The sequence below is a fragment of the Pinus tabuliformis genome, chromosome X (assembly GCF_031772625.1).
Source record: "Pinus tabuliformis cultivar Carrire ecotype Pingquan chromosome X, CPIR1, whole genome shotgun sequence".
NCBI classification, from domain to species: domain Eukaryota; kingdom Viridiplantae; phylum Streptophyta; class Pinopsida; order Pinales; family Pinaceae; genus Pinus; species Pinus tabuliformis.
Genome location: NC_142308.1, coordinates 372232060 through 372506082, shown reverse-complemented (window position 1 = coordinate 372506082; position 274023 = coordinate 372232060). Strand labels below are relative to the sequence as shown.

General features: G+C 37.9%; 2 protein-coding genes and 1 pseudogene across 4 annotated transcripts; 1 reads left to right on the top strand and 2 right to left on the bottom strand.

Moving 5' to 3' along the window:
- Positions 1-3579: 3579 nt before the first annotated feature.
- LOC149140055 (uncharacterized) lies at positions 3580-4885 on the bottom strand. Its single transcript, XM_089450056.1, has 2 exons — positions 4493-4885; positions 3580-4401 (listed from the first exon to the last, which is right to left on the bottom strand). The coding sequence occupies exons 1-2, from the start codon at positions 4858-4860 to the stop codon at positions 4317-4319; spliced, it is 453 nt and encodes a 150-aa protein (XP_089306182.1). The 5' UTR covers positions 4861-4885; the 3' UTR covers positions 3580-4316.
- Positions 4886-45788: 40903 nt separating this feature from the next.
- LOC149140053 (protein NLP9-like) lies at positions 45789-173565 on the bottom strand. Of its 3 annotated transcripts, XM_089453189.1 has the most exons (6): positions 173165-173565; positions 171727-172963; positions 171172-171219; positions 170272-171060; positions 111871-111991; positions 45789-47336 (listed from the first exon to the last, which is right to left on the bottom strand). In XM_089453189.1, exons 2-6 carry the CDS (start codon positions 172903-172905, stop codon positions 45961-45963), a joined length of 3513 nt encoding a protein of 1170 aa, XP_089309315.1. In that variant the 5' UTR covers positions 172906-172963; positions 173165-173565; the 3' UTR covers positions 45789-45960. The 3 variants fall into 3 exon arrangements, with proteins under 3 accessions (XP_089309315.1, XP_089309314.1, XP_089309317.1); XM_089453188.1 differs by having other exon boundaries at positions 171727-173564; XM_089453191.1 differs by having other exon boundaries at positions 170308-171060; positions 171727-173563.
- Positions 150493-151260, top strand: LOC149140054 (uncharacterized; annotated as a pseudogene).
- Positions 173566-274023: the final 100458 nt, after the last annotated feature.

The window sequence follows — 274023 nt, the reverse complement described above, 5'->3', positions numbered from 1 at the left end:
TTAGAAACACTAGATTGTATCTTTGTTCTTTTTCACTAAGAAACATTTTGGTACACTAAAACCTAGTAGTGATTTCTTGTGGCAACCTAACTGTGTGTTGATAAGAAATTTTCAATGGAATATGTCTTTCTGTAAAATATTAATTATGATAAAACTATTTCTATAATTTATTCTGTGCACCCTCCCCGCCACGTCAGAAAACCACGCGTAAAAGCACATGGAGCCGGTACAACACCTGTCCACCATGGAGCTCATGTGTTGGCCATCATATCATTGCATAAAACTTTGTGTTCGCGCCATTTCACAGGTTTGTTTGGGGTCATTGCTGCGATGTTTGGGGATTCAATAATAACATTTCAAGTTGCATATGAAAAAGGCTAAATATAGAAAATCAAATGACCAGACAATCTTATTATGATTGAGAGCACTCATTATCAAGTTGAGTATGAAAAAGGCTAAATACAGAAATCAATGAGGAGGCAATCTACCTCATAATAAGTTTTATTAAATGTGAAAAAGCCACTAATAATTTTATTGATTGAGGGGACACTTGAGAAATTGAGAGCACTCATTATCAAGTTGCATATGAAAAAGGCTAAATATAGAAATCAAATGACCAGACAATCTTATTATGATTGAGAGCACTCATTATCAAGTTGAGTATGAAAAAGGCTAAATACAGAAATCAATGAGGACGCAATGTACCTCATAATAAGTTTTATTAAATGTGAAAAAGCCACTAATAATTTTATTCATTGAGGGGACACTTGAGAAATTGAGAGCACTCATTATCAAGTTGCTCTCATTATCAAGTTGAGCATGAAAAAGGCTAAATAAGTGGACCGTTATCTAAAGGAACATCATTCAACTTGATAGCTCATGCTTCAACCATAATGCTTACAAAGCAATTTCTACCCATTGTATTCTGTAATAGCTAGTCAGTGAACCCCAAGACGGGTTGGAAACAGAGACTACTTCAGATATTCACACAATGAGTAAACTATTATATCATATACTAATTTACATTAGAACTTTGAAGTGAACATCTGAATCAGAGGGACCTAGGAATAAGTCATATTTGCTCATTTACATGATCCACATCCTTAATTAAATTAAAATGAACAGTAAGGCCACTGAATGTGCAAGCCCCATTCTTGGGAGCAATTGGAGGGATGACCTTGTTCGCTGGAAGTGAAGGAGGGAGAAGTATAGCTTTGTCCACTCAACTCCCTCACAATCAGATGGAAACCCTGAGACAGATACTCTTGATCATCCCGTATTGAACATTCTTTCGATTTCTATATGTGGTTCCATATTAATATGTCTCGGTTCTTCTACTTAGTGGACAGTTCACACCTCAATGGCTCAATGGCTAGACAGTTCGCACCTCAATGGCTCAATGGCTTTTCATGTGGTCAATAAATTTTGACATCAGATGTTAGGAGAGATGGGTTTGACACTCAACCCATTAATCTTTGGATGATCTTTTCTCTAAGAGCATTTTATACATTGTTTTTTTATGCCTTCGATCTCAACATTGAAGGCATCAAATTTGCATCACTGTACAAAGCTCTAAACTCACTTATGGCTCCAATAAGTGGACCGTTATCAAAAGGAACATCATTCAACTTGATAGCTCATGCTTCAACCATAATGCTTACAAAGCAATTTCTACCCATTGTATTCTGTAATAGCTAGTCAGTGAACCCTAAGACGGGCTGGAAACAGAGACTACTTCAGATATTCACACAATGAGTAAACTATTATATCATATACTAATTTACATTAGAACTTTGAAGTGAACATCTGAATCAGAGGGACCTAGGAATAAGTCATATTTGCTCATTTACATGATCCACATCCTTAATTAAATTAAAATGAACAGTAAGGCCACTGAATGTGCAAGCCCCATTCTTGGGAGCAATTGGAGGGATGACCTTGTTCGCTGGAAGTGAAGGAGGGAGAAGTATAGCTTTGTCCACTCAACTCCCTCACAATCAGATGGAAACCCTGAGACAGATACTCTTGATCATCCCGTATTGAACATTCTTTCGATTTCTATATGTGGTTCCATATTAATATGTCTCGGTTCTTCTACTTAGTGGACAGTTCACACCTCAATGGCTCAATGGCTAGACAGTTCGCACCTCAATGGCTCAATGGCTTTTCATGTGGTCAATAAATTTTGACATCAGATGTTAGGAGAGATGCGTTTGACACTCAACCCATTAATCTTTGGATGATCTTTTCTCTAAGAGCATTTTATACATTGTATTTTTTATGCCTTCGATCTCAACATTGAAGGCATCAAATTTGCAGCACTGTACAAAGCTCTAAACTCACTTATGGCTCCAATAAGTGGACCGTTATCAAAAGGAACATCATTCAACTTGATACATGCTTCAACCTAATGCTTCAAACCATAATGCTACAAAGCAATTTCTACCCATTGTATTCTGTAATAGCTAGTCAGTGAACCTAAGACGGGCTGGAAACAGAGACTACTTCAGATATTCACACAATGAGTAAACTATTATATCATATACTAATTTACATTAGAACTTTGAAGTGAACAACTGAATCAGCGGGACCTAGGAATAAGTCATATTTGGTCATTTACATGATCCACGTCCTTAATTAAATTAAAATGAAAGTCACTGATACAGTAAGGTTTTATCGTTGGAGCCCGAGAAGGGTTAGTTATTGAAATGCATTTTATGTATGAGAACATAATTCATTACTAAAAATATTTATTCTCTTATCTCTGTAACCATCAGTAACCGGTTTTGGAATCGACTGTAAAATGTGTGAACTTTTTTTTTCAGAGAAAAAAGCATCACAGATTATATTGACAATATAAAAAACATCATAAGATACAAAAGGGTGGCATATGACAGCCACTGTCTGAGACATCTCGAGGAAAGGCAAATGTCAGAGGTCCAAAAACATATACGTCAGGTTCAGGAAAATAGCAAAAAGCATCAAAATTAATAACCAGGAGTAACAAATTCCAGAAACGAACAAGACTTCTCTTCCTCCATAGTTAAATAACTGCAATGGTAGACTTATACTGCCCCATACATATGGCCATTAAAGAATTTGTTATTTTCAGCGCAACAAAAAAAAACCCCAAATTTGCTTAAACTGTAAATATACTCAAATTAGTCAATTGTGAGCAGCGTCAACATGGAAACAAAAAGGACTGTGTATACAGGATATCCATATTGAAAAACATATACATCAGGTTCAGGAAAACAGCAAAAACACCAAAATTAATAAGCAGGAGTAACAAATTCCAGAGACGAACATGACTTCTCTTCCTCCATAGTTAAATAACTGCAATGGTAGCCCATACATATGGCCATTAAAGAATTTGTTATTTTCAGCGCAACAAAAAAAACCCCATATTTGCTTAAACTATAAATATACTCAAATCAGTCAATTGAGAGCAACGTCAGCATGGAAACAAAAAGGACTGTGTATACAGGATATCCATATTGCAAAACATAGCAAAAAGCACCAAAATTAATAACCAGGAGTAACAAATTCCAAAAACGAACAGGACTTCTCTTCCTCCATAGTTAAATAACTGCAATGGTAGACTTACACTGCCCCATACATATGGCCATTAAAGAATTTGTTATTTTCAGCGCAACCAAACAAACCCCAAATTTGCTTAAACTGTAAATATACTCAAATTAGTCAATTGAGAGCAGCGACAGAGGGTTTCGAGGCTTCATTTCAAATACAAAAAGTGAAGTTCCTGACAGAAGCTTTCACGGACGAGGAGAAGATAAGTTATGCAAGTCAATTGAGAGCAGCGACAGAGGGTTTAGAGGGTTCGTTTGGGGTCATTGCTGCGATGTAGGAGTTTCCCTTTGTATTTCTGCTCGGGGGCCGAGGGCACGGGACGGCCGAGGAGCACGGGACGGCCTTGGATAGCACCGAAAACAGCAAAAATAACAGCGAGGGCACGGGACGGCCGAGGATAGCACGGGACGGCCTAGGATAGCACCGAAAACAACAAAAATAACAGCGAGGGCACCGGACGGCCGAGGATAGCATGGGACGGCCTAGGATAACAGCGAAAACAACGAAATTTCAGATAAACCCTAAACCTTCAACAACAAACAGCTCAAAATATCCCATAAACCCTAAACCTTCAACAACAAACAGCTCAAAATATCCCATAAACCCTAAACCCTCGGAAAAAAATCCTCCAAAAAATGCCATAAAATGCCATAAAAGTTTACAAAATATCCAAAAATAGAGATGTTGTGTTGAAAAACACAGAGAATGCTGGTAGGATTAAAATCCTACCGGGTACATGGTCGCCGACCTCCCCCACCTTCCCTGGAGCTCGCCAGACCTTCTCCACACCTGCAACGACGTTCTGCACACCTGCAACGAGAAGAAAAATATATATTAGGGAACTGAAAACCACAAAAACACCACCACAAAACAGCAAATTGACAGCAAAACACCATTTGACCTCGAGCTCAGTAAAACAGCGACCGACTCCTCCCCAAACAACAAAATCGTCGAATAAGACCAGCAACAGAGAAATGCTAAACAACTGACATTCCAGAACGACCAAGAACTCCAGGCGGAAAAGCACAAGAAAAGGAGAAGCGCTGTGCCAACCACAAACCCTGAAACTCCAGCAAACATTCGCACCAGCACCTGCATACCAGGCGAAGCGCGCAGGTCCACAAACCCTGTCAACCGAACAAACGCCTCAAACAGCACACGAATAAACGACGAAGTGCGCAGGTTCCGGGGCCGTCCCGTGCCATAATCGGCGGGGGGCTTCGCCCAACAACCGGCCCCGAGCAGAAACACAAAGGGAAACTCATACATCGCAGCAATGACCCCAAACGAACCTGTGAAATGGTGTGAACACAAAGATTTATGGGTTGATAAGGTAGCCAACACATGGAGCTCCACGGTGGACAGGTGTCGTACCGGCTCCATGTGCTTTTACGCGTGGTTATCTGACGTGGCGGGGAGGGCGCACATGTAATGGCGACCCTCCCCTAGCTAATATTTTTAATTTTAAATACATCATTTTATATAATATTTATACAAATATTAATATTTATTTAAAAATTAATAATAATAAAATATTTGACTAACCAAAATATTACGGTGAGAAAAGATAAAAATTGTAATTTTGATAATGAATTTAAAACAAAAAGGAAAGACAGCTATTTTATTTTAAAAAATTAATGATTATGACTAATGAGTTTAAATTAAAAAAGCTAAGACATCTATAATCCGAAGGAAACAATATATCGTAATAAAATTTATAAAAAAAAATAATAATAAAAAAAAAATATTTGAGAAAAGTTAAAAATCATGATTATAATTAAGGAATTTAAACCCAAAAAAAGAAAACATCTCTAAATCGAAAGAAACAGTATTCAGTGGTAAAATTTACAGGTTGAAGGACATGATATTTATTAATGAAATTTAAATTGTAATTAAGTATAATTTGTTTGAGAACTAAATGTATGTTATAGTTTTTCTTTAATGTATTTTAAATAAATATTTTTTATTAATATAAATCATAGTGAACTAAGCAAAGTTTTTTGGTAGAAATCACATAAGAGAATTTTTTGGCTGACACATTCCGAACCAACAAGTGTGGTTCATCATCAGGACCAGTATTTGGTCCTGATGATGAACCACACTTGTTGGTTTGAAACGCGTCGGCCAAAAATTTCTCTTATGTGATTTCTACCGAAAGACTTTGCTTAATTCATTATGGATCAAAGAAGCTTGAATACGGAAAATAAATCATAGTATTTATAAAACATGAATTTATTAAAAATATATATATATTTAAATAATAAAATATTGATTAATAATATTTATATGCTATAATTTTATTAAAAAAATTGTATTAAGTGTTTGGTGGTTAGAGGGGATAGGTTGCATGTGAGAATTGTGGTATCGTCATGTTGTTGACCATATGTTGAATAGTTGACACAACAACTCATGTGGATTAAGTGTCCATGGTTTATACAAGATTGAATTGGAGAAGGGACTATTATCAGCAGTGAGTTGCTTGCATGATGAGGTTGAACCTAGGATAAATCATGTTGGAAACTGGAAAAATGAGTGCAATGAGCATGTGACTTGTCTGGTGGATTTGGCTCTCTAACAATGAGAAGGAAATAAGCTTGACCCCTCCATTAGTAGTGATGGTTAGACTCAATAGCTCTATATTTGGTCTAGTCTCCCTCTAGGAACCCTCGATTATTGATTGTTGTTTGATTTGATTATTATGGCCCCTCATCCTTCATGTCAAAGATAACCCTTGTAATTCAAGGACCAAGGTGGAAAGTGTTGTTGCTAATACCAGTGTTTCCTTTCAATAGTCGATTATATCTACTATTCACAATTTGATTATTGACTTGGAAGATGATGTCAATAATGAAAGGGAAATACAAAGAAGTCAATAATGTTAATCATTTGACATAGGATTTTGTAGTAGATTTTGGCCCCAGTCGCACATGAGATACCAATTTTTTCTAGATTTTGAACTCTATTGAAACACTAAAACTTTTGTAGCTCATTTGTCACTCACTCGGGAATCAAACCAACAAGAACTCAGGGAGAGGCTCGAGACTCTAGCGATGCAAGACTGACTTTTGATCACCTTTTGTTCTGTGTTAGTACATAAAAAGGGAGTATTCTCTCATGTAAAAGTACATAAAAAAGGAGGATTCTCTCACGTAAACTAACAAGTTGATCAAAAGACACACCTATTGTGCTTCATTTCACTAAGGATGTCATGGAGCGACATGCTTACCCTTAACTTTAGGCTCTTCAATTATGAATGTTATCTCTATTTTTATCATCTCTACGTTCATTTTGTCTATAAATTGTATTATCAAGCCTTATGTTAAAATGGATATGGTTTCCTATACGGAAGATTACTCGCTTTGTTTCTTCTTTGAACTTGATTTGTTACTCTATGTCTTAAATGCTTTGTATGTCCTAGTTTCCCAATGGGAAGGTCATGTTGCTTTTTTATCTTTTTGTGAAATCTTTAATCAAGGAGGTATTTTGAGCTTAACTCTCTTGACACGCATAGGCTAGCCTAGTTTCGCCCCAACAAAACAATCTTGTAGCCTCTCTGGGTTTCTTGTAATTATGTATTTTATGTTTTAAATACAATAAACTGGAACTACTTACTTAACACACACAATATAAGATTGATTTTATAAAATGGAAAGTAATATCTCACAATTAGTTTTATGAATTATTTATAGTAATTTTAAATATTATAAAAAATGTTTAAAAACCATTTTGTTCTTAAAAAAAATTATATGCTTCAATAAAATGGGTTAAACTAATTAAAATAGTCTTCAAAACTTACAAGGAATTTATATTAATAATTACAATTATATGTTAATATATATTATATCATGAATTGACATCTAAATATTTTTTCTCCAAGAAAAAAATGGCATACTTTCAATTCAAGATGAAGAAAATTTCCAATATTCAAGTATTACAAGCACACCCATCATAAGTCCATAAAAAGTCATTATAAAATTTTATGGAACTTCCAAAGACATATTATAAAATTTTATGGAACTTTCAAAAACATATTGGTCTCCAAAGTAGATTGTTAACTCCTTACATAGTGAACAAAACATCACATATGCACAAAAAGTAAAAATTTATCTCATTGATAGTCCATTTCCCTTAAGAAGTTGTTCTAAAAAAGAACTGAACCAAAAAAAACTAAAATAAAATTCACTCTATAACTTGAGAAATCGGATCTCCTCGAATCTTGTAAAGTGAGACAATTGGAAGCTACCTTCAAGTAGCACCAAGCTTTCCTTAGATAATTGATCGTCCATTTTATTTCCATTGCAGTAAATGTGGGAGAGAGTAACCCTCAAGAATGCCAAGCAAATATTTTTGATTTGTGAACTCAATGTTTGTAAGTGAATGTTCCTCAACTACACTTTAACCAGCATCCAATTGACAATGAATAGAAAATCACCTAATATTTTTAACCATTGTACCCTACTATCCAAAGCCAATTTCAATAAGTAAAGTAAGGCTAGAAGCTCATATTGGTTTTATGTACCAATTCTAACATTATCTCTAAAGAAGAAATAATAGAATTTAAAAGGTATAGAACAAAGCAACAACCACAAATAAATCTTGCACTGTGACATTCACCCTCAAAATAGTCCCGCATAACATTTACTAATGATAAGCTCGCAATTTTCTTTGTCCATATTCAAAAGCCTTTGTGTACAATATGCTCAAGACAAAACCCTCACCCTAGCAACCACTACCAATAGCAAGGCAAGTTTACCTTCAAAAATTGCATCATTTCTTATAGTCCACAAGCTCCATCCCACAAGTTTCATCTAAATATACTTAGTAAACCTTACTAAATTATACCATGTTTAATTATAAACTTCATATAATTAACTACCTCATAAACCAAATGTATAAAATTATGTTTTCACTTATATAACTAGATTTATTTTTTCAAGAAAAAAAACCTATTAAAAAAAAAAAAAACATATTTTTATTTGAGATAATGGAAATATAATACTTAAGTTCTCCAGAGACACTCCAAAAAGGATCATTTACATATATATTTTAATAAAATATAACATTATGGTAATACATCCACATAGATCCATAACCTTGAAAACATGAAGTATACAGCGATCAAGTAATTGAAAACGTAGACTTAATAATCCCATGTATTGACATATTGCAAGCTTAAAAGAAGTTCAAAAATCATTAAATGAAAACTAGTATAAGACCATTGTATGTCCATCTTGTACTTCTTCTAAGGATCCATAAAGTTCATGTAGTTAAAGTGCTTCTTTGAGAACTAATCAACATTCTTGTTGTGTTCTATATAAATATGAGTATAGTTAAGTTAAGGAAACTAATTAGATAGTGCATTTAATTTTTATGCTAGTGGAAGGAGAGAATTATTTTGTACTTGAAGGCTTTTTTTTCGACCAATTTATCAACATAGAAGAATCACCCATGGCGAGGAGCTTATTAATCTCTCTATCCAAAGCAATTTTTAGAAAGTAGTATAGCATCTTGAATTCCCCCTAGTTATTTGCTCCTCTTCCTATATTAACTTTGACTTCAAACATGTGCTTCTTTAAAAGATATAGAATGAAGCCAAACGCATTTATAGAATTTGGGCCTTGATAAGCCCCACTAAAAAATATCCAAGCTAAAGACTTGTCCACTTATACCTCTACTAGAATTATCTATAGTTTAACTTTTAGAGCAACCATATAATATGTAAATAAATCATTAACCTAGGTAGCTACAAGAAAAGAAGGCAGCATATTCTCTTTAAACAAGAGAGTTTCTACCTATCCATATTCCCTATAGAACCAAAAATCAGGATGGCCCTAAAGCACTATAGATCTTGTTGAATAAACCAAATATTAAGGCATGTATCTGAAAGATTCACATTTTCAAGGGTTTTGTATACCTAAATTCTCCCCAATCCAACCTACAATACTTTCTAGAAAATATACAATGCAAGAAAAATTGTGAACTATTTTCCTCACTATACCTACAAAGTAAACAAATAGTTGGACCTGCTCTATTCTTTTCTGGAGGGCATCCCATGGAAAAAACTTTATGGGCCACATAAGCAAGTTAAATTTAGAGGGGCCTTTACTTTGTAAAGCATCTACCACCACCATCTATCCTCAAATAGAACTAGTCTAAAAATAACTGAGTATCTAAAGATTAGAGGTATAATTGCTCCCTACTCCATTCAAAGCCCATATTAAATCATCCAAGGAATTGTTCATGTTGATTTGGGGTAGCATCATATGTGCTCTAGGCCTAAAATTTTGCAAGGAGGCTTGAGCACATGTATTCCAAAGAACCCAGAAAGTGTTTTGGGAAATTCCACCCAGAAATGACTTTATTGAAATAATTAATATTTTTAATGGGGTTACTAAGTCTAAACTTAGGAAAATTAAAACATTAATGGATATTAATCTAATCAGGGATGAAACTTCTAGAAAATACCATGGATCAAGTCAAAATGATTTGAGCCTTTGATTATGATTTAATCTAGGTCGTTGGCTGCCTAACGGGAAGATGTAAAAAGGGGCCTGAGGGTCATTTAGAAAATACACGAGGCAAATACTCAGTTGCCCAAGTAAAATCGATTTTCTCACTGGTTAAAGTTCGGCAAGAGAAAATCGATTCAGAGGGAGAGTGGTAGGTGGAGAAGAGATAGAGCGAGTTCAACATCATTCAGAGATACAAGGACAAAGACGCAGAGCAATAGAAGGGATAGTGTTGGGCAAATTGACGTTGGGAGAGGCAGCGCTGGCTTGAGTGATGCAGGCATTGCACAGGCCATTCCAGAGGTGAGAGAAAGTGACGTTGGGCAAGTCAGAGAGATGCAGAGGATGGAGGAACCTCTCTATCAGTTCAAATACTTGTTCAGTAACGTTTGTAAATATTTCTCAGAAAGCTTCGTTCTATATTGCTCAGTGTAATTTGTACATGTTGATTTTTTTGCTAAAGAATCATAAAACCCTCATCTGTTGCACCAATTTTCCTGCATTGGGTTTTTCCGAGGACAATTGTCCAAAAATAATTGTGTCATTGTGTTTTTATATGTGTCATATTTTACTTACATTTACTTTATGCAATGTTTTAATTGTGAAGGTTGCAGTAGAATATGTTTCAATATTTATCGTAAGAATATAGTAGATAACTTATTTTTGAGGTAATAAGTAGAAGAAATCATATTAATCACTGCAGTAGGATTTCTATTTTAGAAATGTTCACATGGTATCGGAGCTATAGGGAAGCATAAGAGAGAAAACAGAGGATCTAGTGCTAAGAAAAGAAGGGAATTCGAAATTCCTGCAAAAGCAGAAATTCGAATCTCCCAGAAAGCTTTGTTCTATATTGCTGGGTGTAATTTGTACATGTTGATTTTTTTTCTAAAGAATAATAAAACCCTCATCTGCTGCACCGGTTTTCCTGCATTGAGTTTTTCCAGTGACAATTGTCCAAAAATAACTATGTCATTGTGTTTGTATATGTGCCATCATTTTACTTACATTTACTTTCTGCAATGTTTTAATTGTGAAGGTTGCAGTAGAATATGTTTCAATATTTTCCGTAAGAATATAGTAGATAACTTATTTTTGAGGTAATAAGTAGAAGAAATCATATTAATCACTGCAGTAGGAATTCTATTTTAGAAATTTTCACATGGTATCAGAGCTATAGGGAAGCAGAAGAGAGAAAACAAAGGATCCAACACTAAAAAAGAAACGGAATTTGAAATTCCTGCAAGGGCAGAAATTCGAATCTCCCAAACGATTGCGCAGTTCAAACCAAAGAGATTAGATTTCGTGGGAAAAATCTCTCTGAGTGAGCCGACAGAGAGGTAAGTCTTTTCCAATTGAAATTTATCAGTGGTATGGACAGCACAGCAGAAGATTTAGCAAGGAGGATTATTTTAGGTGGGACGCAATTTTTTCTTACAACAGTTGTTGGGATAGGTTAGCATCAGAAATTGGCACAATATGGATTCTCAAAGTGTCTCAGATTTATCTACCATATTAGATGAAGAATTCGCATGCCTAGCTAATTTAGCATCAATGGATTTTTGGTACATTTATAGTGGGGCTTCAGCTCATATGACTGGAGTACGAGAACATTTCTCGAGCTATCAAGAAGAATATATGGACTTCCAAATAACTATGGGAAACAAAACGAAATGTACTCCAATAGGGAGAGGCACCATAGCTTTTCAGACGGAAGCAGGGACCAACATCTGAGCCACCAATGTTCTGCATGTGCCAAGATTAGGAATGAATTTAATTTTAGTGTCCTAGTTACAGGACAAGGGATATGATGTATACTTCATTGGGAAGAAAGTATACATTAAGCATCCAAGCTGGAAGAAGAAAAAGAAAATTGGGGTTCGAAGCAACAAGTTGTATAGGTTGCAGCTTGAATCACCAATGGAACTGATATGCAGCAACTATAATAGTGAGAAGGAGAGAAATGAAATATGGCATAGGCGAATGGGGCACTTACACCATGGATCACTGAGGATGCTCAAAGAGACTGCTACCGAGGTACAAGTCCTATGTAGTGAATATGATGACTTTTGCAGAGGATGTGTGCTAGGAAAGTATGTTAAAGCATCTTTTTCCAGAAGTAACAATAGAGCAAAGGATGTATTAGGATTAATACACTCAGATATCTACGGTCCTATGTCCACAAGGGCTCTTATTAGTGGTGAATACTTCGTCACTTTTATCGATGATCACTCCAGAAAAACCTGGATCTATTTCTTAAAGACCAAGAATGAGGTCTTTGATCGTTTCCAAGAGTTTAGGCTCTTGTTGAAAATATGACAGGGAAAAAGATAAAGGTATTGCGTTAAGATAATAATGGATAATATACAGACAAAGTGTTGAGTCCCAAACCTGCACTTCCCTATATACCCTTTCAGCCTTCTTTTTCCATTTACTTCATCCACCAAGCTGTCAAATCATTGCATATTAGTCTAAAAAGAGCTTATGAAATGGTTTCCTAACTATGTTTATGACTGTTGTTTGATTTAGATTTTTGTTCAAACAGCTGCGGAAACTTGTCACTTTCCGCAGCCAGCCCAAGTTTCCGCAGCCATTTTGTTAAAGGCTATGTTACAGGTGTCCAATGGAGAAACCGGCCACATGGGCAAGCTGCAAGTGACGTGTACATGGAGTATGTCCCCTCAGTTCAGCCAAATCACTCATAAACGGTCGTGGTCAACAATGGTCAAAGGAAGGGCCAAACGAGGAGTTTTGCGGTGGCACGGCTCTGTTTTGCCCACGTGAAGGTTTGCGTGGCATGATCCTTAGTTTTCGGAGGTACTGGCACACCTGTAGAGCAGCCCGTGAACTGAATCAAGTAGCCACCACTCCATGGATTCAACTGTCATGATGACCATAACGCTAGATCTCAGGCCAAGGAGATTTACGTGTCTCTTGGCAGCATAAAATCTAGGAATTAGTTGCAGCACTTTCACTTATAAATAACGCGTTGATATACGCTGGATAGTTAGCTTTTGGAGATGTAATTTTGACTGTTGTTATCAGCCCACTGTACTGTGCTTTACTTTGTTTTATTACTGCACTTTAAATACATGAGAAGACAACATTCCTGAATTCGATTTGTGACTAAGTGATTGACTGGCCGAGGTTGCAGAGGGCCCCTGTACACCAAAGCTTTGTATAGTTTCTTACTTGCTTTCATTTACTGTTTTTATAATCATTGCTTGTATATATATTGCGTTGTTCTGATGTTCATTGTTGTCCATATTTCCTTTATGTTTTCTTTTATAACTGTTAGTTGATCAGTGCTTCTTTTACAGGTTTTTGTAGGCAGCCCGGGCAAATTTACATATTTTTGATAACTACTGACATGAGATCATCTTGTCCTTTCTGCTGATTTTCATTTCCTGAGTTTAATTCCAGCACTGTCATTTCTTTCAAGTTTTGTTTTGCTTATTTACTTTTCTGCTACTTAGACATCATATTACTCATCTGTTTATGATTTCCTTTCTATAGCCAAGCGACTCAATTAGTAAGGAATCAGAATATTACTTGTTGTAGTATGATTTAGTTTGCTTTCCTGCAAGTTAGAGATTGAATTACTTATGTCATTTTCAAGAGTTGAAATATGAATGAGTAGTTAAATCTTAGTTTCCTTTTATGCAATTTAATTTCCTACAATTTAGATATCATATTACTCAGCTTGTTTATGATTACTTCCTATAGCCGGAGTGAGTCGAAAGGTGAAGGGTCAGAATGTGGGTTGAAGTAGTGTGATTTAGTTTGCTTTGCTTTCAGTCTTTGAGTTGCTTTAAGTTCAGTTTTTATTTTCTTTTTCATACAGCAGTAAGGATACTGGGCCATTGTCACTAGTTCACTGTTTTGGTACATTTACTTCCTTTTGAGAATTGATTTCATTACAGTCAGTTGAAAACTTTCTTTTTGAGAACTTTTAAGTTTGGAAAATCACTGTAGAAATCACCATTACCATCCATACTTAACTTTCAACTTCGCCATCACACACTAGGGAATCCACAAAAGATAAACCCAAAAACAAACTAAAAAAAAACTCAAAAACGACAAAAGACTAAGAAAATGGTTATCTTGCACATATAGTGCGCTTCACTTCATCAGTTTACGAATCCCGGATTGACATTTTAAATAGCAATTTAGGACACACTAAATTGACCAAACATTTTGGCGCCGTTGCCGGGGAAGTGAAACTAGGTAGCCAATTTCTTAAAAAATAATAATAATAATAATAATAAATAAATAAAAAAAATTCAAGGACGGAAAATTGATAACCTCTCAGAGTATGCTCTCCTCTTGCACTTAGTGTGACCTAGAGGATCAGAAAAGAGAAATTTATTGGTTTAATAGTTCTTGAGTATGCTCTCTTCTTGCACCTAGAGTGACCTGGAAGATCAGAAAGAGAACTATTAGCCCGACTTGAAGAAAAATAAAAATGGCATGCATAGAGCAAGAGATTCTAGGGGAAGGTTTTTAGCTAGAGCCAAGAGTTCGATTTTCACAACTCCATCTACTTCAAGGAATAGACAAGAGACACCTCCATCATCTCCAACCCACACTCCTAGCCTTAGGATTCCTGGAACTCAAGAGGCAGTAGTTGAATTAGGAGACTCTCCCACACCATCCATCGAATCTGAATTAGGAAAAGATCCTTTCTTTCCTTCTACGGGAGACACATTGTAATTGAAGAAGTAGAATCACCTGAGGAAGAAGAGGGAGAAATTCCTCCTCATTCGCCATTAGTAGAGGAACCAGAGGACTCTGAAATCTCTGAGGAAGCTATCATGACAGAAGAGGTAGTTAACGGATTTGGTAGAGGTAGAGGTAGAGGAGGGGGAGGAGGAAACAATGGAGGAGGTAGAGGTAACAATGGGGGAAATAGGGATGGAGATAACTCATTTGGATTTCCTATAGTCGATGAGGATTCTCGAGCAACAATGAAAAATATTTTACCATCTGTCCTCCCAAACTTTCATGGGTTAAGAAATGAGGATCCTGAAACATTCCTATTTGAGTTTGAGGTCGTGTGTCGAACTTATGATTATCTTGAAGACTCTCAAAAACTCAAACTGTTTCCTTCAACATTGAAAGGAGCTGCTTTGAAATGGTTCATGGGATTACTCACTCAATCCATTAGGACTTGGAATGATATGAAACAAACATTTTTGGATAGATACCTAGACTATTGTATGCCCACCAATCACAAGGATGAAGTATTCAAAATGGTGCAAAGAGAAGATGAAAACTTGGAGGATTTACTTGAAAGATTCCAATACAACCTGAAAAGAGCAAAAATGAGTAACTTAGATGAGGAAACCCTGAAAGCCCTTCTATTAAAAGCCATTAGAGATGAATGGATAGATATTTTGAACATGATGGGAAAAGGAGATATATCTCAACTTCCACTTCATGATATAGCAGAGCTATGTGTCCATCTCTTAAGGGGAAAATCTAAAACTGGAAAAGGGCCTAGAGATCCTTCTCTCATCAGAGCAAACAAATCTGCAACTGGATCAGTAAGTAGGGTTGAGATTGGCAATATGCTTGATGAATTCAAAACTGATATCTTAGGGAGTCTTAGTGAGCAACTAGACACTCTTAAGATACACAATAAGCAGAAAGCTGAAGCTGAAGCTTTGGCCATCTTTTGCCCAAAATGTAGAAAGAAACATGCTCTAAGGGAATGTCCCTTGGATGCAAAAGTTGTAGAAACATGTGTGATTTGTTCAGAGAATCATGAGACCAAGGATTGTCCTTCAATTCCTGGGCTCAAAGTTGTCTTTCAAGAAGATCCAAATACAATTGAGTCTCTCTATTTTTTTGCAATAAGACCTTGGCAGGGGCAACAAAACCAAGGGTTTAACAACTCTATGAACTTTCAAACCCCACCAAATTGGAATCCTTGGCAACAACCTTGGTCCCAACCTCAAAATCCTTTTCAATCATGGGTACAAGGCATGCAAAATCCTTATGGGAGATTTGCTCAATTTTATCAATATCCTCCATCTTTTCAAAACCAACAAGCTCCACAACTTCCAAATCAAAATCCACAACTATCATTGCCATTTCCACAACAACAACAACCTTCTCAACAGAATCCAAATTCTCAACTCTTGCTTCCATTCCAACAGAAGTAAAATCAACTTCCTTCCCAGCCATTACCAAACCCCAATAATAAAAACCCTCAAAATGCTTACATGGTAGAAGGTCAACAATTTCCTACCTATATGATTGTTCCTCTCAATGATGTACAGCTCAGATCTGGTAGAGTTTTAGATAAACCTTCTATAGATGCCCAAAAGAAAAGAATCTTCTAAGGAAGATTCTCTTGAAGCCAATAAAGGTTCTGAAGCATCTCTTCAAAACCCAAGCACTCAGAAAGAAAAAGAAAAAGAGTTAACCCCCACAACTCCTATAGTTGAGCAACCTGCATCTTCATCCACACCTCCTTTTCCTGAAAGATTACAAATTGACAAAGGGGTGGAAAAACAAATCTTGTTGCCTGACTATGATTTTCTAGATGAATTGAAGAATGTCTGTATCAAGATTCCCTTGTTATAGGCCATTAGAGAGATTCCTATTCTAGCAAAAACAATAAAGGAGTTGAGTCTTAAAAAACCAGGAAGGAAACCTAGAGATACAAGAAGAATCCACCTGGTAGGAAAAATTGCAGATATCATGATGGGAAAAATTACTATGCAGAAGTATGTAGATCTCGGTAGTCCAATTGTCAAAACACATATCAATGGGGTAGAAATTCCAAATACTTTGATTGATTTAGGGGCTGCTATCAACATTATGAGTAGACAGACTATGGAACAGCTGAAACTTCCTAATCTTGTTTTTACACCTACTTTACTGTATCTTGCAGATCGATCAATTATCAAACCAGGTGGTGTATTAGAAGACATTTCGGTCTCCTTAGACTCTTGGGAATATCCAGTAGATTTCATGATTTTAACTCCCAAGAGTAATTTAGAAGGACACCCTCTCATCTTAGGAAGACCTTGGCTAGCCACAGCTGATGCTTTTATCAGTTGTAGGTCTGGGGATATGTATATTTCTTATGGTAATTCGACAAAGAAATTCAATCTGTATCCTCCAGCAAAAGCAATTACAGAAATAGGAGGTAATGAGTGGGTTGATGATGAGGATACTATACAACCTGTCTTTACCATTTCTAAAGTCAGTGAAGATAGTCAAATTCTGAACACATTAGAAAACTTTGAAACATCTTCAAAATATGACCACACACAATTTCAGTTAGATTCTGACATTGAGTATCTATCATCTAGACAAATGTATCTTTTCTCTATGGAAGAGTTTGGTAGTTCCGCCATTGAGATCTTTCCAGGTAAAACATTGAATATCAACAAAAACTTGGAAATATCACAACAGGAAGAGCTAACCAAAATCTTGCAAAAACATTCTACTGCATTTGCATGGGAGTATACTGATATGAAAGATATTGACCCTAAGACTTGCATTCATCACATCTATATCGAGGAAAACAGTAGACCAACCAGACAACCTCAGAGAAGGATGAATCCAAACCTTAGGGAGATAGTGAAAGAAAAGCTCCAAAAACTACTCAATGTAAACTTCATTTATCCAATTTCAGATAGCCGATGGGTTTCTCCTTTGGTTATAGTACCTAAAAAGAATGGGAAATGGAGGGTATGCATTGATTACAGGGAATTGAACAAATCAACTTTGAAGGATCACTTTCCTTTACCCTTTATCGATCAGGTATTAGATATTTTAGCAGGCAAAAAGTATTTTTCATTTTTGGATGGTTTCAGTGGCTATAATCAGATTCAGGTAGCACCTGAAGATCAGGATAAGACCACATTTACCTGTCCATGGGGAACTTTTGCTTACCGAGTACTTCCTTTTGGATTATGTAATGCACTCGCAACATTTCAAAGGGCAGTACTAGGAATCTTTTCTGATCTAATCCATGATTCTGTAGAGGTTTATATGGATGATTTTACAGTTTATGGTAATTCGTTTGAAGAGGCATTAGAGAATCTGGAAAAAGTCCTTATAAGGTGTAAAGAAACAAACCTATCATTGAGTTGTGAAAAATTCTTTATGATGTTTACTGAAGGGATTGTTTTAGGACATCATATTTCAGGGGATGGGACTAAAGTTGATAGATCAAAAGTTGAAGTCATCTCCAAGTTGCCTATTCCAAATTGTCAAAAAGATGTTAGAATATTTCTTGGATTTACTGGATACTATAGAAGATTTATTGAAAACTTCACCAAAATAGCATCTCCACTCTTCAAATTACTTACAAAAGACTGTGAATTCAAATGGGATCCCGATTGTCAATCTGCATTTGAAACTTTGAAAACAAGAATATCTGAAGCACCCATTTTGAGAAGGCCAAATTGGAAACTTCCTTTCCATATTTCCACAGATGCTTTAGATATAGCTCTAGGAGCTGTGTTGGGTCAAAAGGATTTAGTTCCTTATGCCATTTACTACACCAGTAAAAACCTGACTCCCACTGAGTTAAACTATACTGTGACTAAAAAAGAGTTCTTAGATGTTGTTCATGCAATCAATAAGTTTAGACATTATATAACAGGCTATGAAACTTTTTTCCATACCGATCATTCTGCAATTAGATATCTCATGAACAAACCTGTTACTAATGGCGGAGTTACAAGATGGCTCTTACTTTTACAAGAATTCAATATTACTGTGTTGGATAGACCAGGGAAACAAAATACAGTAGCTGATTTCTTGTCTAGAATCCAAAATACTAATGAAGATTCTCCTGTAGAGGATAAGTTTCCATATGAGTATTTATTTGCAGTAACTACTAAGACTCCTTGGTATGCAGATATTGCTAACTATTTGGTTATAGGAAAGCTACCTCCACATGTATTTCCTAGTGAAAAAAGAAGAATTATTCAGGAGAGTTCAAATTATTCATGGATTTCTAATGAATTGTTTAAAACGGGGCTAGATTGTGTGATCAGAAGATGTGTTCGGGAAGATGAAATGCCTGACATCCTCAAGGCATGTCATGATGAACCATGCGGTGGACACTTTGCTGACAAAAGGACAGCCTATAAAATCCTTTCTTTAGGATATTATTGGCCTTCCCTTTTCAAAGATGCAAAACAATATGTCAGAAGGTGTGACAGCTGCCAAAGAGTTGGGAGACCGACTCTTTCAAATGAAATGCCATTACAACCACAGGTACTCATTGAACCCCTTGAAAAATGGGCTTTAGATTTCATTGGACCCATTAATCCACCATCTAAACAGAAAAAGTATATACTGGTATGCACTGATTATGTCACTAAACGGGTAGAAGCCAAAGCATTGCCTTCTGCCACTGAAAATTCAGTTGTTCAATTTCTTTTTGAGGATATTTTTACTCGTTTTGGTGTCCCAAGAGAAATTGTAACAGATCAAGGAAGTCAATTTACATCTAACTTGATGGAGAAGCTGATGGAAGAATACAAAATCAAGCACAGAAAATCTACTCCTTACCATCCGCAAGAAAATGGCCAAGTGGAGTCTACAAACAAAGTTCTTGAGAGCATCATCACCAAAATTGTTCATCTACACAGAAGAGATTGGGCAGAAAGGCTTCCTGAAGCCTTATGGGCCTACAAAACTACATGGAGGAATACAACAGGACATTCTCCCTATGAACTTGTTTATGGGAAAGAAGTCCTGCTCCCCATTGAGTTTCAAGTCAAGACTTTCAAGATGGCAGTCCAGTTGGGGATGAATCTATCAAAAGCCCAAAAGCACAGAATGGAGCAGCTGAATGAGCTAGATGAGATCAGACAAGAAGCAATTTTAAGGACTGATCTAGTTCAACATCAAAGAGCTAAGTGGCATGACAGATACATCAAAGAGAGAAAGTTTCAAGAGGGAGATTCGGCGTCACTGTTTGATTCCAAGTTCAAAGACTTCAAAGGTAAATTTCAGACCCATTGGCTTGGGCCATATGAAATTGACAAAGTCTTTAACAATGGAGTGGTAAGAATCAAAACCATTGATGAATTTCAGATTCCTCTTATTGTGAATGGCCACCGATTGAAAATTTATCATAAGCCACTCTCAAAAGAAGAATTTGTCAAGATGTTCCAAGAGAGTTCTGCAATAAGGCTGGTGGAGAATAATCCTTCTTCCCCACCAGCCTAGCCTTTGTTTCTTTCAGTTAAAATAAAATAAAAATTGTATAAGCCTGAAAACCAATCATAGATTGGCAGTCTTATACAGAAAATATAGAGTGAAAATCAGGGACACCTGACACTCTATATTTTCCAAAAAAAAAAAATATCCTCTCCTTCTTTTCCATCTTCACTCCACCTCATTTGCCATTTCACTCCATCTCCATCTCATTCACATTTTCGCTTCACTTCACTCGCTTCATTTTCACTCCATTCCACTCATTTCATTTTCATTTCATCAATAAAAGTTCCTTTCAGGACTATTTTCACTCAGTTCTTTTCTAACTATCTTTGTTTAGCTAAGTGGGTGTTGTCCCAGTTTCCGTAGCTGGAAGCAGTTTCCGCAGCCAGAAACAGTTTCCGCAGCCAGAAACGATTTCCGCAGCTACCACCACTCTGTTTTTCAAATTCGCAGTCAAAATGTTAGTACAAAAGTCATGAAAATGCAGGTGTAGGTGAGCAAATGCCATGAAGACATGGAGCATCTCCAAGACATCAAGAAAGAACAGTTGGTTAAAAGCTATGAGCAAGAAATGACAAAGTTTCCAAAGGTATGAGCAAAATTTTTTATCAAATAGCAATTAAAGTCATGATTATGCATAGTTATCAAACCATAAAAAGTTCTACTATGTGCAATGATTCGATATGATAGCTCCATTACCCACTCCTATTCCACGATATTACTCCATACACCATGCATTCATTTCTTAACGGTCTCATGATGGATTTTCGGGTTTAAACTCAAGTTGACTGCACTTTCATTTGCCACCTGCGCTCATAAGATGTGACCAATCCCTTTACGGCTCCTCTCCACCGCATTTCCCGCAGCCATCTATTAAAACGTGTGATCTCCCGTACGCAGCCGTTAATTCAAAAAAAAGATCTCGCCTCCACTCCGTTCACTTACCATTTCATTAAAGATCTTCCTTTTCATATACACGCATTTCAATTTGTGAGCCTATTTGCGATTGCTTATCCTCTGTTCCGCCTGTAATTTGAAACATTCCCGTTACCTGCTACCGATTGCAGCCACTGCATTTTACCATAAGCCCTGCAACCGAGCTACCTTCCCTCTGCTAAATCCTCATACGCAATTGCATCCTCAGTTGAAATTTAAAACAGAGAAAGGAATGGGAAAACTACTAAGGGCAGAGCCAGAAGGACCGAAATATCTAGAAGGTTACCCTCAAGCCAAGGATTTGCTGAAGAAAGCCAAATGGTTACGCTTCATCCAAAAGTTTAAAGGCTATAACAAAGAAGTAACCAAGGCTTTTGCACGGTCTTTCGATGGTCAAATGGTGGAGATTGGAGATTTGAAGCTCACGGTGACCGAAACAACAGTAGCAGCTGCCACAGGCTTACCCCAGGAAGGTGAGCGATGGTTCAAAAACAAAAGCGTGGATGAACAGGCATGGAGAATTATGCTAAGAAACCTAGGTATGGACACCACTGTGTTTACTAAAGGAATTCATGTTCATGCATTGAAGTAAGAATGGGCCAGTCTGCTGTTAGTTATCCAAAAATTTGTCACTTGTGAAGGACGCTTTGGTTCAATGTACATGTACCATGCTAGACTGTTAATTAATTTCTTAGAGAATCAGACTCTTAATTTGCCTTATTTCTTATTGTTGAGTTTGAAGAAGATGAGTATTACAGTCCAAAAACACATAGGAAATATTGAACCTCATCTATATCATCATGGACTTATAAAAATTCTTATTGAAGACCAACTAAAGAAAAACAAAAGATACTTGGGAACAATTCTTGATAAGAAACTACTTCCAAGAGCCATCTGAGGCCTCTGAAAGTAGTACACCAAAGACACCAAGAAAAAGTAGGAGAAGAGAAAAGAGCACCATAGTCCAAGACTCCCCTACTACAGAAACTCAAGAAATTGGTCAAAAAGAAGAGGAAAACAGAACTAAAGACAAGAAACAGAGGAAAGAAAAAGGCAAAAGGACCATCCAAGAAGTATACCAATCACCTGAGCCATCCATAGAGGAGGATTATCAACCACTGTCAGAAAGATTAGTACATCTTCAAGCTGCTGCTATAGCAAAGAAAAAGGAAAAAGGAAAACAGAGTATACAAGAAAAGAGTACTAGTCCACCATACTTAAGGAGAAGCACTAGGCTAAGAGGAAAGGGGAGTAAAACACAAATAAAATGGCCCCACTTCATCGACTTGGGTGGAGAGACACCTGAGAAAACTCCAGCTGGCCGTAGTCCACCTCGTCCTCAGCCAAGCATTGAAACTAGTCCTCCACATGATGAAAGCCCTTCTCGGCCAGAGCTAGAGAGCAGTCCTCCTCCTCCACCAGATTTTGAACTCAGCCCAAGAAAGACACCTGAAGTAGATCCCAATCAACATGAGGTATATGACTACTTGGAATCATTAGAAAAATCAGCTGCAGGTCTGAGTACCACTCTGCCACTAGATGCACAAGTTCAGTCCTTAAAGCAGGAGGTATTTGAATTAGAGGTCCTAAACAGGCATATCAAGCAGGAAAATGAAGCACTCAAAGAGCAGAGCAAAGTAGATAAAATTATTCATGATAACACTATGCTCCATTTGGGACTATGGCAAAAGAAAAACAAGAAACTGAAGAAAAAGTGCAAAAAGTTGAGCAGAGCATTGATCAATCTCAAATTCAGATGTCTAATAAGGAAACCAAGGATGGTGGTAGCACCAAAGAAGAAGAAAAGAGGGCTAGATGTCCTAGCAGAAGCATCAGAACATATGGATTAGAGGGGAATGACTAAATTTTGGTTGCATGAGGACATGCAACACCTTCACAGTGGGGGTATGTTGAGTCCCAAACCTGCACTTCCCTATATACCCTTTCAGCCTTCTTTTTCCATTTACTTCATCCACCAAGCTGTCAAATCATTGCATATTAGTCTAAAAATAACTTATGAAATGGTTTCCTAACTATGTTTATGACTTTTGTTTGATTTAGATTTTTGTTCAAACAGCTGCGGAAACTTGTAACTTTCCGCAGCCAGCCAAGTTTCCGCAACCATTTTGTTAAAGGCTATGTTACAGGTGTCCAATGGAGAAACCGGCCACATGGGCAAGCTGCAAGTGACGTGTACATGGAGTGTGTCCCCTCAGTTCAGCCAAATCACTCATAAACGGTCGTGGTCAACGATGGTCAAAGGAAGGGCCAAACGAGGAGTTTTGCGGTGGCACGGCTCTGTTTTGCCCACGTGAAGGTTTGCGTGGCACGATCCTTAGTTTCCGGAGGTACTGGCACACCTGTAGAGCAGCCCGTGAACTGAATCAAGTAGCCACCACTCCATGGATTCAACTGTCATGATGACCATAACGCTAGATCTCAGGCCAAGGAGATTTACGTGTCTCTTGGCAGCATAAAATCTAGGAATTAGTTGCAGCACTTTCACTTATAAATAACGCGTTGATATATGCTGGATAGTTAGCTTTTGGAGATGTAATTTTGGTTGTTATTATCAGCCCACTGTACTGTGCTTTACTTTTTTTTATTACTGCACTTTAAAAACATGAGAAGACAGCATTCCTGAATTCGATTTGTGACTAAGTGATTGACTGGCCGAGGTTGCAGAGGGCCCTTGTACACCAAAGCTTTGTATAGTTTCTTACTTGCTTCCATTTATTGTTCTTATAATCATTGCTTGTATATATATTGCGTTGTTCTGATGTTCATTGCTGTCCATATTTCCTTTATATTTTCTTTTATAACTGTTAGTTGATCAGTGCTTCTTTTACAGGTTTTTGTAGGCAGCCCGGGCAAATTTACATATTTTTTATAACTACTGACATGAGATCATATTTTCCTTTCTGCTAATTTTCATTTCCTGATTTTAATTCCAGCACTGTCATTTCTTTCAAGTTTTGTTTTGCTTATTTACTTTTCTGCTACTTAGACATCATATTACTCATCTGTTTATGATTTCCTTTCTATAGCCAAGCGACTTAATTAGTAAGGAATCAGAATATTACTTGTTGTAGTATGATTTAGTTTGCTTTCCTGCAAGTTAGAGATTGAATTACTTATGTCATTTTCAAGAGTCGAAATATGAATGAGCAGTGAAATCTTAGTTTCCTTTTATGCAATTTAATTTCCTGCAATTTAGATATCATATTACTCAGCTTGTTTATGATTACTTCATATAGCCGGAGTGAGTCGAAAGGTGAAGGGTCAGAATGTGGGTTGAAGTAGTGTGATTTAAGTTTGCTTTGCTTTCAGTCTTTGAGTTGCTTTAAGTTCAATCTTTATTTTCTTTTTCATACAGCAGTAAGGATACTGGGCCATTGTCACTAGTTCACTATTTTGGTACATTTACTTCCTTTTGAGAATTGATTCATTACAGTCAGTTGGAAACTTTCTTTTTGAGAACTTTTAAGTTTGGAAAATCACTGTAGAAATCACCATTACCATCCATACTTAACTTTCAACTTCGCCATCGCACACTAGGGAATCCACAGAAGATAAACCCAAAAACAAACTAAAAAAAAATCAAAAACGACAAAAGACTAAGAAAATGGTTATCTTGCACATATAGTGCGCTTCACTTCATCAGTTTACGAATCCCGGATTGACATTTTAAATAGCAATTTAGGACACACTAAATTGACCAAACACAAATATTTCACAGATTTTTGCACAAAGGAGGGCATCAAAAGAGAGTGGACATCTCCATATAATCCGGAGCAGAATGGAGTGGCAGAATGGAAGAACCAAACTATTGTTGGGGCAACCAAAGCCATGTTGTATGATCAGGATCTACCTAAGTATCTATGGCATAAGCTTGCAACACAGAAGTATATATCCAGAATATAAATCCTCATAGAGCATTGGGGAAGAGAACGCCCAAAGGAGTATTCACAGGGAAGAAGTCGGAATTCAGTCATCTCAAGATATTCGAAAGCATGGCTTATTGCCACATTCTAGACGAGAAGCACAGAAACTAGATCAAACTGCAGAGAAGGGGTATCTCATATGATACAGCGACACCTCAAAGGCATATAGAATCTACATTCCAGGAATCATGAAGACTGTATTGAGATGGGATGCAAAGATCAAGGAAGATAGAGCTTTCAGGAAATCTCGTGAAATGCCTGCAGAAGATCAGTCAAGAGATGATTGTTAGTCCAAAAGCAGCAGGGGAAGCAAGAAGGACAGACATGAGAGCATACAATTGGGTTAAGTACAGTGACCAGTACCACTATTTCCTCAAAGGAAGGACATGCAGGTGCTTTTCAACGAATGGAACAACATGATCAAGAGGAAGAGTTGGTTGAGCCTCCCACCACCAGTGGTATAATGACCAGAGAGGTGCGGCAAACACTGAGGGATGCAGAGGAGTTTGTTGGAGCTCCTAGAGTCAAGAAGAGGCAGCGTAGACAACTAGATAGATACCAATCATTGGTAGCTCAGATTGGAGAACCCTCTAGCTTTCAGGAAGTTGTTCAACACCAAGTATGGGTGGATGCAATGGTGTAAGAGTACAACTCCATCATGATGAATGATGTATGGGAAGTAGTACCTAGACCAGAAAATAGATCAATTGTAGGATCACGATGTATCTACAAGATCAAGTATGCCGCAGATAGAAGCATAGAGAAGTACAAGGCAAGGTTCGTAGAAAGGGCGTATGCTCAGAAAGAAGGGATAGACTTTGAAGAGACCTTCACCCCAGTTGCTCGTTACATCTCTATCAGATCTATTATATCCCTAGTAGCTCAAATGGGATGGGAGATTCACCAAATTGATGTCAAGACAGCATTCTTGAATGGAGTGATAGAAGAAGAGGTGCATATAGAATAGCCCGAAGGCTTCGAAACTCATGAGAAGAAGTATCATGTTTGCAGGTTAAATAAAGCCCTGTATGGGCTCAAGCAAGCACCTAGAGCATGGTATGGTTGAATTGATAGTTACTTGCAGCAGTTGGGATTTGTCAAGAGTCATGTTGATCCCAATCTCTGTTATTTATTGGTAGAGAATGAGCCACTTATTCTGGTACTATATGTAGATGACATGTTCCTAACGGGATCATCTAGGATCATCCCAGACTGCAAGAAGAATCTTGAAGTTGAATTCAACATGAAGTACTTTGGATCGATGTATTATTTTCTGGGGTTGGATGTTTGGCAGAAGAATGTAGAGATCTTCCTTGGACAAGGAAGGTATGCTATAGAGATTCTAAAGAGATTCAGAATGCAGAATTGTCGAGCCATGACCACTCCCATGATCACCAACTGGAAGAAAATAGATGCATCAGAGGATAAAGAAGTAGATCCCAACTTGTACAAATAGCTCATTGGGTCGCTTAATTATCTGATCAACACCAAGCCAAACATTTGTTTTGCTGTCAACAGTCGTAGTCAATTCATGGTGGAACCAAAAAGGGTGCACTGGGCATTAGCAAGACACATACATAGGTATGTACGTGGAATAGTCGAATATGGGTTGAAGTACTCTAGAGGGGAGGATACCAGCTTGAATGGGTTCACTAATGCAGATTGGGCAAGTAGTTCAGTAGACCGAAAAAGTACCTTAGGGTACTGCTTCATTGTTGGATCAAGGATGATATCTTGGTGCAGCAGGAAGCAGAAATCGGTAGCACTGAGTTCAACAAAAGTAGAATATATGGAAGCCAGCACAGCTATGTGCAAAGCCATATGGCTCATAAATTGCTTGTGAGATTATTCATAAAAAGGATGGAGGCGACCAAGGTTTACTACGATAATCAAATTTGCATCAAACTCTCTGAGAATCCAGTATTTCATGATCGGTCGAAACATATAGATATGTGTTGTCACTTTATCAGAGACTGTGTTCAGCATGGGGCAGTAAAGCTACAGTATGTTCCCACGAGACAAAAGGTGGCTGATATACTCACAAAGGCTCTTGAAAGAGCTAATTTTACTCAATTCAGAGATAAGTTGGGTATGGTTGAAAATCTGTTTCAGTAGGAGTCCAGGGATGGTTAGTAGTAGAAATTCCAACAACAGCACAGATGCAGCAATTCAGACGGATTTGTAGTACATATGTAGCATTGGAAGTGGCAATGTCAAAGGTAGCAGTAGCGCAGTAGTTGGTGGATAGCATGCCAGATATTAGCAGTGCAGAGGACGATGCATCAAAGTCAGAGTAATATTCAGTGGCAGCATATTGCTAGAGCACATTCCTCGCTCAGAGGGAGTGTTGATTTGGGGTAGCATTGGATGTGCTCTAGGCCTCAAATTTTGCAGGGTGGCTTGAGCACATGTATTCCAAAGAACCTAGAAATTGTTCTGGGAAATTCCACCCGGTAGTGATTTTATTTAAATAATTAATATTTTTAATGGGGTTCCTCAGTCTAAACTTAGGAAAATTAAAATATTAATGGGTATTAATCTAATCAGGGGTGAAACTTCTAGAAAAAGCCACGTATCAAGCCAAAATGATATAAATCTTTAATTATGATTTAATCCACGTTTTTGGTTGCCTAATAGGAAGATCTAAGAAGGGGCTTGAGGGTCATTTGGAAAATACACCACACAGATACTTTGTTGACCAAGTAAAATCTATTTTCTCACTAGTCGAAGTCTGGCAAGAGAAAATCGATTCAAAGGGAGAGTTGCAGGTGGAGGAGAGACAAAGAGGGTTCAGCATCAGTCAGAGATAGTGACAAAGACACAGAGCGGTAGAAGGGACAGCGTTGGGCAGATTGAAGTTGGGAGAGGCAGCGTTGGCTTGACTGATGCAGGTATTTCACAAGCCAGTCCAGAGGCCAGAGAAAGTGATGTTGGCCAAGCCAAAGAGATGCAGAGGGTGGAGGAAACTCTCTCTCGGGCCAGATACTTGTTCAGGAACGTACGTAAATATTTCTCAAAAAGCTTTGTTCTATATTGTTGAGTGTAATTTGTACATGTTGATTTTTTTGTTGAAGATTAATAAAACCCTCATCTGTTGCACTGGTTTTCCCGCATTGGGTTTTTCCGGGGACAATTGTCCAAAAATAATTGTGTCATTGTGTTTTTATATGTGCCAGCATTTTACTTACATTTACTTTCTTCAGTGTTTTAATTGTGAAGGCTGTAGTAGAATATGTTTCGATATTTGCCGTAAGAATACATTAGATAACTTATTTCTGAGGTAAGAAGTAGAACAAATCATATTAACCACTGCAGTAGGATTTCTATTTTAGAAATTTTCACAGTTCAATCTTAATAGTGCCTTCTTGAGTTCTACTAAAAACCTATCCCCCTTTGGGCCAAAATTCCTTCTAGACCAAGATCAATTATCTTTCTACAGCCTTGAGACCAAAAAGATGTGCCATCTAGGATATGAATTAAATTAAGTATACATCTACCAATTACTTGTAGGTGATGTATGATTTCATCGAAAAGGAATATATCTCTACCACAACCTATTATTGCATCTACCCCCACTCTCACTTGTGATCCATATTCCACTTCCCATGCCACATAAAAGCCAATATATCAAAATTCTAGTGTCATTGTGTTTCACTAGTTGGATACATTCACTTAGACTCTTATTTTCCTTTCTAATCAAATCCAAAAGAGTTATTAGAGCAATGTATTTATGTCTAAGAATCATTTTCTACAAGCTATCATTTGTGAATACTTTCCATAATGATTATGTTGCCAAAGTTTTACCAATTAAATGTGTGTTCATCAACCCCTATCCCCCAAGGATTTTGGAGCTACAATTATCTACCACTTGGAAATGACTCCTTTTGTAATCACTACTTCCTCACCATAGAAAATTAAAACATAAGCTTTTAATTTCTTCAAGAATACATTTGGGTATATGAGCTAGGTTGTTGCAATACACTAGAATAGCTTTTAGCACTAACTTTATCAAAGCCGGCGTACCTCCCTTGAGAGCCACTTATTGCTAACATAACCTCCTCTAACATGTATAAGTGTTGAAAAAAAAATAATCCTCCAATACCCAAATCTTGTATGTTATCCAAACATAAATGCATAAACTACAAACATATTCTCATTTATTTCCTTGCATGTAGCCTTATTGTGATGTTGTAAAATGTTCTTAAACACAGACCCTCCTTTTCTAACCTAAATATTTTCTTCTACAAATAGTAAGTGTGAGTACCTCAAATCTTTCCATTATCACACCTTTGATTCTCCTCACTCTTTTAGCTTCACTAATAGCTCGACTTAATGTCTCTAAAGAGGTAGGTTGAGAATGGGAAACTTTGCCTAAGCCCCTTTGAAGGATTAAAGAAGTTTGATGTTAATTCATCAATCAATACCACAAAGGAGATAGCATTCTCACTTCCCATAATCCACTTGACCAAAGGAAATGAGAACCCTATGTGAATGAAGAACAAACGAAGGTACAACCATGAAACCCTATCATATACCTTAGAAAGATTTAACACATTCAAATAGATATATTCAGATCCCCAAAGGTTAACTTGATTGGGCCGAGGGACATTACCTACAAGAAGGCCTTAAATGATACATTCAAGTCTAATCAAGTTCTACAATATAACTTGTAATGCATTTGCACTCAAAAACAAAACAAAACAAAATTTTAGAATATTATTTATACATTAGTCACTATTAGAGTAATTATTTGTATCACTAATAGAATCTTTCTTATATCGGCTAATGTAAACGCTAATTTATGAGTTGATTAGGTGGAGTTATTAGGATTATTAATGGAATATTTCATATATCAGTTAATGTGAAAGCTTGTATAAGTCAGTGTAATTTGTAAGGGTCAAGAGGAGAAGTTGTTATTCCCCCACCCAAGTTAAAATCTTACTTGTAACATGTTCATTCTTTGTGACTCAAAGCTATGCAACACAATAACTTTATGTAAAATTTATTACTTTAGTACTAGTTTTTATTTGAATTTTTGTGGTGCCCAAAAGAACTAACAAAGGAATTATCATTTTAGTCACTAATGTATTCAGAAATTAATCATTATTTCAATCATTTAGTTATTCATAAACTAAGGATTAAGTGATAGTTTAATTGTTAAGCCCCCAATTTATTGGCCATTTGAGTGACTATGTAGAAATGTTGATAATCACATAAAGAAAAAGGCCAAGAAATCATTATGCCCCCAAAAATGGATGAGTAAAAATGAATCCCATGAGAGAAAGATGTGAAGTTACATTTTAATGGAGGAAAGAATAGATTCAAGACTTAGCATGAGATGGAGGATTGTGTGCATCATAAAGTCTAAATTGCTTGAAATTCCAAAAGTGAAAGGAAGTCATAAATAACATGGAAAAAAGTGAAGACTTTCTTTTAGGATTGCATGTGGTAATTGTAGAAGATCTTGACATGATAGCCTATTGAAAAACAATTAGGCAACCATTGAAGCAACATAAAGGAAATGACTCGAGTGTGAATACATGATAGCCTATTGAAAAACAATTAGGCAACCATTGAAGCAATCATAAAGGAAATGACTCGAGTGTGAATGCCTGAGACAAGGCCCTTTTTAAGGAAGCTCACACATATAAAAAAAAAGATAACAAAGGATGTACATTATTTGGCCAGAGGGAAATGAATTAAAAAATTAAAAAAGATAGTACCTTTAAGAAATTCTATGACAAAGCTTCATAAAAAAGATTGTATTTAAAATTTGAGAAAAACAAAATAAATTAATACAAATTAGGTTAGACAAAAATTCTACATACATATGTTTTTTAATAAAGAAATAAATGTTATTATTTTATAATAATAAGAAATAAATGTTATTATCTTTATACCAAAATATGTTTCCCTCGCTATAAGAGGTTTGTTTCCGGATACCATCATTCCAACTCTATTTAAGTTGTTTTGAGTCTCCATTATAGGGGTTGGAATTACTTTTTTTCAAAATAGCATATAAAGCATACAGGGTTCCAACATTGCTTGAAGGATTTTCATTGCTATTATACACAGTAAAATCAATCCATTTCTCATTAAACTTATGGTTGGTGTTTTTTTAATACCAGTACAGACCACCGACACAATAATTTATTGGCAGATCATTTGCATCTCATCACTATGTCAACGCTATTAGTAAATCTTTCAAATGTTATTTGAATTTTGAAAACAATAAACATTATTTTCATAATGTTAATTGTATTCGTTCGAAGAAAGTTTAAGAGTAAAAGTATTTGTGGAATTAAGTTGAGAGGAAAATGTGAAAAAATTATAAAAAAAATCCATTATTGATAATAGGGATAACCATTGTTGTATATCATTGAATTAGTCCTTAGCATAAACAAACTTTTTCTTTAGGGTTATTTGGTCAATATAGAAAGGCACCGATGGGAGGATAAAAGCTAGATAGGAGTACAACCGCATTAACTTTATTTATCTTTACATACAAGGGAAACACATGTCCATAGTCCACCTGAGAGGAATTTTGGTAATCAACTAAGCACATGAGTGGGGTGTAGTTGTTCCAAACCCCATTATTGTTGACAAACATAAAGGGTAAAGGCATAAACCACATATAATAAAGAAAGGGATGTCAATTACATACATCTACCATCTTTGCAGAGAAAGAGTATCCCTAGCCACTTTCAACCCTAACATGTAAGTAGAGCATTTGGAATAAATGGAGTATGACATATTTTATTGAGCTATACCCACTAATAGAATTGTTTCTTGATATTGGAAACCTATTTTGTTTTATTATTAATTTTCTATGAATCACTTTTGTGACAAGTTTTTATTAAAAAAGTATACTCTTTGATAGTGGTAATTCAATCATGTAATTCAATGATGATTTTTTTTAAGATTCAAAATAATAAGGATATTTATTTTAAATTTTTGTAAGTTAAATTAAATTTTTCAAGAAAAACAAATAAAAATCATTGAAAGAAATATCTAGACAAGTAATTAACCCATTCATGGATGACCAAACTAGGTATTAAAGTTATTACCTTAAAAGTAAGACCATGTTTAGGAATAAAGAATTGAATTCATACATTTTAATAAAATTATAAGATCAAAGCATAAGAAGGTAATGGAGATACTAAATAAGGTCCTAGCAAAGGTTTCATCTTGATCTAATTTAATTATATAATCAATAGTTACAACAAGGTGGCTTTTATTGTGATCTTAAGTGTTTTGTAGTTGTATGTACTTTGAACATTTAATTCAATAGTCATCTTCTTCTAGTAGAATGGATTTTTTTGTCAAATGTTCTTAAAGCTTGTCAATGCACCATCGTGCTTAAACTTGAACTTTTAATTCATACAACTTAGTAAAATGGGCTTTCAATTCATACAACTTAGTAAACTTGTACATAATTATTTTGAAGTGGGCTAGACATCCCCATATGTGACGCAGGTTTATATGTCTTTGGTTCTTGTTGCCTTGGCACATAGGAAAGTCTCAAAAGCATAAAATGACCAAGATAATGAAATATAATATTGATTGCCCTCCTTAAAATTAGTATCCATACTCTGGGTTCAAAAACCCTGAGGAGAAACACTCAAAATTGAACTCATCCCGACCCTTCCTTGAGCTTCTAGACCGTCCCAAAAGGGCTAAAAAAATTCACCATTCGAGAAAAAAAAAAAAAAATATATATATATATATATATATATATATATATATATCAAACATCACACATCAATCATGAAAGTTAGATGAAATTTTTATATTTCAAAAGAAGGACTATATTTTTAATAACCTGTCAATATTTTTTAAGTTTACAGAAGTTCATAGATTTGCATAATAGACTAATCGAAGTCTGGATGACCTCATACGAGTTAATGGCATCATATGATAAAGATTAAAATGTAGAATTCAACATTACAAATACATTAAATAAACATGATTATAATTAGATGACATGGAATCAAACCTCTCTTTTAGGATTTTCAAGTTGGTAGTTGGAATCTAAAACCACTACATCTACTACACCTTTCCATTTAATGATCAATTCACCAAGTACCATCGTATCTAAGCACATTATCGCTTTTGAGGTAGGTACCAAGTTACCAACCAATCGAAGCAGCGTATCCAATGTCCATCACTCCATATTTTCCATCAAGTTATTAATTTTCCACCTAAAATTCTTGCTTTGTAACCTTTGGCTCAGTCTTAAGGTTCTCGTTCAATATACCACATGATTTCTCTCATTGGTTTGCATTTGGTTTTCATTCATTTTGTGGTTGTATTCATGGATTGCAATGACAACTTCTAAAACAAGAAATGGAGCATATAAAGGAGAACAACGGCAAGGAGAGAAATGCGAATGTTTTGTAATACAACCATCCTCCATTCCATAAATACCTCAAGGAGGTCGAAGAGGAATATGGATTTGAGCATAAGGGCACCATAACAATTCCTTGTCATGTCTCCAATTTCTAGTGCATGGAGGATCTTATTAATGAAGAACACCACCAGTCTCACAACAGCAGCAACTTCTACTTGTTGTAACAATGTTAATGTTCGACTCAGCATGCAAGTCATTCTTGTAAGCGGCCTGCAAGAATTTCCAAGAATCAAGCCCATCTTCATGAGCCTAGTTTTGGTCTAAACTTTGTTTTAGTTACTTGTCATATACACAACCTAATTAATTTAATTGCTTGGCATAAAATGGTTTGTGTGCACTAGTGGTTTGATGCATGTTTAGATATCTATAAATATCGAAAGACTTGTACTCTGATTTTATTTTAAATGAAATGTGTTTCATATAAAAACATATACAGAAGTTTTGAGTAGGAGTGTACAATTTTAAATGTGAGTTACCCTTCGAATTGTATGAAATATTAAAAATAAGTCAGTGAGAGGGAAACTAATTTATTTGCATTTGAAATTTTTTCCTGCCACTATGTCTAAACTTGTTGGTTACGCGTGACTGTGTTTGAATGGCAGTTTGCTTCTTTGATGTGTTCATTGCATACATAAAAAAGAGATAACTCAAATAATTGTTGGAAATTGTAACTAGATTCGGTCTTCATAATGACCTAATTGTAATCATGACATTGTATACTATGTATAAAGAAAGAAAATAAAATTTGATTTTATGTAAAGCACAGGTTTCGTGCTCAAGTCTAGGTCAAAACCATGTTCTTCGTGCTTCTAGGTCTTTCTAGGTATTTCTAGGACAAAGAATAATTTATGTCATGTATTATAGTCCCATTTGGACTCATTGTAACAAAGAAATATATTTATTTTGTAAAGAAAAATCAATTTATTCCTCCAAGACCAAGTCGGCCTAAGGGAGAGCTATTCGACCCCTCAAGAAGGCTATAAATACAAGGAGCTCGACCTCATTTAAGAAAAACTTCCAACACAAGTTCAATCTGTAATAGCGAAGGAGAAAAAAGAGTTGGAAAGGACGAAGAAAATAAGTTGAAGTGTCTCGGTATCATCTCTCTCTCTCTCCACATGTGCAAAATTAGGGTTTCGTTGATGTTAGTTGCAGAAGGCTGAAATTGCAGGGTCGAAATTCTTAGGTGCAGTTGCAGGACCGAAAATCTGGTACAAAGTTGCAGTAGGTGGAAGTTTGGAAGTAGCCTTTAAGAATACTTTGTTGGGGGGTTGACTCGGTGCTTAGGAGGATATTTGGATTTGGTCTTTGGGTCTTGGAAGTCTCTTTGTGAACAGATTATATAAGAAGAGAAGCATTTTTTTGGGTTTTCCCCTTAGAGGAGTTTTTCCCTGGCTTGGAGCCTATATCTTGTGTACTTTGTCTCGTTATAATCTTCATTGTTTTTACAATTGTTTGATGAACAAGACCTTAATAAAGTAGTAAAAATCCAACACACATCACAAGTAATTATCAAGTTAAGGAAAATCTCTATAATCTCTAAGTCTCCTAATTTTCCAACATGGTATCAAAGCTAAGCTGCAAGGAGACTAAAGATCACATCTTAGTTGGAACTATGGCAAGGGTTATAAGGAAGCGTTACAAGTTTCTTGGTAATCTTGCCACATGTATCAAGGATTGCATATTAAAAATCATCTTTAAGCTAGCAAAGCAAGTAATAGATGGAAGATTGTTTTCTGCTTTATCTCGTACTTTCAAGGACAAGAATGTATGGGTTATTGACAGTGGTGCTCCTAGACATATGACATGATAATGCAATCAACTTCATACTTTGTTAAAATGGTACTCCTCTCATTCAATCAAACTTGGAGATAAGAAGAGTTATCCAGTGAAAGGAATTGGATCTACTTCGTTGGAGCTAGAGTCCAGTGGATGTATTCACCTCAACAATATTTTATTGTTCCAGATTTGAAGAAAAACTTACTCTCTATTTCTTGTCTAGAGGATAAGGGTGATAGAATTGCTTTTTTTGATGGAAAGGTTTTGGTTTGGGGTAAGGGCTCTAGTATTGGCAATGCTAGAGTGATTGAGATTCGTGAGGGGACATTATATAGACTTTTTGCACCTCTATCTCGACCCATACTCCACTTGGATGAGAGTCCTTCTGAACTATAGCATAGAAAGTATGGATACCTTCATTAAGATTTTTCCATCTCTAAGTCCAATAGTCAATGGCATCCCCAAATTGAAGGAAGAACATGAAGGGATCTGTAAAGGATGTGCTCTAGGAAAGAACGTAAAGAAGCCATTTTCAAGAAGTGATACTAGTTCTAAGGAATTTTTGGATCTCATACACTTAGATGTATGTGGACTGATGGTAGTAAAGTCTCTTGGTGGGCATCAATATTATGTGACCTTCATTGATGATTTATCAAGGAAAAATTGGTTATACCTCCTCAAGAACAAATATGAGACATTTGAGAAGTTTCATGAATTCAAGAATGAAGTGGAGAATCTAACCGAGAGAAATATCAAGACTCTAAATTCCAACAATGGTGGAGAATACACCTCCAAAGAACTAATAGCATTCTGCAAGGAAGCGGGGATTAAGAGGGAGCTTATTGTTCCTTATAATCATGAACAAAATGGTGTGGCCGAAAGGAAAAATATAACTATTGAGGAATGTGTTAGAGCCAAGCTATAGGATCAAGATATCCCTCAATTCCTATGGGGAGAGGCATGTGTGATAATTGTTTACTTCAAAGTCGAAGTCCTCACAGGATTCTCAACAACATGACTCTGGAAGAAGCATTTACTGGGAAGAAGCCAAGTGTGGATCGTCTTCGAATATTTGGGTGTCTTGTGTATATACATATACCTAAGGAAAAGAGAAAGAAGTTGGATCCTACCAATCTAAAGGGCATCTTTGTTGGGTATAGTGCTTCATCTAAGGCGTACAGAATCTATTTTAAGGAAGATTGTCGAATTGAAGTAAGTCGGAATGTCATATTTGATGAAAGTATAGCTTACATGAAATCAGAATATGTTCCAGTCGACTTTGACGAAGAATAGATACCTATCTTTGAGGATATCTCAAGGGACAATGATGGTCATGATAAGACATCTACTCAAGAAGATATTGAAGGTTCAAGTGAGCCTTTGTAGCAAGTAATTGTTCCAGAAAATCGAAAGAGGCATGCTTGGTTGAGAGCTACTCTACAAGAAGAAGGACACATAGTTAAGGGGACCTTTAGAGAAAGAAAAAGATTGAAGAGGTATTTTGGGTACGTTGCATATATGACAAAGCTCATTGAAGCGGAACCATACTCCTATGAAGATGTGGCTAAACATCAAGAGTGAAGGAATGCAATGCAGGAGGAATATCAGTCAATCATTAAGAATGATGTTTGGTTGAATTGTCCCTAGGCCAAGTGACAAATCCATAGTCACTTAAAAATGGATTTACAAAATAAATCACGTTGTGGATGGGAGCATTGGTAAATACAAAGCAAGGTTTGTAGCAAGATGCTTCTCATAGAAAGAAGGTGTTGGTTACGAAGAAACCTTTGCTCCTACAGCTAGGTATACAAAAATAAGATCACTTGTTTATCTGGCTTCTACTATGGGATGGAACATCCATCTAATGGATGTTAAGAAAACTTTTCTAAATGGGACTATTTATGAAGAGATTTACATTGATTAGCCTCAAGGATTTTAGATAAATCAAAGGGAGACTCATTTCGTCACATTGAAGAAGGCTCCACATGGCTTAAAGAAAGCACCTGGAGCTTGGTATGCAAGAATGGATGCATACATGTTGATACTTGGTTTTACCAAGAGTTCTGCATATCCTAATTTATACATCAAGGTAGTCCAGGGTGAACCAATCATACTACGATTGTATGTGGATGATCTACTAGTCACAAGTGTAGAGCATCAGATTCAGGAATGCAAGAAGGAGTTAGTAGTCGAATTTGACATGAAGGATCTTGGGATTATGCATTACTACTTGGGACTGGAAGTTTGGCAGAAGCCAGGTGAAATATATCTTGGTCAAGGCAAATATGTGATTAAGATTCTTCATAAATTTGGCATGATGAACAAAAACCCTGTGATGACTCCTATGATTACTAATCTAAAGAAGTTGAGTTCAGATTCTATTCCAGTGGATCCTACTTGCTACAGACAGTTGATTGGGTCTTTAATGTATCTGGTAAATAGAAGACTTGACATTTGTTTTGCAGTCAATGTTCTCAGTCAGTTCTAGATGGAGCCAAAACATGACATTGGATTGCAGCCAAGCATATCCTAAGATATTTGCGGGGAACCATACATCACTACGTCCAGTATACTGGTAATGAAATCCAATGCATGGGACATACAAATATAGATTATGGTGGAAATGAGACAAATGGAAGAAGCATAACAAGTGGATGCTTCAACCTAGGGTCTTACATGGTCTCATGGATGAGAAAAAAGCAAGATACAATTGCTTTGAGTAGTGTTGAAGTTGAGTATGTTGTTGCAAGTGAAGTTTGTTGAGAATTTATTTGGCTCTGGAAGTTATTATCATATTTGTTTGAAGGACCGCCTATCCCTACACGTATACATTGTGACAATGAAAGTTCTATAAGATTCACAGAAGACCCGGTGTTTCATGCTAGGACAAGGCATATAAATAATAAGTACCATTGCATCAAAAGCCTGGTACGAGATGGGGTCATGGAGCTGCACTATATACCTACTCATGAATAGGTAGCAGATATTTTGACTAAAGTGTTACCAAACAAAAAGCTTGAGTATATGAGATATAAGCTTGGGTTGGTAGACATCTCTTCCTTGATTGAGAGGGAGTGATGTTGGATGGTTCTTATCTTTATGGGCCATGTACTAGACCAGGACTAATAGCTATAAGTCTTAGTGAAGGCCATAAAGAATGAATGGAGTCCAAATGATAGGATAAGCATCTGAGATTGGGACTTCTTATAGATTGCGGAATCCAAGAAAAGAACTTGTTAATTGGTACTCTTTGAGGATGAAGTATGGCATCCAAGATAAGAGTAGTCAAAGAGGACTGGTATTCTTTGAGGATTCAGGATTGGAAATCCAAGATAAAAATAGTCCTAAAAGGACATACCCGGTGAACATCCAAATGGGGTGTGTGCCTTAAAGGTAGTGTCACAGTGCACGTAAAGCCTCCCTGCATATTGCTCTCGAATAAAGTTTAGCTTGTCTAGTTAAGGTCTTCAAGGACAATGTTGGTAATAATATAGATGCTTGAAAATATAGTTTATCAATCCAACTCTTCTTATGAGAATGCTTCAAGAGTGAGATTCTGTGTACCATGTAATGGGATTATGAATACCTCCCTAGTTAAGAGAGAGCGTTGGAAATTGTAACTAGATTCGGTCTTCATAATGACCTAATCATAATCATGACATTGTATACTTTGTATAAAGAAAGAAAAAGAAAGAAAAGAAAATTTTATTTTATGTAAAGCATGGGTTTCATGCTCAAGTCTAGGTCAAAAGCATGGTCTTAGCGCTTCTAGGTCTTTCTAGGACAAAGAAGAATTTGTCATGTATTATAGTCCCATTTGGACTCATTGTAACATAGAAATATATATATTTTGTCAAGAAAAAGCCATTTATTCCTCCAAGACTAAGTCATCCCCAATCAAAGACAAGTACGCCTAAGGGAGGGTTATTCGACCCCTTAAGAAGGTTATAAATACAAGGAGCTCGACTTCATTTGAGACACACTTCCAACACAAGTTTGATATGTAATAGTGAAGGAGAAAAAGAGTTGGAAAGGACGAAGAAAAGAAGTTGAGTGTCTTGGGATCATCTCTCTCTCTCCACACATGCAAAGTTTAGGGTTTTGTTGCTGCGAGTTGCACGAGGCCGAAATTGCAGGGCCAAAATTCTAAGGTGCAATTGCAAGGCCGAAAATCTAGGACAAAGTTGCAGTAGGTCGAATTTTGGAAGTTGCCTTGAGGAAGACTTTGTTGGGGGGACTTAGCGCTTGGGAGGATATTAGGATTTGGCCTTTGGGTCTTGGAAGTCTCTTTGTGAACAGAATCTATAAGAAGAGAAACATTTTTTTGGGTTTTCCTAGCTTGGAGCTTATATCTTGTGTACTTTGTCTGATTGTGATCTTCGTTGTTTTATAATTACCTGATGAACAAGATCTAAATAAAGTAATAAAAATCCAACACACATCACAAGTAATTATGAAGTTAATAAAAATCTCTATAATCTCTAAGTCCACTGATTTTCCAACAAAAATGACATTATTAGCTTTGAATATTCTTTTTTGAATTGTTGTGTTTTCTTAGCATTTTAAAAAGGAACAAAGCTCTTTGAGCAAACAAGCATACATGTTAGGTTTCTAAAACATAGAAGAGCTTATATCTTCTTTTAGCTGAAAACAAAATTGGGCTAGAACTTTGCCTCAGGTTGTCTCGAACATTAAAACATTGTCATAGCTTAATGGGTTAAGTCTTCTTTATTGTTCTCTTCATGTGAGGTAAATGCAAGACAACATAATTGGAAAAAGTCGTCTCGAAAATTAAAACATTGTCATAGCTTAATGGGTTAAGTCGTCTTTATCGTTCTCTTCATGTGAGGTAAATGCAAAACAACATAATTGGAAAAGCATAAAATCTTTGTAATCATAAATTTTGAAAAAAAAAAAAAAAAGTTTTATTCATATATATAAGATTATCCAATAAATAATATATTATATTAAAAAAATTATAATTGTTTTGTTTTAATATGAAGTTTTTATTTCTTTCACCAATAAATATGTTATTGCTTTTTAATTTATGTATTTACTTATTCTATTGTTTTTATTGATTGAATAGGTGTAAATCTTGAAAAATGTCTCCTATTGGTCGCCCTAAGAAGGATAAAAAGCAATTGTCAATTCTTGATGCATTTGGTCTCCTGCAACATTCTAATCAACCATGTAATCTTCAAAATGAAGTTGATGCTCATCTACATGAAGATGATGAATCAAATAGTGTAGAGCTTGTTGAAAGAGAAAACTCATCAAAGAAACACAACAACAACAACAAAAATATATATATATATATATATATATATATATATATTCAAATCTAAATGGAAGACAAGATTTCCATGGGCTTATGTTGTAAAATATTGTAATGGTAATGAAAGGATAAAATGTTCTTGGTGTGTTAAATTTAAAAGAGACACTCCATTTGCAAAAGAGGGAAGTACCACTCTTCAAGTTAGTGGTCTAAGTGAGACGCTCCTCATTTATTAGATGTCCATTGCATAGCTCATAGGGAAGCATTAGAAACCAATGATGTTTCATCTCATTTTCCAGAGTCACAATATATTGACAAATTTTCAAACAAAGTTTATTCATGTCTTGGGAAATCAAAAAAAAAGACAAAGAATTGAAAGAGCGAATGGAATCATTTCAAGTCACTAAATTAGAAGTCTTACAAATTCATCAAATTATGTGGCTCTCTAGAGGCAAGGTCATGGAAAGACTTGTTAAACTCATCTTTGCTTTCTTAAGAGATTGGAAGTGGAGGGAGAAAAAATTGTATGAGTTGGCAACAATATTTCAAGTGCATTTTTGCATCCATCTACTTGCAGATGTGTTCATTGAATTAAATAAGTTGAATCAAAGTTCCAAGAGGATCATGTTGATATCACATCTATTGGCACTACTTTAGATGTTTTTATTAGCATGCTTCACAAACGATTTTTGGGAAGCATTTTTAGGGTAGGTGCAGTTCACGTGTCCTTTTTTTTAGTTAAAACACAAGGAAGAAGCCTTGAATTTGCAGATAACACATATATGGTACATATACATCCACCGAGGTTCAAAAGTTTGCCAAAGATGCAAAGATCGGGGACACTAGATGATTGTATTCTTTTGAGAAAATGTTTTGTTGTAAAGGTGATTGAATCATGAGATAGGAGATTCAGATTTGCATGTATTTAATGTTGTTAAGTTTTTCAGTCCTCGGCATTATTATGAAGAAGTGAATGATAAAGATTCTCAAACAAAAAAATAGTTGGCATTATGATATAAGTGTTGTCCTTGATGGCAACTCACTCAGAGGTATGATACAGGTGATAGCAACTCAATCAAAGGACAGATCTTAGTACAGCGGGTCAAGAGAGAGATATACGCAGGTTAACCTTGATGAAAGTGCGTATACACGCGGGTGATAAGAACAAAAGGCGCGTACGAGTACACACGCAGGTTCACAGAAGGAAAGGTGTGTACATGTTGGAAAACTGAGTTTTGGTCCACGGTATTTGATCCATGGTATTTTGGTATTGGTCCGTGGTGTTTGGTCCGAAGTGTTGACCCCAAGTATTTGGTCCAAGGTATTGTTTCTACATGGTTTTGGACCATGGTATTGAGAGAAGCCTAAACCTATATAAGGAGAAGATCATTAGGCCAAGGAGTGAAGAAGAAGTAATGAATGTCTGATGAAGTGTGAAGATCTAGTACACTGGTTATGGGTTGGTGATGCTTGGCTCGATTTGAATCAAGTTGGAAATGGCAGCGAAGGTATAAGTAATTATCTTTAGATCTGTACGCGGGTTCTCTCTGGTGAAAGCGCGTGTACACGTGGTTTTGACACAGTCAAGTAGCGTATACACTATGAGATTTGATGTTTCAAGTTGCTGTTGGTTCTAGTGGTTGTTGCAGAGTTCTGGGCTCTGGTCTGTGTTCAGGTAACTGTATTTTGATGACAGGGTTTCAGTGATTCAGTATTGGGTGATTCAGAGATTGATGATGCAGGTATAAGTTGATGATTGTATTGCAGTGGTGATTATTTTGTATTTATGGATCCAGTATGAAAATTTATGAAACGTGGTCCCTGGAAGAAAAGAGAAAGTTGTAGTCTTTTGTAGGCCAGCACCTACGTACTAATACTTCAGCTAGTACAAGAGCTAAGGGGGTTGTAGCACCCTTCCAGGAAAGTCTGGAGAACAAGAGAAGGTTGTAGCCTTCTGCAGGTAGCGTACTGGTATAAGACTGCACCAGTACAGAATCTTTGCAAAAAGAAGTTTCTAATTAAAAGAAGATAGAGACTAATTGCAGCAGGTGGTTTTCACCCACATTGGGTTTCCACCTTATATCATGGTGTTCAAATGTGTTTCTTATGTGTGATGATCTATTCTGTTATACTGCTCATGTTTACAGTTCATATCGTTAATAATGTTCTGATGCACTCATTAAGAATCAACTCACTGAATCATAAGTTTACTTGATATACGCTTGTTGCATTACACACAGTTGCGTATACACGCGATTTGTCCTAGATATTATTTCCAACAGATCGGGGACACTAGATGATTGTATTCTTTTGAGAAAATGTTTTGTTGTGAAGGTGATTGAATCACGAGGTAGGAGATTCAAATTTACATGTATTTAATGTTGTTAAGTTTTTCAGTCCTCCGCATTATTATGAAGAAGTGAATGATAAAGATTCTCAAACAAAAAAATAGTTGAAATGTTTATGTGAAAAATTTGGTGTTCGGGAATCACCTATTATGGATATCGCTAGATGTTTTGGTGAAACAGATGAATCTATTTGTATTTTTTTTAAATCATACCCCATAAAAGCATATGTATGGAGCATGCGATCTATGTGGAAATGAACCATAATGACTTGGATGGCTTTCCATATTTGATACAATTAATGCAAGCTATTCTCGTTATCCTAGCAAGCACATCAATTTGTGAAAAAAACTTATCAAAACTAAACAAGATAAAAAAATGATGATAATCAAAACTTTCATTGGAGACACTAGATATGTTATGTTTGTCTCTTAGTGCACCTCATGCTCTAAATGAGGTAGAATGGAATGTTATTTATAATGTATGGAAACAAATTAAAACTAGAAAACATTTTCCATTGGGCAAAAAGACATATTTTCAACGATGCAAGTCCAAATACTTTTGAAGATCGCCGAATGAATAGAAGAAACATGTGTTTACCTTTTTTAAATGGAAGACATATTTTCAACGATGCAAGTCCAAATACTTTTGAAGATCGCCGAATGAATAGAAGAAACATATGTTTACCTTTTTAAATGGAATTTCATAGAAATGTTAAAAAATAAATAAAAATAAAATAAAATAAAAAATGATGATATATCAAAACTTTCATTGGAGACACTAGATATGTTTATGTCTCTTAGTGCACCTCATGCTCCAAATGAGGTAGAATGAAATGTTATTTATGATGTATGGAAACAAATGAAAACTAGAAATCATTTTCCATTGAGCAAATAGACATATTTTCAACAATGCAAGTCCAAAATACTTTTGAAGATTGCCGAATGAATAGAAGAAACATATGTTTACCTTTTTTAAATGGAATTTCAGAAAAATGTTTGCTTATTTACTAAGTTTTATTGAGAATTACAGTGATTTAATGTAATCATGCTTTAAATTTTTAAGATTTTAAAATTTTAGAAAAACATTATTTCGTTTTGTCATTTTTTTATGAAAGGTTTATTTAATATACACTTGACAATAAAAGTACAATTCTTTTTATAACTTTTCATCTTTCAAGGGTTAAATGAATATATGTCCTTCCAAATGAAATTAAGACTAGCCCTTCAAATTTGAAGGCTGTTGAGTTCTCCTATTTGATATAGATATGTGATTGAGGGAGTTATTGAGATGATGGGGTATTGTGAATTCTTGAACAGAAAAGTTCTATATTCTCCCTTTTTCCCGAAGACTGAATTGGTAGGCATGTGTGCTATTGTGAAAACGTATAATCCATTACATACAATATCTTACTGTAAGTAGTTAAGACATCATACATTTACTTCAATAATTTCATTAGTTTGTCTTGAGATAAACTTTATATTTTGGAGCCCCATTGCTTTTCGGGCAACAGTAGCCAAGCCAGCGGCTGTCATTTGAATGTGTTTTCTAAACCTTGTACAAAACCCATCATATAGCTGCACCGATAGGTGCTAACTTGCTCGGCAATAAATAAGATCCGACTTAGATTAAATTCATGGTTTGTCAAGTCCACCATGTAAAGTCTTCCATGTAACTGTGCCAACTGGTGCTAACTATCTAAGTGAATAAATAAAATCTACTTGAAAAGTGTTAAAAGCTGTTATTTGTCAATTCGCTTAATTGGTAAAGAGGGGTGTTAGATAATTCCCTCTACAAAGGTTTGAGTTCCTCCAGAGATATAAATGCCTCTCGTGCACCATCTCCCCTGCTTAAGCAGTTTTATTGTAGTTAGAGCTAGTTAGGGCCAGGTGCAAGCCCTGGGCAACTTTCAATATAGATAATCCCCAGTGGCAGCAGCTTACCAGACAGATAGCTACATTAAATTGTGAGACGTAGCAGCTCCAATGAAATATATTCTCAAGTTAGGAAAGGCGCTGCTTGCACATCTTGACCAGAAGCATCCAAACAAAAAAACGCTATTGGAGACAAACTCTTTCAAACCAAATAGCCCACAGACTGTTTGGTCCATAGCAGGTCAGGTAAATGACAGAATTGTCGTTTACACGCGTGAAAGAGGTGTGCAATGCAGAGAGAGACAAAAGCTGGTAATCTCGGAAATCGAAGTGAATGGACAGTTTTCGATGTGTCAGACTGCCATTCATTCGCTGACCTGTCTGCACGACAGGAAAGATCAACAAAATCAAATCGCCTTCAACTTCTATATTGTAGTCTCATATCTTTATGCTCGTATTGCATCCTTCTTTGGTGTGTATTTTGCTAGCATGTCTCGAGCTTGGGTAGAGTTGAAAGTGTTGTAGATAACAGCGGAAAATTCAAAGATCTGAGCACTGACTAAAATATTGGCATACATCCCGGTTATAGTTTTTGGCAATTTAATTATGGTGAGGGATCAAAATGTCTGCAACAAAAACAGTAGAAAGAGTAGAAACGTTAGCAATGGCATGACCTAGATCTTCAGAATAGTGTGGAGAACAAATTGCATCGATAAAGAATTGTAAGATATACTACCAAAACCTGACCATTTTTTCAACTTGATAAATAGCAATCATTTTCAAAATTGAAGATTCTCGTTATGACAAATATCGTAGACCAGCCAATGCCTAGACACGAATTCGTTTTACATACTCACGTGTAAATATCGTCTTTTCACGGATCAGCATTTTTCTCTTCATTTACATGTACAGAGGTATGCAGACACGATGATGCCTGCAAATTGGCATTTTGCTAACAGCAAGATGAAATAGACAAGAAAGGAGTTCATCTCTTTTACTAGCGCATCTAGAACCCATATATATATTTACAATGAGATGAGAAATTCTGCTTTCGGCCCGGACACAGCTTAAATTGGGCTCATTATAACTAGATACAAGAATTAACACTGTAACATGTCACCGCAGCTTCCACTAGAGCTTCCAATAACAGTGACCAAATCACGTACAGAAAGCCTGATTGCATGCCCACCAGAAAAGTTCATAACATCAATGCACTCCTGGAAATCAGCATTGCACGCCAATAGCACCCACTCATCATCATCATCTTGATACTTGAGCTGAAACGTACCAACTACTAACTTAAATCGTTTGGCTACTTCCTCACATAGCTCGGAGAATCCAGAACTTAGAGGCAGCTTGAATCGAACCATGTCTTCTTTATATCTTGCCTTCACTGTAATCACCAAACTCTCATCTTTATTATGTCGTTCTCTCTGCAAACCATCGATGCCACTGACTGTGGGTGAACTAGAATCACATCCCTGCAATGACGAGGAACTTGAACCCGAACCAGCAGAGGAATTTGTCATAGCTGAAAAGCCTGGAAGATTTTGTTCCTGGTGAAGTACTTCCTCATCTGCAGATTTAGGTTCTTTGCTATTAGTTAGTACAAAGAAATCAGAGTGTTTAGAAGTGACTTGATAGTCAACATCCTGCAAGCTCAGATTCTCCCCATTCTCAACATTTTTCAAGTTCTTGCTGTCATGTTTTCCTCCTTGGAACTGATGTCCCACTTGTTGGCAGTTTCCCACAATGCCTTCTGCAAAACCACGTGTTTTTGCTATGAGAATCGAATTCAATTCATCACTAGTATCAGATATGTATGTTACAGGCTGACGTCTCTCACCAAAAGGGGCAACAGAAGAAAATGAATTTCTCACAATTTCATGCCCAACAAACCCTTGAACATTCTTATCTTTCTCAGCTATCTCCAATTGTCCTTTCATATAGGCCAGAGATCCTTGTTGGGCACTCTCTCTGAAATGCCTTGCTAGTAAATCATTTTTGCTTGATGAAATACTTCCATCTGCTGAGGGCCTTTGCATATGAATATCACAGCCACCATGTACTTCTGATGCTGATTTCAAGGATAATGGGGACTCCAAGCCAGTTGATATTACAGTCTGGGTTGTGTTATTTAAATTTTCTTTCTGGTGAGTAGTAGTTTCTTCCAAAGGAACAGCAGTTCCTACTGGTACCACCTTCCTTGTTATAAAATCTTCTGGAGAGGGCCAAAGAGCCCAGCTTCCCTGAGAGGGTAAAATATTGCTGTGCATCTGCAACCCTTGGACCATAGAAGCTGCATTCATTATATCGCTAGTGATGGCATTTAATTTCAAAGTGCCATCTGCTCCCTGTACAGAGTCAATAACACCTCGGAGTTTTTCCAAAGACCGGTTCACTTTATTTATTTTACGTGATGGCCACCTTGCAATTCCATGCTGTCGGCATATCCTTTTCAATGTTGTTGGACACACTGATATTATAACATTGACAAACAGAAATGTCAGAATTCAATAAAATATTTCCTTCCATGCACAATACACGCATATATAGAGGGCAGAACAATCAAGAATACAAACGATTCAAATAGGATGCATGACTACACTTACCATATTGACATTATCTAAAAATGAGAAAATATTATGATAAAACTTGTTATGTATTTGCAAAATGGTAGAACCTCGGGTCTAAGATTCAGTATGTCAACCTCTAAAATAGTTTGGAATCTCAACAAGACTACTCTAGGCATAACTCCAAATCAGACAGATGGAAATGGGTAGACCAAAGGATTTAGAACAGATCATAAAGTGAGAGCTATGCAAGGCACTTTTGCAGCAGACTGTCAATTTGAACAACAATGGTTAGAGAACGAATTCTGCATATGCATAACAAAGCCCTGTATACACATAACTATTCTAGTACAAAAAAATGATATTAGTGAAAGTCCTCACAGCATTTATTTATATAAAATAGAAACCTATAGTCATCACAGCAACAAAGACAATGCCTCTTCACAACCCAGTCAAAATATACACTGTTCCTTACATCATCCCATACAGAATTCAAAATCTTAAGAGTGTCAAACTTCCATACCACTAACCCTCAATCATTCAGTACTAACTTGCTGCCTACAATCTAAGTTCTAACTTCTTTTATTACGCCAACTCTGAAGATTACAACAAGAAGATTCAAAATCCATTCAATTTTACATACCAGTACCTCATACTACTCTTGAGTTCCTTAAAATACCATTAGAAGATCAAAGTTCTGGATGCATCAAATTTCTACTCTGCCTACAGTCTACCCAGCATTCCTTCATATACTATTTAGAAGTTCAAAAGACCGAAGAACCAACTTTCTCCTCTACCTAGCCTTGTATTGCCAACTTCATCGAAACCTAACCAAGCCACAAGATTGGATACAAAAGCCTGGAATATGATTAATCTTCTAGCCTCCAACAACTTGGATTCATCTTAACAAACTAAGACTTGCTTTAAGGTCTCCCTATTCTCAAAGTTTGAAACTACCACCATGCAGTTTCTTCTCCAAGGACTTACAATTGAAAAATATCCAGATGTACATTACAAGAAAGGGCCCAAGAGTGTCTTTGCTTCCCCTAGTGCATTGTCAATCTTATCAACGATGTTTTATGTCACCGTTACAGCCCAAGATTTTGTTCATATAAAACAAGTGATAAATTTCTCAAGTAATTTATGTGGCTTTTTATTTAATTAATGAGGACTTGCATGTGAATCAAAGAGAGAAAACTGTGCATGGGAAGAGACCCTGAATTAGCCACAAAGTATCAAGAACTACAAGGAAAAAGACTACCAGATGCTACAGGACAAGGGTATGGAATACAGAAACATGTCAGCAGCAGACTACTCTTGAAACTGGATTGTAGCAACCTGATTAGACAGTTCCTTTTTTATCTTCTTTATATATTGTCTCGGATCTCCTCAGAAGACAGCAACATACAAACAGTTGCATCTGGCATGCATGTCTAAATAACTATAGATTGGTTGTTTTCACCAAACATACTGCAACCTGATTAGACAGCTCCTTTTTTATCTTCTTTATATATTGTCTCGGATCACCTCAGAAGACAGCAACATACAAACAGTTGCATCTTGCATGCATGTCTAAATAACTATAGATTGGTTGTTTTCACCAAACATACTGCAACCTGACTACAAAAGGGCCCAACCTACAAGAGCATCCCAATTTTGGCATTTTGAGACATTTTTCACTGGGCTTGACCCAATAGACAAGTATTTGGCAATGTGGTTTGCATCATGTCTACTTGTAATTTCATGTGAGGGTTATGATGGCATGCATACAATAATGTACTTGGAGAGCAAGATAAGCATCCAGGAAATTTCAAATATATGAGAAAAAATACTTGCTCAGAAAAACAGGGAATTCTATCCACTTAAAGAAACTCGATCGACATATAAACCTGTCCCTTTTTTAAAGCATGGTGACATGTTAAATAGAGGGAAAGGCTCTGTAATCTTATGTGCAACTACCACCCTACATAAATGGCCATTCTCTAGAGGTTCCTACAAGGAGTTACATTCTCAGTCAATCACCTAAATCAAAATGGCAGTTATAACTATAAAACAAACCTGACATTAAGGGCTACATAAAACTCACAAACATTTCACTAATGGACAGAGCATAACAATAAAATACAAACCCATGCAGAAACACAATAGTTATAACACATCATCAGCACAAACAATTGCTAAGCTTATGTCCTACAATAAGCTCACCATTTCCTCCTTTCTTAGAAGAAAACTGTACCCGATTGTCTCAAAGTAGGTGTGAAGCACCACTTAAATTGTGTTGCATGGACAGTTGGTAACCTAGCTGTGATTCCTGTTACAAAATGGCTGGGTCGTATGGTTTGAGTGTTGAACTGAGTAGATAATGTATAAATTTAAAACTCCACATTGTCCTCCAAAAGAGGAAGCAAGAGCTTTTGTAGCAACTCAACTTGATACAACAAATTGTACATATTGTATATCAACTTATCTCAAACACGATAATCCTCGAGACTTCTGATGAATTATTGTGATAAGTTGTGAAGATAACAAAATGAATCCAAACTGAATGTATGATGCATATTTTGCACAGGTAGGAAAGCAATTAAGGAATCAGCTACTGAGTGAAGCTTTTGTCAGTGGCAATACTGCTAAATATTAGACTAGACGTTTTGTACAAGTCAGTTATCAGTAGGTTGTAAGATTTCCTTGCTAATAAAAGAATGTCTCCAATGTAAAGTGCTTAATTCTGCATTGGTAGACCATACGACAGCTATTGGGTGTCATTCCTACTTTAGAACCACTCTCAATGTAAACTGAGAGGCACCAATCTCATTCATGTTAGAAATAATAGGGCGTCATGTATTATACGTGATAAACATCCTAACATAATTCATTAAATAATCACACATCATAACAAAAGATAAACCAAGTGCATAAGATGTGTTGGTACAATAACCACCCCTTGAGATAATATGGATAGTGATTTATTTGCTCAAGAAGACAAGTACAAATGAAGCTTAGGCCTCTTTATAAATAGGACTTACTGTCACTTATTATGTGGACTCCGTTGAAACCCAGATTCGCACCATGTGCAATAATTTCAGATTTATGATCTCTCAAAGGAAAGTCACAAAAGCTGTTTAAAAGTTGCCATGGATATGATTGGAAAGCAAGACAATAATGCTAGTTAGCTGGGTTATTTGCATGGTGTCAAGTTTGTGACAAAATACTTTCAAGTTACAGTACTTAAGCATCATAATTAACAAGCTCCTGTCAAATGGTGAATTCTATATCACTGTTTCAATTGTGGAATACAAAGAACTAGCGCATTAAAGAAAAAACTATCTTGCAAACTGAACAATTGTTCAAAGAGAAATCCACTGGTATCGACATCACCAAACAAGATCAAGCCTGTTATAGTACATTGGAAGTAATTCCTGTTTTATCCATATGTGACATGGAGAAGATTCTGTTATGGCAATTAAACTTTAGATGATGACAGAACAACTATTGACACAAAGATGGGAAATTCGATATCTTTGATGAAAACTCAGTTAGAACTTAGAACAAATTATTATTTTCTATTGCAGCATATTGAAGAAGAGACAACCATGATGAGAATCATCAATTGCGGACCTAAAAATTATGTTGCTTTTGCCTAATATTTTATTCACAATAATGGCTGTTTAGGATTAGATGTGATAGCTTCTTTAAAAAGGTCTTAGTAAGAAATGTCACTAGCAGTTTCAGTCCATATTTGAAAATAAGCAAGACGGTATTCATTATGAAGAACAGTGCATTACTTCAGAGCGTGAAGACAGTGTTTCAGTGATACCAAATGCAGCATCAAAACCCGTAGCACCTCTGCTGGTTCAAAACTCAAATCCCTACAGCATTTGCAAATATCTTGTCACTTTGTTTCTGAGTCCTTACAGACAAATCAGCACCTTATTCTTTATGGATATTTTGGCAAGAGGAGAACATTTTTTGGACCACTATCGTATGAAATAGCTGAGTCCAATATGGAATCTCAAATTCACCAGATGGAACGACAGCAATACAGTGGTGTTCTGCAGCTTTCAATGCACAATCTAATACTTTATCCTGGGTTAAAGGACTGATTTCTGAATTGGGGATAGAATTTAGAGTTTCAGATATGAAGCATCAAGCACACTCTTTGGGAAAGTTAGTGCAGATGAATTACTGAAAAGTGGATCATAATCAACCTACTTCTGCAATAAATGTTGCATGTGCTCCTTTCCATGCACATGCTCTTACAGTTTCATACCTCATAGAAGTCAAAGATTACACCTGTTTCACATGTTCTACTGTGCACTATATATACTAGAAGCAGCAGGAAAAGGAGAGGCTGAGGGAAGAAAACTGAAAGAGATCATGTAGGTAACAAAGTGAAAGAAGAGGGGCAATAATTTAAACTGCAGTAATGCCACACTAGAGTTTAAGAAGCTCCATTTTGGCATACCTATGCTAAATGGCTTGTGAATGGTGGTGGTTGCATATGAACATCTGAACTCGGTGGCCATTTCAATGAGCACCCAAACCCACTTAAGTTTCCCAATGTCTTTCAATGCATTGCACATGGTATCCAAAAACTATCTCTAGGGTGCAATCAAGAATAGAAAAATGAAGTTCAGATTTATCAATATAAATTAGAGTTATCATTTATGAAAAAATTAGAATTGGAATGTAATTAAATATGAAATATTCTAGAATAATGACAATGGACGGTTGTCACTAACCTGTACTCCTTTTGCATGATCAAACATGCTAAATTACAAAATGGGCCTACATCAATGACAACTTGAACGACATTGGATAGCCCCAGTTCCACAACGGTCTCAAATAATTGGTACTTCAAGAACAAAGTGTTTTTCTCTTGACCAAAACAATAGAAGACCTTTAGAAAATATGGACCAGCTATAGAATAGACAATGATGCTTATCAATGGACGATCTTGAATATCAGTCCCGACAATCCATAATAATGGAGCATCCTTCTAGAGTTTGATGCATCATTGCCTTCTCAAGATGTGATTTCTCCTTATCCAACAACAAGATGTAAAGCTTCTAATAACCAACTGGCTTATACCCTGAAGGTCCATTATTAAATGGTGGAGACCATTTGCTCAAAATCTAAGTCACGACACGAGACACAAAGGACACGTAAATACGAGTATTCGACACAAGCCATAGTGACCCCAGAAACAGGTCACGAGGGACACATTATATATATATATATATATATATATATACTGAAATATAGTTCCTGATCCATATTAAGTTACTAAAATATAGTATTAGTTTATTAATTTACTACATAAATGATGTTCATTGCTCACAGTTCAATGTTCATTCTTGAATCTTCATGTTATTAACTTATTAAACAGATTGAGAACCAAATCGATGATCTCAATAGGGGCATTTTGTGTATTGCACATATGACATTAGACACTGATATTTTCTTTCTCGACAGTTCTAGCTCTCTTGTTGACTAGTATATGAATCTAACTTACTCAAGTTGCACATCTTGGAAAATGTCGGCAATTGCAAGACAGACTCAACTTGGTAGAGCCCCATATATTTAAGTCAACTCTCTGTAGCCATTGAAATTTGCAACTAAAACAATACAATGTCTATATATGCATGCTTTCTTCATTGGTCAAACTTGGAGATATGCAGGGAGTGGAAAAATGTTTTGAAGAGTGGGAATTCGATGGCCTAAGTTATGATATCAGAGTGCCCAATGTACTAATTGATGCCTATATCACAAAAGGAATGATTGAAAAGGCAGGCCACAGAGTCTTTCTTGAACATGTTTTAGAAAAAGGAGGAAAACCAAATTTCAAAACATGGGAAATGTTTGTGGAAACATGGGAAATGTTTGTGGATGGATATTTAGAGAACAAGCAAATGAATCGAGCTATAGATACCATGAAGAAAGCTATTTCAAAAGTTAAAAATCGTGAATGGCAGCCGACACATGAAAAAGGCTCTTGAATACATTGATACAAACTATATAGGTATGGGCATATGGAATACAAGAAAATGCTACCCTGGAACCCATACGCTCAAAAAAAAAATTTAAGCCCCAAACCACGAGCTCCAAACCATGAACGCTATTATCCAGGACCCAAGTCGATGTGAAAAAATGACTGAAAAAATAAATTAATTAATTAATAAAAAAAAAATGAACCATGCGCGGGATTTATGAGTGACTTTTTGTGGGACATGTGTCCTAAGGGGCAAAAACATTAGGGCACGCTTTTTCCACATCAAAAACGTGTGTCACGATTGGAGGACACAATAAAAAACGTTTTGGACACGTTTTAGGTCGTATTTCGTGTCTGACACGTGAAATACGGGACACGTGACCTTGAGGGACATGTCTTGTGACTTAGCTCAAAATAGGATGAGCGGACAACATTGAAAGGGATGCCACGTGCAAGAAAAAAATCCTTCTATTGCAAAGCACCATCACCTTCTCAAGACATGTCTTATCCTTGTCCACTAACAAGATGCAGAGCTTCTAATTACCAACTAGCTTATGCCTTGAAGGTACATCATTAAATGGCACCCTCCACCAACTAATAACCCTCCACCCTTCTAATAACAAACTAGCTTATGCCTTAACCTGTTTTTTCCACCCTCTAGTGCAACTTTTACTTTAATTATTTATCTTTATTTTTTTGCATAGCTTAGGATACCAAGCTTGCTTTATGTTTTTCCAGTAACCCTTAAAGATGTAATAGTTTCTCACCCATCGATGCTGGGACATTCAAGAGTTCCTTTTAGACAGAGCATGAAATGTTGAGGAACTAGGTGATGGCTAATTGGGGGGGTAGAGCTCATGCTAGGCTTTTTCCTATGTGCTTACAATGTGCTAGCCATTTTTTGCATTTTCTTTTCTTTAGTTGTGGTTTCATATGCTTTTATCATTCTTTCAACAAGATCAATCTTTAGGGAAAAATTTGGGGCCCTGACTAAAAGATGACAATATAAGGTTCTATTCCCAGTGATAACTAACAATCAAGTTTCAACCCAAAGAATGGATGTGGATAGTAAGGGAAACATGGAATGTAGTAAGAGTGGATTACCTTGGGCACGCTACTTCAATCAGTGCCTCCTATTACTGCCCCTCCTGAGGAAGAACCTCAAAGGAGGTCACACTAGACTAGGGGCAAAGGATAACCTCCCAAATGAAGCATGGGAACAAAGGTACAATCAAGAGCAGTCAATCATCTAGCTTGGCCAGTGATCCATATTAGTATGCCCCAAAACATTATAAGAAAGCACATGATTACAAATATGGTTAATTTAACTATTGATAGATGATCCAAGTTCCTTGAAGAAGCATGCCAGATGGGAGACAACACTAACCGGAGCATAAATGGAGAGCTCTAATGTAAAGTTATTTGTGGGCTATCATAGGGTTGCCAACTACTTGGTTGGTTGACAAATGAAGAGAAAAGTTTTCTCCTATGCATTCCCACTTTTGGTGGGTAACACTTATCACAAACAACGGTTCCTCGGATGACATCCATGGTTCTCCACAAACAACTGAAGATGTTTCCCACATTATCGCGTCACTCACTCACACTTCATTATTATGGTGCCCAACATACATGAGATACAATTTTTCATTGCTTCATATTAAGTATTAATGCTTATGTATTTGACATGAAAATAGTGACAATTGGTTGAGTCAAATAATGGATCATGACACTTTAAATTTGTGCTTTTTTCCTTGTTTCACCTTGGTGGTCATCATCATCTCTTAGATAAGCATTCACTCTTGGGTAGGATTGTATTACTGGGGGTCTTTAAGAGTTGTATCACGCCCATGTCCCAAGCTATGCTTAAAATTTTCCATTCTTTCCAAGTTTCATTGTCCTACTCATGAATTGGTTTTCATATGTCATACATACAGGTTCATGCTTCATAATCCCATGAGAAGGAGCTTGAATGCTCGAGGTTGATGCAACTAAAATGAATTTAAAAAATAAAAAAGGAAAGAGCAAAATGTAAAACATAATAAAGAATGAAAATTCAAAACCCAAGGAAAACAAAGTGTGAGCGATGCCCCTCGCTATGAGGCCACCACCTTAACTCCTATGCAATGAATGCATATCAAAAAGGACTAAGTGAAAAGAATTTAAAGCCAAAAGCCAGAGAAGGGTTAAATGAAAAAAGCAAATAATGGGTGGAAAGACATAGCCCCAAGGATAGAGAAACTCAATACATAACCTCTCCCTCAACAAAGGTGTTCATGTGGATGAATATCTTACATAACCTCAGATGACTATGACAATACATCTCATTAACTTACACCCCAAACCATATCATCTATCACCACAGATGCAACTTGATTGGTTTCTTGCAAAATATTTCTCCTCTTGGGTACTGGCATATGTAATAAGAGTTAATGATGACCACCCTGTTGAGAAATCTAGGGCATCGAGATTAGGTGATTTCTCTTCTATTAGTAACTGCCTGTGAATCAGTGTTTTTAAAACCGGAACCGGTGATCGGACCGGTCCACCTAATGAACCGGTTTACCGACCGGAACCGGTCTAACCGGGACTGGTTTGGTCTAAACGAACCGGTTTTAGAAAAATACATTAAATAATTATTTTTTAATGAAAAAAACTATTTTTAAGATTTAAAAGCATGATTCCAAGCCAATAGAGACAAAATATGCAAAGATTGCTCATTTATATACCATGTAAAGGTGAATATATCAAAATGGCACCGAGTGCAATACATATCATCGACAAAATACATAAGCAATGAGGCTCTAAACCACTAAGAAGATATTAATATCACAAGTAAATTTCATCTAAGGAAAATGTTAGGTTTAATATGTTGCCCTAACCATTTTCCAACATGGTATCAAAGCTATGGTTTGTATCCTTGGTAGCTGGAAATATCACTATTTCATCTGTAGCTTGATCATTTGGAGATCAAGTATAACAAGACTAGCAAGAAGCTTATACAAAAGAAGAGAACCAAATGACAGACAAAAAGTCTGCCCCTAAATTAAAATAGGTCTGCATAGAGGTCCAAAGTCTGAGGTGTTTCAGAGACACGAGAATCATAGAGGTTCAAAGTCTGGTGTATTTCAGAGACCCAAGAATCACAAAGATCCAAAGTCCGGAGTATTACAGAAACCCAAGAATCACAGTAACTTCGTATAGAAGTCCGAAGATTGTAGGCCTAATAACATTGCAGAGGTACAAAATCTTCCTTGGTTAATAGAGGTCCGAAACTATAATGATACTAAAGAAGGTCTGAAGATTTCAGTGGATTACAAAGGTCTGAATTACAATGGTATTTCAATTTTCCCGAATTGCAGTGATATTTTAAGAACTTAGAAAATTGTAGTAAGGTTTGAGAGATGAAGTATCTAGAACATGTATCATTCCTATTGATAAAGTCATGAAAATCATAACCCCTAAACCACTAAACCACTAAACAACTGCGTTTTTTGTCATGTTTCAGTGGGCTGTCCATAAACCGGCCGGTTTAGGACAAAACCGGCCGGTTAGCAATAAACCGGCCGGTTTTGACCTAAACCGGCCGGTTTTTACCGGTTAGGTCAATTTTCCGGGCACATGGGGCTTCTAACCGGGTTTTTTCACCGGTTCTGACCGGTGAGCCTCCCAACCGGCCGGTTAGGCCGGTAACCGGTTGGACCGGAACGGTTTTTAAAACTATGCTGTGAATACCACCCTGTTGAGAAATCTAGGGCATCGAGATTAGGTGATTTCTCTTCTATTAGTAACTACCTGTGAATGCTTTTTACTTTAGATTAGGATCTTCTTTTACTTATATTATTATAGTGTTATTCTTCATTAAACAGCTACCAATGCATAAACCATAAAGAGACAAAAGACATAGAATATAGACTATTTGCCAAGGCCAAGACCTCTCCCACTTGAGAGGAAAACCCGAACAAATTCTTCTTCTTATAGACACTCCAATTGACGAATACCAAGACCCTTGACCTATTTTCTACTCCAAGACCAAGACACGAGTTCTTTCTCTTTGTTGCTTCTCTTCCTTGCACAAGTCAATGCAAGTCAAACTTCTCCTCCTTCTACACTTCTCGGCTACCCTGAAACTTTGACCTCTTTTCCACAAATCTGCACCTCATATTGTTGTAATACCACACGTGTGAGGAATAGATACAAGTTTGAATGAGATTCCTTCCTTCGCTATACTTGGAAGCTTCTCTAGATTAACTCGGCCAGCAATAGGATAGATTTGGAGATCCTTTTCTTGTCCTTTATTACAACATATGTACCCACTGCAGAAACCCTAGTTTATGCCACACGTGTGAAGTTGTTTGCCCAAAAAACAGTCCCAAACCAATGCCAAAAGATCTCTTTGCTCCTTTCCTCCTCCTCGTTGGTTATAAGGCTTCTTTGATGACCTTCTCACACTTCTTCCAACTGTAGACCTTGACCGAAAATCTTTGTTTTAAATGATGCTGAGTCGCACTATTTATAGTGGTTGGAGCCTATAATAAGCCGACTTGATGAGGGTGAACCAGTGTGGAAAAAGTCTGCAAAAAATCCCGATTTAATCCTAAAAACGCGATTTTTTGAACTAAACGATTTAATCCCCCGACTTTTTGGCGACTTTTTCACAAAGGAAAAAATCGCGATTTTTTCCTTATACTCCCGATTTAATCAGGGGTCGACCCAAAAAGTCTTCCTCCCTTCCCAGGCCGCGGATAAAGAGGCCGCAAAGGTGAAAAAACTGTAAATTGAAGCTTCCATCCATGCATTTTCAAGTTATTGCATTGTATTGTTTGTCATACTTCTTGCGAGTATAGTAGTCTCATTTGTAATTTGTTAGTTTTGAGGTTAAAATATGTTTTTGTTTTCCAAGGAAAAACAAATCTTTATACTTCATATTTCTAGTTAGAAAGCAAAGTATACATTGGTTAAGCCTCTAGGCTTTCAGTGATCCAGACTCTAACAACCACTGCCCCTTCAAAAGATTACAAAAGTACCAAAAGGACAGGCATACAATAGTCTTCCGTAGAAAGAACCCCACACCATCAAAAACATTATTACAGTTGTTGAATGCTTCCAGAAGAAACAACAAAGAGGAGGTCATGAAGATCAAATAACAACAACCTGTCCAAAAAAAACAAAACCAGTGCCTCAAAAAAGAACCCATTTTCAGACACGAACAAAGTACTTGTGAAATCTTGTGACAGCAAAGATCCTTCCTGCAATGATAGCATGTTTTGAAAGGGAATCTTCTTTAGTGGTGAACTCCTTGTAAATGTGGGGAAAGGTTATGTATCAGAAGTGGATTTTACCTCCAAGAGGTTTTGAATAATATATGCCAAGGCTAGGTTAGTAATCTGACATCTACTGTTTTCTCAAAAAATAAGCAGCTTGGAGTCAACAAGCGTTAATTTTCACATCTACTGTGATACTCACTGTTAATTTTCATTGGACCTACCACCTGACACCTTATTACCCAAGCAGATTACAATCTACTGAATAAATGCATGACTTATTTCTTAATACAATTAGCGGAAACAAAAATTAAAAGGGGAAGAGGATCTCAGTGACTAATTACTTGATGACTTTTAGATGACTCATGATATACATTTATTATATTTTTTGTTGATATTTTGACTCTTGAGAGTTGAGACTCAGACAAGACTCAAAATTCAGGAGTTGATTCACTATTTTGATATGTGATGTAGCACTAGACTTCATATACATATTATATATTAGCTTACTTTACATGTTTATGTGGAAATGCATTTATTTGATGTTGTGGATACTCTAGATAAAAAATATATAAAAAAAATGAATAATTTTGTGTTTTTTTAATTTTGCCGACTTTTTGCCGACTTTTTCAAAAAACTCCCGACTTTGACGAGTTTTTCAACTTTTGGACCCTTGCCGAATTAATCCCGACTTCGACTTTTTCCACATTGGGGTGAACCGACATGTCTCTTTGTGAAGTTTATTATTATTCTTCTTGAAGCCGACTTGAAGGAGAGGTCTTGCACTTGTCTTGGAGGGCTTTCATACTTATTTATTGACTCATACAAAATGTAATATGCCCAAGAAGGGTACTTCATACATGACATTGACTCAATTTGACTTTTATGACCAGAAGACAAAACCTAAAGGCTCACAATGGGAGCCATTACTAAAAATAAAATTCCTTGCTCATGAAACCCATGAGACAAGCATTACAATAATAATGTTATTATTCTTCTTTTCATCATTTACATAAAATGACAATTACATATGTCATTATGAAGACCGAACCTAGTTACACTTTTCAACACTCCCTCTTAACTAGGGAGGTATTCTTAATGGTACTTGGTCATTATCGATTTGAAGAATTTCTCATAAAAAGAGTCAAATTGGTAACCCATCTGTTTAGCATCATATCAACGAGCATCGTAACATAGCAAGGCCTTGACTAACAGCGCTATCTCTCCACAAGATCTGAGCTCAATGCTGGTGAGACCAATGATGTATAGACACCCTCATCATTGTCTCTCTCGGAACATACCCCACCCAGGTTCTCAGGGTGTGTTCCACCATGACTATTCTTATCTTGGATTCCTAGTCCTCAAAGAATATCGGTCCTGTACAACTACTCTTACCATGGATGCCCTAGCACATCCTCAAAGAGTGTTGGATGTCAGATGTTTACCCAATCCTCCAATCTATCTTCCCAAGTGAAAACGAGTATGATGTGTTTATCTCTCCCTCTTAATTAGAGGGGACGTAGCTGTTCCAGTAAAGGAATGTACCTAAGCTCCCTCTTGGCTTAGGAATTTTGCTTCCAAGTTTCTTCCAAGTAAGAAACTTGTTTCTAGGCTCCCTCTTAATTAGGGACCTACAACAACTCCTCATGTGGAGGATGATTGGACAACCAGCTACTTGAAGAACTCCTCCTCACAATGTCATGAAATTCCTTTCATTATTTAGGAGTCTTCATGGTTGGGATTTCTTCATAGGGCACAGACCATCCATCACTTTCATTCATGAGTCAATCATGTCATCATTGGAAAGTGATCCATTCGTTCATATATGGCCATCCTTCATGCCATGTTTCCATAAGGATCTTTCATCCTACTACATGGGCATCAGTGGTGGAAGCCATCCATAGATCCCCCCTTGGCAAACCTGCATAAGCCCATCTAGATATTTGTTCAAAAATAAGAAATGAACACTTAAATCAAAATTACCTTTGTGATGGTCTTTCATCATGACATCTTCTAGTTTGCATCAGCATCTTGCATACATATTGACACATCTCCTAAAGATATATATTGTCAAGGGTCTCTTCATTTTCAAACTTCATCAGAGTCTTCATATCTTTCATGGAGATATCCTAGTCAAATCGTCTTGGTCTTTGGATGTTCATTGCCTTTTTCCATGGTTGCATATCCACGGTCTCTTCCTTCCTTTCTTCACACATTTCATTCTCAGGAACTTCCAATCAGAGTTCCTCCAATTAATGTCAACCACCTCATACTTCATATAATGACATATTATGTTGATTTCATTTAATGAATGTGTGACCCATGCATTCCTGCATTCCTTTGAAGGAGAAGATTCTTCCTATAGATTATGCTCTCAAGATAGAGCATTTATCCATGTTACTTGCAACCTTATGACATGGCTTTGCAATATCGAATACAAGCATACATACCTCATTTTTATTTATGTCATCCAGACTTAGCTTCCTTGATTGAAAAGATCTTCAATCCCTTGATCTGCTTCACCTCTTAAGTCATCATATCATCATCCCATGAATTCCACAAGTTTGGAATTCTTGATGAAACACTTGCTTCTCCTCATGATCGGTGAACCTTTCAATGAAGATTCAATCAAAACATCTTGATCCCCATCAGCAGATGTTTCCTTTTGACAAATGTATGATGAATCTTGTACTAGATGACCTTGCCACTTATGTTTCCAATGAGATTCCCAAGAGTTATATCCTTGACTTCCATAGATTCTAACCATCTTTCATGCTTCTCTATGATGATGTCCTAAGCTCTTGCTTTCAATGCTTCTATGATGCCTTGATGCATCCCATTATTTTACTTAGTGAATCATGATAGCCATATCTTACAACAGAAGACTTAGGAACTTGAAAAGAACTTATGTTAGAAAGAGTATCTCAGTAATAGAGACTCTTACTTCCTCTTTCTTGGACTTCTTCTTTTTAGCTTCCTCTACTTCTTTGGTGATATGGGCTTCTTCTCTTCCTCTTTTGTTATTGTCCTTCTTGATCTTAGGACAATCTCTTTTGTAGTACCCATATTCTTGACACCCATAGCATTGAATCTTAGTCAAGTCCTCCTTTTTTCAAGAACTAGACTTTCCAAATTTTCCCTTTCTTCTTGTCATTGTAGCATAAGCTTGATTTTGCTCACATGCTCCCACATCAGATTAGGCCTTTAATCTAGATTCGTCAATCTTCCCATAAATATTTGAAGTAAAGTTACCCCACTCCTTTGGTAGTGCATTTAGTACAACTGTACTCATTTCTCTATCAAACATGACTTCTCCCAGATCTTGTAGTTGATCTCGGATTTCAGATATCCTCATAAAGTATGAGGCTATTCCATCTTCCCTTGACATCTTCAGCTTGTAGAGTTCTTGCCTTAATGAGATGACTTCTCCAGCAGTGCTTACGGAATACAACTCTACCAGTTTGTCATAGATTTCTTTTAAATTTTCAAGTTCTGATACATATGGAATGAGAGGATCCCTGATGGATTCTATGAGAATCCTTCTAACTTCCCCCTTCATATACTTTGCAAGAGCTTGAGCATCTTCCTTTCCTGGTTTAGTGATTGATCCTTTGACATGTTCCATAACCTCATTTTCAATGAGATTCAGATCTGTCCTTTTCTTCCATGCAAGATAGTTTGAAGCCCCAACCAATTTGTTGCTTTCCTTGCAAAAAGACATTTTGACAGATTCAGATGTGGACATAAATATACTTACTTGATAGGATGCTCCTTCTCCTTGCTACTTCCTTGATGTTGATGATGATATAGAGAATAGAAAACTTCTCCTTGATGAAGGTAGTTTTCTTCAAGAATGATCCTTGATCCCACAGAGAGTGAGATGACACCGCCTTTTGATCTAGCTTCCTTTGGATGAATAGTCTTCAAAACACTTTAACTTGATTCGTAGGTCTCTTCAACTTGAGTAGATGTAGAGTTTTGGCCTTCTTTCCTTGATGATGATCCCAATACTTCTTTGCAGACTTCTTTGATCTAGGGTTATGATGCTTCTTTTGACTTCAAGATGATATTCACTTTGATGCCTTCCTTGAGATTTGATCCTCGAGTGTCCCTTGATAAGATGCCCTTCCTAGACTTAGTCACCTTAGCTCTGATACCATGTTGACAAATCTAGGGCATCGAGATTAGGGGATTTCTCTTCTATTAGTAACTGCCTGTGAATGCTTTTTACTTTAGATTAAGATCTTCTTTTACTTATATTAGTATAGTGTTATTCTTCATCAAACAGTGACCAATGCATAAACCATAAAGAGACAAGAGACACAGAATATAGGCTATCAGCCAAGGCCAAAACCTCTCCCACTTGAGAGGAAAACACGAACAAATTCTTCTTCTTATAGAGACTCCAATTGATGAAGACCAAGACCCTTGACCTATTTGCCATTCCAAGACCAAGACACAAGTTCTTTCTCTTTGTTGCTTCTCTTCCTTGCACAAGTCAACGCAAGTCAAACTTCTCCTTCTTCTGCACTTCTCGGCTACCCTGAAACTTTGGCCTCTTTTCCACATATTTGCACCTCATACTGCTCTAATACCACACATGTGAGGAGTAGAGACAAGTTTGGAGGAGATTCCTTCCTTTGCTACACTTGGAAGCTTCTCTAGATGAACTCGGCCAGCACTAGGACAGATTTGGAGATCCTTTTCTTGTCCTTTATTACAACAGATGTACCCACTGCAGAAACCCTAGTTTTTGCCACACGTGTGAAGTTGTTTGCCCAAGAAACAGTGCCAAACCAATGCCAAAAGACCTCGCTACTCCTTTCCTCCTCCTTGTTGGTTATAAGGCTTCTTTGATGACCTTTTCGCACTTCTTCCAACTGCAAACCTTGACCGAAAATCTTTGCCTGAAATGATGTTGTGCTACCCTATTTATAGTGGTTGGAGCCTATAATAAGCCAATTTGATGAGGGTGAACCGACATGTCTCTTTGTGAAGTTTATTATTATTCTTCTGAAGCCGACTTGAAGGAGAGGTCTTGTGCTTGTCTTGGAGGGCTTTCATACTTATTTATTGACTCATACAAAATGTAATATGGCCAAGAAGGGTACTTCATACATGACATTGACTCAATTTGACTTTTATGACTAGATGACAAAACCTAAAGGCTCATAATGGGAACCATTACTAAAAATAAATTCCTTGCTCATGAAACCCATGAGACTAGAATTACAATAATAATTGTATTTTTCTTCTTTTCATCAATTACATAAAATCACAATTACACATGTCATTATGACGACCGAACCTAGTTACACTTTTCAACATCTTTGATACAAAAACTTGGCAAATTTTGTGAATTCTATGAATTATTGTGAAGTTTGAATATGATGCTTAATATGATCTATCTAATGGAACTTACATTTGACATCAATCACTTTTTATGTTGCATTAGACTCGTGCACACACTTCTAAATCAATGACTACATGGGGTCACTTTGAACCCTTCTTAGGCAATGTACTCTAAATGACTATGACGTGGATTGAACCTTGGTCCTTTGAAGGACATTGAGGGTTTACCTGCACACTTGGAGGATATCCTTCCACCTTTTTTGAGAGGTCATTCCATTCTTTTAGGAGGATGTTGGGCTTCTTGAGAATATAACACCCTTGTAGAGAGGACAAGGCACCCTTTAGAGGGAATGTTTAACATCGAAGACCCTACACATGATTTTTTAGTGATTTTTCCACCATTTGTTGTTCACACATGCAGCACATACGGATTTACCATGCTTTTATGGAAGACAACTTGGCACCTAAGCATGTTTTACTTCATTTTGGGAGCCTCGTTGGCAGGACTTTGACTCGTCCACTCTTTTATCATGGATATTTTATGTATTATGACCTTATCTTTAGGGATTGTAAAGAGAGAAAGGCATTATTATATTTTCTATGGCTTTTGCTAGGAAAATATTGTTAGTCTAATGAGAAGGGTGCTAAATCTCTTATATGAATATGAAAAGCACTATTCATTTGGATTCATTGCCAGAACTTGTAGAGCAGAACTACTTGTCTACTTTTACTTGTTTTCTACATTTGCTATACACGGATAATTAAATCGACTTATTGAGATATCCTATGGATTGCTTTACAAGTTTTAAGGATTCTCATGGCTAGGGTTATGTGCATGAAAATGATTTCGAGTTAAGTGGTCTCACTAGCTGGTTTTTATTGCAGCCAATTTAGGGCTGGACTTGTTGATCTTTTTGGACTGTTATATCCTTTGAAATTTCGGAATTAACAAGTTACTTGAAACCATAGTTTTATTCTATGTTTTAGCCCTAAAACTCACTTATTTAAAATTTATTTGGGTGGGTAAAGTTTATTGTTGTTATAACTTGTAATTTGCCTATCATTAGACAATTTTTGCAACAGTTTTCAGTAATTTTCAGAATTGTAGTGTTTGGGGGTTATTTTGCATGGAATATTTACTTTGTGTGAAGCATAGCAAACCAAATCTGGAATCTAATTTGTCTGATCACTTTATTCTTGACTTGCTTGACATATTTAGATTGTGGTAAATTGGGTAACTAAATAGGTGACCTCATACTTTATCCCATCTTACCTTGGGAACCCTTGAGGCTGCTAGGGAAGCCTCCCTTATGTTGGATCCATCCTTCACTAAAATGAGGGAAGTTATTGCCCAAGTGCCAATGTTCCACTTGTCAAATCAGCTTGTAAAGGCTTTACACAAAGATGTAAGATTTTGTGATAACAGGACGTAGGGGGGCCTAACCATTTTTTGGTAAAGCCTCATCAATCATCTTTGATTAATCTTATGACTTATGATTGGATGCCACCAATATTTTCATTTCATTTGTTTTCCCAACTCTAACCCTATTGCTTAAAGAATGCTCATGTAATAATGACTTTATTTAATCAATTGATGTTGAGTGACAATTTTGATTTCCAAATGTTGCGGTTATGCTCTCAATTCCAATTGTTATGGTATCTTATGGGCCAGTGCATTTAAGAAATGATCAAATAGATGTTTGATGAATTAGACTTGGTTTAATCTTACTAGATTTGTCAATACTTCATGATCATTCTCATGCTTCCTTGTTTCTCCTCATTGCATCTTCTAGTTTGTTATTCATTTTGATGTGTTTAAAGTTAAATATCATATGTACTAGGTAGTTGACACTGCAACGTAAGGGACTAAGGAAAGCACAAGTGGCATAGCAAGGCAATTTAGTATGTTGTTTACACTAGCAATCATGGCTTGCTAAGGATGATATATATTACTGTTGAGATTTATTCATGGTCATTGAGACCCCAACGAGAGATTATAAGAGCAATTCAAAGGGCTTGGAGAAGACTTCAATTACGAGTTGAGCAGTTCAACTAACCAATTGCAGGGATTCAGCAAGGACGCAATTGAAGCTAGGGAAGCATCAGAGATAGAAGTATCAGCAAAGATCCTGAAGGAAGATTTCCTCAATATTTCCAGTGTTAGTGACAAGAAAGGGAGGTCGAATTCATTTGTACAAGAGGTTGATTCAGCAAGTGCATGTAGCCAATTTGACAGTGTGAGTGGCAAAGGAACTCGTTTCAATTGTCGGAAGTCAGATCTATCACCCCGAGGCAAAGCGAGTGGGTCTATAGTAGTTCAAGAGGCAGATCAACTTACTGGGAAGAGTTCCCAGTGGCTGTACGAATTTATCTTGAGCAGCAATGTGCATTTCCCAGAGGTAGCGTAAATAGCCTAGGAGAGTGCGAGTTGGTTGGGAGAGGGCCAGTTCCAGTTGCAAAAGGAGATCTTGGGTCTCCAATTTATTTTTCTAGAGGAGACCATTATTTTGTTCGAGGTTTGTCAGAGAGGCAACTAGTTCTAATTCTCTCAAATTGTTGAATAATAATAAAACCCTCATATGTTGCACTAGTTTTCCCTATGGGGTTTTTCCAAAGACAATTGTCCAAAAACAACGGTGTTATATTTATGTGTCTGCATATATTTCTCAATTCCAGTTTTTATATTTCTATAGAGTTTTTTTGCAATAGTGAATTTATTGTTATTTTTCAAATAATAATTTAAAACAGTGTTGCGAACATCGCGATTTAATCGCGATGTTTTCAAAAAATCGAGCTCCCGATTTAATCGACAATTTTTTTGGCAATTTTTTTATTTTCAAAAAATCGTGATTTCTTCGAAAAAAATCACGAGTTGATCGGAAAAAATCGTGGGGGTCCGAAACAACGCATTTTTAAAGCGAATTTTTGTTTTTATTTGTCATTTTTTTGCAAAGAGCGGGATTGTTTGAGAGTTGAGGAGAGGAAGGCGAATAATAGGGCAGAGGAGGAGAAAAACGAAACATTTTAGCATCCCAAGCAAGACAAATTCGTGTTTGGACCAAATTTCTTCGTGTTAAAATTGGCAACTAGGGCCAAACTCCATGTGGGTCATCTTATTCATGGCTGATAATATTTTTATTAGATTCCTCTCGTCGAGAGGTGTAGGATTGATCTAAAGATCATCCGATTCCGATAAGTATTTATGGAGATGAATTTATTTTGATTATAGAATAATTATCACGCCAACCAGCAACTCATGTAGGCTCAGAAGCCCAACAGTCGCATCTATTCAATCATCAACATTTGTGTATAAATACAGGAGGTCTTTTCCTCATTTGGGCACACTCTCTCATCACATATCTCTCTCTCTCCTGCGCAGAAAAGAGGCTCTTCTCCTACAGCACAGAAAGAGACTCTTCTCTCACATGTGTGGAAGGGAGGACGCAAATTTAGTGATGCAACTGCAGATCAGAAGTTTGACCAGCGTTGACCATCTTTCTCCCTCTTTGAACTGCGTTGTAGGTGGATCTAACTCTCCTCAGAAGGCTGCATTTTTTGGTGAAGGAATCGAGCCGATCCGACGGTCGGTTTGCAAGATATTGTCTGCCCTAGTCTACTACTGATGCCGATGATGTTGATGTCGGTGATGCCAATGACGATGATGTCGGTGATGCCGGTGATGCCAATGATGATGATGTCGGTGATGCCGGTGATGCGAATGATGCCGGTGATGCCGATGATGCCAATGACGATGATGTCGGTGATGCCGATGATGCTGGTGATGCCGATGACTCCATCAAATGCACCCGCTACTGCCAGGACTCACATCGAAAACAAAGAAGATGGCAAGGTACGTGTATGGAAAAACAATGTTAAAGATGCCTTTACTCTTGGGTTTTGAGTTGATTCATTATATCAGGTCGGTGGAAGTCTGCTAGGTGTCATGTGACACATCTCTTCAGTCTAAACTTTGGCATCGGAGGTTTGCCCACCTTCATTATAAAGCTCTACCCGATTTAAGACAAAGGGTGACAGGGATGCCCGAATTCCGAGTAGAGAAAGAAGGTGTATGTCCGGGATGTGCCGAAGGAAAGCTCAAAAGGGGACCATTCCCCTCAAGCCAAAGCAAGACCTCCGATATATTACAGTTGGTTCACTCAGACATATCTACTATGATGCCTGTTAACTCCTTGGGAGGATATTCATATTACCTCACTTTTACAAATTACTATTCTTGAAAGACTTGGATATACTTCTTGAAAAAGAAGGATGAAGTGTTCTCTTGGTTTCGACACTTCAAAGCATTGATCGGGAATCAAACCGAAAAGAAGATCAAGATCTTAAGGACTGATAATGGGACTGAATATGAATCTAACGAGTTTCATGACTTTTGTAAAGAGGCTGGCATTAAGAGGGAGACTACTACACCATATACTCCTTAACAAAATGGTGTGGGTGAAAGGAAGAATCGTACAATTGTGGAAGTTGTTCGTGCCATGCTCCACGATCAAAGACTTCCAAAGTTTCTATGGGCCGAAGTTGCAAACACCGTCGTATATGTACAAAACCGATGCCCTCATCAAGCATTGGGTTCCAAGACTCCTGAAGAAATGTTCACCGGTAAGAAACCTGATATATCTCATTTTAGAATTTTTGGAAGCCCTATATATTTTCATATGCCGAAAGAGAAAAGGAATAAATTGGGTGCATCTGCAAAGAAAGGAATCTTCGTGGGCTATAGTGAAAATACTAAGGGCTAAAGAATCTATGTAGCCGATCAAAGGGAAGTCGTGATTAGTCATGATGTCACCTTTGACGAAGATATGGCTCTCAGCCAGGTGAACAATCTTCCTACAGCGAGGAGCTCTCAAGAAGCTGACACCAGGGAACAGAAAGAAAAAGAGTATGACAAGATATTTGCACCTGTTGCCAGATATACCACCATCAGCTCGATAATAGCCCTTGTGGCTTCACAAGGATGGAACCTACATCAGATGGATGTCAAGACCGGATTCTTGCATGAAGAGGTCTACATGGAGCAACCCGAAGAATTTGAGATTTATGATCGAAAATTTCTTGTATGCAAGTTGAAGAAGGCTCTCTATGGGCTGAAGCAAGCACCCCGAGCATAGTATGAGAAGATCGATAGCTACTTGATGAAGCTGGGATTCACTAGGAGTGAAGCCGATCCTAACCTTTACTCTAAGGTTGAAGATGACAAACCTCTCATACTGGTGCTATATGTGGATGACCTCTTTCTAACAGGTGCAGACCCTCTCATTCACAAATGTAAGAGGGAGTTGGCTTCTGAATTTGAAATGAAGGACCTAGGACTGATGCACTATTTCCTAGGACTTGAAGTCTGGCAGAAGCCGAGGGAAATTTTCCTATCTCAAGGAAAATATGTGGTGAAGATATTGGAAAGATTCGGTATGGTGGACTGCAAGCTTGTGACTACCTCAAGGATCTTAACTTTCAAAAGTTATATGGTAGTGATGTCAAATCAGATTTGGGAAATGCCTCTGAGTTTTGTAAACTCATTCGCGTTGATGTTCTTGGTGAACCTCCGTCCGGACATATGTTTTGCAGTGAGCATGGTGAGCTCATATTTGGTTGAGCCTCGCTGGATTGATGCCAAGAATCTTCTGAGATGTCTTCGGGGCACTATCTCTCATGGATTGAGATACACTACCGGAAATATGAAACTGCATGATTATTCGAATGATGAATGAGCAGGCAGTGTGGAGAGCACTTCTCAGTGCTGTTTCTCTTTGGAATCTGCCTCGATATCCTGATGAGCAAGAAGCAAGAAGTCAGTGGCTCTGAGCATCGCCAAGGCAGAATACATTGCTGCTAGCATGGCCTCCTGTGAGCCAGTTTGGTTGCGGAAGCTCTTCAATGAGTTGTTTGTACACATGATGAATACCACTGTGATTCTTTGTGACAATCAGAGGTGGGATTCGATTATAGAGGAATCCCGTATTCGATGATTGCTCCAGCAGATAAACATCAGATGTTGCCTTATCTGGGATATGGTAAGTCGATGAGCAAGGAGGCTCCATCGCATTGAGACTGATGTACAGGTCGCTGACATTTTGACAAAGCCCCGGGGAAAGATCAAATCTGTGATTTTCCCGAACGACTTGGAGTCGTCGAGAGACCCTTGTAAAAGGGTCTTGCATGTTGCATACATTGAGCTCTGGGGGCTTGCGGTTCTTATTGGAGCAACATACGACCACAGGGTGACTCACCCTCCCCTGGTGGTGCGCACTGGGACAAGATGATTCGCTCTCTTGTGTAGCAGGATGATTAGTTCTCCTGTGAGGTCTGGATGATGTGTTCTCCATGATGATTGTGTATCAGGATGATTAGTTCTCCTATGAGCTATGTTACCGGATCCGTCAGTCCCAGTGGCTAGATCCGCGGATCCCCGTATCAAAGATGGATTCGGATTCGGATCCGCCCAGCCACTGTGTATATGTAGAACTCTTTGATGACAACACAAAATTCCAAATTACATGTCAGCGCAAAATTTCAGAATGAAAAGTCAGCGGACGAATCACGCTATAATGGAAAAATCAGCAGAGCTAATAATTAACTAGTTCACTGCCAACGTTCATTAATTTTTCCTTGGTTGACAATATAATAAACTTTAATGAAAGATTATACGCTATGACGTTTGGATATTTGCGTTCATTAATTTTTCCTTGATTGACCATATGATAAACTTTAATGAAATATTATATGGTATGAACGTTTAGATATTCTCTATAAAGTTAGTTCTATAAAGTAACTTTAATGCTCATTAATTTAAATATAATAATAGTTATTAATGTTTGAATATTACGATACATTAATTTTTAAGTTATATATTTATAATTTTAAATAGAAGTTATAAATTTTGTATTTTATATAAATTTAATTAATGTTTAATTTATATTTATCAATAATATATTAATTTTGATATCATTCATTTAATAAATATTTTTATAATTATTATATTTAATAATTAATATATGTTTTTATTTTATCTTTATATAAATTTAATTTTTAAAAATTATAAAATATGTTATATTGCTTGTACTTGCCATATCCGGATCCTGACTTTTCAAAAAATTGACGCATCCGTATTCGGATCCAGATCCGTATCCGAATCCTGGTAACTTAGCCTATGAGGTCTAGATGATGTGTTCTCCATGACGATTGTGTAGCAGGATGATTAGTTCTCTTGTGAGGTCTGGATGATGTGTTCTCCATGACGATTGTGTAGCAGGATGATTAGTTCTCCTGTGAGGCCTGGATGATGTGTTCTCCATGGCGATTGTGGAACAGGATGATTCGCTCTCCTATGGGCCAGGATGATTAGTTCTCCGTGGCATCCACTGGACAGGATGATTCGCTCTCCTGTGGACAGGATGATTAGTTCTCCTGTCAAGGCATCCTACCCATGTAGTCTGGGACTCATGGGAAGTACCTCTCATCTGATCAATGAGCAGGGAAATGAGGATAGGGACCATAGTAGTACCGATGAACGCATCGTTGTATCTACCATACTCTCTATGCTAGGATGACCTTCATTGATCTGGGATCAATGACACTAGTCTGGGACCGATTGTAGGAGTTGTACCCACTATGACGCTGACTTCGGGTCAGTTGACACTGGTCTGGGACCAGTGGTACATACTCTGAGACTGACTTCGGGTCAGTGGAGGACTGGTCTGGGACCAGTAGTAGGAGTGGTACCTACTATGACGCTGACTTCGGGTCGGTTGAGACTGGTCTGGGACCAGTGGTACACACTCTGAGACTGACTTTGAGTCAGTGGAGGATGATACTGGTCTGGGACCAGTGGTAGGAGTTGTACCCACTATGACGTTGACTTCGGGTCGATTAAGACTGGTCTGGGACCAGTGGTACACACTCTGAGACTGACTTTGAGTCAGTGGAGGATGATACTAGTCTGGGACCAGTGGTAGGAGTTGTACCCACTATGACACTGACTTCGGGTCGATTGAGGACTGGTCTGGGACCAGTGGTACACACTCTGAGACTGACTTTGAGTCAGTATGATACATCCTCGATCATTTCTTCTTCTTCATAATTCAGACAAAGCAGAGCAAAGCAGAACAGAGCAAAGCAGATCAGAACAGGGCAGAACAGAACAGAGTAGAGTAGGCAGGATAGAGCAGAGCAGAGCAGGGGTCAAGTTGTACAGGGCAGTGCATTTGATGGATGAATAGTAGCGACCGACAAACGAATTGCAGATGGAGTCCTCCCTAGTTGAGAGGGAATGTTAAAATTGGCAACTAGGGTCAAACTCCATGTGGGTCATCTTATTCATGGCCGATAATATTTTTATTAGATTCCTCTCGTCGAGAGGTGTAGGATTGATCTAAAAAATATCCAATTCCGATAAGTATTTATGGAGATACGAATTTATTTTGATTATGGAATAATTATCAAGCTAGTCAGCGACTCATGTAGGCTCAGAAGCCCAACAGTCGCATCTATTCAATCATCAACATTTGTGTATAAATACAGGAGGTCTTTTCCTCATTTGGACACTCTCTCATCACATCTCTCTCTCTCTCATGCGCAAAAAAGAGGCTCTTCTCCTACTGCGCAAATAGAGACTCTTTTCTCACATGTGTGGAAGGAAGGACACAGATTTAGGGTTGCAACTGTGGATTGGAAGTTTGACCAGCGTTGACCACCTTTCGCCCTCTCTGAACTGCGCTGTAGGTGGATCTGACTCTTCTCAGAAGGCCACATTTTTTGGTTAAGGAATCAAGCCGACCCGACGGTCAGTTTGCAAAATATTGTCTGCCCTAGTTTAGTACTGATGTCGATGATGCTGATGTTGGTGATGCCAATGACGATGATGCCGGTGATGCCGGTGATGCCAATGATGCTGATGCCGGTGATGCCAATGACGATGATGCCGATGATGCCAGTGATGCCGATGATGCTGATGCTGGTGATGCCAATGACGATGATGGCGGTGATGTCGATGATTCTAATGCCAGTGATGTCGATGATGTTGATGCCGGTGATGCCGATGATGCTGATGCCGGTGGTGCCGATGATGCCGGTGATGCCAATGACACTGATGTCGGTGATGCTGATGCCGTTGATCTAAGGTTTGTTGCCGCTGATATAAATCAGATTTTTGTATTATTTCTCTGTGCTAAATTATTGAAGATAAAATAAGATTTGATCAAAGGGTTTCCCCATATTGGGGTTTGTCCCTGGCTAGCCGCCACATCTGGTGTCCCTTGTCTTGGCTTGTTTTATGTCGATCGTTTAATGTTCTATCTGCACTTTACTTACTGTACATGTGATTGCTAATCTGTGGATAATAATAATAAAAAGAAGTAAATTGCTCTAAGCATAGAACATACCATAACTTAACACTTCGGCAACACGTAGTTTCCAAGTATGGGCACCAAATTTAGCCATTTCTTTTTTGGTTTTTTTCTTGTTTTTGCTTGAGTTTCTATAACCCATTGATTATCAATGATTTTTGAGTAGATTTGATTGTGTTTTTTTTTTCATTTTTGTTACATAGAGTGGAGAGGGTTCTTTTTGGTCAAAAATTCAAAAACTTCATCGTTAGATTTATTAGTTTAATTTCTTCTTGTGCCCTATTTTTTTGCATCATTTTTGTTTGGGTTTGAATGTGTATTTTTTCTATTATTGTTGCATTGAGTTGAGGTTTTCTTTTTTTGTCAAAAATTCAATGTGTTGTATCATGTATGTAATTTTTTTTTTTAACTTGCAATTTTTCTTGTGCCCTAGGTTCAACTTCAAACTTCATCTTACATTAAAACTCAAGAGTTCAACGAAGTTACAAACATGCCAAGGAAATTGGACCCTCTGTGGGAATTTGGTGAACCTGAAGGAGGGTTTGACAGAGCAAACTTGTCTTGCAAGTTGTGTGGGCATCATATGACAGGGGGGTTTATAGATTGAAGTATCACCTTGCACAAATCCCTGGACATGAGGTAGGGCCTTGCACCAATACAAATCTGGAAATCATCTGAAGAGCGCTCAGATCATTGGAAGACTTAGAGCAAGCCAAACTGTCCAAGTCAGATATGAGGAATCAACTAGCAGGGAATAGAGTGTTATGAGGTGAATACGATAGTGGCACTGGTTCTACTTTAGCATCAGTATTTACAGCCAACCCTGTAGCTACCTCATCATATTTTGTTCCTAGAACCACGGCTGATTCACAACCATCTATCTCTTCAATGCTTAAAAAAAGGAAAAAGAAGAAGTTGACAAGTTGTTGGGCAAGTTTCTTCTTTGGAGTGATATTCATTTCAGCGTTGCAAGGAATAATCCATTTTTCTAGCTTGTTGTTGATGCTATTGCAATTGTTAGCCCAGGGTACAAAGTCTCTTCTTATGATGGCTTTAGAAGCCGCATTCTTCAAGATGAAAGGGTTGACTGCACCAAAAGATTGGAGGAGTTTAGGGCATCATGGGCACACACAGGATGCACTATCATGTTAGATCGTTGGACTGATCAAAAGGGGAGAAGCCTTATAAACTTCTTGGTTAATTGTCCCAAGGGGACAATGTTTATGAAATCTGTTGATGCATCTGCACATATCAAAGATGCAAAATTATTATGTGATTTGTTGGATGTGTTTATTTTGGAGGTGGGTCCAGAACATGTTGTCCAAGTCATAATGGGCAATGCTGCAAATTATGTTGTTGTTGTTAAGATGCTTATGGAGAGGCATCCTACTTTATTTTGGACACCTTGTGCTGCACATTGCATTGGTTTGATGTTGGAGGACATCGGGAAAATTCCTTTTGTCAAAGATATTGTTGACTCATCAAAAAGCATTTCAAAGTTTATATATAATCATGCATTTGTGCTTCATTTGATGAGAAAATTCACGAACAACAAGGAGTTGGTGCGCCCCGCCATTACACAGTTTGCCACCAGTTTCATATCTCTTCAATCCCTCTTGAATTCTATGTGCGATGTGAAAAGAATGTTTCTTTCAGATGAGTGGCGTGCTTTGGCATTTCGCCGCAAGCCAGAGGGAGAAGCCATATGCAGATTAGTTTCATACCAAGAAAGCTTCTGGGCGGGAGTGCAAGAGGTGTGCAACATTACTGAACCTTTGGTAAAGGTTCTTCGATTAGTTGATGGTGACAAGCCCGCAATGGGCTACTTGTATGAGGCCATGGACAGGGCCAAAAAATCCATTCGAACCTACTATGATGATAAGGGAGATGAGGGGTTTCAGAAACAACTCCTCCTATGGGAAGTGATTGATGAACGATGGAACAACACACTCCATCGTCCCATTCATGCTGCAAGGATCTACCTGAACCCCGCATTTTCTTACCCCTGTGGGTTCTTATTTGATGTTGAGGTCATGGATGAATTCTTCACCTATGTTCAGAGGATGGTGCCATCTCCAGCGGAACATGCAGAAATCTCCTAAGAAATGGAGATATACAGAATGGCAAGTGGCACATTTAGCTTTGATATGGCTGTGGTTGATAGGAAGACTAAAATGCAAGATATTTTTTAGTTTGTTTCAAATTTAATTGTCTCTTCAAGTTCATAACTTCATACTTTGCTTCAACTTTCAAATTTCATTTTTTTCTTATGTTTATCTTATTTGTAATTTTGTTGTACATACATGGTGGAGAAGCTATGATGCCAGAGTACCCCATCTATGAAAGTTTGTCATTCAAATCCTCAGCCAAACATGTAGCTCCTAAGGATGCGAGCACAACTGTAGTGTTTGAAAAAATACACACCAAGAAGCACAACAGGGTAAACTTAAAACTTAAATAATTCCAAATTTCCAATTAATTTTTTGAATTCATTATATAATACTTTTTTTATAATTATTATTTTATGACCTCTGTACAGGTTGGAGTCCCAACGACTTAATGACATGGTCTACGTCTACTACAATCTTCAATTGTGGGTGAGGCAACTTGAGAGGAGACCTAATATGGACGCCATCTCATTGGATGGGATTGACACCATTGCTGCATGGAGGGTTGAGGCCGAGAGGCCTGTCATGGAGTTTGTCAATGATTGGTTAGAGCAAGAGGCAATGGGAGGCGTAGAGGGGACGGAGGAGGAGGAGAAGCAACAGGAGGAGGAGGTGACACCACCTACCCAGGGTACCCCTGTCACCAGTAGCGGACGTGGCCTTCCTCCTGTAGCTCTAGTTCTTCAGCTTCTAGAGCACAGCAAAGTCCACTGCCAACTCCACCGGCATCTACATCTAGAGGGAAAGCTATTGCATTTTCTTGCAAGAGGGGCAGAGAAAATTAATAGTATTAGTTATTTGGTTCATTTCATTGTATATGACATTATGACTCATGATATGAGATATATTATTATATTTTTTGTTGATATTTTGAGGCTGAGTTGGGACTCAAGAGTCGAGACTTACTATTCAGGACATGATTCACTATTATGTGTGATGTAGCAATAGAAATGATATTACACATCTTATATATTAGTTCTTTTATCATATTTATGTGTCAATGTATTTATTTTATGTTGTAGATGCTTTAGATGTTAAAAAAATTGGAAAAAATGAATATTTTTGTATTTGCCAATTGTTTTCCAATTTTTCCCTCGTCGATTTAATCTCGATCGCGATGTTCGCAACATTCAAAAGACAAAAAAATTGCTAATAATTAGAAGATAAATCTCTAGTTGATTGCAATTGTGGAAATTTAACAATTACATCATCAATTACAATCACAAAGGGTCATTTAATTTAGCTACGAAGCATTTCGATTGATTTTTTAATAGCATCTCCCATTTGCCTCAACTAAGATCAGAGTGTATGATGAGCATTGCTTAGACAACCCATTCAAAATAAATTGAAGCACAATTACCTATTTGGATTGAAGAGTATGAAACCATAATGAAATTTGCACACTGTATCATCAAAGCTACTACAACAACACTATATATGAGGATCACACATTAGCCTTAGGAACACATTTGCGAGTAACTTCAAAATCTAACCAAATAACATATTGGAACTCCAAAAGAGGTATACTAAGGTTTTTGCATCAGTGATCATGATGGAACTAGCAAAATTCAATTTAGAACGCCAAAAGTATAAAGAAGCTCTTTTAAAAAATTTCCCATGAATGAATTTTCTTTTTTGTTGTGTTTAAAAATGGTGCCAAGAGAATAGCAAAATTGGTGAATTGAACCAACGTTGTGTCACAGCTTAAAAAAATATGACATACTTTGTATTTTCAAGGGATTTCTTCTCCTCAAGGTCATTTTCCATTTGGTTTCTTTCCTTCATTGGAGTCTAATCTCTTAGAGACTCTACCACCAAGAAAGATCGGTATCCCTACCTTGCACTTTGCTACTCAAAGGCTCTCGCTTTAGATCCTCCCTCAGGTTGCACATGAGGTTAGTTCTAAGAGGTGTCTCAACTTCTCCAATGAATTACTTTTTCCCCAGGAGTGCCTTCCCTAGTTCAAATTCGCCATTGTTACGTCAAGATATCTCTTCCCGACTAGACCAATACTGAATCAAGGTATCAAAAAGGATATCTCCAGATTATACATTCAAGTCAATTGGACCTCACCTTTGACGAGCTTAGGCTTGAAGATGTCCTTCTACATAAATTACTTTTTGGAGTTGCAAGATGGCATCATTGTTCGCCCCCCTTATACATGTAGCCATTGGATGCACCAACTTAGGATCCCCTTCAGGACAGCTCCAGGTTGACTTCCATTGACTCCGGATAAATATAGATCGCCATATACCACAATTTGATAGGATCTTCTAGGTTTGCAGTTTCAAGAGCCTGAGACAAAGATGCACCTTATTTTTATGGTGTCTCTATACTATGAGATTAGAGGTCATTATCACTACCTCTATAGGGACACGAGGGACTCCCTCTTTACGAGACTAATCACCTCATACTTCCCTATTGATCTGTTAGATTAGAGCCACAAGCGGCATGTAGAGTTCTAGAGTGCACCAAACAACAGAAAGGTGAGACCTTAGGTTTCTCCTCTACCTCCCCCTCTAGGAGACCAACCAACATTATCAAGATTAGTTTGAAGGTACCACTCCATACATCAGGCCACACATTCTTGAGATATTAGAAAGATCAACTCCAAACATATACAAGTAGAGCACCTCCTCCCCATCAAACTACCTCCCAAACTTAGAGGAGCTACCAGAGATCCATTCAAAGTTTCCTTCTTTTGAACTCAAATGTAGGAGCATCCCTCAATCATACACCACCCCAAGATCATATAGCTAGACCCCCCCAAGGATTCTGCAAGACTCCGACAATGAACCAATGCCTAGTTCCCCCCTCCCACCACCCTCTCCCTCGGCCATCATGATCAAACTCAATAGACTGTGAAATCATTGGCCTCATCATCTAATCTCTTTTACATACACTCTTTCTCTCTCTTGGCAAATTCTTGAGTTGTCCACCTTTCTAGTCTTGGGCAACCTCAATGTTCCGTGTCATCGTACCTTTGTCACAGTATTTTACATATGTCCTAATGTTATGCATATATAGGTTTCATTATTTATATTATTTTCAACATTTTGTAGAAGTTGTGCTCGACCTCCCACATTGTATTCACACTAATTGTACTCTTTAGTCCCATTGACCTACTTTTGTAGTCATTCAGCGGACATTAATATAATTATCTTATCTTATCTCACCAAAAGAGCATATGTATTTTGGAGTTTTATGGCAACAAGTTGCAACAAGAGACTCGGACATTTTGCACCTTGCTCTGTTTTACCTTAACACCATTCATCATCCACATGATAAAAACAAAGGGGTTGGAAGTATCATTCGCTTGATGGAGGCTTTTCCAAAGACTAATGTCCTTGTGAGGTTCCATTTGGGCATACTTGACACGTATTGGAAGTCCATAGCGTAGCATTGCATAGCAAAAGAGTTAAAGAGCATAAAATGAGGAAGAACCTTCATAGAAAGGTGACATGTGGCACTAACTTACACTTAGGCTTGGACAAATGCCTACCTAAGGTTGAACATACTCTTCGAGGAGATGGCTAAGTCATGTTGAAGACAAAGCAAAGGAGCTTCCACATATTTGGAGGCAAGTTTCTCCTTTGATGAGGATTTTTTGGGGTAAGGGCACAACAATTACTCCATTTTCACATATTTGGAGGTATATTTCACCTAATGCTTTTGGGGGTAAAGACACATTGTTTTGGAGGTGTGTTTCACATTTGAAGAGGGCTTTAGGGTGAGAACACTTTCTTTGACGCATTTTCTACGTACTTGGTATATATCTTTGCACAAAGAGATGTCATGTTGCATTTTTTACATGGTCAAACCCTCAAATGAATAACTACATATTTAAAAGGACCTCATGATATAGAAAACTTACCAGTGGTAACATGGCCCTATTTTATTCACTCAAAAGGCAAACTCAATAAGGATTTTAGGGCCTTTCAAAACAAAATATTATTTTATGAACTAGGGTTTGACTTCAAGGATATAAATGGAGGAGAATCATCTCCTAAAGGCATCATTGAAACTTGGAAGAGTGGAAAGTCCCCTCCAAGCTTAGTTGAATCTCTTTAGGAGGACAAAGTTAGGGGGCAACTTCAATGTGAGATTTTGCTGCGTAGGAGGACAAAGTTAGGGGGCAACTTCAGTGTGAGATTTCATGGATGAATTCAGTTTTTTGCAAGGATTGCCATAGTTTTTGCTGCTGAAATTATCTTTGAATACCGGCAAGTTTGCTTCAATAAGATAACATTAGGGTTGCAATGAAACCCTCCAACTCTTGATGTAACCTTGAATTATTGAAGGAGTTTTTGCTATATTTTTCTGGTTAGGGTTGTTCACTCTATGTTGAGAGGACTGCCCCAGCTAAGAGAAAGATTAAGTGTGACATGTTATGGTTCTCTTGATCTTATGGTGAAATCATATTGCAGAATTGATTTATTGTTGGTTGATTGTTCAAAAAGAAGGGTCCCCAACTTTGTTTACTACATCTATGGTTTTCATATGTGGTTGTCCTTTAATTGTACATGGTTGCACATTATTGTTTGGTTGTAATTGCATGGTTGTGATGGTGCATCTTGTTTAAGGCAAATCACTTATTTTTTGCATGATCTCAAAATCTGTTTTGGACTAATAATGGCACATCATCAAAGGAACTTAGCTCAAGTGACATGGTTCACGATTTGTGTCTGATTAGCCTGGGTTCAAGTCTCTGGAGACATGTTGGCCCGTGTGGCATTTATGAAATAGTTCTACTAATGGTGGAATAGTGGCAGTCATTTTTACAAAGTTACCAATTGTGCCTAATGGAATGTACTCATTATTATTATAAAAAAAAATGGCACATCAGTTAATGGTTGAATCACCTCTTCTCCATGATATTTAAACCCTCTTGTTCTTATATCTTGGCCTTAGCCCAATTTGATATTCATTGGCCTTGGTAGTCCACCATCCTTTATTTCTAAATAATATCATAAACAACTTTCCCAAGGTTTACCCCTTGTGCTGGAAAAGAACTGGCCTAAAGTGAGAGGAAGAGTTGTTATGGTGATAGTGGACAACCTTACAAGTGCCTCTAGGGTTGCATTTCATTCAGGGGCTTGAATATCATTGAGTGGAGGTTTGGGGGACAACACATTCAAAAACTCTTAGTATCCTCTATGCTTTACTTTAGATGATATGTAGTTCTAAGGTCTTATGTGGCATTTACACATTTACAAAGTCAAAAAGCCAAGGAGACATTTTATTGAATGGAATTAATTTTTCCAAGAAGTTTTTTGTTGGATTTTTTGGACAAACCAATTTTGCTTGGAGTTTGTTGGTGATGACAATCACATTTTCTTCAACATTCTCACTTCCTAGGATCACAAAAGGCCTCATTATCTCAATGATTTGTCATTTATTCTCTTCAACACATCAATCGACATCAGAGGTGCATGCACAATGTTCGTTATAAGTTTCATGTGTAATTTCTCCTTAAGAAAAATCATTGTGCACAAATGATGGATAGGTCCCTAATACACCATTTTGTGGGTGATATCCCTAGGAGAAATTTTTTTCTCCAAGATGGTCCTCAGCCAGCAACCAACAGCCACCAACTAGCTCGTTGTGCCATTTCTCCACCACCTGAGCCAGCCATGTGGTCCCTCACCCATCTGCCATGATCGTATGTTTAAAGGTGGGCCTCCCGAACCTAAAGGTATGCCTTGTCATTTGGTAATTGAGTATTGTAGTTTTCTTATCATGGACACTTCTAGGAATGGATTAATGGAGGGATTCGACAGAAAGAATGGGATAGGTTTGTGCTCTTGTCCCCTATACCCCATTTGGATATTAACCTTGGATTCTAGTCTTGTGGGATCTCTTTTACTGACCGTTTGGCTCTAGGGATGGTATTTCACGGGAAACCCTGATTTTGGTTGTGCGGTCCCGCTCCCTCATCTGCATATATTGCCCCCTTTCCACTCATTATTACCCTATTCACATTTCTCCCACCTATGTCCACATTCCTCCATTGGGTGCACATAGGGTTAGCTTTCCCCTTCCCCTTGCCTGCACCTTGGGTTAGGCCTGGAATCTGAGGGTTGATGCAGCTAAAAAGAAAGATAAAAGCATAATTGACCACATTCCATAGGAAAATATACCACAAAATGCAAAAGATACCTGAGACAAACAAATTTAGCACGTGTGCAAAAGCCAATACATGAGCTCTACCCCATCATCATGACCATCACCCTGGTTCCTACAGGTTCTATGAGCCTCCTTCATCATATAAGAACCCCTGATTGTCCCAACCCCTGGTGGGCAATAAACCGCCCTACCATAAAGGGGGGTATCCACTGCTATATCTCACACATCATGCTCTTAACCCTTAAGCCATGAGCAGTTAATTAAAGAAAAAACATAAAAAGGAAAAAGGCATATAAATAAGGGTGAAAAAATCAAGGTCGAGGCACCTCATGTACCACAATTGCTCCCTCCTATACATTATAAATCCAAGTCTAGGCTTCCCTTCTACTAGCTACCCTTGTACCCCAACATGTGGCCCAGGGTTGCCCCTTCTCATCACCTAATCTATTCACCACTTTATCACATACCACCACCTTTTAAAGGATGTACCTTGGACATATTATCCCCTTTAGAAGTAGAAACCACCTAATGGGATACTTGGTTAACCCCATTTGGAGTTTGGAGACATTAACACATGCCAAAGCCCATTAAGGAAGGGCAGGCCATTATGAAGTCCCCACTTGTGGTCCATGGTTGGTAAACTCTTTTACTCAATTTCCTTGATGACTTGTTATACTGGAAGGTGTGAAAATTCTATCACTGCAACAACTGATTTATTTTACCTACTTATTTCTCAATAAGTTATTTATGAAAACCCTTCAGTGAAGATTAAAATAAATTTTGTTGCAGATATCACACCATAATACAGAAACAAACACATGCACAAGAATCAACACATCAACACAGATATTTTTGGACAATTGTCCCCGGAAAAACCCAATGTGGGAAAACCGGTGCAGCAGAGGAGGATTTTATTATTCAGCAATTCTTCAATACAATTGGGTGCCAAACTGGCTTACCCAACAAAGAAAAAATTCTCCAGCACTTCTCCCAGTCTCATCGTCAAGCTTGCTGGCCTATGCGCAACTCCCAGACCCTTTGTGTCAGCTCCTGCTACTCTGCGTTAGCACTGGGCCTCTCTGTGTCACCCACGCAGGTCGTCCAGTGACTGCATAGTCCGGTGCCTCTGCGTCTGCCTGAGAGGCTCTGTGTCTGCCTCTTCTCCTTCTACGCTGGTCTTCTGGTGTTGTTCCCGACTCTCTGTTCCGTACTCGTTGCCTCTTGCTGCTCTCTAGACCACTAGTTCGAATTTCTCAGCTAACCCCGCTCCAGAAATCGAACTGATTGGTCTCCCTCAGTGTGTTCTCCAACTGACCCTCAAGCCTCTTCTTATACTTTCCTGTTGGTCCTTCAACGACCGAAATTTAATCTCTAATCAACGCCTAAGATTAGATTTGGCTTGATCCGTGACTTTTGGAACCTTCTAACCCAATTTTATATTAATTAACCATTAATATTTTATTTTTCCTATGTTCAGACTTAGGAACTCCATTAAAAATATTAATTATTTTAATATCTCCCAAACTGGTTAGAATCTGCCCAAACCATTTCCGAGTCTTGAAGATCTCATGTGCTTTAGCCTTTCCACCAATTTTCATGGCTAGAGCACATCTGATGCTACCCCAAAGCAATAGAAGGTTAAGGGACGCCTTAGATCTTATGCAGGATTGCAAATGGTTTCCATATTGGGTTTGGTTTCCCTATACAGGGTCCTAACACTCCAGAGGGCTACATTGGCACATGTAGGGTGTGTTGAGAGCCATGGGCGTCCACAGCAGTAGACAGCACTCCATGGATCCCCGAAGATGTTCAGAGATTGCTCGAGATTCACCTATTGGACAAGGAAGATGCACTTGGTTCACCTTTGCCCAACCAGCCCCACAAATGCACCGTGCACTTTGCAGCTGACCCAAGACTTGAAGGATGATGTGGCATCACCTACACCATCATCGGAGCCCTTACAGATGACCTACAAGCATCTTCAACTCATTTGGAGACCCATGAGGTTATTATTGTGCCTCCACACCCACTGGGAGCACCACAGGTTTATTGTTTGGAGAACAAGGGTCCAACCCCTTGTCCATCACTTTTGAGTGTCCTATTCTTCATCATGGCACCTATGAACCTGATTAGGCCTCTTGGAGGGCCATACGACATGTATTATTTATCATTTGACCTCTTAAGAGGCTTATTATTTCATTTGTGAACTAGTTTGGTGGCGGTTATTAACACATTAATTTATTTTGGGGGCTTATGTAGGCATAATAGACTAATTCGAACTCCTCATTAGTGTATAAATACAAGTGAGATGTGTTCATTTTCTCATCATCACTTTGGATTGGATCTCTCTTCTCTTTAGAGAATTTCGCATTTTTTTTGGGTCGAAGAATTGGAGCAAGGATAAATTTTGATGTCTGGATTGGAGTATTTTTATCTTGCAGCTTCTTTATTATCAAATTGTTGATGGTTGGATATGTTTTATTACATGTAAGTACACACTTTTAATGTTATTCTTGTTTTACTTTTGTCATATGCATTGAATGGGATTTTCGCTATAATAGGGCTAATTGTTGCATTGCATGATTGCAAATTTGTGGAATTATTGTTTCTATATAGCATGTCTCGATATTTGGGCCATGTATGTGAATGAAATCTCTGAGGGATAAATCCACTAGGGAATTTATCTTGATAAGCCATCTCTTTTGCCAAGAAAAGTATAAAAGCTTTGAGGTCTCTTCCTCTTGCCCTAAAATCTAAGCAAAGAAGACCTTAAGGCCTCCTTTACCAAAATACAAGTTCCTTTCTCATCATTCTCCTAGACTCCATTCTCCCCAAAGGATTAAGGCACTGGTCCTCCAATAGGTGATCACTCAAAGAATATTTTTCTTCACCTTTCCCTCTCTTCTAGGTCTAGCCAAGTTGGGTCACCTAGGGCATCATTTTCTCGACAAAATAGCCCAAGAAAAGGTTTGATTTCTTAGCATCTTTTGCGCTAGTGTGTCCTCAAGGCCTCCTCCAATTTTGAAGCCATTCTGACGGTGGAGTTGTGAGATAACCCAAGCCCTGGCTCTGAGATCAAACTTTGCCCTAGTGTTACCAAGGCTAGTGCCTCATAGGATCATTTGACAACTTCAAGCGGAAATTATTGCTTTGATCCTTTCACCTTCCTTGTCAAGGTTAAGAACATTATTTGTTGCTAGATTCTTCCCCCTTAACCTAGGTTGGGTACACTTGGTCCCGTGTGGTCCCACACCTTTGAAAAGTCAAATCTTCAAGAACCATTCGGGAATTCAAGTTCAATAAGGATTTTAGGATTGGGAAACTCCTTCATAAGGCATATTCCTCTAACCTAACTCTCAAATCCTCACCTCCTTATCCTAGAAATCTTTGTACCTTCCTTAACAAGCAAGAAAGTTGTATTCTTAAACCCCTTCTGGGAAAAGGATTATAAAGGTCACTTCACATCCATTGGTTGATTCATCCTTCACAAGTGACCTTCTATATGCCAGGTCTCCTCCCATCAGTGAAAGTTTGTAAAGAGTAGGGAGTCTTAGCTGAGGTGACAGTGGGTTAAGCCTCCATCGTTGCCCTTTGACCTAACAGTTTCCCTTTAGGAGCCCCTTTTATGCCTCGTGCTAGTTTGAGCGGTAACAGTCCCACTGGACTAGAGTCAAATACTAACCTCCCAAGTGAATTGTGAGAACAAAAATACAATCAAGATCGATCAATCATCCAATTTTCCCCGTGGTACATATCAATATATTCCCATAACATTAAATGAAAGCACATGATTGTAAGAACGGTTACCCACCAGCCTTGAGAAGAATGTCAGATGGGAGGGAGATTTGACCGAAGCAATATAGTGGATAACTGTATCATAATGTTATGTGTTGGCCATCATGGGGCTATTGACTAGCTAGTTGTCAAATGAGGAGAAAGTTTTTCTCCTATGGGTTACCCAATTTTTGGTGGGAAACATGGCACAAAGTACAGTTCTCTTGTGTTATGGAGAAAAGTTGATCTAAAGCAATTTTAAGGGTTTGTCCAATGATTTTACAGATCTACCACATAATTTACAACAACAAATTTCAAGCAGTAAGTAAAACCCTCATGCACAAGCTTGATCCTAAAGGTATGTACTTATGAACCATTGTTGTTTTTCACTTCTGGATTGTTTATTCATCATTATTAGAAGTGATAAACACTTTCGAATTTGCTAGAAATTAAATTTTTGGATAAAGATAAAATCTAGGTTTTGACCCCTTCAATAAGAAAACATTTTCCAAATTGCGTTATATTCCAATTTAATCACTTATTTTAGGTGATGTCCTATTTTTATTGCTATTCATTCATTTCCCTAACATTTCCACCATTAGATCCAACTCTTTAGAGCATTTTTATGCTTGTGGGTGGCCCGGTTACCCACCAAAATGGGTGCCCCATAGGAGAAAACTTTTCTTTTATCCATGACAGTTAGCCGATCAACCAAACAACCACCTCTACTTGATGATATGCCATATATCTCAGCCACTAGCATCAGCCAATTACTTCTCACCCATCCGACATAATCACATGGACAAAGGTGAAATTCCATTCAAAAGGTACCTTGGTCATTTTCCAATAGAGGGATTATACTTATTTCTTCACCCAACAAAATGGGTAACCCCATAGGAGAAAACTTTTCTTTTATTCATGACAATCAGTCGATCAGCTAGCAACCACCTCTACTTATGCCATATATCTCAACGACTAGCATCAGCCAATTACTTCTCACCCATCCGACATAAGCACATGGACAAAGGTGAAATTCCATTCAAAAGGTACTTTGGTCAATTTGCAATCGAGTGCTTATACTTATTTCTTCTTGGGCTTTTGTTATGGATTATGGGGTGATATGGAAGAATGATGGGCCTTGGCCATGATCTTGTTCTCTCACCTTAAATGGGGAGTTAATCTTCAACCCTAGTCTAGTAGGACCTCCCTTGATAGCCCAATGGGTATAGGAAAAACTACTTGGGTAGCCCTAATTGAGATAGTGTCATTCCATTTTCCCCTATGTCATTCTTAACACTTTCTATCTTACATTATAAGCCCTTATCTCACCTCCATTCTTCGAGTTCAACCTGTCATGAGTTCTTTGGGATTTGGCACCCATATGTCTACATACCTGGGTAGGGCCTGGAAACTCAACCCTAAGAGGTTGATGCAGCTAAAAGAAACAGAAAGAGCATATCACGGTCACAGCGAAATTAAAGAAAGAAAAGTCAAAATGCAAAAGATGGCCAAGGACATAAAGATTAGCACTTGGGCAAAAAGCCTAGCATGAGCTCTACCTCACTCATTATGGCCATCACCTAATTCCTGAGCACATGTTGCTCCATTACTTCAAAAAAAGGAACCCTTGCATGTACAAACTTTGATGAGCGATAAACTGACTCATCATAAAGGGGTAATACAACCGCTACTTCATTCAAAGCAAGCTCTAACCCTTGAGCTATAAGTCGTAATACAAAGAAAAATCAAGAAGTAAAAGGCGCACTAGTGGGATGGAAAAATGTTAATTTTAGATATGTTCTATGCTAGAGCAATTTATTTAAATTTTCACAGTTAGCTCAATATCTTTTCCAGATTAGCAATCACATCATCATTAAAGTAAACTGCAGATAGAACATAAATCGCTGAAGACAAGCCAAGACAAGAGGACACAAGATGTGGCGCTAGCCAGGGACAAACCCCAATGTGGGGAAACCCTTGATCAATTCTTCTTTTATGTTCTTCAAAGTTCAGCAGAGAAAGAGAGAGAGATAGTACATTTTGAATAGAAGTCAACATTTGGACTTTTGATATCTGCATGAGATCAGTTGAAGACATATTGCTTCAACTGATTCTCCAAGGTCACTGCGTCACCTATCGTAGTGTTGCATTTCGTCCATTTGCGGCACTTTACCGTGTAGCACCAAGCTGTACCATCACAATGCTGGACCTTGATGACTGAGCTGCTCTCATCTGCTCTCATCATCATGTTGCCCATTATGCTGCATCTTCCATCATCATGTTGCCCATTATATTGAGATTATCTAACATGAGATTAGGACCATATCTCTGCTTTCATTGAGATAGTAACCGAGTTTATTATTACATTGAGAGCTGATGTGGTATAGCATCGAGACACATAAACATATGCCGAGACTATTAGATAACAAGTCTGAATATCCTTCGTTGTAATACCGAGATCATCTTTATGGCATGACTGTCTTACTGTTCCATCTCCATCCGAAGTTCTGTAGCTACAGGAGTATGATGTCAAGACTGCTCTTATTCATGCGAAATTAGCCCAACACTGGAATGCCGAGATTGTCCAAACCTTATGTCACTGTTGTGTCTATACTGCTCCAGTTATCCGAGGTCTTGACTGTGACTGCACCTAATACCCAATCGAGGTGCAATCAAGCCCTAGATTTGGACCTGCTCCTTCATGCAAGTTTAGAGAGAGGGATGCAAGATTGTTACCTCAATTGTTGATGCCCTTGGACAAGTTCTGTTGCTCCTTCATTCCGGATACCCTCATATCTTGACTGCAGCTTCAAGCTTTGATTGCGGCTCCATGTCTAGACTGCGGCCTCATGACAGCGACTCCTCTTCCATGTGAAATCACAGAACCATCCGAATATTTCCATGCAGTTCTGTGCTTCTATGGCTACATGAACAGGTCTCTGCGTTTAGGGCATCATCTGCGTGAACAGATCTCTGCGTTTAGCAAACAGGTCTCTGTGTGAACATGTTTCCTTCACCTTCTCTGCGTTTAGGAGTCTTCAAGAACTGCGTATAAGAAGTCTCCATGACTGTGTATGGATGTCTCCATGACCAACGTATAAGACTGCGTATGGATGTCTCTATGACCAACGTATAAATAAGTCTTCATGATTGCGTTGGATCAGCTAGGGCATCATCTGCGGTTAGGGCTTCATGCTAGACCAACGTATGCTCTTTTGTGTCTCTCCTTCACAAAAAACCCAAAGACGTGGAGAGGAGGAGATCACATGAAGAGGATGTGTCCAAATGATTTCAAGTCCTCTTCTATTTCTACTAAAATGTAGATGATGAATAGACATGACTATTGGACTTCTAAGCCTACACAAGTTGCTGGCCGACTTGACAATTTGTCTTATAACACAAATAAATTCATAACTTCATAAATACTTATCGGAATTGGATGATCTTTAGATCAATCCTACACCTCTCGATGAGAGGGATCCAATAAAAAATATCAGCTGCCATAAATAAGATGACCTACATGGAGTTTGGCCCTAGTTGCCAATTTTAACAAAAAACAAAGGCCGAGTTGGTAGCTCATGCATCCACGAATGCTCCCTCCTCACATCTATACACTCAGGATGTGCACACCCCCAAAAGCAGTCCCTTGGACCATAGCACTTGGCCATGGAGTCGTATCCCCTCGAGTCTCATCATTACTATTCACTAACACTTATCGATTGAACAGTGGACCAAGGAAATGCTACTTCCCCCGAGGGCATGGAAATACCTAATAGGATTTTTTTGTTTTTCCACGGTACTGGAATCTAGGTTAGGGTCTCAAAATCATTGACGCTACCAATCCAAATACCACAACAAACTACTTTGCACATCAGAATATAAACAATAGTAAATCAACAATTGCACAATATACACAACTTTTTACAAATTTTAACTGCCCAACTTTGTTATATTAACAAACTGTAATACAACAATCTACGGCTCCCATACCAAGGATAATGGCCTTCATACATCCACTAATACAAGACTAAAACCAAGACTTGTTGTCAACAATTATGACAACCAAAACTGCCCGGACAAGATACACTGACCGTCTGGCTGATGTAGCGCACTCTCTCATCTCCTCTTGGTCATATCCTGAACACACACGTGCGGTCCTTTGGCTCTCGATCTGTAGCAACACCAACCTACCTCTATCAATGAAACAGCTTCTTTAGGTCACTAAACACAGCTCCAATTTGCTCTCTAGTTGATCATTAGTCCTTCAACGCATCATCAACACATAGAGACTCTTGTCGAGTTGTTCACAACTCTATTTGTAAACTCTCAACTGCCCATTGTTGGTCCTCAACTCCTTTGGGACTTCTTGCCCACTAGCTGCTCTTTAGTCCTTCAAGGACACAACCCCTAGGGACTTTCTTCCCACTAGTGCCTTCGTGTGCTGCCCGACAAAGACACACTTAGGGCATAAAGGGCTGCCCAATTTAGCTATAAATATCCTTCTCTTACAACCAATCTAGGGTTGATGTAATCTGCTCACCTTGACCTCCTCCTTTGTCCTTCAAGAATTAGTCATGGGCTTACACAATTCTTCACCCTTCTTACAACTGCCAAAGTCCTTCTTGCCAACTAATCTAGGGCTACTTGGGTCACCTACTTGTTGCCCTCCTAATAGCCTTAAGGTGCCCAACTAACTGTCCACCTCTAGACCTTCTATCCCTTAGCCACACATCAACAAATGAAGAAAATCAAACCTGATTTTCTGCTCCACTTGTCCTTTGCCCCTGTGCACTTCTAACAAACCTGGTTAGGGCTCACGTCAACCCTAATTCCCTGTTGTACTTCACTGTGTTTACCCTCCAAAACAGGCCCAAATACCCGCTCTTTCTTGCTATGCATGTGGTGTACTCTAATCTGCCTTCTAGGCCTCTCGACCTCCTACAAATGAGGGATTTGAACCCGACAACAAAAGGACTTGCAACCTATTTCATAGATACAACAGCCCTTTGTTCTCCTCCAACCACCTACGCTTTTACCTCTATGAATGCGACCTATTATGAGTCACTCTCTAGGCCTCTCGACCCTCTAACCAAGAGATAACCAACCACTACAATCACACAGAACTCTGTGGCTTCAAACCAGAAGAAGAACACCTTAACATGTGCATAGAATCTACCCAGATCTCCTCCAAATGCCTCAGCCTCCTTCCTATGGAACTCAGCCCTCCAAACAGACTTAAGAAGACATAAACTTATGCTCCTTTCCTCCTTCGCTAGGGTATTTGGATCTATGGCCAAATCAAAGAGATCTCCTTGATGCATTTTCCCTTGGATGTGAGGAAATGAGGTCTCTTTGTGTTCTATTTATGTGCTTCTTATGGGTGCAACAAACAACCCTCCAAAGGGCACATCTAATGCTAGCCGACCTAATTTTGTAGGCTCTTTTACCGACATAAAAATATAAAAAATTATTTCTCACAATCTAGACCTTCTTTCTCCATGCTCATTACGGCCCCTATGTTATTTTGGCAGCTCAGTGACAAATTCCAACCATGGGACAAGATTCCTCTTTTCGAGAGGACCAATTTTGACTATTGAAAAACTCAATTTGGACAAGGGAAAGTGTATTTTTGAATTAAAGCCCATATGTGCACATGTGATCAGATCGGCCCTAAAGCAAATTGGAAAATCTTGGAATTCTATAAATACAAGTGACCTCAACCTCATTTGGACATCATCATGAAGAATTATTCTTCTTCTTTCTTTGGTTTTGGCTCACACAGTTCTGAGGAAGTTTGCTAAGATTGGCTCGCATAGGTCCAAATTGCAGGGTCCAAAGCTCACAGATGTGTCTAGGGTTTTGGGTCACAACCGCAGGTTTATCACAGGCAAATTTCGGCTATAACTAAAGGCATGCAGGCCTATGTGTGCGCTTGAAGGGTTTCAACCGCACGCATGACACATTCTTCGTGCGGTTGAGACCTAGAGTTTGGTTTTATTAGTTGACTGCAAATTTCGTCAGTTGACCGCAGACAGTGATAGTGACAGTTAGCCACAGGCTTCTGAATCATGGTTTTGTTTATTGGCATTGTTGGGTTCATCTCATGGATGTTATTTTGTTGATTTTTTATTTTTTATGGATGAATATATGGATCATTGTACTCTTTTTTGATGAATCATTCGATGACAATCTAATAAGAAAAAGAATTTGAGAGACTTTTCCCTGTAGTGGGTTTTGCCCTAATCTCTGACCAATCCTGGTGTCTCTATGTGTGATTTTTTTCTTCTATTGTTCCTTTATGTTCTGTTGGATTAATGATGATATTGTTCTTTCTACATAATTCCATATGTTGTTGAATAATGTTGTAAATCTGAAGAATGTTATAATGTTGTAGGGTGAATTTTATATGTAAATGTTAAAATGCAATTATCTAAAGCAAAGAATAATAATCCCTAGGAAAATTTAAGATTGTATTAGAGTTGGGTTGAAGAAAAGTCATTAAATATCACCCCATGAAGACACCTTTAATGGAAGCACAAGAAGATGGAGGAGACCTAAAAGAATACTAGTGCTTGAAGGAAACCCTAGATTATGACAAAGATTTGAGATATGCACTCTAAAATGCAGTGTGAAGATATTCTAGCACTTGTGACAGGTTTGATATAGCCCTAGATGAAGCCCTAGATGAGATAGTCTCAATTAGGCCTTAGTTATTGATGAGGTCAGAGGATATATTGAAGGCAACATTGTTATCTGGACGATGGACAATCATAAGTCTTGAAGGCTAGTTTAAGAGAGAGATGATCACCTGTCATTGAAGACAAGTACTTTTTTGATTTATGTTACTCCTTTATGTCTTTACTTTTGTTTAGATTTATTGATCTGATTATTGATTATACTTCCTGCATGTATATTTGAGTATTGGGATACTTCTAACCTCCTAATGAGATGTGATAAGTGGATCCTTCTTGAGGATCATTTGAAGTGCAGGAAAAGATGGTTAGTGCAAGAAGAGAAGAGCTCGTGTTGGAAGAGGAAAAGAGGCACCTGATGAAAATTTGACAAAGTGCTCCAGCTGCCAATGTCAAGGTGCACAAGTATCTGAATACTACGAGCTATGTATGGTGTATTGTTTTAAATGCAATATTGGATGGCAAGGTAAGCCCTAAGGTATGATGAGAATATCACCTTCACAAATGGCTCATGCATGCATATGAAAGTAAGTTTGATTCATGGTACCTATGATGAGATGATGCACTTTGTATTGGACAAGTATCTTACATTCTATTAACTCATTGTAAAGCTACTTAGAAACATTGAATTTTCATATGTCGGTATACTTGATATTGGGCAAAGTATCTTACATTTTAGACATGATGGATTTTGATATTTTATGAAGCAAGCTAGATACATTGTTTTTTATATGGTGACTTGATACTATTGTTAATGCTTGTGATAAGCATGATAATCATGATGATAGAAGTGTAACAATAAGATTGATATTCAGGATTTTCTTGTTGACCGTGGTTAGGTTTTGATAAGCTTAGTAATTATGACATATGGTAAAATTGGATGCCCTATCTTGATGGTTGGATAATATAATAAAGAAGTGATGTAGTGATTATAATCTTCGAAGTATGATGATACACATGTCAATTGCCCTCATCATATGACTAAACCCTTGATGAAAATTTGATGTCATGATTGATGATGAAGTCGTTGAGGCTAACATGTTATGACCATGATGAATATATGATATATTTTGACTTTATGATCTAATAGCTTTGTTGTTGCATGACAGTGTTATGATAGAAAGGTTGATGACTTGAATGATGATCACTGAAGTGGTTGCTCATTAAGAGGGAGAAACTCTCCATAAGATCCCTACACCTATTATCATTTGCATTAAATATATAGAAAATTCTTTATTGTTGAAATTTTCTGACATAAATAGACAAATATTTGATGTTGTTGGTTTGCAGCTAGTTTTGGTCTAAGAAGAGAGGGTTTCTCTTAGTCTAAAGCCCCAACCGATGGGAAAGAGGATTAAGAGTGTAGTTATAGGCCTCCCAACCGCACAAAAGGCCTATGGGTGCGGTTGTGCCTACAGACACAAAAACTGAAGCCTTATGCATGAGATTAGGAATACACCAGGAATATGAAAGTCCTACAAATATGGAGCAGACAATAGAAAGTTCTATAAGCAGGGAAGTTTGAATGTTTGACCTACTATAGAGAATGTGAATGTGTTGACTAAACTTGTGTTTGCAAGGAACCGGCATATTGCATGTCATTTTGATTTGATCATTGAAGCTAGTACATGATGATATTTGATAACAATTGCAAGGGTTTGACAAGATTTGGCTTATTGACTTAACTTAGTATAGATGAGAAATATTGGCTTGGATAATTGATGATGCCTTAGAACTTTGACATGATGCTTGATAGTTCATAGATATGTTTTGGGTTATGGATTGATTGAACTCACTGTGATAACAAATTAGGGTTTTGATTTGATAATTGATGGTTTGCCTTGATGACAGTGCTATGTGGGCACAGTGACTTTCAGTGACAAATATTGATATCCAATAGTGATTATGCACTGGTGTCATTGGCTTTGGCACATTGATTGAAGTATAAATAGTTGTGATTCAGTATGCAGTGATTTTATTATATGACTTGTCCCTGATGTATGCATTCATATTTAGTGGCAAGAATGATTCATGTTATAATCATAAGGATGACTTGATGAAGTCTGGCTTGATATTATGAATAACAATAGATGAATTCATGACTTGGTATTTGGATGTGAGCTCTTCCCGACACCTGGTCCGAAGATTGTGTCACAATGATGTTGGCGGAATTTTTTATGACTTTGATATCAGTTTTGATCTAGCATCTAAGGCTTGATAAGCTGACTTAGTTGATTTGATTGCACAGTATTGATTTGTGTGAGGCTAAGCATATTGGTTTGATCAGTATAATGTTTGCACAGAGCATTGCATGGTTTGAAGCAAGCTTGTCCGCATTGACAGTTACCTAGTGAAGCCAGGAAGATGTGCCAATCCAAACCTCTACTTCAAAAGTGATCCAAGGTCTGACTTTGATTTTGTCTTTATATACTAATGATCTATTCTTGATAGGTAATGAACCTCTGACGATCAAAGTAAGAGGGAGTTGGCCTCTAAAGTTCGAAATGAAGAATCATGGCAAGATGAATTACTTTCAGAAGTATGGAAAGTAAGATCTATATTGTGAAGTTATTGAAGAGTTGTTGGAAAGTGGAAATGCAAATCCTTGGACACTCCAATTGAATTTCAAGAAGTTAAGAAGAGATATTGTTGAACCTGCCTTCGCAATCGACAGTTGATTGAAGCGTTGATGATCTGTGTGAACACCCATCCTTATATGTATATGTGTGTGTGTGTGAGTTTTGCATAGAATCTAAGTAAATTCATGATTGAGCCTCTTCATACACAATGGGTTTCCGCCAAGCACACTTTGAGATATTTGCATGGGATGATCAATTTTTTGGTCTGAGATATTCTTCCAATGATATGTGACTGCATGGATGTATTGATGTTGTTTGGGATCGATAAGCACATCTGGTTGTTGCCTTAGTATGAGATATGCCATGATATTTTGGATGAGAAATTTGTAGCTTTTGTTGGTCAAAGTTGTCATTGATGTCAATATGGCATTGTTGGAGATGGAAAATGTCCTAACCCTTGTGATGGATGAATAACCCTTTTGTGATGTTGCCCTAACCTCATTATGCAAACCCTAGGAGAAATTCCTATGTGCATATGTCCATGATACCCTAACCCTAGAATCACTTAAGTCAATATGATGTCAAGCCATTAATTAAGTCAACCCTAGGGCAATTAATAAAGTTGAAGAAATCCATGACGACAAGCCCTAGCTTCATGATGCCCTGGCCTCGCTAAAATACCCACGAAACCCTAGCTCTATCTAAACAATGGATAGCTCTAGATTATTGATGCCTAATGTTCATCATAAAGCCCTAGCCCTAAATTCTTGATGCAAACCCTAGAACTAATGCTTGATATATGATGCCCTAGCTTTGTTGAAGATGCCCTAATCCTTATAAATGAAGAACACATGTGAAGGAACCCTCATCTTGCATAAACTTGAAGACCTAAAGGATAAAATGTCTTAATCCTAGAAGGAGCCCTAGCATGGAAGTTTCCTTAACAAGACAATGGATAAAGAATTTATATGGAAGCCCTAACATTGTCCAAAACATAATATCCTAAAGGTTGCCATGGATGAAATAATGGCAGTTCACATATAATTCTATTGATGGTAAAAAGACCCTAATTGAAGCTAGAAATGGCATAGACTCATAGAAGACATCAAGCTCTTTCCAACAAGCTCTTGCACACTGTCTAACTCCTCATAGACTGAGAGAATTATTTTTCAAGTTGAAATATAATATTTTTTATCCTAGCCGACATGAGCCTACTTGTGCAAGTCGGCTCCCTCTCAAAAGAACGTGTATTTTCGTTGAAGGTCAAAAACATGTATAAATACAAGTTTGAATTCATCATTTCAAGATCAACTCGGTGATCAATTCGGATTAGAGGACAGAAGCAGGATAGAGGTCGAAGAGGACATAAAAGATTACAGTTTGGGCTAATTTTGTTTATAAGATTTTTGTGTTGGACTAAAGACCTTGGAACAGTCACCTGAAGAAGCTCACCTCGGAACAGTGAATTGCAGACCTGGCTCAAACTATTGACCTTGGTAGCTCGGACTTGTTACACTGCCTGTGGAAGCCTGAAGTTACAGTCCTGTTCACCTGTGGAAATTTTTTTGTGGTGCTCGAATCAGTGAACTGAGGGTTCAGATTAGTAGCACAGCCACCTGAGGAAATAGTACAGATCTCGGACCAGTGAACAATCAGGTTTGGAAGGCTCGGATTGCAGACTTGGAGGCTCGGATCAGTGAGAGCAGGACCTGTGGCTGCATTCTTCTCGTATCTGTGGAGGGATTCCTAGGACCTTAGGTGGCATTCTTTTAGACAGACCTGGACTACAAAACAGTGACATATGAGGGCTTAGGCATGTAAGCAGTCAACTGTTGGAGGCTAATTAAAGCTAAGACTGTGGACAATCACATTTGAAGGTTTGGACCTGTGAACAATTAACTTTGGAGGGGTCGGATCTTGAGAACAGTCACTCAACACAGTGATAGCCTTGAGAACATTACAGCTCCGACTTGTCCCTGTGGCTCGGACCTGTGGAAGTTTAGTGTTATGAAAAGATAAAAGGACTCTGCCCAGTGACCTTGGTTGGAAGATTGGAAGTACATATTTGGCATTGTTTTGCAGACCTTGCTTTGAAAACATTTCCTGAAGTCTTTTGGACCTGAAGGATATCTTTGGAACAATTAAATAGTTTGTGCATCTCTTGATTGGTCATTGGGTTTAAACAAGTTTGAAATACTCTTGAAGGAGCATCTCTTTGGAGACAATATTGAAGACTTGTTTTTTGAATCAGTTATTTACACCTCTGAGCAAAAGATCCTTGAAGCAGACCCTTTAGAGAAGAGTTGGAGAAAATCTTGAAGACCATTGTGTAACAAACCCTAAAGCAGTCTTGGAGGAAATCTAGAGGCAACCTTTTTTTGAAGCATTACTTGGAGCATCTTCCCTTAAAGTAACATTGTCGAAGCTCTAATGAAGCAGCCTTTGAAGAAATTTACTAGTGCAGAAATGAAGAGATTTGAAGACCTTGATGCCTGATTGGATCCCCCATGGAGTAACCTTGGAAAATTTTGTTTAGGTGACATGAAGAGTTGTGGAGACACCTTCTGAGAAGACAAAAGTTGTCATTGATGAGCGGAGTGCTTTGGAGATCGATTAAGGGCATTGTTGAAGGTGAAGATATTGTCGTGGCTTGTTGCAGAAGATATTGAGAGCCTTGAAGAATCATTGAACTTATCTTTAAGAATTGAAGCATAAGGTTGGAGCCCTAGAGGATAGGAGTCCTCAAGAATATCAGGATGGACTCTGTACCAGTGAGAGGGTTGGAGCCCTAGAGGTTGGTGCCTCGTAGAGACAAGGTTGGAACCTTGGGCATGATAGGGTTGGAGCCTCGTGAAGTCCAAGTCGGTGCTTGGCAAAGTACAATTTGGAGCCTGTTGGATTGGAGATTGGTGTCTTCATCTAGGGTTGGAGCCCTAAACATTATTGTACTCAATTTATTGTAAAAAGAGGATTGGAGTCCTCGAGAGTCGATATATCTAATTAATAAAATTATTGTTCTATTTGTTATCACATTAACTCTGCTTTTAAAAATTTCAAAAAATGTTGACAGTTTCAGTGTCAGCATTTTAGTTGTAATAAATAGGGAAATCATCGATAGCGGAGCTATCAACGCGTTAAGTGTTCCGATAATGTTTTCTGAAGAAATTCGCTGACAAGCTTATCAATGTTTCCGATAAAATTGACAGGCCGATTGTCAGCGCCAAAAACAAATTTAAAATTTAAAATTTGGAATTACACTGACCACGTCAGCGTCAATGATGAGGTCTGCAAGCGTGCCATGGGTAAGTGTGATGTTAAATCATAGATTTCTCTGTCACCATCGATGTATGGTTTGTCAATTAATCATGCTTTAAAACTCATTTCATTTCGTAAATTCGTGTTTTCATTTGTAAGTTTGGTAACTTTGTTGTTAAATTGGTAACATTTGAAAAGAGAAATGATGACATTCCCACTGTCAGCAAATTCTAAAAACCGGTAGAAAGGAAATGTTGACAATCAGTCTGCCAACGAAATTGCCAGTTAAAACTCTATTTTTCCTGTACAACACAGTAATTTCAGGCACGCTTTCCAGACAATGAGAGCGAATTTCACAAAACCGAAAGAGGTTTTTGTCCACAACAGACCCACTTAGAGAACCATATCTCGGTTTTCTAATAGCTATCACAGTTTTGGATTTTCGAAGGAATCACGGACCATATTTTTCAAGATTTCGTGAGGAAAAAGCTCATGGACAGTTGTTGACTTGAATGCCACCTCACCAAATTCGACTTAATGATCCTTATCTCCAGCCATGACTCCAGCAACAGCATGATCTTTAGATACAGATAGGATTAGAAAGTTTTATATGCATGTATTTGAGATGTACGCTGTGATTATTTAGATTTTGTAATTAAAGCTTTGCTAAAAATTGGTTTTTAGTTAGTTTGTCTTTTCTATAAAGACAATTTATGAAGAAGGGAAAAGGGTTGGATTTTATTGTAAAAACATTAGCATTCTTGTGTATTTGAGCAGATCTTAAATATATTACAGTTTGATGAGCATTTGCAGAAAATTCATGTATTGTAGTTCTTGTCCGTTATTTCTCTATTTATGTAAGATCTTCTTCATGTATGAAAAATTTTAGTATCTGATATGGGATTCATTCGTGCTCCTTTCTAGTATTTCTCAGTCATTAGTACTTGTTGTTTCTATTAGCTATAATTTTGTTTTCTTTTCAGTCTTCATCTTCTAAATTTGTGTCTTGTTTGCTTTTTGTGTCTTGCTCATTAGATATGTAGCATCATTTGATAAATCTGGACTCCATGCCCAATGGTGTGTTTTAGATATAGCCCAACCAAATTTTCATCCTACAAACTAAATTTGGCCACAGAACTCAATTGCAAAACCTATAACTACAGTGACCTAGAGTAGTTGAGTTTTAGGTAGAGATCCCTCTCCAGGTTGAAGGGGCCAACTTTCAACCTAAAAGAGGTTCAAGGTTACCTTAGAGGTTTTCTCGCAAACGAGTTTCCTCTAAGTGATAACACTATTATTGTTCATTTTGTGTTTTATCTAAGTGATCTAAACTGATAAAATAACAATTGTAAAAGAAATATTGATTCACCCCCCCCCCAAGTATTTCCAACAATTCTTATCAGAGTCAGTGCCTTCACTCATGGCCTAATAGCTTGAAGGTAGATCGTTAGAACACAAAATGGCTAAGTCAAGGAAGAAGGCTTGCAAACCTGTCGAAGATGTCACCTCCTCAGTGGATAATCAAATTGGGAAAGCTCTATTGTTCAATGGAAACTTTGATATATGGAAGGCAAGAATGAAGAATTTTTTAATGGCTCAAGGTTTTGAAGTCTGGGAATCAGTGATCACTGAAAGCACGATGGAAGAAGAATCCAAGGAATATAATGCAAGAGCGATAAAAGCAATCTTGAGTGGATACCAAATCCAATAAAGGCTAAAGTGGAAAGATGTTCATCGGCAAAAGATATGTGGGACAAACTTCAAGATCTTCACTCAAAAGGAGCATTGACCATGACCTCTGACCAAGAAGATGATGGAAAGAAAGAAGGAAATCTAGAACCCATAAAGGAAGTTGAAAACAAGAGTGAAGACATCAAGATCAAGAAGGACCTAGAAGATGAATAAAATGGTCAGTAAAAGAGATCCCATGAGACAAGAATCCAAGGATAAGTCCTAAAAGGGGTCTAGGGGACAGAAGCACAGACCTAGCTCATTCTTTCCACCGAATCCCCCCATTACTTTGTGCCCAAGAGTGTCCATGATAAGCAAACTACAAAACTCAATTTCAAACTGACAAGGCATACATTTAGCTTTGGGAGGCCCACCTTCAAACATACGATCATGGCAGACGGGCGAGGGACCACATGGTTGGCTCAGGTGACAAAGAAATGGCACAATGAGCTTGTTGATGGCTACAAGGGGTTCTTGGCTGCTAGCTGAGGACCATCTTAAAGAAAAAATTTCTCCTAGGGATATTACCCACAAAATGGTGGGTAACATCTCGCTCCTACTAGGACGTGATCTCTCAAAGAAGTGAGCAAAGCTACCAAAACAGAAGGTCACAAGAACTCCAACAATCTCTTGGTTACCATAGACCTGTCACCTGCACATACAATGGATGAACAAACACCGGGCAGCATGCTATCGCAGCGTCTCATGATCGCACATGTTAATATGTTAGGCCATAAAATCAATAGAGATATAAATATATGCAAACTTAAATCTAAATGCAGCTAATCTACCATGATAAATTTCATACGTCATTAGTTCTAATGCGAAAATCAGTATGCAATGCATCCAACCCTAACATGCATATGGTACAAAACTAATACTAAGTGTAATCATAAAGCCAGTGCAGCCAACATATCATCAAATCAATATAAATATGTCGACCTATATGATTACTCCTATAGCAAATGCCAAAGCCAATGTGGACATAATCACATGGATGATAAGGTCGATGGGAGGTAGAAAAATAGAATGCCCACACATGGATGATCACATGAGAAGAGGAAGGAAAAGGATGTAATCTAGTCCATGAGATTCTCTCTTCTAGCCAAAATATAGAGATGTCAATGATTAGGCTCATAAACTTTTGATAGATGGAAACCTCAGGCATATTATTTCCATTATGGTCCTTATCATTTATGTCATATTTTATGGCCTCTATAGGATTATGATTAGTAGGCAAGGGAGACTAATGAGATGGAAAAACACAAGTAGGTTTCCCATGATGATCATACCGAAAAGGGGGGATTATAAATTGATCATGATCTTGAGGGTGTGTCAAAGGAGATAAAGTATAGTCAATGAGGGGTTCTTCTTTGACACCATACTCAGAATGGGGAAAGAGCTCAGTTTACTCGAGATCATTTGAAAATGGGCGAGGGAATCACTTGTGGAAGACTTGAAGTGATGAACAAAAGGATAAGGAAAAGGGGAGGGTGAAGTATTATATTCAATAGATTTTTCCTCCTCAAAATCATCCTTTTCATGTAAGGGAAAATAATGACCCTTCTTCTCAAGGGTATCGATGGATATGTCATCATAAATAATGCTTGAGAGAAAGGGGAGACCACTCTCAACCTCATCTTCCTTGTCGGTGTCATAAATGGGAGCACAATCAAATTGAGGACCAACAATTTCCCATTTCTCCTTTTCAATGTGGAAGTAATATTCAATGTCATCTTCCAAGGGGCTAATGGGGTCACCTTCTTCAAGGTTCTCAAAAGGAGATTCATCGAGAGTAATATCCTTGAGAAAGGTAAGGTTAGTCTCAACTTCACTTTCCATGGACTCATCCTTCCCAACACGTGTTCTCAAAATCATTATTTTCATCATGTGGACCCAAGGAGGACTCATCTTCCCATTCATCACTTAGATTCTTAAGGTTTTGATGATGCTCGATGAAGCCTTCCTCTTGAATGCTCAATGCGTGGCATACTTGAAAATGCCTAAGAAAGCCATCAACGAACTCCTCAATAGATGAGATGCTCCTAGGTTCGTGATTTTGTAACCATGAGCTATGACCATAAAGAGAACGAAAGAATAACAACATAAGGAAATCCTGGTGGACCACTTTCTCCTCTGAAGTATGTGCATTAAATCTTTCCACGTGGTTAACTGCAGAGCTTGGGTCAGCATCAAACACGTGTCCCCCATGTACCATTCTTCCTATGACACATGATTGGGGTGCCCAGGGATGCTAGCAATGTCCAAAGCGGGAAAAGCATTGAAGATAGACACCCTACTTCGAGTATACATGTAAATTTTGTAGGAGTCGCCTGGGTGATTTTAAAGATGCCTAGAAAAAGGCTTGCTTCACCCTACAAACATTGACCTTAAAGTTCAATGAAAAACTAGGGCTTTGTTCTTCCAATGGAGTCGCCAATAATGATATGTCAATGTGTCATATAAGGGACAAAACACACGTTTTGTGTCCCCGACAACGGCACCAAAATGTTACCACTCAAACTAGCAGCGAACCTACGGGGAATCCCTAAAGGGCAAATGCTAGGCCAAGGGCAACAAATGGAGTCTTAGCCCAATGTCACCTCAACTAAGGCTCCCTTCTATTTACGGACTTTCACCAATGGAAGGAGACCCGATATGTATGGGGAATCCAATGAATAACAATTCAATGGGTATGAGTGACCCAGACTCTTTCCGAGAAGGTTTTGAAGAATGGGCATTACTTGTTTTCTAAGCAAAGGACTATGTGCCTCTAAGGAAAGGAGGATTTTGGTGGTTAGGTGTATGAGAATAGACTTTGAGAGGAGTTTCCCACACCCTAAATCCTTGTTAAAGTCGGTACCCTGGATAGTTCTTGAAGAATAATCCTTTGAAGGAGTGGGACCACACGGGGGCAAGTGGACTCGGTCTAGGGTATGAGAAAAGTATGAAATAATCAATGGTTTTCTTACCCTAGACAAGGTGATAAGGATCAAAGAAAGTATTTGACTCAATGATGTTGTTTTGACCCTGGAAAGTGCTAGCCTTGGGGATGGTAGGGCAAGTTTGGTCCTGGAGCTAGGGCTTGGCTTTTCTCCCAACTCCACTGTCGGAATGTCTTCAAATTTGAAGGAGGTCTAGAAAAGAGGCCAACGTAGGAGACCCTAGCAGATCGAATTTTTTCAGTGGCTAACTTGCAGGAAAAGTGATGCCCTAGGCACCCCAACGTGGCTAGACTTGGGAGAAGGTGAAAGAATAGAAGTTTTAGTGACCACCCTTGGTAGATCAGTGCCTTAGTACTTAGGAGAATGGAGTCTATATAGATTATGTGTAAGATTCCTTGGTTTCCAATCAAGGAGGCCTCAAAATTACTTCACAAACCCTCTAGGTCAAGTGAAAGCAATCTTGCATCTTTTATACTTCAAATATACAAGAGGAATGTCTTGTCAAGATCAAAATTTACCTCTAGCAGATTTCACTCATACTACAAGGGCCAATGCATGGAGAGAACGTTGTAATAGAGACAATCCCACAATATTAAGCAGTAATTTGCATGCAGCAATTAACCTTAAAACAATAAAAATCTGATCCAGCATGTATGACAAAAGTAACAAAGAATAGCATCAAAATTTCGTACTTACATGCGGTAGAGTATATCCAACCATTCACAAATGATAATAAATAAGCTCCAAGAGAAGATAAGCCAATAACAATACATCAAAATTCATCCATAAATGCTCCAATACATCCTCCAATAAAAAGTGTGAAATTCTCTAAAGAAGAGAGAGATCCAATCCAAAGTGATGATGAGAAATGATCTCACCTCACTTGTATTTATACACATCTAAGGAGTTCGAATTAGCCTCCTTGGCCTACATAAGCCCCAAAAATAAAATAATGTGCAGCCTTTTGGTGATAAGCCCACCAACCTAGCTCACAAATGAAAAAGTAAGCCTCTCAAGAGGACAAATAATAATCTATGCATGTCATAGGGCCCTCTAAGAGGCCTAATGAGGTCCATAGGTGCCACAATGAAGAATAGGACCCTCATAATAACCTTGGTGCTCCCAATGACTTGGGCACACACAAGTGTCCTCATGGGTCTCCAAACAAATCGAAAATACCTGTAGGTTACCCCCAAGGGCTAGGATGATAATGTAGGAGATGCCACATCATCGTAGTAGTCCAGGATCATCTGCCAAGTGTATGGGGTAGATATGGGGCCATCTAGGCATGATGGATCAGATGCAACCTTCTCGTCCAATAAGTGAACCACGAGCAATCTCTGAATGGTTGTGGGAATCCATGAAGTGAAATCTGCTGCAGTGGAGGCCCGTGGCTCTCAATGCACACATTATATGTGCCACTGTAACCCTTTGGAGGATTAGGACCCCATATAGGGAGACCAAACCCCAAATGGAAACCATCTGCAATCCTGCAAAAGATCCAATGCGTCCCCTAGGCTTCCAGTATAACAAGTCATTAGAGAAACTGAGTAAATGAGCTTACCTAATCATGGCCCACAGGTGGGGACTTCATAATAGCATGCCCTTCCATAATGGGCTTCGAGATGTGCCAATGTCTCCTAAACTCCTAATGGGGTTAACCAGGTATCCTATTAGGTGGTTTATGCTTCTAAAGGGGATAATATTGTCAAGGTACATCCTAAGTCACCGCATTCGTGTCCGTGTTCAAGTTTGATTTCTTTGAAATTCGAATAAAATTCAACAGTTAAAATTTTAGCGATAAAGTTCGGCATAAAATTCGACATATAGGAATTTAATTTTATATATATAATTCAATTCAAATAAAGTTTAATCTTTAAACTCACAAGCCGAAAAACACACACACACAACTCTCACTGCTTTTTTTATATAAAAAATGAATTTATAAACAGTTCATAAAATCACATATATATATATATATATATATATATATATATACAAAATCTACATATTGACCAATTACATATATACAAGTTGCGAACAAAATAAGGCAACAAAATAATATACAAGAGGAGATACAACTGTAGGCGTGGTTTCAAATACAATTACTAAGTATATATGATACAGTTACCAAGTATATATGATACAGGGCGATATGAGCTTAACAATTCCACTGCCCAACTCATGATTAAAACAAGATAATGACAACCTTGAATTCTTCATACGTTATTTTAATATTTTGTCTTTATAACTAACAATGTAACATGTTAACTTTAACCTTAATGTTCAAATATAATGTTGCTTAGTTTAATTGCATTCACTGGCAGAGCCTAGAGGGTAGTCGGGTTGAGTGTACAGTGTGCACTGTGACTGTGGACACAAGGATCGAGCGTGAAGCAGCAGGGTTGAGTGTACATGAGAGGAGTCGAGGGTGGATCAGTGGAGTGAGGAAGTGAGTCATTTTGCGCCAGTGAAAGTTTTACCCCTTGATGGCTTTCATTCCTTTTTTTAATATAAACCGTGAAAAACCACCAAACCACAAAAGATATTTTCCAAAAGAAATGAACCCTAACACGAATTTCATGATTTTGTTCACGATTTTGTTCGAGTTTGTGAATGAATTCGAGTTCGAGTTCACTTCAGGTTCGAGTTCGTATTCAAGTTCGGCAAACCAAATCGAATAAGTTCGGATTGCTTTGAAGTTCGGCGAATTTTGAATCCAAAGGATTTTGTTTGCCGAACCCGGTGACTTAGGGAACATCCATCAAAAGGTGGTAATGTGTGGCAAGTAGGTGAATGAGGTAGGGAATGAAAAGGGGCAACCCTGGGTCACACGCTGGGTCACAAAGGTAGCTAATAATAGGGAAGCCCACACTTGGGTATATCAGGTGTAGGAGTGAGAAATCGTGGTACATGAGGTGCCCCGGCCTTGATTTTTCCACCCTTCTTTATATGCCTTTTGCCTTTTCATGATTGTTCTTTGATTAACTGCTCAGGGCTCAAGGGGTTAGAGCATGATGTATATGATATAGCAATGAATTCCCCCCTTTAAGGTTGGTCAATTCATCGCCCACCAAGGGTTGGGGAAATCATGGGTTCCTATATGATGAGGGAGGTTCATGGAACCTGTTGGAACCAGAGTGATGGCCATCATGATGGGGTAGAGCTCCATGTAATGGCTTTCCCCACGTGCTAAATGTTGTCCCGACCATCTTTTTCATTTTGTGATACTTTTCCTATTGAATGTGACCATATTTGCTTTCAACTTTCATTTTATCTGCATCAACCTTTCGGGCTTCATTCCAGGCCATAACCCAAGGTGTGGGCAAGGGGAACCCTATGTCGACCCGATGGAGGAATGTGGACCCAGGTGGGAGAAATGATGGATGGGGTAATAATGAATGGAAAGGGGTTATTATGAGCGGATAAGGGGGCGAGACCACGCAACCAAAATTGTGGTTTCCCATGAAATATTATCCTTGAAACCAAGTGGTCAATAAAAGACATCACACAGGACAAGAATCAAGGTTAAGTCCTAAAATAGGTCTAGGGGACAGAAGCACAGACCTAGCTCATTCTTTCCGTCGAATCCCCCCATTAATCTGTGCCCAAGAGTGTCCATGAAAAGCAAACTACAAAACTCAATTTCAAACTGACAAGGCATAACTTTAGCTTCGGGAGGCCCACCTTCAAACATACGATCATGGCAGATGGGCGAGGGACCACATGGCTGGCTTAGGTGGCGAAGAAATGGCACAATGAGCTAGTTGATGGCTGCAAGGGGTTGTTGGCTGCGGGTTGAGGATCATCTTGGAGATAGATTTTCTCCTAGGGATGTTACCCACAAAATGGTGGGTAACAGGGCGCATACTCAAAGTTCCCTTAAAGGTTTGAACTTTCCAGCAAAACAATTTTGTATATTATAAAGGAGAAAGATTTCAAGATAAATTTAGCAATATTATCATGGCACAAGTAGAAACCCTACTACACAAATATTATATCCAAAATATAAATAAAATGCATTTAACTCACAAAATTTTCGAAAAGAAACACTTCAATCAATCCCAGCAAAACATCTCCAAGCAAAAATCATCTCCAAGAGAACTCACACCATGAAAAGATCACATTTCAGCCCAAAATATAGACAACTAATCCAGGTGGATGTTGGTGGCCACCAACCTATCCCCCTTGGACCCCCACAACTGTCTCTTTCAGTTTTCCAGTTTCGTTAATTGTAGCATAGTTTACTATTTTTAGCAGTCTTTCAAGTCCTGAACTTCCGGAGCCGTTTTGAGGCCCTAAACGACGTTTTTTGGGAAAATTGGGAGCAACATGTGTCCATGGACCGATGTTGCTCATACCAGAGTTGTAGTCCTCGGATAGATCTTTCTAACGAGGTATTGTGCGCGTCAAACAGAGATTGTATGCCAAAGTTACGACCCCGGGAAGTTGATGTACCAATTTACCCAAAATAGGGCCCATAGTTTGGCGCTTCATCTCCTAGGGTTAGGTTTTTGGATGTATAGGGTTTTCCATTGTTTCTCAACAATAAATAGGCCTTCGAGCCTCATTGTAAGGCAGTTCAGAGGCATGTAGCCGCCACATCTCTTTTCAAAGATAAGCTACCATCGCCCTAGCTGGTTTATTTCCATTTCTGTTTGTAAGCATATTTCAATATTTTACATTAATGAAATGAAGTATTATTTCTGCTGCATCTCTGTATTTATGGTTATTTTTGTAATTTGTTGCGTTCCCGTCTAAATCTGGATCAACAACAGACTAATTCACACTCTTTTTCCAGAGACAAGTGAAGAATGTGTGATGATCAAAAGTGAAATAAGACTTCCTCTATTTATATGAGGACTAACTTGCCTTGCTTCCACCAATTTTAGATGCAAATCCCTAAAACAAGTTTGCCAAAGTGTTCCACAAGTGTGAGGTCACAAGTCGACCTCAATATAGCTCAAAAACATAACAATAAATGCTAAAATATCCCACGTGTGGGAAATGTCCTCCACTAGGACTACATTCTCCATAAATGCTCAATATGCAACAAGCAAGTGACAAATGGATCATGAGTGTTCCATACTCAAAGTGCAATGGGCATGCCTCCAAAGTTCCTCCATCATCACCAATGTGACCTATGTCACCCTTCTACAAGCAAAAGGAGTGAAGCACCATCATGCTCAAGCATTGGGATCTAAAAGTGATGTGCATGCCCTCGCATGTCATCTCAAAGATAACCAATCATCATCCAGGGGTCTTGAACAAGCAACTCCCATCAAACAGTGTCAATGCCAACCTAGGGGCATCCTGGGTTCATTTGGGCACATCATCAATAAGTCCAACACCAAGTCATCAATGGCTCAATATTTCACCATCTGGCGATACTCATGAGAGTCAAGTACTATGTGGAATCATCTCATAGCCCAACGCTCATCTCTGGAGGGAAACACTACATCATCAAGGGCAGAACTGCTCTTTGTATGAGGAACAATGACCTCTAGAGTGTTGTCAAATGGAATGAAGACAGCCTTGCAAGGGGACTCTATGGTTGTGATAACACCACCTGACAAAAAGTTAAAACCTCTCACGATCAAGTGAAATCAATAATCATTAGGGACAATAACCATTAATGTATCATAGTGGACCATACCTAATGTTAGGGGCACAAAGCTACTTCACACAAAACTCACCTTCAAATGTCTAACTAAATCAAAACATGTAAACAAGTCACCTCACTTATATTAGGGATAGTTAGATCAACAACCCTATTAGGTGTTTCCAACCCCCAAGGTTAGTGACATGTCCCATCTTCGCCCATTAATCCATAAGTGTATGTGATAAAGATGGTTGCAGAGTGGGAAAGACTTCAGGGCAAGTGCCATAGCCATGTAAACCAACTAATGAGTGTCCAACATCCTGAGTGTATATATGTAAGGAGGGAGCAATCGTGGAGGTACGAGTTACCCCTTTCCTCATGCTGCTTTTTCCAACCCTCTGGTGCACCTTTTACTTTTTATGATTTGTCATTATTTCGTGCATAGCTTACGAGCCCAAGCTTTCTTTTGAGATTTTCCATTACCCCTTTAGGATGAAGCACTTTATCTCTCATCGAAGTCGAGACATACAAGAGTTCCTTTCTTTAGATGAAGCATTGAATGCTTGAAGAACTAGGTGACGGCTAATGAGGGGAACAAAGATTATGCTAGGCTTTTGCCCACGTGCTAAATAATGTCCCAACCTAAGTCACCGGATTCGTCCTAAACCCCCTATGAATCCCGAATCCGGCGAATCCGACACGATTCGGTCCGGATTCGTGTCCAAATCACAGGACACGTCGTGTCCCTTTCAGACACGTCGTGTCCGAGGGCGTGTCGCGATTTTCAGGGGCGTGTCGCGATTTTAGGACATGTGTCTGGTTTCCAGGACTCTCTAAGCTCAGTGCGGGGAAGAAAAGGGCGTGTTTGCTCATTAATATTTTCATTTGGCAAGTGATTTGTGCTGTTGCAGCAAGGAGTAGAGCATTTTGGCAGCTTCATGATCAAGTCTAGGCCCTAGTATTGATATGCTATTCATGGTAATGTTAAATTCTTAAAGTAAAAGTGACATTCTCCTTAATCTTCATTTTCATCCTTTTACTTAAATTTTTAACATTACCATGAAATGACTCAGGATGTTTGAGAGTGGTTCCGGCCTCATTGGATTTCATATGGAGAAAGTAGAATTTTAGATTTCATTCAAAATCCAGCAGACTTATCAGTTTTTCAGGATTTTAGGATTGGGGGATTGTAATGTTTCCATTGAATTTTGTCATGTATTAGGGTATGGAACTCGTATTTAATCAAGAGCACCAAACCAAGAGCTTCTGAATATGTCGCTCCCGCTCTCGTTTTAGCTCCCGCTCCCCGCTTTCGCTCCCGCTCCCAAGTAACATTGTTCCTAATGATATGGATCTGGACACCACTGTTGAGTTGGCATTGGCCAACATGGATCTCAATGATCCAATGCTAGAGCCTATTAGATTTGATGACTTAGAGGGGTCAACCTCCATACCAACAGATGTAGAGGCGACTATGGATACAGGGGAGGAGGAGGTTGCAAAGGAGAGCAGTGGGGACCATGATGATGGGGACAGTGACCATTGACGCTGATTTTGATGCTGATAGATGCCTTGAGGCTTTATACCTGTAGTTGTTTTATATTTTCTATTTCTATTTGCCATTGGCATTGCACCAACACTACCTATGTAACACATTTTGATTTGATGACTTAATGAGAAAACTACAATTGTCAGTGTGTTTATCTTACTATCTTGTAGTTGTAAGTTGTCTTTCAGTTATGAATTATGAATCATGATTTAAATTTTTAATAGATTTATCATTTATGTGACCAGTACCACTGACATTTATTTGAATTTTGTATGTACTCTGCATGCTAATAGCTATATATGAAGATCTATGTTTGAAATCAATAAATTTGTATCATTAATTAAAATTTGTGTAAGAAATATGATAATATCTAATTTTTAATATATATATATATAGATATATATATATATATTTTTAATAAAATAATATATAACGTGTCCTGTTCCGGGGGGTCCGCGTGTCCGAATCCGACACCACGAATCTCGAATCCTACGTGTCCCGAATCCCCGTGTCAGGTGACTTAGGTCCCAACCATATTTTGCATTTAACATTTGCTTTCATTGTGGATTTCTATCCTTTTATCTTTCTTTTAGTTGCATCAACTACTGGGGCCAAGTTTTTGGGCCCAAACTCAAGGATGTGCATGAAGAGTGTCAATCCCAATGACTACCAGCTTAAAGAATGCAGAGGGATAACAAGGAAAGATGGAAAGTGGTAAGTATGGATTGCCTTCAACACGCTACATCAATCAGTGCTTCCCCAGCAGTGCCCTTCCTAAAACCCTAATGACTCATAGGAGGGTCCCACTAGACTAGAGTCAATGATTAACCTCCCATGAAAATTAAGGGAACAAGAATACAATTGAGATTGGTCAATTATCAAGTTTTTACCTGTGATCTATATTAGTATGCCCATAACAATAAGTGAAAGCACATGATTGCAAAGATGGTTAAATTACCTGCCAATAGATGATGACCTAAGTAGAAGCTTTTCACATACTCAAGGGCAAACCTTACACTAAAGGACAAGGACAAGATTGACACAAAGGGCAAATGTGCCCATGAAACATGTCTCTAAAATAAAAAGATACTAAAAATAAATGATAAATGCAAATAACATTTATGGCCTAGACTAAAGTGCTCATTAAGATTTCTATACCTTTCCAGTTGCCCAGCTCTATTATCAAAGCTGTATAAGTTGTCTCTAGACACTAATTCGATTTGAAATTCAATTAGATATCACCGATCAGTGTTTTATTTTTGCTATTTAATTTGTATCATCTAATAATATGCTACCAAGAATTCTGATGTTTCTCAAGACCCCTCAGGCAACCTCACAGGAACCTTTAGTATATCTGCTCTAACTTTGAATAACAGGTAAAAATTAACATGTGCAACTTACACTAATTTCTCAACCAAAGACCCAACTGGAAACTAACTGAACAATCCAACTAAGATTCCAACAGAGCAACAACGACCTCTATCCATTGATGGCTCATTAAATGATAAGAAGCCACTACTGTTGCAATCCTTGTTTCCGCATCAAGAACCATAAATAAGATGGGTCACCAAAATCCATGTCATAATCAACAGTAAAATCTACAAACTTAATCCCTTCACTGTCACAAAAGCAGGAAACAATGTTGGTGGAAGCTACAAGGGCAAGACTCCTCAGACAAACTCACAGGGACCTTTAGTATATCTACTCTTAACTTGATTACAATGTAAAAATTAACATGCACAACTTAAAATAATTTCTAAAATAAAGAACCAATTGGAAACTGATTAAGCAATCCAACTAGGATTCCAACACAGAGAAGCAAAGACCTCTATCCATTGATGGTTCATTAAATGATAAGAAGCTACTACTGTTGCAATCCTCCTTTGTGTATTAAGAATAATATGGGACAGAAAAATCCATGTCATAATCAACAGTACAATCTACAAACTAATTCCTTCGCAGTCACAAAAGCAGGAAACAATGTTGATGGAAACTACGAGGAAGTAGAGACGTAAATAACATTTTTCAGATTGCTTTATACTATACCTCCTATGCTCTTGGCAGCATCTTTAAGGCTTCCAGTAAAATATTGCTGAAGAATATGTAAACTTATATTCTTCTCTGTTGTACCGCGCCTCCTTTCTAGTTTCTTCTTTGAGGTGTATTCCTGCACAATAAAGAGTAAATTTCACAATGAAATCTTCACATCCTCAACATTTTCTTTCGTTTTTGTTTTTGTTAGTATCTTGCCAAGCATTAGATATACCATATTTCATTTCCCCCTTTAAAGAAGACCAACATGCCACTAAAGGCCATGGTAAGGCAGACAAAATGGCTTAAACTAAGAGAGAAATCTCCGCCCAAAGTGTTTTCTCAAAAGAGAGGGGATCAAAGCACACAGATTTAACTCACGCCCTGTCAATAGAAAATGATATAAAGAATGGTTTTGGTGAAGAAGTATACTTGAAGAATAAATGATCAGTGCCAAAAAAGTACTAAGCTTTTCTACTCCACACATTGTTACCACTCATGATGAATGAAGACTAGTACTAGTACTGGAGCTTTTTCAGCAGGTTGCTTGAGGATGAGTTGTTTCGGAGGCCTTGGTTGCAGCTTTTGATGTCTATTCCTTCATCGGAGATCACCCTTTGAGGCATTGCTGCATATTTTGAGGCAGGTTGACACATGTGGCAGATTTCCACCTTTTAGAGCTCTTATTGGCATATTTTCAAATACATTTGTTTACTGATAATGCATCTCACACACCTCGATGCACAGTGAATATTTGGAGGCATTGCCACATGATGTAGAGAGATACTGGAAAAATTGAGGAACACCCTACGTTTTCACATCCCATTTATCATAGATTGCACATATTATGGATAGCTCCATCCATTGCACATATTTCAAGGGCATGCCATCTTAGAGACTGTTTTGGAGGATGGATTGTCATAAATACTATGGAACCAAGGCCAAAGAACACTTTGGAGCAAGTACCCTAGCTTTATCTGAGACATCAACATTATTTTAGCATTCCGAGAAGAAATAACTACATTCCTTGGAGAGTGCCCTCTTTGACATCATCTTTATCATTATATTTTTTTGGAGATGGTTTATATGTGGTCTTCATGATGAGCGCTCCAAGGAAATTGGTGGCTAGTGGCGTGTGGATTCACAATCTTGGAAAATATTTTGAGGCTGTCCCATCCTTGAAGGGATTCTTATAACAACCAATGGAACATTCCTTGAAAACTTATCCATGAGATCCACATTATGAGGAGTATGTTAGTTTGACAAGTGCTCTACCCAAGAGGCTTCCAACATCCATCATCTATTAAAGAAAGGCTTCGTCAAAAGGTTGTACATGGAGGATTTGTTGTATGCAGTATGAGGTTGTCTCACCCTTTAAACGCACTTCTCAAGCATGATATCTTTGAGGGGTTGTTACAAAATTGTGGCCCATTGTCTTGCACATTTATCTAGGAGATCCTCCTTTCAAGGGGAATGTTGGCACATATTGAGGAGCATCTTAGATTTGAGAAGCCTTTATGGCATCAATTCATCACTTCATGTAAAGATAAGTCCTTGTCTTCAAGAGCACACCACTAAGGATGCTTCAATGTCCATGGTATGAGAAGGGAAACTTGACCAAAGGAGAAAAATGCCCCATTTTGAGCAGCACCCGCTTCTCTTGGTGGTTGATATTGTTATTATGTAAACATCCTGGTTAGTGTTCCAAAGAGAATGGAAGCAAGTGGCACCAAGAACCTTCATACTTGGTCAAAGGACATATTCTAATGAAGCATTTGGCCTAGGAGGTTAACAAGTGGCATGAAGACCCACTCAAACACTTGATTTTGCATTTTTCATTATTTGTTGAGGAGCACCCTCCTAGAAGAGACGTGTGCATGTAATTTAATATTGTTCCAAGAGGGAAAACTGGATCTAGAATTCAATTCATATTATTTTAATGGAGGAGAGATTGAGCTACACACTATATAAAGAGTAGATCTCTCATTTGTTTACCATGGTTGGATTTGTGAGGAGATCCCCTGCAAGCCTAGTCTAACATCTTTTAGGACGAAGAAGTCAAGGGGAACAAGCATATGTGAAGTTTTCATCTTTCTATTCTATTTTTCATGGAAGAATAGGTTTACACAAGGGTAGCCATATTATTTGCTGCGAGGAATAATCTATGTTACAGGTCAGTTCTGTATAATGAGAAAAGATTGAGGTAGAGGTTGTAAACCCTACCTATTCCTTAATCTAACCATAAATGTTTGGATATTTTTTGTTGTAATTTCAGATTCGTTGTGGCACATGTTAATGTCTCAGTTGATCTTATGGGATTGTAACTGAAGATGTAATGTGTTGTTGGGCTCTTTAAGAGGTTGTCATGCTTTGTTCTCTTTGTTTATGATTTCATGTAAGGGCACCCTCATCCAGGGATTTGTTGATAGAATGTGTTGCTTTCATGTTATGGCACCCTCAAGTTACAATAAAATATCTTGCACTGTACTTCTTTCAAAGTTAGTGGGAGATAGATGTGTGATTAAGTGCTTCGAGCCTTTGTACTTATTGTCAAAAATTTCAAAATGATATGCTTTTAAATCTAGCATTCATATTCTGCACTTTTGATAGGAGTTCAAATTTCCAGTTTCCTAACAGTAAGAGTTTTAATAAAGAGTACAAATTTACATAGCATGTTCTGAAATTCAACATGGCATCGGAACACGTTTTCTGAAATCTTTGAATAATCCTTGTACTGCGAAGGATTTCAAATGGATGTGATGCTCTAACTTCGGTTATTGAAGTTGATACGTTCCTAAAATAAGTGCATGAACCTGCGAGAGGTTTATGGCTAAGATGCCCCTTATATTCCAGTGATTGGAGTGTTGTTTATGTCGAAGAGAGGCAATCTGCACATGCTATAGTTTGCCAGTCTGATTTGTTTCAGTTGATTTATTTGGTTCAGATGTGTTCAAGGACTCGCAGATATGACTTGTCTTAGAGAGGGCACTTCCAACTTGACACCTCTGAAATGCAAACTGCAGATGCTACTAGATCAACACGTTGCTATCAAGATGAAGATGAAGGTGGAGGACTAGGAGTTGGTGCCTGTTGAAATATGTAACTAGGTTGGGTATTCATAATGACATATGTAATCATGATTTTATGTATTTGATGTAAAGAGAAAAAGAAATTTATTATTGTCATTCTTGAGGCATGGGTTTCATGCTCAAGGTAAATTTATTTATAGTTCAAGCACCCATTGAGTGCTTCTAGGGCTTGTCATTGAGTCAACAAGTCAATTGAGTCATTGTCATGTATGGAAGACCCTTTTGGGCATATTGTATCATGTCAAGAAAATTATTGTAAGTCATAAAATGTGTCAAAAACCGCCCAAGACCTTGTCAAACAAGAAGCACCAAGTCGACCTTCAAGATAGAACAAGTCAGCCTTCAAGATAGAACAAGTCAGCCTACAAGGTGACAAGTCAGACTCATGAAAGGGCTACTCGACCTGCTAGAGAGACTAGATATAAGAGAGCTCGACCTCATTTGGAAAGGCATCCAATAAAGCAGCAACAAGTTCGATCAAGGAAGATAAGAAGACAAGAAAGAAGCCTCAACACCTAACAAAGAGAAGAAGAGAGAAATCGAAGTTTTGGATCTGATTTTATGTTATATCTCTCACATGTGCGAGGAGCTAGGGCATCATCTTACTGCAGCAAGATCAAATTGAAAATCTGCTAAGTGAAGCCGAGTTTGGGTATAAAGAGAATCTACTTTGGAAGCCAAAGTCTTAACGAGAAGAAATCAAGTCGAGTGAAGTAAAGAAGGACTCAAATCTTCCCTAAAGACAACCACACGTGTGAAATTACAGTAACTACTGGGGGCCGAAAATTGTAGGTCAAAGAAGTCGAAGTTGTTGGGGAAGTTGTTGGGGTCAAAGTTGTTGTTGTAAGTTGTGGAAGAGAAGAATGCTTGACTTGGTCTTCGAGGGGTCTTTGTCAAGGGTCATAGGTCTTGGACTTCGTCATTTGAAGTTCTATAAGAAGAGAAGAGTTCTTGTGGGTTTTCCTCTCAAGAGGAGAGGTTTTGGCCCTGGCTGACAACCTACATTTTATGTTTCCTTGTCTCATTGATCTTCATTGTTTGGTAGTTGTTTGATGATAGAGAGCACTAATACTAATTAAATAAAAAAAGAAGCAAATCAGGTTAAGTAAAAATACATCACAATCAGTTATCAAAGTCAGAGAAATCACCTATTCTAGCTGCCCCTTGACTTCTCAACAGTGCCCATAGCATTAAATGAGATCTCATCATGTTGGGACCCCTTTGTTGGTGTTGTTTGTGCTCATGAGAAGCTTCCCAATTTTGAAAAGTTTTTCGATGTGTTACCGCCTAAACGAGCATCCAAGTGGAAAGTCCTACCATGGATGCTACCCTGTGGTAATGGATGGGAATTGTACCATTGTCAAATCAGCAACAATTTTCCCTTCATTTCTAGCCAGTTCTTAATGGCCAAGGGGCGTGTCTTAATCTATTATAAAGAGATTTTGAGTAAATCTCAGTTATTGATTAAGCAATGAGAGAAACGATTATGTCAATAATATGAATCTCACAAGATATATGGCAGTGTAAGTTCAGGATTCCAAAAATAAATGATTCAATGCTTTAAGATAAAGAGCATTAATCACAATCATCCACTTAGATATGTTATAAGTATAACTTAAAAGCAAGTGGATTAATATGCCAAATCCAATTTATAAAGTATGCAAGAATGAGAACATTAAGATAAAGAGCATAAACCACAATCATCCACTTAAATATGTTACGAGTTAAAAGCTAATGGATTAATATGCCAAGTCTGATTTATAAAGTATGCAAGAATGAGAACTCAGGTTGCAATAGCTTAATTAACATCCCAAAATAATAACCACCTAGGAGTAGCTAGGAAAGAAATAACTCTAAGCTAAATGGAACCACAAGAAATGAAATAGTTTAGCAACAAATGACCTTATATGACATGCATTCAAGTGAAAATCAATTGTGTGCTTAGTTGAAGGCAAGTATAGATTTAAACTTGGGCCATCCTTCAGCTTCAAATCCGTTTTATGAGTGATTTATCGCAGAACTCCAGATTTCAAATTTGATAAAAATCAATGCAAGAAGATGAACTATCAACCTTAGAGAAAGATGTCTTGGATTGTGAGTTAGAGTTTCAAGATGTACAATAAAATAATAATCCAAATTGCATTTGAATTAAGTCCACAACAAGTAAACCAATGTAAAATAACAACTTGATTTACAAGTTAAAATACCCCCTAGGTACATGAAGATTAACTTAGAAATTACCAAGAAATTCTTATGAGATATGCAAGTAACAATGTTCCACCTAGGTTCTAGGATGGGGAAACGCGGGAGCGAGGATACGCACAAGGGGGGTATATATAAGCAACCCCAAAATTTAGTGAAATTTCGGGGAAACGGGGGGACATCAGAGTCATAAAAATTATAAAATTATTAAAAAATTTAATATATAAAAATTAAAAATAAAATCCCAACAATATGTCAATAACTAAACTAGTAAATAGTAAATCTTAACAATTATGAAATGTGCATCTAAATATGATCATCATTTTGTATTAGACTATTATGAATGAGAATTATCATTTGACATTTCTACAATCATCAATCTAAATCTAAAAGCAAATTACTAAATTGAATCCATCATTTGACATTATGCAATCAGTCAATTTAAGTGCTATTGTTTAAAACTGGTGACCAAACAGTAGCATGAAATTTAAAAAATATATATACTTACACAAAAATTATAATACGACCACAATATACCACAGATTTAAAAAACAAAAAATACAAACACAAAAACGAGGTGGCTCCAAGTCACAAAATGAAAACCACAATTCCAAATGACAAATAATTTGCATGGCTCCAAATGTATCAGGCCCTCGTTGATGGTAAATCCGAATTGCAACAACTTGTTGATGGAAAATGTCGAGCGGCAGCAATAGGAAAATCTCGAGCGGCAAGGTAAAATGTCAAATGCCGGCAGAGGGAAAAAGTCAAATGGAAAGGTAAAATCATAGGGTTAATGAGAAATGTTTTAAAGTTTTCATTTTTCATTTTTTTTAATAAGCGAAAAAATTTGGAGGGATACCTAGGCGTCCCTCTTGCGTCCCCCCATCCCCCCAACAAGAGAGATGTGTTTTGTCACCAAAAAAACGTCCCCTCCAAGTTTTTCCAAAAAAGGGGATGTGGGGAAACGTTTCCCCGTGTCAAGAGCATGGGGGAGCGAGGAAGCGCATCCCCCACCTGAACATTGGCAAGTAACAATAACTTAAAGATGATTGTAGGTTTTCCTTGAAATTTTGCCACTACTATGATGAACAATCTGAAACTGACTTACATTCACTAAGACAAAAAGATAAGAAGCAGTGATGCAATGCAATGCAATGCTATAGGAGTAATATATGCGGACCAACGAGCATACCATCATCATTCACAAAAATATAAGCCACTATAATTATAGATGTGATGTTTCTGTGAAATGAGTGAGCCAGAATTACGCATATAAATCAAGCGATATTGAATCATAGCATATGTGCCTTGCTAAACATAGAGCTATATGTGAGCAAGTGAAGTTACTGAAACGAGTATACCACAGAATCTTGTGCAAACATAGAGTCATCAATACAGACCAAACCTTTTGATTAAGATTTCCACATAGCTATGAATGCCCAGAAAGATCACGGAGAAATAGATTCTTCTAAAAGCCAACTAAGATGTGATCTTCAAGCCTCCCTGAACGAACCTCAACCTCTTAACCCATGTTGGAAATCGGGAGACTTTATCGTTTAATTTAGATTTCCTTATCCATAGTAATTGCTTGTGAATTTAGTTGGCTTCTTATTAAATTTCTATTATAATTCTTTCATCAAACAATTACCATAACATGAACATGAAGATCACAGAAACAAAAGAACACAAGATATAGGCTCCAAGTCAAGGCAAAACCCCTTCAAGGGGAGCACCCAAAAAAATCTCTTCTTATAGAATTAGATCAAAATTGAAACATCCAAGACCCATGACCACAAAAAACTTCCACCTCTAGATGCCAAGCCAAACCTTCCTTCTCTCCAGCAGATCCATCAACAAGAGATCCGCAACAAGATATATATCAAGACAGAACTTCATCTTTCATACTTTGGTTCTCCTCATCATCTTTGTCCTTTTTGTGATATTTCAGATCAAACCTATCCAAGTGTGTGTCCAAATGAGATCCATCTTCCCTCTATTTATATAGTCTAGAGGGGTGTAATAGACATGTCCATTGGGGCAAGGCCAACTTGGCAACTAGAGGGGTTTTTGACCCAAAATTATATATTTGAAATTTTTTTTTCTTTTTACAATAAGTCCAAATAGGACTTTGACTCTTTGACTCAAAAACCTAGAAGCATGAAGAACATGCTTATCTAGAAAAATAATAATAATAATTTTTCTTTTTCTTTTATTTTGCTTTTTATATAAAATACATAATGGTACAAATTATGAAGACCGAACTTAGTTACATTCTCCAGCATACCTCTAGTAGCTCACTTCCAACCTTGAATTTGCAGCCTCAAATTGTCTGCTTCTCCTAGTATTTCGACCTGTTTCCTCATTGCCAAACTCGAGCTAGAATCACCAAAAATTGCAAACCAAAGTCACCTTGAAACACGAGCCTGAGATCCCTAAAATCTCGCCACGAAATTTGTGTTGTCCCTGTTACATATCTCGGGTTTAGTGTTGACTACTCTCTGATAGGAACTTGGGCCTTGGTGGTGATTTCTCTTGCAGCTGGGACTTATTTCTCGTTTAGCAAATCTTGCTCTCACAGCGTCCTCCTCTTTTATCTTCTCTTCTCTTCCACAAAATGCACATGTAGAATGAGCATCTCTATTTCCTTTTTCCTTTTTTAGTTCTCATTAAGATGAAAGAACCCTAAACCTTTTGATCAAGGGCTGAGATCAGATCTCAACTCTCTAATTCAACAGTGGAGATCTTTTCCTCATTTGACCCCTTTTTCATGTGTTCGCCCTCATTAATGAGTCTCCCTAGTCACTTTATAACTTTAAGTTGTACCTTGTACTTTTTCACATACAGTCACTTTAAAAACATAAAGTGACTTTCATAACATAAAGTACATAGTACTAAAGTACCTCATAAAGTGACTTTTGGGTCACATGAATTTAGTAACTCATATATTCACCTACTAAAAAGGTGTTTTAATGTGGTTTCCTAGGAAAAAAGGTTAAAGCACTACGAAACACCTCCTTGGTACCTTTTATCAACAGAACAATATATATATATATAGAAGAGCTTCAATAATTGGCACCAAATCGCCTCAAAAGGTAAATATCAACCAAATTTGCATTCTCAATAGAGAACTACAACTTGAAGCCAACTGGATGGTTTAAGTAATCATATTAACATGAGTTAAAAGTTGTGAATAGTTAATCCATTGTATTGCTTTATCCGCCAAAGTAAAACAGTGTTATCCAGCATTCTTGTGATTGAATCCCACTCCCACCTCCATTGCCTGTGTTCTGGACGGTGGTTATGGGGAAGAGCGGAAAGTTGCACAAAGGGGAACCCAAAGGACTCGACATTCTCGAGGCATATCCAGAGGTTCGAGAGCAGTTTCGGGAGGCTAGATGGGATGAATTTTTCTTTCGATGTACAGGTTACCATGATGGGGTTGCTAGGGCTTTCGCTGAAGGATTTGATGACCAAGGGTTTACTTTCGAAGGGTTTTTTTTCCCTGTCACGGAGGAGGTGGTTGCCAAAGCTACAGGCCTCCCTGTGGACAGAGAACAGTGGTTTAAAAGCCACATTTTGGCTGGAATTGATGTGCCATTTTTCTCCTAGCTCTTGTAGTTGATCTCTTATTTGAGATACCCTCATAAGGTATGAGGCTACCCTTCTTCCTTTGATATTATCATGTATAGTTCAGTCCTTAACGATATAATTTCTCCTACAGTGCTTACAGAGAACAATTCTACCAGCTTTTCATAGATCTCTTTCGATGTCTTCAACTTTGCTACATAAGGGATGAGAGAATCCTTGATTGACTCAATAAGGATTCTTTGAGCCCTTATTTCTCCTTTCATGTACTTTGATAGTGCTTGACATTGATCTTGAGAAGGTTTCGAGATTGATCCCGTGACATATTCACTAACTTCATTTTCTATGAGGATCAAATCTATTCTCTTCTTCCATGCAAGGTAATTCGATGACCCAACAAGTTTGTTGTTCTCCTTGCAGAAAGAAGTCATTGTAGATTGAGACATAAAATATAGAATACTTACTTGTCAAGCGAAGATGCTCCTTTGATGATGATATCTTGAACTTGATGCCTTGACAATTGAAGATTCCTCCTTGATGATGAATACTTGATGATCTTCTTCAAGGATGTTTGAGATGTGATATTTCTTCAATGTGAGGGAGATAACTTTGATTCCTTTGATGATGATGAAGTGCTTCTTCTTGCTTCCTTTGGTTGATGATTGTAGAATGTGTAAGCTTCCCAAGAATGCTTCAAGTGTAGAGTCCTTCTTGAGTGAAGGTAGGGTCCTTGAGGTCTTCCTTTTCTTCCAAGTGTTGTTTCTTCTAGATGATATGATCCTTGATATGTGATAAATAATCCTCCTTAAAGTTTTGATTTCCTTGATGCTCTCCTTGTGCTTGGCCCTTATGTATCCTTCTTCAATGGAGTGATCTTCAAGTTGCCTTTTCTTCTTCTTGTTGTCACCTTAGCTTTGATACCATGTTGAGAAATCAAAGGCAGCTAGATTAGGGTGATTTCTCTTACTTTGATAATTGCTTGTGATTTTCTTTTACTTAACTTCATGTACTTTGTAGTTAGCTTCTTCTTTACTTGATTATTATAGTGTTCTTATCATCAAATAGCTACCAACTATGAAGATCAATAAGACAAGAGGACACAAAATGTATGTTGCTAGCTAGGGCCAAAACCTCTCCTCTTTAGAGGAAAACCCACAAGAATTCTTCTCTTCTTATAGAATCTTCAAATGACAAATTCCAAGACCAAAGACCCAAGACCAAGTCAAACCTCTTCTTGATGAACTTGCTTCTCACAAAGTCAAACTTGCTTCGCAACAGTTGCAACTTCTCCTTCGACCACAATTTTGGACCTGCAATTTCTAACTGTAATTCTCGGCCTTCCTATAGAAACCCTAGCTTGTACATGTGGTTGGAATATGGTAGAATATGTCTCTTTTCTCCTTCGCTTGGGGATCTCCTTTCTCCTTAGCAACTCAGCTTTCAAATCTGATTTTTTGAGCCCGAACTTTGATTGTACCCTTCAGTCTTGCTGCAACAGTAAGATGTCCTAATTTCCTCACACGTGTGAGAAGATGCAGTGCTTCAACACTTCACTTTTTCCTTCCTTTATTTCTCCTATCTTGCTAGCTATTTGGCTTCTTTCCTTGGTGATCAAACTTGCTTCTTGCTTCAGTGAATGAGCTACAAATGAGGTCGAGTATCTTATATATATAGGCTTCCTTGTGGAGTTCAAACAGTCCTAATGAGGCTGACTTGTCACTACCTAGGCCGACTTATCTTATGCAAGCCGACTTGGTCTTGGAGGAGGACATTTGACTCTTTTGACTCTAAATAAATTTCTTTTACATGATACAAAGTGCCCAAATGGGGTCTTTCATATATGGCAATGACTCAATTAACTTCTTTACTCTATGACAAACCCTAGAAGCACTCAATTGGTGTTTGACCTGCAAATAAATTGTCCTTGAGCATGAAACCCATGCTACACAAATAATAATAATAAATTTTCTTTCTTTTTACAATATACAAGGATCAAGAGTACATTTCATATTATGAAGACTGAACGTAGTTACCTATTTCAACAGTTGCAATGTTAAAAATAAAGTTGGTCATTTATTTCCTCTCTGCAATTGTCTATGAAATGTGCGTACCCTAATTTCTTGCATTTAAGAGAAGGTGAAACAGCTTAAAGATAATGGCTTATTGTACCTGACCTTGCAGCTGGCAAATGATGAGAGGCAACGCTACAAGAATGGTAAGGATGATCCTCCTCCTAACATGTGCCTGATCCTGACAGTGGCTTAAATAAATCTTCTTAATGTTTGTTGTCATTGCTTTATGTGCCTCAATGGCAATCCTTTTGAGGACATTCAATTTTTATGTCACATGGCAAAGTGGCTTTCTAAGGACACTTGTTTAAATGTTGTATGGCGAAGTGGCAATATATTTATGACAGATAAAGGTGATTTCGAGAACTTTAATGGATTTAAAACCCTACTTTTTGTAGCTTCTAGTAGCCATCCTCTTGGCCCACCAATTTTTATATAAATGCCTCATATGTACATATCTTGAAACTACTTATAATTAAAGGAAACATGTTTTACACATCGCCCTTAACCCCCCCCCCCCCCACACAAACCCAACAAAAAAAGGAAAAAACTTACTTGTCCAATAATCAAATCTTTTGTCTTTTTCCTCATTCGTCAATATTTTGGACATTCTAGCAAAAGTGTCTAGGTGGTACAAAGTTCACTCATCATAATTTTCGGTGAGTTGTGGGGTGGGTGGTGTATCATTAATACAATAAACATTTAGTTTTTGTTCACCACCAAGGAGACGAACAACTTTAATTTGTCCTTGCACTCAAGCAACTTCAAGGAGGTAATCCAATGCATCCATTGCAATAACAAACAAATAACAACAATTCCTTCCACTGTGTTCTAGTGTTTCAGATGAGGCATCCCCATGCAAATGACACAAACTCAAACCCCAACAGGGGTAGACCCCTAGCATTCGTGTTGGACAATTTTGAAGGGTCCCCGCATTAAAGTGGAACATGATATTGTGGACAACAAGGTTCACAACTCGCCATTGATAAAAAAAATTGTATTTACTCAAACCTAGGAGCTAGAGGGTGCCCTTGACTTTTAGAAGAGAATGCTAACACAGAATTTGGTTAAGTAATTCAAAAAAAGTGTTCTCACTACTAGCTTTTGGGGTTACTCTAAAAGTGTTTACACCACATTTAGAGGTGCTTCACACGGTGTGGGGTGAATAGTATGTTGATTACCTTGTTTGTGACATAATGAACATACACATTGGAGATCGCTTACACATGGATTGCCATGCCTTCTCTTGATGGTTATATGGCTCACTTCCTTGGGGCAATTGACGTCTAGGTGACTTAGTGGCTTCCTTCGTGGGATGCACACATCAAAAGATTGGTTGTTCATTGTGGATGACAATCCATTTGAAGGAGCGTTGGGCATTTTAGGGGAGAGCCTGAGCCTCAAATGGCATGGAGATGATTAGTTGCTTGCATGGCAGCTTGTACCTGACTTAAGGACAACTGGGTCGAGTAATCATGTAGGTGTAGTGGACTCAAGGGTGCACATGGCTTAGGAGGTAGCTTTGCAACATTAGAGGCCTTTGGAGAAGCGTTGGACCTTTCTTAAGGAAGGTTTAGCCTTGGACCCTTGTTTGTTGGACAAGCATGCCTTAAGAGCTTGACATGTGTCACTTTAAGTTCGAATTCTTCATTTGTGGGCCTATCTAGTCATTAGTTAGGTTGCTTGTAGTGGACTAGGTCCACTTGTTATTGTTGGCCTCCCTCAACTTTCATATAAATAAAGGAAGGAGAGAGCTTTTTCATCATTTGAGGTGCAATGGACTCAAAGGTGTGATAGCCTAGGAGGTAGCTTTGGAGCATTAGAGGCCTTTGGAGAAAGAGCATTAGACCTTTCTTAAGGAGCGTTCAGCCTTGGACCCTTGCTTTTTGGACATGCATGCCTTGGAAATTAACAAGTGCCACTTTGAGTTGGATCTCTTCATATGTGACACTATATAGTTATTAGTTAGGTTGCTTGTGGCAGATGACAGTGTTTTCATTACTTGATCATTGTTTACCCATGTAATCACATACTTTTGCTAGAGATGTTAGAGCTAGAGTGAACTAGTCTCTTTGTACTCTTCTTTATTTGTATTTGTTGTCTTTGTCCTGAGCACTAGGGTTCTTGAGGGAATTAAAGGGAGGGCTAAGGTTAATGGTTTGTCCTAACAAAACAAAGAAGGCTAAGGTTTAGGATAACCCTTAAAGGAGCAAAGGGAGCGCTTGATCTAGTAGTTCTTATGAAGGGAAGAATAGGATTTTTGCATCTGTAAACCCTAGTACTACTCAAAGTGCTTGATGTCGAGAAGATAGGAGACTAACATGTACACTTGTGGGATGCAAGTGTCGGTGTCAAGGAGGGTCACCAACGTGTATGCTAGCTTGTTGAAGATCCTTGGTCAAGCAACCAAGTTTAGTTGGGAATAATTCCTAGCTAAGACTTCGTGGCTAGGGTTTGTTGTTTTGGTGGATGCCCTGGCTAGGGTTTGGAGAACTTGACTTGTATCAGCTTGTATTGAGCTATTGCTATGTACATACTTCATCTTCTATATGTATGTGTATATATATATATATATGAAGTGCTCCAGCTGTCCAAACTTTAAACTTTCAGATTTGAATTTCAGTTTAGGTTATCATCGTGATTGAGTAGATTCTATCACTAGTTATGCATGATGATTTGACATAACATTGAGCTAAATTTGTTTAGTGATTTAACACATATATAGAAGTATTTGTTGTTGAACGTTAATAATTCAAATTCAGCCCCAAGGCTAGAATCTTACAGGAAATAGATCTGGGAACCACAATGCTGAGGTGAAATTGAAATTTCTGAATTTGCATTAATTGTCATTTCTGAGAAATTTTTACTTGGTATCAAAGCATTTCAAATATTTCCACAATCACAACTCAAGTCTATTGAGGAAGAGCTCCCTTTGCCCAATATTCCTTTCCCACTAAGTTCTTTCACAAGTCAAAACAAGATTGCCCAAGGTGAGACAGCCTTTTAAAAGCCCAGTTGATTCAATTAAAATAATTCTTTGTAGGAATTTACAGGGTAAGTTCCTCAGACAGAACACCAAAGGACACCGCTCACAAACAGATCACAGATCAATACACCAGTATTTTGACGTGGTTAAAACCCTCAAAGAGGGAAACAGTCCACGGCCTGAGCCAACGCGGCCACTTCAGGGAATTTATTAATAAAAGAATGAAAATTTACATATGCTTCTCTCATAGACGGATTACCCTACAAATGACCCTCCATGCTCTTTAAATAGAGATCATGGACCAATCGGGTGTTAAGCCACGGATCAAGTGTTAGTAATACCGAGGAGAGAATGAACCGTCGGATCACTACATATCGTGATCGTCGGATTGTAAGTTACAAAATGTACATAGTAAAGAAACACACTTTACCTAACTCTATACTAGACCAAGTTGTACTTAACTATTTCCTATGTGTCGGAATATCCTAACATCCCCCCTTAAGAACAACTTGGGATAGGATTGAAGGATTTACAAATATGACACAATAGGAGAAGGAAGGGGGCACTAGAGCCTATCCCCCCTTAGTGACAACTTCCTGAACTCCAACCATAAATCGAAGTTTAGTGAACTTCGCCTCTGTGAGAGCCTTTGTAAAGATGTCTGCAACTTGATCATCTGTTGAACAATATTGCACTTCAAGAACATGGTCGTGAATGAGATTTCTGATGAAGTGCATGTGCAGTTCAATGTGTTTGCTGCGCTGATGTTGGATTGGATCTTTGCATAGCTGAATGGCACTTTGATTATCACACCAAAGTGTTGTCGGATACTGCTGCTGAAAGCCAAACTCTGACAGGATCTGACGAAGCCACAAGGCTTCCTTACTAGCTTCTACGGCACCACGATACTCTGCTTCTGCTGAAGAAAGAGAAATGGCACCTTGTTTCTTGCAAGCCCATGTAATAGGTCATGAACCAAGAGTGAACACATAACCTGCAGTAGACTTCCGATCATCAGGGTCACCAGCCCAATCGGAATCAGTGAAACCAACCAATAGAGGAGCTGCTTCGGCACTGTAATGAATCCCAAACTGAATTGTACCTCGAACATAACGAAGTATTCTTTTAGCTGCTTTCCAATGACTTTCATGTGGGTTTTGCATAAACCGAGCAACAAGGCCAACGGCAAAGGAAAGGTCAGGATGAGTGTGGGTTAGATACAAAAGTTTTCCTACAAGTTGACGGTATAAGGTAGCATCAACTTCAGGAGAAGTACAAGTGACTGAAAGTTTGACTCCAGACTGAAAGGGAGAAGGGGCTGGCTTACAGTCTTCCATGTGAAAATGGCGTAGAATATCACAGGCATACTTGGACTAAGAAAGGGAAATACCTTCCTTGGATTGCAAGACTTGAAGACCGAGAAAATAATGTAAGTGTCCTAAGTCTGTCATTTCAAACTTCCTTTTAAGGCTAGACTTCACATGGTTTATAAGGTTGGGATCACTACCAATCAGGATAAGATCATCAACATAAAGAACAAGAATGATAAGAGACTTGCCCACTTTCTTGGTGTAGACAGTATTGTCAGAATGACACCTAGAGAAGCCAGATTCTAAAAGAAAGTTATCCATTTTGGCATACCAAGCTCGAGGAGCTTGCTTGAGACCATAAAGGGATTTCTTAAGCCGACATACAAGACTGGAGTCTGTTTGTATAAAGCCAATAGGTTGTTCCATATAGATTTCTTCATGCAAGTCCCCATGCAAGAAGGCGGATTTAACATCCATCTGATGGACTTCCCATTTGAAAGAAGCAGCAAGGGAAAGAACAAGGCGGATAGAGTTCATTTTGGCAACAGGGGAGAAGGTTTTAGTATAGTCAATGCCTTCAACTTGTGAAAAACCCTTAGCAACAAGACGAGCTTTATGTTTATCAACTTTCCCATCTGGTCCATACTTGGTTCTGTAAACCCATTTGCATCTAACAAGTTTTCGTCCCTTTGGTAGAGGAACAAGATCCCATGTATCATTTGCCAATAATGAATGATATTCTTCATTCATAGCTGCTTCCCAATCTGGATGGCCTGAAGCTTCTGCAAAGGTGTCAGGATCATAATTCACTGAAACTTGAGCCAGTAAAGAAGAGGCTCTATCGAACTGAGAACGTGTACGTCGCTGATCCGTAGGATCACCGGCAAGATCACCTGCTGCATCCCGAGTAGCACGGACCCATTTTGGAAGCTGAGGAGCTGAAGGAGGATCCTGAGAAGGTGAGGGAGGAGTTTCATCCTCGCTTTCATCATCTGAAGAAGAAATATTTTCAAAAGTAGAAGAGATAGGGAGAGGTGGCACATCCGCCGAACTAGGCTCGCAGGCCAATATATTTTCAACAAACTTTACATCTCTTCTAATGATAACATTTTTGGACTTAAGTGGAATAAGTCTATATCCTTTGACATCTTCAGAATATCCAACAAAAATACATTTTTCACTCTTAGGTTCTAAAGCTTTATGTTTCTCATCTGGAATATGGGCCCATGCTTCACTTCCAAAAACACGAAAGTGACTTACATCTGGTTTGATTGAGCTCCATGCTTCTTCTGGAGTGATATTCTTTAAAACCTTAGTAGGAGTGCGATTTATTATGTAATTTGCACAGTTAATTGCTTCTGCCCAATAATTAAGACTAAGTCCTTTAGATTGAAGCATACAATTAGCCATTTCCTTTAAGGTGCAATTCTTCCTTTCAGCTACACCATTTTGTTGTGGAGTATATGGAAAAGTATGTTGCATTTGAATTCCACTCTCAGTGCAAAAGTTGATGAATGTGTTTTTAACATATTCTCCACCATTATCAAATCTTAGCTTAAGAATTTGATGTCCAGATTGTTTTTCAACAAAGGCCAAGAACATGTTAAATACTTCACTCTTGAGTTTTAATAAGTATACCCAAGTGCGTCTGGAGAAATCATCAATGAAAGTTAAGAAATACTTGTAGCCAGAGAATGAAGCAACTGGAAGTGGACCACATAAATCACTATGCACGAGCTGTAAAGGGGCTGAGGCGTGCCAAGAGGCACGTTTTTCAAAACTGTCCCGATGATGTTTTCCGAGTACACATCCGAAACAAACACCATCTCTGCAAGATACCATTGGAAGACCTGTCACCATATTTTCTTTACATAGATTCTGAAGAGAGCGATAGTTTAAGTGACCAAATCGCGCATGCCAAAGTTTGCTCACTTCATCATTATGAGCAACAAATACTGAGGGAAGATTTGATGACCCAAAGTTGTGAAACTTATACAACCTTGTAGAATCATCAGCAATGCCAGTAGCTAAAATCTGTCTAAGATCTCTTAGGTCCTTAATTACAACATCGTGAGGTGAAAATTCAACGATTTTACCTTCACCTAAATGAGTTATCTGATATACAGATAGAAGGTTGCCGGATAAGGTTGGAACACATAATACATCATTAAACTGACCATTGTCTATATGAACAATTCCAATCCCTACAACACTAAGAGATCTATCATCACCAACATATATATTTTTGGTGTTACAATCATTTAAAGAAGAAAACATGGCTTTGTTTTTGGCCATGTGATAAGAAGCTCCAGAATCAATGAGCCACTCATGAGAATGAGAAGAAGAAGATACATTTAGTGCATAGCCAGACCGAGATGCTTGACAACCACATGCAGAAAGTGTCATTCTTGAAGATGAAGTTGAAGTTGAAGAGTGCTCCAAATGGATGTTATGTTTCTTCATTGTTGCTTCCAAGGCTTCCATCTTCTTAAAGCATTTGGATTCTAAGTGGCCATCTCGATTACAAAAGTTGCAATGTCTATCAGTCTTCTTCCCTTTGTTTTCATTTGTCTTATCATTTTGTTGAAATGATTTTTCATTTTGAGGCTGAAATTGCTTAGGACCCTTGTTTGGTTTAGGACCATTCTTTTTAGGATACAACTTCTTAGGATTCTTTGGATTTGGTTGTTGCTGGGCGGCTAACGCTTTCTTAGAAGAGTTTCCAAGATGAAGAAGACCAAGGTGTAAGAGTTTTTCTTGTTCTCTTATTAAAGAATCACAAAAGGAATCAAAGGAAAGGGACTTGTAGGTTTGTCCTTGAAAAATGAAGGCTTCTCTTGTAGAATGGAAAGTGGAAACAAACACAGAATAGGCTGGTCCCAACTTAGTAAGAATGGAGTAGATAAGGCTACTATCTTCTTTCTTAACCTTAACACCTTCCAAGAGAAGTCTAAGGGTCTTGAACTTGGACAACAAATCTTCAATGCAAGAAAAATTATTGGGGTCCAATGTAAGCAATTCATTTTCAAGTTGATGAGCTTTAAGTTCATTTTTAATTCCAAAGACTTTAGTAATCTATTTCATTGCTTCAACAGGAGTATCAAGTTCTGCAATATGGAATCTAAGATCTGGAGAAATAGACATCCCTATCAACCCACGTGCTTGGTCTTGCCTATTTTCCCATTTAGCTACCTTGTCTTCATCTTTCGGTTTGGTCTCTTGGCCTGTGGCTATTCTGTAAAGACCTTTACTTCTAAGTAAATCCACAATGTAGGACCACCATTGGAAGTAGTTGGTGCTGTCAAGAATAACTTGGCATGGACTTTCCATTTTTTTTAAAACTGAAGCTATAGATGTTGAAACTAAGTGTTTCAATGGAAAGATCTCGAAAAATTAGGCTATTTCAAAAAAAACGGTTCTGAAAACGGCTTCCGGATGAAGAAGTTATGGCTTTTTGAAGAAAATTTGATGAAGTCGCCGACGAAGTGCGGGAATGTGCGGAAATGAAAAATCCGCCCCCACAAAATGGAGACTTGAACCCAAGACCTCTACTCTCATAAATTAGCTTTGCACCAAGTGAGCTATACAAAAAGTTTGAGAGAGAGAGGGGGGGGGTGATGCTTTAGGTTGCGTGCTTGCTTTGAGAAAGCTATTTTTCCCTACAAAACAAAAAACACAAAACCCAACACGGACATACAAAAAAAACGAACCTTGCGGCTCGAAGTTAGCTTTAGCCGGAAACTAGATATTTTCAAAAACGAACCTTGCGGCTCAAAGTTAGCTTTAGCCGGAAACTAAATATTTTCCTCAATGTTTCTGATTTTCCGAGATCACACTAAGGCGCAGCGGAAAAGAGCATACGCATGAGAAAAATCCTTCCTTTCTGTTTCTGATTTGCCGAGATCGCACAAAGTCGTGGGGCAAAGAGCATACGCAGAAATGAAAGGTTCAGATCTGGTAAAAAAAAGGCTAAATAAACCGAAACCGAAATAAACACTGTAAACTGCAAATAAACATTGTATACCTCCAGATCTTAAAAATGACGCAGCTAGGGCTACCAGAAACCTTTTCGCGTGAAACGAAAGGGGTTCTTCACTGGAATAGATGCTCCCAACACAACAGAGCAGTCCTCTCAGCTCGAAAGCAGTCAGAAACAGTAGATCTAGGAAACGGTTGTCCGATGCAGTTCTACCGGCTTCAGATTTGGATCACCAACGGACGCGGCCCTCAAATAGCTCTGATACCATGTAGGAATTTACAGGGTAAGTTCCTCAGACAGAACACCAAAGGACACCGCTCACAAACAGATCACAGATCAATACACCAGTATTTTGACGTGGTTAAAACCCTCAAAGAGGGAAACAGCCCACAGCCTGAGCCAACGCGGCCACTTCAGGCAATTTATTAATAAAAGAATGAAAATTTACATATGCTTCTCTCATAGACGGATTACCCTACAAATGACCTTCCATGCTCTTTAAATAGAGATCATGGACCAATCGGGTGTTAAGCCACGGATCAAGTGTCGATAATACCGAGAAGAGAATGAACCGTCGGATCACTACATATCATGACCGTCGGATTGTAAGTTACAAAATGTACATAGTAAAGAAACACACTTTACCTAACTCTATACTAGACCAAGTTGTACTTAACTATTTCCTATGTGTCGGAATATCCTAACATTCTTGTAGTCATGTTTATGACTAATTGACTAGGACTTTGGCTAACAACTTGTAGGAGACATTAAGCAAGTTAATTATACTGCAGTCCCCTACTATCTCTTCTTTTCTCCTTCGAGATAAGTTTAACAGAGCCTGCATTACCTTGTCTTCTTATATCTTCTATTTCTAGAGCTTCTTTGCATATCCTTAGAAGATCATAACCAACCATCAAAGCATCCAAAGCTAGATAGATTCGCCCTTGGCCAAGTCCTGCACCTTGAAGAAGTCGTGCTTATGTAAGGGATGAAACAAGAAAGGCAACATAGAAAATTTTGTTGGAACAACACATCAGATAACCTCCTTGGCTTCAATTATAGCAACATCATTTCCATTTAAGTTGAATATTTTATAGAAGTGCATATACAAAATTTCCTTTATTGTCCACTTGTCTGCTATTGCACTCCATCCTGACTTAAGGAACTTGATCCTTTTAAATGCTTGTTTTCAGACTATTGAAGCACATTTAAAATTTTGGTAGCATCATTGCCCTCTTCGTCCCCACTAAGATGTATAGTCTAGATTTGCAAGTCAACTCTAATTTTCTATATTGAAAAGATCCTCTTTTAGATCCCCTTTGTCTTGATTTAGTTACATTCTAAGATCTAAGATAGCAATCTTCCACTTGCTGATTTCAAGCAATCATTCAGCACAAAGCCTTAAGAAACATTGTTGTGCTTTAGAAAGCAAAATCCCACCAAAGTATTGAACCTACATTATGCACCAGACAAGGAACAAGATTTGAAACTTTCGAAATATCCTATACATGTGTCATATTATAAGATTCCATAAGTGAAACATTCAATTTGTTTGGAAGAGAAACAGATGGGCCAAGCTTATGCTCAAGAAACATAATGGTATAGACAGGCATATGATTAGAACATATAATTTAGTCCTCTAATATAAAAGAGCATCTTAACTTATTATAGAAGGTAACTATTTGCAATTTTGCATAGAATCTGTCAAGTCTCGCTTGAATACTATCTAGTCCCCTTTTGTATGTTGGACCATAATGTATACCAATCCCCTACTTCGAAAGCTTTTTGCTTTAGATTGATCTCTAAGATCACAAAAACAAATTTGTGGTTTGCCTAATTTTGCTTTTCTACAAGCCCAAGTATACTAGTTCTCCCCCCAACTTTATTGACCTCCAACTCAAACATATTAAAGTTTCCTCCAATTCCCAGATGGGGGTGAGAATCGAGAAAAACGTGGCCGTCGAGCCCCATGAGGCGTGACAAATGGGCAGGTGGGGTGGGTCGTACCTCCAGGCCCCCTCATACCATGTGAAGGAGGGAATGGAGTACAAGAACATTAGCTCTCAGGCGTGCGAGTATTTACGACGCCTTGGGAAAGGGAAGTGACAACGAGTTGATAAGCAGGATGAGGAAGGTGTCGGGACTTCGGTTCAGTGCTTAGGTTTGGTGGTGGAACTATACTTGGCCTCCTGCTTGACGGCGAAAGAAGCGCAAGAGGCGCGACAAAATTGGTGGTTTCTTGATTTTCTTCAGGGAATTGTGGTTTTTCTAGGGCCTTGTAGGTCCAGACTGGGTTGGCAAGCATGGTGTGAAGGCAAATGCTATTTTTTGTTTATTTGGGGTAAGGAGCATCTCTGTAAAAGCTGGCAGTTGCATGGTGAGGGCAGCGTTTGGGAGGCATCTTGTTTCTAGAGAATGGTCGTCCTCCTGGTGGTCGGATTTGTACAATGGAGTGATTGGTGTGGAGGGGAATGTGATGGCAAAGCTAACGGTGTTGCCTTAAGTCTGGTTTGGTGGGTGGGAGGGCTGCAATTCACTGCAATAGACGAGGCAGCATATCCGGCGGAATTGAGTGTGATTGGACGACGACAGATGCGTCCTAATCCTCGACGGGGGCGGTCTAACCTCTCAGTGCAGTCAGGGACAGAGAGGGAGGAGGCCCTTGCTTTGGCAACCATGGTGGATGCAAGTGGGAGTAAACCAGTCAACAAAGCTCGGGGTGAAGGTTCTGGAGTGCGCAGAAGGCAGGGTGGTAGACTTCGGGGTTGTCGATGAGGTGGCGGGAGTAGGGGGCAGTTGAATCAGCATGGCGACGGCGGCAGCACAAAGACACCCCGCACCGGTAGCAATTTGCGGACTCTTGGCTCTCGAAAAGGCAGTGGGCGTAGGAGGGCTCAAGCAGCTACAAACGATGGCTGCAATGATGCCCTGGACCCACAAGGATTGCAACACTACTGCTTGGAAAACTGCTGAGACCTAATCCAATCCTTGCTAGACCGGGTAGATGCGGCAGAAAGAATCAGTCAGGGAAAGCACGATGAGTTGATGGCTATACTGGAACGCATGCATTATTTCTAGTGCAAGGACAAGGAGCGAGTGGTGGTAGTATGGCGGGGACAAAACCATCTAGAGGAGAAAGTGGAACAGCTGCAAACTTGGATGGCGCACTTTGAAGGGCACGTTCAGTGCTCTTTCCATCCTCCACCTCCTCCAGAAATTGCTCCAGACAACCCAGCTTCAGTCACCTCAGAAAAACTAGTATGTCTTCTGGTTTTCTTTATGTTTTGTTTGTCTATTGGAGCCTATGGCCCTCTCTTTTGTGGACATTGGAATTAGCATCCTTTTTGTATTTTTGTCACCTTCTATGGATCATGGTCAACAAACCCGGTCGAGGTGAGACCATATGCTTTTTGAAGTCTCGAATGTATATCTTTTTTACTGAATGAATAGAATGTTGACCTACAACAACAACAAAAAAGTTTCCTCCAATGATCCAACAAAAAGTTAAATAGAAACATCCATTCCACAGTTGTATTCTTCCAATAGAAGCAAATAAAATCCACAAACCATTCCTGTAATCAACATTATCATCCAACTATATCTAGCATGTAGGCCTTTGTCATTGTTCATAAAAACTACCCAAGGGGGCACTCTGCACGACCCCCTCCTCGACCCTCCTCATTCATGTTAATAGATATTTTGTATTTCCACCAATTACCCATCAATGAGATAACCCTCAATCTAGTTATTTTGACTCCACCAATTGCCCATCAATGAGATAACCTTGAATCTAATAATTTTGACTTCCAACCAAAAATTTCATATGGTTTGAAATCACAAAGGGATTGTAGATTTGAGAACACCTACCATTGCTTGAGACACCTCTAACATTCCATGACATAAAAGTGAAATTCATGAGTATGTGTGATCAAGCTTATAACACCACATGCCCCATTTTGGTACAATGCCATGCGTTGTAAATTTGTGTAATTATCAAGATGAGTGTGTTATGTGATAGCATCCTAATTTTGTAAAACAAGGCTTAGAATCGAAGGCCCCATTTAGAAAGGATGAACTGGTATGTATTAACAAATTCTCACTTTCCTAGATTTATGGGTATAGACTCATACTTGTAATGTGAGATAAAATTAGAAGAAAAAAAAAAGCAATATCCTTTTGACAAATAGAAGAGGTAATATCACATAACAAGTGGCATATTTCCCCAGATGGGGTAACTAGGGACACGCAGATGAGTGTGATGCGTGGATGCCACACCCTACCAAAATGACAATAGGCGGGTGATCCACAACAAGGTTATTGGCACAATCAATGTTGCACCCCGGTTTGAACACCCTTCAACTCCCATCGTCGGTGCAGCTAAGAGCAATGATGGTTAAAATGAATTGGTTTCATTTTTGAATTTATGGTTTAGCGTGCGAAGGAACTCAAACTGTCACCTCGCACTCTATGGTGACAATGGCAATCCCTAGCCACTTGTTGGAAGGATTTGTGATTATCATGGAGCAGGTTATACCAATCAGAAAGGAAAAAAAGAGAGGTCGGCTTCGTCTTGGCAAGGATTCTCATCGTGAGTTAGTAGGGAAAGAAGGGTCTTTGTGCAGCTGCATGGTCTACTCTTCTTTTGTTGGACATTAGCTTGGATGTGCACTTGTGGGATAAGTCCCCCCCCCCCTCTCTACTTCTCTATTTGTCTCCTGGTCTCTCTATCCCCCCTAGATCCTTGTTCCCCCCCATTGCTCCAGTGCATCTCCCTAGCTCCATGTTTCTTACAACTCAAATTCAACACCCATTGTGAAGCAATTGCTTATCTCTTCTTGTCACACTCCACTCCCATGTTGCTTCATTGTTATCCCATTTCATAGGTCAAGTCCCATTCCATTCTAATTAGCTTTATTCCCATAGTCAGAGGAGGACTCAATCTATGCATTAACGTGTTGAAATGTGTACCTAGGTTCGGTCTTCATAATGTCTATTGTAATCATGATTTTATATATTTGATATTAAAGAAAAAGAAATTTATTATTGTCATTCTTGATGCATGAGTTTCATGCTCAAGATAAATTTATTTATAGGTCAAGCACCCATTGAGTGCTAGGTTTGTCATAGAATTATGAAGTCAAAAGAGACATTGTCATACATGTAAGACCATTTTGGGCATGTTGTATCTTGTAAAGAAATTTTTTGTGAAGTTAAAAGTGTCATAAAGACCCTCCAAGACCTTGTCAAACAAGTCGGCCTACAAGAAGGATCAAGTCGGCCTCAAGGACAACAATTCGACCTCCTAAGAAGCCTATATATAAGGGAACCTTGACTTCATTTGGAAGCACAGTTTGATCAAGCAAGAAGCAGTTCGATCTCCTCAAAAAAGAAGCTAGAAAGGGACGACAATCAAGGAAAAGAAGAAGAAGAGCAAGATCGAAGTTTTGGACCTCTTTCTCTCTCTTGTTAAGGTTTCTAAAGTAGATGCTAAACCAAAATTCCAAAAGTTTCTGGGGAAGTCAAAGTTGACGAAGAAATTGTTGGGGAAGTCAAAGTTATTGCTAGGTCACAAGTGCTTGAAGGTCGAAGTTGTTGGATGTTGTTGGGTCGAAGTTGTTGGATGTTGTTGATCCAAAGTTGCTGGAAGTTGTTGGTCCGAAGTTGTTGGAAGATACTAGGTCAAAGTAGCTGGAAAAGTTCATCGAGAACAAAAAGTTTGACTTGGTCTTGGAGGGACCTTTGAAAGGGGTCTTAGGTCTTAGAATTTGTCATTTGAACATTCTATAAGAAGATAAGAATTCTTGTGGGTTTTCCTCTCAAGAGGAGAGGTTTTGGCCCTGGCTTACAGCCTACATTTTGTGTACTCTTGTCTATTTGATCTTCATAGTTTGGTAGCTGTTTAATGATAAGAGCATTATAATAATCAAGTGAAAGAAGAAGTTAATCAAGTTAAGTAAAAATACATCACAAGCAGTTATCAAAGTAAGAGAAATCACCTAATCTAGCTACCCCTAGATTTCTCAATATGGAATCAGAGCTAAGGTGACTACAACTAGAAGAAGAGGCAACCTAAAGACCACATCATTGAAGAAACATACATAAGGGTCGAGCAAACTAAGGAGTATCAAGGAGGACCATCCATCACATCACAAGGATCAAATCATCACAACTCTTGGAAGAAGAAAAAGACCTCAAAAACCCTACCTCCATTGAAAGAACGACTCTACATTTGAAGCACCTTGGGAAGCCTCCACATTCTACATTATCACCCAAGGAAGGAAAAAGAAGCACTGTCATCATCATCAAAGAAATCAAGGTGATCTCCCTCTCTTTGAAAAAAGGATCACATCTCAATCATCCTTGTAGAAGACCATCCAGTCATCATCATCAAGAAGGCATCTTCAACAAGCGCTACATAGTAGCTAGTCCAGCCGCTTCGTTTAAGTATAGCTAAATTACAATAAAAATACTAAATTCAAATTAGTGTTAAGGTTTAGAATTCTATCAATTTGAGATTTACTAATTGGTAAAGTCCTAATCTGTGCAATTAGAGAGCAAGGCCCTAATTTCAATGCCTATGCAAACATAGCTTTAAAAACTATAATATGTTATACTTCCATTTACATTTGAACTACATTAGTCGTCCAAATCAAGGTTGTTTGTCCAAATCAAGAATTATACATTTTATTTCTTAAAATTTGAACTAAAATATTCAACAAAAAAAATATTTTAATATAATTATTAGTTTATAAAAATACATATATTGTATTTTTAAAATTTAAATTTATATTTGAAAAAAAAAACTATTGGTTTATTATTTAGTTTATAAAAATGTGTATGTTTTATTTTATTTTTGAATTTAGATTTTAACCCAAAAAAATGATATATATATATATATATATATATATATATATATTTTTTTTTTTTTATTTATTAAAATTCGAATTAAAATATTCAATTATTTTTTTTAATATAATTATTAGTTTATAAAAAGTATTGACATGACAAGAATGAGTACATTAGCTTTAAAAACTATAATATGTTATACTTGCATTTACATTTGAACTACATTAGTCGTCCAAATAAAGGTTGTCTGTCCAAATCAAGAATTATATATTTTATTTCTTAAAATTTGAACTAAAATATTCAATAAAAAAATATTTTAATATAATTATTAGTTTATAAAAATACATATATTGTATTTTTAAAATTTGAATTTATATTTGAAAAAAATAATAATAGTACTGATTTATTATTTAGTTTATAAAAATGTGTATGTTTTATTTTATTTTTGAATTTAGATTTTAACCCAAAAAAATGATATATATATATATATATATATATATTAAAATTTGAATTAAAATATTCAATTATTTTTTTAATATAATTAATAGTTTATAAAAAGTATTGATATGACAAGAATGAGTACATTGTATTAATAAAAGGTAATAATTGCAAAATCACGGTTTACGATGTATTTGAAATAAGATGTTCAAATTCTCAGCCAATAGTAGCAAAGATAAATACTAATAAAAAAATTGTAGAAAATAAAAAAATAAATTATATAGTTAAACTTTGTTAAATCAAAACAAATTTCATATGTTTGACCTAACTAATTGGAGTCAGTGCAATACCTATTGCATTATACTGTCGGGCAGCAAGATAATAATCGACATCATCAAGAAGGCATCAAGCTGAAGATATCATCATCAAGGAGAATCTTCAATTAACAAGTAAGTATCTTTATATTTATGTTTGAATCTACTATAAACATGACTTCATTTTCAAAGAAAAGCAACAAACTGGTTGGGTCATCAAATTTCCTTGCATGGAAAAAGAGGATAGATTTGATCCTGATAGAGAATGAAGTTATTGAATATGTTAAGGGTTCAATTTCCAAACCATCTCAAGAGCAAGCTCAAGCATTATTGAAGTATATGAAAGGGGAAATAAGGGCTCAAAGAATCCTCATAGAATCAATCAAGGATTCCCTCATCCCTTATGTAGCAAAGTTGGAGAAATCAAAAGATATCTATGAAAAGTTGGTAGAATTGTTTTCCATAAGCACTGCAGGAGAAGTTATATCATTGAGAACTGAATTATACAAGATGAAGGTATCAAAGGAAGAAGGAGTAGCCTCATACCTTATGAGGGTATCTCAAATAAGAGATCAACTACAAGAGCTAGGGGAAATAATGTCCAATAAAGAAATGACCACCGTTGTACTCAATGCACTACCTGATGAATGGGGCAACTTTGTATCAAGTATCTATGGAAAGAAGGAAGTCGCTCCATTCAGTGAACTTTGGTCATTATGTAAGATTGAAGAAACTAGGTTGAAGGCAAAGAGCGATGTTGGATCAAATGAACAAGTTCAAGCATATGCTGCCATGGCCAGGAGAAAAGGAAAGTTTGGAAAGTCTGATCCTCGGCAAAGAAAAAGAAAAGAAAAAAAAACTTGACATGTCAAAGATCCAATGCTATGAGTGTAATGAATATGGGCACTTTAAGAGGAATTGTTCTAAACTCAAGAAGGACAACAAGAAGAGAAAGGAAAGAAATGAAGCCCATGTTACCAAAGAAGTGGAAGAATCAGAAAAGAAGAAATCAAAGGAGGAAGTGAAAGATCTCTACTATGACTAAGATAATCTCCTTCACTTAGTTCTTTTCAGTTATAGAAGAGAATAGAAAGCATCACAAGTATGATAGGATGCATTATAGCAAGATAGAGATGACATCATCATAAAAGCATGGAAGGATAGTTGAAGTAGAAAGTCTACATGGTTGTAGCAATCATCCTGATAGAAAGGAAATAGCACGTGGCATCTCCATTGGAAGCATATAATGACAATCGAAGTAGCAATCTATATGGTTGGAGAAAGTCATCTAGCAAGATAGAAGATAAAGAGATCGCCATACACCATCATCATTAGAAAGGAGCATTTGCGAAATGAGGATCATTAAGATCCTCCATTGGAATCTTCGTTAGAAGATTCACCTCTACTTAAGAAGAATGAAGTGTCTCGCAGATGGTCTACATTCCACATTATGTGGGATCTACAAGTTAAAAGGATGACGGTATGATGACAAAGATGTGCAACATGACAAGTTGGTTGAAGTACTTTCATCTTCAAGCAAGGAAAGGCAGTTGCTCGAAGGAAGTCTAGATGGCCACATGAAGGAAGAGGTACGTAATATGTATATATTTGATAGATAGATAAAATCATGTCAACGTATGTTTGCAGATAGAATGGGTAGAATGATCTATCTCTTGAGCATGATAAAAGAAGAAACTCCTCCCTTAGAAAGATACATGAAGGCATGTAGACAATATACCTTGAACTCTTCTACATATTGACGTGATATGACCTCATGGAGAATATGAGGTGGTTGGCATTCATAGTTCCTATGATGAAGGAACTATGTATAGAGGATCTTGTGTAAGCAATATGTGAAGAGAAGGTTGAAGAAGAGTTCGTGAAAGATGGATCTATAGTCACCTAAGATAAGTGATCAACATCCGATAACTAGAAGAATTAGATATGACATCTCCATGGAAGAAGAAGGTATGAAGAACCTGATATGCTGCAAAAGAATAATCTTGGTAATGAATGTCTTGGAGATGGATTCATACATGTGCAAGATGTTGATGTTGCAAGAAGTTGATGTCGTGACGAAAGGCCATCATAATAAGGTAACTTTGATTTGATGTTCATTTTGAATTTTGAAAACATTTGATTGGGTTAAAACGGGGCTACCGAAAGAGGGTTGTAGAAGTCACCTACAACTAGTTCTCATGAGATTGGATGGCAGATCCTAAAAGAAGCATGACTTGGAAAGAGGTAGCTATATGAAGGATAGCTAGATGTGGACTAAAAGATCACTTCCCAACGAAGAAAAGGATGGCATGACTATTGGTTCAACACTATGTTTCGTTGAAGGGAAGAGATGGAGAAGATGGTCAATGCCCTACATAGAAGTTTTAGAAGAAGGCTCTGTAATGAAGAAGTTCAAGTTTATGACATGATGCCAAAAGGAGGAGCCCTACAAGCAGCTGATAGTACGATGATCTCCACCAAAGAAGCAAATAATTGTTGTTGATAACAAGTCCCCAGTTAAGAGGGAGCTTGGGCGAGTCCCTAGGTAAGAGGGAACTTGGGTATATTCCTTTTATAGGAATGTGTAGATCTTCCCTAGTTGAGAGGGAAAGATAGACACATCATTCTTGTCCTCATATTATGAAGAAAGAATGGAGGATCTAGTAAGCATCTGAGATTGATTCTGATACTCTTTGACGATGTGGTAGGGCATCCACCAATAGGTAAGAGTAGTCGAAGAGGAAATTCCTTAAGGATGTGTTATTCCAAGACAGGAATGGTCCTAAAACGACATACCTTGTGAGCATCTGGATGGGGTATGTGCCTTCAGAGACAATTATGAAAGGTGTCTATTAGTCATTGTCTCACCAGCATTGTGTTATGATCTTGTGGAGAGACAGAGTTGTTAGTCAAGGCCTTGCCATGTGACAATGTTGGTTGATATGTTTGAGATGCACTGATATAAGCTGAGAAGATAGCTTACCAATCTGACTTTTCTTATGAGAATTCTTCAGTATGAGAATGTCCAAGTACCATGTATGGATTATGAATACCTCCCTAGTTAAGAGGGAGTGTTGAAATGTATAACTAGGTTTGATCTTCATAATGTCTATTGTCTTCATGCTTTTATATATTTGATATTAAAGAGGAAAGAAATTTATTATTGTCATTCTTGATGCATGGGTTTCATGCTCAAGATAAATTTATTTAAATGTCAAGCACCCATTGAGTGATTCTAGGTTTGTCATAGAATTATGAAATCAAAAGAGTCATTGTCATACATGTAAGACCCCTTTGGGCATGTTACATCTTGTAAATAAAATTTCTGTAAAGTCAAAAGTGTCATAAAGACCCTTCAAGACCTTGTCAAACAAGTCGGCCTGCAAGAAGGATCAAGTCGGCCTCAAGGAGAGTAATTTGACCTCCTAAGAAGCCTATATATAAAGGAACCTTGACTTCATTTGGAAGCACAATTTGATTAAGCAAGAAGCAGTTTGATCTCCTCAAGAAAGTTGGAAAAAGATGAAAATCAGGGAAAAGAAGAAGAAAACCTAGGTCGAAGTTTTGGACCTCTTTCTCTCTCTTGTTAGGGTTTCCAAAGTAGTTGCTAGACAGAAATTGCAAAAGTTTATGGGGAAATCAAAGAAGTTGTTTGGGAATTCAAAGTTGCTAGGAAGTCAAAGTTGTTGCTAGGTCACAAGTGCTAGAAGGTCGAAGTTGCCGAAAGTTGTTGGGTCAAAGTTGCTGGAAGTTGTTGGAAGTTGGTGGGTCGAAGTTGCTGGAAGTTGTTGGGTCGAAATCGCCAGAAGTTGTTGGATGGAAGTTGTTGGAAGTTGTTGGGTCGAAGTTGTTGGAAGTTGTTGGATTGAAGTTGCTAGAAGTTGTTGGGTCAAAATTGTTGGAAGCTGCTAGGTCAAAGTAACTAGAAAAGTTCATCAAGAACAAAAAGTTTGACTTGGTCTTGGAGGGATCTTTGACAAGGGTCTTAAGTCTTGGAATTCTTCATTTGAACATTCTATAAGAAGAGAAGAATTCTTGTGGGTTTTCCTCTCAAGCAGAGAGGTTTTGGCCCTAGCTTGCAGCCTACACTTTGTGTACTCTTGTCTATTTGATCTTCATAGTTTGGTAGTTGTTTGATGATAAGAACATTATAATAATCAAGTTAAAAAAGAAGCTAATCAAGTTAAGTAAAAATACATCACAAGCAGTTATCAAAGTAAGAGAAATCACCTAATCTAGTTGCCCCTAGATTTCTCAACATAACGTTAGTGTCTCGGGGACACACCAAGTGTAGATACACCATGACAAGGCAGTGCGCCAGATGCAAAAAAGGGGCAGCATACTTCCAGGGACAAGGTGGTTCTCGAGCTCACCTTCAAGCTAAAAGCTCAGCCAATCATTTTCGGGAGCATGCCTCGAAGGGGCTACAGCAGGAAATTGAGGATGTTGAGATATCTATATCTAGTGACAAAGAATGCCTCTAATACTAATGTCCTACAAGAAACAACAAAAACTAGACACCATATTTTAGGCACACTAGGGGACAAAATAATCAATACATGAACACAACAGACTTCTACTGGCACATGAAGACATTGTTGGTCAGAGTGTTGTTGGAGAGGAATAAGGCCAAGGAGGAAATACTCCTCCAATTGGATGCAATTCAAGACCAAATGAAGACTATGGACAACACTGTGCAAAGAATCGAAGAGCATTTAGGCATCCCACTAGATGCAGGTCACTCCCCTCCTCATGTTATGATCCAAATGAGGTGGTTCCCTCAGATTCCTCCTAGATCCAATATTTCTAGGTTTGTCAATGTTTTTAATTTCTATTTATATGTATCTAATAGCATTATTGTTAGGCATGATTGGTGGGTCAATCTACCCATAGGAACTGATACTATCTCTACGATTTGTATAATTTTGATAAACTTGCTAGCTGTGAGGAAAACTTCAAGGCACTGCCACTAGTCTAGTTTCCCGTGTGGCAGACTAAGGCAACCCAACTCCTCTCAATGTTTGTGTTTGAGTTCGTATGAGGTTCGGCATTAAGTTCGACTATACATACATATACATATATATATGTGTGTGTGTGTGTGTGTGTGTGTGTGTGAGACATAAAATAATAAAAAAATCAAAATCAATCAATAAAACTATGAGTAGCAGTGAGCACCCACGAGCCACAAATCACGACCACTATTAACTTCACACTCTGAGCGGCGGGGACAAGCAGCGTCTAGAAATTTAATTCAGGAAATTGCAGAGAACACAACACGCAGCGGCAACACTAAGCACAATAGAGCGAGTACACTCGGACTGAAATTGGCTTGTGAAAATCAATCGACAACCATGGTAAACAAAGCCAAACCAGTGTCCATCGCGGGAAACTAATTGGTGGGAAGCGGAACAAGAGAAGACCATGTGTTACCCATGGTTTTTCTCATAAACCTTAAAACAATTGACAAAAACCCCCCAAAATCTAACCTCGAACCCCAAAAAAAATTATAAATTATAAAATTGGGCTTCAGGTTCGTCTTTAGGTTCACCTTCAGGTTCGAATTCGTTGAGGTTAGAATTTTGGGTTCGACTATCAGGTTCAAATTTGTTGAGGTTCGAATTTCAGGTTCGACTATCAAGTTCACCGAACCTAAACGAATTTGAAATTATTTTTTTGGTTTCGCCGAATTTCAAGGTTCAAATTCGGCGAACCCTGTGACATAGCTTAAAAGAGAATTCAATTCAACTCAAATTAATTTATTAATTGTCCATGAGAACAATGTAATCAGAATTGGACCAATCATTGAACTAGTTGACCCAAAACTGGGAACGAAACCAAATCTGACAAACAAAAATGGTTGACCAAAAAATACATAAATATACAATTTTTCATTAAAAAACATAGATATTCATGTGCATCAATATGAATCCAAACCATTATAAACAAATATGTAAAGTTCCTCATGCATATAGCAAGTTAGGGTGCACATAACCAAAATGGCACCAAGTTCAATCCATCTCTAAACAAAAAATACATCAATAAAGAAGCCCTAGATGGCCTCTAGAGACACAAAAAATAATGCTACAACAAATACGTACATATCATCAAAATCACTACATATAAAGGGATCCTCATTGATATTAAGCATTAAAATAAGATAGAAAAAGCTTAACATGTCAAATCGAAATTTTCTTTTAGTGATGGGTGCATTTTCACTAAGCTCATGACGGAGGTGTTCAACAATCAAACCCACCTACATCAAGATACATAGAGGGCCTAGTGCTCTTGATTAAATGTTAATTCCAAACCCTCATACATTACAAAATCCAATGGAAAGGTTGCAATCCCCACAATCCTGAGATTGTGAAAATTGTTAAATCTATTGAATTTTAAGTGGATCTAAAATTCTACTTTCTCGATATGAAATCCAACAAGATTGGAACCACTGTCAAACATCATGAAACAATTAAAGCGAAAGTTGAAAATTTAAGTAAAAGTGACATTCTCCTTTATCTTCCATTACCATTAATTACATAGCATTAGTAGGGCCCAAGGATTGAATATGAGGTTGCCCCACTCATAAATTATCGTTAAAAAGAAATTGTGTTTCAAGGATCCTTAGTTGCATTGTACAAAACTAGACAGTTTCGTGAAAAAAGGTTGGTTCAATACCAAACCATCCTTTTCCAATTATAGGCCACCAATCAAACCACTTAGGGCCTGAAAACACGCAAATTGGCCAATTCAACCAGTTCGAATCCGCTTCTAACAACACTACATGAGACCACACAATATACAAGGGGAAAAAGACTTACATAAATTGAGTTGTCCTATATCTATTTTTGTAACAAAAGAAGTGATAATAGTAATACATCAATTAAAATGAAGGTGAAAACAAAAAATAAAACAATAGAGGTATGCAACCTAAATATATGTGGCATCCCACATCTAGTGTATCACTAGAACCTATACAATTGTCTCTTAGTTGTTTGTTTTTGTCAGACCAGGAGTAACTCCAGATTAGGCAAAAATCTGATTCGTATATTTCATTAGGTAGCTATTGTTTATATACATGAATGTGACTGATCAGTTCATCTTCTAGATGACTGTTCACATTCCGGGTTCACCCAACCGCTGAGGATTGTGTCAACATTCCCCCCCTTAATCTGAAGGGATGTTGGTGAGTCCAAGCATCGTTCTGAATCTTTCAAGCTTTTCTCTTCCAAGCGCTTTGGTGAAGATGTCTGCAATTTGCTCATTTGTGGAACAATGACAGAGATGGATTGTTTTGGACTCAACATGATGTCAAATTAGATGATATTTAGTATTGATGTGCTTAGTACGATCATGGAACTTTGGGTTCTTGGCCAACTTTATTGCAGAGGTGTTATCAATCATGAGTGGAGTTGATTGTACTTGTTTTACCTACAAATCTTCAAGAATTTTCCTGAGCCACACAATTTCTTTCGTTGCTTCAGCTGCTGCTACGTATTCTGCTTCTGTTGTGGAACCTGCTGGAACTGATTGTTTGCGTGATCTCCAGGAGACAGCTCCTGATCCAAGACTCATAGCATATCCTGAAGTAGATACCCCAGTTTCTTTGTCTCCATCGAAGTCTGAATCAGAGTATCCAATCAAGCTGAAGTCGTCCACCTGTGTATACTTGATTCCAAGGTCTTGAGTTCCCTTCAAGTACCTTAGAACTCTTTTTGCAGCAGACCAATGTCCCTCACAAGGTTTTTGCATAAACCTGGAGAGGATTCCAACAGCAAATGAAATGTCTGGTCTGGTAGTAGTGAGGTAGATGAGACTTCCTACAAGCTGTCTATACTTTGTTGCATCCTCAAATTCCTTTCCTTCAATAGATGTGAGATTTAAGTTTTGTTCCATTGGAGTAGAAAGAGGATTGCACTCTGTCATGCCGAATCTGTTTAACAAATCTCCAATGTATTTCTTTTGAGAAAGAAATATGGATTTTGGATGTTGGGTTACTTCAATGCCAAGATAGTAATGAACATAGCCCAAATCAGTCATTTCAAAACTTTTTCCTAATTCTTTCTTTATGGATGCAATATAGCTTTCATTGTTCCCTGTCATTAAAAGATCATCTGCATATACCACAAGATATACAACTGTTTTGCCAACTTTCTTGATAAATAAAGTTGCATCATCAAGATCAAAATGATTGAAGTTGAGTTTCAGAAGATGCTCAGTTAGTTTTTCATACCAGGCTCGTGGTGCTTGTTTGAGGCCATACAAGGACTTCACAAGTTTGCATACTTTATGTTCATGTCCTTTCACAGCAAATCCTTCAGGCTGGGACATAAAAACATTCTCTTTTAGATCTCCATTCAAGAATGCAGTTTTTACATCCATTTGATGGACTTTCCAACCGTTCTGAGCAGCTAGTGCAAAGAGTGTCCGGATGGTGGCCCATTTTGCTGTGGGGGCGAAAGTTTCCTCATAATCGACCCCTTCCTTCTGTGCAAAACCTTTTGCCACAAGCCTAGCTTTGTGCTTGTCAAGTGAGCCATCAGCTTTGTACTTGTTCTTGTAGACCCACTTGCAGCCAATTGGTTTGGTTCCAAATGGAGGGTCAACCAGCTTCCAAGTGCCATTCTTTATGAGGGCATCATACTCCTTTTTCATTGCTTCTTTCCATTCATCATGAGAAGCAGCTTCTTTGAAGGAAGTTGGTTCAAAATCTGTAGACAAGTTCAATTCACAATCATAAGTAACATCCATATCAATAGGTGAATTAGAGTCATCTACATCACCTCCATTTTGTCAGTTTGAATTTCTGGTTCCTGTTTTTCCAATTTCATCAGGATGAACACTTTCAAGTGTCTTTGTCAGCCACTTTGGGGGACCTTTCTGAGATGGTCCAGGCTGCTCTATTGATTGAGTTGGGACTGAATCAAGATTGAGTCTCCCAATTCTATCAATTACATCACTTAAGGCATCATCCGTTGTTGGAGTTTCATGCAGGGGAGATTGTTCTTCAGAAGAAGATTCCACATGTTGTTCTAGTATAGGAATCCCCCCTTCAAGATGTGGAATCTGATTATCAAATTCTTGAAATGATTTCGTTTTTGCGAATCTATCCAAGCGATCAAGTTGTCGCTCAACAACATTGTCAGATTTGGATGATTCAAGAAAAATGACATCTCTAGATACAACAAACTTTTTATTTACTTCATCATAGAGGCGGTATGCTTTAGATGTGTTTGAATACCCCAGGAAGATACACTTACGACTTCTAGCACCAAGTTTGTTTCTATGTACCTTTGGTATCAAAGCATAACAGGTGGAACCAAAGATCCTGAGATGTTTTACCGAAGGAACATGTCCATACCACAATTCATAAGGAGCCTTGTTTCTTATAGCATTAGATGGACATCTATTCTTTATATATGCAGCACATAGAACAGCATCAGCCCAAAACATTATCTTTACATTTTTGAAGAAAAGCATGGATCGTACCATATTCAAGATTGTTCTGTTCATTCTTTCAGCTACACCATTCTGTTGAGGATTATAAGGCACAGTTGTTTGATGTTTAATCCCATGTTGGCGAAGATAGTGTTCAAATTCATTTGATGTATATTCTTTTCCATTATCAGTGCGAATAGACCCAATATGAGATTGTGCATCATTTTCAATCCATTTATGAAAATTCTTGAATGTTTGAAAAGCATCAGATTTGTTCTTCAATAAATAAACCCAACACATTCTGGTGTAATCATCAATAAATGTCATGATATATTTATTTCCATTTGCAGAAGGAACAGGCATTGGACCACATAAATCTGAATGAATGAGTTCAAGCTTCCTATGTGCTCTTGAATGTGAATCATGAAAAGACTGTTTGCTATGCTTTCCTAGAATGCAAGCATCACATTGCTTATGTTTCCTAGGAATTGTAGGCAAACCAGCAACACCATTTTTCTTCAATAAGCGGAGACTGTCATAGTTTAAATGTCCAAATCTAGCATGCCATAATAAACTTGATGGAAGTGTACCTTCTTCATGATGAGAAATATATGAGAAATGTTGTGCATGAGCAGAGGTTCCTTGCAGTTTGAGAAGCTTTTCTTCTTCTATACCCCTCATGACAAGTGAGTGGTCAGATGCTTTTCTTACCTCAAGCTTGCCATCAAACATATGAATGGAGTGACCTTGTTGGCGGATGTGGACCAGGGACAGCAAGTTTCTCTTGAGCTGTGGGAGATATAGAACATGGTCCAGAAGAAAGTCTGGAAGACCAGGCAGTTTAAGCCTGATTGTGCCAAGCCCTGATGGCTTGATTTTTGACTGATCTGCAAAGTATACTGCTCCATCAACATTGTCAGTGAAATCTTCAAAAAAATCTTTCCTATGAGTCATATGACAGGTTGCTCCTGAATCAAGCAACCAATCATTTTTCGAAGAAGCAAGTGAAGCATTAAACAAATCTTCATTTACTCCAATGTTACATTGTGCCTCAATATAGTGAGCGGATTCAGGTGCTTTACCTTTGTCTGTATCATCAGTTTTACCTTTCTGCTGGTTTCTTTTCTGCTCAATTTTGTCCCATGGTAGCTTGCATGTAGAAGCATCATGTGATCCATTTCGTTTGCAGCGAATGCAATGCAGATCTGCTTTTTCTCCTTGAGAATGTCTGCCCCCCCTGCCTCTGAAGTATCTTCCTCTTCCTCTTCGTCCACCTCTTCCTCTTGTAGAATCTTGAGCAGGGTGCTTTTCTTTATGAGCAAGACAAACAGTCTCTTCAAAAGATTCAGGGACTGTCTTCTTTCCAAAGGCTTTCTCTCTTTCAGCAAACTTTTTCACAAGAGAGTCAGGTTATATCTTTAAGATTTCCATTTGCTTGTAAAGACTCAAGATAATTGGAGTAAGTAGGATAGAGTGCCTTAAGAAAAGCAATAAGAGGGATATCCAGCTCAACTTTAGTGGATTTGATATCATGCATTATGGATTTAACTTCAGATGCAAGAGCAAGAGGATCATTATTTTTGAGTTCAAGAGTGAAGAGTTTAATCATGAGCTGAACAACTTCAAGTGCAGAATGTGAGTCATAGAGTTCTTTGAGCTTTTGTAAAGCTTCAAAGGCAGTTGAATATGATGAAATATGGCGACTTACTTCTTCATTTACAGATGCTGTGATTAATGCATATGCTTTGCTGTTCTTGTTATCCCAAATGACGAGCTCTTTGTCTGATGTAGGTTGTACTGGGTCATTGTCTCCTTCTCCGACACACACTCCCTTCCACAACTCATTGTAGATGAGGGTGTGTTTTACCATCCAGGACCATTCAGGATAGTTCTCCTTGCCAGTGAGAACTATCCCTACCATAGAGATGATTGAATGCATTCTGTAAAAAATTACTTCTGCTGCTAATAAAAAAAACTTCTGCTGATAAAAACTTCTACTGATAAAAAAGTGAAATTGCACTCAAAAAAGTATTCTCAAAGGCTAAAACTTTATGCACCATATTTTCTTCAAATCCCTCTAATGTTAGATAAAAGCATCCAGAATAATACCAATTGTTCATCCACACATAACTTCAATACTTTCAAGATTATCTGAATACTTATTACAATGATGCAAACTCGGTTTCACCTTATACTTATTACAATGACACAACAAAATCGATGTCGCACTTATCGACTGCAGCTCTTAGTTATAGGACTGAATCTTTCCACACACTGTCGGAAACGATGACCGCCAAGTCCAAACTGATGTAAAAGGACAAGATTACAACTTACTCCACGGTTTATGCACAATATAACTCAGTCCACGGTTTAGGGTGGTCTGGAAGTGGGTTGCGACTACAATGGCGAAGCCGAACCGGAAAAATGGACACCCCCCTCCTTTGATTGGGAAAGCGGGCAGATATACGGTTTTTATTAAGCTCCCTCTCGTTACTCCTATACCCGCAACTGCCAGTCCTAAGCCCAAGAATGTTGTGGACGTAGAGGCCCAAGCCTCTCCTGCCCCGACTAGCTCACTGGAGACATTGGTCGGCTCTGTTTTGGGTTCGATTTCGAATGTCGTTGCTAAAATCCAGCGTGTACATTCAAGGGTGGACGAGTATCAGGCAGATTGGTTTGGGCTAAATTAATCCAAGTACCAATGGGCTTTGAATGATTATTTGGAAATGAAAAAATATGGAAAGACTGTCGTTTCCACAATTTACATACCATCGCCTGGACAAGAACGGAATATACACGGGCCAGTTCACAACCTTTGCTTTCTCCGGCTTTGTACGAGCACTGGGGGAATCCTCATTCAGAGTGGCGAGAAAAAAAAAATGTTTGTCACAACAGTGCAAGGAAACCGAAGCTCACGGCCCTCTTACCGTTACAGGACATGGTATGCGTTGGTGCCTGCCAGAGGCAGTGGCAGCGCTATGTCAGGACAGAGGCAGCGCTCAGGAGAATGCAATGCAATGGAGGCAGAGCATTTCAGGACAGAGGCAGTGGCAGAACGACAAAGGACAACAGCAGAAATGAAGGGAGTTACGACTATTTTAAGAAGATTCCACATGCCTATTTCATTAGGTAGCTATTGTTTATATACATGAATGTGACTGATCAGTTCATCTTCTAGATGACTGTTCACATTCCGGGTTCACCCAACCGCTGAGGATTAGGTGTCAACAGTTTTTAAGTTACATCACCTTGAATGCTCTTTTTTCACTTGGCCTTCACAAAATATCACTTTCCATTTGTTACTTTCCCATAAAGCCCCTTTTATAAGAGGAAGTACTCCTTCGGAAGAAGTGCCACGTCACTATAATCATTAATTAAACACTCCATCAATCTTTCACCAAATTTCTTTCTTCCATATTGTAGAAAATCCACGAAAATTTTGCAATTGCTATGATGAACAATTTGAACACTAGATTCTTTTCATTAAGACATAGAATTTCTCAACCATAGATAAGAAGCAGAAATAAAAATGCAGAGATCAAAACATATTCACACAAATTGACAATTTTCTCAGGGAACTCAACAGGGAAAAACTTGTCTCCTTGATGTGGTCTTTTATTGACCTTGAGCAATTGAATCAAATACAAAACAATATGTCTCTTGAGAAGAAAGTTGTTCTCATGTTGATCTAGCCTAGACTTGCCCTACCAACCCTTGATCCCAGCTCCTAAATACTAGCCCACTTGTGATCTCCTATTGCTTAGGACACAAGCTCTCTACGCTCTCCACAACTAAGGCCCTCTCACAACCTATGAGCTTTGCCTTGTCACACAAACTTTTATGCAATAAATTTGATTACAAATGTGCCTTTGTTCCTCCTTTTAAAACAATTTGAATGGCTAAATATAGCAAATTATATTTTAGGAAATTGATTTTGTGATTGATTGAGTTAACTGAGTTGAACTAACTCATGCAACTCGTCTCATCTCAATTCTAGAACTTGAGATTCAATCATTTGTCCTTTTCCCAAATTAATTCACACTAGAAGGCAAGAAACTTGGCCTTCCACTTCAGCACATTAGTTAATTGCTTCATAAGTTGTCCTAACTCTTAGGAACGAATCCTAAATTATAGGAATTCATCCTAACTTATAAGGAACTTGAGCATGCTAAAAATAAACTCGTTCTTGTCCGTTTGATTAAGGCACAAATCAAAGAACCTTTCTTGCTACTATTTTCAACACTCCCTCTTAGCGAGGAAGGTGCTTCTGGAAGAACCTCGTCCACTTGGATCTATCTCCAACACTACCACGTTCTCTACTGCTTTAGCTGCTCTCTTTTAACTAGAAGACTTCCTTGCTTTCTTCTACGAATCCTAATCCAAAGACCTGTTCTTTCCCAACATGTTCTACGAGTCCATTACTTCAATCATAAGTTCCATGTACCTTCTGTACCTCTATGGATGCTTCTTTTGGCTAGAAGTGATACTAGAATATTCAACTCTCTTTTGATCTCCCTTTACCAAATCCTCTGCCCACTTGGCTCGAACTTTCCCTATACTAGGATTCACTCACTGAGTGGTTGCCTCCACTCGCCCTGGGCTAAAGCTCTTCCCCATCCTGTTGGTCGTCCCAACTACCAACTAGCCGAGACTCAAATTAGGATATTGACTGAGACTCCATCTTCAGAGCTATATCCTGCTCTCGCTCAACCATCACTTCTATATTCTGAGAAGTTCTTGCCTTGCTGCTCAAGACTAAATCTGTCTCTACCTACAACTTGTATAGATTCTTCACCCTCACACCTATTTGCTTCTTACATCCAAAACCTAAGTGTTGGAGGTATCCCTGGACCCTTACCTCTGCTAAAGATGATATCATATCCCTTGTCCTCAAGGGTAGCTACCGAAACAAGATTCTGTCTCAATCCTGGAACATAGAAAACATCTCTAAGATGAAGAGGATTACTTGACTCCCTCTTAAAATTGACAGTACCAACTCCTCTAGCTGCATATTGACCATCATCTCCTAGCTCAATCTGAAACTACATGTTCTTCTCCTTCAGGTGGCCGAAATTCTTCTTACTCCCAGTCATGTGGAAGGATGCTCCTGATCCTGATCAATATACCAAATATTGTTGTCAGTTGAGCATGCCATGCAAGCAATCAATTAGAAATCTTTCTGCAACTAGGCAGAAAATGCATCTACCTCCGTTGATGCTGCAACATGATCCTTACTGGACGACTTCTTCCGATTTGGACACTTCGTAGCATAGTGCCCAAACTCATGGCAATGGAAGCACATAATATTACTTAGATCCTTTTGACTGGACTCAGCGTCTCCATGGCCCTTCCTGCCCTTGGCCTTACCAACAACAGAAAAACTCTCCTCTTCCTTCTCAACCTTCGACCCCTTGTCACTGTTGCTCTCGACAATACTAATTTTGAGCTACTCCTGAGTGAAATCACTTCACATCCGTTCCCAATCTGGCAGTTTATCTCGTCCACTAATCCCCTAAACAGAAGTAACCCACTCCTTGGTAAACCCATTTATAGCAACTCATGCTAGTTCACTGTCTTTTGGTTTCTCTCCTACAACTGTAGCTCATCACGAACATTTTGAACTCTGGTGAGATAGGAAGTTACGTTCTCACCCTTTTGCATCTTGGTGACCCTCAGCTTCTCCTTGAGAATTATTTTACGATTCTCATATGGATCCTGGTATAGCTTCACAACAGCATCCCACATTTCCTTTGCGGTATCGTTACCGGAAACATGCGAAACCATATGATCCCAAACTCCATCTAGGATCCTCTTGGCTTTGGCCGTCTCCCTTTGGAACTATCGTAATTGGCTTGGATCTGTAATATCCCTTCTCCACAAACTTCTGATTTTTATTTAAAAATTGAGTTTTTAGTTTGACTTTCAGTGTGGTATTTCTTCGAACAGTTAGCTTATATTCTGTTGTAGGTGTTCTCTAGGAATTCCACTTCAAAAAAATATACACAGAGAGCAGTATGTAACTCAAACAAGACCTCCCAAGCATTCAACTGATATATTTAATATCCCAAGAAATTATATAGACCAGAAATATGTTTTTCATCATAATAAATATCAACTAGAACAGACCCATTATATTTCACTGTGCAAGTATACTGGAAATTAAATGGTTTAGAGGAACCTGGGTACAATAAAAGATTGGAGGAAGTTCCTCAGCCCTCAACAACTTGTATACATATATCAGAATTTGTCTCTCTGTGAACAGCAGCCAGAATGTGCCAGGAACCAAGGATTCGACCTTCTTGTGGGACTGGATTATCACCCTTCAACGCTACCTTCAGTCCTGTAACCAATCTGTTGTTGTATGTATTTTAATGGCTCAGTTTCTGAATGCAGAACACGTCCATCTCCAGCACAAACGCTCAACCAATGACACAGCAAGGATTTCACTCATATAACCATAATAAATCGTTCCATTTACTAACTGAACTCGTCCAGGCCAATGAGGGAGACACGGCTCAGTCAAACAGTAAGAACTCGGCCTCAGGTTTGCAGACTTAATCACAGTCACGAATGGAGAGCTTCATCCTTCCTTAAACAATGAAACTTGAGCTACTTAAGCCAGAACTCGTCCCAACACCTTGAAATATGTTCAACCACATGAAAATTAACCCGACTCCTTTACTTGGTGCCTCCACGAAGCGGTGGACCCAGCCATTAGAAATCAAGGAGCCTTTCTCGCTACTATTTTCAACACATATCAGCTACATTGAGGTTTGAAGAGGGTTACATACTTGCATGTAAGAAATGGTATGATAAAATCACACATACCAATGATTGCAACTTTCCTATGTTCCATGTGCATGCCTCCAAGAATTTTTTCTAATTATAGACATTATTTGCACACTTTAGAGAATGACAGTGGGAGATGGAGGTAGGGAGTGACGAAATTTCATCAGAGTTTCCTTTCTTCTAGCAAGGAGGCAATATTTAACCCAATGTTTGATACTAAACTCTTCTAGTAATGAGGGTGTCAATATGGATTGACCTTTGCAACCTTTACCCCTTCTCTATAGTCTTCAAACCTGTATTCAAATTTTTCTCCCATCATCATATCTATTTCATCATTCTACTTTTCTTCATGTTTCCTTCTTGCTTTAGAGAGAACATATTCTTCTTCCAGTCCTTAATTTTAGATCTAATTTTCTCAAGTCAAATGTCAACTTCTACTAGCATTTCTTTTTTATTTTGTTCTCTCCTTTCTTTCTTTTCTTTATGAAGTTGAATCGCAGTGCTTTCCATCAATTTCCTTCAAACTTCTTTATCCTTGTTTGTAATTATGATTCAACTTCATCTATATTTAAGTCATCCTCAACTCTCTTATGAATTAATCCTTCAAATCATTCATTTATCATCTCCAATTCTACTTCATGATAACACCTTTTCCTTTCTTCTCTTAAGTTCTTAACTCCTTTGACAAAAGTTCAATTAAAAACTTGTAACTTGTTATCTTATCATCTCTTCTTGCAATATCTCTCTTGAATCCACTTTTAGATTCCTCTATTTCATCTTTAATTTTATTCATCATTTCCACGTGTTCTACATGAAAGGAATTGTTAGACTATGTCCTTCACCTTTGTCATATAGCCTTCAAAACATGGCATCCGCTAAAAGAAATTAAGGCATGCACAATGGTAGAAGCACCAATTGGTATGATTGTTACTCTTATTATTATTTTGGGGGTGGTTATGCCTCAAAACCACATTATATTTTTTAATTAAAATTTGAGCACTAAATAAAATAGGCAGAACAAAAGAAACTAGAGAAATTAATATGTTCTTTCTAAAGATTTATTGACATGTGCATTTGAGACAAGAAAATGCATTCTAAAGGTATAAAGATAGTGATTAGCATAGATGAGAAGTGAAGATTATTGAAATCATTTTCATTGTATTTGGGGCACACTTCTATGATACTGAAAAGGATATCATAATCAAATCATACTTTCATTTGGCTAGTGTCTTAGACTTGTCCTGAAACTGAATAGGGGAGGCTAAGGACATTTGTTATTACATCCAAATTTGGATGAGTGATTGCAAATTTCATCTAAGTAAGAAGACATTAAAATCGAATTGATTGGGGCATTGCAAGGGGTAAAGTATCAAACACTTTCAAGTAAAACAGTGTTAACAAGACCTACCTGAAATTGAATAAGGAGGTCAAAAGTGAAGTCATTCTCATCATTAAAAACATTGTCATCACACTTTAGGGTGCATGATCGATAGTTGCCTGACACACTAAGGTGACATAAAATTAAGCAAGCATGATAATCAAGAGAGCACGTACAAGTGAGCAAGCTAGTGTGTCAAGTACAAAGGGGTAAAGTAGGAAAGCGCCTACTAAATGCCTCTCCAGAAACTAAAAACTTGCAAAAGTGTAACCATGACTTGCACAATAAAATTTGAAGTACTTGAGTAGAAATTGCAGCAAAATCAATCCATAATTAATCAAATGGTTGACACACTAGCATCTGCAAAAGATCTTCAAAAATAAATATATATGAAGAACCAATTGGTTGATGTTCTTCAAACTAAATTAAGAGGAATGCAAGATCAAATGATGATATGATTGATGCAGCATCTACATTGAAGGTAGACGCAATAATTGAAAAGGTTAATGCATCTTGTGATACAGATGAATTCATCCAGACAGATGATGCAAGTTGTGGCACAGAAGAGCAAATACATGAAAGTGATGCACATTCAATACAATGGACCTTATTCAAAAGTTTGATGCAGCAGGAGATACAGTTGAGCTAATAACATAAGTTGATGGAATACAGGTGATTGATGCTCAGTGTGATACAGACGACTTGATGGAATCAATTAATGAAACACATAATAACAGCAACAACAATAGTAGCAGCAATTGTAAATAAGACAAAGAACAAGAAAATGATTCTTCTAGGATGGTTGTCAGACCTTCGGAAGAAATCTCATTCAACAAAAATCAGTATAGATTGGGATACACCAAAGCTGGTAGCTTTTATATTCCAGATTACTCCAAACCAATTCAGTTTGTGAGTGTAGGATTTCTCCATGAAGTTGAGAGTGTTGATAAAAATTGCCAACACTGTCAGAGAAATGGTCACATGGAGAGTCAATGTTTTGATTTCCATCCTTTTCTTCATTGTGGAAAGACAAATTAACTATCAGAAAGATGTCAAAAGCAAAAGAAAGCTAAGAAATTAATTAAATAGGGATGGATAAATTCCTAGAGATGGAATCAGGAAGTGAAGAAACTACATCAATCTTACCACCTAGTCAAAATAGAGGTGAAGTCAAAGTTGCCTGAAGTAATGAACAAAACAAACATATTCAACCAGTTATTCCAAACAAAAAACTATGGTACTCCCCACACCTAAAGGGGGACAGCACAATGATAAAACAAACTCTCCTACACCTTTAAGGGGGGGAGTAAATTCAGGAAAGTGAAGTAGGATAGTGGTACGTTCCAACAAATCCAATGGGGGGAGTAAATTCAGGAAAGTGAAGTAGGTTAGTAGTACTTTCCAACAAATCCAATCCCTATTAAGATCCAAATCACCTCTAACATCACAATAAACACTGCATGCCAAATACTAATGGTGCTTTACCCCTGCAAGTTTTTATAAATAAGTATAAAAAATTGTTAGCGAACAGGCAAAATATTTCCTAGTAACTCCTTCTAAATTAGATTAAACTACAGATTACTGAATAAATTGCACAGCTAAGATTTTAATAGTAAATAAAATCAAAAATCAGAAGAAGCAAAATGAGCCAATTTCACACATGCACCCACAGCCAAAATATTTCCTAGTAACTCCTCCTTCTAAATTAGATTAAACTACAGATTACTGAATAAATTGCACAGCTAAGATTTTAATAGTAAATAAAATCAAAAATCAGAAGAAGCAAAATGAGCCAATTTCACACATGCACCCACAGCCAATTTCACACATACGCCCACAGAATATTTTCCCCTTCAAATCTGCTGTTCATTGATTAAATACGCAACATACAAGGGCTCCCTTACTAGGAAAATGCCCACTAAGAAAGAATACAAGCTACAGCAAACTAATTTTGAATTTACTGACACCTGTATGGCATATACAGCCCTCAGAAAATTTCTAGAACAATCCTGGAACAATCCTCTACCTACCAACCTGCTATATGGCCTTCTATATGAACTTGTGCGATTGTGTATTGTGCAGTCACACTGTGCAATTGCTGCTCTACAGTTCTATCACATAATCCTGGAACAATCCTCTACCTACCAACTTGCTATACGACCTTCTATATGAACTTGTGTGGTTGTCTACTGTATGGCCGCACTGTAAAATTGCCGCTCTACAGTTCTATCACCTTATATGTCCATGCAACTATTTGTTGTACACCCAAGCAGATGTTATTGTACCTACTATCCTGTACAATCTGCAGAATGTTGTTTGGCTACTGATAAATCTATCCATTGATTTCTAACTGTTGGGTTTTCCTCCTCATGCAACTACCTATTTGAACTCTTCCACCCTTGGGCTTGATCTCTAGATGAAAGTCCTTCTTCGCCCTTGCTGAGATTTCTTTGAATCACTGACCTTTGTGATTCAATCATAGAATGCTCTTGTGTGTCTTCCTCCTTCACATAGCCTTGCTTTTATAAGCTTAAGTTATTGACTGAATCCACAACCGCAATCTCCAAAGTGATTGAAAGTTGAGATTAAATCTCACCTCACTTGAAGTCAATGGTTGAAATTCACTGATGCAAATAACCTTTGCATTTCATTAGATTAAACTCACTTTTCTTATAAAAGCACTTTACTTTAATAATTTATTTAATTTAAGTAATTTTGCTGAGGTTGAAGGTTTTGGACTAAGTCACAACGAGGACACGAGACACAGAGGACACATAAGTACGAGTATTCAACACAAGACACAGGGACCCCAAAAACAGGACACGAGGGAAACATTATATATATATATAGATACTGAAATATAGTGCCTAATCCATATAGATATGAATCATGATGATATCTATTTAGTATTTAGTATACACTATTTACTATTTAGTAATTTACTATTTTGCTTATTAATTTACTACATAAGTGATGTTCACAGTCCAATGTTCATTGTTCATGTTATAACTTTTGTTATTAACTTCAAATAGGTTTGATCATGTTCAAACTTCACTGTTTACCAAAGTGTTAATCAAGCTTTCCCTCCCTTTAGACCTTGAAGGTGTAGTGAGTAGTAAGCACATGATGGGGAGCTGGGCTTTTTATTTCAATACACGATCTATACGTGGTCACTGGTGTATAATAAAGTTAAGTTCCATAGGCTATAACACAACTTACTGGAAATTTATGTGCTCCAAACTCTCCACAAAGAACATGAACACTCGTCTCCTACATCTCCAGGTCCAGGTCGATGTGAAGGTTTGAATTGTGCTCTCAATGTGAGGTTGTGAGCATTGTGGTTGAATCTGATGGAATTCCTCACGCTGCACAACAAATTTGATTTTGGTAGCGAGCAAACTCGACTTCGACGACGAACAATGACAAAAAAAACCCAAAAATAAACCATGTTGCAAGTTTTAAATGTCACTTTTCATAGGACACATGTCCTAAGAGACAAAAACGTCAGGGCACGTTTTCGCCACATCCAAAACAAATGTCTCAATTGAAGGACACGAAAAAAAACGATTTTGACACGTTTTAGGGCACGTTTCATGTCCGACACGTGAAATACGAGACACAAGACCCTGAGGGACGTGTCCTATGACTTAGGTTTTGGATGACTTCCACACATCTAGACACGTAGACCTATGCGGAAGTACCTGACTGATGCTACAAACATCAACACAAATATCTCCCAAAAAGAAATGACATTGAAAAATCATATAAACTATGTAATTGTATATATGAATGAATATAATAATCTCTTGTATAGCCTAGTCAACTAGCTCAATTGGTTGAGTGTTTTGAGCTTCAAGCAAGGTGTCTCGAGGTCGATCCCTCAAACCAACTTACCTCTACTACATGCCTCACTCAATGTCCCTACTAGATCAAGGGCTGTATCAACACTGACAAGTTTACAATGGATACCATCGATAAGAAAACAACGAAGTGCCCACAACTTCCCACAAGGTTGTCCTTAAAAAATATTAATCAAATAAAATAAAATAATTTCGTATATATACAAAATCACTCATCACTCATGCAAGGCCAATTCTAGACCAACCTACTATTTATTTACATAGGGGTCCTTAAGGCACAACTTTATCTCCCTCCTTAGGGAGCTTTATCATTATGTTATTAGAAAATAACAAACAATAAAATTTCCTCATATTTGTTTTCAAAAGATGCCATGCTTGATCATACATATCTGACCCTTATTGGTGTTGATATTCAATCTCCAATATCCTAATCTCACATACTTTATTTTTCTTAGGTTTCATGCATTCTTATAATTTTGTCAATTTGTCTTCCCATAATATGTCACTGCATAATTGTCTTCTTTTGATTCCATGAATATCGTTGGTTTTGTAATTTGCCATATTGTGTCAATAACAATATATGTCAATTTGTCTTACTTGTAGACTTCCCTGAAACTAGGGATGTCAATACGGTTCCACCTTTAAAGTTTTACTTTTTTTCTTCAAATTTATGTTCAATGTTTTATTTTGGTTGGTTATCTCATTCTACCTTCTATGTGTGTTCTTCTTTCACCCTTATGTTGGGGAGAATAACACCGAGTGTTTCATTTTGGTCTTCTATTTTGGAGTGAATATCCTCAAGCCCAGGTCTTCTATTTTGGAGTGAATATCCTCAAGCCCAGCATCAACTTCTTCCAGCATTTTCACATACCCTTTGATCTTCCTTTCTTTTGCTTTTGCAATTCAAGTGTGATATTATCCATCAACCTTTCTTTCTTCTTCAACCCTCACTGCTTTTTTACTAGAATTCATCAATATTTAGGGCTTCTTCAACCAATGTTGCATTAATCATTATCGGGATAATATCAGCACGAGGAAAAAATTGGAAAAAATCGTAATTATCGGGAAATAATCGTTTGGTACAAAAATATTCATTTTTTTCGTTTTTTTTTCAATTTTTTTAATATCTAAGCCATCTACAACATAAAATAAATACATTGACACATAAATATGATAAAAGAACTAATATACAAGATGTTTAATATCATTTCTAGCGCTAAAATCATGCATAACATTGAATCATGTCCTGAATAGTAAGTCCTGACTCCTAAGCCCCAACTCAGCCTCAAAATATCAAGAAAAAATATGATAATGTATCTCATCATGTCATAATGTCATATACAATAGAATGAAGAAAATAACGAAAGTCTAATCCTATTGATTTCCTCTGCCCCTCTTGCGAGAAAATACCATAGCTTTCCCTTTCCCTCTAGATGTAGATGCTGGTGCCCATGCTGGTGGAGATGGCAGTGGAGTCTGATGTGCTCTAGAAGCTGAAGAACTAGAATTAGGAGCTATAGGAGGTAGACCACGTCCTCTACTGGTGGCAGTGGTAGCCCGAGCAGGTGGTGTCACCTCCTCCTCCTGTTCCTTCTGTTCCTGCTCCTCCTCCTCCTCCTGCTCCTCCTCCCCCTCCACTACATCATGCACTAACCAATCATCAGCAGACTCCATGAGAGGCCTCTCGGTCTCAACCCTCCATGCAGCAGTGGTGTCAATCCCATCCAATGAGATGGCCTCCACATCAGGTGTCTTCTCAAGTTGCCTCATCCACAATCGAAGATTATAGTAGACATAGACCATGTCATTAAGGCGCTGGGACTCCAACCTGTGCAAAGACCATGAAATAATAATTAATAATTATAAAAATATATATATATATATTATTTAATGAATTCAAAAATTTATTTGGAAATTTGCAATATTTTAAATGTTTAAGTGTTAACTTGTTGCGCTTCTTGTTGTGTATTTTTTCAAATACACTCCAATTGCGCTCACATCCTGAGGAGCTACATGTTTGGCTGAGGATGCGAATGGCAAGCTTTTGCAGAAAGGGTACCCTGCCACCATACATTTTCCACCATGCATCTACAACAAAATTACAAATAAAATTTTAAATAAACATAAGAAAAAAATGGAATTTGAAGAGACAATGAAATTTGAAACAAAGTTACAAACTAAAAAATACCTAGCATTTTAATCGTCCTATCAGTGACAGCCATGTCAAAGCCAAATGTGCCACTTGCCATCCTATATGTCTCAATTTGTTTAGAGATCTCTATACGTTGTTCTGGAGATCGCACCATCTTCTGGACACAGGATAAGAATCCATCCATGATCTCAGCGTCAAAATCAAACCCACATGTGTAAGAAAATGCAGGGTTCAGGAAAAGCCCAGTAGCATGAATGGGACGATGGAGTGTGTTGTTCCATCGCTCATCAATCACTCCCCATAGGAGGAGTTGTCTCTGAAACCCATCATCTCCCTTACCATCATAGTAGGCCCGAATGGCTTCTTTGGCCCTGTACATGGCCTCATACAAATAGCCCATTGCGGGCTTCTCACCATCAACCAACCGAAGAACCTTTACCAAAGGTTCAGTAAAGGTGCACACCTCCTGCACTCCCGCCCAGAAGTCTTCCTGGTATGAAACTAGTCTGCATACGGCCTCTCCCTCTGGTTTGCAACTCATTGGCAAAGCACGCCACTCCTCTGAAAGAAACATTCTCTTCACATCCCACATAGAATTCAAGAGGGATTGAAGAGATATGAAACTGGTGGCAAACCGTGTAATGGCGAGGCGCACCAACTCTGTGTTGTTGGTGAATCTTCTCATCAAGCTAAGCACAGATGTATGGTTATATATAAATTTTGTAATGCTTTTGGATGAATCAACAATATCCTTGACAAAGGTAATTTTCCCTATGTCCTCCAACATCAAATCAATACAATGTGCAGCACAAGGTGTCCAAAATAAACTAGGATGCCTGTCCATAAACATCCTGCCAGCGACAACATAATTTGCAGCATTGTCCGTTATGACTTGGACAACGTTATCTGCACCCACCTCCAAAATAAACACATCTAGCAAATCACATAAAGTTCTTGCATCTTTGATTTGTGCAGATGCATCAACAAATTTGATAAACATAGTCCCCTTGGGACAACTAACCAAGAAGTTTATAAGGGTTCTCCCCTTTTGGTCAGTCCAACCATCTGACATAACAGTGCATCCTGTTTGTGCCGATGATGCCCTAAAATCCTCCAATCTTTAGGTGCAGTCACGCTTTTCATTTTGAAGAATCTGGCCTCTGAAATCATGATAAGAAGGGATTTTGTACCCTGGACCAACACCGGCCATAGCATCAACATCAGGTTGGAAAAATGCATTATTCCTTACAATGCTGAAAGGAATATCACTCCAGAGGAGAAATTTTGCCAGCAACTTGTCAGCTTGTTCTTTTTCAATTCTTTTTATCATTGAAGTGATAGATGGCTGTGAACCAGGTGTGGTTCGAGGAACAAAAAATGATGTGGCAGCTATCGGATTGGTTGATGCTGCAGTAGAACCAATGCCACTTGCTTCAACTGACCTTTTTAGTTGCCTTTTGATTTCTTCTTTGGCCTCTCTAGTCTGCTCTAAATTTTCCAATGCTCTCATGGCTCTTTGGATGAGTTCAGGATTTGTATTTGTACAAGGCCCCACATCTTTTCCAGGGATTTGTGCAAGGTGAAACTTCAACCTGTACACCCCCCCAGACATCAGGTGGCCACACAACTTGCAACTCAAGTTTAGTCTATCATTCGGAGCATCAAGTTCACCATATTCCCATAAAGGATCCAATTTCCTTGGCATGTTTGTTTTTGAACTTTGAAGTTGCAAACTTGAAGTCTTGAATGGTGTTTTGGTGCAGTTGTGAACCTATGGGAAAATAAGGATTACAATTTTGTATTTACAAAATTACAAGTTACAAATTTACAATTTAGTATTTTAATTTCTAATTTTTACATTGTACAATGAAAACCCAAGTTACCCAACCAAATGGCAAAAACAATGAAAAAACCATAAACAATGTTTAAAAACAATGAAAACAAAAAAAAAATTGGTTCCCATAGTCATACCAAGTTACCCAACCAAAGGTTGAGAGACAAGAACAGGAAGGCGATGGTGGAACCCTAGCTAGGGTTTTCTGCAGATTTTCGAGCCATGGCGGTTAGCAGGCAGGGCACCCGGTTTCTGTGTAAACGGCCGGCATAGACGCGGCACCACTCACGTTTTTCTCGGGTCTTGGTTTCTACTTGCGGTCCCCCCTGTGCATTCTCTGGCGCACTGACCTATCCTACTTTCCCGCGAACGGTCCCCGTTTCGAACCCCGTCTCCGCCGCGCTACCGACAGTTTAGGATGGGGGACGAGGAGCTTGTCGATTACGAAGCGGACCCCATGCCGCATCAAGCCATCTGGGCTCACTCAAGGTCGCCTCATATGCTGCCGCGGAGCGTTGCACTTGGTTTATCGACGGGTGCACAGACTCAGCTTCCACATCTGTCCGCTTCCGGAAAAAACAAGGCGCCGGCTCTACCTCCTGTGGATTCCTCGCCCCTCGACTGCCCTCCCCTCTCCCCTGCGACGGCTCACCTCTTGGGCACCTGCTTCCTCAACTCCCCTATCCCTGACGTCCCTCCGCAATATCTCGCTCGACCTGTTACTGCTCCGCCCCCTCCCCCATCGAGCTCCCACTCTCCTTCCGTATCATTTATGCCGCTGGCGCAGCATCATTCCACTTTTCCCCCCGCATCGCTCATCCCTGGTACCAGCTACACCTCTCCCCGCACTCCGATTCTCTCCGGGGCTTTCAACACTCCGTCTCTGCCGGTACGCTCCGCAGCATCCGCCCAGCACAGCACCTCGGACCCGTGCCGAAATTCTCTAAGGGGATTTCCTTTTGGCAGACGCTCAGAGAAAGTTCCACAGGGTCGCTGTCACCGCTCTATCGACCCGGATTATATCATCAACATCGGGCCGGAAGCTCCTCTTCCGGACGTTATGGACGCCGCCAACAAAGTTCTGGTTGGTAGAGTTCGTGGCCGAACATACTCTGCAGCGCGACTTAAACTTTGGGTGGAAGAAATTTGGGGACCCTACTTCAAAGAACTCCCAGAGGTAATGGTGCTCACTAGAGGCTGGTTCGCTCTCCATTTTCAAAAGCCGGCATACACTCAGTGGGTTCTATCCCAATTTTGGCACATTGAGCTCGCCCCGGTCTTACTCAAGCGATGGGATCCCCTATTCGATCCTGAACGTGAAAAATTGGGGGAAGGACCCATTTGGGTGCGTCTGCCGGGGCTACCATGGCAATTCTGGAACCTGTACACCTTCAAATTAATTGGGGACACTCTGGGTACCTACCTGGAGCACGACAGGTCATACGAGAAGACTGGAAATAGGACTATGGCTCGAATTCTAGTCCATATGGATATCAGGCCCGGATTGGTGGAAAAAATTACTCTGCATCACAATCACGTCTCACGCAAGCAGCCTCTAGATTACGAAGGAGTTCCTTACCGCTGTCGCAGGTGCCACAAAGTTGGCCACCTCTACAAGGATTGCCCTTTGATCTTGAAGGTAAATACTGAGGAAGCTAAAGGAATTCGCCAGCCGGCCACTGAAATACAACATGAGGGAAACAACATCCCTATGGAGCAAGCACAGAACCATCAGGCGAACCCTTCCATGAAGAAAGGGGACAGCGTATCAAAAGCTGCACGCAAGAAGGACCTGGCTGCTTCAGGACCGCCGAGGACACGCTCAAAGACTGCTGTCAATGCTTCTCAACCTGCGGCGACTGCTCTCTCTCGACCGGGGAAAGAAATTCAACTGCTGACCGGCTCTCGAAAGAAGCGGCGGATCGGCCTTTAGGTGATTGGATGATTGAAGAATACAGTCCAGATGGGATGCACAGGTTTTATCATCGTCCGTATATTGATGGTCTCCAACAAGGGGGCGGCTTCCCCATCTAAAAATTTTGGATATACAGAACATTTTGTACATATCGGCTTTACATGACAGTCACTGTTATTTTTGTTTCAGTACATGACCGGAGGTTATACCTCACTCTTTGCTTCTCTACTGAACTCTAAGTTATATTTCTGTTTATATTGTATGGATACAGTCCTTTCGTATCCAAGAGACACCTACTGAATGTATTTTTTGTAACATTTCAGAACTGTGGTCAATACCACACATATGCATATGCCTTGGCATCTACAACATGTAATCTCTATTACTACTTCATAATAGAAATTACGAACTCTATTTTCCCCGGAAAAAAGTTACCCAACCAAAAACAATGAAGAAATACAAAAACAATCTTTAAAAACAATGAAAACAAAAAAAAATGGTGCCCATACCAAGTTATCCAACCAAAAACAATGTTTTTAAACAATGAAAACAAAAAAAAAAAAAAATTAATCCACATACCGTTTCTATGGAGAAATCGGTGGTCTCCTCTTGATTTTCTCCTCTAAGCACTTAGAATTAGCGTCAAACCCTCTCCAGCTTGGTCTCCCAGCTCTCCTCTGCCCTTCGTGCGCGACTGTCCAAATGAACTCATAAAAAAACCAAAAAAAAACGTTATAAAACCTCGCTGCCGCGAAGCCCCACAATTATTTCAGTTTTTATCGCAGTAATTTCATAAAAATCGGCTAAAAAAAATTCCGGCGATAATTTCCTACAATAATCGCGATAAAATCGGCAATATTGAAAAAAATCACAATAATTTGAATTTATCGCGATTTTCACAACACTGTCTTCAACCTTATTAAAAATCTCTTCTTCAACACTCCTAATCATCTTGCTTTTTCTTATGTTCTGTCCCATAGAATTCCTCAATTTTTGTTCCCTTCATCCTTTTATTTGTCAAGACCTTTTCAAATGCCTCCCATGATTTACACCATCTTTTGTCAAAAGCAAGACTATTCCCCTATTTATAAGCCTCGCCATCAAGACAATTCGATATGACAAATATTTTTATTCCAAATTTTTCTATACCATGCAACCATTTTCTAGGATTAATTCAATCTTCACCTCCACAAAGTATCAGCATTTCCGTGATTTCTTGTAAAATGGTACTTAAAATCTCAACCTTAGTTTTTGTGCACCACCTTTGTCAAAAGCAAGACTATTCCACATTTATAAGCCTCACCATCCAGACAGTTTGATATTAAAAAAAATAAAAACATTTTTTATTCCAATATTTTTTGATAACATGCAACCGTTCTCTAGGCTCAACTCAATCTTCATCTCCACAACATATTGGTATTTCTATAATTTCTTGAAAAAATGGTACTTAAAATCTCAATCCTAGTTTTAGTGCTGCGAGCAATAAAAAAATCTATAGGAATTGTTGAAAATCTAAACATATTACAGTTGTTTTAGATCCATGACTTCAAACCAAATATCTCTACCACCACTGACCAGGTCACAATTTTTGTTAAATGCTCTCCTCTCTATCTTCATCTAAATGAACATTGAATCACCAAATTTTGACCTACCAATCAAATTATATTGCCAAATTAAGTTCACTTGTTAATTTTGGCCCTTTAGTTGGGACTGTTTTACAAACTGACCTTGTATCAACAATATCTCCGCAATTTTCACATCTATCCCTGTGAAATTTGAATCTGTAACAGTGAATTTTCTTTCAATTGAATCTATTTCACACCAATTTAGATCATCCAATCAAGGGTTCTGCACAAATTATTAAAGCCTACTACATTTTATTACTCTTCAGACAGTGAATTTATACAGATTATATATCCTTTAAATTTGCCCCAAACCTCTAATGTTATATATATATATATATATATATATATATATATAGTTTCCATGGACATATATATAATATATATATCTGTGGTTCACAGACACCGGAGATTGGTGGCCACTATGTCCATGGCAACTATCCGGGCAGATCCACCCAAAGGGATCACTTCCCACCAGCTCATTAGCAAAGCCTAACCCCAAGAGCATCAAGGAGAATTGACCCCGTGACCTCCCATTAGCAAGGTGCTTTAAACTTCGGGAGCTCGACCAATTGAGCTAACCCTTGGGGTTTTATAAAGTTACTCCATTCCAGAGCATCAACATGTCAACTTGCAAGACTTGAACATGGGTGAGGAGGATAACAACTATTCGGCCCAACCAACCAAGCTAAACTCAATTGACACCAAACCTCTAATGTTACAATCACAAGTTTGAACCATAGTGGTACAGTCCCACCAGATATGGATCTGCATATCAAAAGTTATGGCTATAAAAATATAACGTGCTCTTCAGAAGCTTCAGTCCAGAATTAACACTAGTATGATACCCACTTGTAATGCTCCAAATGGAATAAGAATAGAGTAGAATAAAGTATAATCCATACATATGATAGTACAACCACGAAGTATTTGGAAATAACTATAAGATTTAAAAGATATGTGAAGTAACACATCAAATATAGAAAGACTGGGGAAAAACACTCCTTAAAGGTGATGCGTTGAACTGTAAACACTTCCTCCATAAAAAGATAAATAGGGTCAATCTGCCACCCAAATAAAAGAGGCAAAGTTTTCTGCCACCCAAGCAGAAGGGGCAAAGTTTTCTACACAATATAACAAATACTAAAGAGATAATTTTCCAATAGTGATTAGAGAAATGCCCATATTTATAGTAATTGATAAGCAAAAAACTAAACATAAAACACGGTCAATGTGCCTACACATACAATATTATTACAGAGTCATATGATAGACTTGTGGGCACCCAATAAATGGTTGACCACACAAAGTGACCTTAATAAACCACTAATGATGCCTTACATGGCCAAACTAACCCCTAAGGAATTTAAGGACCTACAGAAACCTAATGAAGAAGTTATATCTTACACTCTACTTCCTCTATGTTGTGCCTGGGGAAAGTGGTGGGGGTCGAACGCGACACCACAAACCCCCTCATTTCTTGCAAGTTCAATTATTAAAAATAAATCACGTTTTGTGACACATGGGCAGTGGACACTAAAAATGTACACCTCAGACTCCAGAGCACCTACTAAGTACACACTCCAAAAATGCAAAACCCCCATACGTGCATCCAAAAAAATCTATCTGAAAGCCCTTAAGTTTTAAGCCCAATCCACACATATTTGAGTTCTAAAACTCTCTTTGCCCCTATATGTACGTATAGACAGACATTTGAGATATAAAATACAAGGATTTTACACTGCCGAATGTGCTGATGTAGTTTAACATGATGGGAAGAATCAATATTTTTTTGGAGTTGTCTATAATGCGACTTTTTGGAGATTCCGGTGACGGAATCCGGCGGAAGAAATTGAGGTTAAATCTTGATTTGTTGCAGTTAAAATGGTTTTTTAACTGCATATTTGGATTCAGCACCCTGGAAAACCTCTGGGACGCTCCCCTGGGACGCTTTGATTGTGCAGAAACTAGCTATCAAACTTGCGATTCCAATAAATTGCTGCCGGATTTTGACCCGAAAAACCCACCGGAAAAGCTTCCAAAAAGTCTCATTATAGACAACTGCTATTTTTTTTTATTAATTTTAGGATATGGACTGTGTCATCAAAAGATCAGGGACCAATAAATTAATCTCTGATAACTAGAGTCTATTGTGTTTAGGTTCTTCTAGAATGCTTTAGGTTTAGTGTGTGTTAACGGTTTGTCGAGTGGACTCAGTATTGGCAGGACCAGAAATAATAGTCTAGAAAATTCTCAGCACCTTATATGGCTGGAAAGCGCCCAGATATATTCCACCACAACAATGCAATTAAGATGCATATCTAGGTAGGGTCTAATAAAGATATGGCACCCTAACAACAGTGCAATGCAGCTCAGCCAACAAGGGTAGCATCAGTTTAATTAATAACTGATACATCAATGGCAATCTACTAGACCTTTATTAGTTTAATTTGATGTGAAAAAAATTGATGCCAAATTAACTGACTTATTTCCTATGCATTTTTATGGCCTGGACTAGCTAAATCCATTAAAACATTCTTTGTTATGACTGGAACAAATTTCACTTTACCCTTTATGTACTTGTTTGCAAACTAATGATCAAAGATTTCTCACAGTTAATGCTGTCTGAATTTTAGATTTTGTGAGCACCTGCCGTTGATGCGAGTTGTGACCAACTGCTCCCTCCTGAATGTATTTTTCCTGACAAAACTGATTGTCAGGAAACGAAGTGATGTTAGGCTCTCTTTGAGCTGGTACATGACTCCTCTGAAGCATGCCAACTGATGGAAAATTCGTACAGTCATTCTGAGGATAATCACGACCCCTGTTTCCATCTCCCTTCAGTTCACTGTCACTTACTGTTCTCAAACTTCTGCATACTCGCTGCATTGTAATTGACAAGCTGTTCAACAACACTTGCTGCTCAGAACTGTCATTACAATCTTTTGGAAGGAAAAACTCTAAAACATAATCATCACTCCCAGTGTGAGTGCTTCGTAAACGGACAGCAACAGCAGCACTGACACAAAACATACGTGCATGATGCACAAGAGGGTAATCCATTACGTTATAATTCTTCACATCGTTTGCAAAGTATGGCTGGTTTGATTCAAATGCTTTCCCAGGGACACCTTGCCCTTTCTCTAAACGATGCTCAGAGCATATATCCCTAAAACCCTGCATACCACGATCCCCCACATAGCATGCCTGATCCTCAAGTGCCAAGAACATCCGTCCACAGCTACCTGTATTCATAACCTCACCTATAGGTATTTCATAATGTCTGAATGGAACCCAAGTTTGTGCCAGTGGAAGTTTGTGTGTCTGACAGACAGCTGTCAAAACCTCTAGTATCTCAGCTAAAGCAGTCTCACGACACTTGGAGTTGGAATAGCGCTGATGCTAGAATGAAACAAAGAGGGACTAAGTTAAACATTCAAGGTATCATCCAACAGAATAAATCAAGATTGTAGTTCTAAAATGAATCCACGAAAATTAAATATTCCAAGGTACCTCTGATTTAGGATGATGCCAGATTTCTTTACTCCTTAAATTCACTTTCTGCGCCACATCATATGCATAAAATCAGACAAAAAAGTGTTAGGCACAATGAGTGCAAATAACTCTACAAGTTATAAGCGCATACAGTGATAGCATTAATGCAAATTTTCCCGTGATATTAAACTCAGAATGGATCATACTTTAGTCTTCTTCATCTCAAATTATAAATTCATTAATGGATTTTCCATATTCTCCCAATGCATAAGTCTCAATTTTTCAAGGACTTGAGGCAACAAACAGAATGCAATCCGCCTTATTACACAAAAATAAATTCATGATTCAGTGATGGGATCTAACATCTCAACAAAATTCTCCTGCATGAACATTTGAACTTTTTAAGGATCAAATAGACATTAGGAAAGCATTTACCATACACATCCAATAGAATGCGCATGTCATGAAGGAGAAATTATCAAGATATATTTAAAATGATCAAGCATAAATGTCAATTTCCGTAAAAATGGCTTATCTGGACACTTCCATTAGAAGGGGCGGAAACTAACCTACCTGAAGTGCATGGCAGAGATTATCAATATCCTTGTTGAAATTAAATTTCTCCGTTGTTGTCACAAGTTCCACTACTGCAACACACTTTCGAGTATCGCGCTCAAAAACAGGCACTGCAATGGATCCGCGCACATTATAGTCCCGCGCATCATTCACTCTCAAATACTCATTTTTATTGTAAAACTGCACATTTGGAGTCCATTCTGGCATTCCCCGCATAAAAACCCGGCCAGGCAGCCCCGGGAAGTCATCTGGAGCTTCTTCTGCAGCGAAAGTGTAAGCAGTTGACACTTGGCGATATCCAGTAAGTCCACCACCTAGTATACAGGGCTGTTCACGCGTTGTTAGATAAAATCTTTCACCCTGTCTCACTGGCATCCAAACTTGTGCAAGAACACTCACTCCGTAATTTTCTTTAAGAAACGAAAAAGCTGCATGCATTCTTTCTGCGAGAGACGGTGATAGATGCCAGAAACTCTGATCATTTCTCGGTCCGTTTACTGTGCCCGAGGGCCGGTTCGTCAACTGATGCCGGAAATTACCTTTCATGATATCTTGTTGCTTCTGTTGTTCACTGGCACTGCCATCAGAAGCAACAAAATCCAACACCGATTGTTCAGACCTTGCTTCCTGGTGTTTTGAACTTAGATCTTTGCATATCCTCTGTTCCCAAGAAGTGCTTGGGCTGAGGCTACGCCGAACATCGTCAATCTGTTTATCCGGAATATCCTGTGATGCGGAGGCCATCAAAACGTCCTCTTGCAGAATCAATTGTGGAAGGCTGGTGGGAGAAGAATTGACCATTGAGGGCGAGAATCCTGATGAATTACAAGGTAAACTATACATTGCTCCAGAATCAGCCCTAACAAGCCCAGAAGGCTGTGCGTTAAACGGAGTCGAAGGCGAGCATACAGCGTAGAATGAAGACGAGGAATCAGGAGAGGTGATAAAAGATGAAAAATTAAAGTTAGAAAAACCAGATTCTGAAGTCATTGCCGGCCAGGGTTCGGAAATGGTGTCCATTAAACCGTCCATCTCCATGAGTTCTGATAGCAGAGCGTCTTCAGGGAGTAGCCTTGCTATATCCGCAGAGGCCATTAAATTTGGCGGTGCTGGAACCTGAGCTTCTACGTAAGGCCACCGACTTTGCTGCTGCTGCTGCTGCCGCTGTTGTTCCATGAAGGGATTTAGTATTTCAGGGTTTCGTCTACCCTGATGAGGCTCGAACCTGAGATGCCTGGAGTTTTGCAATAAAAACAACAGGGTTTATGCAAATTCATGTGATAAGCAAATTTAGTTCAGTTACCGCAGCTGCCTGGTTGAATATCAGAAGCCCTAGTTTGACTCCTTGTCCGTAAATCATTTCGACGGTTCCCAAACGGTTTATAAAAATACTGAAACTCGATTCCAAATGAAGCAGACAACTTATTCGTTATACCTAAATGGGGTCGGAGCTCGGTTTGAAGCTCCAAAACAGATTTGCCCGGATAGCACTTGCCGCTGTCTGTAATACCATAGTTGACCCGCCGCAGGTTTCGAACATGGGTCGAAGCAAACTTGACGAAGGAACAGGAGCCCGAAATGGGAATCCTCGGATGCTTAGACCGAATCTGAGGCCGCCTCGATGGAATCTGATCACGTCATTCCTCACCGTTCATCGGATTTTGTACCCCAATTCTCAAATATTTTATTTGATGGAAGATTTTTTTTATGAAGGAATAGGAGATTCACCCACCTCTTTATTCGTATTCTTTATATTTAATCAACCACGACAGCTTTAAATGGGTGCCGTCTTATGCAATAATCAAACAAAATCTTCCGCCCGATCAGATCCCCCTTCGTCGGATCAGATCCCTCCCCGCCCGCCTCTCCTTTGTCCCTTTAATCTCCTGTTCAAATTTTACATTCACGCGGCCCGCTTAAACACAAAATTTATAACATTGAATTGTTTTCACCGCAAACAGTGCAGCGGTGAAGTCAGTGAAATAATGAGCATCATCCCTGTAATGTTGATGTGACCCATCTTTTCTTTAAAACCTCGTAAATCTGCCCTCCCTCCCTGTCAGGGAAGGTTTCGATAGAAAATATATATGGTGGAGATCAATCCGATTAAAAATATATAGGGTGGAAATCAATTCTATTAAAAATATATATTTATTTAAGATTATTTATTTATTTATTTGGATTATTGTAGTTACATATTTTGCATTACGTCAAATGAAGATTACATAAATCAAAAAAAAATTGTTATTTATGTGTTTGAATAGTATAGAAAGTTTCCATAGAAAATATGCATAAAAAAATGAGGTATACAAATTTATTTATTTATTTTGGTATATTTTAATCAGGTATTTTACATTATGTCAAATGTAGATTACATAAATCAAAAAATTTCTGTTACTGTGTTTGAAGAGAAATCAGATCAATCTTAAAAACAAAAATGAAGTATGAAGTATGAAAATTTATTTATTATTTTGGTTTATTGTAATTAGGCATTTTGTATTACGTCAAATGAAGATTACATAAATCAAAAAATCTTTGTTACTAGTGTGTTTGAAGAGAAACGAGACCAGTAATATAAGTTCAGAGTAATAGGTTGGCTATGACAGATCTTGATATACATTTAAAACAGAAGACGAAAGACTACTATTAGTGCAAGCAAAAAAACCAAGGAGTCATAACAACTATTCAACAAAATATTCATACATCCACGTCTTGGTTGGTTATTACCCTCCTCCAATGAGAAGGAGATGTTTGCTCATCTTTAAAGAAAAAAAAATGTTTGCTTATCTCTAAAATAGTAACCTTTTGATTAATATTATTAAATTTTTCTTCCAAATCTACTAATATCTTCATAACAACAACAACGACAAAAAATAATATTAAAATAAAATTGTTTATGATTTTTTAAAATTTTATTTTCCAAAATCAATAAAAACCATATTTTCCTAATTAAATCAAAATCATTTTATAGGAAAAAAATCCTAAATCATTTTTGTTTTTTTTCACAAGCGATTCCCATTACCTTAAAGAGAGGAGAAAACAATAAAAAATGTAATATGGTTCTCACATTTATTTTAAAAAAATAAATTGATACGTTGCTTAGTTTGGTTTAAAGAGTTTTGCAACCATTTTGAATAGGTTAATGATATAATATCAATTCAAACATCATTTTCATTTCTAAAAATTTTAATTATTTAATTATAATATTGTTTTATAATGTTTTTATTTTAACTATAAATTTATATAATAATCCAATAATGTTATTCCAGATGTTGATATTTTGACAATTTAATTTCCAGATTGGACGGTGTAATTTCAAACTAATAATTTATTTATTTTTGCAAAAGAAAAATAGCAGAAAAAAAAAAATTCTAACATTTAATGCCCAAAAAAATAGTACAAGAAAGGATCTTCTAACATTTATACCGTAAGGAAGATTATAAAGAATAAAGATTTCAATTTTTTAATTATAATTTAATTATTAATTAAAATAAAGATAGTTATTATTAAATATCATATATTAATATAAATTTATTTATCATCAATATTTAAAAAATATATGTTTTTAAATATTATATTATTAATTTATTTACTTTTTCAAAAAAATTTATTGATTAAAAATAATTTTAAAATTTATTTCAAAATTAAAATAAATTTACTATTTTTTTACACATAAGCTTACTATGGGTTTAATAGTCAGTTACATGTGTTTTGTTAAGACACTCTATAGTGAAAAGGTCACTCGTTTGAAATTCAGTTGGACAAAATTTCAGTCATGCTATGGGGTTATGTGGCCCATGTAGGGTGCGATCCCTGGATGATTTTGACAGCTTGGATGTCCATGGGTAGTGGCTACTCAAGCCACATATTAAGCATATCAATCATCTCATGACTCACATTACCTAACTAAAAAAAATTACATATAAAAATTGAATCCTTTAGTTATATATATATATATATATATATATATATATATATATATAACTCTAGCAAGACCCATGATAAAACCTTTGGGCTGCCACTATAACACCAAGAATATATCCAATAGCTCACAAGCTAGATATTCCAATAACTTATGGCTTAGTTAAAACCAAGATGTCCCTACCCCACCGAAGTGGAGTCTATATCGAGGGTTGCATACTCTTCGTGCCCTATCCCAATGGGCGAAACATGTCCCTTGGAATTAAGCCTAGTTGGATGGAAGAACAAATCGTGCTCCCAACCACTTAAGCTACTGACCTAGGACTTATTTAATATCTTTTATATTAATATATTATATATTATTAATGTCTCTATTTACAGTGACCCCAGATCAATGGATAATACACATGCAATGCAAAATTGGATGCTCCCCTTGCATGTAGGTTATAATATTTTTCCATATCCTGATGGTATGGGACCTCCTAGTTTAGCTAAGGTATAGGTAAACGTTCATCAAATGATAGCTTGGGACTCTTCAACTATCATGGTCAATCGTTGTGTCATTAACTCTCCTCATGCTGGGGATATTTGGTTGTCCTCCCATCACAAGTGAAGTGTCTTTATGAATGATAGCTTCAATGGACATTAGTATGTTCTCGCGTACATCTGCCATTCCTCCCACTATGAGTGGTTGTTATTTTCCGTTTTTTAGCTAATTCTCTTATTTGGGTTTATAATGGCTCCACAAGCTCATCAAAGGGAAAGGCTTTGTTGCACTCCACCAAAGTGGAGTTGGTAGCTAAAGCCTTCCACCACTCTTGCCTATTGATATAAAACATCATTTGAGCTTGTTGAGAGAATAAGTTTAGTAGGAGCAAGCCTATTTGTATTTGTTGCACTCCAGCAAAGTGGAGTTGGTAGCTAAAGCCTTCCACCACTCTTGCTTATTGATATAAAACATCATTTGAGTTTATTGAGAGAATAAGTTTAGTAGGAGCAAGCCTATTTGTTTGATGAGGTAATGCCAGATATGGTTCGGCACTTGGTTAACAAGCCAGGCACTAGTAGGACTTGAGACATCAATTGTTAGAAGACTCTTGAGTTATATTGGCACATGTAATCATGCATGGTTTAAGTCCTTCAAGTCAATGAAGTAGAATGCTTGAATCTGCATATCAACTCAACCACCGGGAGAAATAGTCATCTCTGTTAATCAACATTTGTACATGGCTTGCCAAGAAACATAGTGGAGTTCTAGTTTTAGCTATTACTGGCTCCTCAAAGAAGAAACCCATAGAAGTTTCCAGTGCTCCCTCCATCTAGCTCATGACTTTTTTTGCTATTTATGGTTCTTAGATTATTATATCTAGCCATTTGGCTCTTCTAATTTTTTGGTTTCAAGTCTCATAAAAGCCTCTACTCACTGCATCATGCCAGGGTCGCAATATTTATTTCATTGATAAACTTTTGTTTTTAAACATGGTTTCCTTATAAGTAAGCAAATAATACCTTTTTGTGATTTAAAGTACATAGTTTTGATAACAACTTTTTAATTTTCTTTACCAACGTACATAGAAATATTATAGCCATTACAAATGATTAAACTTCATAATTTATCAAACATATATAACTATATATTTATTGAATTGAGACTTTTGTGATCCATATCAAATTTTTGAAAAATTCTTCGGCGAAAATCACATGGAAAATTTTTTGTCGACGCGTTTCGAACCAACCAGTGTGGTTCATCGTCAGGACAAGTTGAATGAGCAGATCTGGCTGTGCACTTTAAATAGATAGGGCATATCCTGTCAGTGGATATTCTGCCCTATCTATTTAAAGTGCATAGCCAGATCTGCTCATTCAACTTGTCCTGACGATGAACCACACTGGTTGGTTCGAAAAGCGTCGACAAAAAATTTTCCATGTGATTTTCGCCGAAGAATTTTTCAAAAACTATATATTTTCTATTATAAAACAAACAAATAAATAAAATTAAATAATAATAATTTAACTTAAATATATACTTTAATGAAATAGCAAATTATGGGCATGTACCATTGGAGGTAGTCCGGAAATTGGGATGGAGATTATCTCTGGTAGGTATCTGTGGTCAACCATGATGAACCATGGCCAATTATGGTTAATCATGATTAATGATGGTCATCCATGATCAACCAAAACTAACCATGATTAACCATAATCAACCAAAATCGACCATAAAAAATGTTATCTAACAAATAAAAATATTAACTTTATCAAACATTCATATTTAAATAGATAAATAATTAACAATAATACTAATAAAATAAATTAATATTTCTTTTTTTATCCACATCTATTTTTTGAAGTTAGCTTTATTTATTTAGACAAAAAAAAACATGGAAAACAATAATAGTCATTCTTCACTCCTCTTTTACATTAAATGAATTAATTTCATGTCAATTTGAACCTAGGGTTTGCAACTCTTTAAATAAATTGTAAAGTAAATTTATTATCATTTTAAAATTAAAGTTTGAAACTTTTATAAATTTATAATTATTAAAGTAGTAATACTTAATTATAGCATTTAGCATATAATGGCGTGCAACTGTCATAAATTTGTTAAACATAAATGTTACTATTGGAAAATTATTATAATAAATTATATCATTTTGCATAAATTAATTAAACATAAATGTTACTATTGGAAAATTATTATAATAAATTATATCATTTTGCTTACATAGAAAATAAGATACAATCTTAAAATTATACGTCGAAGCAATGGTATTCTTACAAACCCATTTTTGATATAAGAATAAACTTTGTCTCCATGTTGCATGGAATAAGAATAAATGGCAAAGATATTTGGCATATATCGATAATAATAAAAATCAATATTTTGTATTTTTTTTTTAAGTTTATGTTCAGTTTTTTTAACAAAGAAACCTCTGTTTTTTTCAATAGACTATGCATAATTTAATTATTACGAGTAAAAATAACAAAAATTCGGATGTAGTTTTCCATGAATTTAGCGAAAATATACAGCTTCATTTAAGATGTCTTAATCACAACGTAATGCAAATATTTCAAATTAAATTGAGGCATTTATGGAATTTAAGAATAAAAATTAAAATACATTAACAAAATATATATTAAATTGAAATATTTTTTTTTTTTAAGTTTGGTGGGATTATATTTTTATTATGTCTAATATATTATTTTGATCAAGATACGGAATTGAATCTGTGACTTCACATAAGGGAGTGCCTTGACAAAGCATCCGATCACTTGTAGATTTTCAAATTGAAATATTTAAATAGTTGAGCATCTAAGAATGTTAAGATAATAGATTTCTTAATAAAATTAAAAATAAAAAATAAAAAATTAGTAAAACAAATTATAAAATAAGTATATAATATTAGAAATTAAATTAAATTTTAAAATTAAAACAAGGAAATCATATATATATATCTATATATACTATTTTATTTTATTTTTATAAAATAATTATTAACGAAATTATTTATTATTTAGATTTTATTAGTATCATAATTAATTTATTAATTAAATTTCATCAATGTTATGATTAACTTATAAATTCCCCACTGCAGGTGAAGGATCTCGTCGCTTGTCACAATAATGATATTGGCATCTTGCTCGAACGACCATTTGGAGCAGCTTTCACTTCATATTGTGTTTGGTCATACAAGATTACATGTTCACATGTTGCAAGCCTTCATGTGCCCTCAATCATCATATTTCGCTTCCTCCTACGCTTACTGGATAATGTTTTCCCACCATTATTGCCTAGACAGGATCCTCATTGCCATGGCAAAGGGATGTGTCATAGCACTCGAGTTTCCTCTTTTAGGTGCTTCTCTAATTTCTACAAGTTATGTGTCTTCTGTAATATTCGTTTATGGTTATCATGCCTAAACTTCTCATAATTACGGGGCATTCCCTGGTTGGCCCGACCTTGGGTATTTACTACTTTTCCCAAAGATGGCACATTTGCATCTGCATTCATGTTTTGTTCAGTGTTGCTCCATCCCCTGTCTTTGCATGGTGGCTCCAGGGCTTTCTTTGGCCTTCACGACTCACACTTATGATTCACTTCTCCCACCGTGTTCTATGTTTTTTGTTAGTTCACAAGCTTCTCTGATAGAGTTTTTCAAATTGTATCAACACTCTCATGGAAATCAAGGCTTCTCCCTTCATATTCTGGCATGGGCTCCATAATTGCACTAGTGGGAATCACAATATTTATCAGTCAGTTGCTTGTCATCCATAAAGGCTCATCTGCAAGCTTCCTTCATTTCATTCAACCTTGGTTAAAACTCTCAATGCCCCTCCAGTGGCATGCTCCTCCCAATTGGTCTTTCGTTTGTTACCGACTAGTGTGAGACATCACATTAGTCGTGTGCCTAGGTAGCCAATGGAAGACTTCACCTTTGGAGTGTGGATGTGAGAAATATGGTCAACACCACCATGTAGATTGTATGTTGAAGCTCGTGGCTTGTCATTTCTCATGGTTTGTCATGGCTCGTGGTGTGTCGTTGTTGTTCATGGTTGATTGACATTATTTATGGTTGGTTGAAGTTGCTCATGGTCCACCAGTGTTGCTTCCTTGATAGGCCCAATGCCTGTGGCTCAATGAGGGCATTATTCAGGTCACTTTACAGTGACAATTTTTATTTTTCCTATGGTTTTACAGTTTCTTTTTGTATATTTGATCATGGGAGTTTTGATTTTAAGTAGGCGTAGCTCTGTTTGTCAGAGCACTAGTATTTGTAACTACTCGACACGCTTGGTAGACTGTGACAATCTCTTCTTTTTATCAATTGATCTAATCAAACTCAGTATATGTAATCTTAAAATGCTTAACCTATGATACTAGGCTAGTTTCCCAATGGGCAGACCAATAGCACATAAAACTATCTTTTGTATTGCTTCTCTTCGATAATAAAAAGCTGAACTTTACATTAAAAAAATGACTAATTTCTAAATTAATTATCATTTAAATTTATGTATATATTATATTGCAATAATATTCAATGATGCTTCAAATAAATTATATGTCACAGTTTATATTATTTTTGTTATGATTTGTTTTCTTACTTATAATATTTTTTGGAAATGAATCATCTATTGCATTATTGTAATGAAAATGATATTATATGTATGTATGTATGTATGTATATAATTGGAGTTATATTGGGTGGTTAGGTAGAATGGTTGTTATCTCCCCACCTAAGTTCAATTCCTTACAAGTCACATGTTGATGAGAAATATTATTGTAGTGACTATGTGCCCATGAGAATGGTTGAATTAACTCTCTCGATCTAAGAGAGAGGATGTTTTCCCTTGAAAAAATATACTTTTACTTATAACAAAATGTATTATAATTCATTAAAAAACAAAAAAGATTGAAACTTTGAGATACTTTAAGCAATGGAAGATATAAAAAATTAAAATAGTTGAAACATTATGAGTATGTCTTAATAACTTCTTTTTATTAATTATTTTTTAATAGTGAGTATGTTTTCTTTTTTGTTATGTAGTTCATCGACCCTAAATATCAATGACCATTACATCCATGGAATATTTGTACCATACAAATTCAGCTGAAGGGATCGCTTCTTGTCGGCTCAACCATCGAGCCTTACCTCTAGATTGTTGAGAGAATTGAACTCGTGGAGGACTCAACCAATTGAACTAACCTTCATGGCTAATAATGAGTACGTGTTAATAATTCCATTTTATTAATTATTTTTTAATAGTTTCTAAAATGAGGCAAGAAAAAATTATTTATTATTTAGATTTTATTGATAATATGATAATTTCTAAATTAGATATTATTTAGATTTTAGTAGTAGTAATATATATATATATATATCTAATTTAAAAATTATATATGTGTGTGTGTGTTTCATTGTATTCAATAATGTTTTTAAATATATTAAGATTTTGTATTTGTATTAGTTTTAGTGAAGAGAATTAAGGGTTGGCTCAGTTGGTAAGTCCCCGTTATTAAAGCACCTCTTCTATTGAGAGGTCACGAGTTCAATTATCTTGACACTCTCGGGTAAGGCTTCGTGGTTGAGGTAGATTTGCCTAGTGCTATTATTCCGTGGAAGTGATCCTTTCAGATAGACTTACTGGGTACTATCTTAGGAGACCCTAAACCACAAAGAGAAATTAAAATTAAACAAATAAATTAGTTTTAGTTAAGATTGTTTTAATTGATAATATTTTAAAAAATGATTTTCTTTTCTTTTAGAAAATGATAAAATTTTATATGTTGCTATTTTGGTCCTTGTGTGAGTATGTTGCTATTTTGGTCCTTGTGTGAGTGGATTGAGGATATTGTCTAATCTTTAGAGGCTTAACTGATTTAATATATTATAGTTTAGATAATATTAAATATACAAGATAATTATTGTTAGCTATTACTTATACATGTAAATTAACTCATTATTATTAGTTGGGAAATATTATATTATCTAAAATAATTTATTGATAATTAATAAAAAAATATATTTTAAATTATTATTTTTTTTGCATTTTGAAAACAATTTTACATTTATATTAATATTAATATGATGTAAATTATATATTTTGATTATTTAAACCTAGTATTTATCCGTTATAAACATAATATTTTGTTGGTAAAAAATAGTTACTATGTGTGGAAGTGATCCTTCCAGATAGATTTATCGCGTAGATTTGACTAGTGCTATTATTCCGTGGAAGTGATCCTTTCAGATAGATAGATTTACCGGGTACTATTATTCCATAGACGTGATCTTAGGAGACCCTGAACCACAAAGAGAAATTAAAATTAAACAAATAAATTAGTTTTAGTTAAGATTGTTTTAATTGATAATATTTTTAAAAATGATTTTCTTTTTTTTTAGAAAATGATAAAATTTTATATGTTGATATTTTGGTCCTTGTGTGAGTGGATTGAGGATATTGTCTAATTTTTAGAGGCTTAACTGATTTAATTTATTATAGTTTAAATAATATTAAATATACAAGATAATTATTATTAGCTATTACTTATACATGTAAAAGGAAATATTATATTATCTAAAATAATTTATTAATAATTAATAAAAAATATTTTTTAAATTATTATTTTTTTTGCATTTTGAAAACAATTTTACATTTATATTAATATTAATATGGTGTAAATTATATATTTTGATTATTTAAACCTAGTATTTATCCGTTATAAACATAATATTTTGTTGGCAAAAAATAGTCACTGCGTTTAAGACTTGTTTTAATTAAATTATAATAAAATAATTTTATTTAAAGACAATTTAGTTTTAATTAAATTATAACAAAATAGTTTTATTTAAAAACAATTTTATTTTAATTAAATTATAATGAAAAAAAAAGAGTAATATTGAAAAAATGTTTTAAATAAATTATAATGAAAAAATAATAATGTTGAAAAAGTAAAAGAACCGATTAAAAGAGGATATTGTATCTCAAATTAAAAGAAAGAAGGGAATAACAAATATAAAAGAAGAGAAGGGAATGGCAAATAGGAAAAAGTGGGATAGGAAAACAACTTTTGACGAATAGAAGTGAAGAGAATGACAAATAAGAAAAATTGGACCGCAAAACATTATTTATTAAACCATTATTTATTTATTATTATTATTATTAGGGAAATTTAAAATTGATATTATTTAATTATTTATTATTTATTTTTATATTTTAGTGGTAGAGGTTCAACTTTAATCAACTTAAGAGGAGAAAGTGACACATGATAAGGAAAAATATCTTCCAAATTTAATTTAAAATTAATGACTTTTAGTATATTTAAATTTGTTTATCTTATATGTTTAATGTTAGAGATTCAACTTTATTTTTTTATTTTTTTATTTGAATTTTATATATAATTATAATGGTATAGATCATGGTCATATTTGTAATGAATGTTTAGATATATCTGTATATATGTAAAAAAAATTTAAAACTTTTTAATTGATTTTTTTTTTTTTTTTTTTGAAATTGTTGAAGATTTCACTAATATTAATAAATTAAATTAATTAAAATTATGTATTTTATTTTTCTCTTTATTTTTTAAATAATTTTCAAAACTGTTACTCTCGATCATGGTGTGAAAAGAATGGTGGAGTAAACGAATGAGAGGTAGGCCATAGGACATGGTGGGCCAAGGGGATCAGCCGCTCAGCTGGCTTGGAGGGCAGAGGGAGAAGAGGCCGACATGAGGTCACGAGAGCAGGTAAACGACAGTGGGGAAGCAGGCAATACAAGGCAGAGATAATTGTGCAAGAGGGCAGAGGCGAGAGAAGATGGCCAGGTGGCAAGTGTGGCAGAGGGAGGAAGGCAATGGCAATCGACAAGTGGCGAAGTAGAAGGAGTAAACTCGCGGCAAGAGCAACCGGTGGTAGGAGAGGATTAATGAAGGGCAATAATGGGGATGTCAGGGAAACCCCATCCCGAGAAAATCATGTGGGAGAAAGGGCGGCGGACGGAGGACGAAGGCATGTGGTGAGTCCTTCAAGCAGTAGGAGGGGCAGGTGGACAAAACGACAAAAAGGGAAGACAGTTAGGCTAAGAGGCATATGCACGCAGCGAGATAAGTTAGGACATACAGCTGAAGGTGGAGGGCTGGAAGACGTCGAGCTACAATCGGTTTTCGTGGGCAAGAACTGGTAATATAAAAAGCAAAGTGTAGAGAATTTTGGAGCCTCGGAACTCAAACCGTGCTCGAGGCCAGGTACAAATGTGCCACTCGAAAAAGGAGGAAGAAAGCCGGAAGGAGAATAGGATGGAAAAGGAAGGTAATCAACCGGGAAAGAAAGGAAACAGAGGAATGAGAAAGGCCGAAAAAAAAAGATGAAAGGATTGGAACTGACTTCTAGCAGAGGACCGAGCAAAAGAGGCAGGGAAACAGGGAAGGAGAGTATTCAGAACCTGATTAATGCATACGTCATAGGAACAACATCTGAGGTGAAATCAGTAATTTCTGAATGGGAAAGAGAACTTAACAATAACATAGAAAATCAAGAGATCGAGGCAGAGGAATGGGAAACAATGGTTAAAGACCCCGGGAATACCAGAGGATGCCAAACGCTGTTCCGCCAAACAATTCAGCAGTACTGGGTCATGAAAAACATCTTGCCCCCGCAATGACAACCTATAAGGAAAGAGAAGAACTAGAGGAAGATAGACCAGCTAAGCCAAGCATGAAGGATCTTCAAAGGGAGATCCAATCTATCCAATTGCAGTTGTATCACAACAACCTCACAGTGAACAGGATTGAATAGAGCCTTCAAGATATGAAGAGAAGTGAAATCCTGGGTTCAAGCGCGAAAGCCCCAGCCCCGGTGGACTCATAAGATGATTGAAACAACCCTTTCAATAGAATTTTGTCTATATGATAGTTAGCATTTACTGTTTTAATAAGAAATATATAGTAGATAAAGTTACCAATGTAGCTTGGATGGTAAGGAAAACTCTTTTTAAATTTTGGATAACATTCGATGCAGAGAAATGGCTAACAAACCTGGTTTCCTGCGGGTAGGTTGAGGCCACTTGCAATTTTTGTTAAAAACATACTTATTTTCATGAAATATCAATAGAAAAAAGAACTACCAAGCTTACACACACAAAAAAAATCTTCAAAACTGTTAATTCTAATTATTTTAATAACTCTTTAGTGCCACACTTTAATGTGTAATCTAATTATTTTAATAGCTCTCTAGTGCCACACTTCACGTTCTTAATGTGTAATAATTTTTTTAATTAATATTATAACATGAATAAATCCTAATTATTTTAGTAGCTCTCTAGTGCCACACTTCACTTTCTTAATGTGTAATAATTTTTTTAATTAATATTATAACATGAATGAATCTTAATTATTTTAGTAGGTCTCTACTGCCACACTTCACTTTCTTAATATGTAATATTTTTTTTAATATTATTATAATTTGAATATTTAGCTTAAAAAAACAAACAAACATCTAGGTAACAAGTTTCTTTTTCTCAAGAAATTTTAATAAAATTTAACATATATTAATACAAGTTGCCATTTAATTATTAACAATATAAAATTTCACATTTAATTATTTTAATAATATAAAATTTATATTTTAAAATATATAAAATTTATATTTTAAAATATAAAAACTATAATTTTTTAACGGACAAATATTTTTATATTTATAATTTTTTTATTATAATAAATATTAGATAGAGTATAAATTTTGCCAATGAAAAAAAAATCATACACATAATGAACCAACCATTTTAGAAACCATCTTTGTATATGAAGTAAGCATGCTTGGAATTATAAAGAAATGTCTACATCTAATTGGATGTGGACAAAAATCTAATTTTTTTTCCTAGTTTGGATGTATGAAGTTAACCAAACCACATGCCTTTGTGGGTCCTACCGTCCTTGTGAATATTCATAATTATAGTTAATTTATTAAGGAAGATCCTATGGTGATTCTATCATTATTATTATAATGATAATGGAGAGCACATCTTGTAAATGTTGGAAACGTGTGGGATGTTTAGCATCATATGATTTCCATATTATTAATAGTAATAAGTGAGGGTGGAGTTAAAATCTCACGCAATTGACCCATTGACATTGGTTCCTTGCATTTAATTCCCTTTTAATGTTTGTACTTTGTGAAGTTTAATGGTCCCAAAATCAAAGTGACCCATGAAGAAGGTTTATATAAAAAAAAAAAATGTGAAAACGATACTATTTATAATAATAATAATGAAAATATAATTAATAAATATATATAGTGTTGATCAAATTGTTTTTATTAGATTTTCAAAATGATTTTTTATTTTTTTTTTTCAGCACGAAAAAGTTTTGTATTAATAAAAAATTAACAAAAACATGTACAACATAATATCTATGGCAACTGTTCTTATAGGAGAAATATGGAACCATAGACCTCATGGTGACGGATATGTGGATCTAGACCAAAAAATTGATACATAGAGAGTGAAGAATAAACATCAGACCTATCTGTGTGATGATACAATGGGCCTATATATAGTAAAATACCACATATGTGTGAGACATAAGTAGGAGGACAGAAATCTTATCTGATTGGCCTCACAAAAATGTGAATTGTGTACCCGTCATAGTAAAATCTTAGATCTGGTAGGAGTAGTTGTCCACAGTAATCTGCAGCCTCCATATGCCCGACGACGATGTAAGTCCCTGCTTAGACAGAATGTCTGCTCTTTGATTTTTTCCTCTGGGAATAATAGATTTTCAAAATGATATGGTATATAAAAATTGTTTCAATAGTTTTCATATTCTCATTTTAATAAGACTTTTTGAGGTTGGGGATTCTAGGATACCAAAAATGGCACTTAGCATATATTATTTTTGTGAGGCATAAAAGCCATGTCATACCAATAATAACCAAAAAAGAGACCAGAACTGATATCATTAAATCAAGGAGGGGGTAGTGGGGAAGTACAAGGGAGCAGCAAAGTAACCAACACGATCATGAGTGTGGAAATCAATATGTTCCACTCTCGCTTCCAAGTTGCGAAGGTGATCATTAGTATGACGGTGACTGCGTCGGACACTGTCCAGTTGAGCCAGTATTTCATTTTGACTATACTGAATATCGGTAAGGAAGGCCACTATCTCATTTCGGTCAACATACCTTTGGTCCCTTAGGATGTCCAAATCAATTTGGATGTGTCGCAGTTGCTTAGCAAGGGAGTCCAAAGAAGTTGGGGCCTCAATATGGCTTGGAGATCGAGCTGGAGAACTAGATTTTGTGCCCTATGTCTCCTGGCTTGTTGTATTGGTGGATGATGAATTGCATTCAAGCTCGGGGCGACCAACCTGGGCATGTTGGCCCCTCCCATGACAAGGACATCCCCATTGGTGAGGCATATCACACTTATCACTAATTGACAACCCGATGCAAGAGAAGACCAAGAAGAGATTATCACGATAACTGTAAGAGGTGATGCAAAACCAAAGACCACAACACCACTGCCACCACTGAGAGGAAACCTGAAGACCAAAACAAGAAGTACTTGAATAAAACAAACCTGAGGCAACCCAAACTGGAGAACTAGACGAGACAGACCCTCCTCGCAACCTAAGGGAATTACGAGAGTAGAAAACACCACCCCGGATGAGAGGAGAAACTTTTATGACTTCAACCCAGCACAGAGACTCAGACCACCTTCCGAATTTGCCAAAGAACAAGATATCACTTTCACTCCGGAACAGACCAGGAGGAATGTCGAGCACTAAGACCACAGTAGAACGTTTGCCAACCCACAAAGACAAACTCTTGAAACCGCATAGAAAAGCAGAGGAACTAAAAGACATAGAGACCTTACCCCGAGCACCAAATGGAGGAACTCGGACTTTCCAAAAATTCGCGGACAACTGGAGATGCGCAATGGCGAGGAGGCAGAACCAGACATGGCCCGCTTGGGTACTAGGGTCCAGGGGAAGACCAGTAAGCAAAGACCATCCCAAACCAGAGAATTGCATTTGCATTCGTCCCTCCTTAGCTTGGGCAGAAGCCCCAAAGAGCCACCATCGCACCCGACCCAAACACCTCCAACCTCCTCACAACCCCAACTCATCATCCAAGCTAGCAGACTGGATTGAAACGCTCTCCAAACAACAGATATAATAACCGGTTGCGAGTAATTAATCATCATGCTTGAAATTTGATGGAAGGGACGACACATAAAGGCTGAGTAATTACGCGCGTGGCGAAGGTGCATGCCCTAATGGCCTCGCTTGGGACACTTATATCCTCATATGATCACCCTCATAAAGGAAATGATTATTATATATTAAAAAGAGAATATTTTTTTAAGAAGTATTCCCTATGTGAGCACTCAATACATTTATATTTTCCTCGTGTGAAATGGTGGTGGCTATGGTTTAGCTTTAGCCACTCACTAAAAAGAAGGTATACTACCCCTAGTCATTTACTAAAAAGAAGGCATGTTAAGGTTAGTTTCAGATGAGTTTCTGAATTTACTAACCCTATCTTAAGTCATGGTGTGTTCTTCAATAGGTGTTGAAGTTATTTAAAGTCAAGAGACTTTTGAATCTGAACTCTTTGGAAAGCTACCTTCCTATGGATTGACTGGTATTCAAGGCAATTCCCTTCAAGATATAGAGAAGAGAGATACATTTTCTCACTCTTGTTTGGTGCAAAAAGCTTCAACTTTATCCATTCACATGGTGAAGGATGTTATTGAAGGTATTTCTTAAGGATTCAAATATTATACATGACGGTATAGTATTCTAAACAATTATTTAGGTTGAAAAAAACCTTACATATAAATAGTAGGCCAATATTCAATAAAAAAACATACAAATTACTATTAAAACTTGTAATATTTTGGCGAATATTATTAATTTGATCATATATGTAAAAAAAAATAGGTGATTTGTTAACTGCAAAGACCCATTTTCGATTTATAGGCAATAATGTATTAGCATGTATATGATATGCATATGTAAACATCGTATACATGCTAATACATTTTTGCCTATAAATCGAAAATGGGTCATTACATTAACCATTTGGGAAAATATTTTTGTAAAAAAGGCCAAAAAATAACCCATTGTTTATGGTCGCACTCTTTCAGGAGATAAATCAATTTTTTTAAGAAGAATCCAATCCTAAAAGATCAATTAGAGGAAGAATTATGGGTAATAAGGGGTGGTTTTAACATAATAAAATCTTTGTGTGAAAATTAAAAATAAAAAATGGAGGAGTTCATAGTCTAAAGGAGGATTCTTCTAATTTCAATAATATGATTAAGGACTTGAAATTAGTGGAAATCCAAAGCAATAATGGTGTTTATACATGGAATAATAATAAAAGGGGAAATTCACAAATAACATCTCACTTGGACGAGTTTCTTTTATAAGAATATGTGGTTGTTATGGGCATGAACATTGAAGCATCAATTTTGTTGAGTTACATGTGAAATCATTGGCTAATATGTCTAAATATACACTGGAAAGAATAAACCCTCTGGATTTGAAGCCTTTTAGATAAACTATCATTAGTTCAAAGAATATGTGGAAGAGTGGTGGAGAGAGGCACCCATCATAAGGGGAACAATCATGCAAAACTTTCAAGAGCATCTGAGATATGTAAACAATCAATTGAAAGAATGGAACAAAAAAGAATTTGGAAACATCCATGAGGCCAAGGAACAACTTTACAAAGAAATGGAGAAAACTCAACAACAAATAATGACAAAAGGGAAAACAAAAGATCTGGCAAAAAAGGAAACAAATATTGAAGCACGGCTGGAAGAATGCTATAAGGAGGAGGAAATTCTATGGAAACGAAAAGCAAGGGTCCATTGGTTAAAAGAAGGGGAAAGAAATACCAAGTTTTTCCATAGATCCATGATCCAACATAAACATCATAACAAGATCTCTTGCATTAAATTTTCCCACATAAATAGACTAGAGGAACTAATCTCCTTTTACAAACAACTTCTTATAGAGCCACCTTTGGATAGAAGACCTACTAAAGGAAAATTACCCAAAATATTATAGTCCTCATCATGCCTGAGCATAATGCCTTTTTACCCAATGAAATATCATAAACAAAGGTTGAGAAAGCTATGATAGAAATGTAAAGAGACAAATCCCCAAGCCAAGATGGATTTACAATAAACTTCTTCCAATCTTGTGGGTCCATCATAGGAGATGACATATGAGAATTGGTCAAGAACTCATGAAGGATTGCTTCAATACATTTAATGTTGGATGCTCCCTTTATAGCATTGGTTCCAAAAGACAGAAAAAAGAGAGTGAGATTCCTTCCTCTTGCTGACCTATAACACTCTGAAATGTTTTTCATAAGATAATCTCTAAAGTAATAGTTAATAGGCCAAAAAACAAATTCTCTCCAAGATCATTTCCCTTAAACAAATAGGGTTGTGGAGGGCCAACAAATCTTAGATAGTATTCTCCTTCTTCATGAACTGACACACTCCCTAAAAAAATCTAAAAAAACCAGTATGTTCATTAAGCTCAACCTTTCTAAGGCCTTTGATCATTTAAGTTGGCAATACATGTTTCACTTAGGTCTACTAGGTCCTTACCCTTATATTGAAAGCTTTATTTTCTATACTCATCAGTGGAATACCATCAACCACTTTCACAACATTTAGAGGCATTAGACAAGGGGATCCTCTCTCCCGTTTTCTATTTTTGTTGATGGCTAAACATTTGGATTATGGCATCAAATCAATTGTTACTAATATGAGAAAAAATGATCTCATGCTCCATAATGAGGACTCGTTCTCATCAGTAATATGTGGAAGATACTATATTATTAGTGTACCCCTTTGCTAGAGAGGCATAAGCCTTTAAACAAATCCTGGAGGACTTCCAAGTAGCCTCATGTACTAAAATAAGCCTCTAAGTATCTCAAATATTTTTTTAAGTGCTCCTCATGTAGTGCAAGCATATATCTCTTGAACATTGGACATACCAGGGAGTTCCCTTATGTCCAAATATATTGGTGCTTCATTATTAGAAAATTATATACATTATACCTCTTGGCAAGAGATCGTAAGCAATTTTGAAAACTAGTTGGACCTTTAGATCCCTTAACATCGTAGGTAGATTAACATTGCTCAAGTATGTTCTTCAAGCAATGTTAATTTACTTGTTCTTTGCATTAGCAACACCTAAAATTATCATCAAGAAAATTAGGATTATTCAAAGAACCTTTTTTTCGAAAGGAGTGAAGCTAGAAAGAAAATGGGCATTCATGGTTTGGGATAAAATATGCAGACCTAAATTGAAGGAGGGCATGGATCTATGGGATCGAGAGGTCTTAAGTAAAATATTAGTAATCAAACATGGTGAACATGGATTATATCTCATGGAGAACTACAAAGAAAGTTATGGAGAAGAAAATATACCCTGGTCACATAAGAACATAATCTAATAAGATTAGAAGGGAAAATCAGGGGCTCGCAAATTTGTAATAATGCTGGACAAAGTTTCTCCCTCTTACATGAGGTCAAAATTTCTACTTTTAGGAGGATGCTTGGAATCAAACGCCAAACCTACAAGAGCATTATAGTCTCCAAAAAACAAAAAACATATTCATTTAGTAACGAAAAGTCAAGGTAGTTGACTACTAGTTGTTGGAAAATGTAACTAGTTTCAGTGTTCATAATTGTTATTATACTCATGTCAATATGTATATCTTATTTAACAAACAAAAGAAGAAATAAAAATATTATTTTAAAGCATGGATTTCATGCTTCTTGTTGATGATCTTCTAGGTAAAAGCATTTTCTTCATGCTTCTAGGGTTTGTTAGGTCATATGATTTATCGTCACGAGTCAAGAGAGTCAACATCATGATTATAAGACCCATATGGGCAAGATGTAGCTTGTAAAAGAATTTATTTTGAGTCAAAGAAGTCAAAATAACCCTCCTAGCACAAGTTGGCCCTGCCAAAGACAAGTCAGCCCAGAGAGGGGTATTCAACCCACCCAGAAGAGTATAAATAGAAGTTTTTCAACTTCATTTGCTCACCAATTCGATATGCAATCAAGGAGCTCAACTTGAAGTGTGAATTTAAAGAAGAAGTTCAAGAAAAGAAAGGAAGAAGGAAGCAAAAGCTGAAAGGAAGGGAAATCAAAGTTTTGGTCAAGGTTTTCCCTAGTTTTCTCTCACATGTGCGAGGATACTGAGCTGTTACAGGGGTCGAAGTTGTAAAACAACTATAGGTCCAAATTCTTGTTGTTGGGGATCGAAATTCTAAGTTTGGTACAGTTTTGAAAGGATTTGTCTCTCTTTGATTTGGTTTGGATTTAAACTAATTAGAAGGTCTTCTTGGAGGGATGACTTGGTATTAGAAGAGGTTTTGGTCTTGTGGTTTGGGTCTTGATTTTCTCACTTGAAGCAAATTCTATAAGAATAGAAGATTTTTTTTCAGAGTTTTCCCGTTGGAGGGGTTTTGCCCTAGCTTGGAGCCTAATATCTATGTCCATTGTCTTTACTATTTTACTCTTGATAATTGTTTGATGACGAATATCTTATAAAGAAACATAAAAAGATAAATAAAGTTCACAAGAAATTGTTAAGAATAAGGATAAATTGAATCAATAGTTTCCCTACCGCATTCTCCAACATGGTATGAGAGTTGAGGTAGGCAAGAGAAGGCAACTAGAAGGACACAAAGAAGAAATTGATTATCACGGGGATTCGTTTGTAGAAGGACACAAGAAAAGAAGTAAAAGGCCTATTAACCTAAAAGGAGGGTTACTACACTGAAGAATGCCTCATCATCAAGTTCTCATTGGAAGTTCTCTTGTATACTTCATCATCTTGATAAATGAAGGAAGCAACAAGGAGTCTTGGGATCACAATTCACTCTTTGAAGTTGTTTGAAAGAACTCATTGTTAAAGACATCTAAGGCATCTTTGAAGTCTCCTTGGAGGTCTTGAAAACTTCAAGATAGTTGGAGACACCATCTATAAGAAGGACTCTTCATTAACAAGTAACTAGTGTACCATTTTATATGTCTCAATCTAAATATAACATGGCTTCATTTTGCAAGGAGAGAAACAAGCTTGTTGCATCAACAAATTTCCTAGCATGGAATGTAACACCCCCTCCTCCTAGGTCCACCCAAACAGCGAACCAGTCGGGCAAACATGTGATGAGAGAGGTTACTATAAGGGATTCAATCTCCTTGGTGACCTTAAGTAAATGGAATCAATGGAACTCATCAAACAAACCCATCCACATCAACAATTACACCCTTAGGAGACATGTCAGCCACTCAGACATCTTGCCCATGGGTCCCATGGATGTTTTAAGTCTCTTAATCCAAGGTTGCTCTCATGCTATAGGCAAGACAATGACCATCAACTCAAATTCGCTCTCATAGGCCTTTGTGCCAATGACTGTGGACTTTTCTCAAGAGACCTGTGCTAGCAACCCCGAGATTTGAGCCACTTTTCTAGCCCAAAATCCCGACATCTACCCAGAACTTGCTACAACCTTCAGAATCCATCAAAGACGTGATAACAATGCTGATAAATAAAAAATCAACCTTAGGACTAGGCCTCAGCATCCCCAACCGGGACTGACATTCTGTCAAACACTTGGCATCAATACAACCTACAAGTCTAGGATACAAGACATGGCATAAATTACTGAAATAAATTATGAAACATAACCAGAAGGATCACCTCCTTCTCCATTGGACTATTATCATCAATTAGGTATTGCATCCATCCGTTTAACAATTACAAGTAAATACATGAAATAACCATGACATGAACTAGTCACATAACCATGCTTATAACCAACATTAAACCAAATAAATATCAGAGATATGAAAACCGTTAAATCCACATATAAACAAGTACAAAAGTAAGAGAACTTAGCTTTTATTAATCTTAGGAAAACCCGACTAGGTTCAGGACTTCCACATACCACCTAACCATAGACATGGTTGAACCAAATATCTCTTTCATCCAGTCACCCCCGTGCCATATTCCAAGAATGATTGTGGGATTTCATAGAACAACCAATCCAAGAACAACGAAGGGAATCTAGAGGTTAAACCACCTCCACCCTCACCAAACCGTGATCACACCAAAATTGGTGCTTCGATGACAATTGAACCGAACTTGGAATGCGATATAGAATCCATCAATATTCTTGAGGAATTTTCCATCTCCTTGTCTCTTAGGCTTTACCGCAATCCAATCCTGGATCACTAGGCCCTAAGCCGAGACCAGTCACTCAGGCTTTACCGCAATCCAAACCCAGATGACTAGCCCTAAATCGAGACTTCTCCCTCGGGCTTTACCGTGTATCCTGCTAAAACTAGTCAAGGGATTCCTAGGCCTTTGGGAATGAAACTTGGGACCACCTCTGTCCCAGATTCCGAAATCTATCTAGAAAACCAAATCTAAAAAATAAAATAAATATCCCAACACCATGGCATCTGGAAAAAGGAAAGGTTAGGCTGAAAACCACTGTCATAACCCAGCAAAACCATGCCACCGACAACAAGAGAACCATACACCAACATGCAAAGCCATGCATGTCCAAACTAGCTAGGAAATCACACATGCAAAAGGTTATCTGCAAGTATTCCTGTTGAAGTTGCTTGATCCTACTCTTCTTCCTTAATCCTCGCTTTCCTTCCTTTCCCTGTGCTTGCTTTTCCTTCCTTAATCCAAAGTTAGAGTGCTCCAAGAAAACTCTAAGTGACCAAGAGTGAGAGTGAGAGAGAGAATAATGAGAGAGCTCCAAACTTGAACTAACCAAGCCTAACACTGACTAAGAAACTTGCCAACTGATCCTCATAAGCCTTTTTATTAATGAGGCCTCTAGTTTCTTCATTTTCCATTATTTTCCTTCAATTTTCTCCTCACATGCAACCTGTGACCTTTTACCTTCCTTTTCTCCTATTTTTATTTATTTTCATAAATAAATGTGCCAAAAACACACATCTAGTGGTGCCCAGTAGGATATATTTGCCCAACATTTAGCTTGGAATAAGTGTCCCTTACTCGTGGTCTTATTTTGCCTTTATTAACTTTTATTACATGAACTTTTCACCAGGGCTATTACAGAACCCTCCCCCTTGGGGAACACCGTCCTCGGTGTTAAACCACACCATGACCTCAACAAAACCGCTGAAAAGAAAACATACTGCCCATGGAGCTTTATAACTTAGCTCGTTGTAGTATTTACAATGAAAGACCTGCTCAAAAGCAAAACATCATGACAACATGACCAGATAACAACCATACCACATATTGGAGCTTTATAACATAGCTCATTACGGTATTTACAATAACCACATATACACATATGCACATTTGCTAAACCAACAAATAAAAGGATACAATGTCTGTATCAATCAACAAGGGAATCTAGAGGATGACACCTCCACCCTCAAGAGTAGTACCAAGATTCACCTCCTTCCCAGGGAGTCTAGAATCCACTACAATGTCAAATCTGCATCCAATGTCCAGTGCTACAATTAAGTGCCACTTGTCCTCTCAGTGAAGAGTTACCGGCTCATTGTTCCAGGGCACACTCCCAATGTGCATCTGATTCCATCTGGAAATGCTAATGACCAAAACAAATATATCCTTGGCCTTCCCTTCTCTGCTACATAGTCCCTCGGGAAATCGGTCAATCCCTTTTGTGCAGTCACTCACCTTCCAAGTTCTGCTAGGACCCCCATCCCGAGCAATCCATCCCTTGGCAAGGCTTCCTCGCATTGGAAGATGAAAAACCCCCCAAGGCATATCCCTACCTTAAATTCATCATACCGGTCATAGCATGCTCATGGAAATCAATGGACATTATTGGGTACCAATGTCCCACAATGGCCCTGCTCCTGAAGTACTCTACCAGCATACTGTTGCATTTTCCAATTCCTTTTGCTATTGCAAATTCTTGCAGTCGATTTCGGCCACTAAACCGGGCATGTTCATGCATTCTTGTTCCAAACACATAACTTCCATTAGATTTAAATAAATTGAAATTAATTCACATCATACCTCATTGGTAGCTCGTCAACAAGGTACACTTGCAATTCTGTTCGCTTCCTGTCACAACAAGTCAAACTCACTGTTTGATCAAAACATCATGTATAAACATATCACATCTGGTTAGCTCAAAACAAACCATCATAGATCAACATCATAAATCACATGTAACCATCATAAACCAGAATCATAGATCACATATAATCATCATATACCATAATCATAAATCACATATAATCATCATATACAATAATCATAAATCACATGCATAATAAAACTGAAATAAAATGTCGATACTTATCTTTTCATTAATCTTTAGCTTCTACCTTTGTCTTCATTCCGTACGCACTCCGGATCAGTTGCCACACCAGACAAACACCCAATGCCTTCTCCTAAACCATGTGCATGTACACATAGTGTGCATCACACACATTGCATACAACACCATGCAATACATGCACCTACACTCGACATACAACACATACACCTACACCACTGTACAACACAACAAAAATACATATATAGAGTGCAACACAATGAATGCATATGTCACGATACCATGACTACACAATGCACATACATATTATTGCATGCCCGCAACATAGCATGTACAACATGCACTCAATCCCACATGTACACCAGTACCACATGTATAAAGCACCACCTACACAACGTGTGCACAACATCACATGTACATGGCACCACCTGCACAACGTGTACACAACGCCTCATGTACACTGCACCACTGTACAACATGTACACAATACCACATGTACACAGTACCACGCACACGTCAGGTACGTGACACCACATGTACATGGTGCCACATGCACGACATGTACACAACACCGCCTGCACATAGTGCCACTTGTACAACATGTACACAACACCACTTGTACAATCATGCACACAACACCATATGTACATAGCGCCACATGTACAACATGCACACAACGCCACCTATACATAGCACTACATATCCAACATGTACATAGCATCATCTGTACACAGCGTTGCATATCCCACACATGCAGAGCACCATATGCATACAACACCGCATATCCATCATGCACACAGTACAATATATACACAACACCGTATATCCAACGTGTACATAACACCATCTATACCCAAAACTAAATATGCAACATTCATACAACATTATTTGTACTAACACCCTATACATAACTTTGCATAAGCAACATGTACACACACTAAATATACACTACACCCCATGCACAAAACATCACAAACACAACATGTACAACATATACAACATATGCACAACAATAGTACCACACATCCAAAACCACACTGTCCTTACCAAGAAACCTTGCTTCCAATGTCTTATCCATGGTTATCCTAACATGTCGCATACCACACTGCTTTCATTTTGCTGATGTATCCTTCAGTATAACGTGTCCCTAACATAATCATAGGCATAATACATGCATACAATATACATTCATATTCACATGATATTGTCCTGATATATATGTCATGACTACTCTTCCCACTTGCTTCCTCATAGTCAGGAACTTCTTCACGCCATTCGCCTGCATAAGCAATCATTCTGCCACAAGAACGATTCTTGACGATCTGTCGGGAAATGACATAGATACATGGATACATACATACATATACATAACATTAGCATAAACAATCATGATCCTATCAGACAACGATATGCATACACACATATATATACACATAAATGTTAGCATTAATAATCATGATCTATGACGACCCTGTCAAACATGACATACATACACACCTATATATAAACATCAACATAATCATGATCATAACATATTTACCAGATATCAAGCTCAAGGCTTAAGATAACTTCCTTTCTTCATGCAACACATGCGCAACATTAATAATAGTCGTTCCCAACATAGCCAAGGCATCTGGTGCCTCAGATCCGTTTACTTTACCTTTTTGGTTACCTTTCTCATGACTTTGCTACTGTTACACAAAAATATCGTCACCATGATTATTTGCAGTCAGTATGGGTCTATCATCACTTGTATTGTCCTCCTAAGCAAGTCTAAGACCTCAACTCTTCAAATCAAGCTTTGGAAATGGGAGAAAGACATTAAAAATCAATGTAACTCTGGTTCCGCACTTTCTCTCATGGTCACCTGCGGTCCCGCACCTTCTGTGTACAAAAGCTGCGTACCTACCCGCTCTGTCCCTAACGGTGTAGGTGCAGACCCCTGTGAAAGTCAAAAGGCGCAAGTTTTATCTTAAAAAACTCACTTTGGGTTAATTCTAGAGTTTTCTAGAAGGAATTTTGACGTGGATTGTTCGCTCTGAGGTGGTTCATGCATCCCAAAAGAGAAGGAGCTAATCCCTTGACTAAAGGAGCTATCCCTTTGAAGGAGGGCTTTATCCCTTTGAAGGAGGACCTAGTAACTTCCCTCCATTGCACTATAAATACAGGCATTGGAGTGAGGACTAGAGAGGTTAGAAGCTGAACATTTTGAGGGTAAATGCTGGTGAAATTAAGACTTCCTAGTTGAGCTTAAGAGGAGAGATCACATACCTTTTTGGCTTCATTGGGGAGTGAGTGAAACTTGTCAAAGTAGAGGAGACTTCTTGCTGGACCCTGGGAGGAGCTTGTACAGCGTCAAGGCAAAGGTTGTAAAGTTCTTCTTCTTTTGAATTAATACAATCAAACTCATTTTTCTCAACAAGTATCTTATGTTATTTGTTTCATGAACTCCTTGACTTTCATGTTAAATATGTTTTATGCAATTGGCTTTTCAGGTGCTATTTAATTTGTTTGCCTTGTTTGTGTTTGCAGATTCGCGAAAAGGAGCTCATTTGGATCAAAGGAGCGAGGGCATCCACAAGCTTGCGTTGGACCAAAGGTAGGCCCTAAAAACACTTGTTTGCTATTGGTTATCAAAACATATTTAGAGAAAGATAGTGTCTGGTTGGTTTTCTTGTCATTAGGTCTCCTTTAGATTCTAGGAAGGTCTATCTTGTCCGCAAGATCGACTCATTCCGTGTGACAGCTACCACCATCCATTTACCACAATGGACCCAGCTATTCCAACCAACTGTCATAGTCTTACCTTCCATTGTGCTTACTCATGCACAAAGCTTCACCATGGGTACTACATTACCTGTTGGGTACTACACGACTCTCCCTGAGCTCCTCCTTTCCCAATCAATTCCCAAGGCTCTCAAAACAATAAAGGGAAGATTGAGAAGAAAACGAGAAGAAAACCATGGAAAACCAACAACAATACGACACCACAAAGAAAGTGGCATGATCATGCACTAGACATAACAAAACTGCAAATCAAGTGCAAGAAAATCACAAAGACCAAAAGCATAATACTAACAACAGACACCATGACCCAATCCCCATGGTTACCAGTGACTCCAAAGGAAAGCTCAACCTAAGCCTTCTTTAAAATTTCATGGTAGTCTCTTGACATGCAACTCCCTGTGTCATGTTGTCATTAACACATAACTGTTAGTGCATAAATAAACATAACAATACACCAGTTACCTCATCTTGTTGTGCCAAGCACATTACTTTCAACTGAACACATCCACACCATCTCTCAAGGGACTCCAATCCTTTGATAGATCCACCTGTAACTAAAGACTAGCAAATATACTTGTCAAGTACATGTTCACGAATATAACATGTATCCACATAATGTCAGACAAGATTAAGGTTAAGAAGACTTCTTGTAGGCAAATAACTCATTCGTTTGGAATTAGGGTTTCCAAACATAGCCAAAGGAACTCCTGCCCAATTCCTTTCTTTGACCTTTTCTTTGTTGCATTTGAGTGTCACTATGCACTGTCACATCACCTGATTGTTAGTGATATAAACACATCAACTATTAACTTTTTAGGCTAATACCAGCATGCTTCCTGCAACTACTCACACATCTCAACCACATGTTCCAAACATCGAGACAATAATATCTATCAATTTGAAATAAACCTTTACCAAGACTAACAATCATGTCATAATCCATAGTCAACTCATAGTCACTAGACATAATGCTACAACTATCACCTACTTACACTCAAGTACATATCGACTATCCCAACACTTATATATTAGTACAATCATCTTAAAACAATATCATTGTAACACATACTCATATTATGTAATTCATCAAACATTCAAACAACTTGCAACCATACCATGTTAAATAAATCAACTAAACAACATTATCAAATAGTCAAGTACCAAATATACGGCATAAGCAAACTCATATCTTAATGTATCTCAGGGGAGGTGATCTTATCTTCACAATCAATCCAGGTTAGCACGATACAACTTCACAACATATCAACTCAAACATAAATCATGATATCCATAACAATAACTAACTAACATGTTCACATCATAAGCTCATAAGCATTTGTTGTTCATGCATAATAATCACATATGTACGATCAATCTAGATTAGTACGACACCATATCACAAATATGTCAGCTCATACCTGAATATCGCAACCATAACCATCTGCATAGGTCAAACTAGGTTAACACAATACATATAACATCAAGATCTTCAATGCAATGAACATAACCATCACGCATATGACCAATCCAAATTACAACATCAAGATCTCGTGAAATAATCTTAATCATCAAGTTAATAACATATAACAACAATAAGTTATATATCATGCTCATCAACAACATATAACCTAATAATCAAGTTATCTAACATAAAACAACAATAGCAATGCATACAGCCACAGGTTACCATCATTGATGACTATCGACACATGTGCATATGACTACACTAATCAACTAGAATCTATCATGTATGTAACCATATCATCAAAAACATGTACATAAACCTAATGTATATAAACCTAATGCATAGGACAAGCCTTAACTTACATACCTACATGCCAAACATACAATACCTGTATGACGATCTGCTCTTGCCTTGAGGTCCAATGCTGCAACTTCACTTAAATGATCTGCATCTCCTATTCTATCTCAGCGAGCACATTAGCATCATAACAACCAATAACACTATGATGACCTAAATTTATAGACAATGACTTCATAAGGCATTTTTTACCTACTATTCATGCATAACTATAACTAAGACTATACATGCATAACAACTACATATAGACATATAACACAAGTACCAAACCATATACACATGATGCGGGAGCATGTGACTCAGAGGGGAAAAATCTTCCAAATTATTCCAAAAATCCAAAAAAAAAATTACAGGCAAGGGAGTGGGGTCCTTTAGCCTGCAATTTCTATGCTTTCTTAGTTAAAAATAGAATAAATTCTAGCAATAAATCATGCTATTTGTAACTGAGCTTTTCAAGCTTTAAATCATCCTGTAAAGCATGCTTTTCTTTGTATCGGATAAGAACCGAGAGGGCCTATCCTTAGTTATAAATAAAGAGGCAGCAAAGCTCTCATCAGACAGAAGAGAGGGGCGAGCACCATAGTATTATTTTGGAAAAATTTGTTCTCTCGGTGTCTCTTATTAAACGACTCTGTGATATGCATGTGTAGAGTAATATGTACTTGTCGATTATTGGATAGTGCGACGGTGTTGAAAGGTTCCTATTTCCTCACACTGCAAATGTTGCATGTTAATCATTGAATCGTTTCCCTTTTCATTTTATGGTTTATACAGGCTCGATTTTATAATAGCGCATATGTCTCTGCTTATAGCAAGAACTCTTGCATAATTTCATTAAGTGGCCGTGGTATATTTGAAATCTTATAACTGTAATTTCTTACCCACGTTGATCCGAGACCATATCGGCGTCAAGAGGTTCGTTGGAACTGATAGTTGAATGCCCGATTTACAAAGCCTTCTGGTCCGAAAGGAGCCATAGCGTGACAAAGGGCCGAGTTCCGAATTTGGAGCCGAATTAATATAAATTGCAACATATATGTATCGCTAGGTCCGTTATCTCGGAGGTAGAAGAGTTGTTAAGTGAGTCGACTGCCGAAAAGCGGAACCACCGATTTATTAAAGGCCGTGTATTAGTGCATCGGATCCGCTGATTCGAAGGGAAGAAGACCATCGCTTTGGCGATTGCGACTTATATATATATCGGCAAAACTAGCATAGAGGGCGGCGATACATAACTATCACCGATGCGATACATATACACAAGCCTTTGCCCATGGTAAAATTCTGTCTATAAACGTCGCCGATGCAAGAGGAATATATAACGTGAATATATATTTGTTGTATGCGTAAGTCCACAAAAAGGGATATTTCTTTTAAGAATTCCCGAAAGCCACTGTTTGATAATAAAACATGACCGTGGTGTTTTTTTTTAAAAGAAATGAAATATCAGTTTAATGACTGATGTGCTAAGAACTGAAGAAAGGGAAATTGATCAAGATATAGAAGAAATTGTAGGTAGATTTGGGAGATTGTCTTTAACGCCTGCACCCAAGCCATCATTAGTGGTATCAGAGCCAACAACTGACATTGAATTGAATCTTAGGAGCAGAAGAAGGATGGCTTTTAGAGTTGGAAGAGGACGAGGACGTGGTGGAAGAGGACGACCTGCTGCAAATGCTGAACTAATGGAAACAATAGAAGAGCTGCGAGCTAGAGTGGATGCATTAACTTCGGATAGAAATATAGATGATGGAGATGTCAGTGAGCCCGAAATTGAAGCTGCTGAAGAGGAGGAAGTTGTACAGGTTACTCCTGAGATGAGATTCTTTCAGTCAGTGTTGAAATCCACAGCCAGGCCATGGAACCAATTAGTACCGATATATCAAGGAGGACTGAATCCAGAAGAATTGATCGACTGGATTAACAGCATGGAGAAATTCTTCGATTACGAGGAAACAGAAGATGAGAAGAAAGTAAAGTTTGTTGTCACCAAGTTAAAAGGCCATGCAACACTCTGGTGGGATGGTGTGCAGGCGGAAAGGAAGAGACTTGGTAAGCAGCCAATCAAGAACTGGAGCCGAATGGTAGCAAAGTTAAGAGGTAAGTTCTTACCAAGTAATTATCAGCAAACATTGTTTAGACAAATGCAAAATCTTAGACAGAGAGCTTTAACAGTAAAAGAATATACAGAAGAGTTTTATAAAGTGAGCATAAGAGCTGGAGAAGCCCAAGACACAGATGAGAAGGTGGCTAGATATATGAATGGTCTCAGGATGGACATTCAGGATGAGATAAGTCTGCTGTCTCCTAAAACAGTAGAGGAAGCTTATCAGATAGCGCTGAAAGCTGAAGAAAAACTCATAAGGAAGCAGTCTGCCAAAGGGAGAGGGACTTTCAGAGGAAAAGGAAGTCAAGGTGGTAGAGGAAGATCTACAACACCTAGAGATGGAGCTAGCAGTAGCTCAACCCAGCATGCAACCAGAGAAGGTGATGCAAGAGGCAGAGGGAGTTTTTCCAGAGGAAGAGGAGGCAGAGGAAGAGGCAGAGAAATAAGATGTTACAGATGTAACAAGCTGGGACACAGAGCTTTTGAGTGCCCAGAGAATGCAGATATAAAGCAGAGGAATGCAATTGTTGCTCCAGCTGAAGAAGAAGTGGCAGCGGCAGCAGTAGCAGAAGAAGAAAATACACCAGAAAGAGGAGAATCTCTGGTGGTTAATAAAGTCTTACTTAAGCCAATGAAGGAGGTGGCTGCTGAACCGCCACAAAGGAAAACTTTATTCAGGACAGTGTGCAAAGTCCAAGGAAAATGTTGCCAGATGATCATTGATAGTGGCAGCACTGATAATTTGGTCTCTACAGAAGTAGTGGAGAAATTGAAGCTGAAGACAATGAAGCACCCAACACCTTATAAGGTGTCATGGTTACAAAAGGGACATAAATTGTTGGTAAGTGAACAGTGTGAAGTAGAATTTCAAGTTGGCAAGTACAAAGATAAAATTGTTTGTGATGTGATGCCTATGGACGTGTGTCACATATTGCTTGGAAGGCCTTGGCAATATGACAGAGGAGCCATACATGACGGGAAGAGAAACACCTACAAGTTTGGAAAAGATGGTGTTAATCATACATTGTTGCCTCTGCAAGAAGAAGATGTATCGGGACAGAAGACTGATCCAAAAACTCTGTTACTTGGAGGGAAGGAATACTTGAAGCAGATTGAAGAAAATGAGGTAAATTTTGCCGTAATTTGCAAGCCCAAGGTAATATTGACTTCTACTAAAATTTCTGAATTACCCATTGAAATTCAAGAAATGCTGGAGAATTATTATGATATTATTGTTGATGATTTGCCTAATGAATTACCGCCAATTCGAAAAATCAGTCATCATATAGACTTGATTCCTGGAGCAAGTCTACCTAACAAAGCAGCGTATAGAATGACTCCTGCAGAAAATGAAGAAGTTAAGAAACAGGTGCAAGAATTGCTTGACAAGGGGTTAATCAAAGAAAGCCTGAGTCCTTGTGCAGTGCCAACAGTGCTGAGCCCGAAGAAAGATGGAGGCTGGAGAATGTGTACAGATTCAAGAGCCATCAATAAGATTACAATCAGGTACAGATTTCCATTACCCAGAATTGAAGATTTAATGGATTGCTTGTCTGGCGCAAAATATTTTTCAAAGTTAGATCTTAAAAGTGGCTATCATCAGATAAGGATAAGAGAAGGGGATGAATGGAAAACCGCTTTTAAGACCAATGAAGGATTATATGAATGGAGAGTGATGCCTTTTGGGTTGTCCAATGCACCAAGTACATTCATGAGGCTTATGAATGAAGTTCTTAAAGAATTCATTGGTAAATTTGTAATAGTATATCTTGACGACATATTAGTTTATAACAGATCCAAGGAGGAACACTTGAGGCATTTAAATTATGTTCTACAGAAGCTGCAGCAAGAAAAATTATTGTTGAATCTGAAGAAGTGTTTATTTATGAAAGAGGAGCTGGTGTACTTGGGATTTGTTATCTCAGCTGAAGGATTGAAGATGGATCCAGAAAAGATCAAAGCAATTGTGGAGTGGCCTTCACCCAAGAGTATTTTTGAGGTAAGGAGTTTTCATGGTCTTGCTAGTTTTTACAGAAAATTCATTAAGAATTTTCGTAAGATTAATGCACCTATTATTGAGACCATAAAGAAAGATAAACAACCATTTAAGTGGACTGCTGAAGCAGAGAGGAATTTTCAGCTGTTAAAGAAGAAAATAACTGAAAAGCCTGTTTTGGTTCTTCCTGATTTTAACAAAACTTTTCAAGTTAAGTGTGATGCCAGCGCAGAAGCAATTGGAGGAGTTTTAAGCCAAGAAGATAGACCAATAGCTTATTTCAGTGAAAAGCTAAATGATGCAAAAAGGAAGTATTCTTCTTATGATAAGGAGTTTTATGCAGTTGTGCAGGCACTAAAGAAGTGGAGGCATTATTTAATGTCGAAAGAATTTATTCTTTATTCAGATAACCATGCATTGCAGTTTATAATGCAGCAGCCCAAACTCAGCCAGAGACATGCTAAATGGGTAGAATATCTTCAAGGCTTTCATTTTGTGTTGAAGCATATAACTGGACAGTCAAACAAAGTCGCAGATGCCTTAAGTAGGAGAAGTGTATTGCTGCAAGAAAGTCAAATCCAAGTGTTGGGTTTTGATTTTCTTAAGGAATTATATGAGACCGATTCAGATTTTAAGGAGGCATTTGAGGCTTGTAAAAATCCTGTTTTGGCAGACAGAAGCAAGTGGCTGGATTATTTTATACAAGATGGACTGTTATTTAAGAAAAATCAGCTGTACATACCCAACTGTTCAATGAGAGACAATTTAATCAAAGAGAAGCATAGTGGAGGACTTGCAGGACATTTTGGTAGAGAGAAGACCTTTGAACAGCTCAACAGATTTTACTTCTGGCCGAAAATGAAAACTGAAGTAGAGAAGTATGTAAGAAATTGTAAAGTCTGCCAGTATGCAAAAGGAAGGAGCCAGAATACAGGGTTGTATATTCCATTGCCAATTCCAGATAGGCCTTGGGATATGGTAAGTATGGATTTTGTGCTAGGATTGCCAAAGACTCAAAGAGGCTATGATTCAATTTTTGTGGTAGTGGACAGATTTTCAAAAATGGCACACTTTATTCCATGTTATAAAACTAGTGATGCTTCTCACATTGCTAACTTGTTTTTTAGAGAAATTGTAAGATTACATGGATTTCCCAAAAGCATTATTTCAGACAGGGATTCAAAGTTCGTTGGACATTTCTGGAGAACACTATGGAAGAAGCTGGGAACTAAATTAAGTTTCAGTTCTGCCTATCATCCACAAACCGATGGACAGACTGAAGTTGTGAATAGAAGTTTAGGCAATCTTTTGAGGAGCTCTACTGCAGAGCATCCAAAGCAATGGGATCAAGTGTTACCACAAGTTGAATATGCATATAATGATCCACCGAACAGGAGCACAGGACAGAGCCCATTCTATATTGTTTATGGAATGCACCCAAGGGGAATATCTGAATTAAGGAATTTGGGAAAAGAAGAAATGAGAAGTGCAAAAGGTGAAGACTTTGCTTCAAGAATATAGGCGATACAAGAACAGGTGAAATAGCAGCTACAGGACAGCAACATTCAATATAAAACCAGAGCAGACATGAGGAGAAGAGAAATGAACTTTGAAGTTGGAGACTTGGTTTTAGCGCACCTCAGAAAAGAGAGATTTCCAAAGGGAAAGTATAATAAGTTAAAATCCAAGAAAATTGGACCATGCAGGATACTGAGGAAATTCTCTGCAAATGCTTATGAAATTGAATTACCACCTGGTGTGGGAATATCACCAATTTTTAATGTTGCAGACTTATACAAGTATGAGAATGAAGCTGCAGATGATACAGCACAGGATCAAGAGACTCCAGAGATTGACTGGGTAAAACAGTTACCCACAGCCAAGAATTTACAGCCAGAAAGAATTCTGGACAAGAAAGTGTATAAGAAGACAAGGGCACGAGAGTATTTCCAGTATCTGGTGAAATGGAAGGGACAGCCGATCGCTGAAGCTACTTGGGTTACAGAAGACATTCTACAGAAATTGGGCAAATCTGTAGATGAGCTCATGGACAGGAGCCCATGAAGAATTTTGTCCTCAGGAGTTTGATGCGGGAGCATGTGACTCAGAGGGGAAAAATCTTCCAAATTATTCCAAAAATCCAAAAAAAAATTTACAGGCAAGGGAGTGGGGTCCTTTAGCCTGCAATTTCTATGCTTTCTTAGTTAAAAATAGAATAAATTCTAGCAATAAATCATGCTATTTGTAACTGAGCTTTTCAAGCTTTAAATCATCCTGTAAAGCATGCTTTTCTTTGTATCGGATAAGGACCGAGAGGGCCTATCCTTAGTTATAAATAAAGAGGCAGCAAAGCTCTCATCAGACAGAAGAGAGGGGCGAGCACCATAGTATTGTTTTGGAAAAATTTGTTCTCTCGGTGTCTCTTATTAAACGACTCTGTGATATGCATGTGTAGAGTAATATGTACTTGTCGATTATTGGATAGTGCGACGGTGTTGAAAGGTTCCTGTTTCCTCACACTGCAAATGTTGTATGTTAATCATTGAATCGTTTCCCTTTTCATTTTATGGTTTATACAGGCTCGATTTTATAATAGAGCATATGTCTCTGCTTATAGCAAGAACTCTTGCATAATTTCATTAAGTGGCTGTGGTATATTTGAAATCTTATAACTGTAATTTCTTACCCACGTTGATCCGAGACCATATCGCCATCAAGAGGTTCGTTGGAACTGATAGTTGAATGCCCGATTTACAAAGTCTTCTGGTCCGAAAGGAGCCATAGCGTGACAAAGGGCCAAGTTTTGAATTTGGAGCCGAATTAATTTAAATTGCAACATATATGTATCGCTAGGTCCGTTATCTCGGAGGTAGAAGAGTTGTTAAGTGAGTCGACTGCCGAAAAGCGGAACCACCGATTTATTAAAGGCTGTGTATTAGTGCATCGGATCCGCTGATTCGAAGGGAAGAAGACCATCGCTTTGGCGATTGCGACTTATATATATATATATATATATATATATATATATATATATATATATATATATATATATATATATATATATATATATATATATATATATATATATATATATATATATATATATATATATATATATATATATATATCGGCGAAACTAGCATAGAGGGCGGCGATACATAACTATCACCGATGCGATACATATACACAAGCCTTTGCCCATGGTAAAATTCTGTCTATAAACGTCGTCGATGCAAGAGGAATATATAACGTGAATATATATTTGTTGTATGCGTAAGTCCACAAAAAGGGATATTTCTTTTAAGAATTCCCGAAAGCCACTGTTTGATAATAAAACATGACCGTGGTGTTTTTTTTAAAAAGAAATGAAATATCAGTTTAATGACTGATGCGCCAAGAACTGAAGAAAGGGAAATTGATCAAGATATAGAAGAACTTGCAGGTAGATTTGGGAGATTGTCTTTAACGCCTGCACCCAAGCCATCAACACATCCTTCTAGCTAGAGTCCAGCCATCAATGCATGACCATATCAACTTCTCAAACCATGACCTCATGCATGAAAACAACCATTACTCCACTGTACACATTGCCACATGCAACCATCAATGCATAAGCAATGCGTAATCAACTACAAATACACATGAATGCATGTAGTTGAGCATAAGTGATAACTACTTGTAACCAACCTACAAGACTGATACCTGTAATCAAACAACTAAGAATGCAACTTAACATACAAGGAGGTAATCAAGTTGCATATAATCATATAACCAGTCATATACTCCTGATGATGCATTTCACAAAATCAACATAAAGTTCCTCATGACAACCTTACTACAATCATGATCAATCATTATGCAATGCAACAAACACATGTAATGCAAGTGTAAGAGACACACATGCAACTGAAATGCATGCATGACAACCACATTCACCCAAGGAGAGCACAACCACACTCTGATACCAATCTGTAACACTCCCTCCTCCCGGGGCCACCTAAGCAGCAAACCATTCGGGAAAACATGTGATGGGAGAGGTTACTATAAGGGATTCAATCTCCTTGGTGACCTTAAGGAAATGGAATTGACAGAACTCATCAAACAAACCCATCCACATTAGTAATTACACCCCCAGGAGACATGTCAGCCACTCAAACATCCTGTCCCTAGGTCCCACTAATGTTTTAAGCCTCTTAACCTAAAGTCGCTCTCATGCTATAGGCAAGACAATGACCAACAACTCAAAGTCACTCTCATAGGCCTCTGTGCCAGCGACTGTGGACTTTTCTTAGCAAACCTGTGCTAGTGACCCCGAGATTTGAGCCACTTTTCTAGCCCAGAATCCTAGCCTCTACCCAAAACTTGCTACAACCTTCAAAATCAATCAAAGACATGATAAAAATGTTGATAAATCAAAAATCAACCTCAGGACTAGGCCTGAGCATCACCAACCATGACTGACATTCTGTCAAACACTTGGCATCAATGCAACCTACAGGTCTAGGATACAAGACATGGCATAAATGACTGAAATAACTAATTAAACGTAATAATAAGGATCACCACCTTCTCCATTGGACTATTATATAATCAATTAGGTCTTGCATCCATCCATTTAATAATTCCAAGTAAATACATGAAATAACCATGACATGAACCAGTCACATAACCATGCTTGTAACCAACATTAAACCATATAAATATTAGAGAATTAAATCCACATATAAACAAGTACAAAAGTAAGAGAACTTAGATTTTATTAATCATATGAAAATCCGACCAGGTTCGAGACTTCCACGTACCACCCGACCATAGACATGGCTGAACCAAATCTCTCTTTCGGCGAGTCACCCCCATGCCAGATTCCAAGCATGAATGTGGGATCTCATAGAACAACCAATTAAATCTAGAGGTTAAACCACCTCCACCCTTACCAAACTGTGATCACACCAAAACCAATGCTCTGATCACAACCGAACCGAACTTGGAATGTCATCCGTAATCCATCACTATCCTTGAGGAATTTTCTGTCTCCTTGTCTCTCAGGCTTTACCGCAATTAATCCCAGATCACTAGGCCCTAAACTAAGACCAGTCTCTCAGGATTTACCGCAATCCAAACCCGGATCACTATGCCCTAAACTGAGACTTCTCCCTCAGGATTTACCGCGTATCCTGCCAAAATCGGTCAAGGGATTCCTAGGCCTTTGAGAATGAAACTTGAGACCACCTTCGCCCTGGATTCCAAAATGCATCTGGTAAACCAAAGCTCAAAAACCAAAATAAACATCCAAACACCATGGCATCAGGAAAAAGGTAAGGCTACGCTGAAAACCAGTGTCATAACTCGACAAAACCATGCCACTGAAAACAAGAGAACTATACACCAACATGCAAAGCAATGCATGTCCAAACCAGCTAGGAAATCACACATGCAAAAGGTTAGCTGCAAGTATTCCTACTGAAGCTGCTTGATCCTTCTCTTCTTCCTTGATACTTGATTTCCTTCCTTTCCCTTTGCTTGCTTTTCCTTCCTTGATCCAAAGCTAGAGTGCTCCAAGAAAACTCTAAGTGACTAAGAAACTTGCCAACTGATCCTCAAAAGCATTTTTATTAATGAGGCCTATAATTTCTTCATTTTCCATTATTTTCCTTCAATTTTCTCCTCATATGCAACCTGTGACCTTTTGCCTTCATTTTCTCCTATTTTTATTTATTTTCATAAATAAATGTGCCAAAAATGCCTTTTTTCCTTTTCATGCCTTTGCCTTAGCCTTTGCCAATTTTCCTTAGCCAAAGACACACATCGAGTGGTTCCCACTAGGATATCTTTGCCCAAAATTTATCTTCGAATAAGTGTCCCTTACCCGTTTTTATTATATGAACTTTTCACCAGGGTTGTTACATGGAAGAAAAGAATATAATTGACACTCACATAAAATGAAGTCATGGAGTATGTTCTTGGTGAAGTTACTGAACCAAGAAAAGGTAAGACTCAAGAACTGGCAAAGTATAAGAAAGGAGAAGTAAGAGCACAAATAATCATTGTGGAATCATTAAAAGATCATATTGTTCCTTTTGTTGCTGATTTGAAGACATATAAGGCTATGTAAGATAAGTTGGTAAAGTTGTACACTATAAGTACAACAGGTCAAAAGGTTTACTTAAGAAATCAACTATATAAAATAAGGAAATCCAAGGATGAATACATGGCCTCATATATAATGAATATCTATCAAATAAGGGACCAATTGCAAGGGCTTGGGGAGACTGTTTCTGATTCTGAAATGAGTCTTTGTGTATTGAATTCTTTGCCACCTAATTGGAATAGTTTTGCAACTAGCATCTGCTCAAAGAAAGATACTACACCCTTCGATAAATTATGGGCTCAATGTATCTTGGAATTATATAGAATCAAGGCAAATGATGATGCTAAATCAAAGGAAAGATCTCAAGCCTTCGTTGCAAGAACCAAGAAGTTGAAGAAAGGGAAGTTTGGAAACTCCAAGAAGAAGACATACATGTACAAGATTCAATGCTTTGGATGCAATGAGTATGGACACTACAAAAGGGATTTTCCAAACATGAAAGTGAACAATAAAACAAAGGAAAGAAGTGAAGCTCTCACAACTGAAGAAAGGGGAGAACATGAGAAGAAGTCAAAAGGAGAAGATTCCAAGGATCTTTATTATTGAAAGAAGTCTCATCTCTGTTAATTTGCTTTATGAATTTTTGAGTAGAAAGTAGATCATATATTAGTGTATACTCTAGAAGAGTCTTGGTTTTGTAAAAATTATGGTATCTTAGTTAGAATTACATGATAATAGAAATATTAGAATCTACTTGTTTAATTTTCTTTGGGAAAGATCATTTGCATAAAAGAGAATGAGAAGACTGGGCCATATTGTATATTATTGTTCATCCGAGCATTTTCTAACATCAATTTAGAGGTAGTCATTTTGCATAAATGGGTCATCAAGATCCTATAAGAACTATCATTTTTGGAAGGTTCTTGGATGGAGCATTATGACTATTATATATTCCATCTAGTATGGAAACAATACTCTTGAAGGATGAAGGAATGCAAGTGGTTGAGTTGTATTGTGAAAGGCATAATGAAATCCGTTCTCTTCTTGGAAAAGGGTGTTAATTTTTGGTAGCTCAATGACAAATTCCAATCATAAGACTAGATTCCTCTTTTTGAGAGGACCAATTTTGACTCTTGAAGTGCTCAATTTGGATAAGGGAAAGTGTATTTTTGAATTAAAGCCCTTGTGTGCACAAAAGGATAGGTTGGCCCAAAGAGAAATTTGACACCCATGGATGGCTATAAATATAAGTCAAGTTACCCTCATTTGGAAAATCATCATTATTATCATTCTTATTTTTTCTTGGTTTGGTTCGCACAGATCTGTGATGGTTTGTGGAAGTTCTCTCACACATGTCTGAGATTGCAAGGTTCAAATCTTACACATGTGCTAGGGTTTTGGTTTCTAGCTGCAGGGATGTCACAAGTAGTTTTCGGTCACAATCGTAGACATGTAGGCTCATGTGTGCGTTTGGATGGTTTCAGCCACTCGCACATCACTCTCTACGCGTGGTTGGGACCTAGGGTTTGAATTTTCAATTGACCGAAGTTTTCGTCAGTTGACCACAAAGTCCGATAGTTGACCATAGATAGAGACAGTTGATCACAGGGTTCTGAATCAAGGTTTTGGATTATTAACATTGTTCAATTCATCTCATAGATATTGTTTAGTTGATTTGGATGGATAGGTTTATGGTTGTTGATATGGATCATTCTACTCTCTTTTGCTGAATTATTCAATGACAATCTAATAAGAAGAAGAATTTGAAAGGGTTTTCCTCATAGTGGGTTTTTCCCTAGTCTCCGACCAATGCTGGTGTCTCTATGTGTGAATGGTTTTTCTTTTATTGTTCCCTTATGTTCTGCTGCATTGATGATGATGTTGTTCTTTCTATATAATTGCATATGTCACGGAATAATGTTGCAAAACTGAAGAATGATATGATGTTATGAGGTGAATTTAATATGAAAATGAAGTAATGCAATTATCTAAAAACAAAGAAAAATATATCCCTAAGAAAAATTGACATGCTTTCATAGTTTGGTTGAAGAAAAGTCATTGAATATCACCCCTATGAAGACATCTGTGATGGATGAAAGAGAAGATGGAGGAGACCTAACATAACACTAGGGTTTGAAGGAAACCCTAGGTAATCTGGTTATTTGGGTTTGATGGACGTTATAAGGTTAGAGTTTGAAAGAAACCCTGGAATATGATAAAGTTTTGAGTTTTGAAACTGTAGTGTGATAATTAAGGAGTTGTTCTAGCATATCCCTAGTTGGGCTGGTCTCAATTAGGCCTTGATTATTGATGAAATCAAAGGATATTGAAGGCAACAATGTTATATGGACAATGGACAGTGATGGCTCTTGAAGGCTGGTTTAAGAGGGAGAATATAACCTCTCCTTGAAGATAAGTACTTTTTTTATTTATGTTATTTATTTATGTGCTTAGTTTAGTTTAGATTTATTGATATAATAATTGATTATACTTCTTGCATGTATATTTGAGTATTTGGATACTTCTGACCTCCTGATGAGATGTGATAAGTGGATCCTCCTTGGGGATATTCTGAGGTGTAGGAAAAGATGACTAGTGTAGGAACATAAGATCTATAATTGCCCATGACAAGTGATACAAAGTGCAAAAGTACCAAAATACTACAAGGTATGTATGTTGTATTGTTTCAATGTTATGTTTCAATTGCAATATTGGATAGTAAGGTAAGCCCTAGGGTATGATGGGAATTTCACCTTCATGAATGACTCATATATGCATATGAAAGTAAGTTTGATCTGATGAGATGGTGCACTTAGTTTTTGACAAGTATCTTACATTCTATTAACTCATGGTAAAGCTACATAGAGACATTAATTTTTGATATATTGTGACTTGATTCTATTGTTGATGCTTGTGATGAGCATGTTAACCTTGATGATAAAAGTATAACAATAAGATTGATATTCAGGATCTTCTTGTTGAACTTGGTTAGGTTTTGATAAGCTTAGTGATTATGTCATATGTAAAATTGGATGCCTTGTCTTGATGGTTGGATAATATAATAAAGAAGTGATGTAGCGATTATGATCCTTGAAGTATGATGATACACCTACCCTGATCATGTGACTCTAACCCTTGATGAAAATTCGATGTCATGTTCATATGTGATGATGAAGTAGCTGATGATGACATGTTATGACCATGATGAATATATGTGTTAGAACTTGATATAGTTTGATTTCATGATCAGACGCAAATCTCAGTGAAGATTTGCTTAAAGTAGTCCCTCCAGGAGTTGGTTCCTTTAATTTGGCACTTCCTTCAACCCACGAAATCAAATCCCTGTTAAAATCCGTAGCGAAAAGCTCAAATACAATGGATAATTACAAAGAAGAAACAAAGCAAAACTGCTCCAGATTGACCATACAATCCTGTGACCATGGGTCCCTGGAATTCTTCAAAAATACAATTAAAATCCCTTACGGGATTCCAACCTTTCGATATAGCCCACTTATCTCCTTAATAAAGAATAAAACCGCTCCACAACCTCATCACTTAAAAGATCTAGGGAACATAACCTATTTATGTCGCTATCACTTGATCGTCCTTAGTCCCCTGGTTCTCGACGCTCAATTAAATTAACTTACGGGACTCTGGGCTTTCCGAGCTACACCACCTTCGAGTAACTCCAACACTTGATAAATCCAGGAAATGGAAATAAGTTTCTGTCACTATCTTTTGACAATCCAAGGTCTTGGCGTTATTTAAAATAAAGTTAAAGGCTCTAGGCTTTCTGGGCTAAAGTTATGTTATGGGATTCCATCGATAAATTGTCTCGGGCTTCGTCAACTGACAAAATCTTCCAAAAGGCGAAAAAAAACAACCAAGTGTTGGCCTTTCTAGGCTTATTCTCGAGTTCGATTCTCTGGCTCCTCTCAACTCTTTGTGCTCTTTGGGCCTCTCCTCTTAGTTATATGACCTCTATATGACGACTCCTCTCCCTCTTCCTCCCTCCTGAAACCAATATGATACTAATATTGGTGTTTTAGATCTCGAGTGCACTTATTAAACACAAGACTATCATAAGACTATGTAAAAAAAGTAAATATTGCAGAAGGACTATCATTCGAATATAGATCTCTTCGTAGACAAATTTCAATTTCACACTCTAACTGATTTTTCTCATTAATCAAAGAAATATTTAAAATTACATCAATTCAATTCAAATCCTCTAAGATAGGATCTAAGGACCAATTTGGGGGAAATTAAACAAACTATAACAAATTGTCTAATTTTAATAGATTACATGGCAATTGTAAATAAATCCTAATCTAAAAAACCACACCTTGAGGAACCAACTCCTTTAGAAAATGATTTTGACCTCTCAGTCAATGAGAATTATTGATGCCCCTGCATCATAGTCCCAAGGAACAATGGTTTCATGGGCTCTTGTCCATGAGTTCTTCAATGGATTTGCCACTTTTCTATATGAGTGTGGCAGTCATCTAGGTTGCATCTATCACTGGCAGGTTCTTCCACTTAACCAAGTACTCAAAGGACTGTTTGTACCTGCTCTTCTTAATTAATCTCTTGTCCAATATCCTTTATAGCTGCAAAAGTTCAACTATTAGAAACTGTTTTTCCCATTGGCTGTTGTTTTTGGTCACTGACTAGTTGTTCTGCCTCAGGCTCATACTTGTATAGGTCTGCTACATTAAAAATTGGTGAAATTCCAACTCCAGGTGGTAATTGAAGTTCATAAGCATTCGCAAAAAATTTCTTCAGAATTTTGCAAGATCCTATCTTTTTAAACCTTGTTTGTTGTACTCACCCTTGGGGAATCTCTCCTTCCTCAAATGTGCAAGTACTAAATCTCCAACCTTAAAATTCTTCTCCCTCCTACTAAGGTCTACTCTAATTTTATATTTCAGACTACTGTCATATAGTTTTTGCTTTGACCTGGTCATGAATCTTAGGTATGGTTATAGAAAAATTCTCTTCTGATGCACTCTTATGCTCCGTTCTTCCCAAATATATGAGTTCATGTACTCCTCTTGGGTTCATCCCATACCTAATCTGGAAAGGGATTTTTCCAGTGATTCTGTTAGGAGTTTCATTGTAAACATATTCAACTTGTGCTAGAATATGGTCCCATTATTTAGGGTGTTCTCCAATTAGATTGTGCACAATGTTTCCTAGGCTTTTGTTCACAACTTCAATATAACCATCAGTTTGTGGGTGATATGCTAAACTAAACTGCAGTTTTGTGCCAAATTTCTTCCACAAGGTTCTCCAGTAACGTCCCAAGAATTTAGTATCTTGATCTGAAACATTGCTTTTTGGAATTCCATGTAGCCTTACTACTTTAAAGAACATGTTAGCAATATGGCTACCATCACTAGTCTTAGCACAAGGAATAAAATGAGCCATTTTTCAAAACCTATCTACAACCATAAAGACAAAATCATTACCTTTATGTGTTTTAGGGAATCCCAAAAAAATCCATACTTACTAAAGCCCAAGGCCTCTCTGGATCTAGCAATGGGGTATACAATCTAATGTTCTTGCTTCTTCCTTTGGCATACTAACAGGTTCTACAGTTTTTCACAATTTTCTGCACTTCAAATCTCAAATTTGGCCAATTGTAGTACCTCTTCAACAGGTCATAAGTCTTGTCTTACCCAAAATGTCCTCTAAGGCCTCCACTATGTTTCTCCTTAATTAAGTTCTCCCTCATGGAATAATTTGGAATGCACAGCTGGTTGTTTTTGAAAAGCAGTCCATCTTGAATCATGTAATCAAGCCATGGACTCCTATCTTGTGAAGTTGGACTCTTACAAGCTTCAAAGGCCTCCTTGAAGTCTGCATCCTCCTCATACAACTCCTTTATAAAGTCGAATCCCAACACTTGAATTTGACTCTCCTGCAATAAAAGTTGTCTCCTGCTCAAAGCATCTGCAATTTTATTAGATTGACCATTGATGTGCTTTAAAACAAATGTAAAACTCTGCAAGTACTCAACCCACTTAATATGTTTCTGGTTCAACTTAGGTTGCTGCATTATATACTGAAGAGCATGATTATCAGTGTATAAAATAAATTCTCTAGACAACAAATAATGCCTCCATTTCTTAAGAGCCTGAACCACTACATAAAACTCTTTGTCATAGGTTGTGTACTTTCTCCTGACCTCATTCAACTTCTCACTATAATAGGCTATGGGTTTTTCCTCCTGGCTAAGTACTGCTCTAATTGCATCATTACTAGCATCAATCTTCACTTGAAAAGGCTTGTTAAAATCTGGGAGAGAAAGCATTGGTTGCTCTGTGATCTTCCTCTTCAACATTTGGAACCCTTTTTTAGCTTCATCAGTCCACCTAAATGGTTGTTGATTCTTCTTCACTATCTCTACAATTGGTGTGCTCATCTTGCTGAAATTTCTAATAAACTTCCTATAAAAACTCACCAAACCATGAAAACTTCTAACTTCAAAAACATTTTTAGGAGAGGGCCATTCAAGGATAGCTTTCACCTTACTTGGATCCATCTTCAGTCCTTCTTTGGAAATCACAAATCCTAGATATACCATCTCTGACTTCAAAAAGGAACATTTCTTCAAATTTATAAGCAACTTCTCTCGTTGCAACTTTTCTAACGTATACCTCAAATGCCTTATATGCTTCTCCTTTATTTGATTGTACACTAAGATGTAATCCAGGTAAACAATCAAAAACTTCCCTATGAATTATTTCACTACTTCATTCATCAAACTCATGAATGTATTGGGTGCATTAGATAGTCCAAATGGCATGACCATCCATTCATATAAACCTTCGCTAGTCTTAAATGCAGTCTTCCACTCATCTCCCTCTCTGATTCTGATTTGATGGTATCCAATCTTTAATTCCATTTTGGGAAACCAACAGGAACCGCTCAAACAATCCAATAAATCATGAATTAGTGGCAGGGGAAAATGATACCTGATTGCAATTTTTTCAGGGCTTTGGCGTCTATACACATGTTCCATCCTCCATCCTTCTTTGGAGTCAACACTGTAGGTACAACACATAGACTAAGACTCTCTCTAATCAATCCCTTATCCAACAACTCCTGCACTTATTTTTTGATCTCCTCATTCTCCTTAGGTGTCATGCAGTAGGCAACTTTATTAGGCAAACTAACTCTTGGTATCAAGTCAATGTGATGACTGATACTCCTTAATGGTGGAAACTCATTTGGAAAATCATCCACCACAATATCATGATACTCCTCCAGCATCTCTTGAATTTCTATAGGCAAATCAGAGATAGTACTAGAAGTAAGAATTACTCTAGGCTTACAAACAATAACAAAATTTACCTCTTTTGGCTTCATCTACTGTAGAAATTCCTTGCTACTCATCAACACTGCCTTTGAATCACTGCTTCCAGAAGTCCCTTCTTCCTGCAATGGAAACAAAGTATGCTTGATGCCATCCTTCTGGAACTTATAAGTGTTCCTCTTGCCATCATGCACCACACTTCTATCAAACTGCCATGGTATTCCAAGAAGAATGTGACACACATCCATCAACATCACATCACACAAAATCTTTTCTTTGTAGCTACCAATCTATAGCTCAACCTCACACTGTTCATTCACTAAAATTTGATGTCCCTTTTGTAGCTAATACACCTTGTAGGGTGTTGGCTGCTTCTGTTTCTTCAATTTCAACTTCTCTACAACCTCTGTGGACACTAGGTAGTCTATACTACCACTATCAATTACAACACTTACCTTGGACCTTGCAAACAATCTGGAATAAGGTTCTCCTCTGAGCTGGCTCAATAACTTCCTTCTCCTGCTTGAGAAACACCTTTTTCATCATCAAGGCTTCTCTTGTCTCTGGCACATTCTCTGCTTCTTGCACCTTTGCCTCCTCCTCTTCTACTGGAGCTGCAACAACATTCCTTTGGCTTGGTTCTCTATTCTTTGGACAATCATATGCCATGTGTCCAAGCTTGTCACACCTGTAGCAATGAACCTATCTCATGCCTCTTCCTCATCCTTTAGAAGAAGATCTTTGGCCTCTGACTCTCCCTCTTGCTGTCGTTGTGGACTAGAGCTACTAACCCCATATTTAGATGCAGTAGACCTCCCTTTGCTTTGATGCTTTCCTCTGCTTCTAGAAACACCTTTACCTATGCCTGCTTGATCCCTTGCAAGCTTCTCTTTTGCTTTTAGATCCAATTGATATGCCTCCTCTACTGTCCTTGGTGACAATACACTTATTTCATCTTGAATGTCCAATCTGAGCCCATTAATGTACCTTGCAGTCTTCTCTGTAGACTCTTCCACATATCCAACTCTAATGTTCACTTTGTAAAACTCCTTTATGTATTCCTTGACTCCCATTCCTCTTTGTCTAAGGTTTCACATACTTCTAAATAAAGTCATCTGGCAATATTTTTATAGAAAATTACCTCTAAGTTTTTCTACCATCTTGTCCCGACTCTTAATCTTTTGCTTATTCTTTCTTCTTCTCTCTGTCTGCACACCATCCCACCAGAGAGTTTCATGTCCCTTCAATCTTGTCACTACAAACTTGACCTTCTTCTCTTCATCCATTTCCTCATATTCAAAGAACTTGTCCATCTTTGTGATCTAGTCAATCAACTCCTTTGGATTCATACTGCCTGTGTAGGAAGATAGATTTGGTTTTGGTTTCATGATAGAACCCAAAACTGCCCTTAGAACCTTAGCCTCTACTGGTTCTTATGTTACTTCTTTTGAAGTTTCTTCCTCCTCAGAACTCTCATCTCCAACTTCTGGTTCTCTGTGTCAACCAGTCTCCATTGCTTCCATTCTATCCTCCAACCGCTACATTGCCTGCAGTACCTCTCTATTAGCAACCAATCTCTATCCTTGTCCTCTTACGCCTTGTCCAATGCCTATCTCAACTCTGGGCGACATGATTCCTTCTCCTATTCCTGAAGCAGACACAGGGTCTGCTCTGATACCACTTGATGCAAATCTCGACGAAGATTTGCTTAAATTGGTCCCTCTAGGAGTTGGTTCCTTTAATTCGACACTTCCTTCAACCCACATAATAAAATCCCTGTTAAAATCCATAGCGGGAAGCTCAAATACACTGAGAGAATTACGAAGAAGAAACAACGCAAAACTTCTCCAGACTGACCATACAATCCTACGACCTCGGGTCCCCAGTATTCAAAAAATGAAAAATCCCTTACGGGATTCCGACCTTCCGGTATGTTCCACTGAAATCCTTAATAAAGAATAAAACCGTGCGATGCGCTTTCCCTTATGAGCCCCACAACCCCATCACTTAAAAGAATTGAGGAACAAAAAGTATTTTCATCACCATCACTCGACGATCCCTGGTCCCCTAGTTCCTGACACTCAATTAAATTAACTTACGAGACTTTGGGCTTTCTAGGGCTCCGGGCTAAACCACGTCTGGGTAACTCCTCCGACACTTGACAAACCTGGGAAACGAAATGAAATTTTCCTCACTGACTCTTGACAATCTAGGGTCCCCATGCTATTTAAAATAAAGTTATGGGCTTTGAGCTTTTTGGGTTAAACTTCTGTTATGAGATTCCATTGATAAATGGTACTGGGATTCGTCAATTGATATAACCTTCCAAAAGGCGAAAAAAATGACTAAGTGTTGGCCTTTCTAGGATTGTTCTTGGGTTTGACTCTCCGACTCCTCCAGACTCTCTATGATATTTGGGCCTATCCTCTTAGTTCTGAGACCTCTGTATGATGACTCCTCTCCCTTTTCCGCCCTCTTGCAACCAATCTGATACTAATATCAACGTTTAAGATCTCGGGTGTACTTATTAAACATAGGGCTATCACAAGACTGTGTAAAAAAATAAAGATTGCAAAAGTATTGGAATTTGAATACAGAGTTCTTCACAGACAAATTTCACTTTCACACTCTCACTAATTTTCTTATTAATCAAAGAAATATTTAAAATTACATCAATTCGGTTAAGATACTCGAAGATAAGATCTGAGGACCATTTGGGGGAAAATTAAACAAACTATAACAAATTGTCTAATTTTAATAAATTACATGGAAATTTCAAATAAATCCTAATCTAACAAACCACACCTTGATGAACCAACTCCTCTAGTAAATGATTTTGACATCTCGGTCAATGAGAATTACGGATGCCCTTGCATCATGATCTAACAATTCTGTTGATGCATGACAATATTACGATAAATAGGTTAATGTTTTGAATGATGATGACTAAAGTGGCTTCCCATTCAGAGGGAGAAACTCTCCATAAGATCCCTGCACCTATTATCATTTGCATTAAATGTATAGAATATTCCCTAATGTTGAAGTGAGATTTTTGACATGAATAGACAAATATCTGATGTTGTTGGTCTGCAACAAATTCTAGTATGAGAAGAGAAGGTTTCTCTTAGTCTAAGCCCCAATCACATACAAGAAGGCTTGAGAGTGTGGTTGTAAGCCTCTTAACCACACGAAAGAAGGCCTATGGGTGCGGTTGTGCTTGTAGGTCACAAAAAATGAAGCTTTATGCATAAAATCTGGAGTGCACCAGGAGTATGACAAATTTACAGTCATAGAGTGTTACATGTCATTTTTTCACATTAGGCAAATGACCATCGGTTTGGATCTTTTGTTATCCACAAATGTGTCCCGAAGCATTCCCTTGCAAATTTAGAATCCAAATCATCCCAAAGAAAGTGGAATTTTTAGATCCTGTGGTATAAAAGCCTATTTTTGGCTACCTCAACGGTTCCCTAGTTGATTTCTGCGCATACGCAGAGAAGACCATTAATATCTACGCATAAGTACACACTGTCTTACACTATGACCTACGAACATAACTTAACGAATGTAAAAATAAAAAGTAAAGTCTAGGAGCATTGTTGGTAGCATCTATCCCAACCAACAAGCTTCAAATGGTTGCCTATTCAGTACATATCCATCCTATCATGGAGAAACTCCCCTTCCTTTGTGGAACCTTTATCCCATTATTAGTGGATCTCATCGCTTGAAGGATGGATCCAAAACTTCCCATTCTTGGCCTATAAAGCTACTATAGGTCTAAGGATTGGGAGAGGATTGTTGGAAGTAGGTTTATGCTGTTGAGATTAGGTTGGAAGACTATTCTTGCAAGGGAAAGGGTTGGATATTGTAGAAGGGACTTACAACATCAAGGCTAAATGGTTGTAAGGCTTTTATCCAGTTTATGAATATAAAAGCAATTGTTCTTTCTCAATTACATCTTTGTTAATTTAATTTGTAGGATTCCTTGATCACCTACATAGATTGTGATTGCATATTGAACAATTTATGATACATAATTGATTAATTAGTCCATTTATCTCTTTGGTTATATGCTGGATGCTTTGATCTCTTATTTGTCTATGTCTATGCAGATCTCTTTTAGGACATCATGGAGAAGTTGTGGGGAGCAACGAGAGGATATCTAAAGCATCGAGGAGTGAATGGTTGAAAGATTTGAAGGGGAATTCATCAATCATTTTGTTAAATCAGTAAGAGGCCTCTATCATTGTATTTTCTTTCAGTCAATTAGAGTCTAGAGAAAGGTAGCAGTTCCTGTTTGTTTGTTACTAGGGTTCTTTTAAGTCTAGGGAGATCGCTCTTGTCTGCAAGAGGGATAAGTCCACATAACAAATTAGTGACTTTGCTGGGGAATAGTTCCAATATCCATTAGTTTTAATTGTTTAACATTTTCAACCTACTGCACAAGCTTTCCTTGAGTGTCTGGAAAGTTTAGAAATTTGATTTTGGGTTGGACATTTTTTTTCCTGAATTTCCCCCGTGTGCACACTTTAACTTTAGGCATAGTGCGCACTTTCGCGCATTTGTATTTTAGAAACGTAGCTTATTCGCACTGGTTTACTCCAGAGCTTGCGCACATACCTAGAATTTTTGAAAAACTTAGTTATATCCTCTTTAAATCCAAACTTTTGGTTTTTATGTTGTTTTACACTTGTTTGAACTTCCCGTGAATGATTGTTAGTCTAGTTGAGTGTTATGAAGAGTATTTCTTGTGATTGTGTTCTTTTTACAAATTAGGGTAAGGTCTTATCCGATGAATGATCTACCTATCAAAAGAGAGATATGTTAGTCTTGTCTTGTCGACTGCGTATCTTTCTTTTGTCGATTACATAAGGTTTTGAGTCCAGTTTTCTCTTTTGTGAAAGTTTTACTTGTGTGTCAAAATCAATGATTTGTAAGATTAGGTATTGTTTGCGAAAAATAATTATTGTATTAGTTTTGAAATGGGAAATTATATATATATATATATATATATATATATATATATATATATATATATATATATATATATATATATATATATATATATATATATGTTTGCTGCTTAAGTGTTCATGAACTGTATTTTTTCTGCAAGTGAATTCATAACATTCCATTAAAGAAATTCATTTTTAGTCATTATTGGTTTCTTGTTGCATTTTTCGAATTTCTGAGTGATTGTATGAAAAGAGAGATTTCTTGTTTTCTTGTGTTATTGAGCAAAGTGAAAATTTGAAATTGTTTTCAATATTCGGGTGATTTGCAATTGGATATATGCATTTTAGGAAAAGTGTTAGAGTGGGGTTTAGATTTTTTATTTACATTTCAGTTGAAAAAGTGAAAGACTCTTTCCTTACTTTAGATAGATTTTCATTGAAACAAAAATATTATATCATCATTTTCGACTGCATTAGGATTGCGTCAAGTCATAATTTCATCAAGTTTCACATCCATTACCTTTGAGTAAACAACAACTATTAAAATCAACGTTAATTAAAATCAATCTAGAAAGTTTATTCTTAGGGCTATTTTCCACCTACAGTAGATTAGGTTGTAGGGCTTTGGAATAGGGAAGTGAGTAAACTTTCCAAAGTTGTAAACAAACACTAGAATCTTGCGATAGGGAGATAAATCTAGTTATTTCAGTTTTTCTCTGGGAAGATACCCTTACAAAGGAATCAAGCACAAGACCATATCATACCTGGTGAAGTGATCATACCCACTTCATTGGCTATGGTATTGTGATTTACACATATTACAATGGTGCTGAAAGGTACTTGGGGTCACTTGAAAGTAAACCTCCAATTAAATATGTTGAGGAGCTTTCAAGGGGATTGAGCTTTGTTACTCTGCCCTTGCATGTACGTTTGATCTGCAACTTCCCCCCAGGTTGAATTGTTGTAGTTGTTAACCTTAGTGACCATAATACTAGGGCTATTACCCGAGGTGACGGTAGAGGGAAGGTCCTGCTATACCTGGAACGGATGTTGACTAGACTCACTTGGAATTTTTGGAGGGTAATCTTCACTCGAGATGGCATAAGTGGAGTTACTTGCACCAAATTGTTTCATTAAGCAGTTTGCCAGCGTAACTAGTTCCACTTGCTCTATCTACAACCACTTTTCACCTTGTTTTTTGCGATGTTGGATTTCATTACCAACTAGTAGTTTTGCTGTGAAAAGCTTGTTTGCATGGTCTGAATCCTTAGAATTTCTAGTGTGTGTTAAATTGTTGTTTTTACTTTTTAGAGACCTTAGGATTAGATTGTGAATATTGTTTTATTTTGTGACAAATTTTCATCCTTGTTGAATCACTAAGGCAGTCACGTAGAATGAAAGGTAAACCTCCTAAATACACGCCTAGTCAATTGGAAAAGATAAAAACTGAAAGGTCAAAGTCAAAAAGATCAAAAGCCTCAGAAGAACCTGAAACATTAACATTTTTACAATATGAGATAGTAGAAACCGAAGTAAATCCAATGCAAGAAATAAAATCAGGCTTAGTTCACTCTGGCCCAAAGATTACCGAAGTAGTTCACATTGAATATGATACTGCTGAAGTTTTGGATACTGAACTAACAGAACCAGTCATAGAAGAACCTGAGTCTGAAGTTTCTCAACCTGAATAGCCTTTGACTATTATAGCTCCTACTCCTGAGCCACCTTCACCTTAAAGGAAGCTGATAATTATGGTTGAATTACAACCCTGGGTTAATTATCATTCAAGATATTACCGGAAACAAAGAGGCAGAAACACCTCATTCTCCATTTACCGGTAGTGAAACTTTTGACCTAAGATTTCCTTTCTCTCTTTTCTAATCTGACCCTTGGTATTCTACCACTTTGAGTTTTTTAGGTAAGAATTTGTCACCACCATGAATTCCTTTTTCTTTACCAAAAGGAACTATGTTAGAAATTCCTATTGGGAGCCAACCCATTGATTCATCTATGTTTACTAGCTCCCTGGAATCACTATTGTATGGTGGTCCATCAGTTCCTCCTGGATACTAGTCACTTACTGGGACTTTTTCAGGAGCTGCTTCTTCTCCCAAACCTTCTACTTGGTCATCTGGTTTATCTACATCTATTGTTTAGAGCATGACTTCCATGCCTGAAGCGCTTACGACATCAGACCAACAAATTCACATGGTTTATGGTAATTCAAGTAACCCTCAAGTAACCCCAACTAGTGTTTATTACCCGCTTAGGGGATGACCGCCTTATCCTCCACCTGGAGGACAACCTATTGTTGGAGGTAAACCTTTTACCGAAACTTATGGCCCGATACCTTAGCTCAGTCTAGGTCAACCTGATGTAAATCAACCTTTACTTGGTACTCCTTATCCTTGGACGAACACGATTTGGAATCCTGCTTTTACTCAACAGTATGGTCCATATGTTCCACAAGTGCCACTTTATCAACCTGTTCATCCTACTCGACAAACACCTATTCCAAGTATTATCATACTATCTAGCACCCTGTTCAAGGGATTCCTCAAACAGTTGTCCAACAACCTATCCAAGGAATTCCTCAAACAATTGTTCAACAATTGATTCAATGACCTATTCAGAGTTCATCACAGACACTTGTTCAAACACCTATTTCATAACCGGTTCCAATTTCTCCTCAGACACCTATTCCAGGAGTACCAAAAATGGTCGTTCCAGTTACCCCTCAATTATATGTTTCTCGGACTACTCAGGAAATCACAGAAGCTTTTGCTTATGAATTTGTTCCTACGGTCTAGTCTATTCCACAGATTCCTATCGGGTAACCCATTGTAGGAATAATGCAAACAATTTTTCAATGTCAAGCTTACCAAGTTCCACCTTTTCAATTAGGACAAGTTTTTCAAAGTCCACCTTTCCAAGGTCAAACTTTCCAAAACCCACCTTTTCAAGTTCAATTTATTCAAAGTCAATTTGTTCAAGGTCAGCCTTTGCAAGTTCAACCTGTACATGGGAAATATTATTTAGTTCAAATGGGTCAAGCTCAACCTTTTGAGAGTCAATTGTATCCCGATCATACTTATCAAGCCCCTGTTCAACCTCAACCCAGTTATGGTTCACCTTCATGGAATTCTAATCTGAAAATGGGGCACTAAAGGCTTCTTGTCAAGCTTACAAGAACCTCTCCCACTCCAAAGCTTATATATTCCCAAGATCTATGCTTATGATTAACCAATTGCGGAATTAAAAGTGCTTGAAAGAGGTGTATGCTATGTTTGTTTTTAGATGGTTTATGTGCTTTAAGTTTATTTGCTTGAACGGATATAAAACACGTAACAATGAATAAAGCAGCAAATACAATGCAGCAATAAGCAATCACACATAACATCAATATAATATGGAGTTCACCCTGATATCTTGGGCTACGTCTCCTTGAGCTCTAATCAACTTGATTAGGCTCTTTGGGATTATGGCATAAATTCTTTTACAAGCGCCATGCTCAACTCCATAGGTTTACAACATGACTCTATGGGTTTAGAATACCATCTTATCCCGCTGGCTGTCCATACTCTGCAGACAGATCTAGGCTTCTCTGGACTAGATTCCTTTAATTAGCGCTCTGAGCTATCTTGAGCTCTAGCTTGCACCAACTCCCTCAGAATTCTCTCACTGTCTCTAGAATGCCTTCTTCTATCTTCAGCACACTCTGAACACCAACAACAGCTGGATCATTTGATCTCTTTGCTGTTCTGCAGCTTCATTACAGCTCCATGGCTCTTAGAAGTCTGTTGTGAGCTCTCTGGATCTGGCTCTGGCTCTCAGCTCTAGCTCTGTCTCTTGGCTCTGGTTCTCGGCTCTGGCTCTGGCTCTTAGCTCTCACTCTGGCTCTCTCTGAGCTTCTCTCGGCCTCTGCGTGCCTCTGTAGTTCGCTCGACCTCCAAGCGACTCTCAGCAACCTTCCAGCGACCTCCCCAAGTGACTTTCAGCTCCCTGGTTTTGCTCGACCTCCAAGCGACTCCCAAAAACTCTCTCTACTGCTCGTCAATTGAGCTCTCTGTGTATTTGTGTGGCATCGGTTATAGTCCTCCATCATGGAAAACCCAACTGTTTCACCACAAGAATCCGTTCACAGTGGAAAGGAACCGTCGGCGCGGGAGACCTGATCATTTTTGCCTTCCTCTGGCCATAACAGCCAAAATAATGGAAATACATAGGAAACGCATGAAAAACCCATCATGGCCTTTAGCCCGAACTTCAAATATATGCAATCACATCTATAAATCCATCGGGTCCGCCATTCTATCCGCATATCGCAATCGCATAGGCAGGAGGTCAAAACCTCAATATACGGAAATACAAAGAAAATCCGAATAAACCGGATTTCAAAATTTATGAAATCGCGTCCATAATTCCCATCAGGTTCGTGTCCTGATCGGAAATCACAATCGCATATGTCAACGACCCTTTGTATTGGGGATTCGTCGATCGCCAATTGCTCTATCGACGCTATCGTTGTCGGCCCATCGCATCGGCGTATCACTATCGGCCTCCTCGCATTGGCGCTATCGCTGATCGCATATTGACATATCGTAATGCTACAGCCTGGGGGTCTTCCCTTTGACTGTGCCGATCACCGATATATATATCGCCGATCGCATCGCCACTTGCCGGTTCATCGCAATCACAAATCGGTTCAGTCGGGGTTCCGATATCGCATGCAGGCCTACCTTCGATGCGATATATTGAAGATCGTTGATGAGGGTCCGTCCAACCTTTGGTCTAAGTCCACCCTTTGCCTTTCTCCGATGTAATTTCCTTAAGGAACGCATATAAAGCCTTAAGCCCATTTTTATAAGAATTTGCCTCCTTTTCAAAGGACAATGGGAAAACTTCTTATTACAATAACTTCTTCATCCAAAGTTCATTTTCGCCCATTCAAATTGCATTAGATTCAGATTGAAAAGATCTAGGCATTGGGACTATTCCCAAGGGAATCCTTTGACTTTCATCTGACCAAGATTTACAAAGGGTTTATTCCATTTAGCATCTTTTACCTCTTATATGAAGTCTTTTAGACTTAGAGGTTTATCCAAGATCCATTTTGGGTCACGCCTTCCCACTAACAAGCTTTTGGTCTCCAAAAGATTGATATACTGATCTGAACAATAAATAAGAGTAACAACACCCTCTTCTTTCAGCTTCCATGCACTTGCCTTGCATAGTGCCTCTGAACCAAAGCCTTTGACCACTTTCCTTCCTGGATGTGCTGGTCCTCCTGGGAAGAACTGTCTTCCTCCTTGACTTCATGCAGAATTCCTGCTGAGAAGGTCATAGAAGGTAGTTTGAACTTTTCTGCCTTGATAATTGATCCAAGGTGGCTCAAACTAATGTGAAGTTACATCTACTTCACAAAATTTTCATTTGTACCTGTTGGACATACTGTCAACAACAATTGTTAACAACAACAAGATTACAGACAACAACTGGATGGCCTAAACTCCTAATTCAACAAAAGAAATAGATTTCACATCTTGTGAACACCTCCATGTCTTTACATCTGCATACAAATGATTGACTAGATAACAAGCCAACAAAACATGCCTTTAAAATATTGACCTTTCAAGTCAAGCATGTAGAAAACATCTCAAGGATTCTTTTCAAAAGATGAAACACTTCATCATTATCTCCATCTTGGAGACCAAATTATCTTTTCTCAAGTCAATATTGCATTACATGCATGTGTACAACAAAGCAATCAACCCTTCAAGTTGATTACACATACATGTTCAAATACAAGGAAATCATCAACATCCATGTGTTCATGCATATCATGCTTATGCATGCATTTCATCCTTCAACTTTCGCTTAAGCAAACTGTACTTTCGAAGCTGAAATGAATATAATGTTGCAACAATAAAGTGAGTCTCCTACTCAACTTTTCCATTCACCTTCTTGGTAAAACCCTGCAACTTGCATTCCATTAACAAAGAAATGCAAATAGATGCAACTTGATATAATGCATTTTCAAAAAGACATGCAACCTTAATTGGATAAGAACTCTAACCATTTCTTACCAATCCATTTCAAAGGTCCTTCCTTTGTCTGCACATTAGCATCAACATGTGAATTATCTTGAAACACATCATTCATGGAATCTTTCTTTCCATTCCTGCCATTTTCTCTTTCCACCTTCTTCAAGTTTCATGGAAGCATTGTTGGATTCAGAGTCCAACATTTTGTAGCAATGTGTCCTTGCTTATGGTAGTAAGTGCAACACATGTGCATCCTCTTGACAACATGATTTGCCTTGTCTAATGGACCTTTGGCTTCTTGCTTCCTTTCCTTCAAAATTTCCCTGTATGTGTCCATTCTCTTCCAACATCTAGAAACATTATGGTTATCCAAACCACAAAAGGAACATGCAATTCTTTTCCCATACTTATATGGAAATTTATCATGCTGAACATAATCAAAAGGAATATGGTTAAAACCAGATTTATACCTTTCTCTTTCACCTTTATTGCCTTCATGAGGAGGTGAATTGAATGAAGAAGTAGCTCCCTTTGGAATACCATCAACCTCTTCACTGCTTTCAGAGTTTCTACAACTCTCTGGTTTAAGTGTATGTCTATGAACATCTTCATCCTGAAAATGATGTTTCAAGCTATTGCATTCTCCATGAATACAATCTTTACACTCCTGAGGTAGAAGACCTGAAATGAAACTCCTTCTTGGAACTGTTTCAATGGCCTTCATGGCAGCTTTGGAACTTTCTCCATAAGATTGTCCATAGCCAAGACCCAAATACTTAGGCCTTTCCTCAACCATTATTTGCTCAACAATACCTTGTGCATGTTTGCCCAAGCCTTTTCCTTCATAGCCCATCTTGGACATTAACTTGGAACTTATGCCTCTGGTATGTTTTTCAAAAGAACCAATATAAGCATTCTTAGAATAATTTGAAGACAAACAGGGATTGTTTACCTCTTATTCAAGCTGATACTTGACTAAGGCTTCTTTGGGAACAAAGAGCTGTGTCACCAACTCATGCATCCTTTTCAGGTTAATTTTTTCAATATGAAGTTGCTTCTCCATTTCCTGCAATTTTTCAGAAAGCAACTGCTTCTCTTCCTTCATGGAATTCAACTGCTCTCTAAGTATTATGCTCTTCCCTCCATCCTCATACATTTCTCTCACCTTGTCCATCATGATGAACAAGTCTTGCTTCATGTATTCATCAAAGAATCTTGTGAAGAAAGAAGATTTTGAGGACTTGCTTGTAGAAGTTGTCATTATGCCAATGAACAAAAGAACTTCAAACAAGATTAACAAAGAACTTTATTCAAGCAACCTTTTGCAGCAAACCTCTTGTGCTCCAAGGATTGCTTTGAGCTCCTTTGGGATAAGAAGAATGCCTTCAGCCCTTCTTCCTTCTTGTCCTCTCATGGACTTAGCTATCAATAGCTTTCCCTTCACCTCTGCAAACTCACACAATAGTCAGTCTACAAACAAGCATACAATCAATCAGACAATCAAGCCTTGACTGCCCAAACACCTTTCAGACAAGCAATCTTTTGCTCTGTCAATCAACATTTTGATATGATACCACTTGCTGCATGATGCAACCTGCTCTGGTATAACTTAGCTTTGATATCACCTTCTTTGAAGGTGGGGTTAACCAACCTTAGGCTCTGATACCACCTAATCTGAAAATGGGGCACTAAAGGCTTCTTGTCAAGCTTACAAGAACCTCTCCCACTCCAAAGCTTATATATTCCCAAGATCTATGCTTATGATTAACCAATTGTGGAATTAAAAGTGCTTGAAAGAGGTGTATGCTATGTTTGTTTTTAGACGGTTTATGTGCTTTAAGTTTATTTGCTTGAACTGATATAAAACATATAGCAACAAAGAAAGCAAAAAATATAATGCAGCAATAAGCAATCACACATAACATCAATATAATATGGAGTTCACCCTGATATCTTGGGCTACGTCTCCTTGAGATCTAATCAACTCGATTAGGCTCTTTGGGATTATGGCATAAATTCTTTTACAAGCTCCATGCTCAACTCCATAGGTTTACAACATGACTCTATGGGTTTAGAATACCATCTTATCCCGCTGGTTGTCCATACTCTACAGACAGATCTAGGCTTCTCTGGACTAGACTCCTTCAATCAGCGCTCTGAGCTATCTTGAGCTCTAGCTTGCACCAACTCCCTCAGAATTCTCTCACTGTCTCTAGAATGCCTTCTTCTATCTTCAGCACACTATGAACACCAGCAACAGTTGGATCATTTGATCTCTTTGCTGTTCTGCAGCTTCATTACAGCTCCGTGGCTCTTAGAAGTCTGCTGTGAGCTCTCTGGCTCTCGGCTCTAGCTCTGGATCTTGGCTCTGGCTCTCGGCTCTGGCTCTGTCTCTTGGCTCTCACTCTGGCTCTCTTTGAGTTTCTCTCAGCCTCTGCATGCCTCTGTAGTTCGCTCGACCTCCAAGCGACTCTTATCAACCTTCCAGTAACCTCCCCAAGCGACTTTCAGTTCCCTGGTTTCGCTCGACCTCCAAGCGACTCCCAAAAAATCTCTCTACTGCTCATCAATTGAGCTCTCTGTGTATTTGTGTGGCATCGGTTACAGTCCTCCATCATGGAAAACCCGACTATTTCACCACAAGAATCCGTTCACAGTGGAAAGGAACCATCGGCGTTGGAGACCCGATTGTTTTTGCCTTCCTCTGGCTGTAACAGCCAAAATAACGGAAATACACAGGAAACACATGAAAAACCCATCATGGCCTTTAGCCCGGACTTCAAATATCTGCAATCACATCTATAAACCCATCGGGTCCGCCTTTCTATCGGCATATCGCAATTGCATAGGCGGGAGGTCAAAACCTCAATATGCGGGAAATACAAAGAAAATCCGAATAAACAGAATTTCAAAATTTATGAAATCGCGTCCATAATTCCCATCAGGTCCGGGTCCTGATCGCAAATCGCTATCGCATATGTCAACGACCCTTTGTATTGGGGATTCGCCGATTGCTCTATCAGCGTTATCGCTGTCGGCCCATTGCATCGGCGTATTGCTATCAGCCTCCTCGCATCGGCGCTCTCACTGATTGCATATTGGAATATCGCAGTGCTACGGCCCGAGGGTCTTCCCTTTGACTGTGCTGATCGCCGATATATATATCGCCAATCACATCGCCGCTTACTGCTTCATCGCAATTGCAAATCGGCTGACCCAGGGTTCTGATATTGCATGCAGGACTACCTCCGATGCGATATATCGGAGATCGCTGATCGGGGTCCGTCCAGCCTTTGGTCTAAGTCTGCCCTTTGCCTTTCGCCGATGTGATTTCCTTAAGGAGCGCATATAAAGCCCTAAGCCAATTTTTATAAGAATTTGCCTCCTTTTCAAAGGATAATGGGCAGACTTCTTATTACAATTACTTCTTCATTCAAAGTCCATTTTCGCCCATTCAAATTGAATTAGATTCAGATTGAAAAGATCTATGAAATGGGACTATTCCCAAGGGCATCCTTTGAATTTCATCTGACCCGGATTTACAAAGGGTTTGTGCCATTTAGCACCTTTTACCTCTTATATGAAGTCTTTTATAGTTAGAGGTTTATACAAGATCCATTTTGGATCAAATTCCAATTCCAATTGCATAAGCTATTGCAGGATATCTGAGGTATCCTCCTCCAGGGGTTGGTCTTAATCCTCAAGGTTATCAAACTTTACCGCAAGACCCTAATCAACAATTACCGTTTATTGCAACCCTAGATTTACTAGATTTATCTTGGTTAACCAATGATCCTATTTATTATTATCCTTATTGGCCAATGATTCCTACCAAGTTACTGAGTGACATACCCAAATTTTAAGGCAAATCGGGAGAAGACCCATCAAATCATGTGATGAAATATCATATTTGGTGTGCATCGAATTCTTTAATCGATGATTCCATCCGTCTTCGCCTTTTCCAACGAAATTTAACTAGTTCAACATCCAAATGGTACATTGAGATACCTCACACCTCTTTCCATAACTTTAACTCCCTGGAAACAACATTTTTAACCCACTTTCAGTTACTGATCTGTTATGATACTGGTATTGAACTATTGACTTGTTTAAAAAAATCAAAATCGACTCATATTTCCTATCACATACATGAATGGAGACGTAGACGTCGGTTAGTCAAAGTTTTTATTCCAAATCAGATTTTAGCTTAGTGGTTTATGAAGTCACTTCTTCTCGTTATTACAGAGGATGTTGCTAAATTAGGTGTCATCACAGAAGATCAAGTAATTGCTCGTGCCCAGTACGTAGACTTAGTCTACACTCAATCTGGCACTTTGTACAAGAAAATCCTGAATTTACCACGCCCTACGGGTGAACCAATCATTACATCTCCTACAGGATCTAATGTCGTTGATGGTATAATAGGTTCTGTTAGCCAATAGTCTAAGGGGAAAAATATTCTAAAAGTACTCAGACTTTGGCCATACAAGATACACCATCTGAAAACCTTTGTCCGGAAACTATTTACGAGATTAATGTCATAGAATCATCTACTGGAAAGTCAAAATCAACTAGAGGTAAGAGGAAGCGGAAAGGAAAATAAAAAAAAATGCTTCTTCGAAAGAGAAACTTGCTAAAACTGAGCCTATTGACGAAAAATGAAAACATCACTATCCTTGCCTTATTTGCAATGAGGATCATTATACAAAGGAATGCCCACATCGGGTAGAGGTTTCCAAATTCATTAAAGGTTCTCCAACTCCTGCTGTTTTGAAGGATCCATTTCCTTCTCAAGATAGAAAAATGGATTCTCATAACACATCTTCCTCTTCCAAATCACAAGATATCATGATGATGTGTTCGCAACAAGTTATGGTAGCTACGAGATCGAAAGATTAGGGGTCTAAGGGTCTAGTTGACAATGGAAATGAGGCTAGTTCATATGGTCAACCTTCCAATTCAATTCCTCTTTCTCCTTCTAAACCATTACATATCGAGAAACCGAATCCTGGCATGATGATCCGACTGCCTCCCAAAGGTATGCTTCAGCTTTCAACTTGCATGCTAGAGCTACACAAAATTACAACATTGTTGAAGACCTGGCTATGTTTCCTTCTGCAATGTCAACTCTGGAGGTGTTGTAAACATGCTTGACACAACAAAAGCTTTTATTGTCAACCATAAGATCTATTGATCTGTAGGATTCAAACCTAATTATCTTTGATGTTGAGAGTCATATCCCGAGACTCCCTCATCTACTGGCATTTCATATTCCAGTTTTTGTTAAAAATATATGAGAATTTCACACAGTTGTTGATGACGAAGCTTCTATGTGTATTATGTCGATTGCTTGTTGGAAAGATTTAGGTTCTCCAACCATCAATTAGTCACCTACCACTCTGAAAGTCTTTGATGGAAAAGGCTTTCGTCCTTATGGCATCCTGAACGATTTGCCCATAGAGCTAGAGGGTAAAAGGTCATGATCAAAGTTGAAGTTGTTGATGCTCAACTCGATTAAAACCTTTTTCTTGGTACAAGTTGGATATATGCTATGTCAATAATGGTCTCATCATTTTTTCGAATGATACAATTTCCTCACAAAGGGAAAATTGTCAAAGTAGACCAGTTGTCTTACTATACTTCAGATGCTAACTCTACAGGTAGCATACCTTTTGTCAGAAAAATGAATACTCTTTATGAGGATATTGGTGTTGGTTTACTCAAAGATTCATCACTGATGGGAACCTTTGTGATGCCTCCACCTAATTTTCCTTCTAATATTGTCGAGGTTAACATGATTACATCAAGCACTATGGAATCTTCTGATACGTGGATAATGCCTTTAGAGTCTGAATTGGAATCCTATGGAAATGAGATGCCTTTGAGCCCTTTTGAATTAGCGTATCAGGTAGTACAATCAATTTCCAACCCTTCATCTTCTGATATTGATCGAGTGAATGCGATCAATGATGATTATTCTCCTTTACCTTGGTTAGAACTGGTTTCACTCCCTGATCCTTTTGACTATACATTTCCAACTAACGAAAGTATCATGGAGGTCATGAATTTGGATGAAATGCCATGGAACAATTACCATCATCATTCATCTTTTCTACTTGACCTTGATAAAACCAATAATCATTTTTCAACTATGTTCTCACTTGAGATGGTAGATAGTCCAAAATCACCCATTTTAGTTTTTCAAGCTGAGTCTGAAAGGAATTTGGGGATATATCTGCAACGATTATTGTTTACATCTTAGTTAAAACAAGAATTATTGAAAATATTCACATAAGTGCCTCATGCTCAATCTAAGAAATTCCAAATTATAAGGCCCTATTTCAAGAATTATATGACATTTTTGCATGTCCTATGAGGAAATTCTAGGAATTAACCCAAGCATGCTGGTACACAAAATTAAGACTTACCAGGATGCCAAACCTATCAGACAATGATTACGTCTGGTGCATTCGTGAAAAGCTGCTGCAATTAAAGCTGAGGTCAAGAAATTGCTCAAATCAGGCTTCATCTACCCGGTTCCCTTGATTGATTGGGTGTCCAATATCGTACCTATTAACAAGAAACAAGGAACCATTAGAGTATGTGTCGATTACATGGATATAAATAAGGCTTGTCCAAAATACAATTATCCTACTCCCTATATTGATCAAATCATTGACGAATGTGCCGGAAATGAAATGTTTTCATTTATGGATGAATTTTCTGGCTACAATCAAATCAACATACTCCCAGTTGATCAACACAAAACCACATTCATCTTCCCATGGGGGACTTTTGCCTATCGAAAACTCCCATTCAGTTTGAAGAATGTTGGTGCAACTTTTCAACACTAATTTCTTATGCATTTCACGATATCAAGCATATTGTGCAACCTTATTTGGATGACTTTCCAGCTCATTCACTGAGACAGGACAACCATTATATGCATTTAAGAACGATCTTTATCAGATGCCATCATTACAACATTCACTTCAATCCACACAAGTTTGTTTTCTGTGTGCAATCTGGTTGATTGCTAGGAGTTGTCATTTCAAAGGAAGGCATTCGTGTTGATCCGTTGAAGTTTGAGGCTATTTTGAATTTGCCTCCTTCCAATCTTCGCCAACTCCAACGTTTGCAAGGGAAGGCAAACTTTCTACATCGATTTCTCCAAAACTATGCTAAGTTGACTAAAGGTTTTACTTGACTTTTGAAAAAGGGCATCTCATTTATCTGGGACGATGTGGCTCAAAATGTAGAAATTTTGAATAATATGACACATATTCACAGAGATTATCCTGATTATACACTTATAAGCGGAACATGCATAATACATAACCTCCTCTACGTTGATCATCAATTTACAGAAGCAGAAACATTCACAGGCGTACATAGAAGCATCAATCACACATATCAACACAGTATTTTCCCGGGGAAAGCATCTCGCTAAAAACCCCAACTATCTGTATATTATAGTGATTGAATCATGTAACAATACATAGTACAATACTCATCCCAAGTACTCAGTACTATCTCCTCATGCTACACACAATACAGCTCAGATTTGATCTCCAAATCTCCCCCGCTGCTTGCCTGCCTCCACTGCACAATACCTGCAAGAGAATTGATGAGAATGGCTTACCAAACTCGTATTTGACCTGCAAATAATCACTCACACTCTGTTGGACGTGAGCACAGGCTACAATTCTTGATATTGGCCAATTCATTGGCATACTCAATCCCTCTGATTGTGCAAATCATCATGCACAACTATAGTCACAACTGATAGAAATCTGATCCTCTAACACCTGTCCCTGCTGAACTGAACATGCAATGACATGCAACTGAGTTAACTGATGTATTCTATAGTTCCATTATGATTTAATAACTTGTGAATTAATTAATAACTAATTCACCCAACTCATCTCTAGTCTATTTGATCAGTTAGACTAAATACAACCAGTTTAACAAAACTAAACTGAACACAACTCCATCAACTGCACCTCCAGTCCACTAAAGTCAACTCACTTGAGTTCTAACTGAAGTCCTGCATGCAAATATTAGTCATCCCATAGGTAACCACGTATTTCCCTCTGGGATCTGCATGTACCACATCCGTAGCTCATCCTGAAGTGCTCCAAGAGAATAAGATCAAGTTTATAGTCCAAATATTATTATGAGACAATAATATTTGACTTTTCTATTTTTGACAGCCAGTCTAAAAATAGGCTTTGATCACTCACACTGTGATCACTCACACTGTGGTCACCCACACTGTGATCATCCACACTGTGATCACTCATACTGTGGTCACCCACACTGTGGTCACTCATACTGTGGTCACCCACACTGTGATCATCCCTGCTGGGATAAAAAATAGAACTTGTGCCATAATTTGCCTGCGGGCCCACTTAGTGAAGGCGACTCTTTTCAATAAGCTCCATCATCTTGTTGCAATCTCAACAAGCATTTCTTGTTGCACACTTTTCAACACAAAAGGCCTTTGATGCACTTTAATATGCGTTGACCCATACAACGCTGTTGCATCCTCCTGAGTATCACTGAGACTACTTTTTATACTTGTCCGTGTCAGATGCCACCATTGGCATGGTTCTAGTTCAGGAAGAAGAATTAAATGAAGAGCATGTGATATATTACTTAAGTCGTAATTTGATCAAAACTAAAGCAAAATATGCACATGTGGAGAAATTGGCCTTGGCAGTAGTTCAAGATGTCCAACGTTTTTGTCACTACATTTTATTGCGCAAAACTACTGTGATTTCCAATTGCAATCCCATGGTTTATCTTACTAGACAATTGTTGGGGGGAAAGCATTCCAAATGGATAGTCATCCTACAAGAATTCGAATTGAAATTCATTAAATCCAAATCATTGGTATTTTCTGAATTATTATGTGACTTTCCCCGTGCTGAAACAGAAAACGTGGTAGAGGATTCTCTTCCAGACAAATCTACCTCTCTAATCAGTACTTTAGATCCTTGGTATGGAGATATAATCATTTATCTTCAAAACAATACATTTAGGCCAGAACTGAGTTGAACTGATCATCATCATATCCGGTTTGAATCCCAATAATACAATATTGTTGGCGATACACTTTATCATCGTGGGGCCGATTCTATCTTCAGGCGATGTTTAAATCACAGAGAAGCCGAAAAGGCATTAAATGACTACCATTCTAGAGATTGTGGTGGTCATATGTCAGGGTTTTCTACTGCTTAAAATATCCTCCGCGTAGGGTATTTCTGGCCTTCTATGTTCGAAGACATATAACTATGGTCCGAAAATGCCATAATTGTTAAATCTATGATCAAAAAATATGTGCACATCCAGCTCCTCTTCACCCAATCATTATTGTCGGTCCTTTCTTTAAATAGGGTATCGATTTTCTTACATGTAACCTTCACTCGGTCGAGGGGCATGGTTACATTATCCTTGTGGTAGATTATTTTATGAAATGGTCGAGGCGATGCCTACATATAAGGATGACGATGAAGCATCATCCATTTTTGCATTCAATCATGTAATTGCTCGGTTCAAAGTTCCACAAGCCATTGTCATAGACCATGGTACCCATTTTTGAAACTATAGGATGATTGATCTTACCACGAAGCTAGGTCTGCATCATGATAGTTCTACTCCATATTACCCATGGGAAAATGGCCAAGTGGAAGTTGTTAACAAGGTTTTAACCACCATGATTAAATGTATTATCGAGACTCATAAACAAGATTGGAATTTAATGCTTTATCCAACCTTGTGGGCATACCATACCACAAAAAAAACTTCTACTGGTTTTACTCCTTTCCGAATCGTTTACGAGATGGAAGCAGTTCTACCAATTGAATGCAAAATACTGTCTTTGAAACTGGCAATTGAATTATTACCAACCAATTTTGTTGAAGAAGAACATTTCATGTACTTAGCATGTCTCGATGAGACTTATCGTGATGTTGCACTAGCTAGTGAGGCCCAAAAGAAACAGGTTAAAGCACAATATGATCAAAATGTCAAACCTCGTTCATATGCAGAACGCAATTTAGTCTTGGTCTGTGATCAAGAGGAAAATAAGTTAGGCACTGGTAAATTCGAGCCTATGTGGCATGGCCCTTATATTATAAAATGTGCACTAGCAAAAGGGGACTTTGAACTAGTTGATTATACCGAAATTCCTTTGGGAAAGCCCAAAAATGGTCTTTACCTAAAGAGATATTATGCTTAAATTGTTCGGTGAAATATTTGTATATTGCTGTACCATAGTTTACATGTGGTAGTTTTTTAGAATCTTTTTACGATTTTCTGCTACTTCTCCTGGTCATCTTGTGTTACACTTGATTTACAGATGTCCACGCTCCCTCAAGCTTACATTGGCTTCACTAATGGCGCTATTCGTAGTACTCATAATTTATCTTCTGCAGCCTGGGTCATTTATTTGCTAATAAACGAGTTAGTTTCTGTTCATGGGATAGGCCTTGGTCGAACAACGGACAATATTGTAGAATATAGCGCAGTGATTGAGCTATTATCTGATGCCATTACATTTGGCACTCGTTGGTTTATCATTAGGTTATATTCACAACTTGTGATATTACATTTGAATGGTGTTTATTCAATTAGAAGTGCTTCCATGTTAAGGCTGTTTTTGCGGGTTCGTCTCTTGGAAAGAGAATTTGATTATATTGAGTATCAACATATTCCGAGAAATTTAAACACATTAATAGATGCATTAACTAATTATGTGTTAAATTGACACTTGTAAAATATTTGTAAATAAATCAATGTAATATTCATTCATATATTGTAGGATGACATAAGGCCTCGTGGCCTTTATTTTCCGAACATGCCGATACATCATCAAATATATGAATCCATCCATCCATCCATCCATACAATATTAGCTAATGCATCCAAAGACATAAGGCCCTGTGGCCTTTATTTTCTGAACATGCCGATACATCATCAAAAATAAAAAATGTAGCCCTCAGACTAGCAACTACGCATGATGACGATCATGGTAGCATACAATAACACATGCTACTCATTTTAGCAAATGGCTAATAGGTCCAGGAACCCATCTTGTATGCCTCTGGTAGCAGAGAGGCATATCATCTATCATGACATTTGGGATGTCCAAGGTCAACCTATCAAGGTTGTGCTCTATCTCTGTAAGTGTCTTTGCCGCATCTTGGTTTTGTACTATGGGAGCTACTAGCTGCTCACCACGCCGATCATATCACCGTAATTCAGCTGGTCTCACTGGGGTCACATCTACATGGTAATTTCAGATAATTAGTTTTGGATGCCAAAAAATAACAAAAAATGAAAATTTTCAAAAATCAACCAAAATGTGAAGTTTTACCTATAGCACCCCACTACGTCCCAAGAGGCAATGGTATGTCCAGATCTCCTATGTAGTCCATCCCCGCATATGGAAAATCTTCGATCATAATGATATGATTTTCCAGCCACTCGAAGAAGTGAAGAGTAAATTTGATTGTTGGTCCTTCACCACCTCCATGGCATGCCATAAGTGTAACCCATTTCAACATGCGAGGGTCACAAGGACCTCCTCTCTCTACAACTACCTATGGAGCCAGAAGAGGAATCCACTCTAAAGCAAATGAAAAAAATAGGGCACCATACCCAAAGTTTTTTAGTTTTCCTGTTCTAACCCTGGTTAGTTGCTCCTTCATATTGGAAACTACAACTTCACTCCAGTTAAATATGGTAGGTTGCAAACACTCTACAACGGTTTGCATCTGATCCTTCAAGAGAAAATGTAAAGTTGCACTACCACATAGTCGTGCAATAGTAAACTCAATAGCTTTCAAAGGAATTTGTGCTATGGTCTTGATGTCAATCCTGCCATCTTTGAGAACAACCCCTCAAGTACAATGTTGTAGCAAATAGGTGGCATTTGTTTCACCACCTCGCCTATGCCCATACAGGTTGATTTCCACCCCACGGCGTGGAAGTCCACTCAGGAAGTAAATGTCATCAACATCAATGACAAGTCTATGGTCTCTGACTATGAAACATTCTTCTTGAACGTTCCACTTGCCCACCATCCATTCTAGCAAGTCTAATTGGGCCTTCATGCCCAGAATGGTAAAAAACTTGTACAAGCCACAATTTGTCAAGGCTTGTATGGTTGTTGGATCATTTAGAGCAGCTATGTATTGCTCTTCGTGCTCACATTCTCTCCATTCCATATTTGCGGTTCAAAAGCCTACAAATAAACATAAAATTGTATGTTTTAACCCTGTATAGAAATTACCTGCATACGAATTCTAAAACACAGAAAATAAACAATGCGAGAGCATAACACATAAAACACATATACACAGAGATTTTCCCCTGGATCCCAAAACCGGGACTACCATCTTGATTTTTCATTATGTCCCTTTCAATGTTACAATACATATTTATACATGCCGAAGCATCCAATACCATGGACCGAAAACCATCGCGTCCAAAACCATGTGCGATAATCATGCACAAAACCATAGGTAGGTCCGCCCAACCTAATATAGGGTCCAAAACCAAAATTTTCTGGGGCGCTGCCCTAGACCACATAGAGGGGGGTTATTTGCACCTCTCAAACCCCCTGTGACCCCCCCACTACGTAATCGGTGCAACGAAGGGGGGGCTCCGCCCCCCCTCTAACCCCCCGGTTAACTACATGGGCTAGTTGTGGAAAGAATATAACACAACCCAACATTCTCCCACTTGTTGTTTTCTTTCCACATGGGGCCACAAGATAGCTTAGTCATTTATCCAACCCTGCAATGCCCATTGTTTCTCTACACCAAGATAACTTCTCAGAGCTCACATATTTTTTCAATGCATCTGTAGTATTCTTCAAAGTGTCCACCTTTACCAACAACACCTTTTTATCTTCTATCATATCCCTCACAAAGTGACACTGAACATCAATGTGCTTTGTCTTTGAATGATATGCAGGGTTCTTTGCCAAGAAAATTGCACTTTGGCTGTCACAGTATATCCTTATAGCTCCTTGTACTAACCCCATACTTGAACATAATCTCTGCAACCAAACTGCTTCCTTGCTTGCATGAGTGGCTACCATGTATTCTGTCTCTATAGTTGATAGTGCCACTACAGATTGTTTCTTACTCATCCAACTGACTGCAACTCCAAATAGGTTAAACACATACCCACTTGTAGATCTTCTCTGATCCAAATCTCCAACCCAGTCTACATCAACAAAGCCATGAATATCCAACACTCTATCCAATCCTAGTCTTCCTTGGTACCACAAACCATAATCACTAGTGCCACACAAATACCTGAAAACCTACTTCACTGCTGTCCAGTGCTCCTTCCCTGGTTTTGACATAAACCTGCTCAATACTCCCACTGCGTGTGCAATGTTTGGTCTAGTACAGACCATTGCATACATCAGGCTACCGACTGCACTTGCATATGGAACACGGGACATGTCCTCTTCCTCTTCTTGTGTCTTAGGACACTATTCAACAGATAACCTCACACCTACAGGAATAGGAACCTTCACCGGTTTACTATCATGCATATTAAATCTCTGCAATATTGTCTCTACATACTTCCTCTGGTTTAACCAAAGCTTCCTCTTTTCCCTGTCTCTTTTAATTTCCATGCCCAAAATATAGTTTGCAGCACCAAGATCTTTCATGTCGAATTTGGAGGACAATTGGGTCTTCAATTCTTGGATAATTTCTTTGTCATTTCCAACCAGCAACATATCATCCACATACAAGACCAGATAAATAACACGATCACCAATTAATTTAAAATACACACAGTGATCTGCTTTGCTTCTGGTGAAGCCAAGTCCTCGTATAAATGTATCAAATTTCTGATACCACATCCTTGGTGATTGTTTTAACCCATATAGAGACTTCTTTAAATTGCATACCATTTCTTTCTTACCCTTCACCGCAAAGCCTTCAGGTTGCTTCATGTAGATTTCCTCTTCCAGATCCCCATGAAGAAATGTTGTCTTCACATCCATCTGTTCTACCTCAAAATCAAAAGCAGCAACAACAGATAAAAGTAATCTAATATAAGTTACCTTGGCAACAAGAGAAAAAATATCACCAAAATCAATTCCTGGCACCTGGGAATAACCTTTTGCTACCAACCGAGCTTTGTATTTCTCCACCTTTCCTTCTACATTTGTCTTCTTCTTGAACACCCATTTGCTGCCAATGGGTTTCCTTCCAGTCGGCAACTCCACCAGATCCCAAGCCTCATTTTTGTGCAAAGATGCCATTTCATCGGCCATGGCCTCTTTCTAGAGTTTTCCATCCTCTGAATCTACTGCTTCCTTCACAGTTCTAGGATCATCATCAATAACAGATAAAGAAAAATTTGAACAGAAAGGAGATGGACTATACCTTTCCGGCTGCCTTCTTTCTCGAATTGATCTTCTTACACTCGGAGTTTGTGGCTCTTCATCTTCTGATTCCTCCTCTGCTGTAGAGTCTAATTCTTTCTCCTTGAGCTCAAACTCTATCTTCTCAGGTTCCTTTGGTTGGACTTCATGTTTAATAACATCTTTCACCTCTCTGAACACCACATCTCGGCTGTACAGAACCTTCCTTGTTACTGGGTTCCAAAGCTTATAACCCTTTAAATCATCCTTATACCCAATAAAGATGCACTTTTCAGATTTACTATCCAACTTGGTTCTTTTCTCCTTTGGAACATGTACATATGCATCACATCCAAATACCTTCAGATGTGAAAGAGAGGGTTTCTTACCAGTCCATACCTCTTGTGGAGTCTTATCCTCCAATGCTGATGAAGGTAATCTATTGACCAGGTAACATGCTGTCTCCACCGCCTCTGCCCAGAATTCATGTCCTAACCCAACACCATTGAGCATGCTTCTTGCCCTTTCCGTCAACATCTTGTTCATTCTTTCTACAACTCCATTTTGCTTAGGTGTGTATGGAGTAGTCTTCTGCCATGATATACCACACTTCTTACAGAATTCTTCAAATTCCTTGCTGCAAAACTCTCCACCGTTATCTATCCTCAACACCTTTATCTTCTTCTCTGTTTGGTTTTCCACCAGAGCCTTAAATTATTTAAACCTGTCAAATATTTCAGATTTCTTCTTAAAGAAGTATATCCATGTATTACTTGAGAAGTCATCTATAAATGATGCATAGTACACAGACTTACCCAGTGATGGAACCTTCACAGGTCCAAACACATCACTATGCACAAGTTCTAATATATGTTTCGCCCTCTTACCACAAGAGGGGAAACTCACCCAATTCCGCTTCCCATATACACAATTTTCACAAAAATCAAAATCCAGAGAGCTATTACTCATACCTTCTACCATACCTTTACCATGAAGTATTAGAAGGCCCTTCTCTCCAATATGTTCAAGCCTTTGATGCCACAGCACGATCTTCTCTCTAGAGACCACTAGATTTTCTACTACACTTTCAGGAACCACAGAGCTGTTGCACCCATCAACAACAGTGCTACCTTATAGCTTGTACAGAGTTCCAATCCAAACTCCCCGCATCAATACCAGTGCTCCCTGAACCATCTTGCAGGTATCCTTCTTGAACACTGTTTTTACACTTGCATCATCCAGTTTTCTTACAGAAATCAGATTTCTGGCCAATGCAGGAATATGCAGAACACCTGGAAGTGTTCTAGCCCTTCCACCTTGCAACTTCAACTTTACTTTTTCGCGACCAATGATTCTAGCCTTCCTATCGTCCCCTAAGAAGAAATCACCACCATCATATTTCTCATACTCGCAGAACCACTCTCTATGGGGAGTGAAGTGAAAGGATGCACCTGAGTCAATCAACCATGCCTCATGATCTACATGTGTACTTGAAGAAGCCAAGTACACATCCCCACCTTCATCTGAGGTGGTTTTTGCCTCTGTAGAAGGAGCATCATCAGATCCCTTTCCTTTGTCATGAGCTTTAGACTTACAGTCCCTTTTGTAGTGCCCTTCCTTTCTGCATTTCCAGCAAATCACCTTTATAGGTTTTCCTGGAGATTTAGATCTCCCTCTAGATTTATATCTCCCACTCGATGACTTATTTTTGTTTCTGTTCTGGGACCATCCTTGTATAGACAAGGCATCACCATTCTGGCTCTCCATATTTTTCCATCTCATCTCCTCCATCAGCAAGGATGAGACTATTTCACCAAACTGCAAGGCATTTGTATTGCTACCTATTGCAATAACCAGACCATCCCATGAATCTGGTAGAGAACACAACAAACTGATGCACTTATCTTCATCTGAAATTTTGATATGAACAGATAATAACTGACTTACCACAGTATTAAATGCGTTCAGATGCTCTGTCATCGGGTCTCCATCTTTCATCCTCAGGTTATACAACTTTTTCCGTAGGAACAATTTATTCACTAGAGACTTAGATTGGTACAAAGTCCCTAACTTATCCCACAAAGCCTTCGCCGTAGCTTCCCCTGATACATTCAACAATACTGAATCTGAGACACATAATCGTATTGTGCTCTTTGCCTTCCGATCCAACTTCTTCCATTCTTCATCGGACACTCCCATTGGTTTAGCACTCGGATCTACCGCGATCCACTGATCTTTATCCACCAACAGATCCTCCATCTTGAGTTTCCACAACTCAAAACTCTGACCATTAAATTTCTTGATCTCTATCTTTGCACTGCCTGCCATCTTCTTTCACCACCAGAATCGATCTCGCAAATCTCCCACTGAATAGGGTCTACCACAGGCCCAAGCAAAACCCCTCAACAACAAAGGCGTCCCCTTGAAGCCAAAACAGCTACAATACCAAATGTAGGTTTTAACCCTGTATAGAAATTACCTGCATATGAATTCTAAAACACAGAAAATAAACAATGTGAAAGCATAACACATATACACAGAGATTTTCCCCTGGATCCCAAATCGGGACTACCAATTTGATTTTCATTATGTTCCTTCAATGTTACAATACATATTTATACATGCCGAAGCATCCAATACCATGGACCGAAAACCATCGCGTTCAAAACCATGTGCAAAAATCATGCACAAAACCATAGGTAGGTCCGCCCAACCTAATATAGGGTCCAAAACCAAAATTTTGGGGTTACCTGCACCCCTCAAACCCCCTGTGATCCCCCTGCTACGTAATCGGCGCAATGAAGGGGGGGCTCTGCCCCCCCTCTAACCCCCCGGTTAACTAGTTGGGCTAGTCATGGAAAGAATATAACACAACCCAACAAAAATTTCATTAGAAGTAATCATGGAGAAAATTAGCAAAGAATTTGGCCATTTTTTATTATATTTTTCATTCCCTTGGTGATGTGTGCAACCGACTATTATGAATAGTGCGCATGTGTGTGTTTTCTTCCTTATAAACTGCACACATAGCGTTAAAAAATTAGTCGATGTGCGCAAGCCCGATAAGGGCGACCTACGCACATCGAGGGAAAAAATTATTTTGAAAACCCTTCCGAAAAAACTAAAATTTGCGGTGAAAAGATAAATAAAAGACATGAAAATGAAGAGCTCGGAGAGATAATCTACCTGGAGAAGACGACTCATGATTTCGCCCAATGTTTTGTCCGGAATCAACTTCAGAAGTTTCTGGTAAAAATGACCTCTATCACTCTCAAAAGGTTAAAAACACAAATGGTGAAAACTTTTTACTTTTGGGATTTTTATAAGTTTTTAGGCCTATTTAAATATTATTTTTTGCCTATTGACTTTTTAAAATCCAATTTTATAATATTTTTTACTTTATTTTTGAGCAGAGATAATTATTTCGAGTTTAAGTGTGCAGGTTACAGGTTATTTACAAAAACATATCATTTTGGTATTGAGTATATTTTTATCACTTTTTCGAACTCGTTAAAACTTACAAAAAAGTGAAACCTTGGAGTTATCTTTACGCCCTTTACGAAAAGATCGTCGATTACTTGATTCTTCAAATTTGTAAAAGTAAATGAACAACCATTTATTCAGTATAAGTTTACCCCTTTTACGGACTGAACTATACTATTTACGAAAAAATTATACGTTGACTAATCATGGTCAATAAAGTTCTCTCTTGCATTATTTTATCCTTTTTCAGGCTTGAGGGACTAAATTTACGAAAAAGAACACAATGGAGTTTACTTGTGTTTTTCTCTCGACTCCTGAAAACTGAGAAACACTAAGCTTTGCTTTCTTCGAGCTCGTTAAAATTTACATTGAAAGATATGAATGAGTTTTCTTTTTGTGTATTTTCAAACTCTTTAAACATGAAAACGACATCGAGTTACCCCTTTATTGGACTCGTAAAATCTAAACAGTACAGGACTCGTTAAGCATGACGAGACCGAACCACTCCTTCTTAGGGTTCGTTAAAATAACTTTGGAGGAATCGTCTAAAGGATGAGCTTACAGGACAAGCATATGTTATCCTCCTCAAGATTGTAAAAAATTAAGAAGCACTTGCCAGTAATGGTGGGGGAAAAGTGAGAAGGAATCTTTGTATTGTATTGTAAAAGACAGTATGTTGTTCTTGAACATGACACTCTGTCACTTTTTATGTCCGGCTTGGGAAATCCATTTGCCTCTCAGTTGACCATACCTCATTGAAAGTCTTCGGTTGGTTTGGGTATTATTTTTGAGTCAAATGATGCCAAGTCAGAATGTCATGTCACCAATATGTTTAAGAAAATTCTAACCTCAATCAAAATTACTTTGCTATTCATGACCTCCAATCGTGTCGACCATCCTTGAGTCAGTCTTCGATTACTCCAAACGGTTGTTCTTCACATGAGTTTCGTGTCGTAGGCCCTCCTACGACGGATCGCTTCCTATAGACTTCAACTCATTATCTAAGAAGTTGATCTAGAAACCTTCAATATCTTCAAGCCTGCATGCCTTAATGGTAGGTTTCTCGCCTTCGGTGACAGGTTCTCATCATTGACCTTCGATTGAATGATTCTATGAGTGTTCGACATCAAATAATCTATTCACACTTCATAGATTGTACTGGAAGTACCTTGAGATCCATTGTCATTATTGGTGGTTTATCTCGCACTTGTTAACAATTCACATCATTGACTGGTAATCAAGTGGTTTTTACCATGTTCGACTACAAGACATTCACTTGCATGGATAGATTCTAGGGACCAAGAGATGGAGATCAGGACCCCGAATCTAGTTTCATCTATCCAGGTTGTGTGGAGTTATTAAATATTCATGATTATGAACATAGATCCACCGATGGCTGTGTCCATACTATGATCTTCATATGTATTTTCGTACTGTACTTTGAGACATTTATGTTATAAGTATGGGAATGGCTACCTCAGCAATGATATTATATATTGCATTTTAATGTTTGTTTGATTGTTTTAAGTCTCCGACTGCTGTCTAACCCAAACCTTAGCAGGATAAAGCACTTTAGTCATCAAAATATATTTTCTGACTTTGCGCTTTAGGGGGCAATTTGTTACATATCATTTTGTCACATTAGGAAAATGACCATCGGTTTGGATCTTTCATTATCCACAAATGTGTCCCAAAGAATTCCCCTGCAAAATTAGAATCCAAATCATCCCAAATAAAATGGAATTCCTGGATCTCATGGTACAAAACCCTGTTTTTGGCTACCTTTGCGGTTCCCTAGTTGATTTCTATGCATACGTAGAGAAGACCATTAATATCTGCACATAAGTACACACTGTCTTACACTATGACCTGTGAACATGACTTAATGAATGTAAAAATAAAACCTAAAGTCTAGAATCATTGTTGGTAGCATCTATACCAACCAACAATCTTCGAATGAGTGCCTATTTAATACTAATCCCTCCCATCATGGAGCAACTCCCCTTCCTTTGCAGAACCTCTATCCCACTATTAGTGGATCTCATCCCTTGAAGGATGGATCCAAAACTTACCATTCTTGGCCTATAAAGCTACTACAGGTATGAGGATTGGGAGAGGATTGTTGGAAGTAGGTTTATCCTATTGAGATGAGGTTGGAAGGCTATTATTGCAAGGGAGATGGTTGGAGATTGTAGAAGGGACTTGCAACATCAAGGCTACATGGTTGTAAGGATTTTCTCCAGTTTATGAATATAAAAGCAATTGTTCTTTCTCAATTACATATTTGTTGATTTAATTTGTAGGATTCCTTGATCACCTACATAGATTGTGATTTCATATTGATCAGTTTATGATATATAATTGGTTAATTAGTCCATTTATCTCTTTGGTTATATGTTGGATGCTTTGATCTCTTGTTTGTCTCTGTCTATGTAGATCTCTTTCAGGACATCATGGAGAAGTGATATCTAAAGCATCGAGGAGTAAATGGTCGAAAGCTTTGAAGGGGACTTCATCAATCATTTCATTAAATTGGTAAGAGGCCTCTATCATTGTATTTGATTTCAGTCAACCAAAGTTTAGAGAAAGGTAGCAGTTCCCGTTTGTTTGTTACTAGGGTTATTTGAAGTCTAGGGAGATCGCTCTTGTCCACAAGAGGGATAAGTCCACATAACATAAAGTAGATGATGGAAGATTTCTATGAGCATGGAAGTTTATAAGAAATCATTGTATGGCTTGTTTCAAGCTCCCCAAGCCTAGATAGACAGTTATTGAAGCCTGGAATCAGTACAGATCCAAACCTCTAAGTCGGTCCAAGGAATGTCTTTGATTTTGATTTTATATGCTAAAAATATATTCTTGTCAGGTAGTGAGCCTCTCATGATTGAGCGTAAGAGGGAGTTGGCCACTGAGTTCGAGATGAAAGATCTTTCAGAGATATGTGTCTACATTGATACTCTGATAATTGGAAGAGCTCATTGAGTACATTGTTGCTAGCATGACTAGGTATGGGGTAGTTTGATTAAGGAAGCTCCTTAGAGAGTTGTTTGAGCAAGTTCTTGATATAATAGTAATATATTGCGATAAAAAAAGTGGGATTCGATTGGAAAAGAATCCCGTATGTAGTTGGGACAAATATATCTTCATAGGTTGAGATGATGCTACTGTATGAGACAAACTTAAGTTTGTGGTTGGTACCTTCGTGAGAGGGAGGATGCATAAGGTATCCTTTTTTTGACGTATTTTTTTCCCTAACATAATGTTTGATTTTAATGTCCTACATGAATAGGAAATTAGAGGATTGTTGGTGTTGTTTATGTTTGAGGCAACTCTTCAATGAGTTGGTTAAGTTCGTACTAGATGTGAGCATGTTGACATGTTTATGATCTACAAAGAGCAGGGTGGATTGATGGATTTGACCCTCCGAAGTAAGGGTCTAGGCTGATCGAGGACATTGAGCCTACTCTTCTCCCTTGTCTAAGCTTCTAGGGTGAGGAATTAAGATGTAGGGCTCTTGGGGTTGAGGGATCTCTGTACAATAGGGTATAACCCCTATCTATTACCCGTAGGGTCGAAGATGTTTCTCCCCTATTTGGTCTATGGAGAGTATACCTCAGTAGGCATCTGTCTGTCCTACCCATATGATTAATGGTTGATGGAAGCTTGAGTTAGGTGTGATCCTTACTATTTATGGTAAGTGGCATCACGCTTAGGTTAGAGATGCAAGTGTTCTACCACTTGACTCGTCAGGGTCATGTTGGGAAGGTTGATAGAGTTTCCCGGTTCGTGGCATTGGCTCCCCGCCAGCAAAGTTTTCCGCGTCATAGAATTGGCTCCCCACTGGCAGAGTTTCCATTTTTTAGCATTGGTTCCTTGCTGGAAAAGGTTTCCTGGGTTATAACGTTAGCTCCCCACTGGAAAAGTTTCCCAGTTTGTAGCATTGGCTCCTCGTTGGCAGAGGTTTCCTGGGTTGTAGCATTGGCTCCTCACTGGTAAAGTTTCTCGGGTCGTAGCATTGACTCCTTGTTGGCAGAGTTTCTTGGGTCATAGCATTGGCTCGTCATTCGAAGAGTTTGTCGGGTCATAGCATTGGCTCCCCACTGACAAAGGTTCTTGGGTAGCAACATTGGCTTCTTACTGGCAGTGATTATGGGTGGTAGAAGTGGCTCCCCTATGGACAGAGGGTGGTATTTTGAGCTCCCCTGCGATGTCAAATTCTTCTTTTATATTCAAGAATGTTCAACATATGAGCAGAGACAAGAAAGAAATAAGCATGGACAATCAGAGATGAACGAAGATGAGCAGTGACGAAATTTGATGAGGAGATACTAATTGAGATGGGACATGATATGATGACAAGATTGGAATTTCTTCCTAGCTGAGAGGGAGTGTTGATTTTTGGCAGCTCAATGATAAATTCCAATCATGGGACTAGATTAATTTTTTTATAGGACCAATTTTGATTATTGAAGCACTCGATTTGGACAAGGGAAAGTGTATTTTTGAATTAAAGCCCACATGTGCACAAAAGGATAGGTCGACCCAAAAGAGAAATTAGACACCCATGGATGGCTATAAATACAAGTCAAGTGAACCTCTTTTGGAAAAATCATTATGATCATTTTTTTTCTTGGTTTGGCTCACACAAGTATGTGATGGTTCGTGGAAGTTCGCTTGCATAAGTTTGAGATTGTAGGGTCTGAAGCTCACAAGTGTGCTAGGGTTTTTCTTTCCAACCGCAGGCATATCATAAGTAGTTTTCGATCACAACCGCAGGCACGCAGGCTTATGCGTGCTATCAGAGGGTTTCAACCGCACATAAATCACTCTTTATGTGTGGTTAGGACCTAGGGTTTGGGTTTTCAGATGACTGAAGTTTTCAACTGTTGATTGCAAACAATGACAGTTGATCATAGGCTTCTGAATTAGGGTTTTGGATTATTAACATTGTTGGGTTCATCTCATGGATATTATTTAGTTTATTTTTCTAGATAGATTTATGTTTGTTGATATGTGTAACCATCACTCCTACATTTACCTAATTTTGCCAGCCTGTCGGGGTAAAGATGAGAGGAAGAGATACTATGACATGACCTGACCTCCTCGATCCAATTAAGAAAGTGGGGTCGATTTTCGATGACAAATTGACAACTCACCACATCCTACAAGGGCTACAGGAAACTCATACGCTGAATAACTACCCCAAGTGACCAAACCCTGAGCTATACCTCTTTTCTCATCTCTGGGCCCACAATCGTACTCACAACAAGGCATCTATGCAGCTAGTTGGGAGCCTTGAACCGCATGCACAACATTGCATCCATGCAGTTGCAACCCAATTTCTCTAATTTAGAGGGTGTGGTCCCAGATTTTGAGCCTAAATTCCAGGTCAACCTCTAGACCACTGCCTCGAACTCAATGAGACTTTCCAGAATGATAAATGACATCAAGACAAAGCCATTCATGCAAAAATTGATAAAATACTTTACCTAACCAGGCCTAACCATGACAGTAATTTCGTCAGACACATGGTGAAAATGTAATCTACAGGTCATTAATGCATATTTGAACATAAGGGTCTAAAACTTATCTGAGATGCACCAAGAAGGTATAATGCCCTCTCATAATAGTTGCATTAACATTGATTAGCTCATGAATTCATTAACCATTCATCAAATAAGCAAAATATATCAAGAGCCATAGGCAACATACATAATATGACCAACATATAACCAACAAATGAACAACATATAAACCAGGATAGAACAACCATCAAAGCCACATAATCTCAAGTACAAGTACTCATAAAATACAATAGGGAAAATATCTCCTATTAACACATGCAAAATCCAACCAAGTCATGGACGTCCACGTACCAGCCGGCCATAGATTGGGCTAAACCAAATTTCTCTTTCATCCAATCACCCCCGCACCATATTCCAAGTGTGAATGTAGGGATCTCATGGAATAAACTAAGCAAAACCAAACTAGGGCTTCCAAAGGCCAAACCGCCTCAACCCTCAACTAGTGATTCCATCGCGTGGTCGAACATCACTAATACCAACCAGATCAGTCTCTATCTAGCTATCCAGGGCTCCAGGAACCAGCAACTCAACCCACAACCTTCCAGTGCTCTAGAGTGTTTGTCCAGCTTGGCTCTAGGACTGGTAACTCAACGCATCAAGGGCTTCGGAGTGTTTGTCCAACCTATACTCCATGACTAGTAACTCAACCCAATTTGTTCTAGGGCTTCCATAGTATTTGTTCCAACCCATAGCCATAAGGAATTATGAGCATGAACCAAAAAACAATTAAGTGGAAAAAAACCACAACATCGTGGTTATCTAGGAAATGGCAAGGAAAAACTAAAACCAATGTCGATCCAGAAAATCATCCATGTCGATGATAAAACATAACTAGATAATCACATGAATATACCATGCATCTATAATTCAACAAGGAGATCACACATGCAATCTGTTACCTGCAAGACAATTTGCCTGTAGTTGTTGATCCACCTGTTCCCTTCCACTTTCTTGCTTTCCCTTGCCTTCTTTCTCCAAATCCAATGTATGTTAGAGTTCTCCAAGCATGCTCCAAGAATGCTCTAAGTATGCAAGAGTATGAGAGAGAGAATAGAAGAGAACTCTAAGCTAAAACTGACAAAAGGTTGCAAGCTGATCCTCATAAGCCTTTTTATCATTGAGGCCTCTATTTTCTTCATTTTCATATATTTTTCCTTCAACTTTCCTCACATGCAAATTTATGACCTTTCATCTACCTTTTCTCTTATTTTCCTTTATTTCATAAATAAAATGCCAATTATTGCCACTTTTCCTTTGCTAATTTCCATAGCCATTAATTAGTCACTAATGTTCCTCATCACTATGTTTTTCCCAACATTCAGCTTGGAATACATGTCCCATGACCTTGGTTATTATTTTTATTTACATAAAAAATCAACCAGGGGTTGTTACAAACCTTTCCCCCTTGTGGGAACAACGTCTTCCTTGTTCTATGAAACCTATGACCAACAAGATCGTTGAAAACCAAAACATACTGCCCATGGATCTTTATAACTTAAGTCGGTGCAATATTTACAATGAATATCCAGCTGAAAAGAAAAACCAACATAACCAACATGACAACATGACAACCATACTGCTTATTGGAGCTTTATAACACAACTCATTGTGGTATTTACAATGACAACCATACATAAATATAGATACATATACCGAAACTCCTTTGCCTCAATCGACAAACAATGAAGGATGCATAGCCCACATCTGATCAACCATCTCCCATGTAGCTTAATCGGGCCTAAAGTACTTCCACTACACTTTAACTTGCTTGATTTCTTTATTCTAGAGCATGAACATCTTTCACTGGAAAATGCACTGAGGTTCCAGTTGGAATTGTCCTTCTAGCTCCACCTGTAATATAGACTAGTTAATCACATGATCAACATATTTCACATACTTCTTAAGAAATGAAACATGGAAAACATTATGGACTTTCAATGTCGGAGGTAGTGAAAGTTGGTAGGCTACTAACTTAATCCTCTCAAGGATATTGAAAGGCCCGCAATACCTAGGTGACAACTTGGCACATGACCTGATACTCAAAGACCTCTTCCTGGGTTTGATGCACAAGTACACATGTTCCTCAACATGAAACTCCTTAAATACCCTGTATTGATCTGCATAAATCTTCTTTCTATCTTGTGTCGCCTTTAGATTCTTCTTGATAACCTTCATTTCCAATTCCCATCTCTACCAACATGTCCTGTCCAATCAATACCCTGTTCTCTGGATCACTCCATATTATAGGAGTATTACAACTTTGCTCATAAAGTGCCTCAAATGGACTCATCTTCAAGGAATCCTGATAATCAATATTGCACACAAACTCTACTAGTGGAATAAATTCTTCCCACTTCCACTACTGATGCATGACGTACATCCTCAACATGTCCTCAAGAATCCCTCTTTGTCTGTCCATCTATCTGTGCATGATAAGTTGCACTAAAGGCCAACTTTATCCCCAAACCTGTAAACAAATCTTTCCAAAACCTCGAAGTGAACTTGACATCTATTTCTGACACAATCTTCTTAGGAATACCATTTAATCTCACTATCTCCCTGATGAAGACGTGTGCTACCTCACTAGCTGAATCAGTAGACTTCACTGGAATGAAGTGAGCTACCTTGGTTAATCTGACAACCACAACCATGATAGAATTGTGTTGTCTAGATGTCCTCGGAAAACCTGTAATGAAGTCCATGGAAATGACCTCCCATTTCCACTTTGGAATCGAAATCCATTGTAGTAAAGCACCTGGATGCTTACACTTTGCTTTTACCTGGTGACAATCCAAACACCTAGCAACGAACTTAGCCACCTCTTTCTTTAGATTCGTCCAATTGTAAAACTTCTTAACTATTGTCAATGTCTTCTGATATCCCGGGTGACCTGAATATGGCTTGACATGAAATTCCTCAAGGTAAGCTTCTTGAGCTCACTGCTGTATGACACATAGATTTTGTCTCTAAATCTCACCAAACCATCTGTCATGAGATGATAATCCACATCCTGTTCACTTGTACCCTGCAGCTATAATCTGTGCTTCAACTGCTGGTACCTTTCATCCTGTTGTCTTGCCTGAAAGATCCGAACATGTAAATCTGTCTCATATGAACTCATAGTTTCTATGTGATTTACCTGCACTGTTTTGCTAAGAGAATCTGCAACCCTATTCTCTTTACCCTTAATGTACCTGATCTTGAAGTCAAACTCACTGAGCGTAGCCAACCACCTAACTTGCTTAACATTCATATTAGGTTGGTCAAATAAGTAACTCAGTCCACCATGATTACTCATCAAAATAAACCTCTTGCCAAGAAGATAGTGTCTCCACATCTTTAATGCATGAACGATCATTTCCAACTCAAGATCATGTGTCACATAATTATGCTCATGCTCATTCTGTTTCCTTAACTCATAGCATACTACTTGTCCTACCTGCATCAAGACCCCACCAAGTCCTCTCTTGTAAGAACTTATGCACACCACAAACTCTTTATCTGGATCAGAAATCTTTAGAACTAGAGCGTTTGTAAGCAATTTCTTCAGTTTCTCAAAACTAGCTGCACCTTCCTCTATCCATTCAATTTTGTTTCCTTTTCGCTACAAGGATGTGATAGGATAGGAAATTCATGATAAGTTCTTGACGAACCGCCTGTAGTAATATTCTAGTCACATGAATGATATGACCCCATACACATTCCTGAGAGTTTCCCACTCCATGATAGCTTTGATCTTTTACGGGTCCATTGTTATACCTTCCTTAGAAACCACATTCCCCAAGTAAGAAATTTTGTTTGAAAGAAACGACACTTACTAAGTTTGGCATACAACTGATGCTCTCTCAATAGTCTTAACACTGTTGCTATATGTTCTGCATGCTCTTTCTCATTCTTAGAATATATCAGTATGTCATCAATGAATACCATCACAAACTTTCCCAGATAAGGATGTGTTGACGGTGCTGGACCTGCCAACATGTCAAGGGGATCTCCCCGGTAAGAAGTCCCAATTAGACCTCATACCATTTGGTGTAGGAGTCCCAACAATGGGTCGTAAGGTAATGCCTTGACCACGATGTCGCACAAAGGCAAGTAAGATAACTCTGTCAGTAGCAAGGGTGTGACTAATGCAGTGAGTCAAGGAAGGTGTATGAGAGGTTCTAAAACTTTGGAGGGAGAAGAAGGTGAAGGTGAGTTCGAGGTTGAAAGGATCAGCCCCAACTCGGCTAGGAACACACAACACAAAAGGACATGCATAACTTTCGGCGGAGGAGTCCACTCGGATGCGGCAATCACATCATACAAGGTAAGATAACAGGTACAACGCTCACGGATCAGTCCGAGACAAGTGCAACGATTTTTATAGCAAGGTTCATGTGAAAGGTCTGTTTGATGTTCGGTAGAGCAGTCGACATGACCAGTGACAACATTAACAACATATACAACACATTAACAACAAGATTCATATAATTGCATGTGAATAAGTTCATACACAAGTATGTAAGTTAAACAACATATATCATTAAGGAAACTGGAGCAGTCCAACTACAATACCAACATGTGCATGAAAATGTCTCGGCTCTTATTATATAAATAAGTGTAAGTCTCAATCATACAATGCATCCATGTAAACCTACTAGCCCCAATAATGAAACGTTACAGCCACATCCGCCTGCTCCTCCAAAGAGATGTACTAGCTCCGTGCAGTGGAGAAGCCAAGGTGCATTACAACACTGTCCAAGCCTTCTTCAAGATAGTCTTAGTAGAAGCTTGGCTGACCAAAAGCCTCTACAATGAGTTATGAGGGACTATTTATAGAAAAGGGTGGGGTGACCCTTGACATTCCCCTTTGTGATAGTTCAAGTACCCTCATGACTCTTCACCTACTCTATGTCTGTTACGTCCAACTATTGACACTTGAATTACAATTGACATGACTCAATGTTACAAGGCACATGTACTCATGTGAGACAACATGGCTTGAGCAAGCCAAGCAAGACATTATTGACACTCAGTCCGCTATGGTAAGACCAACTCTTTGACATGCTTGTGATGGTGAAGGTGGTGAGCTGATGCCAAGCTTGGTCGTCCGTGATGGTGTGCATGCACCTCATGATGACATCTTGCTGAAGAGAACTCTATCCTCCATTGCAACCAGTGCATTGGTTCGACTCCTTCATCAAACTTGTCTACTAACATGCGCATGGCCTTCTTGGGTGCGGCTAAACCGAAAACACACTGATGCATAATTTCTGTGCTGATATTCAAGTGTGTGTTGGTGGTCATGCACATCAACTTGCTGAAGTACATGTTCAACTCCATTTGGACTTGTTTCTTATCTTCACCTTGGTGAGTGTGTTGAATGGGTTGGATTTCATGCATGCACTCAATGACATGCATGATGTTGAATCTCTTGCATGTGATCAACAACACTACTCATCATGCCTGCTTCGTGTCAGCTGGTGGGATGGATATTTAACTTGTACGGGCACAATTTCATCTGTGAGTGCATGTTGCGCTCATTGCTGTTCCTATTCCTGCTGCAACTCATTCGTCTGTCTATGTAGCTTCATGTTCTTCCTGAGTTGCTTCATCAGCACATGTAACTCCTTCTTTGTTCCATTCTCGGTGTTTGCACGATCTTCATGTCGCGCCGTCACCTCATAGCCTGAGTCTCCAAAGTTACTTTCATCATCAATAGATCTGCTTGAGCTTGCAACCTTGTTCCGCCTCTGTGTTGTCAACAACCCTCCTCTTTCATTCGTTGCATTTGGTATGCTGTCTTCAGCTGCTGTTCATGATGCTGCTCGCTGTGATGCTTTTGTTGTCATATCTTGATTTCCTTGTCTACGAACAACTTGATGTCTTTGTGGGTAGGCAAGTCCACAGACACTTGATCGACTGCATCCCCAAGTGTGCTCTAAACAATGTCTTCATCTTTGCTCTCCTGGAAACCATTGTACCTGTATTGCTGAGAGGCCGATGAACACCTGGGATACCTGGAGACATGGAAACACTCATGGAAAACAATCTGTCAGTTGAAAACCAAAATGAACATGAGAACTGACTTGCAACATACCTAAGTGCATGATCATGAAGGTTGCGCAATTTCAGCCGGGAGGTCGGGAGACTGGCTGACTACTGGAACTGCACAATGTGTTATCACTCAGAACTTTTCCCTAGAAGTTTTCAAAAGAAGGAAAGGACCAAGGTAGCCACAAACCAACTTTTAAGCATAGGCTCTAGCCAACCTATGGCTCAGAGAGGGCTCTCTCTATATGATTTAGCTTTGTTTGCTGGGTTTTTAGGCTAGTTCTAAGTGTTCAAGGGGGGGGGGGGTTTGATTTGTATTGAAGATTGGATGGTGGAATCCTTTAAAACATATGGATAGAATGATGTCTTTAGACCATTGGGCTATGGAGTTAACAGAAGGGCAACAGAACTGGAATTAACTCACTAAAGGGAGTGCTCAAAGGGCAAGCTAGCAGAGTACAGTGTAGGTCTTTGGGCCAGAGGGGTGAAATGGTCTTAACCAAGGTGAGAGAGCAATTAAGAATTCTCACACTGGGATTAAAAAGAGGAACAGAGAATAATCGGAAACAAAGGGCAATTAAGAATCCTTTGCTATAGATTACAGAGAGACAACCTAAACTAAGGAGCAACTAAGAATCCCTTAACTTAGATAATCAATAGAAAACATTTAAATGCATAACAGTTAAAACATAGTGCAATTAAGGAAATTTTGAGATATCATTCCATGTTATAACATTCAGATTCAGATATACATTAAAGACTGTGGAAAACTTTAAGAAAGATAACAACAACATGAGAAAATATTTGTCTGCACTTCGCTCTACACATGAATCCTGTGAAGTATCTTGTCTTTATTCATCAATCAAGCTTGTGTTGGGTGTGGAGCCTGATTATCTTTTGTATTCAAAGGTTTTAGCCAGAAGTATACCCCAAGAAGACTGTACACGCCTCCACGCGGGGGGGTGTGGGGGGGACTTGTCCCCCCGGCGAGGGTCCGGGGGGGCTAATCCCCCCCAGTGGGGGTTCGGGGGCAGCGCCCCCCAAGCTAAAAATAGATGTAAAATTGCCTTGTAAAAGTCTAGTAATTTCTAGTCAATCTGGGCCATTCATTAGGTGGATGATCTGACGGTAGAAGTTATGTTTAATTTAGGGCTTTTTGCCCTAGAAGGCAACCCCTCACTATATATGAGGGAATTGTATTGCATCTATGCATATCTGTATTCTGAGTGAGGAAGAGAGAGGAGATTGAGAGCAAAGAGGGTGTTACAACGGATCTGCTGTAGGTTGTATCTCTTTCAGTTTGCTGGATAATATAAAAGGAAGGACTGGTTGTTTCTCCGTGGACGTAGCCCAAATTGGGTGAACCACGTATATCTGTGTCTCTCTTGTTTTATGCATTTTATGTGTTTATATTTCTGCAATATTTTATGTGTTCCATTGCTTCGTAATATATAATTTTCTAACAACTGGTATCAGAACCGAAGGTCTATTTGGCTGATAAACTCGTAGGAGAGAAGGGTTCCTGGTTCGAGTGGGAGCAATGGCGGAAGATGGTAGGTTTAGGGTCGAAAAATTAAACGGCCAGAACTATTAGCTGTGGAAGATGCAGATGGGAGATTATCTGTATTAGAGAGGTCTGTACCTACCATTGAGCGAAAAGACAAAGAAGCTGACAAGTATGACAAACACAGAATGGGATATTCTAGACAGAAAGGCACTTGGAACAATACGGCTGTGCCTAGCGGCGTCGGTAGCGTTTAATATTTCAAAGGAAATGACAACACAGGGTTTAATGTCAGCATTGGCCAAACTGTATGCAAAACCCTTTGCCTCAAATAATGTATTTCTTATGAAGCGTTTATTTAATATGAAGATGTTAGAAGGTGGATCTGTTGCAGATCATTTAAATGATTTTAATACAGTTACAAGTCAGTTAAGTTCTGTAGGGGTAAATTTTGATGATGAAGTTAGGGCTCTGTTATTTCTGTGCTCATTGCCAGAAAGTTGGAATGGTTTAGTTATGGCCGTTAGTAACTCTGTCTCTGGATCTAGTAGTTTAAAGTTTGATGATGTTGTTGGTGGAATCCTTAGTGAGGAAATGCGACGGAAAAGCTCCGGTGAGACATCAGGTAATGCTTTGACTGCAGATACTAGGGGAAGAAAAATGGAAAGAGGAAAGAGCCCAGGATATCGCAGTAAGTCAAGAAAAGGCAGATCCAAGTCCAGATCGGGGATAGTGTGCTGGAAATGTGGGAAGAAAGGACACCTGAAGAAAGACTACAAGTCTCGGAAGGGGAAAGAAGGAGATGCGCAACAAGAAACTAATCATGAAGCGAATGTAACAGGCGATGTGTTGCAAGATGCTTTGATTCTTTCATTAGAAAATATTATTGATGCCTGGGTGATAGATTCAGGGGCCTCATTCCATGCCACACCTGATAAGAAACATTTTCATGATTATGTTCAAGGAGATTTTGGACAAGTTCGATTGGGTGATGATAAACCCTGTAAAATCGTTGAATGGGTATAGTTTTCATAAAACATCAAAATGGAAATCAGTGGCTATTGAAGAAGGTAAGGCATGTTCCAGATCTGAAGAAAAATCTAATTTCAACAGGGCAGTTGGGAGGTGAAGGTTGCGTAACTACTTTCATAGATAAAACTTGGAAGGTCACTAAAGGATCCCTGGTAATAACGAAAGGAGAAAAGGTTGGTACATTGTATTTATGCAATGGTATTTCTAATTCTATTAATGCTTTAACCTCTACAGGAGAAGATACGACATTGTGGCATCATAGGCTCGGGCACGTGAGTGAGAAGGGGATGCAGATTCGTCACTCAAGAAATTTGTTATCAGGTTTGAAGCATGTTGATTTAAAATTCTGTGAGAATTGTGTTTATGGAAAACAGAAGAGAGTCAGATTCCTTAGAGTTGGGAAAGAAAAGAAAAGCGAAAAATTAGAGCTTGTGCATATAGATGTATGGGGACCTGCTAAGGTATCATCTCTTGGTGGCTCTCGTTATTATGTTACTTTTATTGATGATGCAACCAGAAAAAGCTGGATTTATTGTATTCGAAATAAATCTGATGTATTTGATACTTTCAAGAAATGGAAAGATTTGGTTGAAAATGAGACAGGGAAAAGGTTGAAGTGTCTCAGATCAGATAATGGAGGTGAATATTGTAGCAAAGAGTTTGATAGGTACTGTTCAGAGAATGGAATTCGTAGAGAGAAGACAGTTCCAGGAACACCACAAGAAAATGGTGTGTCAGAAAGGATGAACAAGACAATCATGGAGCGTGCAAGGTGCATGAGATTGCATGCAGGATTGCCTTTACAATTTTGGGCAGATGCTGTAGACACTGCTGTTTATCTAATAAACAGAGGGCCTTCAAGTTCCTTGGATGGTGGTATTCCAGAGGAGGCATGGACAGGTAAAAAGGTAAACTACTTATTTTTAAAGACTTTTGGTTGTGAAGCCTTTGTCCACATTAACAAAGAAAATAGAACAAAGCTTGAGGCAAAATCAAAGAAATGTACCTTTATTGGATATGGTGTTAATGATTTTGGTTATTGCTTATATGATTATGAAAATCACAAAATCATTAGGAGCAGAGATGTAATATTCAATGAAAAGGTCTTGTATAAGAACCAGTTGTAGGAAAAGAAACAAGAAAAAGAAAACAGAGAATACACAGTGCTTGACGATATCATAGGAGAAATGATGGTGCCTGAAAATCATAATGATCAATAGCCAGAAAAACAACCACAACAGCAACAAGCACTTCAAACACCTAAAAGTGGTGTTAGAAGATCTACCAGGATAAGTAGACCCCCTGAACAATACTCTCCTTCATTATATTATGTATTGTTCACTGATTCTGGTGAACCAGAATGTTATGAAGAAGCAATGCAGGTAGAAACCAGGAAGAAGTGGGAGCAAGCCATGAAAGAAGAGATGGACTCCTTATCACATAACCAGACTTGGGACTCAGTCAGGTTGCCTGCAGGTAAAACAACATTGTAGAATAAATGGGTTTACAGGCTGAAGGAAGAAGATGGAGGAAAACAGAGGTACAAAGCTAGATTGTGGTGAAGGGGTTTGCATAGAAGAAAGGTATTGATTTTGATGAAATATTTTCTGCTGTTGTTAAAATGACTTCAATCAGAACTATTTTAAGTCTAGTAGCAGCTAAAGATATGCATCTTGAGCAGTGAGATGTAAAGACAACCTTTCTCCATGGGGATTTGGAGGAAGAGATATATATGCAACATCCACAAGGATATGAGGTAAAAGGGAAGAAGAAACTAGTGTGTAGGTTGAAGAAGAGCTTGTATGGCTTAAAACAGGCTTCAAGGTAGTGGTATCTAAAATTTGATAGGTTTATGTCTGAACAAGGTTATACTAGATGTCACTCTCATCATTGTGTTTATCTCAAAATGCAAAATGATGGCAGCTATATTATATTGTTATTATATGTAGATGACATGCTTGTTGCAGGTTCTAACATGCAGGAAATAAATGTGCTCAAAAAGAAATTGGCAAACTCATTTGCAATGAAGGATTTGGGTGCTGCAAAACAAATCCTTGGTATGAAAATAACTAGAGACAGGAAGAATCACAAATTAACATTGTCTCAAAGTGAGTACATAGAAAAGGTGTTGAAAAGGTTTAATATGCAGAATTCAAAACCAGTTAGTATACCTTTGGCTAGCCATTTCAAATTAAGTAAGGAGGCCTGTCCCAAGACTCAGGAAGAAATGGCTCATATGTCTAAAGTTCCATATGCATCAGCAGTTGGAAGCTTAATGTATGCAATGGTCTGCAAAAGGCTTGATATTGTACATGCAGTGGGAGTTGTAAGCAGGTACATGAACAATCCAGGAAAAGAACATTGGATGGCAGTGAAGTGGATTCTCAGGTATTTGAGAGGTATGACAAATCAAGCATTATGCTTTGGTGGTTCAAACATTGCTCTACAAGGATATGTTGATGCAGATATGGTAGGTGATAGAGATAACAAGAGGAGCACAACAGGGTATGTGTTTACTTAGGTGGAACAACTGTCAGTTGGGTTTCAAAAATACAAAGTGTTGTTGCACTTTCAACAACACAAGCAGAGTATGTTGCTGCTACAGAGGCTAGTAAAGAAATGATTTGGTTACAAAGGTTTCTGGATGAATTGGGCAAGAAGCAGGAGTTGGGCAGGTTATACAGTGACAGCCAGAGTGACATACATCTTGCAAAGAACTCTGCATTTCATTCCAAGACTAACATATACAACTCAAGTACCATTTCATACGGTTAGCATTGGAAGATGGACAGTTGAAGCTGGAAAAGGTACACACTAGCCAGAATCCTGCAGATATGTTAACAAAAGTTATGACTAGGGAGAAATTGAGAATTTGCTCAGTTTCAATTGGTCTTCAAGTATGATGAAGAAGATGAGAAACAACTAGGTCCAAAGTGGATTTATTGTCTAGCAAATGAAGTAGCGGTGGAGTTGCTATAATCAGTCTCTAAGTGGGAGATTGTTGGGTGTGGAGCCTGATTATCTTTTGTATTCAAAGGTTTCAGCTGGATGTATACCCCAGGAAGACTGTACACCACTCCACGCCGGGGGGACTTGTCCCCCCCCGCGGGGGTTCGGGGGGGCTAATCCCCCCCGGCTGGGGGGTCCGGGGGTAGTGCCCCCGAAGCTAAAAATAGATGTAAAATTGCCTTGTAAAAGTCGAGTAATTTCTAGTCAATCTGGGCCGTTCATTATGCAGATGATCTGACAGTAGTTGTTATGTTTAATTTAGGGTTTTTTTCCCTAGAAGGCAACCCCTCACTATATATGAGGGAATTGTATTGCGTCTATGCATATCTGTATTTTGAGTGAGGAAGAGAGAGGATATTGAGAGCAAAGAGGGTGTTACAATGGATCTGCTGTAGGTTGTATCTCTTTTAGTTTGCTGGATAATATAAAAGGAAGGACTGGTTGTTTCTCCGTGGACGTAGCCCAAATTGGGTGAACCACGTATATCTGTGTCTCTCTTCTTTTATGCGTTTTCTGTGTTTATATTTCTGCAATATTTTATGTGTTCCATTGCTCCGTAATATATAATTTTCTAACAGCTTGCTGGTCCAATCAGTGATACAATAGCTTTACAGTATTTTGATAAAAAAGGTCTATAGAAATGTCTAAGAATCCACCCTACATACTTCGAATTGTGAAGTATTTATACAAAATTATTACAAAATATCTCAAACTAACTTGAGATTTAATCTAGGAAATACAAATATCTTCTTGCAAGAATATAGAGACAACTATTGAACTATTTTCATGCTGTCCCTTTTATTGTGGTGTTGCTAGCCTTTATAGTTTGGTTTGTAGCCCTTTATGCTGGCTTGCAGTTGTGGTCTTTTACACTGGAATATTCTTTAACTTTTAACTTTCACCTGATACTCTTTGAAACTGATACACTTTGGCATGCTTACCTGTTTTTATCTGTTTACCTGGCTATTCTACCTTTATTGTACAATAACCTTTTTACCGTAAATTTCTTACAGTAAATCAGTGATCTTTTCCCACCATTTATCATTAGGTAACTTGACATTCATCATTCGCCTATATTTCTCATCAGCCTCGGTATACTTGGCAAAATTGGGCTTGGTGATGAACAAGTGTTTTATCTCATGCTGGAGAAAAAACAAGTTCTCAAATGTATTATACAAAACTTTTCTTGTTGGCAGTACTTTTATTGTTGAAGTGCTAGCCTGCTTTTTAGCCAATTGCCTGAGTCTCTTATCATAGTCCTGTTGTGTCATAAGTTTGTCATTAATGACCAATGGACTAGGCAATCCTTTCTCCCTCAAAATTTGGAACTTAGCCATGAATCTATCAATGGCTACTTGCATGTTCTGGCACTTTTCTTCCAAGTTTAGCATTAGGTTTCTCTTGGAAAGGACCTTCCTTATTTCCAAAATGGTTTCAGTTCTGTCTTCTATATCCAGCTCATGAAGCTCATACATGTTTTTGCTGTTAAGGAAGTGGATGAGTCTATTGGCATCCTCAGGCATGTCACCCAATTCCTCCTTGACCTTTTGGATAGCTTCTGTAGCTATCTTTATCAATTCTGTTTGCTAAAAAATAACTTGAATAGATGGCAAAATATCCTTGACAAAGTCAATGATATTGGCCCATAACAGTTCCTTGGCTTGCCCAAGGGGTTTCTCCAATGTTAGGTCTTTCTCCATAGCTTTGAATCTTTCACTCATTCTATTGGCCTTTTGTGCCTCTTCCTTTTGCATAATTTGGGCAAGTTTGTAGTCAGTTTCTAAACTTGCCACCTTTTCTCTTAGTTTGTTCATTACTGTAGCCTGTATTGACATTTCATTCATGGCTTTGATTAATTTGTCTACCTCTTCTCCTAATGTACATGCTGTTGTAGATTCTCCTGTGACTGGCAATGCTGTGGCAGGTGGAGATGTAGGTGCCAGCGAAGCTGCTAGTGTGGAAGGGACTGCTATAGATACTGTAGGGATGACATTTGTGGAAGTTGTGGCTATGTCAGTTTGTTTTAATTGGATCAAGCTATCCAATTCTTTCTCGGTCTCCCTTAGTTGATCATTGAGTTGTAGGACCAAGTCCATCAACTCCTCATGCTTGTGCTTGGTCTCCAAAACTTCAAGTGTTTGAGGATGTTGCAGCTGGGGAATTTTTAATTGCTTCTTAAGTGCAACAATATCATCATTTTTCTTCTTTATGAGCTGTTCTGTAGCTTTAATATATTTGGGATCATGTCCCAACTCAATGACTAAGTCTTCCAAAGACTTAATCCTAGTATCCTTGGCTTGTGTGGAGGCCTTCTCCAACTGAAACTGTGCCGAGATATTATTCAATGAGGTTTGTAGCTGATGGGCAGCTATGGCTTTACCTGTAAGGGTGGAGTATATCATCTCTCCAGCCTGTTTATGTAGTTCTATTTGGTTTATGGGATGAATATCCCTTTCTAATACTTCAAAGTCAACCCTCTTGAAGTCTGATGATGTCTTGAGCTGATGTGCTGTAGGTTTGATAAAGGACATTTGAAGCTTTCCCTCCTTGATGTCAAATGTTGACATCAACCTTGTTTGATTTGTGGGAGTGATTTTCAGATATTGAGTATATGTCTAAGATTTGAGCTTCTCATTTCTCATCTTGATCTCTTTATATCTGTCCTTTATGTCTTGGTCCTTGTCAGCAGGCCTACTGAATGAAGACACTTCCACACTTAGTTGCCTTTGCGTTTGTAATGTGGAGGGCCCCTGTGTTTCTTCAAATAAAGCTATGCCTTTACTTCTGTTCACCTCGGTATCAATTATTTCTACTGAGCCTTTTGTGTCTTCCTTCTCTGTAACAGGATTTAGCCTAGGCCTTTTGCTCTGACTGGCCTCATAATGTACATTTGATGTGCCCATTCTTGAACTTGAGGGTTCCTCCCTAATCCTTTTGGGGTTCTTTTCCTCATTCTAAGGAGTCTGCATGATAGGAGGGGTGCTCATGGCTGGCTCTTGCTGTTCAGGTACCTGTAGAAACGAGCTCTCATCAAACTGTCTTTCTAAGTCACATAAGGCATTCTCTACATCTACCTTTGTACTGTATCCGTCTACAAGAGTGTTTTCCACCCACTCAGATTGATTTGCATATCTTTCTATTTCTGGTATGGGGTGGTGAATATAAGGTCCCAACTTGGCCTTCTTTCTCAATCTGGTCATAAATTCTTGAGGGTCATACCTCCACATAAAACTCTGTTGGAACTTCATTTGCTACAAAATCTAGTCTGCTTCCTTCACTTCCTCTCTAGAATTGCAGATGAAGTGGCCTAACTGGTTTTTTACTTTGAATTGTGATCTTTTCTTGGCCAAGACAAAATTTATCTCATCAAAGTTCATTATTTTCCTATAGTACTCCAAAGAAAATAACCTCATGGGGAGGTATTTGGGTAGTTTATATGGTGTAAGCTGGTAACCATAAATCCTTATCCCTATGTATTTTTGGTAAAGGTACCAATCTCCCACTTTGCTTTGTTTAGACAACTGAATGACCCTTTTGATCTCTGGACTTATCCTGGGTGGAGGGCTTCTTTTCAGCATAGTCATGACTGGATGAACAAAAGAATCTATGAAATCTGAATAGGTATATGGTGACTCATACTTATGGAATTGTGGGGTCCAAAAAATGACAGACCTAGGCTGGCTTTTGGTATCCAGCGCCTAGAGAGTGAAAGGAAACTTGTTTGACTGATAATACAAAAATAGGGGGTATAATACATATGAGTATTTGAATACTCTCTCATTGCTCATTCTAGTAAATTGCTCATGCATTCTATCAGCTATGAACTCAACAAAATTGTACAAAACAACAGGAGGCTGTCCCGGGGTATAAATTGACTTGAAAGCTAGAAAAAGTTCATCAACAAATTCATCAGTGGAGCAGCCTAGGACACATGATATCATGGTGATGATTTGTTTTCCCCTTTTAGAGAACATGGCATAAACACATGGGGGGGGAATTTTAGGAATGTGCTGCTCTTCAATAATGAAATTTTGGAATAATTGGGCCAGTCTAGAGGGACTTAACTTTGAATATTGGTCTAACAAGTCTCCAATTGGGAGTGGGGTCAGGTTTGGTCCTGGTTGGAGTTGCAGCATTTCGTTGATGGATTTAGCTGTGATAGTAAACAACACCTTTTGGTCATGAGACATTATGGCTCTATGGCTAGGGATGTAACATGCATGGCACATATGGACAACTTCTGGGAAGATAAGTACTTGGGGGAACTGGTATTTGGGAAAATTTGACTCCCAAAGGCCAATATCATTAGCATGGTTGAAGTATCTATCCCTAATTAGACAATGGATTTTAAGCAGGAGGCCCTGCGTAGATGTATCCTTGATTTGGAAGTCCTTGTCAGCCAAGAAAAGGTGGTCGAGGTCCAAATGGGGAGTTGTGATAAGTCTAACGTCTAAGGCAACAGGGGCAGCCATAATTTAGTTCTTGTGGATTTAAATTAGGCTCTGGGGGTTTATTCCAAGGTTTTGAATGGAAATTGGAAACTTTCGGAAGGTTTGGCTGTAGGTTTTTTAAATTTAAAGTATTTTTCTATTAATTTTACTTAATAAAAATACTTGAGAGGCCGAACGTTTCCAAATTTGAAAGGGGAGTAGTATTCTATGGTGAAATACCTGGACTTGGGTGAATTGGCTTCAAGTTGATGGTTCGCGGCAGCTATAGAGGTTTGTATGGTTTTGGTACAGATTGAGAGGTCAGTTGGGTTGTCTGCAACGTCTGGAGCGAATTTGGAAGTCTGTGGGCAAGTTCGGCGTTTGTAGGAGTCGCAAAGGTTTTCAGAGTTTACAGAGAAAAATGAGTGAAAAGGGCGAAAAGAGGGCTTCGCGGCCTTATATATAAAAAACAATTATTTTTGGCGGGTTCATGTATGAATGAACAATTGGCAATTTTTTTTGTTTTTGTTTGTTTGTTTTTGTTTTGTTTTTTTGTTTTGTTTTGTTTTTGATTTTTTGTTTTTTTGTTTTTGTTTTTTGTTTTTGTTTTTGTTTTTTCTAAGCGGGGAAGCAGTTTTGCTTGGCCATTGCACCGCTTTTATGAAGGGGGCAGTATTTGGGAGGGGTCACCTGATGTACTCCAACGTTTGACATGTAGCATTCGAGGGGTCGGGGAAAACCGCCTTATCGGGTGGGTAAAGGTTGGTGATCGGGTTCGACTGATATGGCTGTAGGTTGTCAGATGAGGGGGGTGATGATCGAATGGGAGTCGGGTGATGGAATTGCATGGTGGATAAAGCAAAGGCTTTCAGGGGGGCCCAAGGTTTCTAATCACAGCGGTTTGGGATTAATTTAGGAATTAATCCTGGGTTAATAGATCAGGCGCTACTTAATGACAGGATTAGGTGATCGAGCAAGGTTAAATGCCGGGATTAATAAATTTTGTTGGGATATGCGGTAAAGTGTATAGTTTATAACTAAACTAGGGGTTGGGTTATTTATATAAAGGAATTAATTAATACGGGATAATGGAATTTTGGGGTTTATATAATAAAATTAAAAATTAATATGAAGTGAATGAGCAGAGCGGGTAATATCCCTTAAGCATAATGTAACATGTAATATTTGCGCGCATATGCTCAATACTTAGGATAAAAGGTTTTTTGTGGGTTTTTGGGTGAAAAGGGATTTAAATGGAGTTGTTTTTGCTTTTCCTAGGCAAAAGAGTTTAACCATAGGAAAAGGAGGTTTTATTAGGGAAATAAAGGGGGAATGGATTTTATGAAAGGGATTCTAGCACTTGTGTCCATAAGTCATTAAGCTGAGAGTCTGGTCCCGACAAAAGTCAAAGAAATGCTCTGAGCCTCTTTGACTTAAAGGATTTAAGTACTTAGAACTTATTTATGGGAAATTAGTAAGTAGAGGGGTGAAATGACTGAGGGGATGTTAAATAAACCAAGTTGTAAGCCATTGTCCTTGCTTTGTTTATTGCTTGTGCACATTTGGAAGATGTATTTAAACATGACATAAGTGCTTTTGTGTAATTACTTGATATTTTTGCAACCTTTCTTCTACTTGCCTATTGACGTATCCTACCATTTTTTCTTCAATTTATTTGGGTGAATTTAGGCTAGCAAACCCTTATCAATCCTTTTTTTTTACAAAGTAGACTATCTAACTCTAACCTTATATCATCCAAGGGCTCAGATTAAACTGATGAGCTCCTTTTATTCTCTACCTATCTAATGATCTCCCAAGATTAAACTGTTTGGTTAGATTTTATTCACTAACTATAAACATACAATTCAAAGCATGGTATAATCAAGATTAATCAGTTTGATTACCATGGATTGTGGCATGAATAACAAGCTACACACAATCATTATTATGCATAAAAGTAAATAGTAGTGGCATTTTGACTTGCACACTTTCATCATTTCTTTTGTTTTTGGGGTTCATATATTTTCATTTTTTTGACCTTCTCTTATTCTTTTTGTCCTTTGATTATTCCTTTAGGACATACCCTATTTACATTTTTTAATTTTTATATGGAAAACATTTGCAGAAAGCAAAGGTATGTACAATATTACAAGGCTTGACCTTAGTCATTCAAAATTAGGACTCTTATTGGTATAGGAACCTAACAGTGGCTCCACTTGGGGATGGCATTTTCTAGTGAAATGTCAAGAACTTGAAATATCAGTGGCCTTTGAATTGTTGTTGATGTTACCTTGTAAAGTGTTCTTCTATGCATCTGCGTTATTGATACTTATGACAGTGAATCTTTCAAAGCTTAAGGCCTTCTCTTCAGGCTTCAACTTCAAAAATCACCATCCAATTCAAACTAGACTTTTGAAAGTAGAATATGTACAAATGGGAAATGAAAATTAGTAATTAGGTTCAAAGTAGTGTTTTAGCATTCGACCATTCACTGGCCCACCTTTTGCTTCTGTACCATAAAATTCTCTCAGGAAGAAAGAATTATTTCCTCTGAAAGCATAAATGACATAAGGACCTTTCCATAGGAAATAAAATTTCCCATGTTTAACTTTGTCTTCCCTCCTTGAATCCCACTTGAGCACTTTGTCTCCCAGGTAGAAATCTTCAGCCTTAGTTCTCTTATCAAAAATCTTCTTAACCCTTTCCTGCACAACTTAAGACTTGATGTAGACCTCTTCTCTAGTTTGTTGTAGATGAATAGTTTGATTGATTCTTCTTTGGATACTATTTGGTTCAACTTGCGATTCTTGAAGTATCTTCATTACTGGTACTCCCAAAGAGGATGGAAAGACAACTTCCATCCCATAAACTAGTTGATAGGGAGAAGTACCAATTGATTTCTTAGTAGTCAATCTATTTGCCCATAAGGCATTGACTAGATTTTTATTCCAAGTTTCCTTATTGTCCTCTAGTAACTTCTTGATGATGTTTACCAGACTTTTGTTTGAGGATTCTACCAATCCATTTCCTTGAGGGTAATAGGCTGTAGAATGACCCAGGGTGATATGATATTTATTGCAGAAATCTATCATTCTTTTGGATTTAAAGGCTGCTGCATTATCAGTAATGAGCTTAGTTGGACATCCAAATCTTGATAAAATATTGGTTTCAAGGAAGGTTATGATAACAGTGTCTATGGCTTGCCTTGAAGGTATGGCCACTAGCCATTTTGTGAAGTAGTCTGTGGCTGTGAGGATCCATTTGTGTTGGGCAGAGGAGGGTGGGTGAATTTCACCAATGAAGTCTAAACCCCATTGTTGAAAAGGTATTTCAGCAGAGATTGGCTTGAAGGGTAAAGGTAAAAGCTTTTTCTTCCCCTCAAAAATTTGACATTTGTGACAGGAGGTCACATATTTTTTGACATCAGCAAACAAGGTAGGCCAATAGAAACTAGCTCTAAGGATTTTATCTGCAATGGTCTTCCAGTAAAGGTGTCCTCCACAGTCACCTGGATGAAACTCTTGCAAAACTTTGTAAGATTCATCTTTTAATAAGCAATTAAGAAGAATACCTTCATGACCTCTCCAAAACAGAGCATTGTCTAATATATACAAGGATTTCATCTTTAAAAACCTGCTTTTAGTCCTAGATAATTAAGGAGGAGCTTGTAAGTTCTGCAAAACACAAATAATATCAACATACCAAGGTGATTTAATAAAGGCCTGGCTGATTAGTGGAGTCACCATCTCCTCTTCATTATCTATTGCTGCAATAAAGTTTATATCCAAGGCCTGACCGTTCGATTCAGCTATGAGCTTGGCTAAACCTTGGCCCTTGATTAACTTAGTAGGTTTGATTTCTATATCATACTCTAAAATAGTGGCAATCCATTTTCCCCTCTTTCCATCAGGACCATCCTGAGTTAGGATGTCTTTGAATACTGAATTTGGAACGTAGGCTACTATATGAGAATATAAGATGTATACCCTAAAGTCCTTAATGACTTTGACTAAAGCTAATGCTTGTTTTTCCATTATATTGTATTTCAAGGGGGCATCTCTCAGGGCTTTGCTAAAGAAAGAAATCGGTTGTTCATAGCCCTGGTCATTTTTTTGCAAAAGAACTGCAGCTATTGTGTGCTCAGAAGCAAAGGAAAATAATATGAAATCTCAATCAAATTTTGAACTGATTAACACGTGTTTTAGTTAAGGCCACTTTAATATCTTCAAAGGATTTTTTAGCCTCAACAATCCATTTTATGGTGGAATATTTTTTCAGCATGTTTTTTAGTGATCTAATTAATTCTGCCAGATTAGATATAAATCTTCTAAGAAAATTATTTTTTCCTAAAAAAGCTTGTAACTCTCTAATGTTCCTCGGGTGTTGTATTTGCAAGATGGCTTCTATTCTCGCAGGGTCTATTCTTATACCATCTTTTGAAATTATGTGACCTAACAACTTTCCTTCTTCTAACCTACACAAAGACTTTTTGGGGTTCAAGGAGATTCCAAATTTCTTGTATTTAATAAAAACTTGTCTTAGATGATCCAATGTTGATTGTCATATTTTGAAAATACAGTAATATCATCTAGATATATCACAAGGAAATCATGAATTTCTTTTGCAAAGGTTATATCCATAGCCCTCTGGAAAGTGGCTCTTGCATTCATTAGCCCAAAAGGCATTTTCACATACATAAATGTGCCCCAAGGAGTAGTAAAGGTAGTTTTGGGTTGGTCATCAGGATGAACCAAGATTTGATTGTAACCAGAAAACCCATCCAACAATGAGATTCTAGTTGACCGAACTACCCTCTGTAAAATGTGATCCATTTTGGGGAGAGGGTAATTTTCTTTTAGTGACACTTTGTTGAGGTTTCTGAGAACCACACAGAGTCTGATCTCACCACTTTTCTTTCTAGTTGGCACCA

Bases quoted from the DNA above. Each gene is read 5' to 3' on its own strand.
- LOC149140055 (XM_089450056.1), bottom strand. From the start codon at position 4,860: ATGTATGAGTTTCCCTTTGTGTTTCTGCTCGGGGCCGGTTGTTGGGCG. The intron at 4,402-4,492 runs GTCAAATGGTGT...TTCTCGTTGCAG, and splicing joins GCTGTTTTACTGAGCTCGAG to GTGTGCAGAACGTCGTTGCA.
- LOC149140053 (XM_089453189.1), bottom strand. From the start codon at position 172,905: ATGGAACAACAGCGGCAGCAGCAGCAGCAGCAAAGTCGGTGGCCTTAC. The intron at 171,220-171,726 runs GTAGGTTAGTTT...GATGTGGCGCAG, and splicing joins ATCTCTGCCATGCACTTCAG to AAAGTGAATTTAAGGAGTAA. The intron at 171,061-171,171 runs GTACCTTGGAAT...GTTTCATTCTAG, and splicing joins GGCATCATCCTAAATCAGAG to CATCAGCGCTATTCCAACTC.